The sequence below is a fragment of the Mya arenaria genome, chromosome 13 (genome assembly GCF_026914265.1).
Source record: "Mya arenaria isolate MELC-2E11 chromosome 13, ASM2691426v1".
Lineage (NCBI taxonomy): Eukaryota > Metazoa > Mollusca > Bivalvia > Myida > Myidae > Mya > Mya arenaria.
This window is the reverse complement of record NC_069134.1, coordinates 20013493-20232688: the sequence shown is the minus strand read 5'-3', so window position 1 is coordinate 20232688 and position 219196 is coordinate 20013493. Positions and strand designations below refer to the sequence as shown.

At 35.3% G+C, this 219196-nt stretch overlaps 7 protein-coding genes across 13 annotated transcripts; 3 read left to right on the top strand and 4 right to left on the bottom strand.

Moving 5' to 3' along the window:
- Positions 1 to 931: 931 nt before the first annotated feature.
- On the bottom strand, positions 932 to 1591 carry LOC128215103 (uncharacterized). Its single transcript, XM_052921826.1, has one exon. It carries the CDS (start codon positions 1589 to 1591, stop codon positions 932 to 934), a length of 660 nt encoding a protein of 219 aa, XP_052777786.1.
- A 4644-nt stretch (positions 1592 to 6235) lies between these two features.
- On the top strand, positions 6236 to 162015 carry LOC128213471 (inactive tyrosine-protein kinase transmembrane receptor ROR1-like). Of its 6 annotated transcripts, none has more exons than XM_052919197.1 (15): positions 6236 to 6256; positions 41588 to 41835; positions 51735 to 51815; positions 86880 to 87030; positions 135922 to 135959; positions 150708 to 150885; positions 151495 to 151601; positions 151909 to 152002; positions 152828 to 152857; positions 153732 to 153895; positions 155132 to 155344; positions 155689 to 155775; positions 156298 to 156429; positions 156723 to 156827; positions 157149 to 162015. In XM_052919197.1, exons 2-15 carry the CDS (start codon positions 41796 to 41798, stop codon positions 158801 to 158803), a joined length of 3075 nt encoding a protein of 1024 aa, XP_052775157.1. In that variant the 5' UTR covers positions 6236 to 6256; positions 41588 to 41795; the 3' UTR covers positions 158804 to 162015. The 6 variants fall into 6 exon arrangements, with proteins under 6 accessions (XP_052775157.1, XP_052775156.1, XP_052775158.1 ...); XM_052919196.1 differs by lacking the exon at positions 6236 to 6256 and adding an exon at positions 20856 to 21310; XM_052919198.1 differs by lacking the exons at positions 6236 to 6256; positions 41588 to 41835; positions 51735 to 51815 and adding an exon at positions 72075 to 72201.
- A 3553-nt stretch (positions 162016 to 165568) lies between these two features.
- Positions 165569 to 171903, bottom strand: LOC128215102 (mucin-6-like). Its single transcript, XM_052921825.1, has 10 exons — positions 171751 to 171903; positions 171327 to 171483; positions 170334 to 170842; positions 169894 to 169957; positions 169356 to 169600; positions 168460 to 169050; positions 168020 to 168248; positions 167482 to 167726; positions 166207 to 167176; positions 165569 to 166086 (listed from the first exon to the last, which is right to left on the bottom strand). The coding sequence occupies exons 1-10, from the start codon at positions 171901 to 171903 to the stop codon at positions 165569 to 165571; spliced, it is 3681 nt and encodes a 1226-aa protein (XP_052777785.1).
- An 11525-nt stretch (positions 171904 to 183428) lies between these two features.
- Positions 183429 to 187930, bottom strand: LOC128213075 (hillarin-like). Its single transcript, XM_052918591.1, has 6 exons — positions 187783 to 187930; positions 187279 to 187373; positions 185994 to 186131; positions 184826 to 185763; positions 184414 to 184560; positions 183429 to 184016 (listed from the first exon to the last, which is right to left on the bottom strand). Exons 1-6 carry the CDS (start codon positions 187831 to 187833, stop codon positions 183868 to 183870), a joined length of 1518 nt encoding a protein of 505 aa, XP_052774551.1. The 5' UTR covers positions 187834 to 187930; the 3' UTR covers positions 183429 to 183867.
- A 1872-nt stretch (positions 187931 to 189802) lies between these two features.
- On the top strand, positions 189803 to 199315 carry LOC128214636 (digestive cysteine proteinase 1-like). Of its 2 annotated transcripts, none has more exons than XM_052921202.1 (10): positions 189803 to 189908; positions 192753 to 192920; positions 193786 to 193958; positions 194342 to 194582; positions 195128 to 195323; positions 195661 to 195854; positions 196288 to 196471; positions 196716 to 196785; positions 197591 to 197780; positions 198189 to 199315. In XM_052921202.1, the coding sequence occupies exons 1-10, from the start codon at positions 189839 to 189841 to the stop codon at positions 198374 to 198376; spliced, it is 1674 nt and encodes a 557-aa protein (XP_052777162.1). In that variant the 5' UTR covers positions 189803 to 189838; the 3' UTR covers positions 198377 to 199315. The 2 variants fall into 2 exon arrangements, with proteins under 2 accessions (XP_052777162.1, XP_052777161.1); XM_052921201.1 differs by lacking the exon at positions 197591 to 197780 and adding an exon at positions 197332 to 197521.
- A 6355-nt stretch (positions 199316 to 205670) lies between these two features.
- LOC128215101 (putative nuclease HARBI1) lies at positions 205671 to 209372 on the top strand. Its single transcript, XM_052921824.1, has 7 exons — positions 205671 to 205679; positions 206317 to 206456; positions 206783 to 206859; positions 207088 to 207205; positions 207340 to 207412; positions 207707 to 207888; positions 208062 to 209372. Exons 1-7 carry the CDS (start codon positions 205671 to 205673, stop codon positions 208282 to 208284), a joined length of 822 nt encoding a protein of 273 aa, XP_052777784.1. The 3' UTR covers positions 208285 to 209372.
- Positions 209373 to 209537: 165 nt separating this feature from the next.
- On the bottom strand, positions 209538 to 215163 carry LOC128213518 (nuclear apoptosis-inducing factor 1-like). The gene is made up of 6 exons (XM_052919289.1): positions 214820 to 215163; positions 214381 to 214447; positions 213285 to 213380; positions 212648 to 212735; positions 212318 to 212401; positions 209538 to 211922 (listed from the first exon to the last, which is right to left on the bottom strand). Exons 1-6 carry the CDS (start codon positions 214945 to 214947, stop codon positions 211759 to 211761), a joined length of 627 nt encoding a protein of 208 aa, XP_052775249.1. The 5' UTR covers positions 214948 to 215163; the 3' UTR covers positions 209538 to 211758.
- Between the last annotated feature and the right edge of the window lie 4033 nt (positions 215164 to 219196).

The window sequence follows — 219196 nt, the reverse complement described above, 5'->3', positions numbered from 1 at the left end:
TTGCGTAATTATGTTATAAGGCCTGCTTTGTGCAGACAAAGTTTAAAACAAAACTTCATAGAGAACATGTATTGGCATTCTTTTGAATTAATGTGTTATTATAAACATATTACAGGTATTCTTCTTTGAAGCTCCTTGCGCTAGTTAATATATAGTTATTTAATTATCAACAAAGATCATGGTATTTTTTTTAAACCTTTGCAGGTATCGTAATTTTATATGAACTGTTAAAATGTGTGAATTGTTGATTAATTACATAATAGATTTTTAAGTCTAATTCATTCATTGATGTGTCAACTGTTTCCATGATCTTCAATAGTGAAGAAATATTTTGAATAGCTCTCAAGCTCATTTGCACATTACATTTCTTGGCATTACCCCTCCCACTTTGCTGTAATGTCCATTAGGAGAGAAGAGGGTGTTTTTAATGACACCTGTGTTTAAAAATACATAAGATTAGAAAGTCAGATGAAAAAAACACAATCATTATTTAAAGCTGCACTCTCACAGATTGAACGTTTTGACAACTTTTTTATTTTTTGTCTTGGAACGAGCCAATTTTTGCACAAATCCATGGAACCAGTGATACAAGACTGCTGACAAAAAAATTAGATCGCATATTTAAGTAAAACAATTGATGTTTTATGCATTTTTCTTAAACCTTTAGTAATGGTTCAGGCCATAAAACATTAGTTTTTGAACGGAAATATGAAAAATTACGATTTTATTTTTTGTTTGCAGATATTAACGCAAAATTTTGCTCTTTTCAAGACAAAAAATAAAAAAGTTATATCTGTGAGACTGCAGCTTTAGTATTACACTTATTGTTAGATTTTAACCAATTCCGACAATTCTGCATGTAAACTCTCAAAACAAATACACTTACAGATGTTGTCCATAGGAAAATTATTATTTGCTTGGTTATGATTGCTTAAAGACAGCTGGAGATGGGATTGGGTATGCCGTAGCTGGAGATGGGATTGGGTATGCTGGAGATGGGATTGGGTTTGCCATAGCTGGAGATGGGATTGGGTTTGCCATAGCTGGAGATGGGATTGGGTATGCCATAGCTGGAGATGGGATTGGGTATGCTGGAGATGGGATTGGGTTTGCCATAGCTGGAGATGGGATTGGGTATGCTGTAGCTGGATATGGTATTGGGTTTGCCATAGCTGGAGATGGGATTGGGTATGCCATAGCTGGAGATGGGATTGGGTATGCTGGAGATGGGATTGGGTATGCCATAGCTGGAGATGGGATTGGGTATGCCATAGCTGGAGATGGGATTGGGTATGCCATAGCTGGAGATGGGATTGGGTATGCCGTAGCTGGAGATAGGATTGGGTATGCCGTAGCTAGAGATGGGATTGGGTATGCTGTAGTAGATTGGGTTTGCCATAGCTGGAGATGGGATTGGGTATGGTGTAGTGGATTGGGTATGCCCTAGCTGGAGATGGGATTTGGTATGCTGTAGTGGATTGGGTATGCCGTAGCTGGTGATGGGATTGGGTATGCCATAGCTGGAGATGGGATTGGGTATGACGTAGCTGGAGATGGTATTGGGTATGCTGTAATAGATTGGGTATGCCATAGCTGGAGATGGGATTGGGTATGGCTTAGCTGGAGATGGGATTGGTTATGCCGTAGTGGATTGGGTTTGCCATAGCTGGAGATGGGATTGGGTATGGCGGAGCTGGAGATGGGATTGTGTATGCCGTAGCTGGAGATGGGATTGGGTATGCCGTAACGGATTGGGTATGCCGTAGCTGGAGATGGGATTGGGTATGCTGTAGCTGGAGGTGGGATTGGGTATGCCGTAGCGGATTGGGTTTGCCGTAGCTGGAGATAAAATTGGGTATGGCGTAGCTGGAGATGGGATTGGGTATGGTGTAGCTGGAGATGGGATTGGGTATGGTGTAATTAAGGATGGGATGGGGTATGGAAAAATTAGGGATGGGATTGGGTATGGTGTAATAAGGAATGGGATGGGGTATGGTATAATTAGGGATGGGATTAGGTATGGTGTAATTAGAAATGGGATGGGGTATGGTGTAATTAGGAATGGGATGGGGGATGGTGTAATAAGGAATGGGATGGGGGATGGTGTAATTAGGGATAGGATGGGGTATGGTGTAATTCAGGATGGGATGGGGTATGTTGTAATTAGGGATGGGATGGGGGTATTGTGTAATTAGGGATGGGATGGGGTATGGTGTAATTAGGGATGGGATGGGGTATGGTGTAATTAGGGATGGGATGGGGTATGGTGTAATTAGGGATGGGATGGGCTGTGGTGTAATTAGGGATGGGATGGGGTATGGTGTTATTAGGGATGGGGTGGGATATGGTGTAATTAGGGATGGGATGGGGTATGGTGTAATTAGGGATGGGATGGGGTATGGTGTAATTAGGGATGGGATGGGGTTTGGTGTAATTAAGGATGAGATGGGGTATGGTGTAATTAAGGATGGGATGGGGTACGGTGTAATTAGGGATGGGATGGGGTATGGTGTAATTAGGGATGGGATGGGGTCATGGTGTAATTAGGAGAGCGTTTGGCTGGTGATTGAATGAAATATGGTGTGACTGGGGATGAGATAGTGCTTGACTGTGGATTGGATTCAGTGGGTAGGGTTTGGCTTGGTAAAGGTTGGATGGGATAATAATGTTTCTGGACTGAATAAGATAGCGTTTGGCCGGGGACTGGATGGAATTGACATGGGATAAAGATGATGAACTATTTTGGGCAGCTGGTCTTGAAGTGATGCTGTTATAGTTACTAAGAGAGAAAAGCCAATCTTCACATATTAGAACGATATGGTAATAACGAAGTTAGACTCATTTCAAGGATAAAAACGTTTGACGATGAAAGCAGCATTATTAAGTTAAATTTTTGTGAAAAATGTTAAAACTATTATGTAGTTCACTATCTTGATCTCATAAACAGTGCTCTTTATTGCTGACTATTTCAGTCTCAGTGGACACTGGTCATTTCCACAGTAGCAGTGGACACTGGTCAGTGCTCATTCAAATGACCTTGTCACAGTAAATCAGGCAAACCTTGATATTTCAATACTCCCCAGTTAGTGATCCACAATTGCCTTTATGTTTCCCTGCTCTGAACCTTCAAAACCACTAATTTAGTTTGTCTCTCTGCAATTGTCATAACTCTGTCAAAAGTTCAGGTCAAGTTTATGCCCCTTATTAGGGTCCTGCGTCCTTGTGGAAGGTGTCACAAGCTAAGATTTGTTTTCTTGTAATTAAGGGTTTAGTCCAATTTCCCTGCTGGTGTGGGGAAATGTGATAGGCTCAGCAGACTGTGAGGGTTAATTGGTGGGAATTAACATATTTGAAGAATTGTTCCTAACCAGTGTAGTATTACCTTTATAATAGTCAAGTCACTTTTCCAAAGGTCTTTGAATTTGAATTTTGCAGATTTCCCATACAAAAAAGATAGTTTAAAATCCATACCTTTTTCTCAGATTGTGTTATGAAGTCTTTGTGTTTCCGATGAAATTAACCATAATTAATTTGAATCATTAACTACATGTATTCAGATATCATGATGGCTTTACTCTGGAGGAGAATGCTATTTAAAAAAAAATACTTCATTTGCATATCAGAAAGTATTGACACATCTGCAAATGTTAGAATGATAACATCTTTCATTTGTAATTCCAGCCTGAAATCTGAGAGATTATTAGTAATAATGCCATTATAGCTATTGAGCAGATGTTTTCACATTGCATAATCAAGATGTCTTGATTGATTTTAATTACATCACAATATTGTCATTGTGAAGGTTTAAACTAAATGTTCGTCTTCTTGATTTAGACATCATCACATAAACTTTATGATGATGAAGCTCTAATGCAGTTGCAATGCAGACACCAGATTTCAGAACGATTTCTCTGATATATGGCCATCATACAGCTCCTGATAAAACATTATGGTAATTTTGATTGTTTAATTATACTTTGTTTGTGCAAACTATAATTACCACACCGACAACAATAGAACGCACTGATTGTGTCATCTGATAGAAGTCATAAGTCTTTCCAAAGAATGATAAAAGTCATAAGTCATTAAAAAATTATTACCAATATTTATGAAAACTCAATTAACGAACTCACTACTTGGGTTACAATTAGTTGTTACCTTGGGCGCTGCAACAGATGAAGTTCATCCATTTGCCAGACTTTTTGACTGTATTAAGGCAAGTTATTGCACGTTTGCATGCATCAAAGCGGTTAGTTGTTATTTTTGACAGCATTTGTGTTGTTCAGCGACAATTTATTCTCCTCTGTGAATGCATCTGCCAGAGACAGCAAGGCTATTGCCGGCAAAAAAGGTAAAACCTGAGACAATCATATTAGAAATGTTAGGCTCATTTCCAAAGTAGTCACATAAGTCTTTTTTAAAGGAAATTATATGTACACCTTGTGCCAGATATTGAATCCAATATTAATAACTTTACCATTGAATGATACTTTAGAGGTTTTAGCTTGAATTATGGAAGGGTGCTGCACCCTGTTCTTTTTTGGTAGCACCCTTCTGCCCGCTTGGAGACCAGTATGGGCACCTTCCTGTCTTTATGCCAAATATTTCTCCATTTATATTAAACTTTATAATATGACTATAAATACATACAAACTTTATACATTTGGCATTTTTCAGTCAAATTTATAATATTCGAGTTCCTTTCCATCAGTTGAAAGTTGAAACTGTCTCATCGTACATGTATGCGCTCCTATGTAAATAGTGTTCAAAGACCATGGGTTAAAACTGTCATTTAATTTTCAATTCATGCATTTATTTATAAAATTTAATACCTACCCATTATTTAACCACAAATGTGTTTTGGGATGCTTTCATTGCATTTAAAATGTCAAAACTGAGGCCCTCAGTGTGACCGGACTGTCCATGGTTCCCCTCTCCACTGTCCAGTACCATCAGGTGCCTTCCACTGGTCACTTCATTAGTGGCTGAGACCACTGGCTGTGGTCAGTCTGCATGGGGAAATACCTGGTGGTCATCTCACCTTTGTATTTTCACTGACCTCACAAATCGAGCTGACATGACTTAACACTTTGTTAAATTGGAGACATCTTTATTAGATTTAATGTTACCAGTCTGTATTGCTGCTGGTTGGCTATTTTGGAGGGAAAATGTTAGTACCATCAAAACCCGAAAATTGAATATTTACCATTGTATAAGTAGCATCATAATGTTCCATGACTCTCTTTCTAAATTATAATATGGTTTACCTACACGTGCTAATGCAAAGTGTTTCTCTGTCACAATCTGGTTAAAATTTAAGATGTCTGGGTATAATCTGATAATTGTAAAATGAAAAGTTCTTTAAGTGCTTATCACTAATCACTTGCAGATTTAAGGGGGGTGGGGGTGGGGGGTACCTAGAAGTACCTAGTACCAAGTTAACATTCTTATGTAAATATATCAGAGAAATCCAGGATCTGCCTCTGCTAATTGTGTCTATTTAAGTAAGAGATTTTGATTAAAAATGTTTTTAATGTATTAGCTGTGTAGCAAGTTGTTGACATGAAAGAAATATATTGTTCCACTTATTTCACTGTGATTTATGTGTGCTTATGCAACAGGCACATCCCTGTTATTAAAGAATGATTAACCGAGCTGATCCTCAAATCATGGGTGTCTATTTGGCTCTAGAAATTAGCAGTGGGTGGTGGCCATGTTGGATGTATCCCATAATGCTTCTTGACAGGATTCTGCATGAAACTAGAATCCAGATGAGCGGGGTTATGTAATTCCCCTGTCATTAGGTCTTAAGTTAGCAGTGGAACATTTGAAATATGGCATATCACCTGCTTGTATCTTCATAGTTACCTTTCTCTGTGATTTATTTGTTAAACAAGATTTATAGGATCTGGCAACAGAAAAGATGGAAGAGGCTTTCCAACTTTCCACAGTCTATACCCTCATCATGGCATATAAATCTTGTTCAAAGATGTGGTGGTAATACTTTTCTGTCTGTGAAATATCCCTCCAAATATTCCTATATTGTTTTGTTAAATTTTAGGTGATGTGACTTGACCACTGTTCATCTCTAAACTATGAGTTTGGATCATTATCTTGGAGGTTAGAGTCAAGAGCTTGGATCATTATCCTGGAGGTTAGAGTCAAGAGCTTGGATCATTATCTTGGAGATAAGTGTCAAGAGCTTGGATCATTATCTTGGAGGTTAGAGTCAAGCGCTTGGATCATTATCTTGGAGGTAAGAGTCAAGAGCTTACTTCATTATCTTGGAGATAAGTGTCAAGAGCTTGGATCATTATCTTGGAGGTAAGAGTCAAGGGCTTGGATCATTATCCTGGAGATAAGAGTAAAGAGCTTGGATCATTATCCTGGAGATAAGAGTCAAGAGTTTGGATCATTATCCTGGAGATAAGAGTCAAGAGTTTGGATTATTATCCAGGAGATTAAAGTCAAGACCTTGGATCATTATCCTGGAGACAAGAGTCAAGAGTTTGGATCATTATCCAGGAGATTAGAGTCAAGAGCTTGGATCATTATCTTGGAGATAAGAGTCAAGAGTTTGGATCATTGTCCTGTAGTAAGAGTCAAGAGATTGGATCATTATCCTGGAGATAAGAGTCAAGAGTTTGGATCATTATCATGAAGGTAAGAGTCAAGAGTTTGGATCATTATCCTGGAGGTAAGATAAAAGAGATTGGACAATATCCTGGCGTAAAGACTAAAGTGTTTGGATCATTATCCAGGAGGTCAGAGTAAATAGTTTGGATCATTATCCATGAAGTAAGAGTTAATAGTTTGGATTAATATCCGGGAGGTAAGAGTAAATAGTTTGGATCATTATCCGGGAGGTAACAGTAAATAGTTTGGACCATTATCTGGGAGGTAAGAGTAAATAGTTTGGACCATTATCTGGGAGGTAAGAGTAAATAGTTTGGATCATTATCTGGGAGATAAGAGTAAATAGTTTGGACCATTATCTGGGAGGTAACAGTAAATAGTTTGGATCATTATCCGGGAGGTAACAGTAAATAGTTTGGACCATTATCTGGGAGGTAAGAGTAAATAGTTTGGACCATTATCTGGGAGGTAAGAGTAAATAGTTTGGACAATTATCCTGAAATAGAGACATTCTTGGAATAGGCTGTAATGCCATTGGTGAACTTCTTAATGTTTGCTTAAAAAAGGCAAACTTTTTATTTCTCAAACTGCCAAATCTAGGCAAGAGGGTTCATGTGTACAGTTATACCTGTGGGAATGTAGGAATGTAAATATCCAAGAATAGACAAGCTCTACCAAATTCCTTGACCTGCATGTCAGTTTGCAAGAGGATGCCATTGTTCAGTGTTCCAGTCCCCTCACCAACTGTGTAGGCAAGAGATGGACACCATTCTGGTTTTACCCAGGCAATAGACTGGAGCATGCATTACAATCAAACTTAATTAAATCAATGGTATTAGGTAGAATCTTCAAAGAAAAAAGTTGAGGTATTGTTACAGGCTTATAGCCTTAACGTTGTTGTTGGCATTGTGCAAAGCTTTAACATTGGCCAAAACTAAAAAAATGTTAATGGTATGCATAAATTATTACCAGAGACAATTATGCACAAGGAAGGCAAGGCCTGTAACTTTCACTTTAATTATTGAGTTATGCCCCTTGTTTGTATAGTAATCCAGACGAGCATTGGTGTTCGCTCCCCAGCGCTCTTGTAGCACTGACTACTCAGCTCTGAGATGTTTTATGGTTCTTATATATTATAATAATGGTTTCTGACAATATAGGAAATTCTAGATTAGTTATCATTCTGAAGACAACAGCTTAGATGTTTTAAATGTTTTTGAAGATTTAGTGCCAGTATGAATGCACCAGCTCTTGAAGCCATATGACTAAATTACCCACAAACACTACATGTTCATCATATTAACTAACAAACACTTGTGTGCAAATGGAGTATTGAAAATTTTATTATGCTGAGTAAAACCTTGGCAGATTTATGCATCAGAAAAATCAGCATTTCTCGTTCATCAGATCTGAAATTCTTTTGTGTAGCCAAGTTTTTGATGCTGTTGTACTTTTTTAGTTCTTTTTAAAAAATGCAGGGTTTATGAGTTTTACATAAGGTTGACAGAACTTTGGCGCAGTATGATTAATATAATGTGTGCAAGTTTTTTCTAGTTTTTATGCCTGTGCAAGTGTTGCTCTTATCTTAACGTGCGGTATCATGGAAATTGAATTCAGAATTATCAGAAAATGTTTATTGCAGACAGTTTATTTCACATATCGTTTTATGGCAGTTTTTGTTGAAAGCATTTTAATCGTTTTCGTAATGTTTTTTTCAAATATTTACGAAATTCCAGTAAACACGGAAGGCCGATAATGACCACATTTTGCCATCATCAGTCTATTTGTAGATAATTGAAATTGAAAATTTCATCAACTGTTTCTGCCATGTTTGCAGAATGTTTACCTGGTGCACGCCTTATTGTCTATGCATAAGGGAAGTTGAAAGGTGAAAAAAACCCTAATCTGAAACTCCTAAAAAATGGTTTGCCTTTGAGTTTGTCTCTTGTTGTTTGATTGTTGTTGTATTGCTCTTATGTTTTTATACCCCCACAAACGAAGTTTGTAGGGGTATATAGGAGTGAGCTTGTCGGTCGGTTGTCGGTCTGTTGGGGTTGGCTGGTGGGGCCAAGGTCAAGGTTACTAAAAATAGAAAAACGGTTTCCGGACGATAACTCATCAAAGGCTAAACGGATTTGAACACTTTTTGGTACTCAGGTGTAACATCAGAAGATACAGGTCAAGTTCGATATTGGGGCTGGTGGGGCCAAGGTCAAGGTCACTGTTACTAAAAAAGAAAAACGGTTTCCGGACGATAACTCATGAAAGGCTAAACGGATTTGAACAATTTTTGGTACACATGTGTAACATCAGAAGATACAGATCAAGTTCGATATTGGGGCTGGTGGGGTCAAGGTCACTGTTATTAAAGATAGAAAAATGGTTTCCGGATGATAACTCATGAAAGGCTTGACAGATTTGAAAATTTTTTGGTGCACAGGTGTAACATCAGAAGATACAGGTCAAGTTCGATAGATCCTTCAAAAACTAAATGAGCAAATATTTACCTTAAAAGTAATTGACACTTGGAAAGATGAACAAACAAAATAAATCCAGCATGCTTCATTTGAACCAGATGCCAGTGTAATACCAGCAGAACTTAAGTATGGCATATTTGCCACAGTAGTGCTTACTACAAATATTGACCTGTCAGATGGACTTGTTAATTCGGCTACAGGAACAGTCCCGGGATTTATTCCCAGGTGGATAAGGATGCATTCAAGCCCAAATATGTACTTGTAAAATTTGATGATGATCGTGTTGGAAGAAAAGCTCGTGAATGCTCTAGATGTCTTATTCCAGAAGAGATCAGCTAGAGCATCAGCTAGTTTTTCTTGTCAGCAGTGTAACTTTTAAATTACTCAACAGATTTAAATAAAACAATACATGCATGTTAAAAGAAGATGCAGTGTGCAGTAACCTTGGAGTTATGGCCTCTTTTCAAAGGAATGGTTTGCCATTCCTGTGTCCAGGCAGCATTTGGGGGTATTCGTCACTCCTGTGACAGCTCTAGTTGTTGTTGCTGTTGTTGTTTGATTTGATTGCTGTTGTAGTTGTTGTTGTTTGATTGTTGTTGTGTGATTGTTGTTGTTGCTGTTGTTGTTGTTTTTGTTGTTGTTTGATTCATGTTTTTTGATTGGTGTTTTGATGTTGTTGTGTTTTTGTTTGATTGTTGTTGTTTTGTTTATTTAAGAAGAAAAACCCAGGCATTGTCATAGTTGCTATCAGTGTTAAAATCCTTGTGCAAAAGCATCATCCTTGGATATAGACAGAATAATGTTTCACAATATTCTCATATAACATGATACATTTATATTAGAGTTGTTCTTTATGTTAGGAGAAAAGTTCTGCAGCCAATTACATAAAACTGGGTACGGTAGGTTTTCAGTTTGCTGCAAACTTCCCCAAAATGTTTATTGATTGGGCAATATTTATCGAATGATAACTACTAACCAGTCAAATTAGTTTTAATAAGTCAACTCCATGGAGCTTAAAGATAACCTGTGGACATATAATCAGAGTCTTATAGAATTGGCTGCAGATAGAATATTCTCGATTTTTTGCCCCCTAGGTTGCGTTCTCATATTGACCATCACCTCAAAACAATTAAAGATGTTCACATGGAACTTGGCACTCATGTAAAGGTTTACAATGTGCATGGCTTAAAGTTACATTTTGGCTTAAGAACAGTGGGTGTTATGTCCCTTTGTTGTCTCAGATTTATCATTATGTGTAGAAGTAACCATTCTGGTTAAAATATTTAAATAGTTACACTAACTCTATGGTGCTCAGACTTGTCGAAAGAAAAACTTATTTATATTTATACTTAACTTAAGCCTGACAAAAAAAGAAAACCAGAAACAAAAGTTATTGTAGTATAAAAATGCCAAATTCTGATTTTTTCTGAAGCTGATATGCAGACAGGCAATTTATTTGTTAAGTGTGTGCATAATTGAATGACTGCATCTAAAAACTATTTTATCATGCAGTCTCAAGAGCTGTCAATCTCATAAATGCATAAACATTTAATTAAAATTAGCAATAAAGTGAAGGTTTATTGTAGTGTTCTTGGAGGGGATTCATAAACCTTTCACTAGAATTGAGTTCAGGTTTTGTTCCTGGCATTTTTGGATATGTTCTGTGTCATCAATTATGCACAGTTTTCATATACCATTCTTGAAGTGGGAATATTTTTGCTTCAATGTTTTGCATGTTATATTGACATTCCCCTAGTTTTTGGTATAGACAAAACTTTACACGCATAGTATATAACACCTTGGACCAATAACTAGCTGAAATCCTACTCCCAGATAACACGCAAGTTTTTATAGCATAATTGTTTATTTAATTATTGCACTCTGAATGGATAAGCTTGACGTCATTTAACCAATGGGATACAGCCTTACTTATATCCGCTATTTCTTTATGCAAACATCAATTAATAACCTTTCCTAGCCCGCTGCTCGTGGAACTTGCTCATGTGCTCTCGCGGGTTCCATAACAGCACGAACATATAAAAACTGTGATAGATCCTTTAATATGAAATTCTTTTTTTTTGAATTGTTTTCATCAGGTTAAGAATTTATTTGATGATTTTTAAAAATATGTTTCAGAGAATTTCCGACTGGAAAAAACAAACTAACTGCAAACAACAACAAAAAATGACAAAACTATCTTAGCTATTAGGTGCGTACATAGTCTGGAATAGCTATATAAACTATTTTTCTTAAATATCAGAATTGCCCATTAGATAAAGGCAACAGTTGTCTCTCAAGGCTTACATTGGCACCTCTTCGCAACTTTCTGCCTGGAAGTTCTCCGATTTCTGTGAATTCATCCTGAAAAGTTATAGAGGTTTCTGGCATATTATTCAATATTACTCCAAATGGACTTCATAGTTCACAATTTGGAATGGGTTCCTTGAAATTGAACTACCATTTGTCACTGACAAAATCTGGAAATTAGACATTTTTCATTATTTTCTATTTGGTTTTTCTCCATTCATTTCTTGCAGTTTTATTACATGCTTGGAAATTGCTCATATCTTGGTAAATATCTTGCAACTATAATAAGCAAGAATCAATACAATTTATGAAATTGCTTTGGTCAACAAACTTAGAGATGCACACTTAAATAACAAGAAAAGTTTACGAAATTGCGTAAAGTTCCTTCATGTATTGTTTGGTATTTTAAACTGTTCAGAATGTGCTTTTTGACAATACGAAACAATGTCTTGCATTATAATTACTGTAAATGCACTAAAAACTGATGGTGTAAATTATAATTGTTCTAGTAATAATTATACCTCCTCCAATAGGATTGCCAGATAGTTTCAGCTCACAACCACCAAATTTCCATTAAGTCATTAGTTGGTTTTATTGAGCAGGTTAAACAGCAGTTCGGGCATGTGCCCTGGCTAGTACACGGAGACATTTTGCATTGCCGACTTGATGGTTTAGAAGGACATAACAAAATAATATACAGTCATGTACTATATAGAAGGAATATGTTTTCGGCATTATAAAGTAGCAGTATTAAAAAAGCGCTCATCATATTAAAAACAATACCTCATAAATGAAGAGTATGCTTATCAATTTAAGCAGTAAGTTATACTGTTAATTCTGGAAACATATCTCAAGATTAATAATCTTGAAAGATATACACAAGGTAATGAAACTATATTGCAAAATGTTGATTCTTAGATAGAAACATGGAAATAAAATGCCAATTAAACCCAGTGAAGTTGAAATATTTCCTTGGTAACATGTTTTTCCTCATGTTTTTGCAGCATTTATGTCATGGAATTTGTTAAGAACACTGGGGTCATTGTACTTTGCAAATCGAGCATTGAAATGGCCTTTGTTGCTACTGGAATTTGGAATCACTCTTTAATGTGCCATTCATTTAGAGGCTAATTGTATCAGAAGTGTGTATTTTTTGTATATCACACTTTAAATAGCACTCAATTCTTATAAAGGCATCCCAGGTCCAAATTCTTAGCCAGGATGCATGCATTAAGTGGATTTTCCTTGGTAACATTGTAGACCACATTTTCTCTGTTTCTCTTTGCCTTAACTCCCAGGGACTGGCGAAAATACAGAGCCTCAAAAAAATTGAGGCAAATGGGAGGTTACCTTCAGTATAAAGAAATCAGTCTTTTACATCCAGTTTGTGCCAACAAGGAATTCAAGCTAAGTGAGTTCTAGCCAATGGGGTTCAGCTATGCTGGCCTATTTTTACCTCTTAGGCTGATGATGAAATGGACTGGACACCCATCTGGATGAAAGTGATAATATAAGTATCTCCCATGGCCCCTCGTGTAAGATTATAAGTATCTTCCATGGCCGAGAGTGTAAGATAGGTTCATTCCGACCCAAGCGTAGGGTGTTTTGCGGAAACGAGGTTTACCGAGTTTCCGCAAAACACCCTGCGCGAGAGTCGGGATGAACCTATCTTATAGTATGCGGCTATGGTAGATGCTTTTTCTCCCACCTCAGTTAAACAAAATTAAGTAAAAATGTATTTTTTGCTGGAACTCTTATTTTGCTTAGTGAAAATAATTGCGTATGGATATGCGATAGCACGTGGTTGTCATGGATATGCGCGCAGTGATCCAGTTAATGTTAATAGTCAAATCGGTCTTTTTAAATAGTTCTAAGGAGAATGAAGCATTATTTCTTGAATGGTGCCTGAAAACTGTTTTATGGTGACCTTTGAAGCGAGAAATAATTAATTAGCGTTCTAAATATTACCATAAGACACGATTTCCTTGATGCTACTGACGACACAACAAGGAAGGTAATTACAATGTGGTAAAAGGAGTTCCATACGGGCATTTTATCTTCGCCCGTGGGCAAGATCAGAATATCTAGCGTGGTTAAATTATTGGATCTACTTATCTGAGGTGGGAGAATGGTTCATCCCAACCCCAGCGTAGGGTGTTTTGTGGAATCGAGGTGGTGTAACAAAGGCACTGGTGGCAAGGGATCTCTTGGCATAAACATCAACTTTTCCCAATGGAAACACCATTTCTATAAATATAGCCTACCATATTTCATAGCCCACTGCATTGAGGAGCTTCAAAAATTGCAGACTTTCAACATTCTCTACAGGATTAGAAAGACTATGTAAAGGAGAAATGTGTTTTTTTATTGAAACATTCATTCTATCTTTTGGGTTTCCTTGGACACACTTTCAACCATTGACAATTAAGCATTGGGCACCAAATTTGCCTACAACCGGATTGTTCCCACAAATGAATAATACAGTTTCCAGAAATTATTCTGTTTGTATTGATTGGTGAGATATTTGTTACTCATATCTTGTTTACAAATGTTCTGAAAGTTCCAACAAGTTTACTTGGCAATATTTACAAACAAAATACTGGAATATTTGGAGAATTTTGATGTAATATGATGTGATTTGATGCACTTGAGGTCAATAAATGTCTACGTTTCAAACATGAAACAGAAATACATTTCAGACTATGAATATTTTTTAGCACTTGTGGGATCATAGGATTCAGCTTACATTTTTATTTCAAACATTTACTTTTTAAATGTATTTCTTTCTCCTGTGAACTTTCAAGATACAAAAGTTCTTGCAGTCTTAATCTAATTGTGAACTTTTAAACATTCAGTGAGAACAAAATGAGTTTCCTTTTTTAAGTTTGAAAATTGTGCATTACTTCAAAATGTAGTACCAACACGCCGTATTACAATAAGCTTTTCCTCAAATAACTTGCACACAAGCAGGATTTCTTCAAAAGTCATATTATCCTTGTACTGGTGTAGCTCGCTCTTAAGGGCTAGGTTTGTACATGGCTCATTAACAGAAAATGCTCCTGTTTAGCTCCCCTTCTTTTAAAGCCTCCGCCTTTGTGCAAAAACTTGAATCTTGGCTTTCTCTCAATAGCTGTTTAAGATAAAACTTGATACACATGTTGCAAGAAACAATTTGTACATGAATCAGATGGCACAAAGTTCTGGCTTGAAAATGTTTCCTTAAAAAACAAAACAAGAACAGACGAGCATTAGTGTTCACTCCACAGGGTTCTTGTTTACTCTAAAATATATGCTTGAAAAAGCTCCTACGGATTTATAAGAATAAACTCTTTGCCAAAGGAGCCCCAGAACTCTATAGCAGACTAGGCTGCCATGTCTTGTTTGGTCTAGCTGAAACCCTTCTTGTGGACGTTGTATTGCTTTTTGCAGGCATTTTTTTTAAAAGGAAAGCAATGTAAAATAAAGATGAATGATTGATTATTCAGAAATATTTATCTGTGCTGTTTATACGGATAGTTTTCCTGAATGTAAATCTATTTTCTCTTTGTGTTATTATAAGGATAAGAATCCCTTGGTTTTGGTCTATTAATGATGGATCTCTTAAATATTATTCTGACATATTTTGGTCATTTCTGCATATATATAATACTGTAGTCTCCTGAATATGGTAAACACAATCATTGTATGGTATGATTGATGCTGCATGTCAAGAGTCAATACTCCTTTTGTCTTGAAGCCTTATTTATCTGTAGCAAAATATTGTCATAGCAGATAATAAATGTTCTTTGATAATGCCCTGAAAGAAGACAGCAAGCCTCATTGGTCTACATACTCAGAATTAATCTCCCAAAAGTCCCATTACCATCAGAAAAATATCAGAAAACATTTTGTTTTTTGTTATCACATGCTAATAAGTGCTTTTTTATTCAGAAGTTATAAACAAGATGTCATATTCATTGATTTAGATAGTATGATTTGATGTATACATGTCCCTTGTTTGTAGCCATATTGACTTGGTAATTCCTATTATTATTATTAACTCAGGTATTGAATTCAAGGTACCGTAAATAAGTTGGTAGTTCATGTGTGTATTTGTATAGTCTCATTTTATTCTTCAGACCAACTTATATTAAAGGTAAAATGTCATAAGGCAACAATTTGCTTCAAGGTGTTTATTTGATTCATTTAAAATGGTGAAGAAATAGTAAAATTATCTTTGTTTAAAGTCTTCATTCGAAGCAAAATATTACCTTCCAACGAAGCATTTATGTTGCAATTTATCACCCGGTATACATGCACTGGTTAGCCTTTTACCAGAGTTATGGTCCGTTATTTACCCTATCATGAAATAAAAATATCATATGTGTACATTTGCCAGGGTCTTAACACAGAAAATTGCTGTATGTGATTTGATTACACTGTCTGTCCCTTTATAACAATAAATTGCATTGTCAGAATCAGCAATTTCTGGAAGAGAGAAATTTGATTAAAAATTGTTTTGGTCTGTCTCTACAAACAAGTGGAAAATGATAGCACTTTTTCTGCAGTTGACCTTTGATTCCAAAACAATCAAATATTGGATTCGGATATTAATCATAAGCCCTGTTTGAATGGGAGCAGGGTTTGGCCAATTCCTCACTGACAATGTAACAATGATGTTATTTACTCTGTTCCTGTTTGCTAAGTCACTTTCACAGAACATGATATTGCACTAAATATAGGGATTGTCTGCTTTGGCTCCTGCACTGGGATGGTGTATGCAAAAGTCTGCGTGTGTTTCAGAGTTTTTCAATTTGATCAAGTTTGGAGAAGCATTTGATCCCTGCAATTGAGTTTGCTAGATTGAATTGTCACTGTTTTTTGCACTGATATGATTAATGAGGGTGGCTTTTGCAGATGCAGTGTCAAATTGATCCATTTACTGTAGCATTTAGAGATCTAACAAGATTATGGGATAAAATAAGGCAGTCTGAGCAGAGTATCTGGAATGGTGCCATTGAATACAAATTGTCAAAAACCTCCTGAGACTAATGGATTTCCAACCATGGGAAGCAATTTTGGTACTTTGCAATTATCTTTTTCAATACATTTTAATGATAAAGAGCACAAAGTTTGTTGACAGGATTGCTAAGTACTGCTCTGGATTTCTGATTGCAAAGAAAACAAGTCCCTGCTTTCCACTGCCTTTGTGGGAATATAGACAAGTAATTTGTCCTTCATTATTTTTTGTTATAACATAGACACTCTGATGCTCTGATGCTCTGTATTTTATTGTTTGTGTAAAAGCAACTACAAGTACACTTTTTCCATTGACTTTATGTGAGCAAATACCTATAATTTGCCTTTCATTGCCTTTGTTGAAGCAAATATGTATACTCTGGCTTTCATTCACTTGTGGGACTAAAGAAAAATACTCTGGCTTCAATTGCCTTTGATGGAGCAAACAAATGAAATCTAGCTTCCATTGCCTTTGTAAGAGCAGAGACAAGTACTCTGGCTTCCATTGCATTTGTTCGAGGAATGATACATACTCTGTCTTCCATTACCTTTTTGGAGGTAAGGAGAAATATTTTGGCTTTCATTGCCTTTGCCTGAGCAAAGACAAGTAATCTGGTTTCCATTGCCTTTGTTTGAACAAAGACAAGTACTCTGCCTTCCATTGCCTTTGTTGGAACAAAGATAAGTACTCTGGCTTCCATTGCCTTTGTTGGAACAAAAACAAGTACTAACACTTCCATTGCCTTTGTTGGAACAAAGACAAGTACTCTGCCTTCCATTGCCTTTGTTAGAACAAAGACAAGTACTCCGGCTTCCATTGCCTTTGTTGGAACAAAAACAAGAACTAACGCTTCCATTGCCTTTGTTGGAACAAAGACAAGTACTCTGGCTTCCATTGCCTTTGTTTGAGCAAAGACAAGTGTAACTGGATTTAATTGCTTTTTTTAGCAAAGACAATCACTCTGGCTTCAATGGCCTATGTGGGGGCAAAAATAAGTACATGGTTACCATTGCCATTGTTGAGGTGTAGATAAGCACTCTGGTTTCAACTGCCTCCATGGGAACAAATACAACTACTTTAGTTTCCATTGCCTTTGTTAGAACAAAGAAAATCTTTTGGCTTCCACTGCCTTATTTGCTGTTAAGACAAGTACTCTGTACTCTGCCTTTCATCGCCTTACTTAGAGCAATATAAGTCTCTGCCTTCCAGTGCCTTTATTGGAGCAAAAACACATACTCCGCCTTCCATTGCCTTTGTTGGTCAAAGATAATAACTCAGGCTTCCATTGCTGTTGTTGGAGAAAAGACAAAAGCTCTGGCTTCCATTGCCTTTGTTGGAGCAAAGACACATACTCTGCTTTCCATTACCTTTTTGGAACAAAGACAAGCACCATACTTCCTTTGTTGGAACAAAGACACATACTCTACCTTCCATTACCTTTGATTTAGCAAAGTCAAGTAATCTGGCTTCTGTTGCTTTTGTTTAAGCAAAGATCGGTACACTGGCTTTCATTGCCTTTACTTGATCAAAGACAAGTAATCTGGCTTCCATTACCTTTGTGGGAAAAAGCACTCTGACATTCATTGTTTTTGTTTGAATAAAGACAAGCACTCAGGCTTCATTGCTTTTTTTAGAAAAAAGGCAAGCTCTCTGGCATTCATTGCTTTTGTTGGAATAAAGACAAACATTCTGGCTTCCAATGCCTTTGTTAGAGCCAAGACAAGCACTCTAGCTTTCATTGTCTTTGTTGGAGCAAAAACAAGCACTCTGGTTTCCATTGCCTTTGTTGGAGCAAAGACAAAGTTCTCTTTTTCTCTTTGTCTGTAATGGGACAAATACAAGTTATCTGCATACCATTGCATATAACACATGAATAAAAGATGTTAATTAAAGCTTTAATAAGTTCTTAAAGTACAAACTCACAAATGTGCACAAATTCAAGTACATAAACAACTTATTTAAGACCATTAGAACAATTCCTGAATATTTTATGATTTTGTGATATTTCATAATTTAACTGGTGAAACCTTAAAACTCCATCATTGTCACTGTAACATTGTTTTTACTTTTAATACCTTATTATAGAATTCTTCACTTTAACAGTATGTGAACAATTGGCAGTGCATCTCTTTAGGGCAACCATGTTGATACTAGTAAATTAGTATTACTATAACATAGGGTAGGGTGACATTTAAGCACTAAGTCTTGTCAATGATCCAACAAATGGAATTAAAGGCAGCGCACTTGTCTTCACTAATAAGTAACAAGGACAATGAAAAACAGAGAGCACTTGTCCATCTCTTTTACTTAAAACATTGTATATTTAAAGGGAGCAATTTTGAAGTAATATGCACAAACTCAATAAGAATAGAAACTGACTGGTCAAGAAAAGGATTAGTTTCAAAATTCTGATAAATGTTGTCAGAGTTTATTCATGATCTATTGTTTTGGAAATAAGGATGAAAGTTTAACAGACCTTTTAGGCAAGAACTTGATTTATTCAGTTCAGAAAAAAATCTGCAAAAAAAATCTATTACAAAAATTCAGTATTTTGTTCCCTGCAGTTCTTGACAAGGTTTAGCTAACATCTGCAAAACTAAACTAGCTACAAATAAACTCCTGAACAAATGTTGCATGTTGTTGTCAATGAAATCTAAATTGTAGAACTTAGTATTATTGTTTTGCTTCAATTACATAGCTTAAGCAGCTTGGATTCATTCAATAAAACATAGCAAAAATCCCATATGCCACTCATTTACATAATCTTTTATTGTATTTTGTGAAATGAGGTTCACGGTTCAGTTCCCACAAACAAGAATCTTTTCACTTAGAAATTGACCTTGTAACATATTGAGTTTTTATATAAATAATCAATATGGTCATGTTTGCTTGTTAAGTTTGTTGGGGTTTTTTGTCTGCATTTCAGCTCTTGCTTCCTAAACAAGTAAAATGATGCATCTTGGGTAAAATAAAATATTATTTATACTGAAGCCTTTAAATTGACACGGATGTCTGGCATATTATTCTATTTGGGTAAGCTTCATGTTTTCCTCATGTATATGGAATTGGCTGTTTTAATACACTTTATAGTGTATGATTATGATAGTTATTTATCATCAATCATACTTTGTACAATGCCAATATAAAGTTTCTGCTGTGTGTTTCATACATCTGACTTTTCCAGTTATGTTTAGTTTATACTAATTCATTTAAGCTCGATTGTGAGGAAAGCTGATAGCTTATAGAATCACTCTCGAATCCGTTTCCTGGGCAGAAACCAGTACTGTGTCCTTTTTGAGAGGCTATGAGAAAGTACCGCTGGTGGGGATCGAACCCACAACCTCTTGGGTGAGAGGCGGACACCTATACCACTAGACCACTCTCACCCTTCTAAGTTCCAGTTATGTTTGACATTCATTTTGTGAATAAATGAATAAAATGTAGGTTTATTTTGTGATTTTTGTGGTTAATGCAAGTTTTTTAAGAACAATTTTTTAAGACTTTGAGGGTGTGTCAATAATATTCTTGCAGACGGTGGCACTTGTTTTTTGGGAAAGGTGGTATTTCTCTATCTGCAGATTTCCATTTGATTCTTGGCTTGGTTGTTTGATGTAAATTAAACAAGAACTCTTTGATACCTTTCACCTCATACCCTGACTGTTGGTAAAATTTTCTGTGTAATGTTCACTTCTTGAACTCTTAATGTAAATATTATCATTTTTCACAGAAATTTTGTTTACCAGAAAATAATTATGAATAAATGACATGCATTTCTGCTAGACAAGGAGTGTTTTCATGCAAAAAATGTTATATGATATTATAAAAAGTATTTAATTGCAGAATAGACTTCAAAATAACATAAAGTCAGTATAGTTTAAATAAAATAAAAAATTATGACCACAATTGAAAAAAAAAAATGGTTTAAGATATTTGCATAAAACTTTATAAAGTGCAGAATAAAAATTAAAACTGACAGTATGCATGTGTGCGGCAAGGCCCATAATTCCGGCTTCAATATATAATAATTGTTGAGTAATGCCAATTGGTCACGATAGGCATCGGCATTGTTTGTTCAGAATGCTGTAATATTGTAAATATGACCAATTCGCATTACTCAACAATTATTATATATTGAAGACGAAGTCCCCTTGTTGTAATACATATCAAACGTTGTATAACAATTGATGAATACTTTACATAGACCTTCGGTTGCATCAGTTAAGATGAAGATTTATTTCTGTCTGTCTATATATGGTTTTTAAAAAAGCACCAGTATTATCATTTCAGCAGGGACATCAAGAAAGCTTGCCTGTCTGTTGTTGGTATTGGTAAAGCATTTTTCCAGTGTTTGAGTGATTTCCATCAACAGTCCTGTAACAACCAACAGCCATCCCTCACAAAGGCAAGCAGCCCTACAATAGCACACACACAGCTCTCAGACGAGGGCCTATACAGCTCTGCTACAATAGCTCGCGCGCGAGTTACTCTCAGACGGGGAGTCTGTAACTCATTTCTCTTGAGCACATGTTCATTAGAAGGGTGCTAGAATACTGGGCATGTATTTTACCAGTACCCGATTTTTCTCTACAGAGAATGAGTGTTAGGCTTCAGGACAGTATCACTGAAGAGGTTTAATTAGCTAAATTGATTTGGATTAGCTAAACAAATCATAACTTGTTAGTTAGATTGACTTTGGTAAGTGAAGATATTGATGGTTGAACTGTAAGAAATCTTTGCTGCGAAGAATTTGGCATAATAAGAAGTTGAATTTGGTGGATGTGAATCTTGAATTTTGTTTAATTATTTTGTATCAACAAAATCAGTTTGGATTTTACTTTGTGTGCTGCCTATCTGTGACGAGCAGTTCTTGGCTTGGAATTTAGTACACCAGGTGGGTACATTTATTCTTCTTTCTAAAAAATTGAGCAATAGTTTTCTTTCAACCTGAATATTAGATTTTGTTCATATGTAAACTAAGTATTTCGATAAGTTTAAAAGTAAATATAAAATTAGTATAAGTAAGAACATTTTAATAGAGGGGTTTTCCAACCATTCACAACAAGGCTCTGAAGTATTACTTTGTATCACATCTGACCTTTATGAATATTTGCATCATTTTGTCTTTTGTCAAGTTTGTCAAAGTGATTCACTATAATGGCACAGAGAGAAAGCTATTGATTAAAGTATGAAATTGTGTGAGTCAAGATTCCTGTATTTCCGAAGTTCCTTTTTGCATTTATTGGGCTGATCAGATGATATTGTGATTATTGGAGATTTTATCTGACACCAGTTTTCTGAATATTCATTATGACAGCTTTTTCGCTGGGTCATGAGAAATTGACGTAATTCAATATGGAACTCAAATAATTTTTTATACAACATTGATAGCAACTCAAAGCCTTGAATTAAATTATATCCCTATGATTCGCTGTTGGGATTTGACACGAACAAATTAATTGCGACTTTAACTTTCGGTTTGATGCAGTGTTTTTACACTGATAGATGTCATCTATCTCCAGTGTTTTTGCTAAAAGCAATCAACTAGTTATTATCATGCATTCAAGACAATGCTATGTCAGTACCAAAGACATTAGCTGTTATATTATTGTTGACTCGCAACAACATATTCTAGGATATTGCCTATTACAATCATAATCAGTTAATAACAACTGAAGAGTGCTCAAATAGTGTGTATATTATTTTTTTCCCTGGTCGGGTGCAATTTTCAGTTGTTTCCATCAGAGAACAACTAATCATTCTCATAGTTTTCCACATAGCAGTCATTATTTTGGAAACTATTGATGGCTGCAGCTGCTTGGTAATATATTTCTTTCGGCAAGTTTTCTAGTACCATCATAATAATGCCATAAAGCAATTTTCAATTGAGGAGCTTGGCTGGATGGCAGACTTCAGAAGTGGGTGTCTTTCTCGAAATGCAGGTTTTTTACGGAAATAACTTTTGGGCATGCAGAGTATTTTGGGGCATATAGTAAAATTGTTCCTTGCATTAGGCCAACATGTAAATCCCTCGAACTACCTAAAAGAGCTTGGTTATAATGTACCAGCAGGAAAAAGAAACTGTCATATGATAGCAATATTTCCTAAAAAAGGGCGAGACATGTTTGATGAGTTTGTGGTGCTTATCAAGTTTTGTTTACATATCAATGCACATGTCAAACAGTCATTCACACTAAAGTGTGCCAATTATCAGAATAAACTTCAGTCAAAAAGTTATTTCATATGCATTAACAGAACCGGTATTTGGACCAGCACATTTATTTCCTACCATATTTGTAACAATAGTGTGTTTAATGTGCAAGGTAATGTTATAACATGAACTTAAGTTTTCAAGTAAGATCATATATATGATAAGACAGAAATATCTTTATGATGTATTTGATTAGTTTCAATTACTCATAATCATACTTCATGTATCATGTGTACAAGAAATGAGTTGGAATTTCTTATTCACGGGAAATCATAACCCTTTTTCATAACTCTGGGAATATCACATGTATCATGTCTTCATTACCAAGCCGCGTTCATCCATTACTGAGTTACAAAATCTACTTCAAATGTGCAACGGCTTTATTATATTGCACTTGTCTTAGAAACGCATGTGTTCTTGATGAATGTTAATCTGTGAAATGATTTTTCGTTCATCGTAAACTAAAACTGTTTAGAATGCTGCCAGAGTATTTCATGCTGGATCATTTGCCGTATAAACAAACATAAAATTTGTGTATTCTTAAAATAATGAGTTGTTTTTCCTTTGTTTGACTGTATAAAGCTTGTTTCCATTGCCTCGCAGAAACATTTACGAAATTTGATGCTTGCTGATGAAAAGTGATTATTCTTAACAAAACAACAAAAATCAGTAATTTTCTGGTGTATATCTAACTGGTTATCAGATTTTTCAATCATATTGTAACATGTTCTTGATTTTAAAAAGCCAAACTGCTGGCTTGGTTGCAGAGAACATTTGAACTTAGCAGCTAAAGTCAGATATTTCTCATTTAATCTTGATGATACTCTGTTGTTTACATTATTAAAAACTCTAAAACAGAAGATAAGGCCCTAGATGGAAGATAACATCTTTCTACATGAAAGAACCATGAGATGTTTTATCTGCGGCATCTCAGAACCATTCCAGCCCATCATAAGTTTGTCAGAAAATGTTATGAGATGAGGCCTTCAGAGTAACCCAGTCTTTGATAAAAATTATCACCATACCTGACCTCTTTGAATGGAACCCAAATTTTCATTACAAGACTTGTTTATAGTCTTGCTTCATATCTGTCTAATATATAGCCCTATAATGACTGCATAGATATATTGTCTTAATCGGCTTGCATAAAGTCCCTGAAATCATTAAATGTCATTCTGGGTCAAGCAAAAGATTTGTTATATGCCATACCTTGGATTATAACTATTTAAGATGTATTTTTTAAATTAAAGTACTGTGAGGCATGCTCACAAAATGACAATTCATATATAGCATATTCCGTAACTCTGACTAGAACATGTGTTGTGTTATTCTTCTTTATCAAATATGAGACAAACAAATGTTGGAATACACTTGCATCGCCCAAAATGCACGCGTGTGTGACTGTGTTTGCGTGTTCGGTGAATGGGTGTACTATATTCTATTATTACAGTCAATTTCAATCCTGTTGAGTGACTTTCTTGTTCCAAAAGCAATATTATTGCAATAAGAAAATGCTTGCCATTCTATTCTCGCATATCTGTTCTGGCACTTAAATACCTTGTGTACCTGATAAGCCCAAATGGCTTTGATAGAGGCATGATAAGCCTGGCCAGGTAACAGTGATAGCATGCCTGCTAAGGGGTTCAAGGGATTTAGAAAGGGTCACCTGTCCATCTGCATTAACCTGGCGTGAAACTCATTAGTTGGTGTTTGTTGTAGTTGTTGAATAGGAGAGGCATTAAGTGGAGCTCCCTGGAATGTGGCTGTTTGATTCTTCAGCCTGTGTGGCCCTGGCTCCCTTATGGTTTTGATTATTGTGATGTAGCGCAAAGTTTTCACATTCTGGTATCAACCATTTTATCTGATCATCCAGTTTTGGCCTTGAAAGAAAGCATTTTTATGGCTTGTTTTGGTATGCATCATCATCATCATCATCATCATCATCATCATCATCATCGTTGTCGTCGTCGTCGTCATCGTCATCGTCGTCATTGTCACCACCACCACCACCACCACTATCACCACCACCACCATCATCATCATTATCATCATCATCATCATCATCATCATCATCATCATCATCATCATCATCATCATCATCATCATCATCACCATCATCATCATCATCATCATCATCTACATCACGTCCAAGTTTTTTATTTCATTATTGGACAAAAAATGTAATAAAATATGCCAAAAATGCACCATTTCAGACTAGGAATTGTTGTTTCATTTAAAAAAAAAATTAAATTCTTGGGGGAATACCCCAAGCACCCTGCCAACGCTTTGAACAAAATAAATTTCGGTTCAGAGGGAAGGGAGCAAGTTAAAAGGTTAGGTACGTGAAATCCTGGATCAGCCCTAATGACAGTGGCAATTATGATAGATGGTAAAAATGTCCAATCAAGGTGATGATGATCAAGCTGATGATAACTAAGATGATTGAGTCTTCCAAAAACTACCAAAATAAGTTTCATTGCATGCGCCAACTTGTCGTATGTACTCTTCGAATGAATTTTTTCACTTTCAAAATTCAGCCAAACTTGGAGTAGTCACTGCATATACTGGTTGCCACCAGATCATGTTATATTCGACTCTAAGCCTTAATAAATTATTGCATGCCGTTTTTATTAATATGATGTAAGGAAAACATGCACAAACATGGCCATTTGGCTAGCTCTTCTGAGTGAGTGATTCCATGACATGGAGACACTAGATATTAAGTATTGATACAGCACACACAACAATGTCTGACACAATCAATCAGCTATCTGATGGTCCCCACGGGCTGACAGAATGTCTGGAAAATAGCTCTCATGTATAGTAACATGATTCCCCCTATTAAACTGCTTCCAGGAGCCACTTACACTTTGGAGAGTGGATTGCAGGAATATAATGTGGTTATCAATATCACTTTAGAAAGTTAGTCATACTTTTTTTACCATCAAGGACATCTCAGAATATTTTGACTGTTAATTAAGTCATAAGGGCTTAGCGCAAGATTGTTTTAACGCTGTCTGTTTCTTTGTTGAGTTTAATAATAACCATCTAGCATCTTACTCCACGAAGTGCATGTAGGAGTCTCACTCACTTGCAGCGAAAAACTCCACAAATTATGTCATTTTATGCAGTATTATTCAATGTAATTATAATATTATATCCCACTTAATCTTACTTGAAATGTCATGGAAATCAACTGCTGTTAAGGGTACAATATTTTTATAAATGGATGGTAATTTTAAATTTCATTTTGCACCTAGCAAATTCAGGATTAAAATGCAAACACAAATTTATGGTATCAATTTACTGGCATCATCAATGCCCCATTTCACATTTATAGAATATAGAAATTAAAAAAGAAAAGAAAAGAAGGAAAGAGCATGCATTGCACAATATTTTGTCCGTCATTAATAAATTTAAATGGGCTGAAATACCTTCACAAGGGGCAGTGCTGGAAAAACTGTAAATGATTCGGCTGACAATAATGAGTTCAGTTCAAATGACGATTCCATTACGAATATGGACTTCATTAGAGAAAATTGGTACAGACTGCAAAAAACTTAGAATAGGAACTGCTTAATTAAAAACATGATTTAAAACAATGCTTGCCAGATTTCCCTGGTGTCATTTTATGTAAATTTCAATCATCATGAACATTGTCTGCCGACCAAATTAAAGTCCCCGTACCACTTAGGATTAAATAATTAAAGATAAAAATAAAAGTGCGTATATAATTATGATTAAATTGAGTTAAGTCTCAGATAATGCTTGATAAACCCCCCCTGAGGTTCACACCATGCTTTATTAAACAGAAAGAATGGGAAATACTAAGGGAATCCCTAACTCAACCACTGACTCACTATATGCTAATGAAGCATTGTGCTATGAAAACAGTACCTGAGCAGTTTCAGGACACTTATAGACTGAAGAAAAAAATAGAGAAATACTGAATATTTTCAAATGAAATTTTATATGAGGAAAATTAAGCTCCTGTTCCTAAAATAAATGTGATGCAAGCATTTTCAAATGAAAAATTATCAATGTTGTGTTTAAATTAAAGCAAAATGAAAAATCATCGATTTAATGTTCCAATACTGATTGTCTTATTACCTCCCTTTTCTTCAGTTGAATATAATTTAGCTTTCAATTATTTTTTTATGAAAATAACAGTATGATTACCGGTTAACCTGATTAACTGCTTAGTTAAAAAATGGAAATCATCAGTATATAAAGCAACATAGAATTTAAGGAATTAAGAAAGTAAAGCAATATGCAAATTTGTGCTTGCTAATTTTCGATTATATTTTGTTTTATTGCATTTTGTAATTGTGATAAATGCAATTATTTATGTATTTTTATCAACCTGGGACTTAAAAAATATCAAAAGGCTTAAGATAATTCATTGGGATATACTTACAAAAAATAGGTTTATATCACTCAAGTGTACTGGGAATTTAAAATTCCATTTTTTGAATGTCAAAGTCTTGTTGTGGATGCCCCCAAAATGGCAATTCTAAAATTACCAAATTTCCATATTACGTATGATAAACAACCATTTTTGATAACAATTTGCATACCAGTTCCAGATATAAATTGCATGAATAGTTTTGAAGTAATATAAAAATTCCACATATTTTTTATCGCCCCACTTATTATGTGTTAAAAGTACGGTAACCTACTTTTTGTGTAATGTGTATAACATCAGTTTAGGTTGAGCATAAATGTAATGTTGTCTTCAACTTTACCGATCCCTTTTAATAGCATTCATGTAATATGTCAGGGGAGGGCCCAAGGGTTTGGCATTCGAGAAGGCGTTACTTAGAGGACCAAACTTCTTACAAAGGCCCACTCCCTCAGAACCAAAGTATGTATAATATGTGTTTAAGTGTGGGTACAGGGGTTTGGGAGTGACCTCCCGCTTGAACATTTTGGCTAGTCTGATATGGTGCATTTTGTACAGAAAAGAAAACTCTGATATTGACATTGAAAAATGATTTGGACAATTTTAGTGGCCGCAAATCTCACCTTGCTCCTAAATGTGGGATAGAGAAGTATAATTTTTGGCTGGTTCAAAACCTTGGATAAAATCTAGGTTCTAAGGTTTTGTTCATGACCGAAGTAACTGTAAAAAGACCATTTAACTTACAGGAACAAATTTAGCTAAGAAGATGAAACATTTAGTATGAATTTGTTACTGGGACAACGATCAAAGCAGACAAGCAACTAGCGACACACAAGCAGAGATTACATCTGTCAAACGTGCTGTCTGTTAGGAAATTTAGAAATATATTTTTAGAATCTTCCATTTTGCAGACGATTTCAATTTCAAATGAAAGATTTTGTGATAATAAACTATTCCCAAAATTTTACAAGATGAATTATGTGTCTGTACGAAATGATGTATAATTTCTCTCTATAGTTGCATTTATATGCAGAATATTTTCCCATGGGGCAAATTTGCCTGCAGGGGCAAATATACCCATGTGCAAAAAAATTGCCACTGGGGTATTTTTTGGATGCAAGTTTACTAGAAATTGAGAGAGATGAATAATTTTGATAAAATCCCAATAGTTTTTGTTGAAATTACATTAGAAATAACGATGTAGCTAATATTACCAATGTTTGATATACATATCTGTCTTTAGCATCAGTGACTCTCTTTTTTTTTACTTCGCGATATTACGTCGCAGTTATTTTGAGAAAATAAATTTAAGGAATTGTGTGCGACTTTAAAAAAAATAATTCATACTGTCAGAAACAAATTAAACTGTACGTGTTCATGTTTGTTTCATTTCAAAACAAATTAAGAATCAGTTATGGGTTTTAAACTGACAACTTCAGCTGAAACACGAGTTTGATAGCTTTTAATTAGATGTGTTCAAAAGTTCAAAACTCCATTTTGATAGCATATGAGTCTCGAAGAAAGACTAAATAGCCGAAATTGAAACCAAACTTAGTTCAATCATACATAAACATTGTATTTTAAACATTCCAGTCCTTTGTAGAAACTGTCTGCGGGAAATGAAAACAGTTTGATTAATATAAGAATTATAATGTTGATTGTATATCAATTTTCTTCATTTAGTTTTTTTTATTTGTCAACTATTTACCTTAAAACCCTACTAAAATTGAAATACCCTAGGGGCAAACCAATTGTTGCATTCATATTATATGACATACCACTCCCCCTCCTTTTTGCTCCTGTGGCTACCTGGGTTTTATTCACATATTTGCACCCGAGGGCTTATCTTGTCATATAAATGGTGTTTATGTTTTCTGCCATAGAAATCAGATTAAAACAAAAAGTAAAAACTCTTCAGGAATTGATGTGCTTACTGAGAGATCCTTTGACGCGCTTCGGTGCAGTTGGTGAGAAAAATGTCTCGTTTTTCTATGTCAACAAGTTTCTATGCATCTACAGGCACCCAGTGCAGTCTTATCAGATTTCAAGAACATTTTCATTTCACATGGTTTGTGTGTTTGAAACATGTTTTTGGAATATTTGCTGACTTGAAAAATTGCAGCGATATGTAAAGCTATTAAAAGTTTGCACATTCTGTAAAATTATGTTGGTTTGTGCCTGTAAGTTGTCTTTTTGCTGTGTTTTTCTTGAATAAAATAATTGATGTCAGACGGTTTCAAAAAGCAAAATCCATTTCCTAAAAAACAACTTTTGATATGTTGATTTGTAAACTTGATTGTGATTTTTGGTCCGTTGTTGTTGTTGTTCTTTTAAAAAAAATGGTTGTGTCATTGTGGTTACCTAGGTGCAAGCTTGGCGTCATGGACACTGGATCATAGAAGAAGCAACAAGCAGTTGGGCATTGCTTTCTATATTTGGGGCTCTTGTTGGTGAAACTGATGAAAGTTTCAACCACTGAGACTCTATTTATATGGTATATTGACCAATTTAATTCTTTAGTTCTTTGCAATCTCATATTACTTCGCCTAAAGTGTTATGACTAGTACCAATTGTCAAAAACAATTCAGTGCAATTGGCACTTTATCTATAATCTCAGGTAATGACCTTATTGTCCACTTAATATTCTCATATAGCTCATTACCTGAGATCCACTGTAAAGCCACACAGCATTTAGCTGATAAGCCCACCTGTGCAGGACAACTACACCAATTAGCAGTTCCATTGCTATTGTGGATGGGTGCTGATGAGTGATAGATCAGTTTGCAGTGTTTGTTCCAGCAAGATAATAAGCTGATGACCAGGTTGGCATACAAGACCTGAACAGCTGGATCTTCTAAGCTGATGACCAGCTTGGCATACAAGGCCTGACCAGCTGGAGCTTCCAAGCTGATGACCAGGTTGGCATACAAGGCCTGACCAGCTGGATCTTCCAAGCTGATGACCAGGTTGGCATACAAGGCCTGACCAGCTGGATCTTCCATATTTGCCAGTTTTACTCTCCTCAGAAAAGTGACACTATAGATATGTTTTGCATGTCTTCTTATTCAAAGTTAATACTCATAGGGTAACTGTCAATGAACAGTAACCAGTCATGTTGCCAGTGAAACAACAAAGCTATGGTAATAGTTTGCTTACAGCAATCTTCTTTGAGACTGGGTTTCCTTCTATGTCTTATGACAAAAGTCATAGTTTTCACTGTTAGACATACAATTTCCATGATTATAATTGCAGCACACTTTATGAGACCCTGATTAATCATATAACTTGTAGATGAACTTGAAAGAAAGTCATTGCGTTGTTTAGAACATAGCTAAAACTATGTCAACATTGCTTGTCATATTGCCTGTTGACATCTAAACTATGTTAACATTGCTAGCCATCACGTCAATGTACAGCTAAACTATGTCAGCATTGCTTGTCATCTTGCCAGTTGACAGCTATACTATGTTAACATTGCTAGTCATCTTGCCAGTGGACAGCTAGACTGTGTTAACAATGCTAGTCATCTTGCCAGTGGACAGCTAGACTGTCTATGTTAACAATGCTAGTCATCTTGCCAGTGGACAGCTAGACTATGTTAACATTGCTAGTCATCTTGCCAGTGGACAGCTAGACTATGTAAACATTGCTAGTCATCTTGCCAGTGGACATCTAGACTATCTTAACATTGCTAGTCATATTGCCAGTGGACACCTATACTATGTTAACATTGCTTGTCATCTTGCCAGTGGACAGCTAGACTATGTTAACATTGCTAGTCACCGTGCCAAGAAGACAGCTAGACTATGTCAGCATTGCTTGTCATCTTGCTACTGTACAGCTAGACTATGTTAACATTGCTTGCCATCTTGCCAGTGGACAGCTAGACTATGTTAACATTGCTTGCCATCTTGCAAGTGGACAGCTAGACTATGTCAACATTGCTTGCCATTTTGCCAGTGGGCAGCTAGACTATGTCAACATTGCTTGCCATCTTGCCAGTGGACAGCTAGACTATGTCACCAGTACTAGTCATCTTGCCAGTGGACAGGCAAACTATGTCAGCATTGCTGGTCATCTTGCCAGTGGACAGCTAGACTATGTCAACATTGCTTGCCATTTTGCCAGTGGACAGGAACACTATGTCAACATTACTTGCCATCTTGCCAGTGGACAACTAGACTATGTCAACATTACTTGCCATCTTGCCAGTGGACCGTTAAACTAGGTCAACCTTTCTTGCCATCTTGCCAGTGGACAGCTAGACTATGTCAACATTACTTGCCATCTTGCCAGTGGACAGGAACACTATGTCAACATTACTTGCCATCTTGCCAGTGGACAGCTGGACTATGTCAACATTACTTGCCATCTTGCCAGTGGACAGTTAAACTAGGTCAACATTACTTGCCATCTTGCCAGTGGACAGCTAAACTATGTCAACTTTGCTAGCCATCTAGTTTAAACCTATATATATATGATTGTGAAACAATTTATACAGCATTATATTAATCACTTTTGTTGGCCTGATTTTACACGAGAGTGTAGTCTTCTGATGTTGGGGAAACTGCAGTACCCAGAGGAAACCCACTTGTCCAGCTTGGTTACCACAAACCAAACTCACATGCGCCCAGGCTGGGAATCAAACCCAGGATGCCTAGGTGAGAAGCGATAGTGCTAACGACTATTTTGTGGCTATCGACTGGTAAGATGTCTTGCAATGTAGGTTTAGTGTAGTGGTTCACTAGCATGTTTTTAGGCAATGTTGGCTATCAATATTTTATGTAAATGTGACAGAGTTTGTTCTTTTTTAAGCTGGCATGTTATCCACATGCATAAGTTTGCCAGTATTGCCTCTTTTCAAGTTTGGTGTACCTGTTGTTGTTCTTTTTCCTTATGATACAAACTTTAACACTATTTACTTAAGTATATCATCCTTTTCTTCTAAAGTTCCATTTCATCAATTACCCAATGTTAAATGATGCTTAAAAAATAAATTTGGAACCCAGAGAGCTTCCATGTTTCATGCAGGTGTAGACATGTAAAATTAAATGGCCACAGACACAGACACTGAAGAATTCCAGCAGCTTTGTAATGAGCTTATTAAAGGAGTCTTGAGAGTACCCAGCTCTCATCACATAAGCAGTTGGGAAGTTGGTAACATAGATGCTGAGAGACACACACACAAACAAGCCAGGGTTGTGGGATCAAAGAGTTGCCCTGAAGAAAGCATGAAGATAATGCAGACATTAGAATGCTGCAGTATGTCATAACATTGTGCTAATGTTTTACTGGAGGGTATATTATGAGCACATCCAAGTCTTTTAATCTAGTCTTGTTAAGGTTTTGGGAACTGGGTGGATACTGTCTTAATGGGTCACAAATGAGTATTTTTAGTCAATTGATAGAAGGATAATAAGTGCTGTTGAGTAAATTGGGTTTGCACATGTGCTTTTCTTTTGCAGAGTTATTTCTTCTGTCTAATTCCTTTGTAGGTGTAGAAATTATATAATAATTCTGAGTAATCAATAGCATGCTTTACATATGAATGAAAAATAGCTGAATTTTTATTTGTTCCAAAGTTTTGGGCAGATGACTAAAAAATGTGATGTTTTTTTCTGTCAGTCTATTTCAATAGGATGAGCGATTGGAAATTGTAATTATATTTTTAAATTTCATATTAATGGTTTTGTGTCCATCTGTGTCTTCTGCCATTGTCATGTCTTCAATGTTGTCCTTGGTATCAGTGTAACCAATTCCTTTTAAATGAGGGGCTGCATGCACATCCTTTTGTTGAAATTATTTAGAGGATTTTATCACCATCAAATCTGGAATCCCAATTGTAAAAATCTGCATTTTAAATTAATGGGGAGGGTGTTTCATCAGATTGGTGTGAGCTGTGGTGTAAAAGATCCCTGTACTTTATGGCACAGGGGTTGTAAGGTCCTGGCTCAGGTAAAATCAGGGGGTCCTGTTTGACCACTGTCCATCATGTCTGGGTCATTAAACAAAGTCCTCTTTCATAGCTGTTTTGTGTTTTTTTGGGCAGTTTGTCAAACTTATGTCTTTGAGTGACTGGGCTTTATGATGGACAAATATCATAGATTGTGATTTTGTTGTATTGAAGAGCGGCCATAAATTAGGAAGAAAATTTATTTATGGGGATCCTGTCTATAGTATTACTGGCAATAAAGACAAACTAAATGGCAGTTTATGATAATTTTGCTACTTTAATGTAATATATACAGATAGTATTTTTTCAGGTTTTGCCTAAATGGGCCATTAGCAGGGAATGAGTCATTATGGTCTTTTGGATTTGTGCAAGTTTTGATTTTGCCCCTTTCCATTAATTTTAAATTGAAAAGCTTAGCAATTTGACAAAATGTGAATGTTGTAAGGAATGTGTAGTTTAATGACTATTCCCTCTGGGCATAAAGCTAATAAAAATAAATAAAAACATTAACTAGTCTGAATTCTATATATTGGGAGCATTAACCTCATTAAAATACTGCTTTTGTACATTAACATCTAAATAAATTAAATTTTCATTCAATCATTTGATTTAAAGGTAAGGAAATGTTTTCTGGTCGTTCCAATTATATAAAAAATTGTCAATAGTCAATAACTGCAAAAATATATTTCATTTAAAGTAAATAAAAAAAAATCAAATATACAAATGCATGTACAGAAACACCATCTAGGCCAAAGCAAAAAGATAAAATGTCCTTGAATATTGTAGCCTAGGTTTCAGCTAATTTAATAATTTTGTTAAAATATACAATGCATGTACAGAAACATCATCCAAGCCAAAGCAAAACATAAAATGTCCTTGAATATCTAAGCCTAGGTTTCAGCTTGTTTAAATACAAGGGCTAAGACAGTTATTGACACTGCTTCATTATGAAATCATTGATAATTATTATTTATCGGTCATAATTCACATGCTGCTCAGGCTAACTCCTGAAAGATGGTTTATGTACATTCCTCGTCAATTAAGTCAAGAGGAGGCCTAGCAGTTGATGTATGAACTGTTCAGAAATCTCTACTGCTCCGTAACACCCTGCTTCTTCTAGTTGTGATTTATGTTTTCTTTAAGTTTAATTGCAGGGGTTGTGTCCCCTGATTGCAGGATTTTTCACCTGATAACAGGCATTATGTCTCCTGATTGCATGAGTAATGTCCCCTGACTACAGGAGTTACATTTCCTGATTACTGAAGGTATGTCCCCTGGCTGCAGAATTTATGTCACCTGATTGCAGGAGTTATGTCCAAAGTTATGTCCCCTGATTGCAGGAGGTATGTTTCAAGTTACGTCCCCTGATAACAGGAGGTATGTTATAAGTTATATCCCCTGATTGCAGGAGTTATGTCCCCTGGCTGCAGAATTTATTTCACCTGATTGCAGGAGTTATGTCTGAAGCTATGTCTCCTAATTGCAGGAGTTATGTCCCAAGATATGTCCCCTGATTGCAGGAGGCATATTCCCCAGACTGCACGAGTTAAATCATCAAAATAGCTATGTTCTTAAAATCTATAATACACACTAGTAAAGTATAATTATATCATTATAACTCATAGTTCATTCTACTTACCATGCTATAAATGTAGGAGTATTATTGTATGTAATTTATCCATATAATTTCTCCATCAGCACATATTTACTTGTACATCAAGTGTTTAGTGATGCATTATTCCAATGGCAGAATATTCCCAGCAGTTAATTCCCAGTTTTTATGCATTATACCCCTAATTAATTGCGTTCACAAGAGTTTACTATATGGCCATTCTCAATCAATGAGGCTTTAAACTGAATTACTTCCAGGCAATGTTCCAAGTTCTGTAATAATTTGTGGATTGTTCACATTTTGTGTTCCTCTTACATAACATGGAGTGCATCTTTTATATCTGCTGTAATATTAAGTAGACATTCTGAAATAATACGTGCATAATAATACAATGACAACTAAAAGCAATACCTAATAAATGCACAATAACTTTAGATAAAACAAAAAACAAACATTTTAAGCTTGCCTGTTTTTCCAAGAAAAAAGTTGAGGTTCTGTCATAGTATTGGCTTTTTCATCAAGAGGTACAGTGTCATAGTCTTGGCTTTGTCATCATGAAGTTCTGTCATAGTCTTGGCTTTGTCATCATGAGGTTCTGTCATAATCTTGGCTTTGTCATCATGAGGTTCTGTCATAGTCTAGGCTTTGTCATCATGAAGTTCTGTCATAGTTTTGGCTTTGTCATCATGAGGTTCTGTCATAGTTTTGGCTTTGTCATCATGAGGTTCTGTCATAATTTTGGCTTTGTCATCATGAGGTTCTGTCATAGTCTTGGCTTTGTCATCATGAAGTTCTGTCATAGTTTTGGCTTTGTCATCATGAGGTTCTGTCATAGTATTGGCTTTTTCATCAAGAGGTACAGTGTCATAGTCTTGGCTTTGTCATCAAGAGGTACAGTGTCATAGTCTTGGCGTTGTCATCAAGAAGTACAGTGTCATTGTCTTGGCTTTGTCACCAAGAGGCACAGTGTCATAGTCTTGGCCTTGTCATCAAGAGGTAGAGTGTCATAATCTTGGCCTTGTCATCAAGAGGTACAGTGTCATAGTCTTGGCTTTGTCATCAAAAGGTTCCGTCATAGTCTTGGCTTTGTCATCAAGAGGTTCAATGTCATAGTCTTGGCTTTGTCATCAAGAGGTACAGTGTCATAGTCTTGGCTTTGGTTTAACGATGTACAATGTCATAGTCTTGGCCTTGTCATCAAGAGGTACAGTGTCACAGTCTTGGCCTTGTCATCAAGAGGTACAGTGTCACAGTCTTGGCTTTGTCATCAAGAGGTACAGTGTCATAGTCCTGGCTTTGTCATCAAGAGGTACAGTGTCATAGTCTTGGCCTTGTCATCAAGAGGTACAGTGTCATTGTCTTGACTTTGGTGTCATGGGGCACAATGTAATAGTCTTGGGTTTGATATCATGAGGTACAATGTCATAGTCTTGAAATTGTCATCAAGAGGTCATGTGTCATAGTCTTGGCTTTGGTTTAACGAGGTACAATGTCATAGTCTTGGCTTTGTCATCAAGAGGTACAATGTCATAGACTTGGCTTTGTCATCAAGAGGTACTGTCATAGTCTTGTCTTTCTCATCAAAAGGTTCTGTCATAGTCTTGGCTTTGGTATCATGAGGTACAATGTCATTGTCTTGGCTTTATCATCAAGAGGTACTGTCATAGTCTAGGCCTTGTTATTAAGAGGTACTGTCATAGTCTTGGCCTTGTCATCAAGAGGTACAATGTCTTAGTAATTTTTTTTGTCATCAAGAGGTTCTGTCATAGTCTCGACTTTGCCATCAAGAGGTTCAATGTCATAGTCTTGGCTTTGGTATCATGAGGTACAATGTAATAGTCTTGGCTTTGGTCTCATAAGGTACAATGTAATAGTCTTGGCTTTGGTGTCATAAGGTACAATGTAATAGTCTTGGCTTTGGTGTCATAAGGTACAATGTAATAGTCTTGGCTTTGGTGTCATAAGGTACAATGTAATGGTCTTGGCTTTGGTGTCATGAGGTACAATGTAATAGTCTTGGCTTTGGTGTCATGAGGTACAATGTAATAGTCTTGGCTTTGGTATCATGAGGACCAGTGTCGTAGTCTTGGCTTTGGTATCATGAGGTACAATGTCATACTCTTGGCTTTGGTATCATAAGGTACAATGTAATAGTCTTGGCTTTGGTATCATAAGGTACAATGTAATAGTCTTGGCTTTGGTCTAATGAGGTACAATGTAATAGTCTAGGCCTTGTCACCAAAAGGTACAATGTCATAGTCTTCAGGCTTTGGTATCATGAGGTACAATGTAATAGTCTAGGCCTTGTCACCAAAAGGTACAATGTCATAGTCTTCAGGCTTTGGTATCATGAGGTACAATGTAATATTCTAGGCCTTGTCACCAAAAGGTACAATGTCATAGTCTTCAGGCTTTGGTATCATGAGGTACAATGTAATAGTCTAGGCCTTGTCACTAAAAGGTACAATGTCACAGTCTTCAGGCTTTGGTATCATGAGGTACAATGTAATAGTCTTGGCTTTGATGTCATAAGGTACAATGTAATAGTCTTGGCTTTGTCATCATTATTGTCATTTTAGCAACTTTAAAACTGTTAGTTTCTATATAACATCCGGTAGAAGCTGAAAACGGTACTCCTTCTAATATAAATATTTAAATAAGGTGGGTGGTATATTCCACTACCTAACCCTATCTCTAAAATGAGTGATGTACATAATTAGCCCCGCCTACATCATCTTCTGGATGTTATTAAGTCTGCATGCTTTAAAGCCATCTGCCATAAATCAGAAACTGTTTTTCACAAAAAGTGTTAACTGCATGTACCAAGTTCCATTTCTTTGGTTTAATATTTTTTAAAGAGTTTGCATGTCCCTTGTTCAACTGAGTGAACCCCAGACAAACAATAATGTTGGCATTCCCTTGCAGTGATCAACTACTACACTGTCTTTAGTATACTAGAGTTAACAGTCTTTTTTAATTATTACAAATATTAAAAATACACAATATTAGGGTTTCTTATCATGACAAAACACATTTTTTTCTGGCATGTAATGCTAGGGATAAAAGATAACTGAACAAGTACTTGTATGTTAAATGTTCATTTATTTGTAGTGTTCATGTCATTTTTCTGATAAGATGACATTAAATTATTCTTAAATCCATCTAATCAAGAAAAATCTTTCAATGTTTACTTATCTTGTGTTTTTCTAACTGGTCTTTTTCAGTTTGCCTGGTACGAAATGCCGGAAGGGAAAAAACGTGTTTATGTTTTATTCATACATGTGATCTTGGTTTAAGAAAATATAAATGTTTATATGAGGAAATGAAAATATTTGCAAAGAGAAACATGTGGAACTTGTACCTGGAAGTGGTTTGATTAATAGAGCTGTGTTGGCGAGGACGGTACAGGGTTATTCTCTTGTCTCCTTTCATAGATGTTTGAAAGTGCAAAGAAAGCGTGTTACTTTGTGAAGTCATAAGCAACGGACAGTGTTTGCTCTTGAAGTATAAAAGTAATACAGTTTTACAAAATCTACACCTGATTTATATGTCTGCTTGCTACATCTGCTGGATTTGACTTTCATCAGCAAAGTATGTGACATTGACCTATCCAGACATGTATGTGACATTGACCTATCCAGACATGTATGTGACATTGACCTATCCAGACATGTATGTGACATTGACCTATCCAGACATGTATGTGACATTGACCTATCCAGACATGTATGTGACATTGACCTATCCTGACATGTATGTTACATTGACCTATCCAGACATGTATGTGACATTGACCTATCCAGACATGTATGTGACATTGACCTATCCAGACATGTATGTGACATTGACCTATCCAGACATGTATGTGACATTGACCTATCCAGACATGTATGTGACATTGACCTATCCAGACATGTATGTGACATTGACCTATCCAGACATGTATGTGACATTGACCTATCCAGACATGTATGTGACATTGACCTATCCAGACATTTATGTTCGTCTCATGTCCTCCAGAATCATTTGATTCTACTTTTATTTCTAACTTTATTCATCTATTTAACGATTGTGAAGAAAGTTAAATTAACTTAATATGCTAAGTCACTCTTTTTCGCATGATGTTGCTTGAGTGTGTGGTCTTGTGTTGTGTGGGAAGCTGGAGTACCCAGAGAAAACCCACTTGTCCAGTTTAGTGCCCATCAACCAAACTCACATACTCCCAGGCCAGGAATCAAACCCTGGACACCTTGTTCAGATACAAGTGTGCCAAATTGCTAACCAGATGCCGCTTTTACCACCAGACTTCTTTCAGTAGATTCAAGAAACTGTGGTTTTTGGTAAATGGTCTCTGGACTTGGTTAGAAGTCGCAGGTAACAAAGTTCTTTTTTATTATAATGGAAGAAGGGTTCTTTTGTGATTTACTGGAGGTATCTTTTCACTAAAACTCATTGTTGTTAGTTCAATCCTCAATTTTCTGCTAATGTTTCTATTTAATCCAGTTTGTTAGCATTATATAAAGAACATAAAGCATCCACATCTGTGAAAACACTACAATTATTTCCCTATTATTCTTATATTACAGCGGCCCATGTCATTAAGCACTCTATATGAGGAATATGATAGCCCTTGTTACAGGGTTTTGTTATTTGCTCCATATAGAGTCACATAGTAAATTTGGTAAAAAATACGATCATAAAGTCATCTATTTGTCAGTGCATCTGGGTTTATTTCAGTTTGTCTGTCTTAATAACTTTTTGTCTGTCTGTCCATTTTTGTCAGTCTGTCCTTCCATCTGTCTGTCTGTCCTTCAGTATGTGTGTCCTTCGATCTGTCTTTCCTTCCATCGGTCTGTCCTTCCATCTGTCTGTCTGTGTCCTTTTGTTAGTCGGTCTGTCTGTCCTACCATCTGTCTGTCTGTCCTTCTGTTGGTCTGTCTTTCCATCTGTCTGTCTGTCCTTCAGTATGTGTGTCCTACCATCTGTCTGTCTGGCCTTCTGTTAGTCGTTCTGTCTGTCCTTCTATCTGTCGGTCTGTCTGTCCGTTTGTCGGTCTGTCCTTCCATCAGTCTGTCTGTGTGTAGTATGTGATTTTTTTAAATAATTTGTTAGTTTTCTCGGTTAGTCAGGGTGAATTTAAAGATGGGATTTAGTTTAACCTTGTAATACAGAATATTTAAAAATAATGATTGTGAATTGAGACTTTTTTAACATTGCACACGATTTTTATAATGAATAATGCAAGATCTGTCTGACTGGAAATTGTCTTTATTAGCAACTTTTTATGTAAATTAGTCTATAAATTGCTGCATCTTGAATTTTTTTATCCATTTTTTATCTTCATCAATTCAATTAATGTCATTATTGGACCTTTTTTATTTGAAACAAAAGGCAAAACCCTATTCCACCTATCAAACGAGGCTGGCGAGAGTGATGTAGTGGTATAAGTGTCTGCCTCTCAAACTATTTTGATAAAAAGAGACATTATAGTTTCAAGCTATATTTTCCTTTTTAAACAACAAATTAAAGCTGGTTATAACAGCTGCAGAGGCTGGGAGCTGTTATTATTGTCAAAGTTTTAAAGCATAAATTATCCTTATGATGAGCTATCTTCTGACAAAATTCAGACCATGTATGGTGTTTAAGTTTATCTGAAAAACAGTAACAAAACCATGAGTGCACATTAGCTGCAATGCATATTATGATATTATTTACACATGATTATAGGTTTTAAAATGTTGAGTATTAGTCAAGGAACAGTGTACAATCATGTTAAAGACTGCTTACATCAATATGTTTAACAGCGGAAACACACAGGTTAACACATTTTTTATATGAAATACAAACATTTTCAAAAAATGTCACTTTTTTAACTCGCTTCATTCTAGTTCCTGTTACCTGCGGGTGACTCAGTCACAGTGATCGAGCAGCAAGCAGCATCCAATTCAACTTTCAGCATCCTCGTTAAAACTTTAATAACTCGCCTGCTATCATGGAGCAATAAAAACGTAGTCGGTCTCGCTTGTCAACTTGCGAACTGTCACTTTAGGGTCATTCAGTTTGTCGCCTAGCGTCATCTAAGGTTAACAGTTTTTTCGGTCCCTTATTTGAATGTATGTGTGAATATATCAAAGTGGTATACAGCAGGGTTTTGTAAAATTGCTTGTTAATAGAGTTGCAAGTATTCGGATCTGCGATTGTTATGGTGTCAGCAAAAGAGCCTCATTTTAATATACTGTGTTGTGGTTAATTATTATAATAAGTCTTCGTGGGAAGTTGTATTAAGTGCTTTAAATATTGTTCTATAATATATCAGTTAATGTTCTTGGAAATAGAAATATGACATGTTTGTAAAAGCTTTATCAATTTGCTATAAGTGAATGTAGGTATGAAAGGACCTTAAATAATTTATGGTCGTGTCAAGAAGGACTTGAATGGAATTATTTACACTGTGATATTGATATGAAATGATGAACGTTAATGGTCCGTGAATAATTTGTAAAGAGGTGATCACCTTGTAATGTACAGAGATCATATTTTTGTTATGTACGTATTTGTAAACAATTTACTTCAGGTTTGAAAACAATATTGTTCAACTTGATGCCATGGGATATTTAGTTTGAGTGACAGATGATCGCTTCTATCCTGCACATGAATACAGGCCTCTACCATTGTGCTATTGTTAGGGGCAAATTAACGATTTAAACGATTAACGCAGCTTTTGTTTAACGGTTATCTGTGACACCTGAATTGAAAAGACTATTGTCATAATTAATAAAACCTGTAAAATACTCAAAAAATCATTATTTTGGTTTAATTAAGCAAGGTTGACAGGGATTTAAATACATTTGCAGCTGTGAATGGATAGATGAACACAGACACATGCCCAGCGACAAGAAGGATGCCTAATGTTTGATAGAAAAACCCAAAGTCAGATTGAGGGATCTTAGTGATTTATTAATTTTGACTTTGAATTGTTTCATATTTTTGCAGGGAAAGAAGGAAACGGGAAGCTTGGGGACGATCGGAGAAAAAATCAGGATTGATGGATTAAGTCTGAAAAAGCAGGAACTGAAAATGAAATAGACGGAGAGTGGAATACTGCTGCTGTTGTTCTTGCTGTTGTTGTGTTACAAATTTTCGGAACACAGTGATATATGTAATAACAAAGTGATCATAATGTGCGTTGGAATATAAAGAAATGACAGCCATGATGATAGGATTTACTCAAAATACAAACGGTAAGAGAATTGTTATTTTTTACATTTATTTTTACAACAAATAGTAGCATTTCTTTGCTTCAATAATGACCAAGAAAAATCCACCTGTATGCATCCTGGAAGAATTTATGAGGTGTTAAAGAAAGTAACAGCTTCGATTGTTCCAGGGAAGACAAATTTTGTCTTTGAGTAAATAGAGCAAAAGATGTATGCCAAGTTTTATCATTTACATGTGGCATGTTTCTTGTTCTCCGAGTCTATAGAGGCATGTTAGTGCAAACATTTCTTCAACTTTTTAAATTACGTTCTTAAATTGTGGCACAGTTTTCACTGAGTGTGTGTAAGGAGTGAAAATAATGTACATATATATGTGGACATGTTATGTAAGTACAGCATTTAATGTAGCAGGTTTCTAATTGCAAACATGTTTTTTATATATGTTAAATGTTTATTTTGGGGTTTCTAAATAAATGTAGCATAAAACTTTTTCTTCAGGTTTCTGAATCTGATAGCTCTATACTCATTAAGTTTATTTTTTACTGGAGACAGTGAAATATTCTGTTCTGGCATTTAAGCTTGTCTGTATTTCAAATAAAAAGTCAGGGTATTAGGATAGCATTGGTGTTGTTGATGTCGTTGTTAGTGACAACTACTGCAAATAGTTTAACCTGGACCATAACTCCAAAGGTGTTAAATGATATATGGATGAAACAAGGGACAATACACACTTTTTAAGCAAGACCCATAACTCTGGCTTTAATAATTATGGAGTTATGCCCCTTTTTCTAATGGGGAAAAACCACGGGGGAGGGTTGGCATTCGTTCTGCGGTGCTCTTGTTTATCAGCATATTAAAGATGGTCATTGTTTTTTACATCTTACAACCTTAATGATTGCTGGAGTCTCTTTGGCGCAGGACCACCCTAATGAATTATTTATTGACATGCTGAACAACAACTTATCGAATTGTTACAAATGGTATAAACTAACTCATTTTAAATACATATTTGTGGTTAATGATAGTAAACAAAATAGTAAAAGTAAACGTTTCCGTTTATCACAATTAAACATTATTTGCTTTAAAAATCTTTGGGCCATGTCAAGGGAACAGTCATATCCGATCATTTTTGTCATTCAGTGCTTTAAATGATTGTATTGTTATTCTGAACTCTTATATATGTGTGTGTGTATATTATACATATATAAGAAAAGTACATGTGTAATCTCAACAAAATGCTTGAAAAAATACCAAAAAAAAGCTTACTCACATTTCAATGCAAATTTTTGACATGAATATTTTGATAAAAAAAAAAAAAATTGGAACGTAATTGCTGTAACGCAGTTGATATCGCTACAACAATCTTTTCACTTTCTGTACTTTGCCATTATATATTAGAAATATCACTAAACATTGAGCAAATTTTATACTCTACTACTCTGTGTAATTACTTGATGTTGTCACTAATGCGATATATCGGCGTGTATTGAACTTACCCCTATCCCTATTATTTTGTCAAATAATCATCATCGGCAAATATGATCGTTAAAAGATCTGTCAAGTGCCTGACATACAGTTAAGTATGCATTGAATTTCCCTTGTCCTTTGATATTTGATGACTGAAGCATTGATTGAAGGTAAGCAAAAGTTGAAAAAAAAAAAAATCATATTTTATTTAAAATATAATTTGACTACATTTTTATTAAATAGGAAGGACTTGTTTTTTAATTACTTGTAAGATTTCCAAGAAATAAAATAAGCTGAATTTGAATTTGACCGAATAGAAATAGAAAAATTGTCACTAACGCAGGCTGTGAGTACATTGGGATAACACATTGTACAGTTGTCACTTACGCAGGCTGCAAGTCCCTTCGATAGGAAAAAGAGCAAAATTGTACCATATGTTACAAATAGCAAATTTAGTACTAATGAAGGCTGCGAGAACCTTAGACAGCTAATTGCAAAACTGTTACTAATGCAAGCTGTGAGTACCTTGGTAGGCAGATAACATTTTTTTTTTACTATTTAAAGGTAGGCAAGATGGATATCTATATAAGCGAAACTGTAACCAATGCAGGCTTCGAGTACCGAGTACCATACCTTAAGTTGGATAAAAAATAGCAAAATTAAAAAAAGCACAGGCTGCAAGAACCTTGGATAGCAAATAGCAAAATCACAATTAATGCAGGCATATTAAAAATAACCTGATGCATCTTGCTTCATTTCATAGGGTTGACCTTGTTTTGTTTCTGTTTGAACCTGTTACCTGTGTGCCAAGTTTAATTGCCTTCCTCCAAGAATCAAACAGTTTGTCTGCTTCCTGGGCCTATCTTTTATGCTGGAAATGAGCTTTTCATCTTTCACCCCTGGGAGTATTAATTATTATGTGTGTTTTACCTGAGTTCTTTATATTTTATTACACCTATTCACAAATGTTGTTAGGTAACAAATTAATATCATTACATCAGAGCTGTTTTGTTGGAATACAGACTTCTCTGTGTGTTTTTTGTGAAAGTATAATGCTTCCCCAGTTATTTTGCAAGATTTCATCAATTAACTGGAAAGTTTTGAAACTTTAAGGATGAACATTGTGCCATTATATAGATGAAAGCCTTATCCAAATGAACATTCACTAGATTTAGAATATAACCTTCATTAAATTACAGCATATAGGTAATTATTATGTAACTAGGCTTAATCATTCAGAATTTCAACTTCTGCAGGCGTTTAAGGTCCGCCCACTGCCACTCATCCGATACACAATCCCTGCATCAGATTATGCGTTGACAATGTGTCAGCCAATGAGGTTGTACTCTAAGTCAATTTGTTAGATTTCGTGGATTAAAATCATAGTGATAAAGAAGGGCTCATTCCCTTTATGAACTCTGCCCATTTTTAATCATTTAGATTTTAAGTCATATACCTATAATTTTGAATTTTGAAATTGTCATCTGTGTTAAAATAATGAAGACCTCAGTAATGTATGTGATACACCCTCTATGTATATGTCAATTCAAGGATGCCTTGTGGCTCCACATTATTTTGGAATCATTTGAAAGGGTTTCATTTGCAGAAAAAGAATGTATAAAAACAGCACTTATAATAACATAAGAAACATCTGCTTTCTTGACCGTGAAAGATTGTGAGTTATATATGAGGTCATTTCAGGTGTGAATTTTTGTTGTAACGAAAGCAAATATACAAACTGACAAAACGTTATTTGTATCATAAATTATGTCGCCAAAATAATAATATATTATATATTATTTATAACAAGAGTAATAACCCTTGATGACTTCATAAACAAACAGCGCTGAAAAGTAAATGAATGTGTTATATAGGGAAATTTGATGTATTTAATGATAAAAATCATTCAAATAGTATTTATGTTATAAATAGTACATCAGTTTTGTGCTTATTCAGTACAAAATTTAAATAACTCGCCAAAGGCACCTTATTATCAATTTAAGAAAACTTGTTTAATAAATTTTGTATTAAATGGCCATATTTATCTAGTGTGCTCTATGTATATGTGTTTTGGGTTATTTACTTTTCTTCCATTAATTAGTAAGCAATTGCCATTCAGTTGATAACAAAATCATTTAGAATACAACCTACAGCATCAGCCTATGAAATTGCAGATACTGGCAATCATTAAAGCTGCACTCTCACAGATATACCAATTTTACAACTTTTTAAATTTTTGTCATGGAAAGAGCAAATTTTTGGGTCAATATCTGCAAACCAATGATATAGGATTGCTGACAAAAAATCAGATCGTAGATTTTCATTTTTCCGTTCGAAAATTAATGTTTTATGGCTTAAACCGTTACTAACGGTATAGGAAAAATGCATAAAACATCAATTTTTGAACTTAAATATAAAAATCTGCGATCTTATTTTTTGTCAGCAGTCTTATATAACTGGTTTCCATGGATTTTTGCAAAAATTGGCTTGTTCCAAGACAAAAAGTAAAAAGAAGTTGTCAAAACCTCCAAACTGTGAGAGTGCAGCTTTAAGTACTAGGCTTAATCATTAAGAATATCATCTTTAGTGGGTGTTTAAAGGTCCGCCTACTACCACTTATACGATACACACCCTGCATCAAATTTTGCTTTATCAATGTGTCAGCCAATGAGGTTGTGTCCTCAGTCATGAGATGACCTGAAGTAAAATGTTAATGATCAAGAAGGGCTTGTTTGCTACACTCAATCCGCTCATTCTTAATCAGTAAGATTTTACTTCATGTCATCTAAATATTACATGAGATTACATGACTGTGAGGCATCACAATTTAACATTATTGTTTATGCAGCAATTAGAGATCTAGCTTATTTGTTGAGGCCTGATTCCTTAAGTTATTGTTGCCACATCAAGATTAGTAATTAGTTATATATGTAACCGGGTATTTGATATGCATATAGCGGTGCTTATACTGTCTCTTTAAAGAGATAGCTTTTATAGCGACGCTGAAGAGTGTACGCCTGCAGAGCAAAAGGTCGCATGGGTTCGAACTCTGACACATAGCAATTTGTGCAGTCTGTTACATTTGGTGCCCAACGTGGGGTCTGCGTTGCACGATAAGGCTCAAGGTTATTGCCAACTGACATTTGTCTCCGAAATTCAAGGACGAATTTTAAAAATGGAAGTGGAATGTGTAACCAGTTATTTGATATGTATTTAGTGGCACTTATACTGTCTGTACCTATAGAGCTAGCTTTTATAGCGACGCGGTAGAGCAAGAGGTTGTGGGTTCGAACCCCAACAGATGCACATAGCAATTTGTGCAGTCTATTACATACATTCCTAACATTATTAAAAAATAATGAAAAAATTGTATTAGGAAAGTAATATATACTGGCAGCCTGATATGGCTTGGTTTTACATGAAGTAAAGGGTTAAAAATATTGAGCCATCTGTTTGTTAAAAACACATCAATAATACTTTTCAGTTTCTTAAATGATTGTCCATTTATTTGTGATGTTCAAATACATGTTTCAAAATCTGCAAAACTGCTGTGACCCCAGAGCTGTATGTAAGACATTGTAAATAAAAAGAGGCTTTATTTTATATGGCAGGATTTCCAAACTTCACTGATATAAAGTGCATTATGATAGGGTTGTCTAAACTGTTATTTACTAAATGCACCATCAATAAATAAGTACCAGTTTTGTGAAACTTTTTATGGCACAAATTCTTTAATGCTGACTTAATGTTCGTATTTTACCCTTTAAATTGCCTCGCTGTTTCATTAAAATTACAAAATACAGAAAATTTGATATGGTTTAAGATGAGATAAAAGTAATTTCATATCCATATTGTAAGATTGCATAATTAAAAGTCTCATACTTTGTACATTATAATATTTCAAAGATATTTTGGTAAAAATGATTGCAAGGTTTTATACTTCACAATGAAATGTTGTATCAAATTCAGACGACTGACGGTGGCATTTGCATAACACAGATGATTTAAAATATACGTTTTTAATGGAGTCAGTTTTAATACTCTCACTGATGTTGTCAGGTCATGACCAAAAATGTGTGTCATTCTTTCCTATAAAATTAATGTTTCTTCTATTTTGGTTACTTATATGATCACACGGAAATTTCATCTTGTACCGTGGTTCGCTTGTTTTTTCGTCCATATGTTAACTCCAACGTTGGCACGGTAACTGAAGAAGGTGGAGCTCAACCATTTAGTAACTAAATTATAATGCTTTTCACATATACTACACAATAGTTATTGAACGTTGTCGTTGACAACAAGGTAGAAAACACTCTTGTATGAATTCAATAACTGGGGTTCAGTGCATGCAGTAATTATTTATTATACTTTAAAACATTTCATTTAAAGGAATTTCAAAATAACTGACTATCACTTCTATGATTTCATACCATTTGCAGATTGGTCAATATTTCTTGGAATGCTCATGATTGGACCCATAGGAAGAGGCGGAGCAAGCTATTTTAAAATTTAAGCACAAGTCATACTGATCGGCAATTTGGAATATATAAAATAGTTGGATGTCTACTTTCACTGAACCTTTGGAGTTTAGACTGAAATGTCATGACAATATCTTTTCATTGCAAAATTAATAAAAAAGAATCACCTAAATTAGGAAACAGTTTTGCAAATTGTATGGATTAGATGACAAAATATTGGTTGGGCTTTAAAAGTTAAGGCCCAATTAAATCAGACAGAAATTTTAATGACAACAATGTAGATTCTTTGAAATTTATAGACATTAAGAAAATGACATTTTTTGCAATTATATTTGTAGACAATCATTAATTAAACAATCATTCTAGTAAATGGGGAAATGTAACTATGATGTACATTAAAATCATGTTAATTGTTGTTTAAATTGCCAATTTGGGTAAGGTTTTAAACAATTCAAAATATTTAATGAGAAATTAAGTTTCAAACTAAAGAATAATGGATGCAAAGCTTAATTTATAAAAAATATATTATTAAGCTTCTGTGTAAATAGCATTAATTTACAAACAAAAAGTGTTGCTTACAAGTAAAAAGTTCAGGGGAGGATCCAGGTTTTGACATTAGAGGGGGCGCACTTTAGGGACTCACCTCAGGGGGCATGTGTCCTCTCCCTCAGGAACCCCATAAATAGGCTACAAACAATTTTTTGTCAATGATGGTTTGGGGGGTCCTCCCGCATGAAAAATTTTGTTCAACTTTTTTTAACGTACAATCCAAACACTGGCTTTCCAATCGTCACATTATTAGGCCAAATTTGGAGCATTTGTCACAGTCCTGTGTTAGCTCTTGTGGTATGAATATTACAGTATGTTATGCTGGATAATATTGAGTAAACATGGCCGACAGTGCATAAAAGTTTGATTTAATGAAAACGGTCAGAGCTGGTTGGGTTTTATGACATCTGTTCACCACAAGCTGATCCTGATGAATGAGTCAAAATGTCTCCCATAGCTGACATAGATAAGGCCGGGTTTTTCTCAGCTATTTTAATATGTTATTATTATGTTTCTGTATTTTCAAAATAAACTGTTCTGCAGCAGCTTTTCACACAAATTAATATTGAAAAGTAATCACTATTCAGATTCAGGAATTGTTCATATCAAGAATGTCATTTTGAAGCGTTTCATTGTCAAAGTCAATCATGATTCATAGAAAAGCAGTTGACATTAAATTGCCGCGGCATAACTGGCACGCTATTGATCGGAAATCAATCACAGTATGGAATAATGGAGACAAAGCAGGGAACATGGTGCGATATTATGAGGCATCGAAAAATAATGGCTCTGACAAACCCTCCAATATCGCGTCCAGCTATGTCTGATGGCTTGGATGTCTTTATTTTGTGATGATTCAAGCATAAATTTCACATTCAGACTTTTTCGGAAACAATTTGAATTGTACTTGGTATAGATTTTTGTAAAGAACTGTTATAACTTTTGTTCTGAATGACTGTCCTGTTTGATAGAGATTTCAAGGAAAGTCATTTATTTCTTTAACATCAATATTTCAGTCTGATAACTCGCAATGCAGCATTTCGGTTAACAGCATTTCCGGGAACTATTGTATACAGATTAATGATTCGGAACCTGGAATTGGAAACTCTTGCAGATGAAGTAACATTGCATATCAATAGCATACTGCATGATTAAGTTTAATATGCAATTGCTTTAATGGCAACTATTGATTTTGAAGCAGAATGCTGCAGTTACTCAAGTCTTGCTGTTCACTTGAATAGTTTTCATTAACTAAGAACAAAGAACTGGATCAAAAATAATGTTTTATTGTCTGTTGTGAAGCAGTATGGCAAATATCTTGTATTTTTTGTGTGACATTTAGTGTCAAAGATGGGAGTGGGGTGAGAGGAAATCCAACCGGTTATCATAATTGAAAGCTGTCAAAGTGAATCTATCCAATTATTTGTCTTTGACAGATGTATGGCACTGGAAAGTCTGCAATAGTTAGAATATGATCAACCAGTTAAACATCCAATCAGCATAATTTAAAATCATAATGTCCACCCTGACAACTAATAGATACAGCCCCCACAACCTGAGTTAGGAATGCTTTGGTGGGAATGTATCTCAATCACTGACGGTCAGTTTAAACTTATTTATTTTTACAACATTGTGAAACAAGTCATTTCAACTTATATTAATCACTCTTGTTGGCATGATGTTGCGTTTGAGTGTGGTCTTGTGTTGTAGGGGAAACTGGAGTACCCGGATTAAACCCACTTGTCCGCCATGGTAACAAACCAAACTCCCATATGCCCAGTCCGGGAATCGAACCCGGGTCGCCTAGGTCAGAAGCGAGTGCACTAACCACTGTGCTAACCGGACAACCTAATAAATTATGTTTTGTACAATGTTGTGAAAGGACATTACATTCAATAACTTGTGCGGTATAAGTAAAAAGTCCAAACACTTGTCATTCAGTGGTTAACGTTTCACTTCAAGTGTATTCACAGAATGCCCACATGTTATTTTATAAAGTGTTGTGTACCCCTTGGTTTCATTCAATAAAGTGTAATAGCAATTGTTAAAGTGTACCAGCATCTTGCATGTATTTTACATACACCATAGGCTTGATTCTAAAAGTGGAAGATTTAACACACCACACTGAACTTACTTCCCTTTGCATAACAAAACACTGTGCTCATCAAGGGAGATAATTGCATAGTTGAATTGATTTAACATCAATTTAGTGGCCGTCTTCAATATGATCAAAACGGTTCTTTCCAAAATGGTCGTCAAGTCGTATCATATGGTATGTCCTTAAAATAATTTTTTTCTCACACCGATTCAATAAGATGTTTGATTTTTTATTGTTATTGGCGAATTTTTAGCATATTTCTGCCAATTACAACCATATTCTGCAGCTCTTCTGTTCTGTTTTGTTATAAACCAAAACAAAGGAAATACTTTCAAACAAGGTACAACAGATAGATATACCATGTCCTCTACAGAAAGGTCAAGGTTACAATATGTTCTTATTTCAAGTTGTATAATGTTTTGTCATACAGGATATTCACTTTAAATTAAATTTTTGGTTTGACAATTTTAAAATACTAATTACACAGTGGACAAAAACATGTAATATAAACACCAAAGTCAGCGTATTTGCACAAAATTATATTTCTAAAGAAACATCCATGCAGTCAAAACAGGAACATCAGAGCCATTACCATTTACCCTTTAATTAAATTTAAGCACATTGGTTTGAGCGCTTTTAAAGAGATTCATTGTGAATTGCCAAGGTCATTTACATTCACAGCCTATGGCCAAGGTCATATTTTGTGACCCACAGGGTCATATCATGATTATTTTATAAAAACAAATGTTACACTGTGACCTTTCTGAAGATACAACTTGTGTTGTCTTCAATTTTATTATATAAATTGGTAGATTGCAGAGACTGTCTCAGGCACATTATATCAGATATTGAGAGTTATGTAGTGCATTAAATATGTGTGATATTGCTGTTCAGAACTTGTGGTTGTTGTTTTTTTATTGTAAGTCCCTTGCATTACTTTACATCATAGAGAAATTGATTTAATTACAAAATAGATGACAATGTCACTGAAGCTTTGATCAAAGAGTTTTATTGTGTTAATTTGCATTAAAATGGAGAGCATTGTGTTATTTAAGGCATACGTTTGTATATAAACATGCTTCAATACTGTTTAATGGTTTTATCTGGCTCCTCGTATATTTGAGGTTTAATGTTAGAATACTGTCTCTTAGAATAACTGTTGCCAAATTAATACTGGTATCAAGGAATGCCTAATGTTAATGGCCGAACAGAACAGGTATTTTATTTAGACTTATGGTATATAACATACATTGCCTCAAGTTTGCACCGTCTTTGATAACACCACTATATATGTGCCTATTTTAATGACAATTGTTGTTTTATATCTTCAGGGGGAGGCCGGAGGATGGGACGGTCCCTGAAGATGGCGCTGCTCATCCTTCTGTCCATTGACCTTGGCTTCATAAGTAAAGGTACGCTATAGGCTCACTCAGGATTGCTGCATTATTGAATGTTTCTCTCAGCTGACAACCCTAAAACTGTGTGTACAATTGTGACAAGTTTGGTGACTTTTGGTTCTTGTCTGGGAACTTTACTGTGGTCGATACAGAATTGCATGTTGCACCACAATTTCTGTGAGGATTAATTAATACTTATTTTGGAGAGATTGTAGATATGTAGTTTGGTTAAGTACAAAACTCTGTGAGATAGCTGTAATTAAAGTACCGTACAGTTGCCTTTTCCATTGATTGTGAGATATATATCTACAAATACCAACATACATTATATCTATCATGTGTTTCTATAATGATCGAGGCTTACTGAGTGAAGGGTGATGCAGCATTATAAGGGTCAGATATTTTTTATCTGGACAGCAAATACTTGATTAATTTTTTATCTTGCCTACCATAATTAATCCAGTTGTGTAAAAAATTGATGTAGAAAATGCATGTCTGTACTTTTTACCAAATAACACTTTTTAAAATTGTGTTTACTGCTGTTGTGATGCGTAGTAATTTCAGTTCAATGTTGTCATCAAATAGTTCCTCTTAAAATTCATACTTTTATAAAATATTTATTTTCATTTTGTAATAAATATTATTGTTGAATTATGCATTTAATCGCCCTCTATCGAAATGACATATATTAATATTCATGGCCAGTTAGTTGGGCGTGATTCATCTGGCAAAAGGGTGCTGTATATTCCAGCATGTGTATTCCAGAACGGCCAAATTTGCTAAAAAGTCCAATGTGCAAGAATAAAACATGAATATGTTTCAAGTTCATGTTATATTTAGTTACCCATAAAAACATTTGCAAAGAATGTTTATCCAACCCTCCTGGAATTCAGCAAAATTTAAAAAAGTTCTGTTTTCCACTAGGCATCTAAATCTCCTAAGCACTTTTCACTAAAATACAATTTTTACGAAAGTGCTAGGCTTAAATATTATCCAACTTGCTTTCTATTGCAAAATCTGAAGTATAATGCATTAATAAAATGATTGTATTCACATGAATTATTTAATCTTTGAGGACCAATGTAACATGGTAAAATGCAAATTCTAGCTAGCCTGTTGATGATGAAAACTGATCAAGCTTATAATGCCGTATTGTCTTGTCTCCCTTGGGACGATGAATGTGCTCAAATGTTGTTCTCAGAGCGTCTTTGAGTCTGTCTTCAAAGATGTGTTATCTGAAATCAGTGGAAAACTGGTGAAAATAAAAGTTTAACACTAATTGAATGCTTTTCCAGTCGGATATGAAGGTTATTTCACTGTTTGGGGAAAACAAAATAAAATGAGCTGATAAAAGTAGATTGTTTTTGCTTTAAGAAGTTGTCAGAAATCCCAATACATGTTTTGGAACATAATTTTATGGGCGAAATGAGGAAATTTAAAATTGCTGATCTATAAATGCCTTGGTTTTGTCTTGTTTATTGCAAGGAACAGAAAAAAGAAGAATTATTTTCACAGCACATTGTTTTGATGTGGGAGAGTGCCACCTTGTTACACAGGGAATGGGGAAGGTCTCATGGATTAAATAGCTTTATTTCACCCATCATTAATACAAAAATGTGAGGCCCTTATCTTACCAGATATATTTTGATACAAAAATGTGAGGCCCTGACATTTATTCATATTTTGATACAAAAATGTGAGGCCCTCATAAATCCAGATATATTTTGATACAAAAATGTGAGGCCCTCATTTATTCAGATATCTTTTGATACAAAAATGTGAGGCCCTTATTAATCCAGATATATTTTGATATAAAAATGTGAGGCCCTCATAAATCCAGATATATTTTGATACAAAAATGTGAGGCCCTCATTTATTCAGATATCTTTTGATACAAAAATGTGAGGCCCTTATTAATCCAGATATATTTTGATATAAAAATGTGAGGCCCTCATTTTTCAGATATCTTTTGATACAATAATATGAGGCCCTCATTAATTCATATATCTTTTGATACAAAGATGTGAGGCCCTTATTAATCTATATATCTTTTGATACAAAAATGTGAGGCCATCATTAACCCAGATATCTTTTTATTTATCAATGGACCATTGACTTTCAAACATTAGCTAATTTGTTAATAGATTTTATCAGGGCCTCACACTTGTGCCGTAATCATTATCAAAGAAATAGTGTATCTAACAGTAGATAACTATGTTTACATGTTTCATAAGAAAGAGATGAAACAATGATGCCTGAAAACAAAATGAAGTTGTTTCAACATTGTGTGTATTATAAATGTAAACCAATAATTTTTTGGAAAAGCTATAAGTTTGAACTCATACAAAAGTCAAGATATTCACTGAACTCAAAATTGAGAGTAACACTAAGAATGCTCCTCAAATAAAGTAAAGAAAATCTGGCAAGACACAAATAATGGTAGCGTAAAGTTTGAAAATTATGAAACATTTATATAATTATATTTAATAATTCATTTATTTTCATATTCATATTTCATTACCGGTTGAATCACTCTGTAGCTCCAGTTAATCTATAATTTAAATTAATCAATATCATCCTGCACACTTCCAGCACATTTCACCATGAAAATTAATTGGTATCATACTGTGTAAGTCTTTGAGTTTGGCATTAAAATTGCAAGGTCTTGGGAGATGGATGAGTTTTAGGGGGGTTTGTTGCAGAAGTTTTAGAGAAACAAATATGTGTACATTACATTATTGAAATATTCAAATAGTATGAATAGCCTTAGAAAAATATTAAGATACTGGAAAGCCATGGACAAGCAGTGACAGACTATACCTCAGAACTTTTGCAAAAGGAAAGTTGTTTGCCAAAATACATTGGCAATTTAATTAAAGTAGTTAGCTGTTCAGAATTCTGAAAAATTGTTGATTGTGTAAGATATTCACTATTTAAAAAATATGTATAATGAATTTCAGATAATATACTGATATGACTTATAACTTTTTGGTGATATATTTAGAGGCTTATCAGTAAAATGCCAGAAATTGTACAAGATATAACATTGAGACTATCCAGAAGTCATTACTCAACCTTTTGAAGTTGATGAGAACATGACATTTAGTCATTAAATGAAACACTAGGTGTTCCCCCTGTTTTCAACGGTTTTTTGTGCCAGAGTGCGCAAATTGCTTTTCAGATAATTCTGTCTGCAAAAAATGGACCAGTTTCCTTCTTAACAGGTTGTGAATGTTCAAGTTTTTTCTCTTTCAGACAGATATTGATATTTTTTTAATTTAAAACAATTGTATAACCTAAAAGTATTATAGTTATAATGATTCTCTTTATGTGTCCAATGAAATCTTCCATTAATTTTATACTCTTTTTTGTTTTCCAAAAGCCTAAATTTACACCTCAACTTCCATTCCTTAAATGAACAGCCTCTCAGCAATTGCTAGTATTTTCCAATGAAGGCATCATCTTCAGATATGTTCAGATGAAGAATCATCACATTTCAATATAAATTTAAAATTGTTTATCTCGTTATTGTTTGTGTGACAGCAAGCTACAAAAAATATGATATGTAAAATGTATTGTAGTCTTTAGTTTTCAATTTAACGTTTGAAAGTGTTTTGAAGTGATTAAACTTTTCCCCGTTTTTTTGTGACGTCATATGATAAACTGTTTCCAGTTACGGTCGGGTTGTTCTATTTACAGGATGGGAGGGAAAAAAATTCTTAAATGAAAGTATTTTTTTTAACAATTCTGGAAAAAGTTATTAACTATATATTGGTGTAGATTTAATATAAGTAATGCAATGTGTGATTGATGTCCTTATTGGGGATATGAATGCAGTTGGGCTGGTAAAAGTATGCAAGGAGTCCTTCAAACCAACAGTGTTCATACCCCCATTAAGAAATCAATCATGCAATTCATTCCTTAAATAACTCCAGGTTTAATCATTGTTGAGTTATGCCTCTTTGAACTAAAAAGAAACAACAAACAGCTGAATGTTGGCATCTGATTTTGATGCTTTTGTTTCTAGAAACATAACAATAATGTTTTATTACATTAGATAATATAATTTAGGTCAGCCTGTTTGGAGTAGATTTACAATAGGATATGAACTACATGACTTCTGCATTCATAGTAATTATTTAACAATTATAATCAGTAGATATTTCCTCTACACCTGCTTTTTTACCTACTAATAGGAATGATGTCACCATTACGTCATATTTACTTCCGTTGTGTGGAAAATTCTCAATAAAAAAAAAATGTTCTTATGATTGATAGACATGTTTTCACATGCTCAATACACTGTAAATCAAAACTATCATTATTCCTGAAACTTTTATACCTTAAGTATCTATTCTTGCTTGATTTATCATTTAGAGTAGAGATTAAAGCATAAACCGCTGCCCTATAGTTGAAAGGTCATTTTGGAAGATCTGTCATGGCGGACGGTGCAATTTTTAGAGTTTGTTTTTCAAGTGGAGTGATTTTTCTTAGGAATAACTTGACCCCCCTTTTTTATTGGCTTAAAAGGTAATTTAAAGCTTGTACTTTAAGAATATATGTGGTTATCATAGCCTGCATTCGCTCGAAATGCCTTTAAATGTTGTCTGAAAATTATAATTTTACATTGAATTATATAGGGAATAACAATGGTGGTGTGTAACCTAAAAGGGACCAAACTGCTTTGTTTAAAAAGTGTTATTTTTGGTAAGAAATGTATTGCATTTCACTATTTCTGGCAAATTTTCACAATTAAATGCATTTATCTTGTCCGGTTGATCAAAATATGCTATTTCCTGGTTTTCACAACTTTCGCCTATTTTTTTTTTTAAAATGAGTCGTCTGCAATCTTACGAGCACTGAAAATGTCCAAATTTGGTAAAAATTTGACTGCGAGAACTGGAAATGTGTGCAAAGATGTGTAGAACTGTCCAATTTGATGCTTAGAATGCCATTTGAGTCAAGGTTCAGTTGAAAAACCTCAAAGAATGGCATTTTGGGCCAAAACGCCTTAGAAAATACAGACGCACAGGCACTTGGGTGACAGGCAGTAAAACTGGAAAACCTGACACAGACTATCAGATTGAGCTAGCTTTGGGTGTATTTATATATGAAGGACTAATCGAAAGTGTTTTTCATTAAAAATACAGGGACGGGTTTAGTTATAGGAATGACGTCACCATTACGTCATATTTACTTCCGTTGTGTGGAAAATTCTCAACAAAAAAAAAATGTTCTTATGATTGATAGACATGTTTTCACATGCTCAATACACTGTAAATCAAAACTATCATTATTCCTGAAACTTTTATACCTTAAGTATCTATTCTTGCTTGATTTATCATTTAGAGTAGAGATTAAAGCATAAACCGCTGCCCTATAGTTGAAAGGTCATTTTGGAAGATCTGTCATGGCGGACGGTGCAATTTTTAGAGTTTGTTTTTCAAGTGGAGTGATTTTTCTTAGGAATAACTTGACCCCCCCTTTTTAATTGGCTTAAAAGGTAATTTAAAGCTTGTACTTTAAGAATATATGTGGTTATCATAGCCTGCATTCGCTCGAAATGCCTTTAAATGTTGTCTGAAAATTATAATTTTACATTGAATTAAATAGGGAATAACAATGGTGGTGTGTAACCTATAGCTGAAAAAACATCACCAAAATACCACCAGTGTTGACCTATGACTTCCGCGAATCATAAACCTCCATAGCAAGACAGCCAGCCTTCCAATGCTGATGGTTTTCATGCACTGGTACTCTCACATCTTGACAAGAACTAGATAAGGCAAGATAAGAAGACATTTATTACCAAAATGTATTTTTTGGCCTCTGTTTGATTTATTCAGATTTCTTTACACTCATAGCACCCAAGATTAGATGCAAGATATCAGCAGGTGAAAGCTTCTAACTGGTGGTTGACTTTAAAGTTTGATTAATGTTGGAAAAATGTAAAAAAGCAACAACATTAATCCTGGTAGGACATTCGGGAGAGTTAGCATATTGACATTGCATGTTCTTGTATAGAGAGTCCAGTACCAGCATATTGACATTGCATGTTCTTGTACAGAAAGTCCAATACCAGCATAATGGCATTGTTTGTTCTTGTACAGAGAGTCCAGTACCAGCATATTGACATTGCATGTTCTTGTACAGAGAGTCCAGTACCAGCATAATGGCATTGTTTGTTCTTGTACAGAGAGTCCAGTACCAGCATAATGGCATTGTTTGTTCTTGTACAGAGAGTCCAGTACCAGCATAATGGCATTGTTTATACTTGTACAGAGAGTCCAGTACCATCATAATGGCATTGTTTGTTCTTGTACAGAGAGTCCAATACCAGCATAATGGCATTGTATGTTCTTGTACAGAGAGTCCAGTACCAGCATAATGGCATTGTTTGTTCTTGTACAGAGAATTGAGTACCAGCATAATGGCATTGTTTGTTCTTGTACAGAGAGTCCAATACCAGCATAATGACATTGTATGTTCTTGTACAGAGAGTCCAGTACCAGCATAATGGCATTGTATGTTCTTGTACAGAGAGTCCAGTACCAGCATAATGGCATTGTTTGTTCTTGTACAGAGAGTCCAGTACCAGCATAATGGCATTGTATGTTCTTGTACAGAGAGTCCAGTACCAGCATAATGGCATTGTATGTTCTTGTACAGAGAGTCCTGTACCAGCATAATGGCATTGTTTGTTCTTGTACAGAGAGTCCAGTACCAGCATAATGGCATTGTTTGTTCTTGTACAGAGAGTCCAGTACCAGCATAATGGCATTGTTTGTTCTTGTACAGAGAGTCCAGTACCAGCATAATGGCATTGTTTGTTCTTGTACAAAGAGTCCAGTACCAGCATAATGGCATTGTTTGTTCTTGTACAGAGAGTCCAGTACCAGCATAATGGCATTGTTTGTTCTTGTACAGAGAGTCCAGTACCAGCATAATGGCATTGTATGTTCTTGTACAGAGAGTCCAGTACCAGCATAATGGCATTGTATGTTCTTGTACAGAGAGTCCAATACCAGCATAATGGCATTGTTTGTTCTTGTACAGAGAGTCCAGTACCAGCATAATGGCATTGTTTATACTTGTACAGAGAGTCCAGTACCATCATAATGGCATTGTTTGTTCTTGTACAGAGAGTCCAATACCAGCATAATGGCATTGTATGTTCTTGTACAGAGAGTCCAGTACCAGCATAATGGCATTGTTTGTTCTTGTACAGAGAATCGAGTACCAGCATAATGGCATTGTTTGTTCTTGTACAGAGAGTCCAATACCAGCATAATGACATTGTATGTTCTTGTACAGAGAGTCCAGTACCAGCATAATGGCATTGTATGTTCTTGTACAGAGAGTCCAGTACCAGCATAATGGCATTGTTTGTTCTTGTACAGAGAGTCCAGTACCAGCATAATGGCATTGTATGTTCTTGTACAGAGAGTCCAGTACCAGCATAATGGCATTGTATGTTCTTGTACAGAGAGTCCTGTACCAGCATAATGGCATTGTTTGTTCTTGTACAGAGAGTCCAGTACCAGCATAATGGCATTGTTTGTTCTTGTACAGAGAGTCCAGTACCAGCATAATGGCATTGTTTGTTCTTGTACAGAGAGTCCAGTACCAGCATAATGGCATTGTTTGTTCTTGTACAAAGAGTCCAGTACCAGCATAATGGCATTGTTTGTTCTTGTACAAAGAGTCCAGTACCAGCATAATGACATTGTTTGTTCTTGTACAGAGAGTCCAGTACCAGCATAATGGCATTGTTTGTTCTTGTACAGAGAGTCCAGTACCAGCATAATGGCATTGTTTGTTCTTGTACAGAGAGTCCAGTACCAGCATAATGGCATTGTTTGTTCTTGTACAGAGAGTCCAGTACCAGCATAATGGCATTGTATGTTTTTGTACAAAGAGTCCAATACCAGGATATTGCCATTGTTTGTTCTTGTACAGAGAGTCCAGTACCAGCATAATGGCATTGTATGTTCTTGTACAGAGAGTCCAGTACCAGCATAATGGCATTGTATGTTCTTGTACAGAGAGTCCAGTACCAGCATAATGGCATTGTTTGTTCTTGTACAGAGAGTCCAGTACCAGCATAATGGCATTGTTTGTTCTTGTACAGAGAGTCCAGTACCAGCATAATGGCATTGTTTGTTCTTGTACAGAGAGTCCAGTACCAGCATAATGGCATTGTATGTTTTTGTACAAAGAGTCCAATACCAGGATATTGCCATTGTTTGTTCTTGTACAGAGAGTCCAGTACCAGCATAATGGCATTGTATGTTCTTGTACAGAGAGTCCAGTACCAGCATAATGGCATTGTATGTTCTTGTACAGAGAGTCCAGTACCAGCATAATGGCATTGTTTGTTCTTGTACAGAGAGTCCAGTACCAGCATAATGGCATTGTATGTTCTTGTACAGAGAGTCCAGTACCAGCATAATGGCATTGTTTGTTCTTGTACAGAGAGTCCAGTACCAGCATAATGGCATTGTTTGTTCTTGTACAGAGAGTCCAGTACCAGCATAATGGCATTGTTTGTTCTTGTACAGAGAGTCCAGTACCAGCATAATGACATTGTTTGTTCTTGTACAGAGAGTCCAGTACCAGCATAATGGCATTGTATGTTCTTGTACAGAGAGTCCAGTACCAGCATAATGGCATTGTATGTTCTTGTACAGAGAGTCCAGTACCAGCATAATGGCATTGTTTGTTCTTGTACAGAGAGTCCAGTACCAGCATAATGACATTGTTTGTTCTTGTACAGAGAGTCCAGTACCAGCATAATGACATTGTTTGTTCTTGTACAGAGAGTCCAGTACCAGCATAATGGCATTGTTTGTTCTTGTACAAAGAGTCCAGTACCAGCATAATGACATTGTTTGTTCTTGTACAAAGAGTCCAGTACCAGCATAATGGCATTGTTTGTTCTTGTACAGAGAGTCCAGTACCAGCATAATGGCATTGTTTGTTCTTGTACAGAGAGTCCAGTACCAGCATAATGGCATTGTTTGTTCTTGTACAGAGAGTCCAGTACCAGCATAATGACATTGTTTGTTCTTGTACAGAGAGTCCAGTACCAGCATAATGGCATTGTTTGTTTTTGTACAAAGAGTCCAATACCAGGATATTGCCATTGTATGTTTTTGTACAAAGAGTCCAGTACCAGCATAATGACATTGTATGTACAAATTACAGAATGTCCAGTACCAGCATAATGCCATTGTATGTTATTGTATGGAGTACCAGCATATCGGCATTGTATGTTCTTGAACAGAGAGAATAGTACCAGCATATTGGCATTGTATGTTCTTGTATAGAGAGTCCAGTACCAGCATAATGACATTGTATGTTTTTGTATAGAGAGTCCTGTACCAACATAATGACATTGTATGTTCTTGTATAGAGAGTACAGTACCAGCATAATGGCATTATGTGGTCTTGTACAGAGAGTCCAGTACCAGCATAATGGCATTGTATGTAATTGTATAGAGTCCAGTACCAGCATAATGACATTGTATGTTATTGTATAGAGTCCAGTACCAACATAATGACATTGTATGTTATTGTATAGAGTCCAGTACCAGCATAATGACATTGTATGTTATTGTATAGAGTCCAGTACCAGCATAATGACATTGTATGTTATTGTATAGAGTCCAGTACCAGCATAATGACATTGTATGTTATTGTATAGAGTCCAGTACCAGCATAATGACATTGTATGTTATTGTATAGAGTCCAGTACCAGCATAATGACATTGTATGTTATTGTATAGAGTCCAGTACCAGCATAATGGCATTATGTAAGTTCTTGTATAGAGTGTCAAGTACCAGCATATTGACATTATATGTTCTTGTATAGAGAGTCCAGTACCAGCATATTGGCATTTATGTTCTTGTATAGAGTGTCAAATACCAGCATATTGCCATTATATGTTCTTGTAGAGAATGTGCATTTGTAACATTTACTTGTATGTGTTATTTGAAGTGTGAGTATGTGATATTTTATCAAATTTACAGGATTGTCATACAATAGTTGTTGTTGTGTCACTTGAAAACCTGATAAAGATAATACTTTTGGCAGCAAAAAAAAGCAAATCCTTGTGGAGATAATAAGTGAAGTTTTTATTAACCAATCAAGATGATGTAATTATAATTACACTTCAACTTCCATTCCTTAAATGAAGGGCCTTTAGGCAATTGCGATTTTTTTTCAAATGAGCGCAACATCTGCAGATATGTTCCGATCGTGAATCATCGCGCATTAATATATATAACTGTTTGTTTTGTATCATCAGGCTACTAAATTGTTTAGTTATAATTTTTGTCTTTAGTGTTTCAATTTTACGTTAAAAGGGATTTTATTAGGGACTACCTAAGTCGGTAGTAATAAAAAAGAAGAAGAAATAATTAGCTTTTGGTGTAAACATAAAAAATGAATTGTTTGATTGATATGTCATTATCGGGGATATGATCACAGTTGCATTTATACCCAATAATGACATCAATCAAGCAATTCATTCCTTAATGGAGTGGTGAATCACCCCCAGTAACTTAAGAGTTATGCCCCTTTTACATTAAATGACATTTGCAGACAATAAATTTAGTATGTATCATCCAATCATCCTTAAACTTGGTAACAGTGTTTGTGATCATGGTGTCTTTGTTGGTCAAGTTTGATCATGGGATAGGTCACCTTAGTAATTTAAGAGTTTTGCCCCTGTTACATTTATTAAGTTTATAAACATTTATAAATTGGCAGATAGTGACTTCAGTTTCGTTATCCCATCATAAAGAAACATTTTGCCCACAGTGTTTATGGGCATAATTTCTTGGTTAAGTTTGATTGGGAGGTGAATCGCCGTATAACTCCAGAGTTGCACCCCTTTCACATTACAATACAGTTGCCTTACTTTATTATTTGGGTTTATTATAATAATTTACTATTAAGTTTCCCACCTGTTACATTAAAAATGATTCTGAATTTTGGGTGCTCTAAACAAGCAACCCATTTAATTTCACTAAATTTTAGACTTAGTTTAGTTTTAAGTTTAGTTTTGAATTTCTGAAGGTTTAAATTGTAGCTGATATCTTTATATTAATGAAGACAACAAATGTCCTGCTCTCAACCAAACCAATTAGCTTTCACAGATTTAAACCCAAAAGCAACTTTATCATTCAAAAGGTCATTTAAATCCCCACAATGGTCAGTGGTGTAGGTTCAGTTGCTTCACCTAGCTCAGGGTTTTGTTACTGATGTAACACAGATGGATAGGAATCACAGTGTCGATGAAAATAAGGATTGGGAGGGATAGATGCTCTTGGCTCCCTGGGGTTTTACACAGATACCTCTAGTTTATTTTAATAATAAAATCCTTTTTAATGATAAGCAGTAATGGATTATAATGTAGCTTCTGTAATAAACTCCAGAAACTTCAGGGTTTTGTTTGGTTAGTTGTAATGTTTCTGGTCTATACGAAGTGACAGTGTACATAGATGTGGAGGTAATAATGTACGGAATAGAAAAATACAAAGGTTTGTGCAACTTTTTTGAAAGTTTTGTATTTTTCAATTTTTAAAATACATTAAAACTATTTCTTTTCCTTCATATTATGACATATTGCAAAGTACTGTTAATTTTCATATGAAATTATCTTTTTCATTTTTGTTACACCAAAATTTGGAATTTTGAAACGTTGTACCACAGTGCTACCACTGATAGTGTTTTTTTCAAGTTGTTTGTGAGACTTACATTTAGAAGATAAGATAAATCAATTTCCATTAATCTTTTATATTTCTTGGGAAAGCACTGAAGTTTGAAGCCATTTAGATATTATGCAATAAAGATTATTTTCGGAAGAAATTATCTGAAATTCATATTTTAAAGAATTCAAAAGCTGGTTCTAAAGCCTTGGGTTTATTACAGAAAAATAATTAAATTAATGGAATCAATCCCATCTTTCTAAACCTGATGAATTTATTTTGACAGCTCATTGAAAAACTTTTTGAAATTGCTGGTAATTTTAAAATTTTAATGTTAACCTAATGTTCAAAAAACATTTTCTGAGGAACTTTTTGAAACATCGTAAACATTGTAGTGAAAGGTTTTTGGTGCTTAACTTTAAGGCTTAAAGCCAGGGAAGCTCAATTCCAATGTGCACTGTTATACCATATCTTGGTAGTAATGCCTTGAAGTAGTTTCTACCAACTCTTGGCCAAATTTTAGTAGTCACTTACAAAATTCATCACACCCTGACTGAAAAAGTAGCCATGATAAGGGGTCAGGATGTAATGTAATTATTTTTTTTACAGCAATAACAGTAGCGACAGCAGCACTTACGCCATCTTTATTATCATTACCATGACAAAAATATCATAATCATCATGATTGTCATCATCATCATCATCATCATCATCATCATCATCATCATCATCATCATCATCATCGTCAGCAGCAGCAGCAGCAGCAGCATATAAATTATAATAAAACAATCTTTATTAAGTCACCAAGAATGACAGTGCCATTGGTAGTGTCAGGAAGGCATGATGATGATGATGATGATGATGATGATGATGATGATGATGATGATGATGATGATGATGATGATGATGGTGGTGGTGGTGGTGGTGGTGGTGGTGGTGGTGGTGGTGGTGATGATGATAATGATGGTGGTGGTGATGATGATGATGATGATGATGATGATGATGATGATGATGATGATGATGATGATGATGACGATCATGACGATCATGATGATTATGATATTTTTGTCATGGTAATTTTAGGTTAAACACTATCATTACTTGTCAAAACCAAAATACTGTGTAATCCAGTGCTCTAATGATAATGGCAAGAGAAAGAAACATTTTAAATATCCAAAAGAAGAAAATCAGTCAGGCTTCACGTTATATTTTATAAAATGGCGGTTTTTAACTTTGGTTTTTAAAATTGCGGTCTGAATTGGTGTAACTTGATGCTTTATCACATGACTGCTATATGTGATCCTACTAAATATATCATCAATACTTTTTTCTGTGAACATCATATCCGCTGCATTTGCAATTTTGTCTATATTGTTCAGGTAAAATGGTATTTTTCTTTGCAAATCAGCATACATGTAGTTTAAGGTACAAGCTACTAATCCTAGGCATTATTTTATGTATGTGTAAGTGAACGGATATGGGAGGATCATTTAAACTTTCCAGGCCTTTAAGATAACTTCTCTGGCTTTAATAAAGATAACTTTCCTGGCTTAAAGATAACTTCCCCTGGCTTTAAGATTACTTCCCTGGCTTTAAATTAACTTCCTTCACTTTAAATTAACTTCCCTGGCCTTAAGATAACTTTTCTGGCTTTAAGATACATTTCCTGACTTTAAGATACATTTCCTGACTTTAAGATTACTTCCCTGGCTTTAAAATAACTTCCCTGGCTTTAAAATAACTTCCCTGGCTTTAAAATAACTTCCCTGGCTTTAAGATAACTTTCCTTGCTTTAAGATAGCTGCCTTGGGTTTAAGATCAATCTCAAGAAATGTAGTGGCAACTGGAGGAAATTCTGAACATTAATTTTTAGTTAAGAAACTTTTAAAGAATATTTATCATATCTATGACATGATTACGATCATGTGTTTCTTGCAAATTATTTTGTGTCCTAGTTCAAGGTCCTATTTTCAAAACATGCATTTGGCAAAAATCGTAAAAGAGACTGATAAATTGTTTTCCAGCTGTTGTTTTGTTTTGGGTTTCAAGCTTAATTAGTTTCTAGATTTCAAATGATTCAGCAAAGACATATTTTCAAGGAATAGTTCATTCACATTATTAACAATTTACTTCTTCCATTCTCCTCCAATTTTACCAGTTGCTCTCTCTGTCTGTGGTCTGCCTTTTGTTTTTCTCCTATTCTTCCAGTGCCTATGTCTCTCTGCAGTCTGCCTCTTGTTGACCGGAGGTTCAAGATGGTCAGGCAATCTCTGAGTGGTCACTTGAGGACCTCTTCTTTGCCTAATGACCCTTGCAATATTGGAGTAACCATAAATCACACTGACCACTCCAGCCGTACTGACCACTTCCTGGGTTCGTATTCCCTAGCCATTTAGAGGCTCATCAAAACTGCCTTTGTCACTGGTGTACCCTCTTGGCTGAAAATAAAGGCCATATTGAAGAGTCCACTTTGACCAATTACAGTCTGAAACTTGATACAAGTTTTATATCCCTAAAATGAGAATCCTTATGTTTTACTAGGGCAGGACCTGCTTTAATCTGGAAGTGTCCACTGGTTGGAATTTAATGGACTTGGTCATAAAGGTTTATGGTTTTGGCACACTGGCTAGGTTTCTGATGTTTTTTCAGCACTTTGCACAGTACTCAATAGCCACATAAAGTAGCTATTAATGTCCATTTAGTAGTTTAGCAGTCTTTGGCATAAATAATTTAAGAGTTTTTTCTCATTAGGATGAATGTGATCAGTTGGCCATTGTATTTTCATCTTATAAATATGGTCACCTTCCTTTGAAAAATACAGTATCATAGTATTTGTGATGTTTAAATTTTGATTTGAGAATTTGATGGTTTTGATATTAAAGATTTAAGTGTTTAATACTTGAATGCAAAGTGTGTCTCCAATTTTATGGGTGTCCAAATTCAGACAAGGGCTCCTGATGGTGAAATTTTAGATTACAATCTTGCAAGAAATCTGAAATACCATTAACATATTAATACTAATATCTCTGGCCAGCCTTGCCCCAAAGGGATAGGAAATTAGTCAAAAGTCCATGACATGGTGATATTAAGAGAAAAATGAAATTGTGATTGACAGGCTGGGTGTTAGGGGAATTATGGATGAAAAATGTCCACTTTCACAGCTGTTCAGTGGATGGGACCACACATCGTAACCACCTTCAAACACCTGCATGAAAATATTGAAAAAAATTGGCTATAAAATCAACAAGAAATATATCATTATAAAGATTTTTCATTTCAAGGTAGTATACAAAATGTTTTGCTCTTATCTTTTGTTAAGCTTGTCTTGTTTTTTGAAGAAAAAATGTTGTTGTAATTTGTTATGGCCATGATGTCATTTTCAAGGTTGACCTTCAAGGCCATAAAAACAAATCAATAAAACAATATGTGAAATGAAAATTAGTACACATGTTGCCAACGACAATTTGCAAATGTATAACAAGGCTGTTAACTCTGGCTTTACTTATTGTTTTGTATACCGTAGCAAGGCCGTTAACTCTGGCTTTACTTATTGTTTTGTATACCGTAGCAAGGCCGTTAACTCTGGCTTTACTTATTGTTTTGTATACCGTAGCAATGCCGTTAACTCTGGCTTTACTTTTTGTTTTGTATACTGTAGCAATGCTGTTAACTCTGGCTTTACTTTTTGTTTTGTATACTGTAGCAATGGCGTTAACTCTGGCTTTCCTTTTTGTTTTGTATACCGTAGCAAGGCCGTTAACTCTGGCTTTACTTTTTGTTTTGTATACCGTAGCAAGGCCAGTAGCTCTGGCTTTTATAATTGTTGAGTTATCCCCCTTGTTTAACTTGAAAAAGAAAAAAAGAGACAAGCATTGGTGTTTCCTATGCAGAACTCATGATTTAAAGCTGCACTCTCACAGATTGACCATTTTAACTACTTTTTTATTTTTTGTCTTGGAAAGAGCAAATTTTTGTGTAAATAAGTGCAAATCGATGATATAAGATTGCTGACAAAAAATCAGATCGTAGATATTCATATTTCTGTTCGAAAATTAATGTTTTATGGCTGAAACCGTTACAAACGGTTTAAGAAAAATGCATAAAATATCAATTTTTGAACTGATATATAAAAATCTGCGATCTGATTTTTTGTCAGCAGTCTGGTTTCCATGGATTTTCGCAAAAACTAGCTTGTGCCAAGACAAAAAATAAGTTTTAAGAATGATATTTTCTGAATGGTCCAAGGTTTAAATACTTAAAATTTTAGAAGCGTTTTGATTAAATATTGTTGTCATTTTCTGTGAGAAATCAAGAAAAACTGACAGTTTTTGTATCTAAAAAAGAAACATTATGATGAAGATTTGTTTTCTTGTTTGAAAGTTATAATGAGTTTGTCAAAATAGCAATGAGGGAAAGCGGTCTGTTGAAGCTTGGGTGTTTTTCTCATCTAAAACATATTAACGTTGAGATGATTTTTTCATTATATATTGCTTGGGCATATTAAATTGTATGAAGTGCACCCGAAAATGATTCCAGCATCAAGGAAATTCTGCTTTATGATACTTATATAACACATGCAAAGATCGTTTAGCACCTTTTTTGTACGGAATGAAACCCCTATGTTAACTCCCGCGGGAAAAACCACATTTGAGATGAGCGTTTGAATGATGATGATATATGCCTCATAGGAAAAGAAAATAAATCGTTCCAAGAGGCAATGAGGTTATTATGATGACTTTTGCAGTTGTGGAATTTTTATGCGAATGTTGTGTCGATCAAACTCAGGAAAAAACAAGTTGGCATTGCTTGAAGAAATTGTGTTCCATTAGGCAACCGAAAGTCAGAAAGTTGGTAATACTGGCTGGATGCTTTTGAACAGATAAATAGGGGAATAAAACCCAAACAAGATGAAAGAAGATGGTGAAATAACATTAATTAGAATAAATTGATGATTTGCTTAACAGATAAAATTCAGTTTAAGCTCATATTTTTATTTATGCTGTCTTTAAATCAGTGATGCACCAAAGCTTACAAAGGGATGTTTTAGTCAGCCATTTCTCACATGCTTTGATCTGACATCATAAAATTAATTTTAGGACTGGATTTTTCGTTACGCAAATTAAAAGCAACAATTAATATCACAACCAGGTATCTGCGTTCATCATAAAATATTGGTAACATTCATTGCATACCAATTTTTATGGGCTCTCTTTGAGGCTAATAACTGGTGACATTCTATTTTAATTACAAAATTATTATTTTCGTAAACACACACGTTGTCAACAATATACTTATTAACGTCTTGCACAGAGAAAAAATAAGCCACATTACATTATAATCGCAAAAAGAGCACACTCAAAATGTAAAAGTAATGACTATTCAAATTACTTCCCTTTGTTAATCAAGCTCCATTAACGTGACTTTCTTGTGAGCGTCTTTCATGCAGCAAATGCTATGTTAGTGGCATGCCAGTTTTGTTTTACAGAATTGTTAATAACTGTACCCATATGGACATTTTGTTAGGGATTTTTTTTTTCAATTTCGGAGTTTATAACCTGCCTTTAATTATTCTGGAGGCTCATAATCGTTTTTGAATGAATGCTATATCATTCTCATAATGTAAAAAAAAATTGTTTGATATTATGGACAGTTTTTGTTATGATAGAAGTTTTTTATGATGGAGAGAAAAAAATGCACTGTAATGCATAAAATTACAGTAATATTTGAATTTACATGGGTCTGGGTTTATGGGATTGCGCTGACTCCCTTAAACTGTACATTATCTATCCCTGAAGAGATACTGAAACGGTTGAGATAATTATTGTCTGAATTTCATATTTTCCGGCTGTAAATCATATATATTACGACTATAAACCGGGGCGGAACGACTCTGAGCCATGTGATAAATGTGCAGATAAATATATTTTTGTAAAAGTTGTTTTAAGACTCTTCAGTTTTTTCTACATTTTAATATGAAAAAATAAAGTGGATAATGTTTTAAGATGTTGTTTATGCATTATTTCAATTTTTATGAGCCATTATGTGGATAATGCATTTTGGATATGATGACTTTACATCAAGCATTTTTTATGCTCAAGATACAGTGGGCAGATGCTGAAGGCTACACAGTTTTTAAATATTACTTTATTCAAATTCGGTACATTTAAGAATAAAATGAATCTTTAAAAATGTGAGTGACTGTTTTGGCATTACTCAATTTGCTTTTTCTGATCTCTTTAACAAAGTTGTGTCTTCTGGTCTCTATTTCCATAATAAGGGAAGTGCTGCATTAAATTGTTTTCAAGAAACAAACAACTAGAACAAACAAATAAAGCTGATTTCTCTTAAAATCTTAGGACTGTCTCAGATTAGGCTGACAAAAGCCAAGGATTTCTGTTGACTGCCACTTGGCGGGGACAATATGTTGAGTGACAGAGGTAATGGAATGTAAATGTCTGTTTCCTTTCTTTCCTCCATCCTTCTTAATGATGATAAATGGGGTTTTAATCGGCCATTTTGGTCAATTCTGATCCATTTACATTGATTTTCCAATGTATTCTTGTAGTTTTCCTCTCTGCAACATGTTTTGCTTCTTTTGGAAGAAAGATTATTCAAGCAATTATACATTGTTACTAATGTAATGTTGGTTAACACAAAAGAAAACAAAATCTATAATGTCAACTGCATAAAGTAACAAAAGTAACTGTAACTGCTAAAACATTATTCAGCAACCTTAGTTGTATCCAGACGCGTAGCTAGGGCCAATTTGGGATTATGTAGATCGATGCCTGGGGGTATATCAACCTCTTCACCCCCAACCACCCTTCAGTTTGTATTTCAAATTCAGCGGTTTTGGTATGACAAAAACTTTGACGTGTCAAAATTTCACTACGCCACTGTGTATTGGGTACAGTCAGCTACACACCTGGTATTAAACTTTGATAAGTTGTCCACAAGCTATTTTGGTTAGTTTTGCTCATTCACATGATTTTATTGGTAAATATAAATAATTGGATATAATAATAATATTTACAAATCAATAAATATTTTGGCTAACTTTGACCAAAATAGAAGGATTAACCAGTCTAGTAATATTTGCTGCTGGTGATATTAATTATAACTGACAAAATAAGACGAAAAAAATAAATATTTAAAGGACACTGTAATTTTCTCTCTTTTTAAGGAGCTACCATATAAAGAAAAAAGGCCCACTTGAGACAGCAGTTCTAACAGCATTGTTTGTCAAACAACAACAACAACAACATAACAAAGTGTTCTGTTTAAAACTAAAAATATTTTGTAGCAGTTGGGTGCAAATAATATTGGAGGAATGTCCTCATGGACTTAAAACAGCATTTTAGAACCATTTTCAACTTAGGAATATTTTTCGGTACGTTTGTTGTCATGATAGGGAAGATTTCAAGAGATCCTACATCATTGTTTGTTCATAGATAGCCTTTTCAAGTGCCGAATTAGTTGTAATAATCCTCTGCATTTGTCCGGTATGGACTTTAAGATCATAAAAGTAAACACTTAAATGCATGCTAGTCAATTTAACATTATGTCATCATGTCTTTTAGCTTATTATCGTAAAATGAAGATTTAAAATTGAACTCAAATAGAAATATGACAGCTGTCAATATATTTCAGCTGATTTATAAGTTTAATGTATTTTTTATAATACACGGAAAAAATCCATATATTTAGGATGTTGCTGGCCAGGATTTTGGCACTTTATCTCAAACAGAATATTCAACTTTAAAAACAACTCTGTAAAAGATGAGTCCCTTAGAATATGATTATGTAGCATACTGGCAATACTTTACTTTGCTGAGTTGGACAGGAACAGAATATGGTACCCCGTTCTTTGGCGACAAAGACCAGATTCAGTGTTGTCATTTTGGAGGATTTACTAAGGTAGCCCCTTTCTCCATGGCAACATTCACCTGATCCATTGTTATTATTGATGGAAGGAATAGGGAGACCCCCCCCCCTCTTTCGGGCCATTACCCTGATCTGTTGTTATTGCACATTGGAACAGAGTTTTGATCTGGAATCCTGAAGTGTAGCTATTTAGCTTCTAGGTGAATTAAGGCAATTTTAGTAGTGTTTTCATAGACATGTTATTATGCCTGGTTACATGAGAATCGTGGAAACAAATTAACAAAACCTGGGAGCCTCCGTGATTTCAAAATGGGAGTTAACAGTTTAAAACAATTTTACAAAAATAAGCCTTGATCATAGGCTATTTATTTAATGTATTACATAATGAGTAACGTATTGGCGTTTATATTTCATTGGTTAATATTTGAAGGTATTGGGGAAATGCATTTAAATCGCCAGACACAGACTCAAGAATTTGTTATGAAAAAAAGCGTAGCCATTGTTAAAAACACAAAATATACTTTTAAGAAAACATTTGAGTGAAACAAGCAATTGTTTTGTCATAAATAGAATTATGCAAATATGCTTGTAAGGAGCCAAAATATTAAAATAAGAAATGATCTCCCTTGATGCTATTTAATGGAAACATGATTAGCCTCCCTTCTATTGGTGCTGGATGGTGAACTATTATTTAAAAGAGAACTTTGAAACTGAAACAAAATAAATTCTAAGAGAAAGTTGAATGATTACGGTGCTGAGTTTTCATGATATAAATTTGAAGTGATGGAGATACTCAAAAAAGGTAAAGTTTTGGGTAGCTTTGTAACTAAATTAAGACCTCAAATTGATATGTATATTAACTGCTGGTTTGTATCATAACAATAATTAGTTGTTTCATGGCTGGTATTACCATTAAATGTTAGAATTCACATGATTGAAGAATTAATTAATTATTTAGTAAGAAACTGATGTTTTTTCCTCAAACTACTGGCATGTTACGAATCTATCTTAGGGGGTATGCTTTGTAATCCTCTTTGTAAATAACTGCATGATTTAATGTGATGTCATTTTTAAGAGCCTTTGACAAATGGTTGCTCATCAGTCTTGGGATAAATATGTTTTTCCAGATAACTCCTGTAAGATCAGCTGGGAGGTGAGTAGGTTTTGGAATGGGGGCTTATTTATTTTGAGAGGATTCATTAGCTCGGGAATTAAGTGATTCTATGTTATCTTGCTAATGGCTCTTGTCTATGATAAAGATATATGTAAGGAATTATTATCTTGTTACAAATCATTAAAAGATCAACTGTTCTATAAGTCAATAAAGCAGTGTACTTCTTTACAGTTTTATTTATATTTCTGTAACTTTTTTTTCTCCAAATGGATTAATAATCTTTTAAGTACTTGCTTGTGTTTTTTTCTATTTATTCAAATGGTAACACCTCAAACAGCCTTCAGCGCAGCGAAAACATGCAGAAATTTTAAAATAAATATTCATAGTGATAAGACATTAGATTCCCATACAGTATATTGTTACTCAGTTTTCTCTCAAATTCTGTGTTTGGTTTTAAATGCTGACTTTTGTTTCCAAAACTTTCTATAAATGTTTCAAATGCTGATTTTTGATTCAAATTCTGTCTTTCCAAGTTTCAAATTCTGTCCTGCTGGCTCTTGTTTCAAATTCATCAAAAATGATTTGAATAATCAAGTACAAAAAATACAGAATACATACATAAATTGATGCAAAGAAAATAAATGAGCCAAAAGATATTTTAATGGACAAAAGTGACAGCAGCATATGGAGAGGGTACAAGATATTGAGGGTGAATGATTCTTATTCCAATAAATCTTTGGTTTATTGCTAATGAAGCATGTTCAACAAATGTTTGGAATTATTTCTGTGGCCTGCCATGATCATGACAGCTGCAGTATAAATGCAACAATAAACATGTCTTTCATATTGTTGTTCATTAAAAAATTGAATAAAATGTTTTACAAAATTAATGTGTTTCAATTAGGACAAAAACAATCATGTTTAGTTTATTTACTCTGTTGCATTATTTTTTTCATTTAACAAAAATAGATTTTGAAATAAAAATAAATAAATATTTTTTCCCCCATAATTCTTTAAATGCGCCTGAGAAACTAAAGATATGTTTTTCATGGCCTTAGTGCCTCCTTTTCAGGAAATAAAAAATTGAGTTTTTTATCAAAAGATGCAGTATTGACATAACAATGAACATTTAAGATGAATCATGTTGCCATGATGTTTAAGGAGACTGTTTTGTTGTTTCACAAGTCTACCTGAACAAACTCATGTGTCTAGTCCAGCTTCGCGATCACTAAGCCAGGGTACCCGTCTACCTGAACAAACTCATGTGTCTAGGCCAGCTTCGCGATCACTAAGCCAGGGTACTCATGTACATGTACTGGAATGATCACATGTGTCTAGTCCAGCTCTGCGACCACTAAGCCAGGGTACTCCTCCAGCTTCATGACAACCAAGCAAGGGTACCAAACTTCCTGGAGGAACCCATGTGGCTCTAAAAGCTTTGCAACCACTAAGCCAGGGTACCCGTCTACCGGAATGATCACATATGTCTACTCCAGCTTTGTGACCACTAAGCCAGGGTACTCCTCCAGCTTTGTGACAACCTAGCAAGGATACCAAACTTCCTGGAGGAACCCATGTGGCTCGTCCAGCTTTGCAACCGCTAAGTCAGAGAACGCCTCCAGCTTCCCACCACTAAGCCAGGGTACCCATCTACCCAAAGGGACCCAGGTGGCTTGTCCGTCTTTGCAACCACTTAGGCAGGGTACCCGTCTATGCAAAGGGACCAATGTGGCTTGTCCGTCTTTGCAACCACTAAGCCAGGGTACCCAGCTACCTGAAGGAACCCATGTGGCTTGTCCAGCTTCGCAACCACTATGCCAGGGTTCCCATCTACCAGAAAAAACCAATGTGACTTGTCCAGCATGGCGACCACTAAGCTAGGGTACCTGACTACCTGAAGGAACCCAGATGTCTTGTCTTCCTTGTGACCACTAAGCCAGGGTAACCATCTTCTCGAAGGAACCCATGTGTCTGATCCATTTTCGTGACCACTAAGCCAGGGTACCCAACTAACCGAAAAAATCCATGTGTCTTGTCCAGCTTCATAACCACTAAGCCAGGGTTCCCATCTTCCCGTAAAAAAACATGTGTCTTGTCCAGCTTTATGACCACTAAGCCAGGGTACTCATCTACCCGAAGAAACCAGGGTGTCTTGTCCAGCTTCGAGCCCACTATGTAGCCAGACTTACATGACTCCAGGACTGAAACTTTGCTCTGCGGTTTAAGTGGGACTCTACTCTGGGTTTAAAATATGCAAAGAAACTGTTAAAATCTGGTATGCATTCATTTTGATAGTGTTCGACCAATCTCTATACTATTTCATAGGAGTGTTAAATGTTGGTATCATTTGAAAGTGGTTTGTCACTGAATGGAAATGAATTACAATTCAAGTTGACAAACAAGTCTCTCAATGTTGTTGGTAATTTTGCTTTGTATTTTTATTCTAATATAGATATTTTGTAATAATCTATTTGTAAAAAATTCTCTATAAATAAATAATATTATGTATGCACCTGTGGAAAGAAAGATAACTGTGGAAAAACATATTTGATGAACTTTCAAGTTTTCTCCCTTAGATTAGGCAGTACATCTTTGTTTTCATTGAAAGACAACTATTTCAGTGTAAATCTTTGTGTACAATTGAGTAATGCCCCTTATATAAACTGCATAGAAAGCTTTAAGGATGTATCACCATTTGTGATGAAGATAGCGTTATGTCAACACCAATATCTATTTATTTGTAGATCCTTGTTTTAAACCAGTGATTGATTAAAATTTATATCTTTAATGCAAGAAAGGTTTCCAAGGTTTTCGATGTGATTAATCACATTCAAAGTAATGGATGTATTGCAAAACAATTTAGGTTGACTTCAGATGCTAATTCTAATTTACGATGCTGTGAGATGAGGTTTCCCATTCAGAGTACTTCTGTTCCCTATTTTAGTGCTAATCCATACCAAATAACAGACTGTTTCCCTGGAATCAATACATTGTTCTAGAGTGAAATAATGATGTAGAGGTCATGGCTTTACTGCTGTTACCATGGAAACAAAAATATTTTCACCATAATTGACAAGTAAAAAGCTGCTCTAATGTGTTAAAGTCTTGTTTCATTAAGGCTGGTTTCAAAATAAAGCAACTTGATTGCTGAAAGGCGAGTTCCCCAAGGAAACACTGAGATGTTTTACACCTTCAGAAAATTAAGAATCAAGGCCTGAAAAGTTACAGGAATAAAGAACTCCAAAACAGTCGTATTTCTTGAGAAAAATATGATATTTTGATCATTTCGAATGGTTTTCAAAATGTACTTATTTCCTGCAATTTACCATGCATGTGATTTGATCACAAACAGTTACCAGTTATTGTCCTATGCAATGTTCATGCCCTTAAACATTCACCTGGTCTATTTTCTGTGACAGGAACAAGGCAGTGTTGTGAGTCACCTTAACTCTAAACTAAAAAAAATGTATTTTTTTCTGATGGAAGCAACCCATTCCGCCATTTTAAAGACATTGACTTCATGCGTATCATGCGAAACACAGCCCAATCTTATACAGTGAGAGGTGCAAAAGATTTAAGTCACGTAATCACAATAAGTTGTTGTTATGCATTGTCAAACAGAAAAAAGGGCCTCAACCCTTCAAAGTTGTATTGATTTTATGTGCAATCGATCACAGTATATGGACGGGTCAGTGAGACAAGTGTTGTCATATTTCATATTTTTGACTCCATATATGACTGATCATCGAATTAACGGATTTGAAAAAAAATCATGAATGGAATAAAAGGTTCTAATTTAGGGCAAAGGGAAAAAGTCTGCGCCTGGCATGTTGAATAGGATATTTACGGTATATAACATTGAAGAAGTATTTTTGTTAATTTAATTTAAAATATATAGAGTTTAAAGATGCCCGGTAATCTGTAATCGTATACATTTCAAACCAATCAGAATCTTCATATGATCGATTCCAGAGAAAATGTAATTTTACATGTGTTTGTTATGAACAAAGAGGTATTTATTTAAGTCTGATTACTGTTGACTTCCACGGTGTGCTAAAGACGAACCTGCCATCTTTCTGAAATTGCAAATCATGCAATTTGCACAAAACCTGCGTTATAAAAACATGATGATTACGAAAATCTGCTGATTGACGTGTACGCCACATAAAGGGGAGCATCAAAATTATGAAATGGTTCCAGGCATACACTTATACAAAAATATTTACATTATACCTCCAAGATGTGGATTATTTAGAAACAAAACAATTAAACAGCTGACACTTATCCTAACAGGAAGTGACAAGAGATCATTTTCGTACCTCAAAGATGAAGAGTTGCACCTTCCTACAACAAATTTTAGTCTGATGGATTTTGAAAAATAGTGTGTGGGGTAACCTTCGAAAATATTTGCTAAGATCTTATGCAAGCTTTGCAAATGTATTTGATGTTGTAACATTTCGTGTAAGCGGGCGCAACATATACAACCTTCTTCGTTGGCGTTCACTCTAAATATCACTACAGCAAGACAGTACAATTGCCGCAACATAGAATGAATATCATTGGATATAATCAGATGAACTTTGCACTCATTTTGACAATAAAAATACATTTCTCACATTTACGTACAAGTACTACTATGTAGAGTTCAATAAGTTACTCTAGTTTAAGGTTTGCACAAGTTATGCCCCCTTCATCAAATCAGAAAAGACATGCAGTTGTACACACATCATGTTAAGCTCTCAATTTCATGTTTATACAATATTCCACTTTTGAATACAACATAATTATTCAAATACATAAGTGATATGATGACATGACACTTTTCTGACGTCCTGCATGATGTTGAGTTCAGTGTGTAGAGGCGTCTCCGTCAAGACCGCGAATGGGGTCACAACAAATGCATGTTTTTACACCAAACAAAACGTGATACAGGTTGTCATAAAAGTTTCTTATCTTAGTATTCCTTTTATTATATGACTACCTCGATTAAATTCTTGTTTAATTGCACTTAAACCAACAAACTGCACAGATTTTACACCACATTTCCGATGTTGTCATAAATCAATTGCATTTATTATTTATTGCTTTTTTTTTACTATAAACACAAATCAGCAATTGAATACACTCGAAATGATTTCTAAAGGAAATATAGAACGTTCTTAAAAATATATGTTACTGAAGAGAAAAAATTAAATTGTATTTTTTTTTTTAATAATCATCATTCTGTTAAAGGAAGCACTCAAAACATGCTACTATGCTGATACTGATATTGGACAAGGAAATTTGATGGCATATAATAACATTGTTTATTATGAATACATAAATTTTGTCTAAAATAAGCGCAGTCTTACAGAAATATAACTCTTTTCTTTAATTAATTTCTATCTTGTAGTGTTTGCCATGTGTCAACTTGATTCATTCTGACAGTTGAGTTTACTAGAGATAATTTATTTCAAAATTGAAAGGAAATACAGTGCCTTAAATCAATTACTTGTTAAGATAAGCACTGGTCATGTTGCCAGTAAAATATGAGCCAAATATAACAATATGTCATAACACATGAATCATGACATATCAATGGTAGCCATCTTGACTGGACTTTATCATGTGCTCATAAATCACCCAATAATAGGGCAGTTTACATACCATTGACCTTACATGACCCTGCATTAACCTTAATCCACCAATCAGACACCTGATAACATTTAATGAACCAATCAAAAGCTAGATAAGTTAGACTGGTCGGAGGTCTCATATTCTTCAGTGAGTTGACTGGTTATCAGATTAATTTTCCATAAAATAACTTTCAGATATGGCTTCCATCCTACTTCGGAATTCTTAATGATAACATTGGGCTTGTTAACAAGCCAAAGTAAAGATTATTTTGCACTAAAAATTAATTAATGACAGAATACAACTGCTACAGAATAAGATAAGATTTCCCTAACAGTAAGCAGTTATTAACACACCCTAAAAAATGCACATAAGTTTGCAAGAGGTCAGTTGCAGACTCAGTTATCAGAACCATGTAGGATATGCTTTGTGTTAAAAACAATTAAATTATCAACTAATGAGGATTGTAGAAACATAACATAATAATGAAGCTGTTGCAATACAATACATTTTTTATAATTATATAAGAATCTTTTGGTTATTCAATAGCCCTAAGTTTATTCTGTAAAAGAACTGTAGACTTAAGTTTATATTTACAAATTAAAATTTATCTGCAGCAATTAAACCAAGCCAGCTGGAATTAAAAACAGTTGCTAGTAATTTATTGTGCTGCTTCAGTGACATTGAATTGTGGGGGTCTGCTGGGAAAGAGAGATGCATCTGTTACAATCTTCCAGTTCCTGTCTTTTGTTAGGCAAGACCAAAAACATAGATCGGTTTAGTATTATACTTTGGCTACAACAACTTTGTCAATTACTGATCACCGCAAACTACATGTTTTTTTCTATGGTGGCCTTTGCCAGTTAATAAAGAAAAGGCATGGGCGCACAGTGACATACAATTCCAGAAAATGTCTTCTATAACTGGGTTATCAAACCCAAAGTGGAAATTTCTGAAAATATGTGGCAACCCTCAAGTGTCCAATGTTTAATTTGAGTTCTGCTTGTCATGGTTTTCAAGGTACAAGCTGATTTAGATGGCTTATTTGGTTCCGTAATGTTAGTACACATAAATTATATGTAAGATAAATTGTTAATATATTTAATTGTATATCATTTTGTCATGGTTTTTCTATATGACATCAGCGGTGTGACGTTTTCTTTAGTAAATTTCTATATAGGTTCGACCTAATGATAGCTAAGCAAATACTTGTGGTGTAAAACCCACAAGTTTATATTCTTAAAAACACATTTTTTCTTGGTGGCACGAATTTTAATCAAGGTTTTAATCTTGTGAATAAACACCATGTCCCTGCCTGTGTCTCGGAAGTGAGAGGTGAGTGATTTATGGAGCGGGTGAGGTATTTTATTTACTGACAATATAAACAATTTTGGCAGCATTTCTTGATTTGATAGAGACCCTCTTGTAAAACACGCTGATTGGCACAGATCTGGTTTTCAAAGTAGTATAATGTCTGATGTTCGTCTTTCAAAAGGTCTGATCACTCTTAACGGTTTTTGGCACTGTTTTTACTCTTTCTTTCGATAAAACATGATTTTTCTACTCAAATTTGCTGAAAGACTACAATTTCAAGTATTTCGGAACATTTCCACAATTTACGAATTTTCATCACCTCTGTTCTTAAAAGAGAACCAGTAATTCTGTTTAGACGTTAACCCTCTACGATAACAATAACTAATTTAAATTTAAAAGTGTTCCTTTTCCGTTTTAACTTGATAATGATGCTTGAATTGTACAACTGAAAAAAAAATCTATTCAATTTCATGCATCTGGCAGATGTAAATTTTTATTAGAATATTTAGCGATCATTAAAGTGGATGAAATTTCCTTTGGATTCTTTGTGATATTGAGTACATCGGACCTTTCAATTCCGGCACGATTTATTGGTGCCTGATACCTTGGGCGGGTATCCCATGATGCAATAAATATATCTTGAAAAAAACGTGGGCAATAAAAAATGTCAAATATATTTAGTATCATTGGGTCCAATGAACTTCGAATTATCAATTAAATTGGAGATTTTTTCATAGGAATGCTTGAAACACCCTTTTTCACACCATGTGTTAGGTATCAAATTTTCCTTTGTGAAGGTAAAATAATAATGAAAATTTGGAGTTTCACAAAGTTGGAAATTGAATTTCATTAATTTCGACAAAAATATCCAGCAGTTTAAATACTGATATTTAAATATATGTTTATATGTAAATTTAGTTATTTGTTCAAAATGTATGTGTTGATGTGCTTGTTGCTAATGGTACAAAAATGGTTACAACGTGAACACATCCATTTTGCTTATGACACACTGTTCATGCAAACAAGTACAGATGATTATAGTTACATTGCAAGTCCCATCACTCTAGATTAAATGATTGTTCAGTTAAGCCCCTTGATTTAAGATGACAATGAGACAAGTGCTGGAATTTACATGCAGCACTACCGTTCGAAAAAAATAAATTGAATGATTGTTGATTGATTTTGTGCATCAAGTAGTGTATTTAAGAACTTGTAATTAATTCAGTTTGAAGGACTTCAGACACATGTCCATGTCCTTATGAATGTCCTATCTGTTTACATACTTTAGCTCCATGTGGCCATCTCCAAAATTAAAAACATGGTGACAAATTACAAGTCAAATGACATGCACAAAATTATCTAGCTATCACCTCCTTTGATAAACAGCCTGGTTTACGTGCAAGTGCCGAACTGAATATAAAAAAGAAACAAGATTCTTCCTCTTTTGGTGATTTGATAGCAGTTCTGTTACCACGGTGTTGATGTATGTGTTTCTAAGGTAACGTGAGCCTGATAGAGTGACCATATATCACCCCGGGGATCCTCATATAGGTGTGTTGCACTCCACAGGGTTTGTTTTATTAAAATGCAGCAGAGACATTCTTCAGTGTGATTTGGAGGTTCTGAATAAATGCTGACCAAAAATGCCACCTACATAGTTTCATGTTTACAGTATCTGAAATACCATTGGTATATTAACCTGGTGATGTTTTGGATGTTTTAAATAATTTAAATTAATAAAATAGACTGGTACCAACTTCTGAGCTCAATTCTTAAGTCATCTTGGTATAAAACCAGTACTCCTGTGTCTAATTGGCTCATAACAAGAAAACGACATCTTCGGTCATCAAACCTGTGACCTCAGGGTTTCTTGCACAGAGAGAAAAAGATGTCATACCGGTAACATAACTGTCATAGCCTCTTGCAAACTGGAATAACACTAGCATTGTCTGTAGAATCAAGGCTGACAGTTATACCTACATTTGCAGCAATAGATCAGATTAGGCTTACGTAATGTTCTGAAAAATTCCTGGTGTCAAAACAAGAATCAGCTAAAAGCCCTGAAAATATATAAAATCATATATGATTAATGATATAGCTGGCATGAAACAGAGTCTTGTACAGCTTGCAATGTTAGAAATTGCTTTTATTGCTTGGCATGTAAGACCGTTTGGTTTTCATCAGAATTTATGAGGACAGGAAACCATCCATTTTGGGTGCACCGAAAATCTACACAGTCATAATTTTAGAAATATCTTCAGGGGAAATCACTACATGTTGATTGGCATCTAAATGTGAGTTATGATATCTGTCAGAGACGGAAGCTTATATTGTCATAAGAGAAGACACAGACCTACCGAAATTTCGTAGTTTTGCAACTCAAGCAATCATGTTCTGAATGTTGTTATTTTGGCATAAAGCTTGCATTTGCAGACAAATTTTAAATAGACTTTTCTGAAAAAATGTTCAACTTTGTTATGCCGTATACTGGTAACAAGAAATTTTGGAGGTGATTTCCTAAAAACTCATTGACAGGGTACATATGACAAGACCAGGATTGTTGAATGGAACCTATTTTGGTAGTTTTTAAGAAATAATCATGATTGAACGTAATATTCATCAATCATAAAAGTTTTGATGACAATGCTTGTGCTGTTGATATCAAACAACTTTGGGGAAATGAAATATCAAAACTTGTAGGGTGTTATCTAGTTGCTAGATGTTACAAAAATACACTGTGTCAAGCCTTAATGTTTATTGGCCAATTTATTGCTCCAAATCTTTTGAGATTTAATCATTACATCTGGGATTAAGTATGTTACCTGGTAAATATAAATGAACTCTTTGAATTACACCCATACAGGCTACAACTTGTGTTTAACCTGAAATGTATGAGGTTTGGGACACACTATCTATGTCCAGATTTGGGTTGTCACTAGTCATATAGTGGGGACATTTGTCATCGTCAGGCAATTCTAGAATTAGATTGCCACGACAATTACATGAATGATTTATACCCTGTCATTATGTTGTAAGGGCATGGGTGTTACAGTGCCACATTCCAGCAGACCGCCTGTCTGGCATAAAAGTGTGGTCTTGTTTTTGACAAAACTGGAATCAGGTTATAGTGTTCCCATGTGGCTAATGCTGTATCTTCTGGCTCCATCTGTTACATGTTGTAAATGTTATCATGGAAAAAAAGTTATTGCATTAAGCGAAATCGCCTCGATGAGCTTACTGACATACAAGGATGCAGTCATCTTGAGTCCTACAGCACACAATTTGTCACACTCAAAAACTGTACAATCTGATGAAAAGTTTTAAAAAACCTCACTGCTTTGGAGCAAGAGGAGAACACCCATCCAAGGACCAGGAAAAAGCACATGACAAGTTTAGAACTTTAGAACTGCATGATCAAGTCCGGAGAACTCCAAACTGATCAAGGACCTCATATTACATAACATAAGCTATTAGCTCTAGAGATGCAAACTTGCATGCAACATACCACTTGCAGTTACCCATGATAAGAACTTCAATGCTACATGTATGTGGATTGCGCATTTCGGTAACGCATTTCGTTCACACGTTGTATAGGAAATCTTCTTCTAAAATTAACTGGTAAAACCATGTAGACTTTCTTGAGGAATGGTTTACCTTTTACTTCCTTTTTAATCTGGTTTTCAATGAAAGACATGTTTTTTAGAATGAGGATGTCGTGGGGCGGGAGGGTGTCTTCGGAAATGTGCGGACAGGCAGACGTCAAACATTGGTTTGGTTTCCTCCCAATAACATTAGTTAGCATTGATGGTGGTGATGAAACTTGGTGTGTAAGGTAGCTTATGTCAAGAGCTAGCTTGGTTTTCATTGGTTTACTAATTCTATTTTTAACAAAATGCACTTTTGAAAAGGATACCGTTGTTAAATATATGCAGTTAGAGCTTCTCTATGATACTACTGAATAAAGCTCTGCCTACGCATATCGCCCCCTGGTTATCATGCTGACAGCCCCACATTTTGGGAAATAATCATTAGAAACTGGAGAAAGTTTTATTGTGCAAGCATTTTGAAATAAAATGGTCTTGACAAAACATTGAAATGATGAATGAATAAAGATATATATCGAGGGTACATGTGGTTGCAATCAGAGAAAGACGATAATATAGTCAAAACTGAAGGCCCATGCCAGCTAATGGCTGACAATCATTTGGGAACTTGAAGATATGAGCACAATTATTGTCTAACTTTATGGCTAGTTACCTCTGACATCTCTCAGCATGGGATGATATACTTTTTTTCTAGAACTTAATGAGACTTTTGTTGTTTACCAGATTTTGTATAATTTGTTACAATTTCTAGTATTGCTTGGTAAAAGTCCTCTTCTCAGTTGCACCTCTACTTCAATGGTGCCCTGTCTTGCTGTTGGCATGGTAACACCAGTCTTAAATATAGGATATCCATGCAACCCTGTCATGCTACCTATGTGAAATATATATGTCACCCACACAACCCTGTAATGCCTATGTGAAATAGATAAAACCCACGTAACCCAGTAATGCCTATGTGAAATAGATAAATACATGCAACTCTATCATGCTGATGTGAAATAGAAAACACCCATGCAACCCTATCATGCTGATGTGAAATAGATAACACCAATGCAACCCTATCATGATGATGTGAAATAGAAAACACCCATGCAACCCTATCATGCTGATGTGAAATAGATATTACCAATGCAACCCTATCATGATGATGTGAAATAGAAAACACCCATGCAACCCTATCATGCTGATGTGAAATAGATATTACCAATGCAACCCTATCATGATGATGTGAAATAGAAAAAACCCATGCAACCCTATCATGCTGATGGGAAATAGATAACACCAATGCAACCCTGGATCATGTGGATTTGAAATAGAAAACACCCAGGCAACCCTATCATGCTGATGTGAAATAGATAACAGCTATGCAACCCTATCATGATGATGTGAAATAGATAACACTTACATACCTATGTGAAATAGAAAACACCCAGGCAACCCTATCATGCTGATGTGAAATAGATAACAGCTATGCAACCCTATCATGATGATGTGAAATAGATAACACCAATGCAACCCTGGATCATGTGGATTTGAAATAGAAAACACCCATGCAACCCAGTATCATGATGATGTGAAATAGATAGCACTTACATACCTATGTGAAATAGATTACACAAATGCAACCCTTACATGCCTATGTGAAACAGATAACACCCATGCAACCCTACCATGATGATGTGAACTGGGAACTATTACTCTGAAAATTGAAAAAAGCAGCAGCATATTATAAGAGGTATTGTTTGTCTACAGCATACTATAGCAGGCCATAACTTGACATTAAAACAACAACAACACCGGGTTTTTTAGAAGCATCATAATGGTTAACATATGGCAGATTAGTAGCGGGCCAAAACTTGAAACGAAAAGCAAAAAAACAACAACAACAGATTTTAAGATGCAAACTACTGGTGTGCTTAGTGCAGACCTAGCAGATCATAAACTTCATTAAGAATGTCTGTGAGGTGCTAATGAGACATTTTCTCAGGCCGCTGATAAAGATAAGGAGGATGAAGAATTACATATGGAAGCAGGTCTGACAATGACTCCTGACGCGAGCAATCAATCTGTACAGGAAAACTTCTGCAGAGTTATGTGGCATTGATAATAGACAAAGAATAGGTCTGGAAATGATAAAGTTAGGGTTTGAATTTCCTGTAGCAATTTTTTTTTTGTTGCCAGAAGGCTTTATGTTAAAAAACGTCAAATAGTATTACATTGAAGTGTTATTGGGATTGTTAGGAGCTTATGTGAGAAACATATTTCAAATTAACAGCTATATGATTATAAATTTGAATCTGAATTCAAAGATATTACCTACTACAATCTCCTGTTTCATGAAATCCCTTGGGAACAAGTCAAAGCTGAAATAAAATTAAAGAAATTAAAATTGGTTGTCCAGTTAGAGCAGTGGTTTGTGCACTCGCTTTTCACCTTTTGACGACATGGGTTCGATTCCTGCCCTGAGTGCATGTGAGTTTGGTTTGTGGTCACCAAGTCTGACAAGTGGGTTTCCTCCGGGTTTCCCCCACAACTCAAGACCACACTCTCACGCAACATCGTGCCAACGAGTGATTAATATAATAAATTGCAATAGCTTGTTTCACAATCGTTGTAAAATAAATGAGTTTAAACTAAATTAAAATAAACGAAAATTGCCCTCTTCTTCTGTTGTGTTATTCTTAATCATTTCTTATCAATTATCGTGCATCAAAGTAATGATGCTAAAACTGGGCACAGTCTATGTTCTGACCTGGTTATTTCTGTTTTACAAGAATGAACAGTTGTTGACCAGGATATTTCTATTTCCTGAAGATGATAAAATACAGATATTCTCAGATACCATCTTGATCTGCAGTTCATTTTGAGGCTAGCAGATTTATTCCTGGAAATAAAACATTGTATTAAGACTGTATCTTGGTATTTGTACAATTTACAAATCCTTCTTGATTAGTCATACGATTTCCATAAGACTTGATTTAGACCGAATGCCTGTGTTTATACATGTGTATTGACCTTGGCTTTATCTCAAAAAACAATGAAACTTGGTACACATGTTGCCAGAGAGGAGAATCACATGTATAACAAGGCCCATAACTCTGGCTTTAATAACTGTCCAGTTATACCCCTTGTTCAACTGAAATCAACAATATTTAAATGTTCGCTTAGATTTTCAAAATGATAATTTTCAACCATTATATCCTGAGCAATGAGCCTGAATAAAAACTGTGAAGAACTTCCAGAACTTTGAATGTTTGGCAATAACATTTGAGTTGGATCAGGCCTCTTGTTATCAAGATAATTACTTGCCTAATGGCACAGGGAAACTGATGGGACATAAAAGTGTCCATATAGACCTTGAGGTGAAGCAGCCTAGATAAGACCCCCCAACCTGCTTGAACCTAATCTGGTGACTTGAGAATAACTTAAACTTACTAGGGTACTATACAAAATGTGTTGGGCTCACCTGATGTGCCAATAGGTAGCAGTTCAACCTCAGGTTCTAATTTCTCAGAGTTCTTAATGCAAAACAATCTTAAGTAGCAAGATTGTTTACCTTATCATGATTTTACTGAATAAATTTTTTTATCATGATTATGATAAAAATATTTTTTTACTAGTCCTAGAACTCAAAAAAATATATACAAATAAAATCACAACAAAAATAGTGAGCTCAGCTTAATCCTGTAATGAAAGGCTTTAGATGGTTCAAGAAATTAGAGCATGAAGAAGAAGCTAAATGAAATGTTCAAGTCAGTCAGGAATAAATTGTCAACACGCTTTTCAATTAAGACTAACATTTTAACTGTAATTTTATTTGTTTTCTTTTTGCAGTGCGTGGACAGACGCCAACACCGATGAATTACAACCCTAACAGTGGCCAGTTTGGGTATGACTACTCCTTGGGTAACTCGTATGGGGCCTCATATGGGGAGGATGATTTGAAGGACAGTGATTGGCTGGAAAGGCAGAACAGGGGAAATGGGTAAGCTGTAGTTTGATTGGTGGAAATAAAGAGTGTTCTGGTTTGATAATAAAGTAAATTATAAATATAGAGTGCAAATTGCAATAAGGAAAAACTGTCAAGAACGTTTCAAATAATAAATACTGGCAAGACAAAAATGTTCTTTTTTAAATTCTGCGAATGCTTCTGTGTCATTCTAAAAGCAACTAGATTCCACTTTTGTAGATCTTTATTAAACAAAATGCTGTAGCTTGAATTTTTACCAAATCTTGACATTTTTGTCTTGGAAAAATAACGGCATTCCTTTAAAATTTGTAAAACTTACTGATGCTGATTCCTGCATGCTGCAGCATAGTGTATGAAAGTAAGGTAAGTTCCAGACAGAATGAGTTGGAGACAAGACAATAACTAAAGACAATTAATGTGTTACTATTCCCGTCAGCCATTTCTTAGTTTCAAAGATGAATGCGTTAATTTTTTTCAAAGGTTTTATGAACTATTTTCTCAGAACCGTGACACTCGCAAGTGACACTGACACATTGGCAGATTTGTGGTTAAAAGTTTTCGTTATCACTTAAGGCAAAGTGTTTCTTTTTATATTTAATGAAACACCTACATACATTTTGTATTAACTTTACATTACTGAAGACAACAAGTATTTTTTTTTTTTTCAAAGTTATCAGTATGGAATTTGAGTGTTTTAAAGCTAGCTTGGTTATTCAAGATCAAGCTGACATTTTAAGCTGAAGCAAAAGGTATTGTAAAAGCCTTGGTGTTGTTGCAGCGTTGGCAGTGCTGATTTCCTCTTTCTGTAAAAACCTTAACCCTGGCCATAACTCAAACACCATTCCTAATACACACACGTTGCTAGAGGCTGTGAATACGCAAAGCTGACAACTCTGACATTTAAAAGATTTGAGTTATTCCCCTTGTATCAATGAAGAGAGAACCAGCACAGAAGAGCATCGACATTCGCTCCACGCCGCTCTTACTTACTTAAATAGCCAGTGTGTGACAAATAGAGAAAATATTCAGTGTCAAAGAATCTTCTTATATAACATTTATAATTAAAGTCGGAGGAGTCTGGCTGAGAAGGGTCGTATATTCTTACATATAAATTATCCTTTCTGTCAGGGCTTCGATAATTTGTCAGCACTATGTCAAGGGACAGGCTGATTATTACGCAATTCAAGCATTTCTTTACATCCAGCTATTAATTCACAACTGGGCTTTGCAGGACACTCCCAAATGCAAACAAATCGGCCAGGTAATTAATTCTACTGCAGATATTTAGGTTATATAAAAGTTATTTATTTTACCTTGCTTTTTTGGAAGAGAAACCCACATTTATGAATTAAGTTCAAACACATGTTACACTTAAGAGGGTTATCTAAGGTTTTGTTACATAATTATGCATTATATAATTAAAATTTAAAGACCTTTAAACAGAAGAAAGAATGTAGGAAATACAGCATTGAAATGATGACAAAGTATTAAAAAAAAATTAAAAATAAACATCTGTCTCTATTTAAATGTTATTTTGGAAGTTTGAGAGATTTAGTGCTATATATATATATATATTACATAGTTTAATATGGCTTTTTTGCCCCCACAAACGAAGTTTGAGGGGGTATATAGGAGTGAGCTTGTCGGTCGGTCGGTCGGTCGGTCGATCGGTTGGTTTGTCGGTCGGTCTGTCTGTCGGTCGGTCTGTCGGTTTTCATGGTTTCCGGACGATAACTCATGAAAGGCTAGACAGATTTGAAAAATTTTTGGTACACAGGTGTAACATCAGAAGATACAGGTCAAGTTCGATATTGGGGCTGGTGGGGCCAAGGTCAAGGTCACTGTTACTAAAAATAGAAAAACGGTTTCCGGACGATAACTCATGAAAGGCTTGACAGATTTGAACAATTTTTGGTACACAGGTGTCACATCAGAAGATACAGGTCAAGTTGGGTATTGGGGCTGTGGGGACCAAAGTCAAGGTCACTGTTACTAAAAATAGAAAAACGGTTTCTGGACGATAAATCATGAAAGGCTAGACAGATTTGAAAAATTTTTGGTACACAGGTGTAACATCAGAAGATACAGGTCAAGTTCGATATTGGGGCTGGTGGGGCCAAGGTCAAGGTCACTGTTTCTAAAAATAGAAAAACGGTTTCCGGACGATAACTCATGAAAGGCTTGACAGATTTGAAAAATTTTTGGTACACAGGTGTAACATCAGAAGATACAGGTCAAGTTCGATATTGGGGCTGGTGGGGCCAAGGTCAAGGTCACTGTTACTAAAAATAGAAAAACGGTTTCCGGACGATAACTCATGAAAGGCTAGACAGATTTGAACAATTTTTGGTACACAGGTGTAACATCGGAGATACAGGTCAAGTTCGATATTGGGGCTGGTGGGGCCAAGGTCAAGGTCATTGTTACTAAAAATAAAAAAATGGTTTCCGGACGATAACTCATGAAAGGCTTGACAGATTTGAACAATTTTTGGTACACAGGTGTAACATCAGAAGATACAGGTCAAGTTCGATATTGGGGCTGGTGGGGCCAAGGTCAAGGTCACTGTTACTAAAAATAGAAAAACGTTTTCCGGACGATAACTCATGAAAGGCTAGACAGATTTGAACAATTTTTGGTACACAGGTGTAACATCAGAAGATACAGGTCAAGTTCGATATTGGGGCTGGTGGGGCCAAGGTCAAGGTCACTGTTACTAAAAATAGAAAAACAGTTTCCGGACGATAACTCATGAAAGGCTAGACAGATTTGAACCATTTTTGGTACACAGGTGTAACATCAGAAGATACAGTTTGGTACACAGGTGTAACATCAGAAGATACAGGTCAAGTTCGATATTGGGGCTGGTGGGGCCAAGGTCAAGGTCACTGTTACTAAAAATAGAAAAACGGTTTCTGGACGATAACTCATGAAAGGCTTGACAGATTTGAACAATTTTTGGTACACAGGTGTAACATCCGAAGATACAGGTCAAGTTCGATATTGGGGCTGGTGGGACCAAGGTCAAGGTCACTGTTACTAAAAATAGAAAAACGGTTTCCGGACGATAACTCATGAAAGGCTAGACAGATTTGAACAATTTTTGGTACACAGGTGTAACATCAGAAGATACAGGTCAAGTTCGATATTGGGGCTGGTGGGGCCAAGGTCAAGGTCACTGTTACTAAAAGTAGAAAAACGGTTTCTGGACGATAACTCATGAAAGGCTAGTTTTTCTTGTCAGCAGTGTAACTTCTAAATTACTCAACAGATTTAAATAAAACAATACATGCATGATAAAAGAAGATGCAGTGTGCAGTAACCTTGGAGTTATGGCCTCTTTTCAAAGGAATGGTTTGCCATTCCTGTGTCCAGGCGGCATTTGGGGGTATTCGTCACTCCTGTGACAGCTCTAGTTGTCTTCAGATTTACAATAATATTTTTCTTGTGCTAATTTTTGTACTGTTATCCCATGTGTATCTTCAGCCATTTACCGGTATTCATTTTTTTGGGGAAAAAAAATCTTATGAAGAGAATATATATCTTGTTCAAGTGCTGTGGAATTTGAGTCAATTTATTTGCAAACATGGATCACCTAAAGCTGCCATTCATCACACAGTTTTTGTCTACATTTGGAAACTGTACAAAACAATCAGTCAAAGAAACTGATATTGTTGAATAGTTGGCACACTTTCTTCTCATTAATTTTTCTTTCCTCTTGTTTCTTTGGGTTCCAAAATCAATCTTGGGGCAAGGCCAAGATGATCTTCGTTGCTTCGTTCAATTGTCATGCCCCTCGTTTTCCAGTAAATGGACGCCGCAGTAAATTTACATACGATTATCATACAGATCAGAATTGTAAAAGTTTTGGGAATAAAGCATGTCTTTATTTATCTCGGAAGACTTGTATCCATTGCTCAACAATCAGCAAATGGAGAATTGGTTTCAAGGCAGCATCTGGCATCACATGTACGATGTTAAGCTGGAAAATTATCATTGTTCTATGGAGAAATCTTTACTAATTGTAATGAATAAAATTATTCAGGTTATGCAATGGCTAATAAGGAGTAGATCTTGGACACTTTGAAGTTTATTCTAAATAGCTTCCTGATGTACTGAGATATCTGCAGGCAGTTTTATTCTTTGGTTTGGTCAAAGTACCGGTAGGCCGAATTTTTTGTTAATTGGTCAATATATTATCCAATAATGATATACTATAGTAACCAATTAAATTATTTAATTGTGCAAACTAACCGAAAACAATATCCTGTTGACAATTTATCCTAGTTTCATACAATTTTTTGTGAACATCCAGCAGCCAATTGTATAAAACTTTGATATGTGATGATCAACAACAACAACTTTATTAAGTTAATGCAAGAAAAAAATGAATGCTTAAATAATTCAGTTCATTCTGTGATCAAAGATAAAGGATATACATTCAATATAAGCAATAAATTTACTTTAGTCTATTGATGTTTTAAGTCCTTTTTTACGTATTTTTATCTGGAATCAATAATATTAACAGTTTTCATACAATGCTTTGTCTAAAAAAGAAATAGCCATTCAACCCATCATGTTGACAATGCCGTCGTCATTGTAAATGACCAATCATTTAAATTGTCACAAATATTTCTTCCCTCATTAGTTTCACAAAGCCGGGCAAATTGAACATCACATTCTTCTGGTCTGTATAATAGCTTTCACATGTGCTCGTGTCAGAAATGAATGAAAAATTTGCGATATTATGGGACTATTATTGAAAATAGCTCATTTATACAGTTTTCCTCTTCAGCCCATAATGGTCGACAAGCATTGTTTGGAAATGTCATGTTTTTTAGCGCTAATGCAAATGTTTCGCCGATTTCCCAGCTTAAGTCCGCAATTACAACATATTGAAACACTACTCAGATGGCGGAATGATGTACCGATAATGTCATCGATTTGTAATTTGGAGTGATTCTACGACCGCTTGCATGTGATTCATTGTACGAGGGCTGACGCTCTTCTGACACTGAACACACATCGGAGAGGCTTGACTCTTGGGGAAATAGGATTGGTCTAGTTCTTAGCACCCTTAGAAAAGTTGTGTCTAATGGCAAAAAGACCGTTGGGTGGTCAGTGTTTGTCAATTCTTACAGTTCATTGTATGTTTTTCTGAAAAATATTATTTAAATTTAGGATCCATCTCTAAACATTTGAAGTATTTTTATTGTATTAATCAAATTGTAATGTCTAAACAATTTACTTTTTAATCCTTTTGATACTACATTGAACAGTTCAATGGTGACAATTCATACAAAAACATGTGAAGAAATGTAAAAAATAAACTCCAATTATACGACTCATGATTGCAGTTACCATGGAAAATTTGAGAATGCATTTGGAGCGATGGGTAAAGGCTATAATTTCCTCCCAATATTGTCACATGCGTTGGTCTTGTGTCGAAATTTCATTTATTTCTTGTATTAGATTACTTGCTTCTGGCTATAGGGGAACGATATTACTCACATTGCCTCCTATTTTTGTGTTGTTCGTAAACAATTATTTCCATAGAGTCACTTATTTTGCCTCACGCTCCCATAATTATTGTGTTCGATACTTCACTTTTGTTTATTCTCGTGAGGTCTTTATTTTCTTTTATTACTTCTGGGAACGTCCCAAGTTTAAAATAAAAACTGTGGATTTTCGAGGATTATTTTTCTTCACTTTAACTGTAATTGATTTTCAGAAGAAAGTGTTCATGTTGACAAAAACAAAACTAGTAAATCAAATCCGTAAGGATCTTCCGCTTGTGACTCACTATCACTGGCTTTCCCACAGACTTATTTTGTCACTGAATCCCTTGGAGATACTGATACAGCGAGATTTACATAATTTGATTGGAGAAAAATTGGTTGGTTATAACGTTATGAGAAGATTTGTCACCAAGGAAAGACATGTGCTCATCATACAACATGATATTTGCACATAATTAGAATATTTTTTGTTGAAACTGGGGACGCATTTTGCTTGTTTATTTCATCTCCAAGGCATGTGGAATAGCCATTAAGACTTGAAATAAAATAATTCAAGAGAATTTAATTGTGTCTCACCTTATGAGTCCTGGGTTACAAATATTTTTCCAAGGAATGTGATTCTGCAACTTGAATTTTAAGTACTGGCCAGTTATCTGAGTTACTGAGTTATTGCTGTAGCATCCTCTTGAATATCAACTGAAAATATCAGAAGAGATCTTTCAGCCTTATTTAACTTCAGTGTACTGACTGAAAATCTCATTTCTAAGAAAGGTGCAAGCTTAATTTAAGTTACATTACTGTTTTATTGATGGTCTATTTCAGTTCTGTCTCATCTCATATGAAATAAGTCTAGAACAAGGATTTATATGTCAAATATGACTTCCAGACTCCGTATCTATAGCAACCATCTTTGCTTTAATAATATTGCAGCAATACAATATAAAAGTAATCTAGCATATTGTAATTTGTCTTTTAATACAATGATTAGTCATTCCTGAACGGTTTGAAAGTTGTTATTTGAAGTAGACGTGTCTAGCTGTCTTCAGAAATGCAATGAGATGCCATCTGCAGTTTCATATTTGTGGAGAAAAGTATAATCGTAATAAAATTGCATTTCATGATAGAATGGTCTGTATTATAGCAATAAATACATAGCATATGTTTAAAATAGGGTAACGTCATTTTTTGTGGCATATGTTCAAAATACGGTAGTGTAAAGTCATTTTTGCTCTTACAATTTCATTGAAAACAAAAGCGTCTTTTAATTCTTATGTTTCATTGAAGAATGATATCACGTGCACTTCAGGGCTAATTTTTGTACTCCATAATCCCTCCCGTAATCATGGCATCAGAGCCAGTATTAGTATGTCACAATGAAATCTTCCTGCCATGTCCCAGTAGGTATAAAGTAGACATTTCCGGAGCATTACAGAGCATTACGGGTGATTGCATGGTGGTTTCTGTCAACGTAATGGCTCGTCTCCTGCCTGCTAATATCCTGAGATGTTCCCAGGACACTGTAAACTTGTTATTGTGAAGTTTTTCTATCAGTAAGGATATGGCATTTTATGTAAAGTTGATTCTCTTCATCAAAACAAAGGGAATAACATTTCGGAATTTGAACTCCAATTTGAAGCATGTCTGACTGAAAACAGTCATTATTTTGCGTAATAGGCACTAAGTCTTCATTCTGAAGTTGGGGCATTAATCTTGGCAGGGTTTTAAAGCTGAACATTGAAGCCTTTCTTCAGAAACCCTCACTCTGGGGTATATGGAGAGTTATGCCCCTTCCTTATTTGAGAAAAATAATCATGCTCAATGTTATAAATGTGCTCTTGTTCCCATATTTTCAATACAATGGTAACCGAATATGTTAATGTTTTCACTATGAAATAAATACAATGTTGTTTCTGTACAGTATTTTTTGGAAAATCAGAAGCTATACAAAATGTATGTACATGAAACTATTGGCAGCCAATTGTGTAACTCTTAAATAAATTGTCCACAGGCTATGTTTTGCCTAGCTTGCATATTGAAATGATTTGATTGGATAATAGTGACAATTGGATAAATATTAATTAACCAATCAATAACTATTTTGGCTAACTTCAACCGAAACAAAGAATTGCACTACTAGTTAAATACAATATTGGCTAGCTTGGATGTAACAACAGAAAATAAAACAAATCTTAGCAATAAAAGTCAGTTAATGAGGACCTTTAATCACTTACCATTTACAAATGTCTGGACTTCTGTACTTTCCTGCCAGACCTATAATGTCAGAAACATGACCATATACAGCTCCATGGAAAGACGAAACATTTTCGAGAGGCTCCAATTTCCTGCTGGTCAGTTGTTGAGATGTATTGGTATTTAAGAAGTGCCCACTTGACCACAGAGTGACCTCATGCATGTCCTGAGCTGACCAGTCATCTGAGGACAATCGCTTACCAGTGGAGCAGTCAATGATAAGTTTAGACTAAGTAATGAGCACTGCTGGTGACAGGGTGGGGAAATTAATGTAACCTAGAATTAATATAATTCATATGTTTAATGCCAGGTACCATACAACATTGATGTATAGAAGGTTTGAGTAGATTCTGGCATTAAACCCCCAAATTATTATGGGTGATCACGTATATAATTTCAGTATGCAATATATGTGGTACAATGATCGTTAACTTATGGTATATAATGTTTTACTGCTTAGTACATTCATAATGCTTCTTAATTTTAATTATCAGTGGATGTCTCTTCATCTGTTTGCCTGTGTGTATGTGTCTGTGTTTGTGTATGTGTCTGTGTCTCGATCTGTATGTGTATGCGTATGTGTATGTGTCTCCGTATGTATCTGTGTATGTGTTTGTGTATATGACTGTTTGTTCCTCTGCCCTACTATTTTCTGACAAAGTTATGAATGATGATGAGCTGAAATTACCTTTAATTTAACAATACGTGGACACCAGTAACTGAATATGTTATTTCTTTGAACATTTTACAAAAGATCTATTAACTGTTGAATACATTTATATAGGTTGAGAATGATTAAAAGGGTTATTGCCATTAAGTTTTATAAGTTTTTGTTTGTTTCCTGGCTATTGTTTAATGTGTGTGATTATATGCCACTAGATCAATTGTTTAATCTACTGTAGTTTCAAATTGACAATATAAAGCATGTCTCACATGAATACTTGTTAGCTAATTAGTAATTGATCTACAATAATTAATATTGCATTTTCACACCGCATCAAATCAAAACCTAATGTTCTTGTACTTTGCCCGATATTGTCATTGTACTAAACATTTATTTCCTGTTTAGGAATAAAACACAATGTATAATAATGAAAGATTTATCAGTTTGCCTCTTAATATTTCCTGAAAGACGGTTAATAGTAGCTAAAACTAAAGGCACTGCAATTCGTATTTCCCAGTATGAGAAAACACAGGGTCCAGTATAAACCTTCATTACTAATCCTACCAGGAAGTGGTAAAGGTCATTAAATATTGATCGTTGTTGTACGTTGACCATATTTGTAAGTCCCTGCGGTCGTAAAGTGCCGTTAATTAGCTCCCTTTACACCTATGTTGGTTGGAAGCTGCGAGAGGCTGGTGGCGCAGTAGCCGTAATTAAGTAAAATGCCCATCATTGGTCTCCGAGAATGAATAGTTTGTCAAAAGCTGACCACAGGATAGAAGTATACATAAACATGTTCATACTGAACTAGTTATGTTGCCATTTAACAGACATTGATGTTGGGGTGAGGACAAGGAGTTGTGGAGGTGACATGTTATTTTTGAGTTTTAATTCTGTCAGCCTTGTTAAATTGCCTTTTCTCGCCCAAAACATTTTTCTTGATCATCCCCTTTTTAAACTTTATTGAGTTGATTATATGTACGATCATCAACAAGTCACCTGATTAGTGCTACCGCAACGAAACGTTTGCTTGTAGCTGACACGGAATGTTTGTTTAACATATAAATTTGGTTATTGCAAATATTTAACCTTTCGGTTTCTGAACTAATTGTGGTTGGCACTGGTGTCTCTTTCGATCTCTCTGGTCACCGATGTTGAACCATTCCTATTAATTGATAGTGCTTCGTTCGCTCCTAATTCAAACTTTTTGTACATTATCAATGGATCTTTTTTAAAAGGCATTTTTAGAAAAAAAAGGGTAAAAACAAGTATGCAATCATGTCATGGTAGACTGTAGCTAGAAATAAATATACTGCGTGTTTGATATGCGATATGATTTTGACCATTTAATGGTTAAAATGACAAGAACTTGGTGTGCTATGGCATACATTTATGTATCAGTATCATTATTATCTGGGCCTAATAAAAAAATACATTTGGTTCGGGTAACCAGACCCTACCTACGGAATAGGCGCCGACCCTACCGTTTTTATAGTCAGTTTGAAAAAAAATTGAAAAACTGAAAAAAATAATTATTTTTTTTAATTCTTTTTCAATATGTAGTTTAAAACCTTAAATGCTTGTACAGAAGATAACACCATTCTGCTTAAATAAAAAATGACATTCTTATATAAACCCAATATTAATAATAAAAAAAATAAAAAAAATTACCTACCCTACCTATTTTTGAAAAGGATGTTACCCTAACCAAACATATTTTTTTAGGCCCTATATTAATATGCCTACAATAAAACTTAATAGAAATATTTCCTTTTCTCCATTCTCTCTTCTGTGGACAGGTAGAAGAAGCATATGTCTAGATTGTACATAATTTTTTGTTATGAAAAAATACTATTTGCAGATATGGCAGAAAAAACTGCTTATGTGCATTGATTTTTTTCAAGTCCCTCAGAGGAATGTGGTGAAATGCTGATTGCAGGACTAAATGATATCTCTGATTTCCAATATGCTCATCATCATTAAAAACTTGTCATGTAATATCTCACCTTGTTTTATCGCTCATTAATCAGACCTTGCTTAGGAGTCCTTAATGACCGATATTCCTAGATTAGACGTGTACTTATTAAAAGTTTAATAAGGTACAAAGCGATATTCTCAAAGTAGAAAAACAGAAATTAATTTAATGACATCATGATCTTCTTTAAAACTAGGATTGCTTTATTAGCAGTGGTTTCTTAGTGCACATACTTTCTATCAATTCAAAACAAGAGACCTTGGCAGAGAGTGTCAAATGAACATGGAACATGGCTCTCTTTGTAGAGCTTGCCAGCAAAAAAAAAAAAATGTGGGTGAAAATAATGAGTGTCCCGTGATATTCAGGCACAGCAGGAGTGTCAGACGGTTCATTTATGCTCACTATTTTGACAGCAACAGAATTGTAGCATGAGTCTCATGCAGTACAGTGGGGATTATACCCGAAGTCTCAAGGTCAGAAGTCTGGGCTCTATGGTCGTTGTTGCTTGGAGATTGTACAGTTGCAAATATTCTTTTATAAGTACAGAGGGATGTGCAGATGTATCACATGCTTTTTTTCTTAGGGATCTTGTTCTTCCTGCTGTTATTTACCACTTTAGTATCAAGCAACCCATGGTACCTGGATGCACCCTGTCACCTGCAGTTGCCACTGCTTGTAAAACTCTCCCGTATATAGTTTGTTACAGTGTTTTATGCTTTCAAGTAAATAAATAAGTGTTTCCCTATATGTATTAATCATTAAAATCCAGCACTTTAACATGCCTTTTTTGTTCTCAATGAAAGGGGGGTAATCATATTACTACTTCAATTACTTAAAAATATTTATTTTTGGTAAACAATGTTAAAATGAGTTGTATATGTCATTCCAGTTTGTAATATAATACAATTTTAAATTACATACAGTGTGAATACAGTACACTAGTGTTGGTCATGAATTTTAGAAAGAAAGGGACTTAATAAAAAATGATAAATCTGAAAGCAAGGGAGGCAACCATTAAAAAGATGCATACTTCTGGAGAATGTCTGAAACCAATGGCTGGTTTGACGCCAAAACATCTCGGTGTTGGTGCCATTGTTTTTACAGATCGTACAGTTTATTATGTAAACAATCATTAACAGGATATTCACCCCTCCACCCAGATTTTTGTTTATTAAAGTATATGTAGTAGAACATAATGTTCATAACATTCTTGGTTATCTACATTCAGATTTCTTACTAAGTACATGTTTTAGATCTTATGACATCTGAATGTCCATTGCTTATAAAACTTTTTCCAATTTTGATAAGCAATTTATGTGGAAAGAAGTCTGATATTTGACCTCCTTTGAAAATTTATCTGCTTGTGTATCTGTCAAAGAATTTGCATACTGAGATAGATTTTCTAAAAAAAAGAGTGAAATATCAGGTTTGTACCAAAGTCTCTGTTTTGAAATTTACAGCTCTAATAGATGACTTAATTTAACTTGGATGTCTTATAAATGACTTGAATTTTGTGAATAATAGCAAATAATCAAATCAATGGTGTCATATTTCATGGAAATTGAAAGGATGAAATTCTTTGCACACCTTCTGTGGGCATTAAACTATTATTTTGCAGCCAATGTATAATTATGGAGACATTTTATGCCTTTTAACATTGGCCTTGTATTGAATAATGTGAGCCATAGTTTTGAGAAATAGCGGCATTTTAGCAACAATAAGAGGTGCTGAGAAACATTATTTAAATGGCTTTTTTGTATGTCGTGTACCACCATTGTGATGGTAGAAATCTTCTAATGGACCTGAAAATTAATCGGAAATGATTGATATTTTAATGTTACCATAGTGATTTCAGCTTCTTTCTAGGTTACTGACTGACAGCCATTGTGGCATGATTGACCAGCAAAAGCATGGTTTGATTTACTTAGATATATACATTCACTCTTTCTATTCACTATGTTCATTTATGTAGTTATGCTAGAATATGTAGTTATTTCCATATTCTTTATGTTACAAACAAAAACCTGTTGCCCTGAAATGAACCTGGAAGTTTCCTTGTTCCTTTACTTGAGGCATTTTAAGAACATATTCAAGAACAATATTTGCATAGTATTGTTTTACTGTGTGTTGAATTTATATAAATATCTGCTACTTAATTATGACAGGTTCAGGGGGTGGGGATGATTCACCGTCTTCCAGTTATCAATAATGTGCGTGCCATCAGCCTAAAGTCAATGTTTTGAACAAAAATGCTTATTTGCACATTATAATAGTTATACACATTCTAACTGCAAACATGTTTTTTATACTATTTATGACCTTTTTGTCTGAAATGTACATGTATCAAATCTGGTCATAAAATTTTGGAGAATATCCATCCAGGCATATTTCAGCAAACTGATAAACAAAATCAGAATTAATTGTGATATATTCCAAACTGTATGGCATTTTTCACTTTTTTCCAATGTCAAATTACAGGCTTATGTTGTAAATCAGGCATAAACAAACTGCCTGGCACCTGTTTGGCTGTATATCTACCCAGAACCTGTCAGTCATTAGAAGAAATACTGCCTGTTATTGGCCATTCTGTCTATTTTCTAAGAAGATATACACCTCCTGATGCAATATAAGATTTTTTCTGATCCTAGCTGCATTATACCTTTTCGTTACCATTAATGACATGCTTAATGCACCTTGACAAACTTACAGCATTAAGGTATCTCACAACATTGACACAGAAACCAGTATGACCAAAAACAGAGACCCAAGTCACTAGAATAGAGACCCAAGTTACCAGAAATTTGACCCAAGTCGCTAGAATAGAGACCCAAGTTACCAGAAAATAGACCCAAGTCGCTAGATTAGAGACCCAAGTTACCAGAAATTTGACCCAAGTCACTAGAATAGAGACCCAAGTTACCAGAAATTTGACCCAAGTCGCTAGAATAGAGACTCATGTTACCAGAAAATAGACCCAAGTCACTAGAATAGAGACCTGTATTATAAGAATGAATACCAAAATTACCACAAAAAACTGGCCATGATTTAATGACATAGATATAAAATAATTTCATTTTAAACTCAATCTCTTTAAAATGAGAAAATAACACAATATACCAATACAAGAATATCTTGATTATGACAAAAGGAATTTTAGTGTCTAGAACAGATACCAAAGTAACTTGGACTGGATGATATCAATAGCCAGACATGAGATGTCAGATACCAGAACAGAGACCTCAGTGACCAAACAAAGACTAAATTTCCAGAGGACCTCAATTGCAACAGAACAGAATGATGTCTGAGTAGCCAGAACATATACCTCAGTAAACCTCATGAGCAAGAACAGAGACCTCAGAAGCCAGAACAGAGACCTCAGGAGCAAGATCAGAGAACTCAGGAACAAGAATAGATCACCAGGAGCCAGAACAGAGACACTAGGAGCAATAAACAGAGACCTCAGTAGCCAGAACAGATACATAAGGAGTCAGACCAGAGACCTCAGTAGCCAGAACAGATACATAAGGAGTCAGACCAGAGACCTCAGTAGCCAGAACAGATACATAAGGAGTCAGACCAGAGACCTCAGTAGCCAGAACAGATACATAAGGAGTCAGACCAGAGACCTCAGTAGCCAGAACAGATACATAAGGAGTCAGAGCAGAGACCTCAGGAGCAAGAACAGAGACCTCAATAGCCAGACCAGAGACATCAGTAGCCAGACCAGAGACCTCAGTAGCCAGACCAGAGACCTCAGTAGCCAGACAAGTGACCACAATTGCAAGATGAGACATCGGTTACCAGAATCATAAGATACCCCAGTAGGAATAAGGTTGCTAGAGCTAAATAGACCTAAATAGCAAAAGCAAAGCCCAAAACTAAGACTAAGTAACCATACCAGCGATGTAGTCACAAGAACAGAGACTAAGTTACCAGAAAAGAGACCTCATTTAACTAAGCCAGAACAAAGAACAGAGACTTAATAACCAGAACATGATTTCATAACCACCACAGAGACCTAGTTATCAGAACAGAGACTTAGTTACCAAAACTGAGACTAAGTAAATACCAAAATAGATACTTAGTTACAAGAACAAAGACTTAGTTACCAGAATGGAGACCAACAGAGACCTCAGTAGCTAGGAGCACACTTACCAGCCAGAAGAATGACCAAGCTATACGACAATATGACATGATTCATAAACCACAAACACCTAGTAAAATGAATAGGCGACCCTCTAAAGTTAGATAAAAAATTCTCTGTTGTAAAATGATAAAAATTGCTACTACATTTATTATGACATTTACGGCATTTTGGCAGAGTACTTGCAACATTTGTGTGAACTCTAGACTTTCAAATCAAAACTTCTAAAATTTATTACATTATTTTGAAAACTTAATGTGAAATCTTCTAAAAATGAAAAGTTTTATTACTTATATCAAAGATCACAAGAAATACCTCAATTTATTAATATATTTATTCTTCATAAATAGAGTATTTCAAAAACAGTTACTGGTTTTATTTTCATGGAAACAGTAAATTTGAAACTGGTTTTATATTTGCCAAGACTGATATATTTATCAACTGTCAATTTAAATTTTATTGAATAGATGTCATCTTCATTTTTCATTCAAATAAGAATAATTGACTTGAGCTCACAAAAAATAATCTTAAATGGTGGAGTTCAGGTTCCAGTGTGAAAAGGTAAATGTTTTAAGCCCTTAGGAATAAAGTTATTCAATTTTCATCTGACTTTTTGTTGAAAATTGTATTTGTCATCTGATGTCTAAACACTTTATATGACTCCAGAGCACTTCTCTTACAATTAATTAAGTTATTTCTTAAGTTACCGCCTTCTTAAAAGTACACAATGAAATGGTTTTACGCCTAAAACCTTGGTACATAATTCAATTAAACTCTGAGTCCATCATTATTAGACATACAGAATAATATTTTTTATGGCAATTTTTATACAAATAGCAAAAAATCATGTCCACAAATAAAAGGGTTTTGGCTAAATAGTTTAAGCCCGGAATTACAGCTATTCTGGTTTTCCCAACCTAATCCTCCAGTACAAACAAAATTAAGCCGTTGTAACATGTTACTTCGGAAACAATAGAGTTATTGGACTGTTACATCAGTTTCAATAGCTCCAAATTCACCTTTTATTGTACCGGCATGGGAAAACCCAGTTTAATTAATTCCAGGCCATATATATTGACCATTTTATAGCTCTTAAGTGACTGACCTTTAACCTTTCTGAATTGCTCAAATAGTTAAGTAGCCATTTACTGTTATTTCCTGTAGAATAAATACCAGAAGGTTAAGATATATATAAATAAATCTATAGAAGCATCATAAACAGTTTTTAAAATATGGTAAATTGGTAATCTGGCTCTTATAACAGAGTATAAATCAATGTTTTGTGTAAATTAAAGACATCTTTATGAGGAGAATAATGTAAACAATTAGTAGAGAAGATAATCCCTTACAACCTACATGTTCACTTGAGTACCCAAAGGGAAAAAACAGTTCCACATTATATATACATTATCAAGTTTACCTATAGGACTGTGAAAGATAGATGCCTGCAATTCTCAACCAAAACGTTAAGGGATGAAGCCCGAGCCCTGGCCTTTCAAAAAGGATACCTGCCCTGAAAATGGACTCAAGTGGGATTTCACTATATTTTAAGCTTTAAATATAATCCAGTTCAAAAATGTAGTTCAATACTCTCTTGATTGTCACATTCCAAGTGAGGTTCACTATTTGTCTGCAAATATGCATAAAATATTGCATCAAACAGCAACAATATCATTTTACTGTAGTTTCACACTTCCATCCTTAATCACGATGATTTATTTGGCATATTTCACTGTTTAGAGGTCTCAGGTGAGAGCATAGATTGAAATTTCGTGAAGGTAGTCATTCCAGGAGTGTTTTTATATAGATTAAAGGAAAAGTGATACCATACAGGGGTAAAGTGGACAGCAAAATAACCATGCAGACATGGCTAATTAGTTTATAGCTGACACCTCTATGATTGAAGGATCACCTAAAATGATCCTGCTATTTGATTTGAGATGGAAATAAAGGTAAGTTCATGTGGGGGTATGTTTGTATTTTAGGAGAATTAACATGATTAATGGTCCTTGTTTAAGACATGACCTGATGAACTGAAATTTGAGATCTCTGTGCATATATAGAAAATTCTCTCTACACTTAAAATATGGATTATTTTGTAGATTTCTTGGAAGCCTTTGATATGGACCTCCATAATTGTTCAAACTCACAGGCCTGTATTCTGTCTAATAACTGCGAGTCTGTTGTTGAAATAACAAAGGCTACTTGAATATAATTTATTATCACTTCAGTCCTAATTTTTTAGCATTTATCAAAACTGACAAGAAAATATATCAGTTTATGAAGACTATTTAAGCTGTTACAATAAGTGCTACTCCTGGCACACAGATGGGGATAATTTGAGAGCATGTCAGAGCTGATGTCCTGCCCGGTATGGGGGCATGTTCCAAGGTGTCCAATTGCCAACACTCCTGGCCCACAAATTTTAATCACTCTTGACATCTCAGCATGGACATCCAAAAATTGGACACATCGAGTTTTTGATCATTAATTGCATTCATACTCATCTCTTTGTTGAGAAAAAATTACAGGAACTGATGTTTCCATATTCAAGGGAAATAACTGTCTAATAATTTTGCAAGGAGCACAACTCTGTTTTTCTGAGATTGTATTTTGCATGTTTGTTTCCACTTTGTAGCAATGGTTACATTATCAATTATTTTATATATTTTGAGTTGAGTTGTTAAAAACATCAAACTGTTTTCTGATATGAGATGACTTAACCTGATGAACCTACATTAAAAACAAATCATTTCATTTAATGCACCAGTCAATTGTAACCACGCCCCCCCCCCCCCCCCCCCAGGTCCGGGGAATAGCGGGGACTTTGACTTTCGGTCCAGCCAACCCTGGCTAAAATCTCCGCCCTGCAGGGACGAACAGATGGTAAAATTCCCGCCAAATGCCCCCGCACCCAAGGGACCCCAGGTAAGGCCCATTCCCCGCTATATTTAAAGCGAAGACAAAACCACCGCATTCACCCGGCACTGCGGGGCCACCTGAAAGGTAAAAACACGGCCCATTTCCCCGGCTATCCCCGGGATACACCCAGACCTGGGGGCCCCGTGGTTACAATTGACTGGTGCATAATTTGTTTAAAGCTGCACTCTCACAGATTAAATGTTTTGACAACTTTTTTTCTTTTTTGTCTTGGAACGAGCCAATGTATGTGAGTGTGCGTGGAAACCAGTTATATTAGACTGCTGACAAAAATCAGATCAAAGATTTTAAAATTAAAAAAATTATGCTTTCTGCATTTTTCTAAAACCGTTAGTAACACTTTTAGCCATAAACATTAAATTTCGAATAGAAATATGAAAATCTGCTATCTGATCTTTTATCAGCAGTCTTATACCAAATGGTTTGCAGATATTTAAGCAAAAATTGGCTCATTCCAAGACAAAAAATAAATAAGTTATCAAAATGGTAAATCTGTGAGAGTGCAGCTATAATGTTCCTGGAAAGAAGAAAGCCAATCAGGCACCTAGAAACTGGAGTAACAGTAGTTGAGACGTTTCTTTCATCATATAAGAAAACCCCCATATATGATATTACATATATCATCTCTGAGATATCGCACCCCAAACATCTGTCTGTCTGTTAAAAGTTTAATTAAGATAACGGAAAACTTTCTATTACGGAACAGTCACCTGTTCAGTATACGAAACTTAACTTGTACATGGTTAAGACATTTTTATCAATATATGTTCATGATCCCTTACGATTATTTATCATATTCCATGATTAAGTTGAACAGGGGTAGTTAATTTTGATTAACTGTTTTTCTATGATTTTTTTCCGAGAAATTCCTGTGGGTCTAAGAAGTAATAAAGGGTAAAGCTCATATAAATATCACTAGAGACTGTGTATCCTACAGCACTCTGCTTATTGTTAAAGGCGAGATATTTTTTTCCATATTGGAAATGTCTCTTGATCGGATAATAAGCGCATAAAAGACAGGAAAATGTCTTGATAATGGTTTGGAAATAGTCGTAACATCGGGAACATAGAAACACAGTGGTAGGTTACTGTTTAACCGGCACATTATCTTCTTGCGTTAAAGCCCTACTGGACTTGTCTTATGCCTATCTCGCCAATGTTATTGACTTGCTAGTGACTCCGTCTTCGCAAGGTGGAAATTGAAGTAGTGTACTTCTACTGTGGCTTTTTTAGTTGCTCTAATGTATGTAGTAGTATTGTGGATAAAAGGATAAAATCATTAGACATGGAGAGGCAGTAGTATTAGCCCAGTTCACTGAAGAAGTAGTAAATGGTTAAACATCGTTGTCCGGACATTATTGTGGTTGGTGATGTGGTTTAGGGTGAATTGTATTGAATTGGAAAAGAACTTCAGGGGTCATTTGTTGGAATTACTGTGATACATTTGGTTGACATTTAAAAGGCATTAAAACCTGTTTGTGAGAAAATTAAGTAAATTTAGGTATATAAAATAACAGGAATGTTTAATTTAGCAGAAAATTGAAGAAACATGAAGAATGTCATTTGAATAATGAAGTTAATGCTGAAGAAAGAAAAAGAAAAACAATATTGAGGAATCAGACATACTCTCTATACAGGAACAATCAATATAGAAAAATATGAGACAATAAGAGTGATGCAAAAACCAGGGGAAATTTGTATTTTCTTGACAATTGAAAGAAAGCGTTTGTGAGAGTGATTCATTCATGGCGTAAAATTTAACTACAGGAGAAAAATAAAAATGCCTGCTTGGATAACACTTTTATGACACGAAAATAAATAATCGAAAAGTTTGTTTTCCTTTCTTGGAGTGGTCGACAAAATGATTTTAATGGTGCTGGAATGGCCATGTCTAAATAGTAAAGAATTTTGTGACACATAAAACGGATGTAAAACATGTGAATATGGCAATTGTTTTAAGCCTAAAAAATAAGAAAAGCCCACTTATTAATAGTAAATGTTTTATGGTCAAATGTTGACATTTTAATGGATTATGTAATTGAATCTTTGCAAAAAGCATAACATATCAGTTCATATTGTTTTATGGTAAATGTGAAATGAAACAAAAACATTTACAAGTTGTTTGTTTGTTTTAATTGAAAGTTAAAGCTCATTCTGGATTAAGCCTTTTCGTGGTACATTCATATAAGTATGTGAAATGAAGAAGCTAACAGCTGTTTTTGGCTCTATTGTGATTTTATTTGTGGACCTATGCTCCTCAGACTTCAACGGGTTCATCAAGTAAGTCAATATTTGTTAATAATTGATATAATTTTATAGTTTCCCTCTACTGAATGCAGGGGAAATGAGTTGTTGCTAGATCAAATTATGGAAAATTGGCTTAAAGTTGACGTTGGGTTCAATTGTAAACAGAGGTTTCAATATAGCAGTTTAAGGTGTTTTTTTGGCATTTTACCCTTCGGGAATTATGGATCTTCTAGTAACATAAAGTTTTCTATTTTCAGTAGGAATAGGTATAATGGCCAGAATTTCTTACAGTATATAAGAATAAACAGAAAGAGACATATGGCTTTTTATTTATTTTGATAGATAAAGGTTTAAAGTTTGTAGGAAAAATTGCTGTTATGGCAGTGTTTTCCACGCATGGGGTTTCAAATGGCAGCACTCTGAAATAATGGTCTTCTTTCAAATTAACTATATGTAATAAATATTGATGTTAATAATTTCTGTTGCATATAGATATAAAAACTATGAGTGTCACGTGACATTTGTGTACCTAGATGTGACACTTCAGACAGTAATCTATGTGCCAATAGCTATATAATTTTGACACCTCACTCCCAGCAAAAATAAGTAAATCTCCCATACTTTCCAGTGAATAAAAATGTTTTGACACCGATCAATAGTAAAAAATAGTCTCAACTCTCTGTTTAATTACCATCAAGACCAGCATAATAGCTGAATGGTCGTGTTTTGGGGGAGAATTGATCATTTCTGTCAGAAAAACAATGGTGTCAGGGGATTCTAGAATTTCCATTTTGGGAGGCGGGACGGTGTTAATTAGGGACATGTTCAGACATCTGGTGTCCCCCTGGCCCATACCCCCCACAATCATGAAGGTTTTCATGATTTTACTGCCGAATAGATATATACTTGAATGCATACGTTTTCCAAATATGTTTTCCAAAAATAATTTGGTTTTATTTTTTCCTGTCCGACTGTAACATACTCAGGTATTATTTACTTTTTTGGCTCAAAATATCCAAATTGCAATTACTGAGAATTGTTACACAGTCATTCTCCTTTAAACATTTGGACAATAACATTCAAAAAAAAAATGTAACATTACAATGTGTATATTACATTTTGTACCTTTTGCAATTATTACTATATCATTGGAACTTAAGTTGAATCGTACATTTTTCTTAAAACAAATATTGTGGTAAAATGTATACACATGCAAATTCTTTCCAAATGATTAAAGGAATTTTAAGTGAAAAACTTAATTGTTAAATGGAAGGAAATTAATTACCATGTCATCATGGTGAGGCCGAGTTACATATCATTTCAAATGTAAAAGATATGTCTTTTCTCCGTAATTACAACCATTAAGACCCGATACAATGTGAAATCAAGATAATTTATACCACTTTTACTGAATTCTTTTATTTTATGACATTTGTAATTTATGAACTTACTGACAATTTATTGCAGAAGGCTAAAGAGGGCTCTTGTTAATGACAATATTTTATAAGACCAATGAAATATCATTCATAAATAAGCTTTAATGACTTCGAAATACTGGATTTTCTATGAAATTTAACATCAAGTTTTATTTAATCAAGATTCAAGATTCAAAATATTTATTTATGTAACTTAAACATTACATTAGCTTCTCGTTACATGATATTATAAGTTAAACCATTATATATTCAATCAACCTGAATTTTTTTAGAATAAAATGCGAAAAAAATAAAATTATAATAATATAACACATAACATATATAATGCTTATATGCATGCTGCAGTTGGTTCAAGTACTTGTTAAAATAATTTCCATCATTTTCACATTTAAAAAAATACAACAAAAGACATTCAATATTCGAGTTTCAATTCTTGAACGGTATTCAATTTAAATGTTCTTGAACAATTTCAAATTCTCTTAATGGCTCTTGAATAATTCACTTGGTAAATTAGAAACTGCATGGAGGAGCATCATTTATAATCATTGGAAGCATGCAGGAGACAGTCACATGCATTATTATGGAAGATGAGGCTATTAATTGTTCAAATTAGAGGCATTGTTTCGATCTTGAAATTCAAAATCTGCACATTCAGGTGATTTTTTTTTATTTACCTTAACCCAGTGTTGTTATCGGTTTTGTTGATTGACATTTTGGAGGAACCATGGTTGATTCTAAGGCACATCAGAAACTTTCAAACTGAATGTAGGCTAACCCATTCTATTACACCTACTAACTATTTTATTGTCTAATGTTAATTTAGTTTTTTCTGCTTTTCTTTCATTTTCATGCAGTTTTCCTGAAATAAGTTTTTGAATTATTTAAAGAACTGTGTGTGTTTTTTATTTAATGCTCATATAATAATTAATTCTATAAAAATCTGTACCATATATTTGCTGCTGTATTTAAGATATTTAAGCCCATTCCATTCCATAATTGAAAAAAAAAAGATAATTAAATATACCTTAAATATAATGCATAGGCAATATTTTTATTAATACAGACAACTAGTTTTAATAGTTATTTAAACCCATGCAATAACACAGTTTCCGTTTTAGTTAAGTTCATCATTTTATACCAAGTTTAATTAGAAAATAAAAATTAAAAAGAATTATGCCAGATATAGAAGAGCACATGCTGACCAAATCTCAAATAACTTTTATTGTGCATCTTTGCTTAACAAAACCATTTAATCAGCATTTATATCTAGCAGGCAGGCTTGCAGTGTAATAAAGACCTCACTTAAAAATGACATGATACATGTGTATTGCACCTGGCTTATTAGATGCTTACATGAACTGACAGTGTGACCAGGAATTAATTAGTTTATATATAGTAGAAAGTATCGAAATGATAAAAGAGGAAACATTTCAATATGCAAGTTCCCGTCTTAAGACAGCTTTCAGTATTTTTTTCAGTTTCACTCTACCATTGTTTGGACATTTCAATAAATCAAGCCGTGCCTGAAAGACTGTAGTAACTATGTAAATGTGTAGAAGGACTTACTACAGTGTTGTATGCACCCCTCAAAATATAGAAAATTTAGCTCTGTTTTCAATGATTGTCGTTTTCCTACCATTATTATTTACCATGTTTGTAAATTATGGCAATAATATGTGATATTTGTCAGTTTAGAGGTTTATTTTAAAGATTTATGTGAAAACTGTGTGAGAATTCGTCAGATAAGGAACTCTGGAAGTTTTGTATCTGCCACTGTTCTTTCATGTCTTATCATAATGATTAACACATAAATTGGATGGTCTTTGAAATGCTGTCATAAATTTAAGCATCGATACTTTGTCAATTGTGGACCAAATCAATTTCGAATTTGAGCTTGCGCACTTTCTCATAGAAAATCTTTTAAAGGCAAAATGTCATAGTATTGAAAATTTATTGGTTTAAACGCTACTGAATGGGCCTGTCAAAATTGTAAAAAATGTTTTTTATCAACGACGTTATCATAACCTTAATGGAAGAGCGCTAACAAAGCAATATCGCTGGGATCGCCCAAAGTTGACTTAACACATTGAAAACAATGTGACTGTTATAGACCGGGATTCCACATTTGAACGCCTTTTTTGTTTTTGGTGTGTGGCATGTTACGCAAAGATTATCGATAGTGTCTACGGAGGTTTGCATGCTAGATTTATATTCATATTGAAATGGTTTAACTTTGCCATGCAGTTATAATAGTCTTCTTTATTTAAATGGGCGGAAAATGTTATGAAAAAAATAATTAAAGGTCATTTCAATCTTGAACTTGGTGACACCCAGGTCTTTCCTGAACATTCATTTCACTGATTTTATGTTTAATTGCCAATATGACATCATATAGTATACAATTATTTAATCAAATTTTCACCCTTTCATAAAACATGAATCTGTTATTTTAATTTGCTGAGCAGTAATTTAAGCACAAGAGGTTAAATATGTTTGCTTAATTGATTGGAAAAAATGTTAAATTATGAAAAGTTTTGTGGTTTCAAACCAAGGATAAATAATTCTGATACAGTTTATGTCTTTTAAATGGTTTCGCCTTTGTGACTCGGACACAAAAGTCAATGATTATGTTTAAATTTTCAAAGATTTATTGAAATGTATAATCAATTTAGTCTTGATTGCAACTAACAAATGTGAAAAATATTGAATGACATTGGGAAGTTTTGATAAGAGAGACTGATATTAGAATCAAGTAGCGCAAATACAATTTAATAAATGAGCATATTTGTTATTTTTTCAAAGTCATGAAGCAATAAATAAAAAATGCAAATAATAGAGGAGAAATATCAAGAATATAATTATTAATATCTCTGCGCACCTCAGGGATAGCCATTTCTCATGTTATGAGAGGATTGCACGTGCATCGCACACATGTAATTAATTGTGGCAAGCAGGGGAAATAGCCCACAGAATTGCTATGAAAAATATCTCAATGAGCAGCGAATGTCAACTTGTATTGCATTTCTTATACATCACAATGTTCAGCTGCAGCCTAATTGTGCAACGGCTGACAAACTAAACAGGACATGTAAAACAGGATCCTGAGAAATTATGAAATTGATGTTATTGCTGAGTTGACTTGTCAACCTGTATATTACACCAGCAGTTACTTGTTTGCACTTAAACCGAATAAGATAGTACCATCTTAAGTGATTTATAGCAGATTAGCTCTTGTTCACCTATATTATAAACAATATATTTGAAAGAGTTAAAGTTCATGTTCCCTCTAGTTTGCTAAGAAATTGCACTTGGCAAAAAAAACTTTCTGTATATTAAAGAAAAATAAGTTCCCTTAGATTCAGTTAATATAACTTCCCTTTGATTCTTGTTAAAAATTACCACTCTTTGACATTCAGTAAATAAATACATCCCTTTCACAATCAGTAGATAGAACATCCCAACTCTCATTAAGAATTACTTCCCTTTGAATCTCATTTAGAATTACTCTCCTTTGACTCTGATTAAGAATAATTTCCTAATGACTCTCAATACTACCCTTTGACTCTCATTAAGAATTACTTCCCTTTGACTCTCATTACTACCCTTTGACTCTCATTAAGAATTAATTCCCTTTGATTCACATAAGGAAATACTTCACTATGACTCTCATTAAGAATTATTTCCCTTTGATTCTCATTAAGAATTACTTACCTTTGACTCTCATTACAACCCTCTGACTCTCATTAAGAATACCTTCCCTCTGACTCTCATTAAGAAAAACTTCCCTTTGATGCTCATTATAATTACTTCCCTTTGATGCTCATTAGAATAACTTCCCATTACAAATTACTTAACTTTGCCTCTCATTAAGAATTACTTCCCTTTGACTCTCATTAAGAATAACTTCCCTTTGATGCTCATTAGAATTACTTCCCTTTGACTTTCATTAAAAATTACTTCCCTTTGACTCTTATTACTTCCCTTTGACTCTCATTAAGAACTTCTTCCCTTTGACTCTCATTTCGTCCCTTTGACTCTAATTACAAATTACTTCCCTTTGCCTCTCATTAAGAATTAATTTCCTTTGATGCTCATTAGAATTACTTCCCTTTGATGCTCATTAGAAAAACATCCCATTGCCTCTCATTAAGAATTACTTCCCTTTGACTCTCATTTAGAATTACTTCCCTTTGATGCTCATTAGAACTTCTTCCCTTTGCCTCTCATGAAGAATTACTTCCCTTTGAATCTCATTAAGAATTACTTCCCTTTGATGCTCATTAGAATTACTTCCCTTTGACTTTCTTTACAAATAACTTACTTTGATTCACTATAATATTACTTTCATTTGCTTCTCAGTAAATATTTCTTTATTCATCCCTCAGAGACTATTACTCTCCTTTGATTCTGTAAATTTTACTTCCCTTTTACTCTTAGTAAAAATGTTTTCACTTTGATTTAGATAAAAGCGTATGCTGGCTTTCACCTATTCATTTAGTTGGTTAACTTAATATTTACTTTAAATAATATACGGTAAATAATCATATTCAAATGATCATTGTTTTTTCCCCTGAACTATGATGAAGTACTATCTGTCGGATGATTAGTCAGTTGGAGCCAGATATAACTGACATGCATATTTGAAGATGACCATGAGATAATCATAACAGGCTAGGTCATTATGGTATTGTCAATGACAAAGCAATATGCTAATTGTTTGGACAGGTCCTATTTGTCTTGCATCTGAAGGTAAAGACCAATTGTCAGCTCTGTGATCGGCTAATTGGATGTTTGATGGATGAGGAGTTTAATTGATTTACTGACTAATTTGTACACATGTCTGTCTGTTAGAGAACACAGCCGATGGTCATCTTATTCAAGCTTACTCAGTAAAATTCGGGTCCAGACATAAATGTTCAGCCCTTTGTAGGTTGGCACAGAAAAAAAATGATTTAACAACACCCAGATTTATATGAAGAATCCATAATAGGTATTCTACAACATTGTAAAAGCTGCATTTATATTGGTCTTCTTGGTTGGTATTCATAAAACATATAAAGTCATTACTGATCTTAAGTCACGTATAGAAGCTGGGTAGTCACTGATCATAATGCTATAAAAAATAATAATATCTGAAACACTTTTCCATCAGTGACTTTATTGAAAAAAAACAAAACTTTTATTTCAAAGACACTTCTACTTTTTTTAAATTTTGACTATAAAGTATTTCAGAAATCAACTTAAGTTATGAAATGACTTAAGATGTTTTATGAATTCCAGCCCTGGTACAAAAGTATTCCTCTGGTGACTTCTGGTCTAGCTAGGTCATGAAGGTTCCTGGCAGCCGGCGTTCTTTGAATTTCTTGGCCAATTTTCAAACGTGCACTGAAATAAATCATTATCACTGACAAACATTTGATGGTGATCAGCATGTTTGCTTGCAGTATCATAATTATGCAGTAAAAAAATATTTACAACTACTGACATTTGTACACACCACATCTTGTGGAGTCTATCAATCAGATGTCAGACAATAATATGAATGTCAAATTAACCAACTGCAATACATAAATTCCCAATTCACTTATCAGATCGTAATTTTATCAATTCGTGAAAAAGGTAAGCCTGAGGCAGGATGCGATGACAGCTTGGCTAATCGCCTGGCTACATCGGGAAGACGTTTGCGCCTTGTCTGTATTTGTTAGGCATTGTACGCTGGTCATAGAGATGTGTCGGTCATTTGTCAGTAAAGTCTTACCACCCAGTTGAAATTATTGATATCTATACTCGGGTTTTATAAGTTACTGACAAGCAGGGAAGCAAATAAGCCTATCAAAATACAATGTCATATAATTTTGTTATCATTTATATCGATATATAATTTATTTAGATACTTTTGCCTAAAGAAATGAGTCTGAGTATGGACTGATTATTGGGAAGTTGGTGATCTTTAAAAAAGATTGATATATTGTAAAGAAATTGCTTGATTTATATTTTCCAAGTGTCTATTAATAATTGTTTCTTATACAAAAATGAAAGTTATTTGAAATATTATTCAAAATTGTTCCATTTTATTGCATTAAAAGTCACTATTGATAAGAGTATTATCAGGAGAATTATTTTGAATATTAATCTGAGATAAATGTCTGAAAAATAGAACAGAATTATGATTTATGGCCCAGGTTACTAGAGGCAATGGATCTTTTCATTTTGTGGAAAATTATTCCTTAATCCATTAAAAGTAATACCTGTTAATGTCTGCATCATATAACACTGCATCATTTATCATCGCTTAATTGGACTCTGATGGAAATAATATAGAACCTTGCTTTTGAATTCTCCAATTTCAAATTTAACCTATACCCAGTTTCATTTTGGGAGGTCCTAGTTTTTCAGTTTTTATCAATTACCTATCCTCTGTCAATTGAACAGCCGTCCCCTATTTTAAACACTTATTTGTTGTTTGTGTTTTAACAACATGGGCTCAATCGATTCGGTATTCAATTTGTTGGGCTCTGTTTCATTAAAGATTGTAAGGTTTAAGATTGTAAATTTCCTGGCAAATTACCCCCCTTTTTTTTGCGTGAACTGTGGTTAATTAAATAAATATCAGAAGGACATTATCACATAGATTCTGGGACCTGAGCACTCTTATACAGCGTGAAGTTTACAACCAAGATCTTACTGAAAGGGGGCTAAAAACTAGTAAATGAAAAAAGTACCCCTATATTTCAAGTCACATGACCCTTCCTGAACCATTATCAGAGTTCTTTCCCTTGCACAAAGAAAAACAAAGAATGATAAGCATTGCGGCACCTGTTTGCTTATTTGATTTCTGTTCATACATATAAATAAGTAGTAGATTTTGAGATTATTTTCCATATAAGTCAATTAATTACCAATATAATGTAAGAGCTACTATGATAGGTACTTAGTGTTTCCTTACCTTAAATGTTGCTGAATCAGAATATATAAGAAAAAAGACTGCAAAGAATGGCAAATATACACCCTTGAAAAGATAAGAAGCCCACTTAAACTTCAAACTAGTAACAAACATTTTGTATTGGTTAGTACATCAGATATTAATTGCGATTCGATATGAATGTAAGCTTTGAAATTCATTAATTAAAACATTTAGTGTTTAAATTTTTTAAAATAACATGATGCAACATTCGTAGACTTGATAAGAATATTTTGAAATGATTATTTCAATATGAATATTTTGATACAAATAAATAGATGAAAACAGTTTATACAAATTGTTGGCTTGTAGAAGTCTATAATACCGCAGACTTATGGAATAACAAGGCCCTTGTTTATAAAGAATTTAGGCTGATAAATGGCTCATTATGTCCATGGATCAAATAAAAAATACATAAAAATTGATTCCTGTCAATTGCTATGTTTTTTTGTGGATAATGCAAACATTGTATTTTGAGGACAAAGTTTGAAAGGCTTAGGTGCATGATGATTGGGTCTTCTTATATGATAGGTATTTGTTTGTGGAGTTTTTATGTTGTTTCATATTTACTTGCAATTGTTTGCTGTCAGGATAGTCTGTGTGTCCCTAGAGTTCACTCGATATTTGATGGTTAAACTAAGACAAGTGTATGCCGGCGGCATTGTGCCCAATTTCATATCACAAATATTGAATAGGTCTATTCTTTCCTTAAAAAAATTTGGAATTTAAAACAAAAAGTTCTTCATTGGCAAACAAGGAGAATAATAAACAGTAGGAACACATTATATTGTCTGGTACTGCGCATGGAGGCCGTTTCATCAATATTCCTAAGAGCGGTATTTCGTACCTAAGAGATATTTTCAATGAGTGTATTCACGGTTTTATGTCAATGGTAGGTACAAAATGTCTTTTAGGATCTAGTTTGAAATGGCCTCCATGTGGTTCTTTTGATTGGTCAAATTGTCCAATGTCATTGCATTGCTTGTGAAAAATATCCCATCCCAAACTGACTGACCTTCTGTTACTGCAGCTCCCTGAATTTGCATGTGTACACCTAGAACGAGATAAAGGAGAAAAAACTAGACTTCATGCAGCCTTGTATCCATCCTTTCCTAGTTTCTATTTTATCAATGACTATTTTATCATTGCGTTCTACTTTATTAGGCAGGAGGATCAAGCCTGCAAGTCTGCAAACATTAAATGAAAGATCTCTGGCTACTTTTCGTCCTCTAATCAATTGAAAGAACACATTTAAAGCTTTTTTGGTGCTTCCACGGCAGGAAATGTCTGTGTTATAATGGAATTGCTTTTTTCTGCTGGTCAACTTTTTGCATTGTGCTTTTTGCCTTTTTCACCCCCTGACCTTTTTCCATTAGACAAAAATTACATAGACAAGAATTTGTAATATATACGTTCTGGCTAAATTCCTGCAAGTGCAAAAAGTTAAGAGTTAATTCAGTTTAAAGCACCAGATTCTGTGGTAAATTTGTGAAGTCTCTGTTCATCTCTTGATGTAGGGTCCCATTCTTGGGAATGATTGTGTGGAAATTGACCATAATTACATTTCTATGGACCGGTCATTCATTCTCTTTGTAATAGCCACATATATGGCAGGGTTACTCATACTCCCAGAAAATCTATGGAAGTAATGGTTGGTTCCTATAAGCCAGAACATTGGATTAAATATGATATATTGTCTTAATTTAAGAATATCAGAGAGTGATAGAGGCTAAATTAAAGCTGAACACATTTCTTCAAATTGATTGCGACTTATTGAAAAAAAAAAAAATGTTAATTTCCATTTACTTGCAGATCATGGGAGACCTAAAATTGTCAAGGTGAACATGTCAAAACTTTAGAGAAATTATTCATAGATTACCATTTTCTAAGGATAAAATTAGCCAACAACCCCTTTGCCATGTTCAGATCCTATTTCGGGGATTCCTGGGGAAGGGGATTCACAGACAGGCCCCCTGTAAAGTGTGTCCCCTCTAACGTCCAACCCTGGACCCGCCCCTTATACCAGCAAAGTAATGAAACCTAGAAGCTTATACCCCTGATACAATAAAATGTGCTCTGCTTTAAAGAAATTAGCCTTACAAATAGCATATATTTCTTACATCTGAAGTAAGTCGATATTACACCTGAGACTTACAGGGCAATTGTACTTGGAAAATCCCAGGTCTATTTAGCCTGGTGATGATTTTATGACAGTTTTAACTGCTTAGAAAAGCTTAAGCTGTCTGAAGACCTCTTTGTTATTGCTTATTACTAGGTGTGGAAAGACAGACATTTTCAGATTATTCTTGTAATGTAAAAATATTCCCCGGCAACAAGTCAGTTGCTAAGGTTACCTGAGGCAAGTGTGGAAATTCTTCTAATTGAATGGTATTGACTAAATGAAGTAATAGCACTGATTCTTATATGACTATAATTTTGATTTATAGGGAAACCTTGGATATGTGATTTGGATAATGTAGCCCCCACTTTACAGAGAGCTCGTAATGTAGAGAGGTCTGTCACATACCTGTTCTTACTCTGATGGTAGAGTTGAAATGACAGAAATAGATAAAAAATAGTAGGAAATAGAAAAATCTTCTAATGTTTTGACAGGCCCAATTTTTTGGTCCATTTGCTGTTGATGAGGCCCATTCACCTGTTTTTATTCCCCAAGAATCCAGACAGACAGAGCCTTAAATTAGATTATCTTTCTCTTACTTTGTTGAAGTTTTGAAATCATAATAACTGCCTAAAAGAGTGGCATGAAATGGATCCATAAATTATGTGAAAGTTGTACTCAAAAAAATATCTAGGTTGAAGATTTAGGGGTTACCAACTATATTCAGGTTTCTAAAACATGTTTTAATTTTGATAATTAAATTAGCAGAAGGTTTGGAGAACAAAAGAATGGCACTCAGTAATGGACATGCACATTTCTCGCCATAATTTTAAGTATGCAAGTAATGTTCAATGTTTAAAAAAAATGACACCAATATGGAAGGAACTTTAAGATAAATAATAGCGAAAATGTTTGCTTATGACATTATACTGCTGTCAAACTTCTGGTACACTGTACGGCAGGAGCGCTGCACAATTATTTAAGTGCACCCATTATTTCTATATAATATATGTGGAACCAGAATTGTTCAACATAATTGAAAATGGAGCCATTATTGCAGCATGCAGACTTTTCTTTCAGTTTAATGTCTTTTCAAATGCCTTTTCCTAAACAAAAAGTACTGGTTTGTGTTTTTTTACTGGAGCCTGATGTTCCACATGGTACAACCATGTTTTAAGATAACCAATTAACTGTGGTATTGTCCTGGGTACCATCAGGACAGGCACAATCTTTATTTCTTTTGACGTTTTAACTAACATAGCTTTTAAAATATTAATATGAACCTACATGTGTTTACAATGACAGTGGGCAGATATGAATAGCATGTTCTGTAACTGGAGTTACATCCCTTGACCAGAAAATGGACAAGCATTGGCAAACACTAATGGTGGTCCTGTCAAAGCTTTCAGTACCAGTGCTGTCTTTAAACCAGGATAAATAAAGCTTTAACCTAGTTGCTCAAAAGTCCTATAACAGCAACAGAAAGACAAAAATAAAGCTACAGCTAATTATAGTATATCCATTTTAGGTATGGCTATGTTGATAGGTCACTGTTACTGTAACTAATGTGAGTCTTGTGGTATGCCATTAAAATATGTAATCATAATAACAATAATAATGAAATCGAATATTATTTGCAATCATTAATAAAATAATAATAAGAAGAAGAATAAAACATGTAAAAATAATAAAAATAAAACATGCAATAATAATAATAATTATAATAATAATAAAATCAATAAAATTTATTATAATAATAATAAAAAAATAAAAAAATACCAAGTTGACAAAATTTTGCCATGGTGAAAAATAACTAAGTGAAATATGAAATAGAGGACTCTTAAAAAGCTCCAAAAATAAGTAACAGCTAGTTCATTAAAGTTTATGTGAATGGATTTTCACCTTGACACTTCAGGAATTAATCTGAAGTTAAAGATTATTGATAAATTTCAAAGTCAAACTCCTTATTTAGCTATAGGCTGACCTTGATGCTCAAGACAGAACACATGCACTTTTCAGAGGAGAAAGTAGAAGAGAAAAGCTAGAGATTATTCAATTGTCTGAACAAGAAGCCGGGCATTAGCTCTTGAATAATGGAAAGACTTCAAAGACTTTGTAATGTGTTAAGAAAGTGATAGTAATTTTCTGGAACATTAACATAAACTCAATCATGTCACAATTAGACTTTATGTCCGTGTCCATCAATAAAACATAAAACAGTCAGGGGTTTATGACTGCACTTGGCTTTCACCAATAAAACCCCATTTAAATGTCCATCAGTGACAAAGTGACACCCAGCCCCTAAGACATTGTTCACATCTCTATCTCCATAAAAGGGGCTGTAGGGGCCACACCAGACCCAAGCATTACTAAAGTGTTCAAGTCTTCTCTGATTTTGACAGCTTCTGGACCGAGATCAATATTTGATGTAACACCTCTGCCAATTTGTTCAACAGCATCCATTTGTCAACATCTGGACCCCACTTGTGCCAATTTGTCCTTCTGTCCACTTCTGTCGATCTTTCCACTGACCAGTACATTGTGGTTGTGGGTTAGAGTGTAATGAGTACTGAGAGTCAATGAAAGTCATTTTGCTTTATTCACCATTGCTGCTTTGGTCTGGTTATCATGATGTTCTTCTATAGTTTCATACCAGGAGGATGACCCACACAGACACAGCCCTGATTGTCATGTCCGCTTACAAGGCTTCCGCGATGATAGCCAATGAAATGTCCTGTCTGAAATCTTGAAACATATTTTTATAAGGTAGCAATACAATCATGTACTTCTTGTTGTTGAGATTTTTTTTTAAATTGAAATAATTTCAAATCTTTAAAAAAATCATTGATCCAGGCCACCCAATCTGTTCAACTCTGCAATTATTTCTTCTTGCATTGTACTCCTCATCATCTGATGATTAACTTGTGATTTGTCTTTATGTTGTTTTACAATCCATGAGGCAGTCTGTGACACAGTGGTTTCTATGGTTAAAATGTTGTCAATGACAGCTGGACTCACATTTATGGGAATCTCCTATTTCCCACATGTATTAAAATATTAAGAGATATTTAATGCCATGTGCATCAACTAAAATGATTAACGAAATTACTTCTAGTTGTGCAGCAATACAACGAAAAACTAGCCTCATTAAAATGCTCCATTAGGAATACAATAGCGGAAAGGAAAAACTTCTTGTTTCCAGCTGAGAGGGGGAACAATTGTTTTCTTTATGGGCAGAATGTGCTTGACAAGAATTGAGATGGACATTTGTCTTTAGGGAAGACAGAAGACAAAAGAACGGACACATGGACAGGGAATAACAGTCCTTTTGTGACCCTTACATCGTTGATGCCTGCTGTGTGCATTTATTCAGAATGCAAAATGCTTGGGGAAATATTTTGATTAAATTTGATGCACGGTAATTGGCGACATGCAATTTTTGATTTAAGATGTGCTGCTTGCGGCAAATAAAATCTGACAGTGCGAAATTCCTTTATCACGACAAATTTGCTGTTTTATAAGACGCGCATTACACTTTGTCATTTTATCCTTTTCAACCTTAGAGCTTTTAACACTGTAAAGAATTTAATAAATGGTAACATTTCAACTTTTGTTAATGCTTTTACAGATTCCTCTCTGTTGAAACATAAAACATATGTTAACCTGTAAATTCATAATTCTAAATAAACCATTTTGTGTGTCACCATTTCAATCCCCATGAAATTAATTCCATGATCCATTATGTGTGCTTAATTTAGCATCCTAAATTTGATCCATTCACTGATTTCACATGCATTCAAATTTGCAACATGGAAGCTACTTTTCACCGTTTGACATTTCGTCCCGCTAATTTAAATTATTATGTAATTGAAAGAATTCAATGATGATCTTAAAAGTGTATGAAATTTATTAAAAGGTGGAAAGAAAAGCTGAAGTCAAGTAGATTTAAGCGTCTTGATCAATGTTTTATTCATTCTCCAAGTGAAAATAATTGTTATTGTGAAGAAATGGATATAAAAGGATACTTTTATAGCGAAACTTAAATTGGCGCAGCATGGGATTACCCGATTAAAAACAGGAATTTTGAATGAAAATTTGATCTTGGAGATACCAGGAGTTTCCTTGGTTAAGATATTATGTTACTTTGACTTCACAAACAATTGAAACATGCAAGACCAAATTTCTTTAGGAAATATTTATGATTTAAAGCTATGGAGTTAAATTTTGAAAGCTGGGTGTCGATTTATATTTGTGTTGCAAAAAGTCAGCATCTGAAAACATATGATATTATATTAGGTCCCTTAACTATTTTCCATCTTATAGCCCAAGAATAATAAATTCCAAGCTTTAATTTGACATCTGAATTTCAAAGACATTAATAACTTGGCAATTAAGTGCTTTGAATAAGTTATCATGCCTTTGAAAGCTAAACTCCGTCATGGCATACATCTCAAGCTTGTCATGAACAATTTATATCTTTTGTTAGAATATAACCTATGTTTTCAGCCAATGAAATTGCAGACAGGCAATCATTAAGTTTTACCATAGGCTTAATCATTAAGAATTTCAACTTTCGCAGACAGTTGTATTCTAGGCTACGCTCTCTCCGCCCATTTGAAATCATAAAGATTTTACTTCATGTCATGTAACTATTACATAGAAAATGAATTAAAAGTACCGGTACAGTCTGTAGCTTGTGAACAATAAATTGAAAAAATAAAAACATAGGTTTTTTGTAGAATAACTCCTCCAGCAGTATAATTTGAATTAAAATAGCAAATGATGTTTATTGAAACTCCTACAAACTCCATTTTTTACATATAATATAACCCCTGTTTTTTCTCTCATAGTCTCTTAGATAAAGATTTATTATTCCATTTTCATAGCAATAATACCTCAATCCTAAGAGGCTCATAATTCCGCTAATTGGCGCCTAATTAACTTATTGCAGAACTTAAATGTTTGAGCACATCTGGAATTGACATCAAGTGTATGAAATATTCCTGGCAATGCAAATATAAATATTTACAGATGATTTGTGATAATGGGACTGTTGTATTTAGCAAGGAAAAAATGGTATTTGTTTATTTTGTATATTGATATCAGCCTGCCAGTGCTAAGCATTTCAATTTTGGTCTTAATTATTTAATGTAGATTTACGAACATTCAGTTTTGGTCAACTAGATAAGCATTCTTAAATGCATTAGTTTTTAGTCTCGAGTTTGTTGAGCTCCCGTAAAATTGCGTTTCAACCTATCTTGACAAGGACAGTCGTAAAATTTTAAGCAATTTTGGTGCAAAACCCTGTTAAAAACAAAATCTGCAAAAAACTTGGTCTATAGAACTATTTTGAATAGATTATAAGTTTCATATGTGAAACTGAAAACCAAGTCTTAAACTTTGTACTGTTAGTATTAAATTACTCCAAATCTGGCTCAGACATCTTGACAAGCATTTCTGCCAAAAATAAATTGTTGAATATATTGACAAACAATTGATATGTTTGGGGAGTTTATGTTCAATAATGAATGTTTACTGTCAGTTTAGTTTGCTGTTAGATAATTCTGGAAACATAGAAACAGATAAAACTTAACTAAAAACTAGATAAAACCTAAGATTTGATTAAACCAATACATGAAGGTGTGATAGACAAGATAGTGTTGATAAATGATACACCAGCTGAAGATTATATAAGAATGGTGGAGAAAATTCAGATCAGGTATGTTTGGGCAGGACTGGAGACAGAGAGAATGTCTTTGAAGATTTGCAGGAATAAATCAAGGTTGATAACTATCATGCAGTAGATAAGGGGAATGCACACCCAGGCAATGGGGGAGATACCACTGCAGATAAGGCGGCTGATGTTGACAATGATACTAATGACTTCAGATGGCTGCACTTGCTCCTGGTGTGTCATTAAATATCAATTTACAGCGTAAATGTTAAAATGTTCATGATCATGCACAGATGTATGCATGTAAGGGGTCAAGCCATAATGCAGCCAATGGGTGCAGACGGACCTTTTCGATACATGTACTAGACAGCATGTAATTACATCAAGTGTTCTATGAAAGTGTAAAGTAACTTTTATCGATCATAAATGAAATCATGTATATGGAACCCAATGTTTATCATAAAAAAATACTGTTTAATCTTTGTAAACTAAATTTTATAAATTGTTATGGTTTGATTTTCATAATAAAAGATATTCCTTTTTAAATCTTATTTTGAATCTCTAAAACATGTTGTGTGTCCCTTCAAACTTTGATTCAAGAAATATAAAACCAGTTGAATTTTAGCTACCATGCAATAAGTAGGATGCAGCTAAAATATAAAAAAAAATCAATATACAGCTGCTACTTACTGCACACTACTTATTGAACGGTAAGCTTTCATATATGCTCCACCTACTGGTCACCATTCTTTTCTGAGAACAAACATGGAATGAAAACAATCAGACACCCTCAAATATGGTACAACCACAAGATATTTATGGTCAACATCACCCAACTTGAAGGCAGCGACCCCACTTCAGACCTCCTATGAAATCAAAAATTAATTCCACGGAGATTTCTGATGTGGCCTTGATAGGCAAAAAAATCTCAGACAAAATAGCCATTATGTCAGATTTGCATATTGATCCATGTTCTGTCATAATTCTGTCTATTATTCCATCTTTATTAGACCCAGGGCAGATAACAGGCCCTTGAAATAGTTCTATGAAAAATCTAGTGTATTGTTTTCTATGTGTTACAGTTAATTTCTTCTCAGACACAGAAGAATGTTGGTAAATAAAAATGTTCTCTTGATTTCCAACTAAAGAGCAGAATAAATACTCTGTTGTCAGTTGTAGTGCTTTATTTACAATACAACATTACAAGTTGTGAAAGAGTTGCACAAGCTTTAGTTCTATAAAAAAAAATGTCCATGCATTGTAGAGTTTCAACAAGGGTGTACCTATTGCAAGTAAATAAGAAATATTCTTCATTCTTCACACTAAATTATCAACTTTCTCACCTTATTTCTTATTGTAAATAGGCAATTTATTTACAACAACTACTTGTTAACATCACTTTTAGAATAAGCACCTAGGGGGCTTCCCACTTGGGCCAGTAACTGCATCAAAAGGAATAGGCAATCAGCTTTTGACACCTCAGAAACCCTCTTCCAATGCCAGACTAAGTCCAGTTTTGTCCTTTAAGTGCCAAGAACCTCTGGGAGAGGATTAGCAGAAAAAACATGGGGCAGAAGACTTTAATTGCTTACACAGTGCATTAAATACTGGTCATCTAAACATCCTCTTATCTTAGTAAAACTATTTTCACAAGTGTCAAAATATATAAATCCATGCAGTATATCTTGTTATTGTGATAATATTAGGTTGTTACAATACTTCAAAAGCTCTCGAGTAGGGGTTGAAATAACAATTAGAGAACTATTTGCCTTTTTAGCCCAATCAAGTTAATCATGATAAGGAACAAAGGTGGGCTAAGACTGCCACCCTGCTGAAAGCCTCATATCAGATTTATTGCCTGCCTTTTTGTAATGATATAAATAAAAGCTTTCAGAGGCAAGAGGGCTTTTCAAGACTTATAAGTGGTCAACTTGAGTCCACAGCAATCACTTATGCCTGGGTATAATTAGGCTCGTGCTGATGTACTGTGCTCTCTATTAGATCATTTCAGTTGGATTTGATTTTTTAATTGTACAGCAATTATTGTTTAGATTTGTGGCAATAGATGTCTATCAGATATTCAATTTGATGGCTTGCGGTCTAGCTGGATTAACTGTAAAGGAATATTAGTTAAAAATATTATAGACAAATTGGTAATGAAGATTGATTATCCCACTAATTCTGCTAAGGAGAAGGAAGCAGCAAGTGATTAACTTGAGGAGATGCCAGACAGGACAAGGTGGTGATAGCTAGAGACCTTGGCACTTGTAGGGACTCATTACCAGCAGTTTTGGGCCCCCTCAAACCGGCACTTGTTAGGACCCCAGACCAGCAGGGGCAGGGCTTTAACTGTCAGGAGTCCTGGGTGATGACACTGATAGGTGTTGTATAGCAGTTTATAGTGAGATGGACATATTTATTTTGTGGAACTGTGGTGTTTTTTTTGTTTATGACAGAGCTTGGATCTTTGGTGATTGTAATTTGAAAATAAAGAAAGAAGTTACATTTGTTTGATATCTGACACGAAGTTGACTGTTTCAACTGCATTGGTACTCTTACGATTTCAATGAAGTTTATAATTGACAAATTGAATTAATATGGTAATAAGATGAACCAGAAAGTGACAGAAATATGAGTGAACATAAATGACAGTTTGGAATAAGCAACAAACATAACAATGACAGTAGATGGAAGAAGCTGGGAAGAATTCCTGTAAGTACTTGACTTGTTGAGACAAAATTATGTCAATTTAATATTAAATGAATTGTTCTTTTGTAGAAGTTTGAAGCAACCAATAATGAAGAGAGAACACAAAATAATGTGACAGTTGATTGATTTTATTCTATTCAGAAGGCAGTACAGATGTGTTTAAGTTCTGTGGATTTTTGTGTATTTGTTTTTATCAGTCATGTTGATGTTGTAATAAGACAGTAAGTTCTTGAAGAAATTGACCTGTCACACAATTGTACATAAACAATCATCAATAATTTCATTGCTGCCATGAGCTTCTTAGTAGTATTAGATGTGTATGCCATAATCACAGATTTGTTTGTAAACAAAGTTGGGGGCCAAACACATTGGTGTCAATAGCTTTCAGCAAGGTGATGACAAGTCTTCATAAGGTCTAATTCTAGGCTTCCAGTTACTAACATCATTATAACCAGGTACCAAGAGGAAAGTGTATCTTCTGGTTTCCAAAGGTTATTAGTGAGATCCCAAGGGGCCTTTAGATCAATTAGCTGATAGTTCCAAAGGGTTGGTGTCTTGTCCAGGGGGACTGGTAGCAGTCAAGGAATGGCATGGAGTTAATTAACTGATAACACTGATACTGGATTACTTGCAAGAAAACAATGATAGATTTAGAAAGGTAAATGATAGATTTGTGGTTATTTGTTTGAATATATGGGCTATGGTAACATACATAACATACTTTTAAGGATTTTTGATATAACATTTTAAAAGATTAGAATCATTATTTATATAAACTCAGAAGCTCATAACACTAAAGCTAAAATGCAAAAGAATTGGATTTTTTTGTTTCAATTACACAATTAAAATTCATTGATACTATTTCGAAAATCAAACAAAAAATATACAAAAACTGCCATCAACACCGTGAAAGAATGCAAATTGAATAACAAGTTGGATGTATAATTGTAAGCGCTAAATGGGATACAAAACTTCTGAAAGGTGGCAAATTACAAAAACGGGTGTAGAATATCTTACATTTGATACAGGAAAATAAAAAACCCTTACTGTAGACATTATCATGTAGAGCATGTACAATTTTCATTTGCATCAAGTTGCAATTTAAAGTTTTTATTGCTTCAAATGTTAATTAACTAAAAGTCAAAAGAGCACATTAGCGAACAGGAGAACAAGCAAGTAGTTGTGCGCCGTAAGGATTATTTAAAGAAAAAAAATAAGAAAAAAGTTCGGAGTGACATGTCACAAGTTGGCTAGAAGTCAAACAGGATTTTGTGTAAACATTTATTATGACATTTAAAATGTTGTTGTCATTCTTGGTTATGATTTCTGACATACCCTTGACAACATACAAATGAAGATGTTTCACATCTATTAACATGTATGTTGCGTGCAAGTGTGATAGGTTACTAAGTTGCAACCATCTGTCAGAACATCATAAATAACTGGATTTAATTGTGTTATTTTTCTGTTGAAAATATACATACATTTAATCAGGCATTCGGATTTCTTCAAGTAAAGTTTATATATCAGTGCTCATGCCTTGTTTACCTCTTCGTAATGAGTGTTTAACTTCTAACAAAGCAGAAGCAGAAGCTATTAACATTGCAAAAGTAATTAGAAACAAATTAGAAATAGTAGAAGAAAGAAATTAATTTGTCCTGTAACTCTCGGACATAGATGTATTGCATTTTTCACCCAGATTTGTTGGAGCAGAACAGAATACTGTATTATTCATCTATGAAGCCTCCAGTGTGCTGTTTTTGACCATAGATTATGTAGCTGTCACCCTATAATAGTTACTGGCGAAATTATAATGTGACTTGGGATACTTTTTTGTGTGAAATAAGTAGCTATAAAGTTATACAGTGTAATGTTTGAGTGATAAATCATTTTTATATGGAATTTGAGAATGTTTTTCTTAACATGGTTTAATTCAATTTGAAGAGGAGGTCACAGTACAGCTTCAAATATGGGGATGACTATATGATTATGGTTACCTGGATTTTTGATTTTGAAAAAGCTTTTGACAGTGCCAGAAAGTAATCTGGAGTTTAATAATCATTCTGGAAACAAGGATTTGTATCAAAAATGGTCAACAAACAAGGAAAACAGTACAAGTCTCTTCCCTTTTCGTAAGTATTTGGACTTTTAAACTCATAGTTATCATAGTATTTAATTCATGGAGAAGTTATAAAAAGTTGTTAATCTTTTAAATGTATTGTTGATGTTTTTCACGTTCACATTTCATTTTGTTATATAAGGTCAAAAGCCCTGCCAGATAGTTATATCATTCCTAGCATTAACTCAAGGGTAGGTAACATCTCTAGAAATGTCAGAAAAGGAATCTTTTGACATTGGATGTAATTTGGTGTATTTCAGGAATTACTAAACTTTCATTTTGGGTGGTCTGAATGCTAAATCAGGATACAGTTGCAGAACAGATAAACTGTTTTCATGTTTGTGAATTTTGGCATTGGCAACAGTAATTGGTGACAAGCGTGTACTACAGTGTATACTGCGTTCCTCCCCAAGGGTAAAATTGTCAGGTGCAAATCTTTGCCGCGTTTCTAGGAGTTCTGTAACGAAGGGAAGGCATCTGTAGGCATGTTCTTGTCAGATAGAATTAAGTTGACGTAACTAACCGTTGAGTGGAAATGTCTTATTACATTAATACTGCACGTCATAACAACTTTCTGCACTTATACTAAAGCACTGCATTAATGTCAAACAACAGAGCAATGACTTTGCACGTTTCATGTTTCTGGCAACACTGATTGTCTATAATTCATGTTCTTTCTACCCCCTGTAATTTTGTCAGTTTTAATTATTGAAAGCATTAAATAATTTAGGAGGAGGTAATACATGATTTTAAAACTTAAAGAAAGCAATTTTGATGACATTAATGCATTCAAAACAGTATATGGACAAGTCACGTGTTCATTGCCATTTTGGGGCCAGTCTGTCATACACTGTACACTGTTCTTGTTTGGTTGAGAATGACCAGTGGAAGATAAAATGGCAATTGAATTGTTTTGCATGTATTTTACCCTATCATGTGAGATGCTAATATTGTATGAATGAGATGGCTCAGAGTGACTTCATCCATGGACTATGATTAAAAGAGACTTGAGAATTTGGAACTTGGACATAACAAAGATGAAAAAGAGTACTTAAGTATATGCCTTTTATAAAGAATCGTTGCTTTATAACAAGGAAATGGTAGGGTAACTGGCTCTTAGTATATGTTAGAGTTCATTTTGGACATCTACAGAAAATGGAGCAAGCACAGCGAGGCCAAAGGCCGAAAATGCTTGCACCATTTTCTTTAGATCGCCAAAATGAACTCTTTACGTATTTGGTGTTCACACTTACTTCACCCACTAGCTCCGCCCTTTGTGTAGTGACACATGGTATTTTGGCGTGAATGTTGTAAACTGCCCAGGCATTGGTTTCATTAAATGAATGTTGGCGTAGAGTTAATTGTCCCAACTTTGTGTATAAGTTGTTAAATAAAATGGATTTATGTACAAAAAATGAATTACAAAGCGCCAAAACATGAACATTAAACACGAACCATTATGGTACTTTTCATTTAAAAATCAACAAATTGTTTGCAAATATAGCACATTTTTGTACTGAATTTGCTTGTTTACTATAAAAAGCATTATTAAAGGAAAAAACGTTAATGCTTAATTTGCACTTGAATATTGTCACGTAAATAATTTAATGGTGAAAAAATAGTTGTCAATAGGTTTTGACAGCTGTTCACACATCCTTTTAAAATTCTGGCTTGTGACGTAAGCTTTAACAGCAGTCTCAAAACTGTCAATCAAAGTTTCTTCGCGTGTAGAGGGCAGAGCGATCTTCGAAAAATAGATGACTGTACCAAGTCACCATGGTCACGTAGACTGACAAAATATGCTCTATGAAAATAAACGTTGTATTCACCATCACATTTGCTCTACTTGATATGGAGCTACAGACTAAATGGGGTAAATCCTCGACTTTCATTGGCCAAAAAATCTTCTTTGATAACTTTTCAATTAGATGTGCCAAACAATCACATAATGATTAAACTTTTGTTCCATCAAATAGCTTTGTTACACAGATTTCACACTTTATAACCGAACTCATAATATGCGTAAAATTTAAACTCATAAAACGCAAAATGCTGATGATAAAGATAGTATGAATGAGAAGTTAACAGAAAAATATAAAGCGATTTACATAATCACTATAAAACTGGGTGGCAGTTTGCTATTACTTTATGGTAATTTGTGAGATTTAAGGATATTAAATTCCAAAGGAGTGCAAAGGTGTATGTTATTTATGGGATATGTCTGTTTTTTTATGTTTACACAGTCAATTGTTGCACTTTTTCTCAGATTGTATTTCAGAATTATGTAGGGGTGTATGCGTTGCAACCGTCTTATTTGCATTTTACCTTTTAATTTGGTTTTAATGAGATTCAACATTTATCAAATAAAATCCCTAAGCACAGCTGATTTATACAAACATTGAAACTATTAGCATGACTTTATTTATAAATATCCAAAAAAGAAGACAAACTCCCACTTTCACTACCCATTTTGATTTTCATCTGAAGAAAGGTGAGGTCCCAAAGGGGAATCCTAGATTGTAGAAATCCTGCTAAAAATGGTATTGTTTCAGCCCAAATATATACTCGGCTTTTTGTGACGCCTGCGCAACTTTGTGCAGCGTCATTGTAATCCTTGTCATTGTCTGCCGCGTCCCACTTTCATTTCCAATATTCGAAAACATTTGAATGACATTTTTCATTACCAGCGACTTACTTACAACAGTGTGTTTATACCATTTCACTGTTTGTTGGTGCTATTCTTCTTTTGAAATCTGACAAAAATCATACTATTGTGGCAAACTGGCAAATAGTTCAAAACTTTGTTGGAGGGAAAAGTTTGAAAGTGAAGCAGAATTTTGAACAATGTCCTTAATTTAGTTAAACAGTTTGCCAAGGACGGCTTTCATAGCAGAAATTCGAAAAAAATGGTATTGCACCAGCCTGAAGAATTACAGTAATTTGATAGGGGCAATACATAGCAATTGGTATTCTAATAATGTAAAGTGAATATGCCATCTTTTTGCCAAATTGGGAGGCGAAATGCATGTGAATGGACAAGATTAAGTGGCTGCAGGGTAGCAAGGGGGACAGGATGTGCTCATGCATATAAATGTGTATAAAACAGTCTGTAAACTGGCTTGGAAGATTCATTAATTTAAGACTCAGTCTTGCTGTCTTTTTGCAGTGGAAACCGCAGTGTATACATAGTGATGCATTTATCCTGGTTTGTTTGCCATGCATTTCTTGTTCTTTTCATCTTAAAATGGCAATACTGTCGAAACATTCATGGATTGTGCCTTAAAAGTCTTTTACATTCTTGCTGAATGTTATCAGAATGTTCATTCAACGTAAACTCACAGTTAGATTGATAATGTTTGATTAAAACCAACTTGACATGAGATTCTATTTGGGAAATAAATAAATGGTTTTTTATCAATAAAGCATTTTTGACTTGCAAAATGAATTAGTTTTTGATACTGGTATATATAATGGCTTTATAATATTATAGCTTACGCTATAAAAATATTCAAAGTTTTCTTTAAGATTAATATTGGCAATATCAGATAACATTGATCAGAATTGATAGTAAATAAACATTGACTTTAGAAATTTGTCCATTTTCAAGCGGCATAAAATGCAATACCGGGTGTGTACCTAAAGACACTTGAAGTTGATTAAAGATTTTAATTAAACTCTTGATCAAACACATGTTATAGTGGTGTTTTTTTTGTCAACTGCACCAGGCATATACCAAATAAATTGTTTTTAATTGTATTAAATATCACACTAAATTATGAAAGCATATAAATGACTGAATAAAAATTGGTTGTTGTTTTTTGTCAGATGCTTTCTGGAATCCTTGACAGACAATCTGATTCGCAGAGGTATGAGTGCAAACACTAACAGAGTATTAGATCTGGTTATTTGGTGGTAAAAAATGTTTATATATTCAGAATCTGCTGGCCTGGACATTGATTTTCAATTCCAAACCTGATGTCTGTGATGAAAAAAACATATTTGTTTACCAGGAAATAAGTATGGGTAATTTTCTGATTCTGTATTATTTTACATTCAGAGAACATATAGGTCAACCAAAGGAGAAAAGATGGACTGTTATTTTGTGGAATCATATGTTGCCATGACTGTGATAGAATCAAAGTACTCCGTCTGCCATAGTTTCTTTTGAATAATTTACAAAAACACTTTTGTAATAGTTTTGTCCTTTTTATGAAAATGGTGCATGATGAGGCCTTGCTTAAAGGGTGTTCTCACATAACAACACAATAAAATCAGTCCAACTTAGAAAAGAAATAATGGCTGTCTGCGGTTTCAAACAAACATACCTAAAATGCACCATTTTTGACGCCCCTGTCAATACTTTAAACCAAATAGATTTCGGTTCTGAGGTGTGGGGCCCAAGTCCAATGGTTGCACCTTTAAATCATGCCCCCTCTAACGTCAAATCCCTGATCTGCCCCTGGTTGTTTTAACAGAACAATCATAATATCATACTCATATTTGAACAAAATCAAAAGTCACTGTGGTCAATATTTTTTATCCTCTTATCTTGAAATAAATGCAGTAAAGATGCATAAATACTTGTGTGTCAGAGTGCATGGTTCTTTGTGATAAAGTCCCATCTTGCCTTTTGATATATCACTTTATACTTTATATAGGGATTTGGGAACAAATCTTTTGATCCCTGCTCATAAGAGGGGGCTAGATAAATCGGCAGAAGACAATGATTAACATGGATACCTCATGTACAAACTGTTGTTTAAAAGCGCATAATCCACTGACAAATATGGCCGCAGATGTTCACATTACAGATGCCTTAATTTATGCAAAATGGAAATTAACTTTAAATATTGTACTAGTCTGTTATTATCAGATTTAATATTTACTAATATCAGGCTGTTTTTTATCTTCATTGTTTATTTTCTGCCTTTTTTTCCTCAATAAACCATTTACCTAAGTTATGTTACAAAGTCTGGTTTGTTATATTAACAATAAGCATCAGCAGAAATTGGGGAAATTTAATAACAGAAATCCTATGGATGACCATAAATTGTGGCGCAAAACCAAATTTCTGTGATTGGACTGCAGTTCTAACTCTTAGTTTATTGCATCTAATCTTGATCATTGAATTATCGTGTAATAGATTACTCTTACTCAAATAAGAAAACCCATCAAGTTGAAAAATTTATCAAATTTGATGAAATGTTCGAGATGGGGATTATCTGTGCATAACATGGATGATAAAGGCTTTGACAGCCACTTTATTATTTTCAAGAGCTTGCATGTTTGCCTCAACTGTTTTGCTATCAAAATCCAACTGATTTCGTTCCAAGTGTGGTTATTTACAAGTTTGTAGTAGGAGATTGTAGGAAGCGTTGAGTTGATATGTTACTCCATACTTCAACATGATTTGTACAAGAGTTCTAACACTTCTTACATAGTTATGATTAGATTATGTCTTATTTTTAGAGAGTGCCCGTATTAAAAACTTGTATCATGAGAAGTGCTTCTTCGAGCAGGTGATGCTTCGATGAAATTCAAGCTGGAAAAAAGTAATACAGTTTTTAATACCAGCCATACATTTTGCTGAAAAAGTAAGATCATTTTATTCAAGCCCGCCAAATTCTGTCATAAACTTCATGGGCTTCAAGACAAGGGAGACTACTCAATTATAAATTTTGAGATGTATTGCTGAACAAGGGAGACAAGTTATTGGTTTCATGCACTTCTACAGCAAAACTATTAAATCATCAGTATTTATATTGCTCTTCAGAATCAGTCAGGAACCATGTTTTTCATAGTTATTGTTTGTTTTCCATGATCATCTTTGTTTGAGAATCAATCAATCAATATTGGAGATGAATAATAAGCATAATATTTGTTTTCCTGTATTGAATAATTGCTCAAACCTCTAATCTATAAAGGAAAAGAATTTTACCCTATTGCATTACTTTAAGAAAATAATATGTATGGCAAGAAATGATAATACTGAAAAATACGTAAAAAGAAACTCCAAACTCCAAGAATACAAATGAATACTGTCAGCATGAGGTTTCCTTGAATAACTGGTTTTCAGTCATTAATTTCAGATTTTCTTGAAGAAGTAAAAGAACACCAAGTTTCATTACATTCTGTCAATACAGTTCATTGTTTTCCTGGCATTCCATAAAACATATGTAACTACCTCAAGAAATGCAAAGAGATATGGTAACTTAAGAATTTTAAGAAAATCCAATCAGGGTTTTCTTACACTTCATTAATAGTATTAATTTATATATTCATTTAGAACATCAGTTCGAGCAAAGATACCAAGAGATTGTATAGCACAAGTTAAAATGGAGTACTGAATTACAGTTTTTCTGTTCTCTAAAAGTCACTTTTCTGCATTCTCTGGGAATTCAAGTGACTTTTTTTCATCATTACAGAACTGTATCAATTTGTAGGAAGTCAACAGTTGGTACATTTCGATCCTAGATTGTTTATTAATTTAATAAGACAATTTTAGATCTCCCTTGGAACAACAAGAGTTTTTATCTTCAACAAAAAGGCTTTAATATGAGGGAAAGGCTTATCAGCCCTGTTGCAATGTGATGGAAAAAGTCAAACAATTTCAGCGAAAAGTTGATTCTATAATACAACATGTGACTTTAATTGGTAGAAAAGATTGTAAGACTATACTTTGTTATGACAGAAAAATACATGGGAATGATTAAGAACAAGGGAAGTTTTCGAATGTCTGCAGATTGCATTATGGGTATTATGTGTTTGTGTCGATGTTGGCGGTCTCTACACACCTGTACTGATGCAGTTAACACACATGATAATTATTTTTGTTCCCCTGGAAAAGTAGTCATTTCCAAAAAAATGTTGTCTTAGTTCTTATTTTTATTTCAATAGCTGACAGTTAATAAATAGACGAAATAGAAAATTACTTTAAATATCTTCTTTGTAGCGACATATGATCTGTTTTAAAGTTTTACTTAAAAAATTACTTGGACTTTTAGTTTATACAAAAACAGATAGCCAATTCAAATCAGTGGCTGAGCCAAATTATTAGAAGCTTAGAATATTCTTTCTTTTGTTAAAGTATATATTAAAGCGATCTAAATTGATTATATATATAACTTATTTTAGAGGGTTTACCTCAAGAAAGATCATTTGTCTAGCGCTGCTTGTAATATTTAATGTTAAAGACATCATTATTGTGATAAAGGAATATGCGTTTTGAAGTACAGTGGATAAAAAAGTAACATTACGAAGATATGAAAAAAAATTAGAACTGATCAAAAGGATAATGTTGTTTTGATCTTAGCTCATTAACATGTATTGTGCAACCAGACACAAGATGGTTCAGGGTGGAATGGGATTGAAGATGATTTTCTGGAAAATGCTGTTGTTTTTTAATTATAATGACGTCCTCACTGTCTTTGTTCTACATCTCTTGAGGAAAAAAATCAAAGGGAGGTAATAAATTAGGAAAGGTTACTGTTCCAATGAATTTTGCTTACATTAAGATATAAAAAAGGATCTGAAATATGCAGAAAATGTAATTCATAATTAAGATACCTTCTATCCATCATTTGAGAGAGTTTTGTAAAACGATTGCCAAAGCAAGGGAAGTAATCACTGTGATAGCCCAGTAATTGTTTGCACAATCTAATAGTGCGCAGTGGCAGCTATTTACTGGGAAATAATCTTTGAAAATTGTCTGGCCAATGAATGGCTGGTAATAAATCATGTCAACCTTGCTGACAATCATTGAAAACATACATTAAAATGCATGTCAGTCTAAAAGATAAGAAATTGGCATCAAGTTAAATGGTTGTATTGCGTTTCAGCTTACCATGGATGTCATAAATTAGAAACAGTACGTGCTTTAGGAAACAGATTCTCTAAGAACAAAATCTCTCTGTAATTAACATGCTATGTAGTCTAAAGTGTTTTTAAATTTTCAGAGCTTTTATAAGAGTCTGATCCAAGAAATCTCAGAGTTCGAATGTTTAAGGAAGCTTGACAGTTTTTCTTTATTGCAGTTTGAATTTCAGATATTTTTGTATAATTGTAAAGAAATAATAGATATTTTAATCATTTCTTTGTCATGAAATGTTCAGATGATAATATATTTACATGTATTTTTGTCTACTTTCAGGCCAGACTTTTTCGATGATCTTGGAGGAAAAAACCAATGTAAGTATTAAATGTAACTTAAGAGTATAAGAATTTACCATAAAAACATTGTTTTTGCGCACTTAAAGACAGGAAGGCCTACAGGTTATTTTCTTAAATTCGTTCACAAATGGGAGCTGTCACTTTCTGCATATGATTGTCACTTCTGAAGCTTTGCTTAGTCATAAAAGTCTTGTTTAACTTATCACAGCGAAAGCATGTTCTGGAAATGTGACAGATATAAGTCAAGCAGCAATAAAGGATTATGTATGAATTCTTTGCTAATACATTGGTTGTTTTACGACAAAAAAGAATAAACAATTAACACCCATGGCTTATCCTTAATAGCAAGACTTTAGTCTTGCGGTTGGCAAAGTTGCAACATGTTTGTTTCAAGTTATGATATCAATTGCCAGAAATTATGTTTAGTAGCTAATATTTTATATTCTGGTAAACTTGTTATGGCAAATAGCCGTGTTACGTGTGTGTAAAATGATTTTAGAGGTCCTTTTTGATTGGTGTATGTATGCATGCCTTATTGTATTCTCGGGAAATTATATACTTTACTGTTATATAAAGAATGTGTCAGATTTTTCTACAACATATGCCTTTAATAACATTTTAACAGAGCAGCATTTAACTACAATGTGAACTATGCTGTAAACTTTCAGTAAAGGTTTCTGACTTTTACCAAGAAGTTGGTTGCCGGGAGCAACAGCCTCCATCAGTTCATTCTGACCTCTCCAAAGATAATTGGCCAATTGCATTTCTAGCATTTTACTGTAATTAAAGTAAATGCTGCAGACTGTCATTTGAAATGCTCCCAGTGCATTCACCAGTCTGAATGGCACGCAACGGGAATTCCAAGCTCCCAGTTTTGGCATGTACGGTACATCTGGCTGGCTTATTGTGTCATTGGTCGACCTGGTCCTGGTCTATGTATCTATGTATCTTTATGCAATATCTGACAGTTTTAGATTGGATTTATAAAATTTGGCTTCACACATTGGGCATATTCTTTTTTTGTCCAAAATTGATTTTGAAATTATATTTTCTCTCCTTTATTTTCTCCATTTTAGATTAAAACAACCTCTATGACTTTTTGTAATCTTTTCCCAAGTCTGAAAGCTTTTAAATTCTGGGGCCAGATTCACATCGTATTCTGTTACCAACTTTTTTCAAGAATCCTGTGTGCACTGCATGGTCTGTGTTATTTTGTTTTCATTACAAAATTTCTGTAGATAATCTCAGCACTAGAAAACTGTAAAAATGCCATTAAAATATTATGATTGCTCCTGTAATTCCAGACAGAAAAAAAGTTAAATAATGACCTAAGATGATTCAAACTCACAAACACAAAGTATTATGATTCAGCTTCTTGCTGGCTTCCAGACTTTGTCAAACATGATGAATAGTAGCCCATTAATCTTCGGGCTTATAGGATTGACTTGGTCTCTGATTTGAAATCTAATACCCCAGCAATATTTTTAAAGTAAATAAGTGATGTTATTTATATTTAATGGGAACTTCATTTTCATCTGGGACGGAAATTCATTGTAAGAGTAATTTGTCATTTTGGGACTAGATATAAGTTACTTAATCATATTTTTTTCCTCAACATTTAATTCAAAATTCTCCTAATTGTAAAACATGGTTGACAAAGCATGCCAACTCTAGAAATCCCCAATAGTTTGCAGTTTCATTAAGTCACTTAAGATTTCCTTTAAGAAAAAACACACATACATTTGAAAGCTGTTGGCTCGATATCCCAGGGTCTGGCCAAAATACTTCAAACTTTGCGAATATCAAGCCAAGCGAGAATGCTTATACAGAGCTAAACAAAATCGGTCCTTTACATCCAGTTCAAGCCATCGAGGAAATCAAGCCAAGGGATATCGAGCCAACAGGTTTCGACTGTATGATTTAATTAAACATGTATTTTAAATAATCATGGTATTGCATTTAAAAAAAAATAATTTTAATGCATGTTCATGTTTAACTCATTTGATTTAAATGATAAAGAAAAAAAGCATATGATTTGAGTACAGATAAAGCAATATAAACCCTAAAAAATATTATTTTTTAATTAATAGCTATGTAGCCCAAATTCCCAAGTTTAAAAATCGCCAAAATATATCGCTTCTATTTTTTTTATCTGCTACCTAAATCACATACTTGTTTTTGTTGTGATCATTATGGTTTAATGTGTCAATGTGTTAAACGTGATAATGCATTAAAATTAAAAAAAACCATTGCATCAACCTATTTTGTGGGCCTTAAAAGCGTTACTCCCAAGATTGTATCAAAACTAGGAGAAGTCTTTAAATTTCAAAATACAATTCTGATTTTAAGCCATATTCCAATTTAATGGAACTTTCCTGTCTAAATGATTTTTAAAATATTTTTGCTTTATCAGAATTATTCAAAACCAAACATTATGTTCCAAATAATCTCCCTTTATGTAAAATCGATGTGTTTCTTCTCAAAGTACAACATTTATTTATTCTAGAATATATATCGATTGATATCAGTAGATCAGTTTAAGGTGTTTTTATCAGTTAGATGGAGAACTATAATGTATTGAATGTTTTTGTAAGATAAGTTTTACCAGCATTAGTTTTTGCCATACATTCATCATTATAATCATTATTGCATCTGGTTAATGTTTTCATCCGAGTCCTTGCAGAATAATGTGGCGTCTTAAAACCTCATTTCAAATTGCAAAAAATTCATTTCAAATTGCCGATGACTTTAAGTGCAGGCTGCAGTTCCAACAGCAAGATTATGCATAATATTTTCTTGGGGCCAAAGTATAAATTCCAGCGAGTATTTGCCTTTGAAGACCATGCTGATGTCCACACATATAAAAGTTAGAAAAAATTAAAACATAATTATAATTATTTGACTTTTTTTTGGTCTGCTTTAAACATTCTATGTTCACTTTTAAGGGGAAAAAATATACATGCAAGAAACTCACAACAACTTCAGCTAGACTTTTGAAGAACTATATGTTACTGTGTATTGTTAAGAAAAACAATACCACAACCTATTTTGATTGTGGAGAAAACCATGATCCCGCGCTCACATATAAATGCCTTATCATTTCTTTCTAAATTTTATGTCTTTACCCAGATACCGACAGAAAAAAAGTATGAGAAGCATAAATAAATGCCATGGTTGATGAACTGCACATGGCTTTTACCCATCATACTGCTTCATAGACCTTTTACCAACATGCATAAACCCATCAATCTCTTACCAATGTGGTCTCAATGGTTTAAAATCTTTTGGATTGCATAGGCTATTAAAATTTTGATATTAGGCCAAGCATTAAAACCTTGCTTTCGGAATAAGATACACACGTTATTCATTAATTTGGAAGTTCCAACCCCAAAATTCACAACCAGAGTGCTTGTTTAGGTCTTATCTAATTATACAACATTTTAAGTCAATGTCACTAGCCAATGCCATTCAGTGTGTTTTTCTCAAAGTTTTAACATAATAAAAACAATATATATGATATTCTCTTTTGGTATTTTCAGCATAAAAATTCTTAGTCTTTGAAAACAATGTTTTATGTAAATTAAGAACTAACAGTTGAGTGCTTGCTTAATGTACATCGACACTAAGAGTGATTAACAATTCAAGATTGATACTGTGATTCAAACTTGTTTAGTATTATTCAAGGGATGGAATAAATTGGATATTCCTGCTGTCACAATTTTTTTGGTTAAACATTATTTACGAAGATAAGTGCAGGCTATTAGCCCGACATAATTGCAATTTTCTGTCTACGGGACCCAATTTGTCTTTCCATAAAATCTTGACATTGCTTCGCAAGTTTTTGCAAAGAAACCTATAAAATCTCGAAAATGCATTTCCTTGGCTATAATTTTACTAGGCACAAATATATAAGCCAGTAAATGCGTTTTTTTTCCTCTCTGGAAAATAATGTTTTCGAGGGAAAATGTAGCGAATAATAGATTGAAAGAAACATTATGGAAGATGACATTTACATGGCTGACCACAGTGTGAGTCATGTGAACAGAGCATTCTCCATCAGGAGGATGAGGATCACTTGAATAGTCGGAAACTGACAATTGGGAACTTGTTAGGTTTTAAGAGGAAAATAAGAATAGGTTGATAGCTATGGTGCTTGAAGTATGATACATTATTTGCACATTATTAAATAGTATCATTAAGTACATGTAAAAGGGATTACAAGACCAATTGTGTGTTATTTACAATTTAAAGGGAATATATTTTGAACAGAACGTGAATAATCTATTTCCACAGTTAATATATTCCTGAAAACGTGAAAATCAGTTTTAAATAGGGTGTTTGTGAATATAAATATGTTTGGTAACAGGCTTTCTTGACATAATTAATTTGCCTAACAATGGTGGTCTGGTCCTGTGATTGTCAGGGGCCCTGTTGGAAGGAATAACAATGTATTTTCTCGGAAATTACCCAGAAATTACCCAGAAAACATTCTTGGGAACTGATTCGGAACCAGGCTGGCATGTGTGAAGGGCTTATCTTGATTGTTTTGTAGAGCTGTTCTTCACTTACTGACTTGGTTGAAGCGATTCAGTTAAACCGGTTTCAAAAGGGCAAACATGGAAAAAATTGTTGCTGAAATTGCAGAGAGAGGTTTATCAGATAGTGATACGTTTTTGGCATAAGGAGTTGCTCCATGCAGGAGTTGCCTGGTAGAAGGACTACTGAGCTGTATTTGAATGTGTGATATTTTCTTCTATGCTAAAAAGGTGACAGAACATTTAGGTAGACCAGCTGGATATTCTCACAACGGCTTCTGAATGTCGGAAACAAGTGCTTGGACCAGGTTCATCCATGGGGAAGAAATGAATGGCTTGGTAGACATGTGATCATGTTTTCTGGGAAAAACTCTTAAACAAGAGGAGGAACTGATGAGAGATATCTGGCTGATGAATCAGGGGTACAAAACAGACCTGATGCTTTTAAATTGGACATTAATTGGTTTGGAGCTTTCCAATTAAACTGAAATTGAGCATTGCAGATGTCTTAACATGGGGTTCACTGTTGTAATTGTTGTGTTTTCTTAGTAGGATTGACTGTTGATGGATTGGAAATTTATTTGATAGACTGAAAATGGTCTGCTTTATGTAAGGAAGAGATCTATTTTTTTTAGTGACATGATTTTTTTGGTGTGCTCAGTAATTTTAGTGACAAAGTTAGTCTGATCCAGTAACAACTGGGGAGGAATTATTTAAAAAAACAAAACATTGTACTGTTTTTTGGAGAGTAGAATTTCGTCCCGATTTTCTGCAATTTTATTAGTAGACTATTGTATTTTGTGACACAATAAATCAGAACATAATTCCAGTAATTTCACACAACAGCAGATGTTTCATATGACAAATATTTTTTGTGAACATTGAAACAGTTCTCATTTATCGAAGGGAATAGCTGAATATCCACTGCATAGTATTATGAATAGAGCTGTTTTGTCAGAAATCTGAGCTTTACGTGTTTTTTATGACTATTTGACATGAGTTTCGCTAGAACTCAGTTGAAGCCTTTTATGTAATAGGAGAAATCTCGGACCATGGCAGAAGGCTCTGATGACATTTTCAGATCAATATTGTGAATGAAAGATTTTGAGTGATATGGAACTTATCTTTTATGCATTGGTGTAGGAATCATTTTTTTACCTTACCGCATCCTGTTTGGTGGAAATCTGTGAAAAATTGACCTGCTGATCTCTCTGTATTAACTCGGAACTTCAAAGATGCATTTGTGTATGAAATAGATAAGTTTTCATTGATTTTGGCTTTGAATGCTTAGAAATTGGAATGCCCTTCACCATAACTTTGATTGTTATGGATTTACCATTTATTTAAGGAGTTAAAGAATTTTTTGAAAGGATATTTATTGGATTCATTTACAGAAATTGTTTATTCTGCAAACAGAGTACTTGCTTTGAAGGAGTGACTTATGCATTTAATTTGAGAGAAAAAATAGCCACAGACAACACAAGCTTTTAGGAAGGATTTTCCTAACGTTTTAGGTTCAGTGTGGACATCATGATATACATGTAACATACTTCATGGCAATAATTACATAGAAGGTGGACATTTTGGAGAAACACAACCATTGGTGGATTTTTAATGTGGTTGAATTAACATTTGTTTTACGCAAAGAAGATATCCAAACAACCTTCAAGTGCTTTTAAATTTCGACAATCGAAGCTGCGGCCCTATTGTGTGGTGGTCAGTTATTGTTTGAATTGCGGTAAAGGTTAATGCTTTTGAAGGAATTTTTGTTTAAATTTATCTATTTAATTTTAAGTTTTTTTTTAAAGCTCTCTCACTATTGACCTTATAAACAGTTAACGGATTATGCTGGAGTAACACAGAGCAATAACGAGACAGGAGAATGATCTACCAGAGAATCAGACAAACATACGAGAAATAAAACGGTTAAATTTAAACGTACATTGTATGTATTGTGATCAATCTAAATAATGGATTACCCCGATGTAGATTATGACGAAAATTTGGATTATGTGGCATCAGTTTTCGGAAAAGGAACAGAAAATAATAACGGTAACTTTTTTATTGTATTTTGTGGACATGACTTTTGTTGGTTATAATTTTGAAAATTATAAAGGGCTTTTAATCCAAGATTTTTAAAACATGATGCCAATTTACTTAAAAATATGATAATAATCATATTACCACAATTATATTTAAGAAATCGTTAAAATCAATTTCAGAACATTTATTTGACCAATTTATCAAAATGAAAATGGAATTTTCTCCTATCATAATCTCTGGTCCTGAAGCTTGTCAAGTCCCATGGGTACCAAAACAGTGTTAATATTCCTGAAAGCCCTTGAATATTTTATAAACATGTCAACCAAAGGCACCACTGGAATCGGACGTTTTATGTATTTTTACATTTTTTTCAAGATCTGGATAATTCCATTGACTCCATTATAATCTTTTTAGTATGAAGGTTTTATCTAATGAAATCTAAACACTGATGCATCCCAGTGGGAAAGGAAATAAAAAAAAATTGCATGTTGCAATACTGGCATGCAAATCAATGCAATAAAGCTGAATCTGTTGATATTCTGTGCATGAAGCAAAATTTTGGAGCACATCAAATGATGTAAAAAGTATAAGTTGATATTGTCTTTTATGAATTTTATGCAAAAGAAAATCAATTTATTTCATGCTTTCCAGTGTTTTATTAAAAAAATTGAAACAGCGAGTTAAACAACTTACTATTTTACTGTTTCCCTTCAATTAAATTAAATTAATTGGGTCCAGTTTACTTTGAAAAACTAATGTAAATCCAAACAGTGCTGGGAAGAAAAGGCAATTTTGTAATTTCCAGTACCATGTACAAATTTTTCTTAAGATTTGCATCTTAATTCTTATTCATATTAAAAAAATGGGCGTGAAGTACATTAGGAGTTATTTTCTCTCTCTCAAATGCATCTCTCGAAGAATTGCATACCAAGGTATTTAATGTAAAAGTCTACCATTTTGATGCAATTACTGGCAATTTAGAGGTTACATTAATTCATGACCTTGGCAATTAATAATTACGTGACATATGCAATGATTACTGAAAGGAAATTAATGATGCCATTAGTGAAATAACAGGAAAGATTAATGATAGTGGGGAAAGTCTAACTGAAAACAGGGTGTTAATATCCATCATGGTTCAAGTTTCACATTGTCACAGTGACAGAAGTAAGAAAAATTCTATAAGGATAGCAATTCTGATTCCATGATAAAACACTTTGGGTTATGCTGTTGGTTAATATGACAGAGATGTATGAAGGGGGTAAACGGAACCTTACAATGGATGAACATTATCAAAGATATGCCACAAACTTCAAACTGCATTTTCGTTTGTGGGGTTAATGACAGAATGAACTAATGTAATCCTTCTGTATTTTAATGTAGGTTGGTATCTTCAGTCATTTGGGGTGGTGTGTAAGCTTATTTTTTCTCACACTCGGGCGTTGTCCATTCTGATAAGATTGTTAGGTCATTTTAGGTTTTGGGAGCTTAGTCAGAATGTAATCCTGGTTAGAGCTACCCTGGTTGTTTAACATGCACTATTGTATTATAGCACTGTCACACAGGACCCCGCATTTAATGTCCTTCCAGGAAGAGGATTAGTCTTTTTTAGTGGTGAGGCGGGGAATCGAACCTGCGACCCTTGGATTGACAGTCATGTGTGTTAATTACCACTCAGACCAAGGATCTGTCACAATCACCTTCAGGCATTAACCCTATGATTTATATATACCAATCCTAATTACATTATGATGTCATCATTGACAAAATGGTCATGACATGTGGAAACTGTTGAAGATCTTTTAGGATGAAATTCAAATCATATTAATAATGACAAGTTATGCATTTTAAAGGCCAATTTCTATTAAACTTAATCTTCCTTGAGTTATGGCCAATAGATTACTGAGAAAGACTTATAGAGACAAGCACTGGCATGCTTGCATTACTCTGACTTGTTCAAATATTTGCACTGACTGCATGGTGGACTTGAGTGACTTAATGTTCCAACAATTTAGATGCTATGCTCTATGGTCATTGTTTAATGCCACAGAAGATTTAAGTTATAGATCTGTTTCAAAATATATTGTTTTCCTAGAAATAATAAAATGCAGTATGGAAAGTCTCAAACCTTTGTTGTTTGACATTCATTGGCCTCTGATTTTGTTTTTTGTAGAAACTGGTAGACATGGACCAGATGTTTTCTTGTGGTTGCTGTTCTTTTTGACAATTATACCGCATTTGAATGACAAATATAGGTCCTTGGGTCTAGACGTGATGACATTATTTAAAGCATTGTTTATTGGTGGCTGCTTAGAAATGACAATGAAACAAGGATGTTTGCATGTCTAAGAGAGGGGGGGGATTACCATACTCCGTCAAAACTAGAAACTGGAGGCTATATTCCAATGAATGAATCCACTGTCCAATTGCAGGATGCTTGTACCTATCATGAGGTTAATTTTAAGCCATGTGACCTCTTGGCTCAGGGGTCAACATGTGACACCACCATTACTAACCTCCAACATTAAGCTTACAGTTCCTTCCATAAGGCAAATGGCAAATGTACCATATATAATCACTGGTTTAAGATCAAACTTAACGCAAAACAAATAACATGTGGCCAAGGTCAAGCGTAAGTAATAAAAGCAAATGTTGCAACCATTGATTTAGTATCTTAATGGCAAGTCAGGTCAACAATTCAGCCAGTGCATTTTGATACAAAAATATTTTGACAATGTCTGAATTACCACGTTATCATTCATTATGATCTTTTTTGTCATGGTGAAGATCAGTGACCAAGCAAATCAGAATTTATAAAAACATTTGAATATTTGTTCTTCTTCTTAGTTCAATGGCAGGTACATGTCATCGAAAACTACTTAAAATATTTTTTATCATTTTTTGTTATCTCTCTGTTATGATTTATTACACACATATAAAGTCTTTGTTTATTCTTTGGTCAAGATTTGAACTGGTTAAAATCAAATGACACAGGTCAAACAAGGGAGGTTCCTTGGTCACATTGTACAAGGCATCTGTGTTTTGTACAAGTTTGTCTTGTCCTATTTGTGTTGGTGTAAACATTTCTTGTCACCATGGTAATCTATTTTGATTGTTGGTGTGACCCCCCCCCTCTCCCCCATTCCCCTACCCCTTGTGTTACAATTACTTCTTCATTTTCTACTTGAATCTGTTGGGACAAATGATATAAATTCCTGTGTTCTGCCCTTAAAAAGCCCCAACTACTGCATACCAAATGATTAGGTTTTTGCCTTCATAATGATTAAGAAACCCTTATTCATCATAATCATCCTTCTTCAGTGCATTTAGTTTTGTCATTCTAAATCAAGTCGGAGAACTTACAGACACTTAAAAAAGAAATTATAAATGCAGGAATTTATAAATCGTTCAAAATTGTAGTGGCATATGTAGATATTTACATGCTATTTACATCCAAAACTAGCAAAGTGCATTCTCGCAATGTGGTTCCTTAATTGAAAATTATGGATAAACCATGTTTCGAGAATAACATAAGAACCATGCTGATTGGTTCCTTTGGTTTATAATTATATACTTACAAAACGTTGTGTGCTGCCAACGGCTGAAGCTATGGCTCCGTGCATCTTGCTGAATTTTTTGGAGAATGTTGCGTTACTGTTGTATCTTCAAACATTAAAATTTACATGTCAGAGTGATCATGGACTTAACAATATAATGAAAGAAAATTGGAGTAGTTTTTTCTGTTATCAAATGAGAAATCGCCTGCCCACACTCTTTATCCTACAGCAAGATCGCAGTTTCAAACTGAAAAAGTGTACAGTTTCTGTTACAACTATTCCAAACCAGCTCTCAGAATGTCTACTTTCTTGTTGTCCTGATAAGCCCAGCCTAAACGTGATTGTTGGCCAAACACTGGCCACTTTTCTGATAGCATTTTGATCCTTTAATTGGTTGGTAATTGGTAGCAGGCCTGGGCAGGGTCAGGGGATGGGTTCACGTGTTTGTTCACCTGGGCATGGACAGCTATTAGCTCACCTATGCTATGGAAATATATGAAAAAAACACCTGGGCAATGGGTCACTGTAAATTGTGCTAATTAATTAATTTTAATTAATTTATATCATAAAATCAAAATTACTTATGAAAACCATTGATGTCAATTTCTTATTAATTTTACTAAAAGCAAGTTGAAGGTCAAGGTCACTATATGATAGTTGTGTGTTTCCTATTCTTCTATATTCAATTAATAGAAGAGGGTAAATTCTTTACGGGTATTTTGTTTTGTTGAAACCATCACTCACACTTCTTAATAAAAATATGTGATAAAAAAGTTTTATTTTAAAACAATTGAAACTAATGTTGAAGGAAAGTGGTGTCTCTCTTCCATCATATTGTGTACTTCTCCTAGCCGAATTGTTCCAAACAGTTGAATCTTGGCAGATTTTATCGCGACTGATTGCCATTCTAGTGGTGGCAAGTCCTCAATCCAGCTGTCCATATATTTCACATAAAATGCCAAAATGGCAGAACATTTTGTCAGTCAGAGCTGAGTAGAAACGTTTTTTTGTGCAAATTTATCTGAATAATTTAGCTAGCTATAGATTGGAAATGGCACCAGAAAATTTATAGAAATGATCAGAACCACATTTTGTACTCGTGAGTTTGTGTCATAAATTTTAGACTTTGTTCATAACAAGGCGTAATGTTTATTGGATCTTATCTTTTTATTATCCAATCCAAGCAAGATGACTTGGGGAGTGGGAGGGGATGAGTAAAAGACTAAATTTTGAAAACAAATTGTAAAGCTTATTTTTAACCTGAAGCGAATACCACATGAATGCATCAAATGGCATCCAGATCTTGAAACCTTGTTTGGAATGGGTCCATTTGAGTATGTTTGTCTAATGGTTTAAACGAAACAGATTAGATCATCCAACCAAGTGCCATTATGTAACCTGCAAAATACAAGCCTTCTATTGGTCGACACAATACATGATTAATGACTTGTGACTCAGGTCAATTCTTCTCTGAGTAGGCCTTAAATAAAGAGGAACTGGGAAGCGCAAGAGAAGCGAAGCGCATTCATTTCTATTTTAGACTGAATCTTAACCCAACAGCATGGTGTGAAGTGTATAATACACTTGTGCAAAATGAGCTCATTAGAGTGGCATTAAGTATTGTATGCCCATTAACCTCTTCAGACACATTAAAATCATCTTGCAGGCTGCAAGTTATTACTCAGTTATGCCCCCTTAAATGCTTAATGTTTCTTAATGTATATTTTCCAAGGAAAATGTTGAGGTATTGTCATATAGCCTTTAATAGTATCATCTGTAGACTTTCATCTTGGCCATAACAAATGTCTTAATTAGTAAAAATCTTTGTTAAGTTGGTTTGGTTTTTTTGTTGGATATTTGACTTATGGTGTCAACATGCTTCAGAAAGAAAAGACTACAACTTTCTCTTCTCTCGGTACAGTATGGAAACACATAACTCCAGGCAGTCAAATGTAATTTCATGAAACAGTTGTCAAAATAAGTTACTGTCAGTCCAAGTTTCATACTTTTTCTATCTATCAAAGAATTATCTAAATGTTTTTGCTTGCCATTCCCCCTTTAGGCCTGAACGGAATGCGAGGTTGATTAATAAGAGCTGGCGTTGCGATACTCCATGATCTAAATCAGTAAAGATGTCGGAAACGGGAAAAAAAAATAGGAGGGGTGGTGACTATTTCATCTATGTTATGCCATTTTTTCATCTGCAGTCTGCAATTATTATTTTTTTTTGTTGCAATAAATCCCTCCCAGTCTAAATGAACTAGAACAGCTAAAATTGTTAAGAACTGGAAAGTCGTGACAAGTATAAATCACAGAGTTCCTGGAGATATCAGTGCCTTCTGTTGAAACAGCATTTTGGAAATTCAAAACCTCTGGGTTCTAGATGGCAGCAGGGCAATTACTAGACTATTAACAAGTTTTTATAATAATTGTTGTATAATATTTCTCACTGAATTTGCATCACTAATTGGATGGAAATTGGCAATAAAATGAAGTATTTTCATGACAAATTATAGGAAATGTCATTCTCTCCAGGTGAAGATGATTACTGCACCTTTTTGGAAACAGTCTTTCAGACGGGTCATGCTTTCCTTGCACTCAGGAACAATTTCACTGCAAGTTTTGAACATAACATTTGCATCCAAAGTATGAATATTGTACTGTAGAAGCTGTTACTCATGATAAGAATTCTGTGTTGAGATTTTTGGTAATTAAAATGATAAACATAAAACAAACATAAAGCCTTGAGATTGGGAAGTCTAGAAAATTGACAGCCTATCAGTTATATTGTTCCTAAACCTCACTCCCTGCCGGGAAAACAATGAAGGCGAAGGTGCTTTCCATCAAGAATTAGCCGGTTTGTTTGTTCATGTCTGTCTTCGAGCTTTTTTTCCCTTCTCTCTAATCCCGGGATAAAAATATGTTTGACATTAGCTATGAAGTTTTTAACTCTCATAATTGAATTAAAGGTAAAAAGTTACATCATGTACTCTATGTGTGTGCCCTGTCTGCTACTGCAGAGAGCTAACTTTTTTATTTTTACTGGTACTGGCATAATTTTTTATGTGTATGTGTATAATGGATTAATGTGAGAAAAAATGGAAATCTCTGGTGGGCTCTAGACAGACCACACTTCTTCTAACATGGTGACTAAGTAACGAGAATGAACATAATAGACAAACCAATTAAGGTCACAAAAATCAATGAATCTATTGAGGAAAACCTTACTGGAATCCAGATTAATTGTCCGGAACTTCTTTGAAACAATGCATTCAATTATAGAGCCTGGTGGCTATCAAGATTTGAAATATTTAGTATGGCTAGTAGCTGAATGAGTACTGGAACTTTGGAAAAAAAGCCAGAAATCAATGTTTTATTGCTAGATGGCATGTCTAGTAAGGGAATGTTGGTAAAAAATATAGTGAGTATGTTACATTTCTCGATGATTTCCCAGGGGAGGGGTGTTGACATGGTTCACAAACCTCAAGACATTTTCTCAATAATTGTTCAGTTGCTTGTTCACTGTCAATTTGTTTTCCATGTTTACTTCTAGAAAATGTCAAACATTTTAGGAAAATCACACTGAAAATGGCATTGTATACATTATAAGTTGTAAACCATAGATAAGATTATAACCTACATTTCCAGGCAATAAAATTGTCTATTGGTATTCAACAAGTACAACGCAAATTAGTCGTTAAGAATTGCAGTTTTAAATCTAAGTCAGTTAGAACATATCATGTTCAATATTACCAAGTAAAAATGCCTGCTTGCTCCGCCCTTTATAATCATTAAGATTTTACAAAATATGTTCTAAATAAGTATCATTTGCTTGTGGGAGAGGTACAAAATATCTTCGTTGATGTGCCAAAGATTTTTTTTACTCAATGCTCAGTTTATAAAACTCGCATAACAGTCAAACACTGGGAGAAATGACAGAATCAAGGAAGCATAAACACACAGATAAGGGCTACAGTAATAAAGAAAACATTTTTGTCCAGAATAAGCTTGTGTTTATTGCTGATAGTTCGCTGACACCAAGTCTAGAGTCTTATCTGGCGCATAAAAGTGTAATAAAGACCTCCTTATTGTTGCAGATTTCTATTTTTTCTTCAGCTGATTCTAGACTGTTTATTACCGTTCTTCCATAAAATATAATTATTAGATTGGAAAAATGAAGAGTTGCAGAGTCGATATGCTATTCCTGCTGTTTTATTACCGAGATTTGTCTTTCATCGCTGCTCTGTGCACTGCGCTGTGCGCTGTATTGTTGTGGCTTCTTGTAGTAAATAATGTTGAATTTAATCTTTTGCTGGCCAACATATCGAGGGGTGAAAGCGAAAAGGTTCTAAGTGACATTAAATAAAGAAGCAGATAGAACCTTTTCGCTTTTACCCCTCGATATGGAAACATGTCTCAAAACCAATAAGTGACGTACTCCAGGCACACCAGGTTTGAGCATGAGGGTTAGAACAAGGTGGATTATTGTCAATGTCCAGATTCTTGATTGATTTTAAGAATAAATCAATGGATGACCAGTGATTTGCCGAAAGGAAGAAATAAGTTTTGTGGTAACTGACTGTAGATACATCATTCCATCTATGTTAATCAATGTCCTTTCTTTATTTCAGCGGGCCATGTCAGACTCGATGTTCCAATGCAGAATGAGACGCGTTTCCGTAACGACAATCTGCGTCTGCGCTGTGAAATCACAGGATATCCAATACCCAAGTATCAGTGGTTCAAAGATGATGTCATCCTTAAAACCAAGGATCGGGTCAGCATCAAGATCACACCGTGGGGATCGAGGTTAGATTTCAGGAAATTATTTCACCTCAATAGCTCAGTGGTAGAGCGTCCATTTTGGATGCGGAAAGGTCTGGGGTTCAATCCCGAAATCGCATAATTCCGAAAGATTTAAAGAAGTTATACCAATAGCGCTTGGCATAAGTGAGTAGGAATGGAAAAGTTGAGAGTACTCAGTACTGGTTAAACCAAGGAATGTTACTCTCATGTATGGGTGCTACACACTGGGCATGATGAGAAACTGAGAGGTCTCTTTGAAAGGAGCTAGGGTATCACACCTGCATATTCTTGTATCTTACTCGATATCTTCAACTCTGCTTATATCTAGGTGTGACTGGGATTTCTATCTCAAGTCACTTACATGACATTAAAAGACTTTTTAAGTCATGATGGCATTATGCAAAGCTAGATCAGGCCAAAGTGCAGCCAACGGATGTGGGTAGAATGGAACTTAACTTTTATAGCTATAGAAAAAACATGTAAAAAAGATTATCGCTGCAATATATTTCCCAATTGTCGAAACTCGAAAGATCTTGTTTAACCAAGGTAAACATCTAGACTTTCTCATAGCACTATAAGTATATTTTTTAAATATGCAACTCTTATCTTCAGGTTGCGCATTCGTAGCTTGACCCCGGATGACAGCGGCATGTATGGTTGCCGAGGATGGAACAGCTTCGGTTCAGTGAATACAACGGGATATGTACAAGTCAAGTCAGGTATGGGAAATGTTATGTAAAGTAATAATTAGAAATTAATTGACAATAAGTAAGGAAAATACCTTTCCAATCTTGAATGGGGTCTGCACATGTATTTTGATAATCGCTTTATCTTTTAAAAAGATAATTATGACTTGCTAAATACAATTAAGAGCTGAACAACTTAGTAATATCTAAATGACTCTGGAATATGAATGATGGTCTATTATTGATATTATGTCTCACTTTAAGAGTTATCAAAGAACTAAATAGACAAAAGATCATTATTTGTGCTTGACTGAGAGATTACACGGCCTATTATTTGCAGAAGTTGCCCCTAACAAAGATTCTGACTATGACGATGTCAATATGCCGATATTTGATGGGGATGATGCAGGTGGAATAACCGGCGGGGACGCCAGGTAGGTTACACACCACCTTACACCACTGTATCTTATATGTTGTATTGCACCATTAGTAACTCGTGACCGTGACTGAGGACTTGTTAGTGTGAGAAAGGCTCCCATGAAACATTTGGGATGCAAGAAAATATAAAACCCATAATTGGGTTTGTGATAAAGTAGGATTAGGTTGGTAACTGACTCTGCAAAAGTAGAATATTTTCTCTTCGTTATTTGTTCACCCACATTGTAGACATTCATAGTAGTTCTTATATGACAGCATTCTATTATAAAAAGAATTCTAAAAAATACTAAAATACATAATTTTCGGCCTTTCTTGCCATACAATCTAGCCTTCACAAAATAAGTACATTTAGCCTAAAATGACTTTTTTAGTTATAATGGAACTGTAGTCATTTCTTTTTTTGTTAATATCTTTAAAATTCTCTTAAATAATGACATTCTCGTTTAATATCTTTGAATTGTTAGTCTTGATAACGTTAACTATCTTCCCTGATTGCAGAAATCAAATGCACACAAGTAGCTTAACTTTCCACCAATGTATAATTTATTTCTTGTATACATGTTGTGAATAATACTGAATTAAACTATAATTGTATATTTGGAGCATCAAGGTGAACGTATGCTAATGAGTATGACACTTCCTTAAATAGTGTCATTTTTGCACTTTTGCCCCAAAGTGAACTTAATTCTTACTGTAAAGCTGCACTTGATATAACCCAAATATTTGGTCCATTATAAAAATTATTCACAACATGTACTTGAATTATGATTTTTCGTTGTTGACACTTTAACTAATCCAGGCTTTATATTGTATTCAAACAGCTTTAAGGGCGGCTGGGATCCCGATCAATGGTAAGTTGGCACTCGCGTAGGCGGCTTGCATTATGCTACTCCGACTAGAAATGTTAGAAAAAATCTGGAAATATTTCCTGTTTTAAAATGTCCATAATGCGATGCATGTAACTGCTTTATCATGTCAATTATATGTCTCGATGTGATGAGATCAAAAACATGGTTAAATTATGGGCTTTTATTGAAAATTAATCAAATGTTGGGTAAAAACAATATGTAAGGGGAATAATCACTACGGACCAATGTCTATAGTAAAGATTGTTTGTGTTTTCTTATAGTCTGATATTAGGCCTAGCATTGGTCCTCGCCATCCATAGCATCCTACTTTTATGTATTTTATTTTCACTTAAGCAATAATTATCAAATCTTTTCCAAACTTGGTTATAATATTGAGGTTGATCAACAGCCAGATCACATTCTTAACTCCAGATTTATGGTGCTTTAATTGGCAAAATTTTACTTAATTGACTTTGTCTGCTCTCTAATTTTAGCATTTCTTAACCAATCTTTACCAAACTTTGTATCAATGTAAATTGGCATAAGACCTTCACTGAGTCAGATCAGCAGCCAGATCACATTATTTACCCTGGAATAATGACTCTTGATTGTCCAAATTCACTGTCTGGTCAATTTGATCATTAGTTATTTCTAACAAAAAATGTTAACAATTTGTGCATATGTGCTCATCACAACACCCCATAGTCTGAAGCCTTCATTTAGAGAAAAAGGCGTCTCTCTGGCCCTTGTTATAAAATGACAATGACTTATTTTGGTCAAAACATCTCTTTGGACAAAAACAACCATAAAAGACACATATTTCTATACCTAATCATTTAACCATAAACTAACACTGCCACTATAATCCATTCTACAGGAAGGATGGCGGAGACATTGATGGATCTCCCTCCTCTGAGCAGCAGACCCAGCAGCCATTCTGCCAGCAGCACCGTGCCAATGTGTGTGCCACCTACGTTGGCAACAAGTCCATATATGTAACTTCTCGATATGCACAAGGACTGCGAGAGGACAAGGTCATGGGTATGTAAAGGATTTCACTGGTATCTTACAGTTTCTGGATAAATAATTCTACCCATACCTATATATAACAGAATTCGAGGGCTTAGAGCAAAACAGTCTTTACTTCATATTTAAATACAGTCAAAACTCGATGGCTCGATATTCTAGGGACCGGCCAAAGTACTTCGAGCCTCAAGAATATCGAGCCAACCGGGATTGCTTACAGAATGTTATTTTTTCATTTGTTACATAAAGTCTTATTTACCTCGTTTGTTATTGGCTACGCTATCCCCGCAAGAGTATTTATTGGGCATAGTTACGCACCCTAAATTTCGTAATATGTCTTATTCGATTATTAGAAAATATAATTTTATTTTTTTATTTATAATACATTTATGCAAAAACAAGTAATTGTAAACACAAACATAGCTATAAGTTATATCAAAATGCATAGTAATTTAGGGATGGATAATAATTAGAGACAGAACTTAAAAGTGATGGCATGTTTATTCAAACTGTTAAACCATTTAAATTCGATAATAATTATAATATCAGTCAAGCAATTTTAATCGATTAGCGCCTTGTGCTAAATGAAGCCAATCAAACAAATCAAGGTGTGAGATTCTTAACTGAAGCCACGAAAATGACATCGACCCATGCAAACAAATCAAAGTGTGAAATTCTTGTTTAGGACCGCGAAAACGACTTCGAGCGTGGAGAAATATCGACCCTCAAGATATCGAGCCATCCGATCGAAATTTATATGAACAAAGAGTAAATAAAAAACGGTCCTTTTAATTTGGTTCGAGCCAACGAGGATATCGAGCCATGAGATATCGAGCCAACGAGTTTCGACTGTAGAACAAGTTACATCAGTCTTTTGCTTAGCCCTCGAGATGTGTATATCTATATAAAATCCGAGAAACAATTTCATACATGATATGATTAGAAGACATGTAGATCGTAATCACCCTTTTTACACACCACGCCTCAAAATTCAGCAACAACCTAGCTGTACTATTTATCCTAAAAACGACCAATCTTCAAGAGAATCAGGCTTATCACTGACAAGTGATTGAATACCCATATTTCATAAACAAACTCTAAACCTTAAGAATTTTTTTCAATCCATTTTAAATCCTTTTTTGTTTTGCATACATAGTTGACTTCAAATTTTAAATTTCAGATACTGTGATGTATACCAATTTTAAGCATTCGATTTCAATGTGGAATATAATTTTGACCTTTCTTTTCCAGCTGCCCTTAGTGTAATTGGGCACTCCAACGACCTGTCCACCCAATGTGGGAGGTATGCAATCTCTCTAATATGCCACTTCTCATTCCCACACTGTGAGGCTCAGGGCGCCCGCGAGCCTGTGCCGTGGATGATCTGTAAGGACGAGTGCGAAATGCTGGAGAACCAGATATGTCGGGAGGAGTACGTCACCGCCAAACACCACCAGCTCATTGGTTAGTGCAATATGCATAGATATTCATGAGAAGTTCACACTGATTTGTCTTAACTCATTAAAAAGAAAAAGAAATGAACATAAACAACAGAGAGCAATACTTAATCATGTGAATTTTGGATGCCTGATACCCCATATTGTTTTTCTATCTTTTAAAAGTTTGATGTAGATAAAAAAATATCATATGGAAAAGAATGTCATAAACAAATATTTTGAGGCGGGTTTCATATCCGTTTGGTTTAATATGAAATGCTTTTCGTAATAACAGCAACCAATTGAAATGATTTCTTAGGGGCTATTTTGTGTAAAAATATTTCAAATGAGTTATTTATTTCTCCCTCACAGACAATAGTGTATTACCTAGCTGCAAGGACCTACCCGACTATGGAACTCCATGTGTCCGTCTGGGTGTTCCCATCAAGGGATATGATGGTGAGTTGCTTTATTACTGACCACATGGAATTGCCTCTTGTGTGCATTACCGTACCCCAATACCTGCCATATTACTTCAATTGTTACATATAATACATTTTGAATGAATATCAATTGAAAAAACTCTTACGATCGCAAAATTTATAAGTAAATAACAAGATGGTTTTTTTTCTTATTTTTTCTTAAAATTTATAGCTTAGTCATAAATTTCAAGATGAATAATTGAAATATACATATATTTCAATTATTTATCTTAAAATTTATGAAATGATTTAAATTATATAGTGAGTGCAGTATTGTCCTATTCCACAGCACCGTCACATTTATTTTTATGTTTGTCTAACTCTTGCAATATTGTTTAGATAAAGTATTTGTATTTTCTTTGAAGAAGTATGGTGATTCCCTTATATAGTCTATCAGTTAATTGCCGGTAACACCTCGATCAAAACTGTGACAAGTCAACTAGGACTTATAATAGGATTTTTTGCCTTCTATTAGAACTGTCACACCTCTACATTTCAGACAAGTGTTACAAGAATAATGGAGCCAACTATCGTGGGATGGCAGCACGCACAAAGAGTGGGAAGACCTGTCAAAATTGGAACTATAACTCTGAGTTTCCCATAAACAAACCAGCCTTCAGCGACTTACTCGGTATGAAGCAATTAACTGTTAGAATTTATGCAGTACTGCAGGCAAATATAAACATAAATAAATAATACAATTTTATCTCTCTAGTCAGGACTTTTTTGGGGTAAACATATTTTTTGGACTATTGTTTTGACTGGTTTAAACATATTTTTGATCACTTCAGAACATAAGCATGTCCTGTACAATGACTCAAACTATCTGTAAACAATTGGGAGAAAAGAAGAAAAACACCTCGTAAAAGTACAGTAACTGCTATGGTAATGAAACTGTTTCCTAACCATGTCCTTCTATCATAGGTGACCACAACTTGTGTAGGAACCCCAACGGTACGATGACTGGCCCCTGGTGCTACACCGACCCTTACTTCCGCTACAAGGAGCTCTGTGACGTCCCAGTCTGTGGTATGAACAATTTACATTTATTGTTTGATCCTCTTTGAATGAATGAAATACGATTTTGCTGAAGTTGCATACAATATGCTAACAATTTTATAAAAAAAAAGAATTTATGCCATTTCATTTGATTGCTATGTCTTTAAGTTTGAATATTTTTTGTCCAAGTTTTATCAGCTATAAAAATTATGATAACACAATCGTCAGAATAGATTGTCGCCAAAATATATTCATTATTTGTGATAATGCTCTCATATTATTAAGAAAACTTCATTTTTTGCACATTTGAATATTGAAATACATTATATTGTTTAACTTGTCTGATTTCAGCATCTGGAGTTCCCAGTGAATCCAGTAACCTGGTTGTGATTATCGTTCCCGGCATTATTGTCCCTCTCGTTCTCATCATACTGCTAGCCCTTGTCTGCTTCTGCCAGCGATCCAAACGGAACAACTCTGCCAAAACAAAGACCATCAACAACAAGGCTCAGAACATGGAGTTGTGTCCCTTGACTGCTAAGGCGCCTACACAACGAGTGCGGGAATTCCCGTTATCTTCTGTGCGATTTTTGCAAGAACTTGGTGAAGGTGCTTTTGGAAAAGTGTACAAAGGTGAAGTCATGGGGTTGTTTGGTGAAAATACTGTTTCTAAAGTTGCCATAAAAACTCTGAAAGAGAATGCAGCACCTAAAACTCAGAATGACTTTAGGCGTGAAGTTGATATGATGTCGGAAATGCGACATCCGAACATTGTGTGTTTGCTCGGGGTTGTGATGAAACAAGAGCCAATGTGTATGCTGTTTGAGTTTATGTCTGGTGGAGATCTTCATGAGTATCTCATACAGCATTCTCCTCATTCTGATATGTCTGTCGTGTCAGATGAGGAGAGCTTACAGAGGCCGATTCTCGATTATGGAGACATGCTGCATATATCGACCCAGATTGCATCTGGAATGGAGTACTTGGCCAGTCATCATTTCGTCCATCGGGACTTGGCTGCCAGGAATATTCTCGTGGGAGACAACCTTACTGTGAAGATATCAGACTTTGGGTTATCTCGAGATGTGTACTCCTCCGATTACTATAGAGTTCAGAGCAAATCTCTACTGCCGGTGAGGTGGATGCCACCAGAGGCCATCATGTATGGCAAGTTCACTACAGAGAGCGACATCTGGGCTTTTGGTGTTGTTTTGTGGGAAACCTTCAGCTATGGCCTACAGCCATACTATGGTTTCTCCAATCAAGAGGTGATTGAGATGATTCGATCTCGTCAAATATTGCCGAGTCCGGAGGACTGCCCGGCTAGAATGTACGGACTGATGGTGGAGTGTTGGCATGAAATGCCCACCCGCCGACCTAATTTCCGGGAAGTTCATGCGCGCTTACGTGCTTGGAAGAGTGAACTGCTTATGCAGAATCCTCACTGGAGCTTGTCCCAAAGTCATTCAGCTCACTCCAGCTCCCACCAAAGCTCACTTCAGAGTGGACCTAGTCAACAAGGGAGCACCGGACCCAGTAACACCACTGCCATGACCGGGCTCACAGGGAGCAGTAACAACTCTGACCCAGACGGTCGATTCGGCCCCCTGCCAGCGGCACCGCCCCCTCTCATCACCATGCCAACCACCCAGAGTGGTTACCCCCCTAACCCTGGGCAACAACCTGTCACCGTGACATTTCAAGGAATGCCCACACAGAAACAGATCTATAGTGCTTTAAACTCTATTCAGCAACAGAACAATAAGAATGTCATTATGCAGCAACAGCCGCAGAATACGAATGGACCTACAAAGATTTCACCCCCAGAGTCCGTAGCTAGTGGATCTAGCTCCGGTTCATCTACAAATAAGTCAAAAATCGCAAATTCTACAAACAGTGCCACAGACTCAAGCAAATCACCACCGCCATATGCGGAATGTAACCGTTTCAATAATTTTCTTTCGCAGAATGCTTACATTCCGGAACAAAGAACTGCAGAAATTTGAGATTATTGCGGATAGTGTGAATCTGTGTTAGCTCTTGATGAGAAAATGTTTTATGTAATGAAAGGCTTAAATTTCTATACCAGTTATGTGTACCTTAAGTCCTGTTTTATTTTCTGGTACAATTGTTAGAAACAGAGTAATACTATTTGTATACAAAGTTGATTAGCCTGTAAATAAATTAAACGAAAATCCATGGTTTTTATATTCTACGGCTCTGTAAAATTTGGAAATATATAGTTCTTTAAACATTGTTTTCTAAATAACACAATGCTATTTTAAACTTTTTTTCATTAAATTTACTTTAAACTTGTTTGTATAGAATTATATTGTGACTATCAGCTATCACTGTTTTTTTTGCTTAAGTTGTTAGTTGATACCTTTCGGTTTTGTTGTGACTTGGACTTGGCTATTTGCTTTCCATGCTGTGATGTTTCAGATGTCTTAATCATTATGTATTTACTCTGATTTCTGCTTTGCAAAAGCATTTGTTCCTGGTGTGTTTGTGTATTTTACTTTTTTTTAATGTACTTAAGGGCTGAATGATAAACTGTATTAAGTGTAATGATTTCATTAAACATGTTCATACAGTTTAGCATTTTTCCTGGAAAATTGACTTTTTATCAAATAGCTGGAGCCTTTTAAAGAAAGTATAAAATAAAAAAAATTAAAGAAATATCTGTATTACTGAATATATTAATGAAAAACACTGTTAGTGAACTACAATTTCTACATGTTTTTACTGACAACTGTTTTGGAGCAAAATTGAACTAAAAAAAAAAATGTGAATTGTTTTTTTAAGCCAATTTCTGTTACTGAAATTGGTCCAGCAAGATCAAAATTGGTCGAGATCGGTAAATTAAGGTTTTGAGAAGCCCTGCTCTAAACATAATTTTATAAAGGTTTTTAAGTGAAATTATACCTTTTACAAAGTTTAATGACTATAGTTTTCATGCCTTTCATGTTATTGACTTTTAAATTATTTTGTTATTTTTCTTGATGACTACCGTGTGATGAATTTGGGTGAAAAGACGTTTTTATTTCTTATGTTTAATATAAGACATTAATGATAATGAAGCATAATTGTTATTGTTTATCGTAAAGTGCTTAAAGTTATGATTTAATATTTTAAATATATTTGATTTCAAAGGGCTATTAGATAGTATTCCTGTAAAATAAAGTTGTACAAATGATTGAAATATAATTTTGACTGTCAAAATAACTAACTTTGTTAAAATGTTAAGATAAGCCTCGCCATTTTATAATTCTGATATTTAGATGTACCTCATGGATCTGATTTAAATTTGCCAATTTTACAATAGGCAAAAAAGTTAGAAAATGGTAATGCTGCCTTTAAAAATTAATCTGAACAATGATTGATATGTCCATGTAAAGAAGCAGAAATGATGAACAAACCACATCACTCATAAAGCATCGTATATATCATGAAATGTTCTTTTTTTTATGATTATAATTTACATGTATTACGGTACCATGTATATTGTAATGTTGAACCAAAGTTTTTTTTCCTGGTGCAATATAGTAATTTTATATTATATAATTATGTACATATAATTGTGTATGTTTAGTTAATGTTTTATGTTAGTGATCAGCATATAGAAAATTGCATTATATAAGTTAATAGACATGTATTATCATCATTCAGGCAAGCATGTAAAAGTTTACATTCTATAAGTTTAGACATGTATTATCATTCAGGCAGGCATGTAAAAGTTAACATTTTATCATATGGTCATATATTCTTTAAATATATATTATTGAAATGAATATTTTGTGGCTCATAACTCTCTGTGAAACAATGTAACAGTTTTGACATATACTACTGCAGTAGATGGCAAGATTGAAAGATATACTATATAAGCCGCATCTCGCGATTTTGGGCCTTTAGACATGATTACTACAAATGAAATAATCATTAATAGAATAAGCTAAAAATAGTAAATTTTTCTTTATTACTTCCTCACTTTTTCCTTTAAAAGCGTTGTCATTGGTGCATTATTTTCTTCATGATTAAGGACAATCACTTTACTGGTACTCAAACATCCAAATTATTTAAGAATACTAACTTTAAACTTTTCTTAAGCTATTTTCCATAAAGGTTTTGGGTTAGGATAAAAACTAAAATTAAAAGCTAAAGGTAAAAAAGTGCGTCCTATGCATAGTATAATACGGTAGTTGGAATTTTGTTAATTATGCGTGCCATTTCAATAATAAAGTTTTGTTGATATGACACCATGTGTTTGAAGTCATTTGTGTAATGTTCATGTGTGTGACGTCAAATATAGTGTTCAAAATACACAATGTAAACACATACTTAACGCAGCTTTAGAGATATCATCATTACATTTTCAATATCGCTTTCTGAACTGTCATTTAATTGAAATATCTAATGAAACATTAAAATCAAACGACATCTAAAGGCCCAAAACTGTGTGTTGCAGCTCATAAACTGATTCAGCATTTTGCTCCTATGGAGATAAGAGCCTTATTATTCGTGAATTTTGAAAGTATTTGATGGGTAAATTCTTAAAAATGGCATTTTTATTTAACATTTTTTAGTTCAAGAAGCAGTAAGGACGTTTTTAGTTACCGGTAAGAGTGTTTGGAAGGCTTAACGACTCAATTTTGATGTTATAAATTTTCAGTTATTTAACAAAAAATCAAAATTATATTCAAACTAGAAGGGAAGGGAAATAAAAAAGATATATTATATTTTTTCAAGAAACGAAGGCATTGAGCCTCTAACGCAGTTATACACATCAGTATTTGCATAAAAATGTTCGCATAAGTCACACTTCATTGTTCTTTGGATATAGCCTTTATTTTGTATTAACCACGCTTTTTGCAAAGCTATGTTTTCAGCATCATTTCTATTCATTTTAATTTTAAGAAAAAAAATGGTGCTAAATAACATTACAATTATAATACAGCCATAATTACTTTTGATGGAAATTACTGCAAATGTACATACGCAACGCAAGATTGTCTTGTTATTCATATTGAGATATATGACGCAGTCTTGCTTCTAATGTGTATCCTGCTTGTTGAACACACTCTAGACCAGTTTTAAGTATTGTATTTTGTAAGTGTCAGTTACTTTTTCGAAGTCAGCACTATCATTCTTTGTGTTTTGCATGTATATAAATGCCTATGGATAAACACATTTCACTTCTATTAAAATGTTTCTAATTCGATTTTGTCTTACTTTTTTTCTCCCAGAATCCACACAAAGTCAATACTTGATATTCATAATTGATAAAAGTCCATGTTTATAAACATCCTAAATAGTATTGTTTTTCCGCTAAAATAATTTCAGTGCATAAGTAGATTACAGTACATGGTTGCAATCGATTCCAGTTTTGACAAACATTCTTTTATAAAGCAGCCTGATATGGTATTATTTGCTCTTAGCCTACGTTCCTGGAAACGTTGTCCATCTTTTTCTTTCCTGTTTTATGTGGTTCACCACATTTTGCTGTCTTATAAATCATGGAAACCTGTCAATCAGCACTTGATGTAGCTTAATAGATTATAAATTCAAGCTTCCATTTAATTGCCTGTGCACCCATAATGTTTGAACAAAATAATTATTGTTCCAGGGGCAAAATGTTGATGTTTTTCTGATTATGATGGCATTTATCCATAGACTAACTTGACCTTGAAAATACCCATATCTTCTTGACCTTGAAAATACCCATATCGTCAAGTAAAAGTGACATTACTGTGGTGCTTCTAACGATCAACCTTGGCCTTGATACTATGCCAAAACGCGCTCAACAAGTTTCAAGATGATTGGATGATAACTTTTTAAGTTATTTTCTGTGTTAGGCAGCATGATGACATGGCTCAAAGTAACATCTGTGACCTTGTCTTTTGACCTAATAACCTCAACATCAATGAAAAGACATAACTTTTATGAATAATATCTAATGTATATAAGTTCAGTTTGAGGACCATAGGATCAGTTGAGATTTGTATTCAGAATTATTAAGGTTGTATATCAGAATTTTACTATTCATTACTACTGGTCATTGGTGAGCTGAGATGCAGCCCGAGTGGTGGGTTGAGATACAGTATAAGTGCTGGGTTGAGATACAGAATAAGTGGTGGGTTGAGATACAGTATAAGTGGTGGGTTGAGATACAGTATAAGTGGTGAGTTTAGATGCAGCCGAGTGGTGGGTTGAGATACAGTATAAGTGCTGGGTTGAGATACAGTATAAGTGCTGGGTTGAGATACAGTATAAGTGGTGGGTTGAGATACAGTATAAGTGCTGGGTTGAGATACCGAATAAGTGGTGGGTTGAGATACAGTATAAGTGCTGGGTTGAGATATAGTATAAGTGCTGGGTTGAGATACAGAATAAGTGCTGGGTTGAGATACAGAATAAGTGCTGGGTTGAGATACAGTATAAGTGCTGGGTTGAGATACAGTATAAGTGCTGGGTTGAGATACAGAATAAGTGCTGGGTTGAGATACAGTATAAGTGCTGGGTTGAGATACAGTATAAGTGCTGGGTTGAGATACAGTATAAGTGCTGGGTTGAGATACAGTATAAGTGCTGGGTTGAGATACAGTATAAGTGCTGGGTTGAGATACAGTATAAGTGCTGGGTTGAGATACAGAATAAGTGCTGGGTTGAGATACAGTATAAGTGCTGGGTTGAGATACAGAATAAGTGCTGGGTTGAGATACAGTATAAGTGCTGGGTTGAGATACAGTATAAGTGCTGGGTTGAGATACAGTATAAGTGCTGGGTTGAGATATAGTATAAGTGCTGGGTTGAGATACAGTATAAGTGCTGGGTTGAGATACAGTATAAGTGCTGGGTTGAGATACAGAATAAGTGCTGGGTTGAGATACAGTATAAGTGCTGGGTTGAGATACAGAATAAGTGCTGGGTTGAGATACAGTATAAGTGCTGGGTTGAGATACAGTATAAGTGCTGGGTTGAGATACAGAATAGGTGGTGGGTTGAGATACAGAATAAGTGCTGGGTTGAGATACAGAATAAGTGCTGGGTTGAGATACAGTATAAGTGCTGGGTTGAGATACAGTATAAGTACTGGGTTGAGATACAGTATAAGTGCTGGGTTGAGATACAGAATAAGTGCTGGGTTGAGATACAGTATAAGTGCTGGGTACAGTATAAGTGCTGGGTTGAGATACAGTATAAGTGCTGGGTTGAGATACAGAATAAGTGCTGGGTTGAGATACAGTATAAGTGCTGGGTTGAGATACAGAATAAGTGCTGGGTTGAGATACAGAATAAGTGCTGGGTTGAGATACAGTATAAGTGCTGGGTTGAGATACAGTATAAGTGCTGGGTTGAGATACAGTATAAGTGCTGGGTTGAGATACAGTATAAGTGCTGGGTTGAGATACAGTATAAGTGCTGGGTTGAGATACAGTATAAGTGCTGGGTTGAGATACAGTATAAGTGCTGGGTTGAGATACAGAATAAGTGCTGGGTTGAGATACAGTATAAGTGCTGGGTTGAGATACAGTATAAGTGCTGGGTTGAGATACAGTATAAGTGCTGGGTTGAGATACAGTATAAGTGCTGGGTTGAGATACAGTATAAGTGCTGGGTTGAGATACAGTATAAGTGCTGGGTTGAGATACAGAATAAGTGCTGGGTTGAGATACAGTATAAGTGCTGGGTTGAGATACAGAATAAGTGCTGGGTTGAGATACAGTATAAGTGCTGGGTTGAGATACAGTATAAGTGCTGGGTTGAGATACAGTATAAGTGCTGGGTTGAGATACAGTATAAGTGCTGGGTTGAGATACAGTATAAGTGCTAGGTTGAGATATAGTATAAGTGCTGGGTTGAGATACAGTATAAGTGCTGGGTTGAGATACAGTATAAGTGCTGGGTTGAGATACAGTATAAGTGCTGGGTTGAGATACAGTATAAGTGCTGGGTTGAGATACAGAATAAGTGCTGGGTTGAGATACAGTATAAGTGCTGGGTTGAGATACAGTATAAGTGCTGGGTTGAGATACAGAATAGGTGGTGGGTTGAGATACAGAATAAGTGCTGGGTTGAGATACAGAATAAGTGCTGGGTTGAGATACAGTATAAGTGCTGGGTTGAGATACAGTATAAGTACTGGGTTGAGATACAGTATAAGTGCTGGGTTGAGATACAGAATAAGTGCTGGGTTGAGATACAGTATAAGTGCTGGGTTGAGATACAGTATAAGTGCTGGGTTGAGATACAGAATAAGTGCTGGGTTGAGATACAGTATAAGTGCTGGGTTGAGATACAGAATAAGTGCTGGGTTGAGATACAGAATAAGTGGTGGGTTGAGATACAGTATAAGTGGTGAGTTTAGATGCAGCCGAGTGGTGGGTTGAGATACAGTATAAGTGATGACTTGAGATGCAGCCTAGTAGTGGGTTGAGATACAGTATAAGTGATGACTTGAGATGCAGCCGAGTAGTGGGTTGAGATACAGTATAAGTGATGACTTGAGATGCAGCTGAGTAGTGGGTTAAGTTGCATGAAGTGAACAGTTTGGCTGCAGTTAACAGACAGTTGAGCTGCATCCTGCGATGGATTGATCTGCAAAAAGGGGGATGGGTTGAGCTGCAGTGAGGCTGATGGTTAAGCTGCAGTGAGGATGATTGGTTGAGCTGCAGTGAGGGGGATGAGTTGAGCTGCAGTGAGGGTGATGGTTTTAGCTACTGCGAGGGTGATGGGTTGAGCTGCAGTGAGGGTGATGGGTTGAGCTGCAGAGATTATGATGGGTTGAGCTGCAGCGAGGTGATGGGTTGAGCTGCAGTGAGGGTGATGGGTTGAGCTGCAGAGAGCATGATGGGTTGAGCTGCAGAGAGGGTGATGGGTTGAGCTGCAGTGAGGGTGATGGGTTGAGCTGCAGAGAGGGTGATTGGTTGAGCTGCAGTGAGGGTGATGGGTTGAGCTGCAGTGAGGGTGATGGATTGAGCTGCAGTAAGGGTAATGTGTTGAGCTGCAGTGAGAGTGATGGGTTGAGCTGCAGTTAGATTGATGGGTTGAACTGCAGTGAGGTGGATGGGTTGACCTGCAGTGAGGGTGACGGGTTGAGCTGCAGTGAGAGTGATGGGTTGAGCTGCAGTGAGGGTGATGGGTTGAGCTGCAGTGAGGGTGATGGGTTGAGCTGCAGAGAGGGTGATTGGTTGAGCTGCAGTGAGGGTGATGGGTTGAGCTGCAGTGAGGGTGATGGATTGAGCTGCAGTAAGGGTAATGTGTTGAGCTGCAGTGAGAGTGATGGGTTGAGCTGCAGTTAGATTGATGAGTTGAACTGCAGTGAGGTGGATGGGTTGACCTGCAGTGAGGGTGACGGGTTGAGCTGCAGTGAGAGTGATGGGTTGAGCTGCGGTGAAACTGATTGGTTAACCTGCAGTGAGGGTGATGGATTGAGCTGCAGTGAGGATGATGGGTTGAGCTGCAGTGAGATTGATGGGTTGAGCTGCGGTGAGATTGATGGGTTGAGCTGCAGTGAGGGTGATGGGTTGACCTGCAGTGAGGGTGACGGGTTGAGCTGCAGTTAGACTGATGGGTTGAGCTGCGGTGAGATTGATGGGTTGACCTGCAGTGAGGGTGACGGGTTGAGCTGCAGTGAGAGTGATTGGTTGAGCTGCAGTGAGGGTGATTGGTTGAGCTGCGGTGAGATTGATGGGTTGAGCTGCAGTGAGGGTGATTGGTTGAGCTGCAGTGAGATTGATGGGTTGAGCTGCAGTGAGGGTGATGGGTTGAGTTGCAGTGAGGGTGATGGGTTGAGCTGCAGTGAGGGTGATTGGTTGAGCTGCTGTGAGGGTGATACATTGAGCTGCAGTGAGGGTGATGGGTTGAGCTGCAGTGAGGGTGACGGTTTGAGCTGCCGTGTTGGTGATGGGTTTATCTGCAGTAAAGGTGATAAATTGAGCTGCAGAGAGGGTGATTATTTGAGCTGCAGAAAGGGTGATGGGTTGAGCTACAGTGATGGTGATGGGTTGAGCTGCATTGAGGGTGATGTGTTGAGCTGTAGTGAGGGTGATGGGTTGCGCTGCAGTGAGGTTGATGGGTTGAGCTGCAGTGAGGGTGATGGGATGTGCTGCAGTGAGGGTGATTGTTGTTGTTGAGCTGCAGTGAGGCTGATGGGTTGAGCTGCAGTGAGGTTGATGGGTTGAGCTGCAGTGATGGTGATGTGTTGAGCTGTAGTGAGGGTGATGGGTTGCGCTGCAGTGAGGTTGATGGGTTGAGCTGCAGTGAGGGTGATGGGATGTGCTGCAGTGAGGGTGATTGTTGTTGTTGAGCTGCAGTGAGGCTGCTGGGTTGAGCTGCAGTGAGGTTGATGGGTTGAGCTGCAGTGATGGTGATGGGTTGAGCTACAGTGAAGGTGATGAGTTAAGTTTCAGTGAGGGTGATGAGTTGAGCTGCAGATAAGGTGATGGGTTGAGCTGCAGGGAGGGTGAAGGTTTGAGCTGCAGATAGGTTGTTGGGTTGAGCTGCAGACAGGGGTGATGGGTTCAGCTTCAGTGAAGGTGATGAGTTGAGCTTAAGTGAAGGTGAGGAGTTTAGCTGCAATTAGGGGGATGGGTTGAGCAGCTGTGAGGGTTCATTGAGCTGCAGTGAGGGTGATTGGTTGAGCTGAAATGAAGTTGATGGGTTGAGCTGAATAGATGGTATTAGCTTGTGCTGCAGTGAGGGTGATGGGTTTAGATGCAGTGAGGGTGATTGGTTGAGCTGAAATCAGGTTGAAGGGTTGAGCTGAAGAGATGGTGTTGGGTTGTGCTGCAGTGACGGTGATGGGTTGAGCTGCAGTGAGAGTGATTGGGTGAGCTGCATAGAATGTGTTGGGTTGAGCTGCAGACAGGGTGATGAGGTAAGCTTCAGTGAAGGTGATTGGTTGAACTGCAGTGAAGGTGAGGAGTTTAGCTGCAATTAGGGTGATGGGTTGAGCAGCTGTGAGGGTTCATTGAGCTGCAGCGAGGGTGATTGGTTGAGCTGAAATGAAGTTGATGGGTTGAGCTGAATAGATGGTGTTAGGTTGTGCTGCAGTGAGGGTGATGGGTTTAGATGCAGTGAGGGTGATTGGTTGAGCTGAAATCAGGTTGAAGGGTTGAGCTGAAGAGATGGTGTAGGGTTGTGCTGCAGTGACGGTGATGGGTTGAGCTGCAGTGAGAGTGATTGGGTGAGCTGCATAGAATGTGTTGGGTTGAGCTGCAGACAGGGTGATGAGTTAAGCTTCATTGAAGGTGATGGGTTGAGCTTCAGTGAAGGTGAGGAGTTTAGCTGCAATAAGGGGGATGGGTTGAGCAGCTGTGAGGGTTCATTGAGCTGCAGTGAGGGTGATTGGTTGAGCTGAAATGAAGTTGATGGGTTGAGCTGAATAGATGGTATTAGCTTGTGCTGCAGTGAGGGTGATGGGTTTAGATGCAGTGAGGGTGATTGGTTGAGCTGAAATCAGGTTGAAGGGTTGAGCTGAAGAGATGGTGTAGGGTTGTGCTGCAGTGACGGTGATGGGTTGAGCTGCAGTGAGAGTAATTGGGTGAGTTGCATAGAATGTGTTGGGTTGAGCTGCAGACAGGGTGATGAGTTAAGCTTCAGTGAAGGTGATGGGTTGAGCTGCAGTTAAGTTGATGGGTTGAGCTGCAGGGAGGGTGATTGCTTTAGCTGCAGACAGGGTGATGGGTTGAGCTGAATTGAGGGTGATTAGTTGAGCTGCAATGAGGGTAATGGGTTGTGCTGCAGTCAGGGTGATAAATTGAAATGCAGTGAGGGTGAAGTGTTGAGCTGCAGTGAGGGTGATAAATTGAAATGCAGTGAGATTGATGGGTTGAGCTGCAGTGAGGGTGATGGGTTGAGCTGCAGTGAGGGTGACGGGTTGAGCTGCAGTGTGGGTGATGTGTTGAGCTGCAGTGAGGGTGATGGGTTGCGCTGCAGTAAGGTTGATGGGTTGAGCTGCAGTGAGGGTGATGGGATGTGCTGCAGTGAGGGTGATTGTTGTTGTTAAGCTGCAGTGAGGCTGATGGGTTGCGCTGCAGTGAGGTTGATGGGTTGAGCTGCAGTGATGGTGATGTGTTGAGCTGTAGTGAGGGTGATGGGTTGCGCTGCAGTGAGGTTGATGGGTTGAGCTGCAGTGAGGGTGATGGGATGTGCTGCAGTGAGGGTGATTGTTGTTGTTGAGCTGCAGTGAGGCTGCTGGGTTGATTTGCAGTGAGGTTGATGGGTTGAGCTGCAGTGATGGTGATGGGTTGAGCTACAGTGAAGGTGATGAGTTAAGTTTCAGTGAGGGTGATGAGTTGAGCTGCAGATAAGGTGATGGGTTGAGCTGCAGGGAGGGTGAAGGTTTGAGCTGCAGATAGGTTGTTGGGTTGAGCTGCAGACAGGGGTGATGGGTTCAGCTTCAGTGAATGTGATGGGTTGAGCTTCAGTGAAGGTGAGGAGTTTAGCTGCAATTAGGGTGATTGGTTGAGCAGCTGTTAGGGTTCATTGAGCTGCAGTGAGGGTGATTGGTTGAGCTGAAATTAAGTTGATGGGTTGAGCTGAATAGATGGTATTAGCTTGTGCTGCAGTGAGGGTGATGGGTTTAGATGCAGTGAGGGTGATTGGTTGAGCTGAAATCAGGTTGAAGGGTTGAGCTGAAGAGATGGTGTAGGGTTGTGCTGCAGTGACGGTGATGGGTTGAGCTGCAGTGAGAGTGATTGGGTGAGCTGCATAGAATGTGTTGGGTTGAGCTGCAGACAGGGTGATGAGGTAAGCTTCAGTGAAGGTGATTGGTTGAACTGCAGTGAAGGTGAGGAGTTTAGCTGCAATTAGGGTGATGGGTTGAGCAGCTGTGAGGGTTCATTGAGCTGCAGCGAGGGTGATTGGTTGAGCTGAAATGAAGTTGATGGGTTGAGCTGAATAGATGGTGTTAGGTTGTGCTGCAGTGAGGGTGATGGGTTTAGATGCAGTGAGGGTGATTGGTTGAGCTGAAATCAGGTTGAAGGGTTGAGCTGAAGAGATGGTGTAGGGTTGTGCTGCAGTGACGGTGATGGGTTGAGCTGCAGTGAGAGTGATTGGGTGAGCTGCATAGAATGTGTTGGGTTGAGCTGCAGACAGGGTGATGAGTTAAGCTTCAGTGAAGGTGATGGGTTGAGCTTCAGTGAAGGTGAGGAGTTTAGCTGCAATTAGGGTGATGGGTTGAGCAGCTGTGAGGGTTCATTGAGCTGCAGTGAGGGTGATTGGTTGAGCTGAAATGAAGTTGATGGGTTGAGCTGAATAGATGGTGTTAGGTTGTGCTGCAGTGAGGGTGATGGGTTTAGATGCAGTGAGGGTGATTGGTTGAGCTGAAATCAGGTTGAAGGGTTGAGCTGAAGAGATGGTGTAGGGTTGTGCTGCAGTGACGGTGATGGGTTGAGCTGCAGTGAGAGTAATTGGGTGAGTTGCATAGAATGTGTTGGGTTGAGCTGCAGACAGGGTGATGAGTTAAGCTTCAGTGAAGGTGATGGGTTGAGCTGCAGTTAAGTTGATGGGTTGAGCTGCAGGGAGGGTGATTGCTTTAGCTGCAGACAGGGTGATGGGTTGAGCTGAATTGAGGGTGATTAGTTGAGCTGCAATGAGGGTAATGGGTTGTGCTGCAGTCAGGGTGATAAATTGAAATGCAGTGAGGGTGAAGTGTTGAGCTGCAGTGAGGGTGATAAATTGAAATGCAGTGAGATTGATGGGTTGAGCTGCAGTGAGGGTGATGGGTTGAGCTGCAGTGAGGGTGACGGGTTGAGCTGCAGTGTGGGTGATGTGTTGAGCTGCAGTGAGGGTTATGGGTTGAGCCGCAGTGCGGGTGAAGGGTTGAGCTGCAGGGATGGTGATATGTTGAGCTGCAGTGTGGGTGAAGCGTTGAGGTGCAGAGAGGCTGATGGGTTGAGCTGCTAAACGGGTGATGGGTTGATCTTCAGTGAGGATGATGGGTTGAGCTTCAGTGAGGATGATAGGTTTAGCTGCAAAGATGGTGATGGGTTGAGCTGCAGAGAGGGTGTTGGTTTGAGCTGCAGAGAATGTGATGGGTAAGGCTGCAGTTAGGGTAATGTGCTTAGCTGCAGTGAAGGTGATGTGTTGAGCTGCAAAAAGTGTGATTGGTTCGAGTGGTGATGCAGCCAGAGTGATGGGCTAGACTGCAACGTTTTTGTGGACTGAAATGCAGCTATATTGTCGGGTTGAGCAAACTGGGATTTCCTGTCCCCCCCATCCTCACATAGAAATGCCTACTTACATACCGTGTACACTTCAACTTTAATGTAACTGCATAATGCCATTAGTTGTCCTCTCTGTTTCTACATAAATGTGCGGACTTATGGAATTTGGCCACTGGAACTGTTCATATATCTGCAGAATGACACAAGGTGTCTCATTCATCACTAAATAGAACTGCTGGATGACACTAGTTGTCATTTCCATTTCTACTTAGACACGGGGACATGGTTTTCCCTTCCATAAGTACATAAAACTGCAGATTCCGAGTTGTTGTCCCATCCATCTCTACAAAAAATTGCATACTAACACCACTTGTTTCTTCAATCTCCACAATTAATTGCATACTGGCGCCAGTTGTCCAATCCATCTCTAAATACAACTGCAGAAAGACAGCTGCTCCTACCATCTCCACATTTAATTGCAGACGGACCCCAGTTATCCCATAAAACCCTTCATAAAACTGCAAAAAGACTCTTGTGGTAATACCATAACTTTATTGATCCGTAGCCTTGCAGTAGTTTGCAGGAAGATACTAGTGTCGTCCCATTTCTTCATATAATTGCAGACTGGTACTAGCCCACCCCCATCTCTCATAGAATTGCATACCGCCAATAGTTTTAACCTCAATCTCTACATGAATGGCTGAATGTCATTAATTGTCCCATCCATATGCAGATACTAGTATATCTGCAGACGGGCACTACGTGTGCTCTCGTTCTGTACTTACCACTGACAGTTGCTGTCCCCCTATCTCTACAAAGAACTGCTGGAAGACACTTGCTGTCCCCTCCATCTCTACATGGAACTTAAGTTGGCACATAGTGTGCATGCCATATTTACACAGAGCAGCTGACTCAAAGCTATTTTTCACTCCATCCATACATAGAACATTCAGGCTGACACATATTGTAAATTCCGCCTCGACAAAGATATTGTCATTGACAGTAGCCAAATTTTTTTAAAGAATTATATTGAATTATAAAGGTCAAGACGAAATATCTTAAAACATATATAAAAATAAACATCATTCCAATGCACAAAATTCACCGGAAGAGATTTTACCGTATATATAACCTATAAGTTCATGTAATTCGACAATTCTCCAAACATAATCAACACCAAAGAAACAAGTGATGTACGTTTACATACATGTACTAAACAGACTTAGTGCTTACTGACTTTAAAATGTGTTTAACAAATATTGATTGCAAACAGAAGGCAAACAATATTAATTTTAAATATCATTTATTAACAATTTTGCACATTATAAAATGTGATATTTTTACTTTATATCGTTCGCCATTATATTCACTCATTTTATACATACCAATATAAATCTTTAATTAGCACAACCATTTGAAAAAAAAATATGTTGAAAGAAATCCTTTTTATTTTATGTATTCTGCGTTTGTCCATGGCACTTTTCGTGTACGATATCTGCGCTTTGCAAAACCCTTCTCTGTCTATATTATCTGCGTTACTCTATCACCATGTCATATGCGTTTAATCATGCGCCCCGTTTTGCGTTTTATGTTTGATCTAATAAGACGTTTTGTCTATCGATGAAAAGACGCGCGAGAACGTTCCGAATGGCGCGAGAACAGTGAAAATATTTGTCAGCTGCTTACAACGTATTTAACATGTGTGTGTGCTCAACTTGAAACGATCCAAAGGTATAAGCATCTTCACAAAGTCTTTTAATGATAAACAACGATTTACATCATTAATAGTATTATCTTAAATGTCTCAAGTGATTACGATAACATTCCACATGTTTTATGTTGGCGACACATGTTCGTTAAAAAGCTGCACTCTCACAGATTGGCCATTTTAACAACTTTTTTTTATTTTTTGTCTTGGAAAATATCTGCAAACCAATGATATAAGATTGCTGACAAAAAACAGATCATAGATTTTCATATTTCTGTTCGAAAATTAATGATTTATGACTGAAACCATTACTAACGGTTTAAGAAAAATGCATAAAACATCAATATTTAAACTAAAATATGAAATTCTGCGATCTGATTTTGTGTCAGCAGTCTTATACGACTGGTATCCATGGATGTTCGCTAAAATTGACTCGTTCAATGACGAAAAATAAAAAAAAAGTTGTCCGAACGTTCAATCTGTGAGAGTGCTGAGCTGTAAGGGAACTGTTTTGATTGATTCTTTGTTTGCAACAAGAAACAATCAAAATCGTTGGCACTCAATATACTCAGCCTCTGCTGTCAAAATGGCGGCAGTTGGTGGAATTACGGGAAGACTGAAAAACCAGAAAGCACCTTTATGGCGGTGTATTAAAAAAACTGTGATAACAAGTGTGTTTATTTTTACTAAACAACATGTCCATGATCGTACTGTTTATAAACTATATAAACTATATATATACATATATATTGTTAATTAAATCAGGAAAGCATTAAAAACAGTTGATATATTTTTTTTAATCCTTATGACTATACTATGTAATGACATATTTGTTCGGACAGGCAAATATTTTTCGGACAGGCATAAACTTTCGAAGTGCCTGTCCGGCAGACAGGCAGAATTTTAACAATTACGGGAAGACTGAAATTTAAGTATGAGATTGTCCTTTTTTGAAAAACTAAAATTTAATTCCACAAATATAAATGATTTCACTGTATATTTTTGTTCCTATCAGAAAGCTTGTAACATATTTAAAATTCTTCACATAATGACTTTGTGTTTAAGTTTTTCAATGGTTCTTATCCATTTACTTTCTAATTTGACTTTGACATCAGGGTTTTTAAAAGTTTGAGACCTATCAGGCTGGGTGCATTGATTCCTGTAATTGTTCAGTCACTCACTTATTCGTTTGTTTATCTATTAAGAAGTTTTATTTATTTATCACTTTTTTATATTTTGATTTTTTTTTCAAAGCTAAACTGTACCTTGGTCAACACCACAACTGGACTGTTTGATGGCATCACCATAGTCAACTTGTCCACTTCTTAGTCCTCCAATTATCTCATGTTCGATGTCACCATAGTCCGTGAGATCTCCCCAGCTGGCTAACTGATGCCATCTAACACCCCTCTCACAGTTTGCACCAGCTGCCTTGGACAACAGTCGCAATGAAAGATAAGTTTCATTTGGTTAAATGTTTTGATTTTTGTAGTATCCTAGTGGATCAGCTTAGTTTTTATGCAACAGTTTAGCTAAAAATCAATGTTCCACATAAAGAGACTGGGGCGGTTTCTTTTAGGATAGAGTCTTTTGCAGGAGGCTTTTGTCTTCGGATCTTTACAAACTGTGAAAGTTCTCTCTCTGTCAAAAGTGTTTCATTAATGAGAAAGAGACTCTTTGGAGGGAATATCTTTTGGCAGATAGTTTGTCTCTTTGGAGTGTATCTTCAGCAGATAGTGTATCTTTTAAAAATAGTGTATACAAATTGTGTTTTCTTTTAGATGAAGTGTATCTTTTAAAAGTAGTGTATAAAATTGTGTATTCTTTAAGATGAATCGGTTATGTTATGAGGTATAGTGCTTTATTTTTGATAGTCCCTTTTTCCACAGAGTTTCCCTTTGAAAAAAGTTTTTATTAAAGAGACTGGGGCAGTTTCTTTGAGGAGATAGTCTTTTGCAGTAGGCTTTGTCTTCGGATATTTACCAACTGTGTAAGTTCTCCCTTTGTCAAAAGTGTTTCATTAATGAGAAGGAGATGTATTGGTTATTTCAGGTGATATTGCTCTATTTTTGATAGTCCCTTTTTCAAAGAGTTTCCCTTTGAAAAAAAGTTGTCATTAAAGTGACTGGGGCTGTTTCTTTGAGGAGTCTTTTGCAGTAGGCTTTGTCTTCGGATATTTACCAACTGTGAAAGTTCTCTATTTGTCAAAAGTGTTTCATTAATGAGAAGGACTCTTAAAATGTAATGATTATTTTAGGTGATAGTGCTCTATTTTTGATAGTCCCTTTTTTTATGCCCCCTTTTTTTAAAGAGTTTCCCTTTTAAAAAAAAATATTAAAGAGACTGGGGCGGCTTCTTTTAGGAGTCTTTTGCAGTAGGCTTTGTCTACGGATATTTACCAACTGTGAAATTTCTCTATTTGTCAAAAGTGTTTTTGGTTAATATTTTGTCTCTTTGGAGTGTATCTTCAGCAGATAGTGTAAATTTATAATATATAATTTTCTTTTTCTTATATATTTTTGACGTTCTAAAAAAATACCTACATTCACGTTCAAATGTTTTGAAATATTGGAAACAGTTCCAAAGGCTGGTAACTAAAGAAAGAAAATCTCACTTTCGTTTCCAAAGTATAAGTGGAGGATTTTTTATAATATCAGCATCATTAATTTGCTCAATGAAAAACCACGGCAAACGGCTCCCGCATATGGTTAGGTACTCTCACCCACAGTCCAATAAGGTATTGAGTTGTCAAATCCAGATTTTCCGATGACAAAAGACATAACTACCATGTTCACATTGTGTCACGCTGGAACACTTTAATGTTGAATCAATCAATTTAAAGTGGTATGCCAGAGAAGTGTTAATGGAGTCTGTTGTATAGGCTATAAGGACTCCAATGATTGAATTCTGGGTAGGTGTTGTGCATTGATTTTATTTTCCTTTCTTTTTATTTTAAACAGGTTTGGGAGGAAATGATGAAGAACCAGCCCGCGAGCCCGCCCGCCAAGCTGATTTGAACTTGGTGTAAGCCAAAATGCCAACATGCGATAATTTGTAAGTACTTCAAGATAATTTAAAGATTTTTTATCCAAACTGTAGCAATGATAGGAGTAAGTTTGGTTAAAAGCTCATTGATACTGTTTGTTTCATTTCGAAATGAATTTCTTTCATGCTGTTCGTCATTCATTTCTGGACGCAGCTTTGAGGTAATATCATTTTCTAATAAAACTGCTGACTTGTATTGTATTTACTTTTTGATGAATGCCGAAGGGATTGGTGAATTTTTGCAAAATTCATTCATTTGTTTTTGATCAATTGCAAACAAATCGGACTATTTGAAAATTGGAATTAATTAAAATTATTGATATATTTATTCCATTCTCTCTATGAAAGTCATTTTTAATAGACAGCAGATTTTATATCCAATTTAATGAGAGGAAAATGAGCCCATTAATTTGTCTCTGAAATTTTTAAGAACTTGTTAATCAAACAATTGACTATTTCAAAGAGTTGAAACAAGGGATTAAACAATGTAAGGTGTTAACAGAGTCAGTGCATATTATGATGAAAATACCAATGTTATTCATTATACTATTATATCCTTTGTAATTATTTATGAAGAATTTCCCAATTTTGCCAAGTCTGACGCGAAAATTCCCAATCTCACGGGTATAGGTCATAGGAGACGTGCAGTGCATAGAGACAATAACTCTACCCCTGCGAGGAATTCTAGAATTATTCTAGAACAGATTCTAGAAGATAGTTCTAGAATAGTACCTGAACTCTAAATGGCAGTTCTAGAACTAAATGTTCAAGAACTTTCTCTAGAACTTCTTGAACCAAATTCTAGAACTTATGAAAATTTGTTCTAGAACCCAGTTCTAGAATATTAATTGAACTCTTAATAAATGAGTTCAAGAACTAAATGTTCTAGAAGTTCTGGAGAAAGTTCTTGAATATCTAAGAGGCCATTTGTTGTTCAAGAACTAGTTCTTGAACATTTGTCCTCAAGCACGCCAAGTTCTAGAACTGTTCTGGAACTGTTCTATTAGTTCTTGAAGAACTCCCAAGTTCTAGAACAGTTCCAGAACAACAAATTGCCTGAAATACCCCAGTAAAAATGTCAGTGGAATACCAGCTGTATGCTGGTGGTATACCAATGGTATTTCAGTGGTATACCAGCGGTAAACTTTTAGTGGAATACCACTAGAATCTGTGACATTAATTAAAAACAATATCCATATTACATGTTACAACATATTTACTTCCAGGCTTAATCAACAGCATTACAGAACAAAATCTTAAAGAACAAAAATATTTGAAATTAAAAAAACTAAGTAATGCAATTGAACACATATTACTTTATAAAACTAATTCATTAAATTTTAATAATGGTTTAAGAAGTTATAATGAAACAAGACTAATCATTAGAAAATATGACAGTTCTATGGTTTTGTCAGGGAGTCGTGCATTTATAACACTTCAACTTTTTATAACACATAACACTGTTGTGAGTATTATACACATTGCAAAATGATTACATCATTGTAGATGATGATGGTTCTTCTTTAGGGTTGATGTGTAAGTTTGTAATTTATTTAATCACAGCAACTTGCAAGAAAATTTTTAGCATCTAGTTAGTGTAAACAAGTCCTTCACTATACAGGAATGGTTTTTACTTCTGCATTAGTTAAGATAGAGTAACTCTTATTTTTGAACAGTTTCCAAAATTGCATCTGTATCAATGTTGATGCCCACAGCAACTAACATGGAGTTGGTAGATGATTTGATTCTATACTGTGCACAGTGCAGTAATATGTATCGCCCATGTACTCCTTTTCTTTCTCAAATGGCAGTTGTCTTCCTCTAATTTAAGTCCGTTTTCCCTGAAAAATATATGACATTGAATTTAGATTTTAATAATAAGAAGCAAGTTTAAAATAAAGTCTTCTTTCTTTAAATAAGGCCAATTGTAAATTATTTGAACTCAAGATTATATAATTGATGAGATTTTAAGTTGTTCACATTGAAGTTTTACTTTGCAGTTGAAACAAAATTCACTAGTATTAATTGTAGGTACAGGGCGATTTACATAAGCCTCAAAGTAAAAGTAAACTATTTGCAATCTACTGTTAAGTCATATGACAGTTAACAGGCATTGTTCTCGTAGTAGAATGGCTATGTTTGAGAGAAATGGGTCCTCCCATAAAACCCCCATAAATGTACAACTTTGTATTTACAGCTACACTCACTTCTGTCAAATATATATTTGGTTCCATTAAAATCCACTATGACGCTTTCATGACAAGAAAAAACTTCATAAATTTTAAAATTATCTTAACTCAAATCCTTACCAATAACTCTTGTGTCATAAACACGTGAACACCTGCAGAAATTGTACAGGACATGTTGGTGGGTTGGGGGTCTGTACGGTGTCCAAGTGATCAGGGGTCAGGCATACCGGAAACAGGGAAAATTAACTTGAACGGTCTGGTTGTGTATTACTCGTCTCCATTGAGTCTAAAATGGACAAATATTTCAGTGAATATCATAAACAATTATGAGTAACACATGGTTTCTTTACCCAATCACCCAAGAACATTAAATGAATGCAGTCACAAATCATGAAGTCTAAACTGTCACATATTTTCGCGACTTCTTTAAATTGTCTCTTTTCCGATCAAATGAAAGTATTACACAAGTAAAACCATTTCAAAGCGATGAAACGAAATTGCATTAAGTGCTTATGATTTTTTTTTGTTAAAAAAATTAAATATTTAATTATAAGAATTTAAATTAATTAAAAGAAAATTCAAACTGACGATTGACATTCTCTTTCCAGAAATTACAGTCACTTTATATTGTCATTGAATAATTTTGTACATTAAGTAAGGAGTCAAAACCAATTTAGTTCAACAATAGTCTACAAGTGATAGGTAAAAACTCACCAGTTTGCCATCGTGGTCAAATAAACGACACAAAAATGGAAAGCTTCATCCATTATCGTCTGCAGAAGTGTACTTCCGGTTCAATTCAAAATGGCGGCTTATTGTTGTTATTCAGTTGTTTGTACACATTTTGTCAGTAGTTAAGACAACTAATAGACTTTGAATTGCTCTAGAGGATAGAAATCACATAGATTAATGATCTTACCAGCTATCAGCCAATGTGTTACATTTTCACGCTGTCTAATAGTGGAGATTAAAAACTACTGTTTGGTACATTGACGTCATGGCAAACCAAAGACTCCATACATTTGCTTAAACAAAACGTAAGTCCATTGTGAAGTTTAAAAGTCATATAAACGACTATAAATGCCTATCAGTTATATATGTACAGCATTGTCACTAAAACAGAAGTTGTATAAAAAAACTATTTCTTAACCGATTCAAAAAATATTTTAGAACCAGTTGTTTGCGTTCATGAAAAATTCTGTAAACGAAGTTGATAAACAAGAAAGGTAAAAACATCCCCTCTCAATCCCTGGTGTACCGGGGTGGGGGAGGGGGGGGCGTGGTTACAATTGTCTGACTGGTACATTAACAACTAGAAAAGCTATGTTTAAATGTAATCTTGGAACCTTAAAATGCATATTTCCCACAAGCTTCAAATGGGCCAGCCGCCCTTTGCCTACTAACAGAGTACAAAAGGGCCTGTCCCCCATCGACCCACAGAATAGCATGTATGAATAATGTAACCAGAATCCAAACTAACCCTTATTTCTTATCTTACATTTAGCACAACCTGATTTAATTTCATTTATTATTTTAATATTAATCCAGTCCACTGGGTGACTGGCTCTGCTTGGGTTTCAGGACTCCTTCTAGCTTAGACATTCTCTCATCTAGATTGCGGTATTAATGTGCCTCAGAGACCTATAGTCATCTTTTAACCTGTTCAGTCTCTCGCTTAAAAAAGGAAATACAAAATCACTTAACTGTTAACGTTACAAAATAATTTGTTTTTTCTTTGAGTTACAGTTCTTGAAGAAGATTGAATAACTTTTTAGTTCTAGAACATGAAAGGTTCTTGAACAAGATTGAAGAACTTTGAGTTCTTGAACCCGAGTTCTAGAACCATTTGTGTACTAGAACGCCAGTTCAAGAACTAAAAACAGTAGTTCTAGAACAGTTCTTAAGGTTCTAGAACAGTTCTTGAACGTTCAAGAACTTGATGCTAGTTCTAGAACTTTTCTCGCAGGGGTACCTGCAGTATTTTTTACTTCATGCCCTAGCTTTCTTTATATTCATTCCTAATTTTTGTCTGGAGCATAAATAAAAAAGTCTTCAAGGTATTTACTTAAAACTTTATTATACAGATATATCCTCTGTACTTTGCACAAAAATTAAAACTTTGATTGTATTTGTTTTAAGGTTATTGTCAATTTTATTATTGTAATTTGCCATCATGCAAATTTGATATTGTTCTTTATTCGGAGGGGTATAAAAATGGCAGTCTGCGAGTGCGCTTGTTATACTTTTAATGCCTGCCTTTTCTCTCAACTATTTTACTTCAAGAATTGTTCTTATGTTTCCATAGTTTACTTTGTAATTGTATGTATTTTTCAGTCCATGGACAGCAGATGCCCCAAATCAGATATCAGCTGTTGAACCAAGATCTGGATCCACTTTCAACATATATGTTACAGCCAAATTCTGATAAGTGCCGCCACTAGGAAAGTGACATGGAGTGAGTTGTCAAAAATTGGTCCTACTGAAATTGTCAATCTGTAAAATTAAAGCTGAGGAAATGACCAGAAAAGTGTTGTGAATTCAGATAATATTTTTCAGCTATGAAAACATTTGTAATGTGATTGGAAAAGTATCCAAATGTCAATCTTGTAGAATAAAATGACATAAGGTTAAACTAACCCTCCATAACTCAGCACAGCAAATAATTAACATGCAAGTTATATATGTCTTTACCTTACCAGTGAAATGAGGCTTAAAATGAAAATGAAGTTTACTCAAAGACAGATAACTACAATATAACTACAATGGCAAATTTGTAACAAGGGTAGGTGATATTCTTACCTAAATTGAAGAGTTGAGCAGCATAAATACATGAATTTTCTTTGCGAAGTTTAAACCATTAAAGAAATTATGCCATTGTTATGTAACATCATCCATTCATAACTTGCATGTATAAAATTATGTGAATAAGTAAAGAAGTTATCCTAGTTTTGAAGTGTATTATTTACCAATTCGACCTTTAAACCCATTTGTCTGCATCACCAAGAATCATAACTTTTGCAGAGTAAATTGGTATACACAAATTAAGGGTCACCCAATTACTTTCTAAAAAATAAAGAAGATATCAGGTCAATGTCTTTTTAGCGCACCTGATCACAAAGTGCTCAAGGTGATGTATTGTGATCGGTCTTTGTCGTCCGCGGTCAACAATTTCTTATAAACATCATCTTCTCCTAAACCGCTTGGACAATTTTGATGAAACTTTATAGAAATGAATTCCATGCAGAACACTGGTTGCCATGGCCTAGAGCTTAGATATTTGGTGTGTCACATTGTCTAGTGGTTGTCTACCAAGTTTGTTCAAATTATGCCCCTGGGGTCAAAATTGGCTCCACCCGTGGGTTATAAGTTCACTATAAACACATAAAATGCAAGGGCAGCAAGTCTTGCTAATTTGTCTCCTTTTTTGTTAGAGATTGAATGATTGTCTATTTTAGAAACAAGGGAATAGATTTATGCCCCTGTGGTCAAAACTGGCCACGCCCGAGGTTTTCTGTGGACTTGTATTGGGAATTCTTGAAAGTCTTCTTGTTTGAAACCGCTAGGCCCAGACCATTAATATTTTGTAACAAGAATCATAAAGTGGACCTCGAACAAGATTGTGCAAATAATGCCCCTTGGGTCAAAGCTAGAACTACCTTTTTTACCTACTTTCTTATTTTTTAACCTACACTTACAGAATTGTGAATCGCAATGTTCTGCTTGGATGACCTTGACTGTGACCTTTTGACCTATTTTTCAAGCTACAGCAATGAAATTTGGACCATGTGAAGAGGCTTGAAAACAAATATCAATGTTGTCCTCGGATGACCTTGATTGTGACCTTTTGACTTACTTATGTTTGGAGTTACAGCAATGAAATTTGGTCCATGCGTAGAGTTTTGAAAACTAATATCAATGTTTACTTTGGATGACATTCACTGTGACCTTTTGACATACTTTCTTGTTTTTGAAGCTACAGCAATGAAATTTGGACCTTGTGTACAGTTTTTTAAACAGATATAAATGTTGTCTTCGGATGACCTTGACTGAGACCTTTTGACCTACTTTCTTATTTATGAAGCTACAGCAATTAAATTTGAACCATGTGTACAGTTCTGTAAACAGATATCAACAGTGTCCTTGGATGACATTGACTATGACCTTTTGTCCTACTTTGTTATTCTTAAGGTTGCAGCAATGAAATTTGGACCATGTGTACAGTTTTTAAGATAAATATCAATGTTATCCTTAGTTGTCCTTGACTGTGACCTTTAGACCTTTTTATTGAAGCTACAGCAAAGAAATTTGGACAATGTTCACAATTTTGAAAACAAATACTGTGACCTTTAGACCTTCTTTCTTATTTTTTAAGCTACAGCAATGAAATTTTTGTCAAGTGTAGAGTTTTAAATACAAATACCAATGTCATCCTGACTGTGACTTTTGACCTAGTTTCTTGTTTGAGAAGGTGTAGCAATGAAATTGCAATGGAAATATATGATAAATGTCAATCCTGTGTTTGTTTTCCTTCAATCCATACTAGTTCGACTTTCCTGTACATATGTAACTTTGACCTTGGACAATACATAAATGGCCATACATGTTTGACTCAGGCACATAAAAGAACCATTACTCTGTGTTCGACTGTTCCCCAATTGTCTACCTTGAAATAAAGAGCTTTAGTAAATGGATTAACCCAATAGTTAATGAATCAATAGCTGACATTTGTGATTGCTTGTGTGATTGTGTACTGTGTACAAGACTGGTAAGTCTAGTACCCATTTTTACCAGAAACTCTTAACAACTTACAAAGGCGTGTTTTAAAATCTAAAATCTGTTCTACCTAGGGAATCATCTGGTTTACTATACACAAACCAAAAATATTGCAGAATCTCTGGATGCAAACAATTAAAACCTCAGATAGTTTTAGCATCCTTCTACCGCGTATAATAGCTCTAAAACCTTTTTACCAAAGACAAGACTTTTTGGGATAAAAACTTATTTTATTGAGTATCATACATTAACAACGTTAAATCACTAAGTGTTAAATGCCAATCTATTACACAGGCGGTAGTTGCGTTGACATGACCCATCTATGGCCCCACACCCATCCTTATACAAATCAGTTAAAAAAATCGAGACCAAAATTATTTGGAACATGATCATCTATCACACAAACCAAAATATCAACCAAGAAAAAAATCCCCCAAAATACTTATATTTTAATTAAAGGCTGACATGTTAAGACCCTCGTACGGACGATGATGCTTTCGTAAAGCTCGTAACGAACTTTTTAACCAAGTGTCTCCAAGCAACTTGCATTCTTCTTAGAATGCCGCCTGTGATCTATTAGGCCACTGTTTTTTAATTGTTCGTTTCACAAACCTGCCGCTCAAAAACAGCAACACGCGATTTCAGAAAAAAGGAAAGAAAGACAACTCCTTCGGCCACATTAACTTTCTCATCGTTTCTATAGCCAGTCGTTTATAAGCCATTAAATCGTAAAAAAAAACAAAAAAACAAGATTTTGAAATTTTATTTTATTTCCTCCTCCATGCCATCATATTCAGTCACGGCGGTTCGTTAAACAAACAATAAAAAATAAAAGGCCTTCGGGAATGTTTAAGTAAAATTTTGATAGCTGAATGTCAGGTTAGCAAAACCTCATTAATAGTCAACGTCAACGTACTGAGTAAGAATAATTTCTCAATACCGTTTGCGACGTCCTTGTCACTAAACTAAAGTAAAAATGAACTTATACGATTCCATCTGTTACGTTTTCCTGTCGAAATTTAACACAAATTTTAGTATACAAAGCAATACTATCACATGCAGTCATTCAAACTATCATTCAAACTATCTCATCCAGGAACAACCATATCGCGCTTCAAAACCACACTAGCGCTGTTTCTCTTCTTTTGTCGACCGGCGCATCCCTGAATCCCACTTCCACAGCCCCATCACTTCCTTCCGGTGCCGGTTTGCTGCTGCACAAGCGCGCGGAGGCGGTCCCGCTTGGCCGTCAGATCCGACAGCTGTGACTCCAGGACATCAATCTGATCGTCCACATCTGACGTCCCGTCCGACGAATCGTAGTACTCGTCCTCAACTGTAACACAAGCTATTTCAATCATACGGGAGAGAACAAGCATGGATAGATGTAAGAACAGAGTATTTAATAATTTGGCATGCACGAAATTAGCACTGCGTAAAAAAAATCGGTGAGAAACGTATATTGTATAGGTTGATACCAAAAATAATTGTTTTGGTTTAAATGCATTATTATGTTTAACTCATTTCACTTGAAAGATCTAAATAATAGAAGCATGTGATTGTTTACAGATACAAAAATATTAGCGATATTTTGTCGTTTTTACAGAGGAATTTGTGGCCACGTAGCTATTAAATAAAAAAAAAACGTGAATAAAGGCTAATATATCAACCTATATTGTGCCCCATTTAAAGATAGTATTTCATATCTGTCCGAAATGAAAATGAAATCTCACGTTTTTCGGCGTCCTCTAGCGTGGTAATAAGATAGTTACAGACGGGCTCTCCGGAGGCCAAGACGGTGAGAACATACTCGCCGGCCGTGGGTGGGGCCCGGACTTCCACCGACAATTTACCACTACTGCTGGTCACGTGCGCACATTCTAAAGTGTAGGGTAAAATTATTAGTGTACGCAATTGCCGAGATGGTAACAAAAGGTCCCTGCTGACCAGGTCCAGTCAGTATGTCTTTCTTCGATGTATTTCAGATAGTATTGATTTCGAAGAGAAAATGAAACTCTTTTTCGGAAAGGTAATAGCATTTGTATATACATGTACAATGTAGACATTATCAACTACCGGAAGTTTGTATTATGTACACGTAAAACCCTTGTTTCTTCCAAAAAAATGTACATGTTTTGACCATACCTTTCAGATCTAAAGCAGACTTTCCCTCCCCAGACATGGCGGCTGTAAACTCTCTCTTCCTCGCCTTGTCCGCGTCAACCTCAAACTCAATCTTAATGCTCCCTTTATTCAGGACAAACTTCGGGTCCTTCTTGCTCGGTTTCTTCAGTCCCACCCTGGTAGCTAGTGGTCCGAATCCCCAGCCGATGTTCCCTGGGTTGGCAGGAAAAGGTTTAAAGTGTTCCATCTTCTCCCGACATATAATTCGGGTTTTGACCAGGGCATGTTTTTGGTTTTCTCCAACGTTCCCTCCCTCGATGGTGAGATTGTAGGCCGCCATTTCCACTGGACACCTAACTTCAAACAAGAAATTATTCTTTTTCCTGGCGCAAAATACCAAGAGGGCAGTATCTATGTCCTTAAATTCTGCAGTTACATCCTTATTTTCCGTTCCTTTCAGATCCAGTACTCTCCGCATGTCAGCTTTCACAAAACCGCAGACCAAATTCTTCGCCACGTTCCGCTCGGCTTTAAAGGAGACCTTGCATAGGCCGTCAATGGCTTCTATCATACACTGGTTCTCGCTAGTTAAACGGAGTCCATAGTCGTGGAAGGCTGGGGTCAAAGAGGGCAGCTTCATGAACTGTCGCTCATTCTTGATCCTTTTTGAAACCGTCAACATCTGGTCCTCCGGGTTGGTCGGCAGACAGTGGTGAATGAATATTTCTGGGTCAGTGAGAAACCAGTACTCGTTGAACAGCCCTTCCACAATCTTCCCTTCAGCGTCCCGGCGTTTTGACCGGAGGATGTAGCGCGGGTTGACGGGCCAGAATTTCCCGAGCAAGAACACTTTGTTCCAGCGGGCCCGCATTTTCTCCGCATCCACGGTCAGATCACCGGGCTTGTATTGGCCCGTCTTCGCCACGCCCTCTACCACGTGACAATCAATCCCTGCCTTCCTGTATAAAGAGCTTATAATTGATAGTCGAATACTAGGTATAATAGGATAATTTTAAATCTTACAATTTGATATTTGACAGTGCACTTGTTTTTTTTTCAAAAATATCGCTGTACAAATTAACAACAGCTTAATGCATGCCTTTTGAATAAATGTTGACGTTTCACCTCAGTGTTACTAGAATTATATTTACTTTTTAATAAGCTGGGTAAATTTGATCCAAATACGTACTCGCAAAAACGTTTGAATGAATCAGCATACGCTGCCTCCTCATTCGCCATTTTCTTCGCCACGTACAGGGGAGTATCTCTCGGGTGGTTCCCGGCTTTGGACGCTTCAAGATTACACTTCAACCAGTACAGTAACGCCCTGCCACAGACAAACATTTCTTTCGACTTTCAGATTTTCTAAAATAGTTTGACTAGGTTGGAAGACATGATGGCAAAATATGCACATACAGTTTAGTGTTTCAAATAAAACAACATTTAAACTACATTCAACGGTAACAAGTTTGAAACTTCATATAACTACAATTTACGTTGAAACATCAAACATTAAAAACTAATGATGAGGCATGCCATGTTCAATCTCTTCTTCAAAGGAGGAAATAAAGAATTATCTTTCTCCCACCTCAGATAAGTAGATCCAATTATTTAACCATGCTAGATATTCTTATCTTGCCCACGGGCGAAGATAAAATGCCCGGATGGAACACCTTTTTCATGGTCAACACATTGTAATTACCTCCCTTGTTAAAGACTGTCGTCTGTAGCATCAAGGAAATATTGTCTTATGGTAATATTTAGAACGCTTATTAATTATTTCTCGCTTCAAATGTCGCCATAAAACAGTTTTCACGCACCATTAAAGAAATAATGCTTCATTCTCCTTAGAACTATTTAAAAAGACCGATTTGACTATTAACATTAACTGGATCACTTCGCGCATTTCCATGACAACCACGTGCTATCGCATATCCATACGCATTTATGTTCACTTAACACAAAATACATTTTTACTTAATTTTGTTTAACTGAGGTGGGAGAAAAGGCATCTACCATAGCCGCTCGTGTAAGATAGGTTCATCCTGACCCTTGCGCAGGGTGTTTTGCGGAAACTCGGTAAACCTCGTTTCCGCAAAACACCCTACGCTCGGGTCGGAATGAACCTATCTTACACTCTCGGCCATGAAAGATACTTATAATCTATTTTCATGGGGTCGAGCCATAGTGGTATACAAGTTTTTATGTGGCAATTTTCTTGGAAAGACGTGTGAGTCTTTACAAATTAAAATACTACAACAATGCATCTGAAAGTCATTGGAACATGTTGTCATCAATTGATTGGTTTTGGTATACGCAGCTTCTGAACTCGAAAACCGACCCATCATTTCTCAATATCATCCTCAGTACTCATGTTATTCATTACGCCAAACATTGGAGTTATAGAATTTACATTTCGTAAGGTCCGACGTCGTGTATTTGGCAATTATTTTACTTATTAATAGCAGTCCGACCTGGTCATGAAGATGTCCCTGTCCGGGTTCCTTGCTATTGGTTTGTTCAGGTACGCTACCAGGGAGTCGAACGACTTCGCATCCTTCTCTGTTGCCTATCAACATAGTAAAATATCATTTTAGCCCGCCTCAGGTTTTTTCGATGAAAAAAGGTCGCTGTATTGTCATAACCTAGCTAGGGAGTGTCGTCGTCAGCGGTGTCACTTTAAATTCATCATTTTGTTCCAATCCTGCTGAAAAAAAGGGTTTAATCTAGGACATAGGACATTTAGCACGTTTAATGATATACATGTAGATATATTAGTTAATATCTTAATGCAAATTAATAACATACAATCTTAACAATTGTTTTATTATGATGCATGTACATAAGAGTTCATGCTTACACCTTTTTTCTCATAGATCAGTTATGTTGATGTACAGAAATAGAATGAGTATTGGTGTAAATAAGATTATCATAACATTAAAGAGACATATAAAATTATAAAAATGAGGCATAATTACCATTCGCGCATGTTCGTCAATAAATTTCCAATCTCTCTTTAGCAAAGACATGTTAGACTTATAAGTGACAACAAAATTATACTGATTTTTCAAAACAGGAAGTAAATAAAATATGAAGAGACGATCTGGGTAGGACAAACATTGAATGAGTGCCAGCTACTTGAAGATCAATAATTGATTCAGGGGCGAATCAAGGTTTTGGCGTTAGTGGGGGTGCAACTAAGGGGCGTAAACTTTTGACTTGAGCCCCTTCCTCAGAGCCCGAATTGATTTTGGCGGTGGCATTTTTTTTAAATGCACGGGAAAGGTGTATTTAATGCGTGTTTTATTACCCTTTTCTCCTTTATGATATAAAAAAGGAAATTTTGACGATTTTAGAGGGGGTGCCGGGTGTGCCCCCCCCCCTGGATTCGCCCGTGTGATTTGGTAAGTACATGATTGTTTTGGCAGGTGACTTAATTGAAGTCATACATTCTTAGTTTAATATGACATATTTGTAAAGATGATATGTTTTTCCCATTTTGAAACATTTGACTAAAAGATATTTTTCAGATAATATGAAGCACATGTATTATCATACTGTATTAACTAATAAATTGGCCGGGTAAGGATTTTTTAAGGTTCCAGTAACGTACGTATTAAAGTACGAAAGGAGAATAGTAAAACGGAACTGGGTACAACTGCGCGTTGGCACCAAACAACAGCCTTCACCATAAATGACGACGTGGCAACAAATAGTAATTTCCCGGTCATGAATAAACTTTCAATCTCTGAGGAATTATGCAATGTCCCAGCATCGTTGAGGGTGTCACCCCATCCCTATTTTGGTACGCCAGATTCCGGGCCATGTTGGGAAAACGGCTGTCTTGATTCCGGCGGGCCATTTTGGGCGTCCCGGGCTGCCGACGTAAGGTACACAGGACTCTGGGCCATTTTGGGCGTACCGGGCTGCCGGGTAAGGTTAGTCGGATTCCCAGGACCATTTGGGGTGTGCCGGGCTGCCGAGGTAAGGTACGTCGGATTCCGGGCCATTTTGGGCGTCTGGCTGCCGAGATAAGATACGTCAGATTCCGGCGGGCCATTTGGGGCGCCCCGGACGGCTGGGTAAGGTATGTCGGATTCCGGGTCATTTGGGGCGTACTGGGCTACCGAGGATTCCGGATCATTTTTGGCGTAACGGGCTGCCGGCGGGAAAGGAACATCGGATTCCGCGGGCCATTTGGGGCGTACCGTGCTGCCGAGGTAAGCCTTACGTCGGATACCGGGCCACGGTACCGGGCTGCCGAGGTAAGGTACGTCGGATTCCGGATCATTCACAGTGGGGGGTACCAGGCTGCCGAGGTAAGGTTCGTCGGATTGGGAGCCATTTAGGGCGTCTTGCTGCTGGGGTAAGGTACTGTCGGATTCCTGGCCATTTTGGACGTTTCAATTCAGGATGTCGACGTAAGGTAATGTCGGATTCCGGGCCATTTGGGGCGTCTGGCTGCTGGGGTAAGGTACCGTAGAATTCCTGGCCATTTTCACGTTTCAATTCGGGATGCGGCCGAGGTAACTTGGTACGTCGGATTCCGGGCCATTTGGGGCATTCGGATACCGAGGTAAAGTACGCCGGATTGCCGGGCCACTTGGGGCATTCGGATGCCGAAATAATGTTCGCCGGATTATGGGCCAATAGGGAAAGTCCGGATGCCGAGGTAAGCCGGTATCGCGACTAGATTCTACTTATAAAGCAAACTCGATTCCAAATTAAAACAACCAAACAAAAACTACGGTGATAAACTTACTTGCAAGAACAAATCAACCCTCAATACTCAGGTACTAGTATACTGTACCTGGCATGGGAATTTTCAAATTTACGTGTGGTCCCAGATCAAACACATAAAATGTTAGGCATGGTTGAGATGGTGTGCGGATTTCATACATGATGAACTGCTTGAGTAAGAAACAAATAAACGAAACAAATGGTTTAGATGGTGTGCGGATTTCATACATGATGAACTGCTTGAGTACGAAACAAATTTATTGTCATGTGACAATGGTCATGTGATTCAATCTCATGATCATGTGCCTTATTCAGAACCGGAAAATGGCGGATGTGAAGATGTTTGTTGCTGTAATTTTGCTCGGTGAGTATTTTTGTTTATAATACATGCCTTCTTCTGTGCATTCGGGAGAAAGACTGTAGACATTTTGAGAACATTTTCGTCACGAAATATACCATTTTGAGAAAAAAACGCCTTACTTAAAAAAAATTAGAGTAAAAAAACCCAACCTTATTTGTCTTCTAGCGTATATTTATATAATTTCCTCATTTACTAATGTTCTGCAAATGAGGAAATTAATTAAATATAAGTTTCTTTTCCCTTTCAAAATGCCTGAAATGGCTAAAATATCAATCCCATGTGAGTATAAATATCTATTGCAATAGCAATACATATTCATAAGGATGTTGAATGAACCATTACAGTACCAGTTAGAAAGACTTTAAAGAAAAGAAATTGATAGGGATTTTTTTCCCCAGAAAAATATCATTTTTGCAAGGGGATTGGGTCTGATAGTTGAAGGTACACTCTGAATTACTGATGTCTTTTGGCTACAAAGTTCTTGTCCACCCACAGCTTGGATATTGCTCCACAGTTAGGTGTCCTTGTATTGATACCCACTTAAACCAACTTGAAAGATAACCAACTTGAGTCTTTCCAACGCAGGGCTGCCAGATGGACCAAACATGACTTTGGTCAAACATCAAGTGTCAGCCTCTACTGGCATAGGCTTGTTCATAGAGGAGTAGATAACAGGCTTTCTCTTATGTACAAAATAACACATAACCTAATAGCAAACCCTATCTCTGGCTACCCTACCTACTGACAAGACCACCTCGACATTATCACAGCTCCTCTTACAGATCAATATCTGCCACCACCGACTCCTACAAATTCTCTTCATCCCCAAAAGCTGTCTTTCATTCGAACAACATCCCACCCAACATAGTGGCCTGCCCTACCCTGGAGCAGTTCACTCAGGCTGTTTGCCAGATTGAACATGTCGCGCCATAGGGAGCTATCAAAACTCTTCTTTTTTTACTTTTTAAACCTAATCTGTACCTACTAAATTTTAACTTTGCTTTTGAAATGTACTGTTTCGTTCACAACTTTTACTAGCATTCTTGCAGCTTGACGCACAAATGTCTAGGTCCCAAGTAGGGGTTTGACATTAATGGAAGAAAGATAGATAGACTACTGGTTACTAAAAAAAGGGCTGTAAAAAATGTATCAAAATATGTGGGTTTTTTTTTCAAATTTTAAATTGGAAAATTACTAATGAAATGAGCTTGGGCAATGTCAAATAAAATAAACATTTCTTATCCAATGGACTAGTATCATATTAGATAACAGGTTGTTTTTGTTATTAATGATTTTTTAGTAATTGTTAGTCTGTCATGTTAGTAATCTAATCATATAATACAGTTCATGCATTTCAAGATGAACAAATTTATATCATAGAATTCACATTTACAAGATTAATTAAGTCAAATTGAATTCTGTATAGGCCAACAACAGAATTGCAGTTAAAGTACTGTACGGTATAGTATACCTATGTACAGCCACAGACCTATAAACCATTTATAGGTCTGTGGTACAAATTACAATGCTGTGATGTGAACAGAGATATGTTTTAATATGGATTCTAAACGGTCGGTGAAACTATTAGAAAATATAATTTACCCACATTCTTAAGCACGCGTTCAGCAAGTATCAGGAAATTCACCGCTAGAATATAATTTGGAGTGTAGGACAAAATCCCCCCGGACAAAATCCCTCCCACTCATTTCTGTATAGGTGGACGTAATCCTCCCCATCAATTTTTCAAGGTGTACATAACCCCTCCCATCATTATTATAAGGCAGACATAATTCCCCTCATCATTTATTTCTAAGAAGACAACATCCCCTAAAGTGGAGTTAGAAATTGCTGACCATGACTGTTTTGAAATATTCGGGTCAAAAGGTGTATTATGTTTCTAGCAAGGAGCAAAAGAAAAGACTTCCAACAGATAGGAGATTTGTTAGGTCATGGAAAAAAGGAGGTCTTGGCTAAAGTTCAATGACATAATGAAAGAACATAAGTCTTGTCATGTACAACATTCATATGAGAAATGAGTTTTTAACAGTAAAAATCTAAATCACAATTACCTCAATTATGAAATATTTAATATTTGAAGGAAAATATACAGTGTTTAAGTTCACTTGTTTACTTGTTATACTTGTAATAAAATAACTACATAGTAAAACAGCGACTTAAGATCAAGATTTAGGTTGTTAAATTGTTTTTGAATACTGTTTGAACGTTGTGACAGGTTGAATTTTGTTGCAACAGGTAAAGTTCTAGTGTTAACATGTACCTGTCACAATGTCCTGTGAAGAAAAAATATTTCGTATTATCTGATGTACCATAATCAGTGTGCGTATACCACGTGATAAATGACGTCATACATGCTACGTCGGAAGGCAAAAATTTGCTTAAAATGAAGACTTAAATCAAAGATAACTTTTCATTTACAACACCATTTTAAATGAAACAAAGGGCAGTCTATGCCGCGTAAAGAGCCCCGCATTTGCTTTATTACCAAAATTTGATGAGGTCGTTAGTTTCATCAAACACTTCGACAAACCTGTTTCCAAAATAATGTTTTGACAGTGCTCCGTCAGACGGCCGTATTGTGAAAAGGTTTGTCGAAGTGTGTTAAGAAACTAAACTCTCGATCAAATTCTGGTAAAAGACCGAAGTTTGGGCCCAATAAGTAGCGTAGACTGTGCTATGTTTCATTTAAAATGGTGAAGAAATAGTGAAGTTATCTTTGTTTAAAGTCTTTTTTTTAAATCAAAATATTGCCTTCTGACGTAACATTTATGACTCAATTTATCACGTGGTATACACACACTGATAATTTTCCTTTCAAAAACATTCCAGGGTTGGCATCAGCCTTGCCCTATGACTCAGTGTTGGACGGCCCGCCAATGTGGGGTGATGTGTACAGTGTCCAGGGGCTTCTGCAACTCCCGTACGCCGAAATCAAGGAACCGTTTGCTGGCTTCTATGATGCCACTAACAAACGTAGCAGGATTGACTATTACGGAGGTATATTCATGTGATAAACTGACAGAAAATCGTAGTCAAATTCTTAATGTCTTTTAATGTCTAATAATTATTTTCATTAGTGTTTCACTAAGTACGCATCTATATTGACACTCAAAAATTTAAAGTAACAGCTGGATGAGGTGAAGTAAAATCTTAGTGATTAAGAACGCCTGCAGTAAGCATAGTGGATGAGCCCTTCTTAATGATTAAGATTTCATTTCAGGTCATTTAACTGACTTAGAATACAACCTCATCGCGCGTCACATTGTCAACACAAAAGTGTGTATCAGAGTGGCAGTAGACAGACCTTTAAACACCCCTGAAATTGAAATTCTTAATGATAAAACCTAGTACTTAATAAAGGCCTATGTGCAATTTCATTGGCTGAACATGTTGGTTGTATTCTAATGTATGATTAAAATGATAATGTTACTTGGATGATATTGCCAAGTTCAGTGAAGTTCATTAAAATACATGTATTTTTTTACTTTCAAAAATTCAGCATTTAAAATGAACTGTATGTTTGGGTATTCTTTGTTGAAAATCTAATTAATCAAGATAAATGATAAAACAGGAAATATTCTGTATTGTTCGTAGATTTAACAGGAAATATTCTGTATTGTTCGTAGATTTGTAACACTAAACATTCCAAAGTTAGAAATCATTACTGGTAAATGTCTTCATATTTTAGTGAGAACATTCAAATGTTACCGTTATTCTTTCAAAGAATAAAGCTAGATGAAAGATAAATACAAACATGAACGTCCTCTACTTTTTGTTCTGACATAATTGGTTAGTTTTCACCTGTATGGTTTTGTGTTACCTAATTGCATGTTCTCATACAAAGATAACTCTCCTGCTGTAGGAATGGTCCAGACAATGCAGCGTGCTGACCAGGGTCAGTATGGGGTCAGCTTCAAGGTTGCTCCCTTAACTACTTACCAAGTGCGCAATACCATGAGCTGCTTCAAGGTCCCGGGAATTAAAGGCATGGCTGTGGACATTCAGATCATCCTACCCGATCTTACTGGCTTTACAGTAGGTGTTAGATGTCTATGCTGAATTGATTTCTTTTTCTGCGGTCATTATATGCTTTATTGCATTAGTTGTATGACTTTAATATTTACTTCAAATGTCTATGAATAACAAATTCTTTATGTGTTATTTGTAACTTAAGTTAACTATCATCTTGAACTATTGATCTTATGAATTTTCTTAACAATTGAATTTTTAATGCCATGAGGAGTTGATACTCTTGTTGTGATAACATGAGGAAGAGTTGATGCTCTTGCTGTAATATCTTGAGGAAGTTCCAGGCTTAATCCCTTATATTTTTATCTATGCCTCTTACTATAACTACATGTATTTACTAAAACCCTTAAGTTTCTCTATGTGTTTACATCTTATTTTTCATGTAACAGAAGCAGACAACACAGGACATTGTGAAAGGTCAAGCATGTGACATGTGGGTTAAGGTCAACCAGGAAGGTCACAAGAAGAACACCTACACCATGTGGGTTGCCAGTGCCGACCAGAGCCCTGTACGTTATGAGATGATGGGCTTCGATTCCCTGCTTGGCTCTCATTTTGATAAATATGTGCTGGACTATTTCCAGTATAACAAAGCAGCCATTCCTGAGAGTGTGTTTGACCCTCCAAAAAGTAAGTATTTCTCTAACTGTTTTGACTTTAACATTTGAAAGAATGAGTGAGATTGATAATGTGGCCAATTAATCAACGAGGATGCGGAAAAATATTGTAAGATCAAGATGCAATAATTTAAGGAATATGTAAGATGTAACAATTTAAAGGATATGTAACATGTAACCATTTTGTTATTGCTTCTAAAATGATTCTGAGAAAGAAGTAAACTGTAATGCTTAATCCACCTATCATCTCTAGAAAATGTGTGCTTGTAGTAGTACTAGTTATAATAATTTAATACCAGTAATATTCTAAGATTAAATTTAGAATGAAGATTATCTCATTAGTTTACTATTGCAGAATAAATTATATTTTGAATTCTGTATAATTAATTTACAGTGTTATAAATTTATTGTATAAAGGATATGAGATTTGATTAATTGATAGTCTGTCTAAAATTGCTGCGACTTAAAAATCCAAAATCTAGTTATTGCAGATTTAATGTATATCAGTTATTGGAAGTTATAATATGAATATTGAATCAATTTGAATATCTTCTTCAGATCTGACATGCAGTGGATTCCCAGGCCCCGGCAGTTCCGAGCATCGTGTTCTCAGCAACCCTATGATGGAGTATGTGTCGCACAACGATGATCATGTGACCGAGATGTTCGAGCAGTTTAAGAAGACGCACAGCAAGACATACACTCATGACAAGGAGCATGCTCAGAGGCACCATAACTTCCGACAAAATCTGAGGTACTGTTATTGTCATGTGGAAAAGGACATTCCTAAACAAACATGAGATTTTATGTTTCCAGATGATGTCAGATTACTTCAAGTCTTGTTTAAGGTGGAAGAAGATTATAAATTCCATTTAACTTATACTGTTTATTTATTTATCAGTGTAAAAATAAACAAGCTTAATTGAAATTAAATTACAACATGTTTTTAAAATAGAAGTAATTGCTTAACATATTAAATTTTATCCAAAGAAACGTTGCTGTCAGTGATATTGTTGTTTGGCTTTGCCTTTCTGCATTTTTGCAAATATCTCTGAACAAAAATACATGTTTGTGTTATTCCATATGTACAGGTTCATCCACTCAAAGAACCGCCAGGGGTTGACATACCGACTGGCTGTGAACCATCTGGCTGACAAGTCAAGCAGCGAGCTGAAGATGCGAAATGGGTACCGACACACACCAGGGGATCATGGCGCCCAGGTGTTCGATAAATCTTCAATAGATCCAAGCACTGTTGCGGACTCTCTGGACTGGAGAATACTTGGTGTGTATTAGGGATGAAACTATGATTGAGTTCTGTCAAAAATAAGTCGTTTACCACTAAAGTCACCAATAATAATTTCATTATTGCCATGTTGCTATATTCTTTAAAAATACATATGGACTGAATGTACCAACGTACTTTGGTATTCATTTTAATAGTATTTTATCTGATATTTAACAAATATAAGATTTTTCGATGGCAATACAAATCATCAGTCCAAATGGCTTTTCCAACTATTTAAAATGATTTGTTGTGATTATGGACTGATTTTCAATCATAAGAGTGAAGTTAACTTAAGGTATTTATCTAAGCAGTCTTAATACTTTTGGGATTTCTTTTCATTATTTTTTTTACCAAGCTGCTTTATCCCTTCGTGCTAAAACATCTAAAATCTTCACAGTGAATTAAAGCGGTATTCCTTGTGTTTGTGTAGGTGCTGTCACACCAGTGAAGGACCAGGGAGTGTGTGGGTCATGCTGGAGTTTTGGCACGGTGGGGACAATTGAGGGGGCATATTTTCTCAAGATGGGGGAGCGTGTGCGCTTCTCTCAACAGCAGCTCATTGACTGCTCCTGGGGGGAGGGCAACAATGGCTGTGATGGTGGGGAAGATTTCAGGTAAGCTAGAAATGGATTGTAGATGGAGTTCTCACCGATAACATTTTATAATACACATGTAGCTAACAGGGTATGTTTTGTTAGTCCCTGAATTATTTTCATTGTTTAATTTCTTGATTTTGAAATCCATTTTGCAACTTTCAGCAAAGCAAGATTTACTTATTTAAGATCAACAATGCTTACTCACAGTAACATTATATTGTCCACTTACATTGTACCAATAAATATCCATATCCCTTCCCAGGTCCTACAACTACATCATGAAGGCAGGTGGTCTCACCTCTGAGGAGCAGTATGGACAATACCTCGCTCAGGTTAGATTAGCTTAATTTATTAGCTTGTCTGTCTAGAACATGTCATTGTTATCAGAGTGGGTGTGGACAAGGGTGCCGTAGGTGTAAATCAGTTATGCACCATTCAAGATATTCAATTAAAATTATGTACACATGTTGCCCGAGTCAATATGCACATGTATAGCAAGGTCTGTAACTCCTGCTTCAGTTGATTTATAGCTCTTGTTTGACTAAAGTTGACATCTTCTTTGCCATGCTCTTGTTTTAGCTTAATTGTGAAGACAAGCTTATAGGAATCACTTTCAAGTCTGTCAGCTGGGTAGAAACCAGTAACCATGTCAGTTTTGAGAGGCCAAGAGATTTTGTTCCCTGTGAATTAGACCTATGGCACTTAGGATGAGAGGCTGACACCTAGTACAGTTTCCTAGTAAAATGTTTAATATCTTATTTCTGTCCAAAACTTTGAAGCCAAGTAAGCTGACTCGAACCTTCGTTTTAGATGATTCATCAATGCCCATGACAGAAAACCATTGACTTCTTATGAAATGATAAGTGTATTGCTTTCAGGATGCATATTGTCATGATAATTCCACCAAGCCTGTAGCTAAGATTGCAAATTTCACTGCTGTAACCTCCAAGGACCAGGAAGCTCTCAAGGTTGCCATAGCAACCAAGGGCCCAGTATCAGTTGGTATTGACGCCTCACACAGATCTCTCTCATTTTATGCCGATGGAGTGTACTTTGAGCCCAAGTGTGGTAAGTGTGTGTATGACAAAGAAAAGATTGCATGACCACTGCATGAACTGTTTACTAAACGTTCTTCAGGACGGATACTGCCATGATGAAAAGGTAACGGCGATGGTCCAAGTAGCCAGCTATGTGAATGTTACGGCTTATGATCAAGAAGCACTTACATTCGCCATCTCCTCAAATGGTCCAGTGTCTGTAGCCATTGACGCCTCCCATCTGTCTCTATCATTCTATGCTGACGGGGTCTATTATGAGCCTCAATGTGGTAAGGGCGTGTGACCCTTGTACTCAATGCACCCCTGGAAACCCCCAACTGTCAGTTCACCCCTGGAAACCCCAAACAGTCATATTAAACATTTACACTCCTATGACTTGTCCTGTGTATATTTTGAGTTATATTATCCGCAACTTATCCTGGTACTTATTACTAACAAATCCCTTTACACTTGCCACTAAACATATATGCGATAAGTTCATATTTCCTGTTTTATTTCTCAAAAGTAATTATGTGTGCCATTTCATTAAATGATGCCATGTACACTTTAATATTGTAAATTTCATCTTTTCAGTCAAGGGTCAAAAGCTTATTGACGTGCTGTTTAATATGCATCAAATATTTAAACAACCATCATCAATCATCATGTAATCCTTTTACATCTTTATCCCATTACAGGAAGTGACCCTGACAGTCTTGACCATGCTGTGTTGGCAGTCGGCTACGGGGAGTTGAACGGCCAGAAATACTGGCTCATCAAGAATTCGTGGTCCACGTACTGGGGCAACGATGGCTACGTCCTCATGTCACAGAAGAACAATAACTGCGGGGTCGCTACTGCGCCAACTTTTGTAACACTTGCATAGAGCAGGGATTTTTTGGACATCTTTTGTTAGACAGTAGCTCCTTTGTGATACTAATTTTACTAGCGAGTGTTGATAAAAGAATGAAAATTTACAAATATGGTCATTTTCTATCACTAAAATTCCTAGAGCAAGAATCAAATAGTTTTACTGATGTTAAGATTTTTCATGACACCACAGTTGTTAGGAATGTGAAGCATATATAGGACTTGACAAATATGTATAGAAACATGATTGTCCAAGAAAAAGGCTACAGTAATGTACATCTGACTGTAAAATAATACTGTATGATCAACTTACATGTAAACATATATTTTTTATGTTCCTTGATTAGTCTAATGCCATGCCAACTATTGTTCCAACCTACATGGGCATGGATACGACCCTTCCCTCATTCTGTATTTGATTTGTTTAGGTCTCCGATACTATTTTGTAGACATTCCACTATGAGATTAACTTCCGTGTTTGATGTGTAAATTCAGGATCTGCAATTTACATGTAGGCAAGAACTGTACTGTATACATGTCGCCACGGACTTTATAGGTCCGTGATGTCGCTTCCTGTTTGCTTTATATGTAGACCAGGCCCTAATTTCTCGAAACTTCTTAAGTCCCTTATAACACTATTTAGCTAATCTCACTATTTTTGTTGTTCCATAAAATGTGTAATATTTACTTCTTCAAGAATTTTTAGAAATTATGTACAAATAATCTGTATGATTATCAGAATAAACCATTTTTCATTTATCAAAATCCATTTTCAGTATGTATTTTGGCTAATTGAAATAAGCGACTTAAGCCTGTTAAACTTAAGAAGTTGCGAGAAATCAGGGCCTGTCCGTTTAAGACTTATTTTGGAATGTATGAATGCACTATTTTCGTAAGAGAGTAAATGCTTTTGATTCCCAATGTGTAAATGTTGAACAATAAATTATTTACTTTTCCAAGACAATTTCTTGTCTATGCCTTTGGCCTGCCATACAGTGAACATGTTTGCGGCGAACGTTTGCTGTGTGGTTGCAGTGTATGCGCTGCGTTGCAAAAGGGATACAAACCAGAACAGGTTGCTTACGTTAGGTAAACGCTAGCCGCACTGAACACATAACAAGTTTAAGTCGTCAAGTCATGTAAATAAAATACTTGACATTCTGTTAACTGCTGAACACTAGGCTTAATTGATGTAACAAGTTTAAGTCGTCAAGTCATGTAAATAAAATACTTGACATTCTGTTAACTGCTGAACACTAGGCTTAATTGATGTTAAGCATGTTAGTTTCCGAAAAATAAGTATTTGGTCATAGCCTTTGTGCTATTGCCATACAAAAGCCTTGGTCTTCACTCCAAAATGGACATGAATTTTAGTACGCATGTTTCCATTAACATACCGGTAATGTAGCAAGGCTACTAACTACTCTAAATGTCGATTTATGCATCTTGAGGTGCTCTTGTTGAGAGGATTCGAGTGAACTGCAATGGAGAAGGGGGCTTAAGATGTTCTCTCCGTCCGTCTGTCCATCCTTCCGTCCGTACGTCCACAAAAAATTGGTCCTGCGATAACTCAAAAAGTATCAAAGCTAGGTTAATGAAAGAAACTTAGTATGTGGAAAGAGGGCCATATGTAGATTATTGACATTAGTTTATTTTTTCGTCAGACAAAGTTATGCAGAGTTATGGCCCGTGATTTATTAAAAAAATAGCTGTTGACGGGAAACAAATATTGGTCCTGGGATAACTAAAAAGTATCCAAGCTAGGTTAATGAAACTTAGTATGTGGAAAGAGGGCAATATGGAGATTATGCACTTAGTATATATTTTTTCGCCAGCCAAGGTAATACAGTGTTATTGCCCTTGGCATTAAAATATAGCCTATTTGGTCCTGAGATAACTCAAAAAATATCAAAGCTAGGTTAATGAAACTTGGTGTGTGGAAAGAGGGCAGTATGGAGATTATAAACGTTAGTTGTTTTTTTTTCGTCAGGCAAAGTTATGCAGAGTTATGGCCTTCGACTTATTAAAAATATAGCTGTTGACGGGAAAAAAATCTCGGTCCTGGGATAACTAAATGTATCCAAGCTAGGTTAATGAAACTTAGGCCAAAAATTTTTATCTAAGCTTTCCATGATTAAAGTAAAGTTTAATAGAGAAAAACAGCACTGTTTAATGTCTTAAATCATTTCCTTACCTTTGACTATCGTATTTTCCCGCCAATTTGCCTATGAAATTTCGTGTTCTTTGTATACAATAATCCTTTATAAGACGCGATCGTTTTTAGAACAACTCCAGCACTTCAATTTCTACAAACCCATGATGTTCTAGCGAAACAGTTATTTATCAACTAAATTTGTAAATTTGCTTGAAAAAATGTGGAGGTAGGTTAATAATAGAACAAGTAAACGCGGATATTGATTTATTTTATGTATCTTATTTTATTATTTATAATTTATCATTATTCTCGTAAAAATCAAAGTTTCATACATATTCGTAGTAAATTAAATCATTTCGGTCATTGTTTTAAGACTCCAAGACGTCGATTATTGATTATATTTTTTCGAGCGTATGGTATTTTCCTACCAGCCTAGACGAAATCCTGCAAATCATGTGTTATCGTACGGTATCCGACCGACCGATTTAAGTGCAAACCATAGCCGCGCGCCTTTGATCTTATTTCCGCTCGTGCTCTGACGTCAAAAATTGTACCGTTTGATCTGCAGCCGACACATTCCTATAAATGTGTTATTATGACTTTCGCAGGTTTTGGTTTGATTTTCAGTTAATGAGACTTAAATTAGGCGAAATAAATAACCATTGAAGACTGCGGATAATTAATGTAACGATTTATTAAATGTGAACCTCGCAGTTAGCCTGCATGAATTCGCAAAGCCTAATCGTAAGAAGCCTGCATGATATAGGCAAAGCCTAATGTAAAAAAGTAAGTTCTTTTTTGGACATGGATAAATAACACCGCGAACTATAATTATCTTAAATATTTTCATTATAAAGGCAGCAAAATGTGTCTCCTGTGTTCAACCACATATTTGGACCATAAACATGCGTTTGCCAATTAAAAAATATCGGACAGGGTTCGCCGAACTCCGCCATTTTGTTTCCCTGTTGACAAAGCGTCTCGGTACTACATAATCAGGAATGAAAGTTTATTCTCCAGGAACAGAGACGTGTGCTCTCAAATTGGCCGTTTCAGCGTTATATTGTCACCCTGCAAAAATGATAATTTGAAAGTCATATTATTAATATATCCTTTTTGAGTATTGATACTTAAATTGATGTTAGTTAATTGAGGCACGTGCACGTGGCCTGTTATATTGGTACTTAAATTAAAGCAATACATACAAAATGATGGATTCTCGCACTAAAATTACTAACGACAGTGGATTTGTTTCAACATTCCAAATATAACTTATGTTATGTTTCCGTTAAACATAGGAATGATAGTTTATTCAGTTAAAATCGCTCTTTGTAATCTTTTTACTAATAATGGTAAACAAATATGCCATTCACTTTTCAGGGCTATCCCAACGCCTGGCATATGATAGAAAGCTTAAAAACAAAATTCTGTAGTGTCCGTAACCATGTCTTTGAATAAAAAAGGAAGTCACAAATGAAACTTTATTTAACATATTGAGTAACTTAGATGCATCTATACTACTTTTTAAAAAGATCAGTATCAAGTAAGAAAAAACAACACGTGCATAATAATACCCTGTAAAGGTATGAAAAACCAAAGCATAACTTGTTATACAAAATATTATGAAAACGGTAATACCACTGTTACTGCTACCCATAGCACGATGTGCACACTGTATGCAAACTAACTTCACTTCTCTGATGTGTATAAAAGTATTGAAAAACGTTGAATACATCTTGCTTAAATTATAAATTGAATTGTTTTAAAAGTTGAACTGTTCTAATTCATATGAACTGCAATACAATGTTAATGAATAACTCACCGATTCTAATTGTAATTCAATATAATTATTCACTCAAACTGTATCTAAAAGATCTAAGCACATAAACAATCGAAAAAATATTCTCACAAAAATAATTTTCTGAACACATTATGTATTATTCATTATTGAAATGGTGATGATGAAACTAAAAATAAAATAACAAAATGATAGTCTAAACTAGCACAACAACTCTAAACTAATGTTGTATAACAATAATCTCTGTGTCGTATAGTCATTAGTAAGATCGCCAGCTTGATTTTTAGACACGTGTACGTACATGGTTCACGGTTCTTTGTCATTCTATCAGTGATGTCTGTTGACCCCGTGCAGGCAATTTCTCGTGCATCCACAGCTCTTACGCGGGGTCTCGACGACGGTGGAAATGCCTCTCCCACGGGGACAGTAACTGACGGTGTGGGCGTTGTCCCCTGTCTCCCTGCATATTGGGCACACGTAGCGTCGCAGAATCGGGCAAATTACGTTTCCGTTGGCATCCTTTAACGCGTGCGATGTATACACCGACTGTCGCTCGCCGTTGCGTCGACAAAACGTGCACATATGATCCCGTCCGAAGCCGGGACCACCTGGAGGCCAAGTCGGACGCGGCTGGTGATGCTGAGGGGGTGCGCTGCAGTGGGAGCTTAGGCTCGCGTTTATCTCCAGCAGTGAGCAGAGGTTCTCCAACTGTGTGGTCGTCGCGTCAAGATCACCTGATAAAATGAAGGAATACGCTAAGAAAACATAGTCGACAACAGCTTTAACTAAAATAAAATTTCAATATATGTGTTATATTATGAACAAATAATTAAGAATCATATGAGGTAATACGTATGCACATTCTTTTCCTTTACGCTTTGCCAACAGTCAAATAGATTGATAAGTATACTAATTATTTATACAAAATAACAACAAAACTAGGACACTACAAAAAACATGAGTTAAAGTCGGAAATAGCCGGAAACTGTCTATCTCTACGGGTTATAATACACCAACCTGTCAACATCCGTCTAGGGGGAGAGGCAACGAAGAAAGGCTGACTCCTGGACGTTTGAGCCTGTCGCCGGACACTCAACTCAGTGAAACCACCGCCTGAAAATGCCTCGCCAGTCTCTGTTGTAAACGTAGATGGCAACGTCTGAACGTTTGTATCGACACGCGTCAATGGTTGACGGATAGGCGGGAACATTCCGACTTCAGGAAGTGAAACATTCGCCCAATAGTTAGTTGACCGCCTTGGATAAAACGTTGGGGCTTCAGGCGTTAACGAAGAACGCAACGGGGAACTGATCGCAACGTCATCAGACGGAAGTGTGCACAGCGATAGTTCCGGTGGGCTCGTTACAGCAAGAGGAACATCCCTCACTGGAAAACTATGTCTAGGTGTGAATATTGGTGCCGATATTGCACTGGACGGAAACGTAGATGTACCCTCACCACTACGCGGTTCGTCATCTGGCATGTCGCGGAAATTCTGCGGCAATTCTAAACATGCTGAGTCCTCCACATCTATATTTGGACTTCCTGAGGTTCCCGTTAATCGTGCAATGTCATCATCGTCAAAAAATAACTTCTTCGACGTATTCCATCTTCCACTCGCCATAATTCCAGTTAATACGTAATGCTAGTATAAAAAATCTTCCCCTTAACACTAAGTATATACACTTATTTCATTTATTACTTCCAAAACTTGCAAAAATAATTTCCAACTTTTATTATAATTTGTCATCAAAACTAATGATGTTTTTTATTTTATTAAAGTGTCGGTACAGTATATCTACGCCTCTAATAATCAAAGGTCTTTGATCTGCACACACGTGCGACAGAGTCGGTCCAGAGGGGCGGCGTGTTTGATGCTACTGATTTGACATTTACAATGTTTCCTGTTAAAACTTTAAAAAAAAAACCCGACTCATCCCTGCTTTCAAATACATCCGGCGTACATATGACGAATGACATAACCATTGAAAAAGTACATAAACGGTAGAAAATAATTGGTAATGGTGCGATACACCTGTGAGGAAATAATGGGATCGCCCGTTGCCAAATTTCGAGATGCAGCGACTGACTGGGAGCAATGCAGGTCACAGGGTCAACATTATATTACGCAGTTGTCGTCGAACGATGATCGCTTAGACGGGTGCAAATGATTTCTAAAATCAAAACATATTATATCGGAGTCTACATGCCTAGTTTAACATAGTATAACACATCGATATACCAATTTTTAATTGTACTGGCTACACTTTAGTCAATTCTTACGGAGTTGAATTTACAGACCCGCAAGCAATATTTGTGGCGATTTTTGTTTTTTTTCGCAACTTAAAACTCAAACATGTGCAGAAATCGGTACCTCATGAAAACTGTATTTGTTATAGAAATGACAGGATTATCGGAACGCAAGGGGTGTACCTACAGTCTCATTGTTGAGACTTGGATACGTTTTCAGAAATATAGTTTTTTTAATGAATTAATATATTTGTTGTAACTCTTTCCGCCTTAAAGTTATCTATGAAGGTATTCCGGAGCCACAGATGAGATAACACTTATCTGATGTTTTTAAAGGGACTGTACACCAGATTGGCACCAGAGAAAGTTTGTTTCTGTAACGAATCTCAGGACAATTATTTTATTGATTGTGTTACGCTTTGATGTCATAATTGTAAAAAAAAGTACCAAAATGTAAGGTCAAACCTTTACGAATGTAACGGAGACGCAGACGACACCATGTTCCGCGACTCTTTTATATTCGTAACTTGAGACAAGCGCCCCTGAAAATGTATGCAAATAAACTTCACGGTTCAGCCGGAACACGATTTTTTTTCTTTATTCTGAAAATGAACGTGAATAGCCTTTTCCGATTTCTCAATGCCAAAAGTCATATTGTGAAATTATTTATGTCAACCTTTTTTACGTATTCTTTTCTGACTCGTATAAACTACGTTCAATTAAGTTTCAAATGATACGAACAAATGGGTGCGTATTATCAATGATCGTACGCGCAAATATTATCGTAAGTTTGTCGTACGTCAAATTTACGATCGTAACCGCGTCTTACTAAGATTCGTAAACTTACGATTATCTTAACTGGTGCGTTAAAGTTACGACAGGTGAAACGCTCTCGTAAATTTCGTAAATATGGCGGCGTTGTTTGTTTTCGGCCAAAGAAGAAGAAAACAACGCACCTTTAAGTATCGCATTTCATCCTTAGATCATCTGTCAGATGTGGAGGTTGTGGACCGATATAGACTCTCACGAATCGCCATTATTTATTTGGAAGATAACCTAAGAAATGACCTTTCACCTACTACAAACAGGTCACAATCGGTATCGTCTATGACGAAGGTAAAACTGTACTGGTACTCTTAAAAAAAAGACCGTCAGTTATATCTATATAACTTATTCAAAATTTCATTGAGTGCTTGAATTAACTCAATGCTTTTATATAAGTTTTATAAATGATGTATCAAAGTAGAGCAATATAAAGATACACCAGGTAGCATGTACTGTACTGTATGTATATGAGCAATAAAGACCTCAAAACGAAATGAGAATGACACAGCATTTTAAATAAACCTTTGCAAAAAACACATACCTTCATTGTCCATGTTATCCGATAATTGTGAAATATAGTAATAGTAAGAAGGCGAGTCCAGCAAACATCAGCAGGGCTCGCCACAAGAAATGAAATGCACCGTAAATCCTTCAAACATGTAAATATTTACAGCCATAAATTTCCAGATAAAATGAGGTCAATAACAATGACGTCATGTATTGAGAATCATCGATAGCCTATTTCAGTAATCATACACTATAGTCTTTTTCAATAAGGTATTGGAAAAATACATTTCATATATAAAAGCAGACGTACTAAACAAGTTAGTGAAAAAAGGGGTTGAACGTAAATATGTATTGCTACGAAAAGCTCTTTTTAAAATTTAATATTTCTGTAAAAATACAAACTACTTAATTTGTGTAACAGGTGCTGGTTGGGCTTAGAGTTCTGTCTAAAGGAAATTTCTTATCAGAGGTAGCCGACCTGCACGGCATATCGAAGCAAACAGCGTCAAGGGTGTTGCATGAGTTTGTAGACGCTGTAAATCGAAATATTGACAATATAAGGTAAGTTACTTAAAGGATATAACTCAATCATTGTGTTATTTGTGTGCAATACCCCCCCCCCCCCCACCTTTCTTCGTCTATTTTTGTTTTTGCCCCTTGTCGTATACCTTAAATTACGAAGCGCGTTATATATATAAATATATATATATATATATATATATATATATATATATATATGCCATCATACTAGTAAAATGCACAATGCAGTATGGATGGACCTTAAACATCACAGGTTATTTAACAGAGTTCTTTATTCTGTAATCACAGTATAGATTAACATATTTTTGAGTTTAACGCATTAGTAATGAAACACTTTCGTTTGCCAGATTTCCAAGAACACAACAAGAATTGGCAGAAGCAAAACTTGGCTTCTACAAAAGATGCAAAATTGCCAATATCGTAGGTAGGCAATACGTATAAGTAATGACTATATGAGTTCATGCATACTAACTGATGGGTTGAAAGTTCGTATTTTTTAATAGTAGTATTTCGTACTCATTTATATTTAAATGATACAGGAACTTATTTCAATAATTTGAATTGAAATTGAAAAATGGTCCGACGGGAAAAGGTAATTCTCTGATGAAAGGTGCACACCAATCTGTTATTTACTTGATGTATTTTAATATAGGTGCAGTCGACGGAACACTCGTCCCTATCATTGCCCCGAAAGACAGTGGCGAAGCCTACATATGCCGGAAAGGATTCCATGCTATAAATGTGATGGCTACATGTAGCCACGACAGAAGGTAAATCGTTTTATTTGATTATTACCTATATATCTAGGTAATGAGATCATCTATCGGCATTCTGTAATTGTCGACCTTAATATTTAATCATTGCATTTTGAGATCGTTTTAGCCCTTTTCCTATTATATATTAGGTTCATCGACATTGTCGCCAAGTGGCCAGGGTCGCAGCATGATTCTTCTGTCATGAACACCTCGTCGTTGAAGGTAATGGCTATATGACTGAATAAGTAAGCCATGTATTATATACAAGAGTTCTGCTGGCATTTGTTTATCTATTTGGAAACCCTTGGAAAAACAATTAGAATCATGATAGGTCCATGTATCAAACCTAAGAACTTTTCTTTCGACTACTGTACTTGTTTATCCTTTAAATATTAACCAACCTCAAACTTTTAGGTGCACATATTTTGACAGTTTACGTGACACACGTTATTTTCTGCTTAGAAATGCAAGACATACTGATTTTTAAAACCACTTCTTGTCCATTATCTAACACAGGAACACATGGAGAGTGAGAGGCCAGGGATGCTGCTGGCTGATAGCGGTTATCCACTCACTACCAGCCTGCTAACTCCGCTTGCTAATCCCGTAACGCCTGCTGAAGCAAGATATAACAACGCGCAGAGCAAGGGAAGGATGGTTATCGAGCAGAGTTTTGGAATCCTGAAAGGAAGGTTTCGGTGGGTTATCTCAATCCTTCCACCATACACCTCATCGAACACAGACTTTATAGTTGAACCTTATTTTAGAATTGAACACTCTTTATGTTTACTCGCCCATCTACTAATGCATTTTATACGACACTGTTTCTTGTTACGATCCGTAACATCACCATTATGTTTACAATTTACAGATGTCTCCACAAAACCGGCGGTGTGTTGAGTTACAGTCCCGAAAAGTCGTGTGCAATTTTTATGGCATGTGCCAGGTTGCACAATATGTGTTTGGATTGGGGTCTGACACTGGACGATGCCCAAGTAGTGGACCCAGGCCAAGATGCTATGGAGGCCTGGATGGGACAACCAGGCTTGCAGGTGCAAGAACTGCGACGACGAGTTGTGAACACTTTTGTGTGAAATTGAACGTAGTTTGTTTGTTCCATTTCCTTTAATTTAAATAGTTTGTGATCGCTTTGTGTTAATACATGATGCAAAGTATAATACAAATGAATGTGTGCACTTACTAAGTGATGTAAAAGTAAACAACAAATATACAGTATTGTGACCTTTACATGGAAGTTATTGGTTGCAAATGGACTGAACATGTTGCCCTGATTAACAGAGTGATCATTTTGTACAAGTATTACAATTAACTGTTATTCAAGTCATATATGTAATTTATGCAATTGATATGAATTGTCAAAATGGAACAAATAACAAAGAAATGCCAAAACAAATCATTCGTTTTCCAAAGTCCCTTTTTAATGCTGGCATATCCGCAATGTTAACACATTTGTAAACATTCAACAAGACGGCGTTTTAAAACAACGTATTAAAGCCATATTTTTTATTCCACCATGCAATTTTGCAAACCTAAGATTTGAGCTAATTTGCTTATTATTTAACAAATAGGATCAATTTTCATACTTATAAGAGATGTGTTCATTCAAATAACCTTAAAGCGTTTAAATGTATGAAATTGGGATAATATTTCTTCATTTTCTTAAAGCTGCACTCTCACAGATTTACCGTTTTGATAACTTCTTTATTTTTGTTTTGGTATTTAAATTAACAATTTGTTTGCTTATATCTGTATTCCAGTAATGTAACAATGATGACAAACAATCAGCTTGGTTTCATAAATCCTGTTTTATGGCTAAAAGCGTTACTTACAGTTAAAGGAGAATGCATTAATTTAAACATATTTTTTTAAACTTAATTACAAAAATCTGCGATCTGATTTCTTTATCAGCCGTCTTATAGCATTGGTTTCCTTGCATTTACGCATAAATTTGCTTGTTCCAAAACAGAAAATAAAATTAATTGTCAAATCATTCAATCTGTGAGAGTGCAGCTTTGAGGTTTTACATAAATACCTAGTTTTTTTACCCAAGTTCCTATTCTAATCAGGTGCAGGAAAAATTTGGCTTAAAATTATGACATAAACATAACAACATATAAATATCACATATTTTTTACGAGCAATTTAAGGGCTATTTATTGACAGTATATACCCCATGGATGGGGGCACTCTTATTAAATACACCACCCTCCTACAGAAGCAAATTTGGGATTCAAATTAGCAAAACAAACACGCACCCATACACTTTTTAAATAATTGCCCCCCCCCCCCAATTTTATATGTTTTACTGGGGTAACCCTAAATAAAACCTCTTTAACACAACAAATATACAATTATGTCAACAACTTAGACTATCACAGTAGCATTATGCAAAAGTGCAGTACATTGTAAAATTGTAACAGGTAAATGGGATAAGAACTAAAAGACATTAAGATATTTATGATATCACCCATGTCATTTTAACCATAATAACAAATCAATTATGCACAACATTACACACAGAACATCATACAACATAATTATGGCAACAGAATGGCACACTGCAACAATGTGCATTTCCTGATGTCTCAATGAATAACATTCAATAACTTACACAAATCAAAAACCTTAAAAGCTCAACTAATTAACCTTAAAAGCTCAACTAAATAACCTTAAAAGCTCAACTAATTATTCTTTCATCAATACATTTCTATTGATACAATACAATGCCGTTCAATATCATTTCTGCTTTGTACATATCCTTCATTTAATAATGCCTAACTTGCCAAAAAAAGTGTTTTTCTAGTTTATATTTGATTGCAAAACGTTCAGTCAGAGTAATTTATTTTACAACTGCAATTCAATATAACAGTTATGTCAGAATAATACACCCATTTTATACAGGGAGTTCATAACAGTTTTAGTTTTATAGCAATACCTTTCCTAAGAACATCATAGGCAAATATAATATTGCACCAAAACATAAACAAGTAAATGCATCTGGGCCCAAAAACTGACTTTCACTTCGAGGAATAAGTTAAATTCTACACTTTTGAGGAAACACCCATTCAGTTTCAATTACATCCGAATTTGGCACTAAGCCTAAACTTTGTACAAAAGAGTGTAGGTTCAGGCTTTTTATCATACAACACATACAAAGAATTAAGAGTACATACAGACAAAACTAAAGTAACTTTAAATGCCTCTTCTTGTAATCAACAGTACATTTGATGTTTCAGAACATCACTTCCAATGGTTATATAAATATTTCATTGACGTCATTTACGAAAAAATGCTTGTTTTAGTGTAAGATGGCAATATATTTAACCTCATGAAAACATAAAATATAGTTTTTAGTGCCCACTTGGTGGAATTTATTACAATGTTAAACTAAAATGAACAAATTAATAATCTTTTATATACATGGCAAATTTCTCTTCAGGGACCTAAGTTCAAATCTTAGATGAAAGGCAGTAAGTTACACAAACACTATCACATCACAGTGCAATTCACATATCATAAAGTTTACTCTTAAACAGCTGGCCCCAATATCTCAAAACATCTTATGAAGCATAACAGGTGTACAAAGCTTATTTTTATAGGCCAAAATACATACTGTAACTGAACTTTGATAAATGAAAGAGTTAATTGTGATAACCATAAACATAATTTCCATTCAAAGTCTAAAGTCTCTTAAAGCCGTCGTAAGACAGCGCGCTCGTCTACGTCGCTTTGACTTAGAATACAATAACGTATAAAAATACCAAGTTTGGTCTCTTTATGTCAAACCTAACTGAAATTATTCGATACATAAGGTGACTTTGATGCTGCCCTTCCACCAGCCCGCCAAAACAATGACGCAAGTCATTCAAATAACTTGATTTCCCATTATGAAAATGTGGTTAAGAATATACAAATATGTCTTTAAAAGGAAGTTAAATTTATTTTTTTTAAATTCAAGGGCCATAATTTGTATTTAGGCTTAAAAATGAGTTATGTTTCTTGTTGTAATATGGTCGTAAATAATTTTGCCCAAAACTTTAACCCAAGTCAATCAGGGGCCATAACTTGTATTAAGGATATGGAGTTATGTAACCTCATTGGCTGATGGTCCTGAACAATTGTGTGAAGTATTAAGTCAATTGAATGAAGGGTATAGAAGTTATTAAACAATATCCCAACCTGCCCTAAAACTTTAACCTAAGTTCCATAGTCAATCAGAGGCCATAATTTGTATAAAGGATAATATGGAGTTATCTAACCTCATTATGTGATGGCTCTGAACATCTGTGCGAAGCATTAAGTCAATTGAATGAATGGTATTGGAGTTTTAAGTGAAAATCCCAACTTGCCCTAAAATTTAACCTGCCCTAAAACTTTAACCTAAGTCAATCAGGGGCCATAACTTGTATTTAGGATAATATGGAGTTATGTAACCTCATTGATTGAAAAAGTGTTGAGAAATTGTGGCCAGTTGAATAATATAACTTAACACATTTTCAATGAGTCTAAGAAACCGATACATAATTTTATATGAATGTTTTCTTAAATTAATATTCAAAATGTAGAAGGTCAACGGATTTTTCTTTTTGGTATTCTAACATTTTCTTCAATGTAGAATCTATTGATGACAGAATACTGTTTTGTTGCTCCTGGGCCATCACCATTCGCAGTTGAAGATTTGATGTGGAACCCCCTGTTGCATTACAAGAAGCTGAAATTAGAAAAAAAAACATTAAATAAAGATGGTCTAATTAAATGGGTAAGACATTAAAAGAATCAAGAAGAAGTTAAATACTTAAACAACATCGGTGCTCACTCAGCTTTAAGAAATTTTATTTATGACACAATTTACAAAATTATCTTTGTATTAGTTTTAAACATAGAGAATGACAACAAAAGCAGGTTATAGTTTCATGCTGGAGACTGATTTGACATAGTTACTTTCTTAAATTTTCATTGATTTAATTCTGGGGAAATCACCTTGTGTAAAGATCAATCTGTTTATTTATAATGCTCAAATCATTTTATTAGAATGATAAAAACAGATTTCCATCAAATATATTATATGTCTATAAACCTTAATGGAATATCATGAAAAAAACTCACAAAACTTTACTGATGATGAGCGGTCTTTCACATTAGCTGCTGCTCCCTGGATCATGTCTTTTTCTTCTTCTTCTTCTTCTTCTTCTTTAAATAGAAATAACAAATGGTAATTTAAATGTATAGTATAATTGAATTTGTATGATATAACATGACTTGCCATTTTTTAAAACAAGTATGAAGAAATGGAAAACTTTGGAAGCAAACTTGTGGCATGTTTTATAATTTTGTGGTAGTTATACGACACATATATTTGATATAATGCAATGACATTAAACGCAGAATGTTAACTAGGGTCCCTTCATTAAATTTGGTTTAAATATACGGCACTACCTTTATTCGATTCCTGGATTGAAGAAACCCCGCACTGCACGCCTCCAGGAATGCCATCAACTGACACCTTTGGAATGGTTGTCAATACCTGAAAGGTTTTTAAATGTAAGAAATACCACTACAAAAAAATAACAATTATCTTTATGAAACATATGCACTTATATTCAAACAACAAACTTTTAATTGCATTGTAAAGCAAATTGTTAAAAAGAAAAGAACTGTTTCAAATATAATATATTTTATATATTCTAATTCAGCAAAACAATATCACACAATTGGCTTAATCAATATAGCTTGATATTTGTTCAAAGAATATTGAAAAACAAACTGATCAAACATGTGAAGTTTCATTGAATTTGGGTAGGTAGTTTCAGAGGATAAGTTTTTTAAGCAATTGTTGACGGACGGACTGACTGACAGACTGATGCCGGACAAAAACCGATCACAATAGCTCACATTGAGCACTTCAGGCTCTGGTGAGCTGAAAATACATAGGATAAGCTTCATTTCAGTATAGCAATACACTTCCAATAAATTTAAAATGGATCTTCAGTTTAATAGCAAGCACTTTTGCATAGGATTGATTCATATGTTAACAGATAACGTTTTGTTTATTGTGGGTGACTATTATAATTACCATTTCCTCCCAAGAATCCAGATTTATAGTCTTCAACCCATTTCCTGTCTGCCTGCTTTCTGTCCGTTCTTGCTGCGCCTTCCTCTTTACATTGCTCTGTAATTTAACAAACAATAACATATATGATAGTGTATATTATGGCAAAGTAAACAAAACACTTAACATCATATCAAATTAGTATGAAATAACACCTGGAAATATTATGCAGAACAAACAAATAATTTGATAGAATATTTAAATCAAGTAAATAAAGCAAAAGAAACTTAGATATGATATAGATATAAGGAAAGCATCTATACAATATTATACTAGTTGACTTGTTAAAACTTCACTCACAGATCTATATATGTTTAATGTTATGCACCAGTCAATTGTACCCCCAGATCCACGGGTATACCAGGGATATCCGTGGAAATTGGCCGTGATTTTACATTCCAAGTGGCCCTGAGTAGTTTTGTCTTTGCGCCAAAATTAACAGGGAATGGGCCTGTCTTAAGTCAGGGATGCGGTGACATTTGACGGTGATTTTACCAGCAGTTTGTCTCCAGCGGGGATTTCACCTCGGGTTGGCTGGACCAAAAAAGTCCCCGCTATCCCCCTGGCCTGGGGGGGGGTCCGTTGTTACAATTGACTGGTTTATTTATGTCTTAAACTATTACTAACGCGTAAAGAAAAATGCATAAAACATCAATTTTCAATCTCACAAAAAACTGCGATCAATTATTTTAGCAGCAGTCTTATATAACTGGTTTCCATGCATTTTTGCAAAATCAGCCCATTCCAAGACAAAAATTAAAAAAGTTGTCGAAACGTTCACTCTGTGAGAGTGCAGCTTTAATATATGGTTTCCTTTTACTTCATTGTTACTTTTAGAGAATGTTTTGTTGTTGATAAAATACCCATTCTTATAGTTTTAGGATATTGCTTAATTTCAGTCCAATATCCAGTAAATAAGACACACTGCAAGTCTAATGAAACCAAAATACCCTCATGTTTTTCATCTGAGTTGTAACAAGCTGTCTGCTGCACATGATGAATTATATTGAAAACATAATTTTCTTTAGCATATCACCTGTTATATTACTTTATCTAGTACCTTCATATCAGTCCACTTCTTTTTAACCTCAGGGGCGACTCTGGAGTTTCCCCCGATACTGTTCACCCTGCAAAACAAATTTAATGAATTGAATATGTATATATCAATCATGAACATTTTGTGAGTATGAAATAAATGTGCTAATATATTAGATAATTATGCCTAGGGTATATCTCCCATTCTCAACAACAAAAACAGCAATTCAATCAACATATACAGTATCGACTTTTAATCTTCAGTTAAAAAAAAACAAACCCAATTTTAATTTAGTAATTTATTTAATACAAATCCACTAAGGAAAATAAAACTTGTTTATGACTAGTCAGAACAGATACTAGCCTTAACATATCCATATACATTTTAACATATGTACAGGTGTCGATAAACAGATTCACAACTACTGATACAAGAAAGTTAACAAATAAACAAAAGGAAAAACCTGTCAGCCACTTCTCCCCAGTTCATTTTGAGTGTGTTTGTACTGGCCCGGCATAGCTCTATAAGCGTATTTCTTTCTTCTATCGTCCAGTTTGGCCCTCGCTTCTTTTCTTTTCCGCTTAAAGACATCCTCTAACAGAACTTTTACAACTTGTTTACGTCCAAGTGAAAACTGACAGCAGACACCAAACATCAGATAAAATACCTTCGTTTGAAGAGCTCGCTTTAACTGCGCATGCGTACGATTATCGTAAGGTTACGAAATACTGATATACTTGCGACAGGCTTGATAAGACGCTCGTAGCTAAAATCGTAAACCTGTCGTAAACACTTACGATACGATTTTTCGTACGATCGTTGATAATACGCACCCAATGTGTGTGGTTATGTAGTATAATCGCTATATACACTATGGTTGGTTGTATACTGTGTATAGGTTAGAGTGAATTAAGTTATTTCTTCGTGTATAAGTAATCTAGGGGAGCGGGGCTAGTGTTATTCCTACCCGAATTGCATCAGTTTTAAAACTAGAAAAAAGTTGATGCATAGCATCAAGTCGGCGCAATGAAATAAGAAGAAAAACGTGCATGCAGATAACCCAAAATGGTTATTATTTCAATGATAATATGTTTTTATGTTGGGTGTACATATGCTAAAGGACATTATGGTTAATAATATTGTTACAATAGTTTAAGCCCGGAATTATAGATATTCTGTTGTTTTTTCCCAAGCTAATCCTCCGGTTAAAACTAAATTATAACAAAAATATACATACGTTTCTTCGGAAGAAATAGAGTCAATGGTCTAATACATAATTTCAATAGCATGGAATTCACCTTTTATTTGTACCGGCATGTTATGTGAATTCCTTGCTTTATATTTTGTACAAGTTTTGTAACACATTTCACTCATATGAGTTTATAGAACGGGGATAAAAAATACTATACACCAAGAAGAATTATCTGGAGTTTATTCTTTCGAATGACATTTTCAAAACAAACAATTAAGCTCAAGGTTAATTTTTCAAAACTCGGCATTTTTGCTGTCACCAAGGGAGATTACTGCGTAGGTAGTTTACAAACAAAGGTTATTGTAATAGGTTACCCACCTTCATCTATTTGGGCGGAAGTTGATATCAATCGGAACACCTCGGCCTGTATCGATTGAGTTGGTATTTAAAATTAAAATTTTCAAAATGATAAGCAGGGCTATTATAATTTAAGGTTTCATTATCAATTAAAGTGTAAAGTTTTATAAAACATACTAAACTTCATATTTTATCATGCAACGTGGAAACTATTGAAAGCATTGTTCTTCAATTTATGAACTAGTCCCTGAGTTGGAATATTTCTAAAGTAATAATATCAAATATAGTCGGCGCCCAGAAGTCTGGGCGCCGACTAATTATGCCGTGCGCCTTTCAAAAAGACCTGCTAATCATTGCATGACACCCCCCTTTCAAAATACTGTTAGGTCACAATGTAAAGGTTCACTGTAAATGGTACTGGTTAACTGTAAATGGTATTACTGTTTGCAGGCATGCTTGTCAGTGGGCTAATAAAGGCATGTTCATAGTGCCTTTTTGAGATTTGAATGATAAGTTTTGGGACGTCAAAGCGCTTCGATTTAATTGGTCAGTTCATATGAAACCAATGCCAACTGTACATGTATGTATCATTAGCGGGTGTATGAGCCGCCCCTTAATAGTAAGGCCCGATACGTACAAAAGGTCACACCCAGAAAATCTACCCATTAAAAACATTTGAAACCAGACCTGCTCCCTCCCCCCACCGAAGTGACCCATGAGCGCCAAAGTACTCATTCGTTTAATATCAGCACAAACGATCTGTAGCTCCAATTGCCATAAAAGTACCTCCAACTTTTTCATAAACATCATTTTTTCAAAAACAGTCTTTATAACTGTAAATTGGACAATGATAGAACTGTAACCCAAAGCCTAGATGCTGTGTTAGGAGATAGGGAAATGTATGATAATACAGCTTTGGACCCAGTGTATCACGAATCCTATGGGCAATTATGAACTACAATTTTAACGTAAGTACTTCACTGCTGAACAATTTCCCTACGTACATCGTTGCAACTGGGATTCTTAAGGAATGACCACCATTATTCAGGCGATATGGCATGGCTAAGTGACAACAATTAACTGGTGAACACCGCAAAGGCCAATACTACACATATGGTTATACTTGCACTTTGTTTTGCTATAGGAAATTAAAACTAGATGCATAATGCTCTTCCATGCAATTGCAATACAGAAGAACATGAAGTTGAACAAAACGTGGAACCTGCGCCTCATCATAGTGAAACTCCACGGCAAGTTTTTTTTTTGAAAATCCTATAATGCATGGAAAAGACTCCACTTCACCTTCATTAACATTTCTGTCAAGATTCTTGGAAATCGTGAAATGGTTGGTTAAGAGGCGGACCAGTCAAGATACAGTCCTATAAAGAGTAATGATTAAACTTTTGACATCAATGTGTGACCTTGACCTTTGAGGTACAGACCTGGGTCTTGTATGGACACGCAGTCCCATCATGGTGGACACGACAAGTTTTTTTGAAAATCCTGTTACGCATGGTCAAAATACAGCCTGGACAAGATTCAGTCCAGACAAGTCATATCAACAGTACTCATTACGACATTTAACCCCTTAATGTGACCTTAACCTTTTGACGTACAGGCCTGGGTCCTGTGCGCGACACGCCACTTCATCAGTGAACCTTCACAGGAAACTTTTTAAAAATCTTTTAACGCATGGTCAAGATACAACCTGATCAAGGTTCAGTCCGGATGGACAGACACACAGAACACAGAACTTCGACAAAAATTATCTTGACCTACAGTCATGTTCACCAGATGTTGTTCAGCAGTTGAGTCTCAAGTAACAGTCCTCAATTCTTATGTCAATGTCAACTCTTAGTAGTCTGTATAGTCATGCCTGGTGACTTAAATCAAGCCCTGGTCCAAATCACTCCATTACCTTTAAAGCTTTTCTTTCAAAATACAAACATTTCTTGAATGTGTTCTTCAAAGAAAGAATAAATCCTAGCATAAAAAATGAAAGAATTTATAGAAAAACAAAAATATTAATCCATAAGATTGAGAAATGTATACCTATCTCAAACAACTGACCATGTGTTACACATTTTGAACAGCCCAATTTCACTCTTAATTCTTTATTATTCAACATTTTTCAATGGAATTTAAAGGGATATATTTATTTAAGGATCTCATCTTCACAGTGACAGCATGAGAATCTCTTTGAAATTTTATTTTTTTGGAAAAAGGTGATTTTCATAGGGATTTTCATATGCAAAAAAGAGAGATTATTTTCCAATAAACAAGAGCTGTCACAGAGCGCTCGACTATTCCGCCACTTTTCAATGTAAGGATTGAAACGTTTTGGCAAAACATGCATGGATCACTGTTAGATTATATTTCAATGCAATACCGGTACATGGTGTGCTGAAATATTAACATAAATGTGGTTCCATGCAAAATTTTAACGAGAATTTCTAAGTCTAATAATAAAGGGCCATTATTTGCAAAATACAGTTATCTAACTTGGTTATTCAATTAAGTTGGGTGGTTGAATACCATTGTATAAAATCTCAAAGCAATACATCAAATAGTTACTGAGATATTATCCTATGTGTGCTAACATGCAAGACCTTAACCAGAATTTCTAAGTCGCATAATTAAGGGGCAAAAGTTATATATTATAAAAGATAGAGTTATCTTACTTGATCAAATAAGAAGGTTAAATAGATGGGAGCCTGTGTGTAAAGTTTCAGTGCAATACATGATGTATTCACTGAGGTGTTGACTTAAAAGTGGTTACATGCAAAACCGTAACCAGAATTTTTATGTTGAATAAAAAAGGGGCCATTATTTTAATTTAATGCAAACTGGAGTTATCTTACTTGGATTGTAGATTGGATGGTCGAGTACCATTGTATAAAGTCTCAATGCAATCCATCAAGTAATTGCTGAGATATTAACCTATGTGTGCTTACATGCAAAACCTTAACCAGAATGTCAAAGTCAAATAATAAAGGCCCCTTATTTGCATTATATTCAAAAAAGTGTTATCTGGGAATACATATCTAATGTTTCAATGCAATACATGATATATTTGCTGAGATATTGACTTAAATGTTGTTACATGCAAAACCTTAACCAGAATTTCTAAGTCGAACAATAAAGGGCAATTATTTTGCATTAAATGCAATCTAGAGTTATCTTACTTGGTTAATTAAGTAGGTTGGATGGTTGACTACCACTGTATAAAGTCTCAATGCAATACCTCAAGTAGTTGCTGAGATATATACCTATGTGTGCTTACACGCAAAA

Bases quoted from the DNA above. Each gene is read 5' to 3' on its own strand.
- LOC128215103 (XM_052921826.1), bottom strand. From the start codon at position 1,591: ATGGCATACCCAATCTATTACAGCATACCCAATACCATCTCCAGCTAC.
- LOC128213471 (XM_052919197.1), top strand. From the start codon at position 41,796: ATGACAGCCATGATGATAGGATTTACTCAAAATACAAACG. The intron at 152,858-153,731 runs GTAAGTTGGCAC...TCCATTCTACAG, and splicing joins GGCTGGGATCCCGATCAATG to GAAGGATGGCGGAGACATTG. The intron at 155,776-156,297 runs GTGAGTTGCTTT...TCTACATTTCAG, and splicing joins TCCCATCAAGGGATATGATG to ACAAGTGTTACAAGAATAAT.
- LOC128215102 (XM_052921825.1), bottom strand. From the start codon at position 171,903: ATGGATGGAGTGAAAAATAGCTTTGAGTCAGCTGCTCTGTGTAAATAT. The intron at 170,843-171,326 runs GTATGCAATTTT...CCCTAACTGCAG, and splicing joins TGAAGAAACAAGTGGTGTTA to CCTTACCCATCACATTCTCT. The intron at 169,601-169,893 runs GTCTGCAGCTCA...CCCTAATTGCAG, and splicing joins GAAGCTTAACTCATCACCCT to CTAAACTCCTCACCTTCACT.
- LOC128213075 (XM_052918591.1), bottom strand. From the start codon at position 187,833: ATGTCTTTGCTAAAGAGAGATTGGAAATTTATTGACGAACATGCGCGA. The intron at 185,764-185,993 runs GTACGTATTTGG...CTCTTTATACAG, and splicing joins TCATTCAAACGTTTTTGCGA to GAAGGCAGGGATTGATTGTC. The intron at 184,017-184,413 runs GTGAGATTTCAT...CTTGTGTTACAG, and splicing joins GCTAGAGGACGCCGAAAAAC to TTGAGGACGAGTACTACGAT.
- LOC128214636 (XM_052921202.1), top strand. From the start codon at position 189,839: ATGATCATGTGCCTTATTCAGAACCGGAAAATGGCGGATGTGAAGATG. The intron at 189,909-192,752 runs GTGAGTATTTTT...AAAACATTCCAG, and splicing joins TGTTGCTGTAATTTTGCTCG to GGTTGGCATCAGCCTTGCCC. The intron at 196,472-196,715 runs GTAAGCTAGAAA...ATCCCTTCCCAG, and splicing joins GATGGTGGGGAAGATTTCAG to GTCCTACAACTACATCATGA.
- LOC128215101 (XM_052921824.1), top strand. The intron at 207,206-207,339 runs GTAAATCGTTTT...ATTATATATTAG, and splicing joins ACATGTAGCCACGACAGAAG to GTTCATCGACATTGTCGCCA. The intron at 207,413-207,706 runs GTAATGGCTATA...TATCTAACACAG, and splicing joins TGAACACCTCGTCGTTGAAG to GAACACATGGAGAGTGAGAG.
- LOC128213518 (XM_052919289.1), bottom strand. From the start codon at position 214,947: ATGTCTTTAAGCGGAAAAGAAAAGAAGCGAGGGCCAAACTGGACGATA. The intron at 214,448-214,819 runs GTTTTTCCTTTT...TTTGTTTTGCAG, and splicing joins TGGGGAGAAGTGGCTGACAG to GGTGAACAGTATCGGGGGAA. The intron at 212,402-212,647 runs GTAGTGCCGTAT...TTCTATTTAAAG, and splicing joins AATCCAGGAATCGAATAAAG to AAGAAGAAGAAGAAGAAGAA.